We start from the raw sequence: 288,358 nt of genomic DNA on the forward strand, positions 1-288,358 counted from the left end.
GTAATGTAACTAGTTTTACTAAGTAGTCATAGGATGGAAGCAAGTGAGAACACACAGCATTCTGAAGACTTTAATACTACTTAAAGGCAGAACATAATATACAGAGTAACCCCCTTAACCTAGTACAAAAATACTGTGCCCAGAAACTATGTATTTGTTCAAATATTTTTAAAAGATAAAAGAATACAAATGGACAAACTCAGTGGCTAGTGTCTGTGATTAAGATTTTTATTAAACTATAATAGAAATGTATATTAAAATTATTTACAGTGCATTTCACACTACATTCTTCAAGAGACATGTGCAAGTGTCTGCCACATGAATACATAGAGGGCTCAAATTCTAACTTCAGTCACATCTGTAAGGTACCTTGGGCATCAGCAGGAGTAGCTGAATACAGCAAAGAGCAAGTGAGGCAGGTGTTACCAAGGGTGAGAGTTTGGTCCCTCTTTACAGGTAAAAAAGGTGGATTTCACCCATTCTTTCACTTTCTATACAGCTCAATCCAGCTCCCACTGACATAAATGGGAATCATATAATTGACTTCAGATGGGCATTTGAGCATGCCTGAGGCCCTGGCATGGCAAGCTCATGCTGTGAAGGTTAGTGGAAGCTACCTATTATATAGCATTGTCACATAAATACACATTTACAAACAGTGGTACTTATATATGAGTTTCTCTATGGAAACAGACTTCTTTATGTGGAAAATAAACTTTCCCATGCAATTTCCATTCATCTAGCAATGCCAAAGATAAAATCTCCTGCTGTCACAATTTGCTGTATTGAGCAAGTGTCACTAATTACCAGGCCAGATTCTGTGATGTTTCTTGTTCTCGTGAAAGTCCGAACCCAAAAATCCAGCCGTCATTAATTCTTATACTTTGGCCAAACTCATTTTTTTATTCAAGCTCCAATGTTCAAGCTTATCTTTCAAATTAGTGCAAGTCCCTGAAGAAGTAAAGCAGGGAACTGTGAAATAAAGCTGAAACCTTGTGGAGTGTAAACTGCATGTGATTTGACATGAAGAAACTACAGCATCGCAGAGACAAGACTCTTAACTAAAGCTAACGCAAAAATTTTCCTGAAATGCTAGGTCTCTATAAAACCTTTGAAAATGTCTGAATTTATTATGAGTGAGGCATTTTTTTTCCATCAAAACTCTCTGCTACCTTCTCGTGCATAACTGCAAGCGGCACCAACCAGATCACTCAGCAAAGCATCCCCTAATTTTAAGGGGCTAAATCTGGCTTTTCATAATCTTCCTGTATAATGGTTGGAAAACCAGTTATCCAGTAATTTTGAAAAATGTAATATATGAATTAGTGTTCTAATTTTGGCAGTTCATGCCACTGCCAGATAAAATGCGTTGGATTGGAGTTCAAAAGTTTATCGTTACATGCACCCAATTTAGTCACTTCTATCACTCGCCCATTCGTACTTGCATTCTGCGAAGATATGAGAGTAATCTGCTCTTAACTTCAAACTGCTACCAATTAAAAATCAATACCATTTCCAAAATCAACATTAAATTATTTTCCCCTTTTTTTCTTTTATCGAGTGACTTAATAGAAAACCTATACATTCTACAGCTAATATGGGACATGTGACTAACTTGTTGGAAAAGCTTAAGGGCCTCACTGTTAATTTAATTAGAAAAGGTAGGGTTAATCAGTAATTTAGTGTATGTTAACACATATGACAAGTTATTTTTTCAGAAGGGGAAGAAAAAACAGAAAGAAAGGTGTACTTTAAGCATTAAACTGTGCTGTGGAGTGACTTTAAAAGAAAATGTGTCTGAGAACAAGTAGGATACTAACTTAGATGTCTTCATTGAGACAAATATTAAATATTAGTGGGACAAATTCTATACAGGAAGACTTAAATATCAAATTTCACAATGGCTTTCATGGACTTAAAACTGAACTGAAAAAGTGATAAACTCAATTTCATCTTGTATCTTGTATAATCCATGCTGACTGCTTTAGCTAGACAATGTAAGTTAGGGGAGAATATGTTTGAGACCTGACGAAAATAATTACATACAGAACTCTTTATGAAATTGATGGCAGCTGCATGGCTGTAATCCACTAGCTGGCTTTGAAAATGTTGAATTCTGAAGGCAATGAATTTCAGGCAGAAAACAGCCTGGCTTTTTTTTCTTATTGTCACCTATTTACATTATGAACAAAAATAGCAATTTCTGCGAACAGTTGACACAAAGCTATGACACAAACCCAGCACACTCTGACTTTGTCTTCAGGCAGAGTAAAACACTATATAAACAATTTGATCAACTCTAAATTTTCATGAAGTACAGCAATCTATGCTTTTAAGGTTCTTAAACCAGTAGTTTAAAGGGGTTGATTTTGTAGGAATATATACAGATACAGGTATATTATGACATTTAAATGGTTTATTTACTAGGAACTGTATTTCTGCTGATCTTTGTAGTGGAGGAGATTCTGTGGGACGTGTACAAATATGTAACTAAATACATGCACATAACTGTATAACTGTGTTCATTTTAAGTGAACCTTTGAAAAGATGCAACATCACGCCTATTTCTTTCAAGTCAAAGGTATGAATCCAGAACTGCTTTGTAATAGTTCTATGTCATAGTAAAGCTTTGCTGAACACACAATATAGCAAAGGCATACTGGGATCTTAATGTAAATGATACGTCACTACACTGGAATATCACCATAGTTGATTTGCTGTGTTGTCACCGTGAATTACTAGTCTCAACCATACTAGCAAGAATACACCTTTATATACATATACTTGATTCATATTTATCTTAAATACGTATCTCATCAGTTAGCACAATAATTATATTTCAGTATCTCAAGCATTCAAGGAAAATAATACACAATGACTATGAAAATCTTGAAGCAAAGTTTCCTATTTATCAAAAAGTACCTAATTTTTTTTTTGTAGGGGTGTCTGCTGGGGGGCAGGTTGCTGTCATTTTTCTGCATAGCTCTGACATACTATGCACCTATATTGTACTGCGTATGTATATAAACACACATATGGAGCACTGCATAACAGTAGCCCTGGAATTTGTAATTATTGTTGAATTCAATTATTTTTTTAAAATCTGGAAAAAAAAATCAGGAGAAATACATTTGTAGAAAAACATTTTCAAATTCAGCTGCAATAATATATTATTGGCAATCATTAGAGAAATTTGAGATAGGATTTAATCCATGACAAATAATGTAGGTTGACAGAAATGCTGCAGAGTATCAGAATACCTTATTCAACATTAAAAAAAAAAACCAACTATGAAACATTTTGAATGTTTTTGAGACTATTTTGAAACATTTGCTTCATCTTTTATTAGATTCTTGTATAGTTTATCTAAATGCAGAGACTGATAAAAAGAGGTTGTTTTCACTTTCTGACCAGCTCTTACAAGGCGGGATTGATAATCTCCTGGGAAGAAGAATTCGTTGCTGTTTCCAACTAGGATTTTCTGTGTTACCATGATAGACATAAACTCCCATACTTCAAAGTATAATCCAAAATGTATTACTTTTGCCAAATACTATTGCTGATTTTAACTGAAAAATAATAACTACAGATTAAAAAAATAACAATTTCTGTGTGTCTGTGCAGCCAAAGTTACACGTACTGCTAACCAGTCTTAGATTGCTGATATTAATCTCCTAATCCTATCCACCCAAAGAATAGCACTTTTTGTGTATTACTCTTTTGGTGTTTGTCTTATGCGTATATTTTCTTGAATTGGTTCCCAATTCAAACCAATTTTTATTAATCACCTTCGTTTAAATAAAATATCAATGCCACTTTTTTCCTAGTGCAAATTGAATTATTTCTTACTTTTCTGAACATTAATGCCTCATATACGAATGGCAAATCCCTGTAGCATTCTTGGCTATTTTTTTTCTTTTTTCTTATTCCTTATTTTTTCTTTTTTCTTTATTCTTATTTTTTCATATTCATTTGAGACACTGTGATTAATCATTGTTAACATTAACTAATGCTAAAAATTATTTTTAAAAGCTGTTAACAGAAATCTTTTTTTCAAAGTGGTCATAGCCATTTCATAATAGCACTGGCCTAAAGAATCAGTCTTTGATAGTCACCAGAAGTGTACCATCCCTGTGTCATTCTGGTTCAGATTTTCATCTCTTGCTCTTGCAGTCACATTCTCTTCTACTCTTCCTGCCCATGATTCAGGCTGTTGGTTACGGTAATATCAAATTCAGCTTCCAAATGAGGTTAAAACCAGCATATAAAAATGATCCTGTTTAGTTTCCATTTCTCTGTGTGCTTCTTGTTGCCTTCTATGGGAGCCATTCTTCCACGACAGCCTGTCAGTTATGTTGTGACGTTTCATCAACCTTCAACAGCTTCCATTATCCATGGATAATTATGACCCTTCTACCACAAAACTCCTAAGACCCCATTGCCTAGTAATTCACAGGGTTTTTAAAATTTTCTCCAAATGTAAGACATTTACTAAGACAAATTTTAAAAAAAGAAAATAAAAGACAAATTTAAAAAAAAGAAAATAAAAGAAAGTAAAAACTACTGGGTGCACAGATTGTGGGGCTTTTTCACTCTGAAGCCCAGTTCTGTCTCCTGAAAGAAGTCAGCATAGTATATGCTGGATTAGGCTTCCCAGAATTAGTCCCAATCTTTCCTCTGAACCTCTGGGAAGAGAATAGGCAAGACTGCTCGTTACTTTTATAACATAGCACAGCAAGATTGGAAGAGGAAAAAAGGTGCGAAATGCAGTAGTCTTTAAGATACTGGCCACAACATGATCCCTAAAAAACTATATACATCTATAAAGTAATAGGCTCTTGGGGACAGCCGAGTAACTGCACTCGTACCTTCTTGTGGAATAGGGTAGCAAAAACTACCCTTGCAGATCTTTTCCCATCTCAATTAGATGTAATAAAATAAACATACTATCTTTATATAACCTTGGCATATACATGGTCATGCTATATCTTGAAATGTGGAAAAATAATACAGCAGTGGCAAAACATCGGCCAAATTCATACAGTGTTTGGCAAAATGCAGTACTCTCTTATTACTACGTCTTCTATGTAAGCTTGTGGTTGTTAAATCAGCATCTCAGTTCCGTTTGGCTTGATTGCTTTCTCCGTTAATGAGATTCTTCTCTTGTTGTTCAGCTAGGGATTGCCATTTCTGCCTATTTTTTCTACAGCCATCCAGTAAAGGGTAGCAGGCCTCTGACACATGCGTTAGGGCCTGAAATAAATTAAGAATATGTAAAATAGAATAGAATAGAATAGAATAGAATAGAATAGAATAGAATATTTCAGTTGCAAGGGACCTACAGTGATTATCTAGTCCAACTGCCTGTTCACTTCAAGGCTGACCAAAAGTTAAAGCATGTTATTGAGGGCATTGTCCAAAAGCCTCTTAAACACTGACAGGCTTGAGGCATCGACCATGTCTCCAGGAAGCCTGTTCCAGTGTTTGACCACCTTCTCGGTAAAGAAATGCTTCCTAATGTCCAGTCTAAACCTCCCTTGGTGCAGCTTTGAACCACTCTCATGTGTCTTATCACTGGATACCAGAGAGAAGAGATCAGCAAACAGACTACATTTAACAACAAAAAGATGACTATGAGACAGACCAGAATTGAAATATGAAGTCTATCTAGCTATACTTGAACCTGTATTTTGAACTTTAGGGAAGGCTTCCTCTTGCACATCAAACATGAACACAATTACCTGGCAGTAGTGTAGATGAGACTGAGCAGCAGTGTCTATACAGCACTTGATGCATAGACACAGAAGACACCCTAAGTTTGTTGTACCATGCACAAGTGACCTGTCCAGGATTTCTAGTGAAGTACAGGGTGTTTCAAAAAGGTGGACCCAATTTTAAATCTGCAATTCAGCAAAATGGAGTCCATCTTTTTGAAACACCCTGTACTATGCATGGACTTAGTTTGCAAGCCAGCCCTTTGTATGTATGACAAGGTTGATCATAAGGATGACCTTGGAATAGTAATCAGACACAGAGCGGGTATAGTCAATGTGACCATATTCACTGATGGTTTGTCAACCAATTCAGAGGAGTTCTCCCAGAAATATTTACTTCAAGACAGCACGATAGATAAATTACATTTGACACTAGTGCCTTTTAAGAATAACTGTGACTGAAGTCAATCAAGTATTTTTCATGATGTGGCTGTGTTACTACATCAGAGTGAAGGAAAACTGGATTCTGATATTTAAATATAGAATTGAAAATTTAAACGAAAGAACAATTCATAAGCATTTTTGTATGTTTTTGTTTCCTGATGGAAGTGGTGAAAATGTATCTTCACACTATAATGACACTCAGTCATTCCTTGCATAAGGGGTTCTGTTGGCTTTTGGAATGAAGTCACTCTATTCAGAAGTGTAAAGTGGGAGTTTAATAGTTCAGATGGTGTGAGACAGCCAAGTATGGGAAAGAGTGTTTGAGCCTACTGATTGTATGACTGACTGCAAAGTACACAGAGAAGAATCCTGCTGCTCACTATATAAAACGTAAAATCAGTCAGAATTTCACATGGAATTTAGGTCTCATTCAAATAACATGAAGTAGCGATCCCTAATTCTCCTGTCACTTTACATAGGGACTCAACTGAATTATCAGCTTGTATGTATCTTCATAGTTCCTTTTCGCTTTATAGACTCCTTCATTAGTTCCACTAGACTTAATCAAATTATTCTTGATTTACATCACTGTAAGAAGAATGAAGCTGTCAAATACCTCTGGAATTTCCCTGTTTCATTTATCTGAATATATCTAAGCAGCGTTTTAAACTGCTAAATGGTACACTTTTTTCAATTAAACTGTGAGGAAACGCCTTTCTTTTTTTTTCTTTTTTTTTTTTCAGGGAAGACTTGTAGATCATTCAGTTTAACTGCACTGGTTCCCTAGCTTAACACTGGTCACTGTCACTTGTCTGTCAGGCGAGGACACATGCTGGCGTACTCTGAGACAGTCACAGACACTGTGAACCTGCTACGTCCTGTTCCAGTTCAGGTCAGATTGTGAGACAGGATGACAAGTAAGAGTGATACACTGGAAGGTGTAAGAGACAACATGTTCTGAACAAAAATATGCTGCATAGAGCCCCTCCTGTGAACATAGCCTCTCCTTCTTTTTTCCCCAATTAAAGAGAAGGAAGAAGATGCCAAACATTCGTAGGTGCTTTTGGCTGCTAACCAGGAATGGCTTTGTATTCACTGTGGTTTAACAAAGCTGCAGTTACAAAGCAGAGGCATGGCAGCTAGAACTTAACTCAGGCACCTCATTTCCTTGGACAAATTGTACAGGAGCTGGGTACAGTTTACACTTGGTAACTGTTGACATAAGCTGCAGTGCATATTTTAGAGTAAATAATTGAAAATGTTCTGGTCTTTTCATAAATGGAAAGGTAAAACCCGCCCCTAACAAGAAAGAGTATAGAAGTTCAGACTATGGAGCTGTGGGCATTCAAACCTAGTCAGGTTTTCTGTTCAAAGAATTATCTGTATAGTCTGTACCTTTCCACGGATACTGGCTTTTCTTTCAATGGCCTACATCCTACTAGAGACAGTTTTCTGTGGCTTCTCAGCAAAGGCTGCCTTATTTTCTTGTCAAACAGTTTCTCCAGCACAAAAACATGTGAGTTTCAGCAGCAGCAGCTAGTAGCTCCCTCTTTGTCCTCTACCCTTGTTTCCTGCCAGCTGGTGGATGTGGATTCTTTTTAGAAGTTTACTGTGTAAGAGGGAAATATTTGAGTAATCACCTTGTTCCTCCCATTGGAAGAGGCTATCTGTTCCTCACCTTTGTTTTTCTAACCTCAGTTCCTGTAAAATACTTGCTACAGTCTCAATGAACAGGCTTTCACTCTAGTGCTTTACTGGTTTTAAAAAAATCAGAAATCATTATGTTTTCTTTCACACTATATCTGACCAAATATCTGCTTATGCAGTTTGTGACCAGGATGAATAATATTTCAATGAATTCTCTCGTGCACTGCTTTTGTGTGTGATGAAAGAGAAAGAAAAAAATAGGATGGGAAATGTCAAACTTAGATAAATTTCCTATATGTAGCATATAATCTTTTGCAGGAGGAATTCTGAGTTCTTTAAAACTCTTAAACAACACTTTTTTTCCATGCACTACATGGATAGCATTCTTTTCATAGATAGCAAAGTGTTAGTTTTGTGGTTTTCCCTGATGATCATAGCAGCTTACTGGCAGAATCCAGAATATAACCCAGAGATCTAACACTAAGTCCCAAGAGCACAGCAATTACCACTAGGTTTTTAAAAAATATAACAAAATACATTAATCAGACAAACACACCATTAATGATAAATACTAAAAGTGATCATTTCTCAAAATGAACCATATGTAATATGTAACAAAAAATATCCTTTTTAAGTAGGGGACTAGTTTTTTATTTGATTTTGATCTAATTTTAAATCCGCAATTATTAGGGGCTTCAGTGAGCAGTTCTAGTTTTTTATATTTGCAATTCTTTCTTAGGCACCATACCTCATATAGCTGCAAACAAACAGCATCTATGAATCCAACCTGCATGCTGGGAATTTTATTTTTCTTCTCTCTGTTCATTAGATCCTGCAAATAAGAAGTAAACAAGCTCTGTATTTAAATGCATTAAATAAAAAACCCAAAGAAAACCAAAGAGACAGCCTGGAATTAAAAAGCAGCAGCATAAAAAGCACAGCAAGCTCAGCAGGGTATCATTACGTATGTTACAGTGCAGGTATTCTGACTGCATGACTAGCCTTATGAGGTGGTCTTTGGATTGACAGAGCCCAAATATCTAGAGGAACAGACAAGCTTACTCATTTAGGATAGGTTGCAAATAGGTACCAATTTAGGAGTGTATTTCCTAGACAATTTAGTAATACTAATTTAGGAGAAATAATGCTGTCTGTTCTTCTGGCTCAGAGATAATGACTTAGTGTTGGTGTTTGGGAACCGCACAAGAAAACTGACTACTAGGAAGACAGGGAAGGAGTTGGTTCTATATTCTGGGCCCTGAGAGAAATACTGGCTTTTGAAAGGAATGTGTAGTGCTGTTTGTAGAAGCCGTTTTGAAAGAGGTGATTCTGTATGATTCCGCCACTTACTGTTGGTTCTATGTTGAGTTCCTTCCGCTCTTTATCTCCTTGATCAAAGAACTCAGCAGCTACAAGCTCAGCAATCTGTAAGAGATTTCACACATTGAGCACTCTTAAAGCTTCCTTGCTACCTACAAGCAAAACTGGTTCCTGTGCTTCCTCTCTTCAGGATATATTGAATTGGGACCCCCTATAATGAGACTCTCCAGCTTAACAGCTAGCTTTTAGAATTCTTCATGCACACATCTGTACACAAAGAAAAAAATCTGCGTGGACTGATATTTCTCCGACAAAGCAAGGTGGATAAAATGGCACATACGCCTCTCACCACTGAGAATAGTTGGAATGATCAACACATAGGAAAAGCTGATACTAACTAGCATGATGTATCAGCTGACTGCCTTGTAGTAACACAGAAATGTTGGAAAGAACAAAGATTCCTGATTTACCTACAGATTACTCCTACCATAGTGACATAGCTAAATGCATAGATCTTGCTGCAAAGACCTGAGAAAGTCTTCAGTCTGCATATAGCACTTTGAAGGACCGCTAGCCTAAGGCTCTGCATTCCACCACTGCCTTTGCCATAAGGACTGGATGGAGGAAGCAGAAGCTGTTACGCCAAGTTTATATTTAGCAAATCTTAAAATTAAGCATATACCCGTTGCTGAACTGGCCATGGTTTGGTTATGGCTGATAAATCACAAGCAGTCATCAGCATTGCTCTGCAGAAAAAAACAGGAAGAAATCTATGAATTGCTGTATTGTGAAATGTATGTAGCCATCAAGTCAAGTGATCAGTAAAATAGAATATCAAATTTCTAGGAACATCAAAGTCAGAACAAGAAGTTAAATTAAATCAAAGTTGTAAAGATCTCCAGGGCTTGATGATGCAGTAGACTTTCGTCTGTGTGAAAAGAGCACACAGAAATGAGCAAATCTGGACTGGGTCATCTGGTGGATTCATGTCAGACGAACTGTTTCATTCTCTTTGCTACTGGACAGACAGCACATTTATTTATTTCTGACATTAGCAGTGACTGCCATTTTGGTGACAGTATGAGGGCCAAGGACTGAAATAGGAATAGACATAAAATGTGACTAAATTAGAATGGTTTTTAAAGGCCCTGAATTTGAAATACAGCATCTTCCCTTTCTCAGACAGCCTAGGTAAGCCTGCTTTTCTGTAGCTGTGAATTACAATGTGTGTCTCTATTCTTACTCTTCTATTTTCTTCACTTCTTCCAGTAAGAAATCAGTTTCAAAACAAACTGCTTGTCCTGAATCTTTAGTTATTGGTTTCAGCAATTAAATATTTAAGTATCAACTATCAACAGCAGAATAACATGGTACCTACACAGGAGCCCTGCACTCTTTAGGAAGAAGAAAAATGCTCATGTAACTCCATGTGTTACTTAACAAAGTTCATTATACAGTCTGCAGACTTAGTAATTCAGATCTAGAGAGTCATTCAGTGATGTATATCCTAATGCCAGTTTATACAGGCTCAGAGCACACAGATCTGCTAATTTTAATGAAATTAACAATAACACGGCATGGTAAATTGTGCACCTAATAATAGTAACTAAATTAATATTAATTAAAATTAATTAATAATATTAACTAATCATTCTGTGTTTACTTACAAAAATAGCTCCTTCTGTGTAGGATCTTCCCAATTAAATTGCTTCTTCCTTAGAAGTTCAAAAAAGTCTCCTCTCCTCCTTTAAAAGAAGTTTAAACAAAAGATTTTGCAGCATGCTGACATAATCCAAACATCCAGCAATGACTATCCAGCCAAACTTGCCTCTGACTTACTTTATGTATAGTGCTAGGTCTGTGGCAAGAATAGCTTGTTTTATCATTTTCAGTGTGGCCTTGTATTCTTCAATAGAAAGGCTGCTGAGAATCTGATTTCCCTTTACAAAAACAAACAAACAAACAAAAAACAAGTTACTAGTAAAATGGGTAAGAGCATACCAGTTTGCTAAAATGTCTCTTAGATACTGGATCATTATAAGTTGCTTGCTGATATCTGATGTCATTCTTTTACCCTGCTTCCTTTTGCAGATTCCCTAATTTAAAAATAAAAATTCCAGTCCTCTTGAGTAATGGCAGAAAGCTGCACAGCAACAGCATCATAATTGACTATTACAAAGTGAAACTGCAGGCAGAGCAAACGTCAAAGCCTTTAAGTCCGTTTCCTTCATCAAAATTAAATTTGCTACTAGCTGTATCATAATATTTCTCTTTCCTCTTCCCCACCTCCCTGAAACACAGGAATGATAACAGATTCCAGTACCTGCCTATACACCTCATGTAAATGAAAATGCATTATTTTTTAGAAGCAATATAAATAAATAACAAGCTATTACATAGAAATATAAGATCAGCAGCCCACTGTTAAACCAAAGCACTATGGAGCTGGTGAAATGGCAACTTGCCTCCACATTTTTCCGTATTTTCCTGTGTGCATAGGAAAGAATCATTACAATACAAAGGATGTCGGATGTACCATGCCTGTGGTACAAAACAAACTGAAAATATACTGCTTTGAAATGATCGTGCATACTGAATAACTGGTCTTAGAATTAGTCAATAATGTAAAACAAGAATGTAGTTTTATTTGCATATTTACTTAACTTAGGTTTGGCTTCATTTTGGAATGTCAACATTAGCAGTGTTTGGTTTGGTCTCATCAGGACTGCTTTGTTTATGCATAGGCCAGAATGGTTTTTTGAAATGAGGGCAAGGACTTGGGTTTGTTTGGTGGTTCATAAGAGGTCACGAAAATGCCAACAAAGCCTTTTGTTTCCTTTTGGTCCAAGGAAGACGGTACTTAAAAGGATATTAGCAAGACTCCCCTTATCAGGGAACACTTGGTAAGGTTTGGTGGCACTCTGAAATGAAACTGTGATTTCAGAACTGCTGCATTTACTTTCTTTACCCAAAAAGGAATAAAGATCACTTAGGGATGTACAAGGGTGGGAATCTATCCAAAAGCTAAAAATAAAAAGTAAAATAGGGAATGATTTCCTTCAGCATGCATGAAGATGTGGCACTCACTGGACTATTCAGGATCATAAGGCATTGATCAAAATGATGATGCTCCATGATTGAGTGGCAATACAGTTGAGCCAGTGGATGTTCGCTTCTGAGGAGTAAAAAGACCCATCAGATGGAGAAATAAAATTAAACATGCTACTAATCCAGAAAATCTTCCCTTTTAATGTCCTCCTTTCATTATCAATTCACTCCCACCCACCCATGCTTGTTCTTAACCAGATCCTTTCCCCATTCTGTGCAACTGGCCAAACAAAATTAATACATTTGGAAGGATGCAGATGGAGTACGGATAATAAACCAATGCTGTTACTTTGTCACAGCACTGACAACTCTAGTTTCTGCCTTCTGTTACCTGTAGAGACCAGCTGCACACAAGGAGTAATACTGTAATAAAACGTTTTATAGAGAGGGAAAGTTATTGTATGAAAAGGAAAGGCAACAAGAAGGGTTCCTTCAGAAACAAAATTTAAGTGACAGTTTTAGTTTTTTTAACGTTTTAGACACGTGCCAGGCATATTTAGTCAACTCAACTACTGAGCTTCTAAGCAATAACACAGACTGAATTGGAAGGCCACTGATAGCAATGGAAAAATTCCTGTTGACCTCAGTGGACTCTGCTGCAGGGCCCAAAACGCTGATCAAGTGATTTCCCACTGTTGGTAACTGTGTCGGTACTTCATTCATCACCACTCTTTTCATTACTGAACTACCGCAGTATCGTTACCTTCCCTTTGCTCAGGGCAAAATCCAAAAGGGAAACACGATGTTGGTTATACAGGCGGTGAAAAACAGCATGAAACCAGCTATGCAGATGCAGAATTTAAAGCTATCTTAGTCTAAAAAATAGAATTTACTGTTTGAGTAGCTTTAGACAAAATACAGAAACTCCTCCTCTCTGAGGATTTCTAATTTCCCCCCGTTCTTCATTGTGTAACACCGTTCTTAGCTTTTGCTACTGTATCTTAGCTTTTAGCCCCTGGTCCCACATTGCTTATCTCATCTCTTTAACTAAATTTGGATTCTCTTGGAAGTCTGTTTTGCTGCTGATCCTGAAACTATTACTATAATTATAATCTGACCTACAAATGTTTAATCATGTAAGAGATTCTTTATTAGCCTACAGTTCCATGGGACTTTTTGTATGGTTAAGGATCATTCAGATGAATTAGTGGTTGCAGGATTGAGTCCCTGTGTGAGTGCACACAAGACTCAAATGGAAGTCATAAGAGGAGACTCTGGGGATTTAAGAAGCACAAAAATGTGGAGAGAAAGATGGAAAGACAAACAAAAATGCGGAAAGGGAGATTAAAGGATGCAAGCCCCTGAGGATTGTGGGCTGGCTGCCCAGCACCTCCTCTGAGACCACTGCAAAAGGACTATAGAGCAAATATGCTTGCATGTTTCTGTAAGGAAACAAATTGTAGGATGGTGCCAATACATGCTGGGTGAAATTCCCATTGAGTTAAATGGGATGCATACTGTGTCCCCTCAAGTTCATCCTGACTGAAGAGAGAAATATGTGAGAAATATCTTAGGTTATCTTCCCAAGTACTGCACCAAACTAGAGCTTGCCCAGTACTTACAGACCCTGGCTGTCTGGGAAGAAACAAGGACTGGAAATAAACTCAGGTCCTACTACTGTAGTACACAGCATTTCTGTTAAACCACCATGCCAGGCCAAAGGACCATTGCTTTCTGAACACAGTAGTTCAGTTATGCAGTTTTCATGCTTTGTGCTTGCCTTCTTTATGTGTGGGTTTGGAAGAAAAAGAAAACAAACCCCCTGCATATCTACCAGAAGACCTTCAAACAGTTCATTTCCTGTAATTTCTATTACCAGGACCATTTTAATTTTTGAGACCCTGTTGCTTACGAAAAGAATCATATGCTAAGTATCCACTCTCCCTGCTTCCAGTGAAGAAACAAAAGGGATCTGTTCCTGGAAAAAATAACTTTTCACTTAGACTCAAATGAGAGATTTAAAAACAAGATTTGTGGAATTTTTTATTGAAAAAGAATTATTAAGCTGTAATCATCTCTGTTTTACAGCATGTGTGAATGTTGGATTTTGCTGTCTATGACACTTTCCCAGGACTTTTTTGAGAGGAGATGACGCATCTCCAGATGTCTTCCAGGAAATTTATTTTTAAATAAATAAAGTGAAAAATAGCTAACCGGTTCCAATAACTGCAAGGCTACAGTTACTGCTGGAATCCCCTATTAGGGAACTGGAATAAGGTTACTCTCTCAGTTTTGTGCGGTTTTGGGTTGAGGTTTTTTTTCTTTACACATTAGTCTTAGTGTTATTCTGAACATATATCTGAAAAGCTGAAATTCTGCTTCAGCTTACTTATTTTCTGCCTTTCGGTATTCTCTGCCTCAAACAAACTTTTCCTTCCCTAATATCTTACTTTACACACAGCAAGAACAGCAGACCACTTCTTCCAAAAAAACCACTCTCCAACTCTGCCAGAAAAAGATACAAGTATATGTTTCTGAGTATCTTTTCCCCATCTCTGGTCAGATCAGGACACATTGCTGTATCACAGTAATCATATTATACCATGTTTTAAGTCAAGCTATTTATTTAATTGAAGAATCATATACTGTTCCTTGAAGTTAATATTAAATTCACTGAAAAGCACATTTGGGGCAGATCTGAAACTATTAATAAATTCTAACAAAACAAGTAATTTTAGTTAAAAATTAAAATATGGAGAAAATTTCAGAGGAATTCAGATGCTTTTTGATAACTTCAAGGTGAAATATTTTATTTAGTAAAAATATTTTCTTTCAAGGTTTTAAAACATATTTTGACTTTGTGCTTTATAATTTTTTTTGCTGTAATTCCAGAACTGATCTAAGTTCAAGAGTATAGATAACCCAAAATCAATGCAAAACACTCATGCATTTCTCATGGGATTTTAAATATGTATCTCATCAAATTAACTTAGAATTCTGGAAAAACATGGCTAACTCATGAGTAGAACAGTCAGAGTTCAAAATGGTACAGAGATACTTTTATATCAGATGGCTGCAGATCTCAGCTCTGTGCTGGCCTGGACTAGATGGGGGGACCCCTAGCTGGGCAGTGAGCAATCTGAAAAACTGCACGTTTCCTACATGCTGTCCCTTAGAAGCTGGGATCTTTTGCTGTCACTGTATGGGAAAAGGGGGATGGGACATCTGGAACAGGAGCAGGAAGATGCTGCCTCTGCACAGTCTACAAGGAGTTCACTTCATCTGCCATCATAGTAACAGGTTGTGCACCTTTGCTTTGGACTCCTTGAATGTTTCTGGCTGTTCTTGCACTTACTGCTTTGTACAAACCTGCTCTGTTGTACAGCCTCACAACATCAAATCAATTAGGTTGTACTTAATTTAGCTCTGTGATTTTGGTATTCATCTCTTTTTATTTAACTTCTCTTAGACTTACTTACCTTTGTATGTAAGAGTTGTTCACTCCCCTGTGATCCAAATCATGGCTTAGAGTTGCTATCAGCAAAGCCAGTGTTTCCAGGTCAGTCAGTTTGCTCTGTATTTAAGAGTAATACAAGAAGTGAATTAGCTTTATAATAGGGATTTATTCTGAGAAATCCATATTAAATCTGCTGTCTTGGCTTTATCCACATAGCCGATATGGTTCCGGCCCAAAGAAGACAAGGATGTAAAATGGTGTGCTGGGAATAATGGGTTATCTCTGAAGTTCTGGTGCACAGTAGTAATCATCCTTCACAAGCCTCAATGCAGTTTTCAGAGGAAACATCCTTTAGCCCTGTATATATGAATGAGGAAACTGATACAGTAGAAGAGAAAGTGACTTGTATAATGTCACCTGGCAGCAAAGAGAGAGCATCGGGAATTGTTTTTAGTTCTGGCCCCATGACTTCTAGCCCAGCTCCTCTGTTACCTCAAGGGAGTTAGGCTACATTCTCCAAGTAGGTATAAAAATTCATTATAGAAATGTCCTTGGAATAACCAGAAGGGAAAAATGTCATGCTTCTCATTGATCATTGGGCAAATAAATTAACAAGTTTAAAACCCATGGAAAACAGAATTAAACAATATCTAACTCATTATTAAATTATTCTGGATCTCAGGTTAGGTTATGTTTAGACTCGATGATCCTGAGGGTCACCTACAACCAAAATGATTCTATGATTCAACAAGGACTACTGGAGAGGTTACAGCTTCTCTTTTGTGACTATTTTGTACCTTTAATATTCAATAGAATTTGACAGAAAATTTATTTATATCTGCCCAGTGAGAAACATAGTCTGGAAAAAGCTACAGTATTCATGCAGCTTTTTGCAATGGCACAAGAACAGCAGGCACAACAGTCGGGACAGGAACTTTGATCAGCTAGTGACAGCCCAGCCACTGGGGGGCTGTACCCTGTGTACAATCAAATTCAAGTTTTCTTTAAGCTGTTACAACTTCTGTGGATTTGCATCTGCTTTCTATATAATGAAACCTGTCCTTACTCTAGTCAAAAGACAAATCAGTTTGGAAATGGCTGATTTTATGTTTCTCCTAGGAAGATGAGTTCCCCAATGCTTGCTTTTCCCCTCAAACCAGGGAAAATTGACTTATGTTCAACAACATTTCTGACTAGAGAATCTAGGACATGAAAATCAGTGTGGAGTGAACCCAACACAGTTAGGAATAAAACAATTTATGGAAATTGCAGTGGAGGCTGACAGGATTCCAAAAATAGCAAGCAAGCTATCAGGATCATCAGAGATTGCTAGGCCACACACAGAGCAAAACTACCATGTCCATTTCAGTATAGAAGGAACATGAAAAGCCCTTGCCTTTGTCTCTTCTAGCCCTTTATTTTTTTTTTTTAGGGAGACAAACTTTGTAGAGGAAGGGAATGCCTCTTCTTTATTGATATTGTGTTTGGATCTACAGCTATAGGATTTATTTATTCTTAGAAGTGCTTGCTATAAAATAGTATAAACCCACTAATAACATTGTCTGTAATCAAACTGAAGAAACACATTAATTAAGAATGAAAATAAACATCCTGTTTTCTTCAAGAATATAAAAACAAAACCTAAAAACGTACTTCGAAAAAATAGAATCAACATTTTTCTTATTTTGGGGATCATCTAGCCCCTCAGTATTTGTATTAAAGAATAACTAGATTGTTTTCAAAATCACAATGTCTTTTAAGTGGAAGGTTGAAACGTTGTTCAAAAGCATTGAAATGAGCATTTAAACCTTTATTTCAAAAAAAAGTTATATTGTTTGTCTAAATCTGTACTCAGCTCTATGCTTGAACTTAAATAAATTTCTGTTGAATATTATAAGGAAATATCCTGAATAAGGTCAGCCCTTTTCTTCCTCACCTTTTTGACTTGCTTATAGCATAATCATTAACTTTAAAAAAGGACATAATCATGTATATGCCTTGCTTGAAATATTCCTATTGGGAACATCCACCTGATCATTTCCAGAGGAATGGACTGAAACTGGGTACGTAACAACACAACAATAGTTTCACAAATCAAGCACTTAAAGCCAGAAGTCTTCAACAGAATTATTTTGATTTCACTAGCAGTACTGCAGAATGATGAACATCTTACTGACATGACAATCAACTATGCATCATTACAGAATTTGTTGTGCCAAAAGATTCTTAATGCAGAAACGCCAAAACATACCTGAATTTTACCAGATTTTAGAGCAGCAAACATGCACTGCGCTGTATTAAAGGCATGTCTCCAATTGTGATAAGCAACATTTTTCCGATAATTTTTCTTCACACTTAAAATCCATCTGCAGAGAACCTTTAAGAAACAGCATCACATGGTTAACTGAAAATGTATTAGAAAAATATTTTTTTAATTAAAACAATTCTTTCTCTAACCCAGCTTGAAAATCATCTCTCTTACAGAAAAAAAAAATCCCTTTAACTCAACAAAGTTAAAATATAACATAATTGTGAACATAGATAAGAATACACTCATAGCCACTAGTTCAGCCTCTCATTGAGTATCTATTATAATACTTGTGGTTTTAGGTTTTTATTACTAATGACTAAATGTTAGTGTCAGACGCAGTTCAGAAACTGAGTTATATTAAGCTAACTGGAAGAAAAAAATTCTTGTTTGTAATGACACATTTCATAGAAACAATTTATTTTTTAGTTACAGAGTTCTCTTAAGAGCTGCTTTGATAATGAACATGTGGCCTTTCCCTCATACCAGCCTGTCATAAGACAAGCAGAATTGGACTTTGGAAAGCAATAAGTATATATGAAGACTGCAACTACTATATTACTGGGTAGGGGTTTTTTATGTAGGAAGAAAGTATGTCCTGGATGTTTTACACAATAGTATGACAAGTCGTGGGTTATACTTTATTTCTAAGGAAGCGAAAGGTATGAAGGTCAGGTAGTAATTTGATGTGTACTAGAACAGATCCCTTGGTTTAAATGGCCACAGCATACTGCCTTATGGTAAATGCTGACTGAGGACCTAGGCCTTGGTTTGCTCAAGAGAAGTTTTAGTGTTCATAGTGAAAAATGTACTGACAGAAATGAAAATCCAGTATCATTCACCTACATAAGCGATTCTGCACAGACGAAAGCAGCAGTATTCTCTTGCCTTTCCACTGTTAAAAAAGCAGTACTGGGCTACTGCCAGGTTTTTTTTAGCTCTAGTATGGAAAGACGAAAGTCTAGCTTCAAAGCTGTCAACGTTCTCTTGCTTCTATTGAGATATGTAATTATGTGTCTATTGTCACGGTGTTATTTTGGTTTTACAAATCCATTACAATTTCTCCACTAGGAACTAGAAGTCCACCCATTACTGGGCTACCTGATACCCTCTCTCCTGTTGGGATGTATCTCTTAAGGAAGTACAAGTTACTAGGTAACACAGTACTCCTTTCTACCCTTACACTCTACTAATCTAAATTGGTCTATAAACTAGTGATGCAGAAAATAAATACCTGTTTTCTTTTACTATTTTGTTTGCCTATTGTGTCCTCTGAATTTTTGTACTGAGCTTTAGCAGTTTTGTTGAAAAATACATAAAGGAAAAATTAAAGTATTTAAAAAAGAAGGTTTACAAATAGAAATTGTGTGTGTTGGCTGGAAGAGGCCTAAGAGATTACCTAGTCTACCTCCAGGGCCAGGAGCACAATAAGAATACCTGTCTAGATCACCTCTGACAAATGCATATCTACAACTAGATTTACTGGTAGAAACCTCCAGGGAAGTTTCCACAGCCCACATAACTAATCTGTTTCAGTCTTAACTATCTCCATAACTATAGAGTTCCCCCTAATCTCTAACCTAATATTTTGTGGGCGAAAGACTAAACTGATTTTACTTTTACTACCTTATATGGACACAGAGAACAATCTCTATGTCCTCTTTATAACAGTCTTTCACTTACTGAAAAGTTGCTATGATCTCCTTCCTCAATATTCTGTTTGCTGGAGAAAACCAGCTTAATTTATCCAAACTTTGATAAATCTTCTAAATTGTAATTTAAAAAAAAATAGTTTATATCTCTGTGTGTCTCTTCAAACATGAGCTACAATATAATTACTCCATGGGCCTAAAAAACCACTCCTCTGTCAGTAAAAAATGAAATTTGCCCCGTTTTGCTACTAAGACACATTATTGACTTTTACGTAGTTTCTGATATTATTAGCTGTGAAATGTTTTTGTCTGTTACTGCTACCTATTCTTTTGTTTACCATTTTTAATTTATGCATTTGACTGTTTTTGTTAGTCTTTATATATTTATTCTTGCTGGTTTTGAAATATTGCAATAGATTTTAAAACTCATTTGAATTTTAACGAAGTCCTCTATTTCCACTCCCCAAGGTTTCTAAAAGCATTTTACAGTCCATTAACCAAATCATTCATCATTCGGTGGAACCAAACTTAAGGACAAATGCCAATACTGCCCACTTTAAATACCTTCCCCATTTGCTAAGTACTCTTCCGTACAGGTTTTCAATTATATTTACTGTAGGATCATTTCATTATTCTCCTGATTTTCTAATAATGTTGTCTTTTTATGTGAAGAAGCATTCGACAGCATTCATACCTCATGTTTCATTTGGAAATTTTGCACTAGGTTGAGATCTGTGAACATTCGAATTGTACACAGTGTTGTTTCAAAATCTGATAGCTCGAAATCACTGAAGTAGAAGTCAGTCAGGTTGAGAGATTGTGCGGATGGTACTACAGCAGCCTAGAGAAGAATAAGAGAACACAACTTAGCACTAAGAAAGAGAAAGCATAACATAAATATCTGCTTTTTCAACAGAGTAGTGAGATACTGAATTTTACCTTCACATTATACTGAAACCTGATAATTACTTCTCATTTATCTTTCCTTAGCCTTTCTTGTTTAGTATTACCTTATTTGCTTAGATTTAACATGCAGTTTTCCATAGATCAAGAGAATAAGGAAAGGATTACCTGGTCAAACAGTCTGTTACCTAAATCAAATTGTAACCAAGAATATGTATGAAATTTGGAGATTGAGATACTAGGGCATTGGAGTTACATGTTTGTTTTTATGTACGTGCAGACATCAAAATCTGTAACTGCTGAAATTTTTCTAAAAAATGGTGAGGAAAAAGATGTCACTGTAGACTAGCTAGAACAAAGAGTTCCTAACAGAATCCACATTCAGCACTATGGTGTCAGAACATGTCCACAGGGAGAGCTTTCTCAGGACTAGAAACCTGAAAAATCAGGGTTCACCCGTGATCGACAATCTTTAAAATCTTTGGACGATGTATTTTATTTAATTTGAGTACAATCCTAAACCTTCAATGTGAAATTTGAAATTACAAAGTAGACAAAAAACCCCAACCCTATGCTATTTAAAATCTATAACTTTCATTGTCAGTAATATTATGTATTACAACTCTACTCTTTCTAGTTATAAAATTCAGAGTACAGGTATTAGTTGCCCTTCAAAATGCAGATGTTGCTAAAAAAATAAATGGTAAGTCTTACACTATAGAACAAAAGTTAGCATCAGGTTTTTCATTAGAATAAAAGGTGGAGTTCTCAGTGCTACTTCTTCACAGTCGTTTCACCTCGGTTTGAGTGTGGTGCAAAAGAAAATCAGGCAAAACTGAAATGGCGAAATAAATAAAACCTATGTGTTTATCTTCCTTTTTGTAATTCTAGGGGAAAACATTTCTGCAGCATGGGGAACTGTGTCCTAGAAGGCTGAGATACTAAAAAGGATGCATGTGTCTTAATCTACAGTATTATTACATGTAACATGCAAATCAACTATTTCCATTACTATGTATACCAATCTCTGTTCCATACGTTTGCTGTTATCTTTCCTGTGTGTCAGAATTGGAAAATCATGAAAGATTATGAAAAATAATATTTACACAGGAAACAAAATTCCAGCATTCTTACACATTTCTTGTACCAGTAATTTTGTGTCTCTCAGTTTGGATTCATGTGGTATTTCACCTATGACCATGTGAAAAAACCACCAGGCCTGCACACTTGGTGGAAAATAATGCAACCATTCAGGAACTCTAATGGCATAATTTTGAAAAACTGCAACTGCAGTCTGGTATTTCATGAGGAAAGGGGCTGGAAGGACACAGCAGGAGCTCAACAGAACACCTCATGCCTGTGTTCTGACTTCATTCATAATTTATCTTGCCCTTCCTTGATCTCCTGCCTTTGACAGCCACAACAATAAGTTTCATTTCAGCTTAGACATAAAAAACTGCACTGTATAGCTAGTCAAGTGTTACTTAACTGAATTAGATATTTCCTCTTTTGCTTACTGAAGCCAGTAGAGCTGTCTGCCGCCCCCCCATTTTACAACATGACAGTTCATCAGCTATTTTAATTTCAAGTTATTGAGCTATGGTCAGCTTCTGTAAGCTCTGACCGAACTACAACCTCTTGCTCAATTTCTCCACCTCAGGAATATTACAAACAGCAAGAAATGAAGAAAATGTGCTAGTTAATCCCCCTCTTTGCATAACTGTGACTTTTTCATTAATATTGCTTTCTATAGGCATTGCAATAACAGTAATTAATAATGAGTAATTAATTAGTGAGTCCATTTCATTACCCAGTTAAGCATAAAAAATAATTTTTAAAATTTGCCTTCTATTATGATTGAAAAACCTACAGATAAAGCTTAGAACTTCATTTCATATGCCAAGGCATTACCTTCAAGGAAAGCCTCAAGCACAAGAATAGTCCATTCTGACATGCAGGAAGTCAAGCGAGCATGGGAAAGGGCCAGCATGGATGAACGGGGAATTCCTGAGTGAGCTCAATGAAAAAATGAAGTACACAGAAGGAGGAAGTGGGGATGGGCTACCTGGGAAGAATATAGAGACGTTACTAAAGTGTGCAGGTATGTAGTTGGGAAAACCAAAGCTCAGCTTGAGTTAGAACTAGTGAAGGATGGGAAGGCCAACAAAAATGTTTTTTGTAAATACACTGGCAGCAAAAGAAAAATGTGGGACCACTGTGGTAACTGAGTGGCAACTATAAACCATTTTGCTTTGTTTCATTTGCTTGGTGTGATAAAACACAGGTTGCAGACAGTATCCAGGCTCAATGGAGGTTACTGATGCAATACAATATTCTGTAGTACATGGAAAAGATGATGGAAGTGAAAAATTTTACTGCAGCCCATTACACAAGGCTGATAATGAATAGAAGAATCGAATCAAATCGAATCGAATCGAGTAGAATAGAATAGAATAGAATAGAATAGAATAGAATAGAATAGAATAGAATAGAATAGAATAGAATAGAATAGAATAGTTCCAGTTGGAAGGAACCTACAACAATCATCTAGTCCAGCTGCCTGATGAAGCATCTCTTTTATGTGCTATCAGATTATTTAGAAGAAAACAAGGCATATCACAAAAAGGTATATCTAGAAACAAAATTTAATTCTATTTTGGCTGGCTTGATACAATGACATAAGTGCAAAATAAAAATTAATAAAATTCTGAAGCCAACTAAATTGCCGTTCTTCTGCTGACCCTCAGTAGTGCAACAAAAGTTGTAATATGCAATGTGTTAGCTTTAACCACCAGGGAAGGTCCAGTTTCTGGACAGTGACTTGCTACATCACTGTAACTTAGGCAGCTGGATCACATCTCCACATGTTAAATAGAAGTTGTACAATCTTAAGCCGGGAACATATGAGTATCATCTGTCTATCACTTCAAACGGGGTGGTTATATTAGTTAGCTGCTCCACATGCTGATTTCAAAATGTAAGTCTATGTGTTAATGGGAAAATAGTCAGCACAAAGGGATCCCAGTAGTGTAGTAGGGATTATTCTTAATTAGGGGAAAATACTAGCACAAGTACTTCACAAAAGGTTTTGGAAAGTCTTTGTCAGCACATCAAAAAATAAAGTTCTCTACACCTTGCTGACAGTTAAGATTGCAAGGAAAGTATCATTTACATAAGAAAGGAATTGCCACACATATTACCCTGAATCGGTCCTTAAAATAATATCTCGCACTGAACTGCTTTCTAGACTCACCTCTCTCCCTTGACTAAGACAAGAAGCTAAGGAAGTAAGTTTTAATAGCTTTCTCAACTTGGGTAGCAGGTACTTGCTTAATCACTACTTATCCAAGACTTAGTTTAAGACTACCCTGTTTCCCCAAAAATAAGACCTACCCTGAAAATAAGCCTTAGCATAGTTTTCAGGATTTTTGAGGATGCTCGAAATATAAGCCCTACTCCAAAAATCAGACCTAGTTACAGTTCATTGAAAAAGTCAATTTAAATAGTGTCCAGGCAGCTATACATGTAAAACAGTAAGCATCTTTTGGAGCAAAAATTAATATAAGATGCTGTCTTACTTTTGAGGAAACAGAGTAGGAATAGAAGTACTGATGTCTTTAACATAAATGACTTGATCTTGAAACTCCCTTGGCCCTGTCTCTTTTCACGTACTGCTACCTTTATTGATGCACAGAAACAGCAAGAAGTTTCAGAAAAAAACCAACAGAGGTTGATACCTGCAACATTTAATTGTGTTCTACTTCGTGAGTACAGAGACAAAGGAAAAAAGGCAGCAATGATCCGGTATCTCAAATGGCATGTGCTGACAACAGATATTTAAGGAGCAAGATTTGCCCAGGGTTTGCTTTGTGCTCCATGTGGGGCTGTGAAGTTCTACAATACCCTTATTTTTAGTGCCTGTGTCTGGTTTTTTGGTGTGTGTTTGTTTGTTTTTTTCTTGCAGATCAAATGATCTGAACTAATCTGGTTGCTCTGTTAAACTTCAGAGTGGTGGCTCCATAGCATGAAAATAAGGGTATTTGTATCATGCCCTGGGATGTGATGTGAGGATATGTGGTATATCTGAGGCTGCAAAACCTGTTCAAATAGCGCTGCAAAACTGTAGGCTAGAGGAAGCCAAATCTGGTATACTCATCCCCAAGTGCCTGTTGGAGATGGCCTGTGCTATGTGCTCTGGTACTATGTGCTCTGGTATCACCTTAGAAAGTGGTGATTGACATAGGCTGAGATTGTGCTAGGAAGCACGTGGACAGTTAATCAGGGGAGGTGGTCACTGGTTGAGTGCTAGGTTTATCGTGGTTCTGTTTTATTTCGCAGTAAAGATGTAACCACAGAGATTATAACTCAAGCCCTGAAGAGAAACCATCGGAGATGTGTGGCATGCTAGTCTTTACTGTGGCATGCGCCTCTTTACTGATGAGCAATAGTGTGGTAGGACAGAGGTTCAAAATCTGTGTGATGCCAACCATTCTAGAATTATCCTTTATCTTGTGCCTTGTTCTGTGGCACCTTGCTTGTCCAGTCCAGTCCAATACTACCCAGCTTGCGGTCCCCTATGTCTACCTTCCTCTCCATCCCTCCATCCTTCCCATTTTCTTTCATACAGCAGGGGTCATGATATTTTCCCAGAATGTCTCCTCCAACAGAGAGAACTGGAGAGATGAAACACAGGCTGGGCTTTGAACTACACTTGGAATCATAGCTGTAGTTATTCTTTAGACAGTGACTTCTAAACACAAAATTAAACATGAGCAGAACAGGACATTGCACAGAAAAATAACCATAAAAATAAAAATACCTGTTGCATTAACAATTAAATACAGAATTTCTATGTAAGGCCATAAAGTTGCACCCATACTCAGGATGCTTGAAATGTACCCAAGATATAAAATATACAACATTCTGGCTCAGCTGCAGAAAGAAGAGTTCTCAACATTTTGCTTCTGAAATACTTAATCATTGAGAGTCAACATTGCATCAGCTGTTACTGTCATGTAAACTCATAAGAATGGCAGTCAGTATACTTCTGATTGTCCTGTAATTGCAGCTCTCTGGCCAGCTTGTATCTCTCATTGTAGGTGTTGTAACATTTCCCTTTTATTTGATGTATTGACTGAACTCAGGGAACCAGTTTAAGCTTCGCTATAATTTTTATTTCTGGAAAATGTGCTCCTGCATGTGTAGGGATCACATCTTATGTAACAAACTGCCCTTTGCTGTTCTATTAATGGAATATTCCTAATGTAATAGTAAAAAATTCAATTACCGCTGTTACCTGCAGCTCCCTCGTTTCCTCCTCAGCAGCAGAAGCATGGTATGAAAGAACCTAGAGAAAGAGAAAAACAGCCCTTAGTACAAACAAAAGAGCAATGTGATAAAAAGGTATTTATTGTAATGCAGAATTTTCAGGTTGCAGCTGCACTGCATTGCATTGGCCATGCAGAGCCTGCGTTGGTTTTAAGGGAGCTCTCTGAACACATATGGGAGGATAACCGCAGCTTTCACAAACCTCCCACAGCACAGAACCTTCTTGAAATAATTAGGCCAAGAAGACATAAATGGTTTCTATAAAAGAGCAAAGAACTCTGATTTTCTCTTTGGAAAGTTTTCATGCCCCACTTTCATAGACAAATAATACATGAAACAACTATAATTATGAGCATGACATTGTTGCCATAATAATCCTTTAAGGAGTCTATTCAGACATAAAGTTTTGCCCTCAATGAAACTCGGCAAAAAAGTCTGAAAGACAATTTGTTTGTTTTAAATTAACAAAATAAGCTCATATTTTTAGCTGTTGAGAACACAGGACATGAAAATGTTCTGGAGTTTTTTTAAAAGCTAGAAACTGCCTTTTTTTTTTTTGTAAAGAAGCCATCTTATATACTAACCTATAATGTGTCTAAACTTCCTATATTATCTATAAAGTGTTCTAGTAGGAGAGAGAATTGCCAATTTGCCATATAAACAAACAGCTCTCTTTTTTAAAGCACTGAAATGATTTTGATAATAATTTTACCACTTTTTTATTTAACGTGACTTAATACAGCTTTATTTGAGAGTTGTAACATTTCTTTTAGAGGCTACAGAGTACATAATCCCCATTTTAGGAATTCTGCAAACACTCTGTTTACATAGTGAATGTTAGGAGATCCAAAGTCTACAAATTTTTCACTTTCAGCTTCAAGTTATCACCTCTAAGTAATTCAGCTTCTCAGACTAAAGCCCTCTTTAGCTGTTAAACTTAACAGTAACCAATTCAAAGGCTGAGACCAGATGACGTTCATCTTGATATGGTTTGATGGAGTCTGAGGAAATTGCTGAAAACCTACAATAATGCTGCTGTTACTCCACAAACCAGTTTGTCTAAACAACCGAGCCAAAATCATCACAGAAAACCTCAGACAAGAAAAGGAAGCTCCTATTCCCCCAAACCATTTCCTCTTCCTACGCAACAGAACAAACCAGCTGTGTTGCCAACATGTAGCCTCATGTAGAGGAAAAGATATATTCAGCTCACCACTAAATCTCATGAGTGAAGTTAAAATACAATACCAAATAAAATAGTCTGCTGGCAGATATGGAAACAAGCAGAAAAACTGTTGTGCAATTCAACAGGCCAAATGCTGTTCTCCTGGGGGAGAACAATTTCTATTCAGTATCCAAGTGAGTAGCTGCACTTGTGTAGAACTGACAGGGTTTGGAGAAAATTAGGATCTGTGTTGGGCTAATTAAGGACCATATAGATTTTCAACTCACCTCTAATGTCACCATCTGTTTGGCCATGGCTCTTTCTACAGCTTCATACATTTGTGTATTCTGGATCCCCAAGCCACAAAAGATGACAAATGCTTCCAGGAACTGTTCATCATTTCTGTTGAAAGCCTTTATTTTGCCTGAGTTTTCTTCCATCTTATTCACAAGCTGGCAAACCCCTATGCCAGGATACAGAAATTAAAAGAAGTAATACAGAAAACTGCCAAAATATCACCTCTTGTATGGAACATCAAGAGAAAAATTAAGTCTAGGACAGTTTAGCCTACAGTACAAACAACCGGAATACATAAAAGTGACACACAGGAGTGCTGTATAATTTTCCCTCAAGTTTTTTTGGATAATTTCACTGTATTACAGAAAAAATACTTAAACATTATATATTACTTAGGAGACTCAAAAGTATGTGTTAGGATTTATAAACCAAAAATGTAGGGCTTTACAGACTTGATTATCTTGTGAAATTCTAGGGTAGTTTTAATCCTGACTTTTATTATTAATAGTATTGTAGATTGATTTAATCCCTAAAGACAATTTGTCCTTTGGAGGCTAATTAAATTTTTGTAACCATGCCAAAAGAATATTTATGAAAGTCAGAACAGTGGTACACAGAGTTTTCACTTCCTTATTTGAGTCTGTGCTGGAAATTTTTTAAAACAAATGAACTAAACAGAGAATACCCCAGTTGAGGCTCAAAGTTTAAGTACACACGCTGATTCTATGAGGGTGTGATCTAATTACAGCCCACTCCAATGACAACTGAAGTAATTGAAGAGCATCTCACTGAATTCAGCTTGTTAGGTTCAAACTCGTTGATAGTTGCATCTGTTTCTTTTCCGTAAAGAATTTCTGGACTGTCCTGTGCACATGCCATTGAAAGGTCTGACAGGTAACTTCTACCAGACCTTGCCGCAGCTTAAATCCCCGACACCATTTTAAGCAGACAGAAATTCCCACATCTACCTCACTTCAGTCTTACATAGTGGATGGCAGTTCTGCTAAGAAATCAGAGTATTAATTAAAGTAGCTGCATTGTAGTTATACATTGTTTTGGCCAAAACTGCTTTGGGGGTGATTTTTGTATTAAGTCAGTCCAAATGTTTTTTCATTCTCATCAGTGTGAGTACTAACAGTTTTGAGGATAAAAGCTAACATTTTCCTAGCCAACTGCAAATAATTATCCTAGTGAAAATAATAGTTGCCAATTAAAAATTCTGAAAAAAATACCACATGAAAAAGTCTTAATTTTCTATAAATTGCTATTGCATACCAGTTTGTACTTTATGTATTTTATGATGAATATTTTGCAGCAGAAAGAGTAATACATTAAATATGTATTTAACTAGCAAAAGAGAAGATAACTATTTAGCATGATGTTTCCAGAACACTCTTAACAATTTTTAGGTGTTCTTACATCAGTAGAGCTACTCCTAATATACATAGGATATATGAACAGAATTCGAATGCCTTACACTTCACTACCATAAGGTCAGGGAGGCTGGATTTGCTATCAGCTTATGGTTAGGGAAGAAGTTATAATGAATACTATTTTACAGCAGTACCGTCAATGAACATAATCAGCAGCTACTGTGAGGTCTTGTCAGTGCTAATAATTTTTAGATGAATGTATTTCTAGCATTTTAGTACTCCGTATTTACAGAGTAAAAAAGCTCAGAGGTTTTTAATTAAAAGGAAAAGGTCTGAGGGAGCAAGTGCGCATCTTCCCTGTTACAGTAGGTAGAAAAAGTGAGGAAAGAGTAGCACACACATGCAAACTGTGTTTTTAGAAGAACATTGGCCTTGCATATAGAAGTTTTAATGTCTGGTGACGACACTGTCCTGTCTCCAAATTGCATTCTGTTTGGGGAACTTAGTATCACAGCTTCCTCTAAAGAGACCAGTAAGAATATTAGAACTGTAGTTGCAAACTGTTGTGGCAGGAGTTGGGGCATCTGAATATTGCAAACAGGATTCTGGACCTTAACTGAATGAGATGACTAGATACTTGAATGATAGTAAAAATATGTTATGCCAGGGAATAAGGATTCGCTAAGAACAAGATTAACTTTCCCTGGGAAAAAGAAGCTGACCTATAAAACTCTATAGGAAAATCTCATGGAAATCACTTTCAGATTTCTGTTCAGTACTGTTTATGACATAATTATTTCCATAGCAACTGTGATGTAATGAACACAAGATTAAGACTCAACAGTGAATAAGCCACAAGAGCAAATGAATCCTTAAAACACACAGCATTTGGATGTCTCAAAATGAGACAATGTCTCAAAAAAAATGAGAGGACTGTAGTAAATATACTATGTAGTACTTAAGACTATTTAACCATATCCTTTTTCAAAAACTTCCACAAAGCATTGAGGAGTCCATACATTACAATTAAAGGAACATATCGGAACATACTTATAAAACTACAGAAAGATTCTGTAAACTTTTCAGCACGTACCTGAAAAATTCACAAGTGAGGAGAATAAAAATGTTCATTTCATCTTTCTTGCCCATAAGATTTGTACAGTTTTGCTGTGGACAGTTTTTCCCACCCCACACCCATCTGCACACCCCACTTCCCAAATTCTGGTTCTTGGTATAGTAACCTTAAAAATAAAAAAGTTGACTTATAACAATAGTCTTACATAGTATATAGTATGTTAAAGGAACTTCTGGGTGTTGTCCAAAAGACAGCTTATTGACCTTGCCCTATTAAAGATCTGAACATCAGGCAGGCTGTGAAACCTTAAAGGACTTTGAAGAACATTTCCCAATGAGAATTTCTCAGATTTGAAGAACCCACCTAACTGGGGGGCCTGACTGGAACCTTCAGTTTGAACTTACATAGGAAATAACAATAAAAGGAAACTATTTGGGATCAGATGCAACTGTTTTATCAGTAGCTAACAGCATAGTGAAGTATCTCTAATTAAAGCTCAACAGTTCAGTCTCCATCTTGGTCTTCTAGGGTCTGGTAAAATATTTAAAACAACGTAATAAAATAACTCAGAAGCTGATATCAAAAGACATTTCAGAGGACTCCATTCTTCTCTTTCTCTCTGCTTCAGGAGTTAAAAAAAAAAGACCACTCTTCTTGGAGAAGGGACCTCATATTTACTATATACACTGGTTATGCAGTTTTGCCATAATTCTCAAGGAAAATTATTGGAAGACCATTTAAAAATGCATTTTGGAACACTCAGCATTTACTTGCCAGATTTTGTAAAGCCGAGGAAGTTGGGTTCATACTGCTATCTAGAAATCAGTGTATTTTGTGTTCTGTTTCTGTGGAACTTATGCCAGGAAAGCAGGCTGACACTCATTCTACTCTTCATGGGACAGGGAAGTCATGGTAATTTCCAAAAGCATCATCATCCCTTTGTTTAAGGTGAATGTGAAACTCACTGAAAGGCTTAAAGCTCATTAAGCTTATTTCCTGACCAGATTCTCAAAACTATTTAGGTGTATATTCATCTTTAAGACCCCAGCCATGGCCACCTAAATGTTTTTGGGGAACTAGAGATAATTAGGCTTCTAAGTTTCCATAAGAATCTAGGCCTTTGTGGACCTAAGTAATGTCAAATTACTTCTGAAAATGTCACCCCAGGAACCAGTGGTAGTATGGCGACTCTTTAAAACAGAAGAAAAGTAGTTCTAGAAAAAGTAAAGCAGATGCTGCAGAGATATTTACACTGGGTAGCTTTAGACACTCAAACTAGTGTGTTAAGATAGGACTGTCAGCTCCCTGTGTAATCTACAGATAGAAGCAAGGACCTCTGAAGGGCCATTTGTAGCACAAAAATGGCACAGCAGCTGACCTTCTAATGTACAAATCTTTCTGTAGCTGAGTCTCATTTATGGCAACTGTCAATGTCTGTGCAGTTCAGTTTGCCTTTTCACATGCCACCACTCTTCCCTAAAAGCCCAACACTACAGACAGCTCAGGCCTGAAGAGCTTATTTACTGATTTAGATCTTCTCGTCTTTTCACTGCCTTGTTAAAGACACAAGAGCGGTAACTGGCCCTCTAAATAGGAAGCAATGGAAATAATTTTACTTACACAAAATTTTTGAATGCCAAGAAGCTACAAAAATGGTGAAGTATCACAAGACTGTTGTAGATATTTGGTAACTTATTAGGTAATCCATTTACAGTCAAGGTTGCAGTGGACTTATTAGTTGAAAACATGATAGTTAAGGATCTTTTGTCCTGGGCTGAGATTCCATGTTGCTGAGATTTTAGTGTGGAGAACAGAAATATTTATAAGAAATGTACGAAAATATTTTTTGTAAAGATACCTACCTATCACCTTATTCTTTTTCCCATTTTTTATTGGTGTACACAGCAAACTCTTTATGTGTTGACTTACATTTTCTGTATTGTCATTCTGTTAAACAAACAAAAAAATATGGTTAACAATTTTAGAGACTAATGTTCAAGTGGCTGAAGTAAAAAAGCTGTAGAGCTGGGGTCTACAGGTATTTTGGTTTATGTACTCCTTCAAAAAGCAACGATGTCTTCAAAGAGTGTGCTCATCTTCGGCTGGACAGTATAAGAAATGTATCTGATACAAACTTTGGCAAATAATAACACAGGTAATGATGTGATAATCTTCATTCAGTAGGATTTTACAGTGACTCTGTAATTGTGCTAAAAATGTGCCGCTTGCATTAAAAGGCACCACTTCCTTGAAACTGACAACTTTGAACCAAGACAAGATGTTCCACTCAGTGCAGGTGAAAAAGCAAACAGCTGGGCTTTAGGACACCTTTGTACTCTTTCAGGTGATGAGCTGTAAAAGGAACTGACCTCTCCCCTTTCTGGCATATCCCCTCACCTGTAATACAGCAATGTAAGGAACAGGTGTCATGAACCAAGAGTAACTACCTGGCATTAAGCTAACTGTGCATCTTGTAGCACTAAAATTTTCTTAAACTTTGTTTTGTTTGAGATGCCTTGATTAACTAACATTCAATTCGTGTGTTGCTCAATCCGTCATAGAAACCCACTCCAAAACATCCATGAAACCTTGCACAGAGAAAAAGGGAGGCAACACAGCTCCCCACCATGAGCCTGTACCTTCTTTCCACTTACTGGAACAATCACATTGAACACTGTATTTTCTGACCTTTTTGTTGTGCATCTCAGAACAAAGAGTTCAGTAAAAACTGCAGATCATAATAACTCCTCTCCCTCTCCCTGCCCTCTCCCTGCACCCCTCTAGCTGACAGGCTTAAATATAATAAGAAAAGCAGGCATCTTTCTAATTTCTTCATTGACAGGAAAATACAGAATTTACAAGTTTGCTTTTTTGTTGATGACGACTTTGAAGACAACCTGACTGTAATCAAGTGACCTTCCATCGTAACTCTCCAGTATCTGTGTGTTCGGTAGCACACCAAACCACAAGCTCACACTTGATGAAGCGTGAAGGAAAAGCTCCCAAAGAAAAGTAAAGGTTTTCCCTCTGCAAAACAGCAAAGAACTTTCATCTATAACATTAATCTTTGCCAAAACAAGAAGGGAAAGGAGAGGATAAAAGGGAAGGAACTTTTGAGAGCCTCCAAACACTCACACTAAACTAGAGATTACTGTGAAAACCTCCAATGGTTCTTCTCTTAAATGTTTTCCACAGAACATATTGCAAGATCTCCATGTTGCACTGTCTATTTACTGACAAATGAATGTTAGGCTTTTAAAATAATGGTTGTAAGGATAAATCCCTCCCCTGGCCACCTGGCTCACTGTGTGTGAATATCGTACCATCTCTTCACTAATAATGAATTTTATCAAGCAAATGTACCTTCCTTCATGTTTCCATAATTCTAAATGTGGCCACTACATTAATAGAAATAATGAGGGGAAAACAAAAAAAAGGTTTGAAAGATGGACAGAAAAACATTTTCCATTTCTGGATTTCAAATTTAAGCTTATTATACTTACTGTCCATGGAAATCTTCTGTCTTTGCAGACATCTGGGATGTTGAGAGGCTCCATCGTATTCTTGACATACTGAGCATACATATAATTGATTTTGTTTGTGTCATAGTCCCTGAAGGATACAACATTATTATGATGTGCTTAGTATGACAACGGGTCATTTCATTATGCAAAGTAACTGTAATATTTTTCCGGTATGAGGAAAGGATAAAACCAATAGATACATAATAGAGTTGAGTTCAAATCCTGTATCCCAATCCAGCTGTCATCACAAAACTGCAGAGTGGATTGATTTGTATGTTCCTCCATTTCTTTAATATTCAACGATGTTAACACTGAACAGCAAACTTAAGAAATAAACAAATCAGTACAGTTTATGTAGATGAAGGATAAATAATGAACAGCTGGTTTATATTGAAATAAATAGAACTTTTTGAAAACAAACTCCATTCATCAATCTGACACACTTGAAAAATCACTACTGGATGGGATTCATATATTCTTTAAATGGAGTGCAGCTGGTAGCCTTTATAAATTTTCTACTTCCAAGTTCATTTCAAATTTTTTTAAAAGTAAAGGCACAATCAGTGGCATGGGGATTCTGCTACTGAAATAGAGCTGTTTTTTTCCAAATCAGGAAATCTTTACAGAATCAATCATCTCCTACTTTTTTGCCATGATGATTTAATTAAAGCATTTCAATTTTCTTTGACCCTTTGCCTGCTTTGGAGAAGGGCAGATGTCCTAATAATAAACCTATTCCCATCAAGCTCTTGCCATTTCCCTCCGATATTTGACTTGACTTTAGTTATCCTTCTGGTGTAAGAATGTTCACAGTGCTGGAGGAAGGGAATTATTCTTTCGTTATTTCACAAACTTGGTTATATAGGGCAATGCCCCACAATTCTGAAAACAGTCTGATTTGGGGCTTGATTCAGAGTCTTTGATTACATAATAAGCCTGAACTTTTATTAGGTACTTCCCATCTAATCCATGTCATTGTATTTCTGCTGTTGCCCGAAATTGTGTCCTTCAAGCAGAGCAGAAGTTCTGACTCCAATGGTTGACTCACAGTACAGTCCTTGGCATATAATTGTGCTGTCTCATGAACCAGATTCAGACGTGCAATTAAGATTGCTTCCCCATCAGTTATGAGAAATAATTTACTGATGGCCCATGCAAACAGTAAATTACATGTGGAGTGTATTAACTAGTAACCATGAAAGGGGTAATGAACAGGAAGGGTAAATTCTCTTTACTGTTCCCATAGTGTGGAACAGAAAATAAACGGGAACTTTTTCTTTCACCCTGCGATCTACTACCCTGTTATACCTCTATTTTCTAATTGTATGTTGTCAAAAATCATAATACAGCTCAACAGTTTTCAGTTGCTCAAGCCACACACTTTGGACATAATTTTCAAATATATGGAATTAAATTTCATGTAATAATCATTCACTGCAGAAAAGATCAAAGGGGTGCAGAAATCTCCATTTTCTCTCTGAACATTGTATCTGTAGTATTGCATTTTATATAAAACTCCATCTCACTCTTTTGACATTATTTGAAACATCTGTTTTTGATGACAGAGGAAGGTAATAGAGACAGTAATTTTCAATCTTCGATACAGAGGTTCAGACTAAATTTGGAAACTACTTAACCTGAGTATTTTAATTCAACTATTTCTGCATCTTTCCCTTCCCCCCAGTTGAAATTCTTAATGGTTTCTAAAAGATGACTGAAAGTTAGAACTTTAAGATTTTATTCTTCATTTAGTCAGTCATGTTCTTTGACTCAGCTTCCCTATCTATGAGATAAGAATAATGACGAAAATAATTGATTAAAATAATAAATAGTGTTATATACTGATTAGTATCTGCTAATGTGGATATGTCTACTCTACAACATAGTTATCTATGCAGATTTTTTACAGATCAGTTTTAGAACAGCCCACCAACTTAGATTTTTACTTCTCACATTTTGTACATTTCCACAGCTTAGCCTTGCAATACAACTGTGTACTTAGACCTGACAAAGTGATCAGTTCCTACTCTCCTGTTCTGCTCAGTGTGACCTCTTTAAGGTAATAGAGTTTGTCTACGTACATTTCAGGGAAAAGCTGCTCTGTAAAAATAGCATTAATACATGGTACCCAATGGAAATAAGATCTGTTATTATGGAAAAAAATATTAAAAGCATAGTTTCTTTAGCATTCTCCTGGGATGAACAAAAGTTTGAATTAATTGTTTTACCTCTTCAGATTTTCAGCTGAATCTTCTAATTCCTCAGATTCCATGTGAAACACACTAGAAAATGAATCCTAGAATACCAAGCGGACATTTTAATATAAAGGTGTATAAGGTTGTAATAAGTTAGAATAGTAATACTCATGAAAAGCTTGTAGTTATCAAAACCTATCCTGTAATAAAGACAAGTATAAAATTATTTAACTTAATTTCACATCTAGCAGCAAGCTTGCAGGATCCTACCACAAAAATATCTTTTGATACAACTTTAAATATCATTGAAATACCTTGAATCTCTACTGATCACTCTGAGAAGAAACGTCAGCACTTACAAGCTGTGCTAAATTTATCTGTCAGCACAGAACTTCCGTATTTCAACATTCATCCAATTCTAGACCTGCTTTGCTTGGACAGGTCAAAACCTCTTCAACATGTTGACTGATCTCCGTGTTGCTTTTCACATAGTTTTTTTAACAGTTTAGAAGCCCAAATGTAGGAAGAAATTAGACTCTCTACTAAAGATTCAAACTACAGACTGCTAACTAGGCGCCGGAGTTTATTTAACTTTCAAGGACAGTGTGAATATGTGGATACAAAAATTATGTAAATTCCTCTTCTAAATACAGTGAGAGATGTGATTTTGGCAGATGATCACAAGTGCTGTGCATTATTTCCATGCTACAGAACCCAGAAATGCTTCCTCACCTCCAGATCTTAGTACACCCATCTCTACAGAGTAGTAAAGGTAAAACTAGCAATGCCAGTCTAAGACCGAGGCATTCAACATAATATCCCGCTCCTTGTTCTGCAGCCTATTTTCAATAGGAAGGAAATACAGGTGGGCAGATTGGAAAGGAGTTGTGCTTTCCTTCAGTGAGCCAGGATCTTGGGACAGACCATGATTCTGTTTAGATACCTTGTTTAGATACTCCTTGCTTAGATATATTCAAGAAATAAAAAGCACCACCAAAACTGATTGTGCACAGGAAGCAAAGGCTGCATTGTTTTTTTCCCAGTCTTTTCCTTTTTTCTCTCCTACATCAGTAGCCAAGAAAGCGAGTAATGAAAGAGTTCAAGATTGAAGATCTATGCCATAGGTGTAGAGGGCTTAGAGCCATAGTTTACCTACAGGTAGCGCAAAATGGCTGCATAAAATGGCAGTATGGACTCCACAAAGACTGAAGCATCCCAAGTCAACACCTAACCCGAGTAGATGCTATAGAAGAAAAGGCAGACAGCAAAAAGGCAACAGAACATACTATGCTATTGAATCAGAATGGAGGGAAGCCCATACTGCTCCCAAGGAATAAGCGTTTCTGCCTTTAAACAAAAAAACATACTCACAGTACAATCTTCATCCACTATGAAGATGGTACACCTCTGCACTTGCATGAAGGATATTATAGTGGCAGCTATCTTCTTCAGAATTACTTCCAAAGATTGCTGCTCTTCAAAAATCAGGCTGGCAAGATCGAGAAGCACCTGTGGAAAAAGTCTTTTGTGGAATTTTGACTAACTGTCATTTAAGCAATCATTATCATTACTACTGTCTTGAAGTTTTCTCCTCTTCCCTGAGTCAAGGAACTCAAGAAGTATGTCTGTGACAAAAACTGAGTTTTGGCTCTCACACAGACTGCAAGGCAACAGTAAATAACAGCCAGTTTGACACTTCTGATGGAAAAAATAGGTAGCATAGTTGGCTGTCTCATGTTTTTGGTCAGAGAGACAAAATGGATTTAGGCATTAACAGTTCATCAAATGAAATCTGAGAAATCCAGGCAACACAGTTATTTGTCCTTAGGAAACCTAATAGTTTCCTATGGCTCGTGTGCACTCTAAAAACAACAGTGATACTTAAATTTATTGAGTTTTGAACACATTTTTGTCTGTTGAAATTCTAACAGATCCTAACGAACTCATTTGGTGAAAATGCCATTTAGATACAGTGTGCTGTATTTCAAAGCTACTGCCAAAGGACTTCGCTGCTGATATGTGCTCATATTTTATTCCTTTTCTCCTCACAAGAAGCATGGAGCAAATTTGGGAAATTATCCACATTTTTACTGATTTACAAACAATGATAGTCACTTGGAAACTCAGTCCTACCAGAAAATTTTTAAAACAACTGCTGCCCGGTTGTTTCTCCAAAACCTTTTCATACCATGTATGGCAGACATATTCCACCCATAAAGGCTATGGCATGAATAACCCATCAGTTACAAAGATGGCTGCAAAATACAGTTAATTAATCAGAAGGAAATTCAGTTTTCCATCTGATCATTACTGAAAATATGGTTAGTGACTACTTGTAGGACACTAAAAGGGCTACCTGTATAACCTCCACCATTCCATAGGGATAATTCTATCTGAAATTCTGGAGTATGTCCACCTCTGGTTGTATACATACAGTGAGCCACAGGATAATTTCAGGCAATATCGACTGTATTGACACAGAGGGAATTTTCTGACATCTAGCTTTACCTTCTTGCCCTACATGGTCCACTTCTCACAGCCCAAGCTGGAGTGTGCCCAGCTACTTCTCAGTGCAGTTAGTTAGAGCTTATCAGAGATGTACAGCATTCGAGTAATTAAAAATAGCCAAGAATAACTACCATACGAGAAATATCAGGAGCAGGCACTGATTACTAACTAACCATTGTAATTTCTGTATTCTTGAGACAAACCTGTTGACCATACCTGATTACGCCTGTTTTCAAGCAAAGATGTCTCGTACAATTGAGCATTGTGAAGAACAATTCCACAAAATGCCAAATATGCGGCAAAATCCTGAAGACAAACAGCAATACCACAAAGATAAATCTCACAGCATCTTAACCGTATTCAAATATAAGCTACTGCAATTTTCCATTTTCACTTTGAAGTATCAATTGATATTTTAGTTATTTTGGCAACCACACATTCAAGGATTCTTTTTGCAGTTACTCATAATTTGTTATTTCAAGAATCTCTTCTCACTTTTTTAAACTAATGATCATCACAGTTTATCCTGGTAAAAGTAGGACTGATATAAGAAGCTGCTTGGAGTAATCAACTCACTTTGCAACAATGCATATTTTATCTATTAATAGAAAAACTAAATGCAGATAATCAGCCTCTATTATTTTCAGGAATCCAGTCTCTTGGAAAGTGGAAATAAAATTCTGCTGGACCAGAAGTTTTTCCAGTTTTGGAATGGGATTAATTCTGATATCCTGCAGATACAGTGTACATTTTGTTTTAAAGAGGAAGGTTTCACAGGGAAAGGATAAATTCTGATTTTTTTTAATTGCTAAGGGTTTAAGTCAGCTTCTGTCAATCATTATGCAATTTTTAATATTCAAAATATGTTTGTTGGGGATGCCAAGAGATTAGAACTTATTCATAAAAAATAATGTCTATTAAAAGTTATCAAACTCTTTTACAATATATTTTGGTAGAGTAAGCCTGTGCTTCAGAGATGTATTAGAGACACCATGCTGATCCAGAAATGAAACTATTTCACATACGCATTTCTTATGGCTTCATAAAGAAAAAATATGCAGTATTACCAGGAATACTTACTTTTTCAGAGGTGTTTCATTTTTAGTAACTTTAAAAGTTCTGATCAGTGTGGAAAGTAAAAATATATCCATTCCCCTATGAAAATAGAAGAGACTTAAATGTCCAGCTTTTATACCTTTTCATCTTGTTCAGTAAAAGTGCCACCAATTCCAGATTTCTTATTGATTGCTTGAGCCACACCAACAACCTAGTGTATGGAAAATGAAGTAATTAGATAATTTTTAGGGGTCTGTCTTTGGATTCTATTTCTAGGAATATTTACAGATGACAAAAAATAACCATTACTGATATGGTTGACCTTTGGGTAAGAGAAGATATTTAAGCCTGGTTTTTTTTCTAATTTATTCATATTAAAAAATTGGCTGAGCATGCACCTGAAATTAAAAAAAAAAAGAAAAAAAAAAAGTAGCATAAGTCCTGGATGGTCCTATGAAGAGGGGCTGATTTGATCCAAAATTGATTCTGTAAATTGGAACAATCGTCTCCCAGAAAGGCAGCAACAGTTTCCACTTCTGCAGTCATAAGCCAGATCACACAACAGCTTTCTCTAAAGTTCATCTGCTTTTTTATGTAGAAAATACCCTCCCTGCTAGCTCTGACAAAGTTTCCAAAACACAGCCTCCTTACTGGATCTAGAGTTCAGCATTTTGTATCTCTCTGAATCTGATCAGATTAATTTTTGTCTGCTGAAAAATAGTCGTGTTCCTGCTAGACTCAAGTTTGTTACTCAAACTAAGTACATTTTTTAAAGTAGGAAAAATGTTACTAAGACCACATTAAACCAACATTGAGAAGAGGTATTTTGTTATGCTTCAACTGGTAGTTAGACTGTCCTTCTTGCCAAGATATGCTGATATCTTGCCTTTTAAAACTATTTTACCTATAGAGCAACTGCTCAGAAGGTAGGGAAGAATCCTGGTTTACAGGTAAAGAAGCTAAGCAAAGGGTAAAAAGTCATTCACAGTTCCGCAGGACATCTGCAGTGGACTGAAGAAGCAAACCTATATGCCTCATCAACATTAAAGGCTTTTCATTAAGTAGTTCTTTCTGGTTTTGGCACATGGCTTAAGTCCTAGCTTTCAAATGCAATATGTACCAAGATCATAAGCCAACTGGCTTTATAAATTAGGCTGCCCACATAAGTAAATCAGTGCACAGATAATAACAAAGTGGGTTTACCTGAACTAGAAAAAAACTACTATGGTTTATGAAATAAAGACATGAACAGACCAGCTCCATTTACTTCTTCTGTTGGCTTGTCTCGTTTTGGATTTCAGTGGAAGAAAGTGGAATCCATGTAACAATAAACCAAGCCACAATACACATCTATTCTTGTAACATTCTGTCTAAATTATGTTAAATTTCAGATAATGCTTTTTTGTGTAGAAATAATCTGTGATAAAATTTGATTTCAGGTTTCTAGACATAATTCCATTAATTGGGAGATGAAAACATGATTTCTTACAAAATGAAAACAGTCCCTTTAAGAACAGTCAAGTCCAAGCTACTGGTGCTTTTGTAACTTTCTACACAGACAATAGTTAGCCGGCAAATGTGATTTCTCTACACAGGATGTTGGTTTAGGTTCAAAAGAAATGTAAAATGCATGAGAGAGAATGACACAGCTGTTTAAGCATGATGTTTTTGTTACTGCCAGTCTTTGTGGAGTTCAACTCTGCATGCTAGTGAGCCTCCCAGGAAACCAATCTGCCCTGCAAACAGCAGAACTCATAAAGATGAAAGTGGAATTCAGATCTTTGCTTAGTACTGATTCCAGTTTCTAATGTAGGCTCTAACTCTGACATCTGGGGAGAAATTAAATTGGGTTGTTTCTTTGGACTTACATACTCAACACAGATGTCTTCTCTGGTAACTTAGATCTGTTTTCCAGAACCCAAGGAAAACAAGAGAATTTAAAGAGACCTTCATACAAGTCAGTATGAAGAGGGAGTGAGCATTTCTTAGAAAAATTAATTCACTGGGATATATTTCTGTAGATTCCCCACTGCAGTTATTCAAGCTGTGTGCTCGCAGTGACCATTCTGCCCTGTAAACTAGTTTAAACTTCTTCTGGATTCTGAACTTATCCTTGTACTTATGTGCTTCTACTCTTCTGAGTCATAAATTAACCACGTAATTTCACAGCACACTAAAAATTTCACAGCATTCAGAAGGAGAGATTGGGCAAAGAGATTAATTTCAGTTGAGATACTTCTGACTTGCACTGTCAATAAGGTGAAAATGAGAGATTTTCTAACTCAAATAGTTTATTATCTATTAAAATGAGGTTATTTATTTTTATTATACTATGTATTACTAATGCATATTCTTGTTCTCTATTAAATCAAACTGTTTCTATAAGTGTTTCTCTCTGATGCATAAACCTCTCCTGGATTATAGGATTTCAAGGCCTTAGCCTTTCCCTAATATAGTTCAGTGTGTTTCCTCTCCTTTTGAGACTTTGCAAATTATTACTAATCTGACTTTAGGCTTCAAAAAAAATGGAGAGTGTATAGTTTCCTTGATTTGTGAAGTAAAAAATAATGTTGTTAGTGAGTATTGACAGGTTTCTGTAATTGATATTAAGCACGGGAGCTATAAGGTGGTGAATCCAATGCTGCTCATCAGGATGGATGAGAAAAGTACCAAACCACCTTCTGAGGAAGGTGCAAAGTGGAGAGTGGGGACAATTATGTCTGACCCATTACTTATATTGGTACTCAGAAATGAAGCCCACAGTTGATGGTATCAAGCTGAATAGCCACTAGCAGCACCTGGAATAGATTTAGGTTGAGGCAGAGCAAGAGGGAGGAGAAGGAGGCTGGAAACTTGGAGGAGCTGGAAGTCACTCAGTAAACCCCTGCACTTCCTTACAATTAGAACATTCATCTGTTTAAACGGCTGGGTCTTATCTTATGCTGAACTCAATAAATCTGCTGTGCAGTGCTAGCACAGATGAAGCACACATAGCTGAGTACAATGACATGAAAGAGTACATGGTAAGAAGCCATAAAGTATATGCAAAGCTTTTGATTATTTTCAGGGTTTTTTGGCATATTTACAACAAATGAGTGACAAAGCTGCTAAGAACTTCCTTTATTTGAGATCAAAGTAGTGTAAGACCAGTACAAGGTGTTAATGATGGCATTTTTTCTTATCTTGCTTGTTTGGGATAAACAATATCAGAAGAAAACTGTGTGGTGTGCATGTTTAAAAAGTTTGACGTAACTGTTAATCATTAAATTTGTAACTGCTAAACTGATGGAAGGCATACAAGCAGTATTATTTTTGTAACGGAAAAGAAGACAATTTACTATCTCTCAGCCTAGCATTCCCAAAAGACTGATGTTACAAACAAGGTCATTGTTCTGCAGCATGAATCACTGACAACTTTAGGCTCATAAATGTCTGTCTGAAATAAAGCTTAACTGTCAGGTCTGTTCCATACAAGCCAGTTTTTCCCTACAGTCAACCTCTCATTTACTTCAGTGAGGAATATTTCTTATCCAGTGGACTTTCTTACTGTAAGAACTGTGCAATTAGCCTTATATACTTCTATAGCAGACTGAATAGTAAGGAAATCCTTTAAATCAGTCAATATGCTTTTATGTTAACCTACATGTGCACAGATTAATCGTTAGGTCTTTTCTCATACTACTGTCTTCTGTGGGTATTTATTTTCTTTCCTTTTATTTTTTTCAGTTTTGATCCAGCATGAGCTAAGACACCTTTAATGAAATCAGAGGCTTTTTAAGGCATCCAAAAGGTGAGTACTTTCATCTGGTGTAAACACATCCTCTCCATGAAAGGAAAGCCTGTGGTGCTTAAAAAAGCTATATGAAAACACTAAAAGGACTATATTAATATAGTAAAAAGACTATTTAGGCTCCCTTTATTATCACTGCAGGTTTCTCATATATTAACACAGGCACATGTTCTAAGAGAAATGGTCATTTTTAGATCTGATTATGATAAATATTTTATGCAGATGCAAACCCTTTTTTTTCCTGTTGTTTCAGTGACTTTTTAAGCTTTGAAAGAAAACTTTGTAGTATGTACCGTTTTTTCATACAAAATAAAGAGTTTTAAAAAATTGAACTGATCCAAATTATGGCCTTATTTATACCAATACAAGTTCCAGTGAACTTCACTAAATTCTGTAAAATGTGGTGTAGAGACAGTAATGAGAAACGCCTCAGATGGATATTATTTAGCCATTGGAGTCTTGCCTGCCACCAGGTAATTAGGAGAAGATGTAAGAAACTCAAGAGGATCTGTTCCTGTTACTAAAGTAATTATGTAATTAGGACGAAAGTAAATCATATGGTAGCATTTTAGGCCATGAAGAACATATGCCTGCATTTTAGAGAATACTAGGCACAGTAGGAAACCCAAATACTCATATTTAAAGTTACTGTAAACAAATGTGAAATAACAATAGGCTTGATCTGTGATCTCTATCTGGGAGTTATTTTCACACCCGCAGAAAAACTGAATCAAAGGTGACTAATTGCTCTGAGCTCACCTATACAGAAAACTTCCTCAGATAAGAGGTACATTAAAAGTGTGAAATCTTTGTGGCAATAGACAAGATGTATCTACATATCTGAGATAAAGCTAATTGTCTGTGAAGCTTGAAGAATATAATAAAAAAATGACAGATCCCTCAAATACTTGCTCATGAAGGCACTGGTCCAGTCTAACAAAAATATGTTTTTTAAGTTGCACAGGCCCAATATTTTATGTGTCTTTAATTCTCTAACAGTCAGGTACCAAGTGAGGTTTTTTGAAAGTTGAGTCCTGTAGCAATAAAGCAAAGATACTTAAATTTCATATCTTGTCATTCTTCTACTGTGCCTACAGAATTATCCTGTGTATTTCTTGGTCACCCAAGACAAAACTAGTAGGAAAGAAAGAGGTTAAAAACAACTATCAGAGGGGATGACCACTAGAAAAGCATAAGGTAGTACTCCGAACTGAAGAAAACCAAGACAAAGGGAGAGGGAAGACTGAAGTAATTTGTATCTGCTTATATTTTGATACTTGTGAGCTTTTGGCCTAAAGCCTAACACAGCTAGTGAGCTCTTGTGTTGAGTGCTACACGCTCCTTCTCCTGAACTTTACCCTCAGTCTGACTAGGTAGGTGGGATCATAGAACAAGGTACAACTATAATAGTCATGCAGTTTCTAACAAGAGCCTTAAAACAGGTTTCCTGTATTGAAAATGTATGAGGAGTGGGCAGGAAAAAAAAAAACAAAAAACAAAAAACAAAAAAAAACCCAAACAAGCTGTATGTGAAGGACCTTAGTGGTCCAGCTTTCTTCAAAGTCAGTTGGAAAAATTCCTCTTGGATCAGATCACATAAGATAGACATACACCATGAAGACAAAAAGCAATTTTGATGATGGAATTGTTCTCTTACTTCCGGTCCCCAAAAGGGTGGGGAAACCTCCAACAATTACTGAGTCAATATCCATGCCTGTTTTACCACATCTGAAGCCAGCTTCTGTATTATATTCATGCTGGCAACACAGGTAATCTTCCAGTGCTGGCACTTGTTCTGTAACCTTTCTTCTTGATCTGTACCAGTGATGCCATTTAATAAAGCCCGATCCACATGACAAGGAGAGATTTCTTCTAATTATCAGAGGGCTTAATTTTTGCTAACTATTTTCTTGTGATAGCTGTCTCCTGCCTCTAAAAGTAGCAGCTACCTAGAATGTTCCCAGTAGATGATGACTGATGACTGTGCTCTGAATTTTATCTGGGTTGTTTCATGCTGTGATTTTTTTGTGCATCAAGATTACAGGCCTAACTCCGTGAAAGCTGTTCCAGCTCAACAGGCAGCTAGTGCACTTTTTAGTTGGTTCTTACTTCAGCTGACTTAAAAATATAATTTTGCTTCCTAAGAAGATATGCTTTTTTTTATTTACTTTGCTGGCCCCTGAAGAAAAATGACATTAAGCCAAAGAATGGTAATAGGAAGAGGGAAACTGAACTTTTATCTCATCTTAAGATGGGAACATATCCACTTGAGAAGACAAAGTGCTTTTAACCTTACTTTGCTCTCCTGCTCTTGTACAGGTTTGATTCAGGCTTATAAAATTATCCTGCAGGGATGGAACTGTATTTACAGACCTTCCCTTTTAAGCAACAAAACTTTCACATCCTGTTCTGTCATTCAAGCCAACAGTAGCCTGCATGATTTCCAGCAATCTAGCTATTATACTACAACACGTCTCAGTATAAGCTGAAAATCCACTCAAGAAGCAAATTACTGATCTCCATAATCCTGCAGCAAGCCTGCTATTGGAACTTGAATTAGTTTGTTTAAAGTTAGGTTGGCTAGTTCTACGCTATACGGCAGTGACTTTGGTGTATTATACCTGAAGTTTTCACTGTGGGAGAAAATAACTTAGCTGGCTAACAGTAACATGCCTGGTCACATTTTATACAATAAAATTCAACAGGATACTTTCAAAGGCTGTTGGAAATAGAGTAGCACCCCTGATTTGTTGGGAAGAGATCCCAGTGACAGGAGACAGGGCAAAGGTAACAACAATGAACAAAAGAATTGGAGTGAGCATTGCCAGAATAGAACATTTCTTTAGCCATTTAGTAGGAAGTTCAATCTCACATGCTCAGAACCCAGGGCATAGGTCTCAGTTAATTCAGCTAAAAGTTTATATATGAGCAAATCCTACAGATTTTAGTAGAAATCGAACTGAAATACAATTTTATAGAAATAATTTTGCTCAGCTGAAAGAAAAAAAGATGCAGAAATAACAGAAAACAATGACATTCCTATAGACGTTCTACAGCATCTGTGATGACTCTGCACGTCAGAGACTGTCCATTCTACAGATACTCCAAACCACTTAGAGAGTTCTAATGAGTCTTGTATCAGCTTCGGATAACTCTGCAAGTTGGTTTAAACTAAGGACTTCCATTCTCTATGCAGTTCTGTCAAATTTTGTCAAAATGAGTAGTTGTTTACAAATGTCTACAAAACCATATGGAGAAATTTGAGGTGATAATAATTTGCAACAACTTCTGTAGTCCTTTTTCTGGGTCTCTGAATCCACGACCAAACAAAATCAGAAGACAGTGCCACTGCATTAGTGACTTTATTACAGGAGCTCTAGAAGGCAAATCAGTACCGTATGGATCTTCTGAAAAACTGAAGGTTTAAGGACACACCTGGAATGAAAAGCTGCTTTTAGAGATACACAATGCAGAACTGCCACAAGCTCAGGTCTTCTGCCAGTAGTGGTGAAGCCCTGATTTCTGTATAAGCACGGTAGCACTGAAATGGTTAGTGTTAAGAGCTAAAGCCTGTGGCTATCAATACCAGCTTCCTCTTGGTAACTCTGTGGTACAAGCTGGCTAATAGTAACTTTTCATTGGTGGCTTTTGTACGACTGAGGATAAAAATTTAATCTCTTTTGAAGGTTTTTATGTGGTCTCTGATCCACATTGATAACCCAAGTAGCAAGTCTTACCTACTAATGTCTAAATAACCATATAGAGTTATCTGCTTTTAGAGAAGAATCACAAGAGAAAATCTTCTGGGAGCAAAATGGAGTCTTTGCTATGGCTTCACTTTCACCTTATGACAAATTTAAATACAGGAATAGATGACTAAATGATTTGACTTAGAACCATTTTGTTTTTCTTTTAAAGTAGAATACAATTCAGATTACCCAAGGTCTTTCTTTTTTGTTTTCTTCAATGGAGATAACCAGAAATTGATAGAGTCTTGCATGCCAGAAAGCATCACGTAGCAATATTTTTGTCATATGATAGGATGGAAGGAATTTCTGTTTAGTTATTAGACATTGTGCAGCAGGGGTTTACAGATATCAGAACTTTGTTCAAAGCCCCCGAAGTCTCAGATGTAAAACTCAGTCAGTTTGCATTTGTAATTTTTCATGAGAAAATAAGAAATCCTTATAAAGCTAGCACTGTACAAGCCTCTATAATCTGATCTTATAGGACACAATCAGCAGAACTTTCTGCATCTGAAATGCAATGTTTCTGTGGCATTTCTGTCAGCAAGAATAGGTTGAGTAGGGGATTGAGAAAAGTTCTTTTACCATTAATGTGAACATAATTCCATTTTTCATGCACATCTGTGCAGAGGTAAAATACTCATATTGCACTGCTTTTTTCTTATTACTACTAGTTCCTGGGTCCTTTTTATGAGCTCTTCTGTGAATTAAACTGTTTTCTTCTTTTCATCTGTGGAATTTCTTACTGGCTGTTATTTTTAAGTGAGACTTCACTTTCTCACATGCCTCATGGAAATATAGGCAAATGTGAAAAACGTGTAGTGGAAAAATCTCCATACTTAGCAGGCCCAGAGGATTTCATAATCAGCATGAGATTTTCTTCCTCTCAATTACTGACTCTTTTGTTATAAAAAATAGTACAAATACTAAACAAACAAACAGAAATCCCCAGTTGCTTCTCTTTCTCAGTGTTTATTTTTGGATGCCTTCCAGAATTGTCTTTTGACTGGGGTTGCTGACATCCTGGGCCAAGGCAGCCTTCACTAACCTCAATATTGCTAGCGGGGCTTTGGGGACTTTTTTTTTTTTTATTAACAGGGAGGAGCTAGTATTCTGGTTTTGTTGTTTTGGGCTTTTAAAAAAAAAAAAAAAAAAAGGAAAAAGGAAAAAAAAAAAAAGAAAAAGCTGCAGATGCAGAAAGCAAACGTCAAATTAAAGACTGATTCACTGACACCAATCTGTCCAGAAACATGTCAGCCATGTGTCGTCGTAAGAGGGAGAAAAGCCTTCTGGTAGAGACTTTAAGATTGGAAAAAATTAAAAAGTGCTGTTCTTTTCTATATGAAATCTTATAGTTTAGCCCCTTCAAATTATTGCATATGAGTAGAGCATAACACTCTCCTCAAACTTCAGGTTGGCTGAACTTTTCAAAATAAACACATACCTGCTTCATTTCCGCTTGCTGATGCACTTCGGAGTAAAAAGCTAGCTGAAGATACGGCCAATTGCAGGTTTATTCAGCCTGTAAGTCATGGTGTATTGGACTAACAGACTACAGCTCTCATTCCTTCCCCCACCTACTATCAGGACCCGGTGAGAAGTAAGCACTTTCACGCTCCCTGGCCACCAAGGTTTTGTAATTCATTTCTAATCCAAATTACACAGAACATAGCATTTTTTCCATTCAACAAAAAGAAAATGTGATGTCTTGGGTGAAATTTAAAGCCTTGCAGCAGCCTAACATGGACCACTGGCCCTTGAAAGCTCTTCATATAACATCTGCTTTGCTCATTAGCTGGCCCAGGGCCAGGAGTGGCTGCTGCTGGTTAGGAAGGGAAAGACTTTTAAGTGGGAATGGGAGTAGGAGAGGATCAAGTGCCATCCTTAGAAGAACTGAAAAAAAGTTTCAAACCAAAATTAGTAGTATGTGAAGAAAGGAAATCATGGCTGATCATCTGGGTCAGCTAGAGTAAGATTCAACAAACATGTTAAATCAAGAGTTTCATCCATTTATATAATAAAAAAAGGTTCAGTGCAGTGAGAGTCCTCTAATACAAGAGTCAAGGTGACATATTCCAGAAGAGTAGTAAAAGATGGAAGAGCAAGAAAAGGAAGGTATGATGTCTTCAAACCAATCTTGGCAGTGTATTGGAGTTTGAGCTTTCCGGAAGCAAGCAATAAATACTCTGAAAAATAAAGGAATTATGGGACAGAAAATCTCCATCTTAAAGCTCTGACACACTCTGTAGAGAGCCTTATATTTTGAGTATTCTAAGAGCTGGTAATGTGCCTGAAAGCTACTACATTCAGGATAAAAAAAAAAAATCCCTTACTTACTCCACAAGTAAAACAGTGCACCTCACTTTTTTCCATTCATTGACTTTCATTGACTGTACTGAATTTACTCTGGAACTACTCAGAGCAAGAAGATGTCTTAAGTTCATAACAAGAATTCTTCCTACTGCAACAGCATCAGACAGGAAGGGAGAACTTCTGTGAGAAGCAGCATGGACAGGAGATATGTGCAAGAGTTCAATGAGCAGATTCACATGGTTTTAATTAGGAGTGATTTCAGCTATATGACTTGTGGATACCTTTTCTGAATCACATCAACACCGTGCGTTTTTCAATGCCTGATGTTAAGCACTTGATGTTTCTTAATTTATTACTTATGAACTGAGTTAACAGAATGTAAAAACCAGCGTTTTAGACAATGATAAACCCCAGTTTGTGTCGTCTGAAGAAAAGAAAATACATACAAGCTAAGCTGAAGTACAGTAACGCTTAAATGCAGACTGAGTGGGCACTCAGGCCAATAAGTGTGCAGAGAACTTTAGTGCTGACAGATACTTGGTCCAGAAACCAGGAACAGCACTGCTAGAGTTAAATACATATATTTTACCTGTGTCTGGGATTAAACTCTTCTTGATAATTGCCTTTGGCTTACATTACTGAACTAGATAAGATAAAATTAAAGTCCAAGCAAACACAAGCAGTTCTTTAAAAAAAGAGATGGTTTTATACCGTAAGATAATGACTGACAGCTAATAAAAGTTTAAAGAATTAGCATAGCTTGAAACAGTATTACATGAAGTGATCCCAATACTGCAACTTACCTCTTCCCTATGATTCTTTATCGGCATGCAGAGAATACTCTGAGTCTTATACCCTGTGATCTGGTCGACTTCTGCATTGAATCTTGGATCCTGATACAAAAGAAAAAGATAATTCATTGAGTACTTGCCTAAAGACCAGTTCTTTTTCATCTCTGGTTTAAAGGTTAAGAAAAGTACAATATTTTACTTAACTGTTATGCAGGATAACAAAGGTTCCATTACTAGCTGATAATTGTATATACTACTATCAGCATGTGTTAAAACAACAACAAAAAGAATTTATGTGGAATGTGAGTGCCTGTGGATAAATACAACTGCCAGGAAGAACCAAAAAACTGAAACCCTGGGAGACTCCTTCCTTGAACCCAGACCATCATTATGACAAATTTATACATGGACTAACAATCCCTAGTATAGCTTTTATCAAGAAGAAATTACAGAAATCAAGAAGAAATTACAGAAATATACCAAAAGACATATGGCCACAGAGAAACAAAGTTTCATGAATGCAATTAGTGTTTTTATTTTTACCAGAGATTGCTTGTTTCTTTTTTTCCCCAGCTGAATATTGTTATAAAACTCTGTTTTGTTTTGGTTTTAATCAGACCAAAATAAGTCAGACTATTTTTAAAGGCTGCTGTTCTTTCTCTAGTAATTGGTTTCAAGTGGAGCATGATGGTCTCAATTCAAGAATGAACTTTTGAAATATAAGGACAGGTGATGTCCTGCTGGAAACACATACTTAGCAAAAGTGTAGACACAGACAGCTAACAAGTGTTTGAAAATGAAGCCATATGAAATCATACTGCTCTTTTTTACTTCTGAAAAAATCTACTTGGCAATGTACCTAATTCTGCAAACATACTCAGATACTAAGTGAGAGATGATCAATTAGAAGTGGTATTTTTTTAGTTCTGTATGCCTTTATTAATTAGTTAATTAATCAGTTAAGTAATTCACTAAAATTCCCATCATCCCTAAATTCAAAGCACAAAATCAGCATATCCAGAGAGCCTGGGATGAAGGGATGTTAAGATGAGATGTAAGAGATGTTCTCTTCCAGTGCTGGATTCTCTTCCTTTTTCCATCTAGCCTTGTATTAGAGGACTCAAATCACAGAGTATCATTTCACTTGGGAGACATCTTTACAGTTCAAACCCTCATCCTGTTCTTGTTCATTCAGCTCCTACAATTCATGCCTTAGATATGATAAAATTCTTCAAAGTATTTTTAGTTATAGGACTCTGGTTTTGCAGACAATTACTTACACTCATGATTTTGTTCATTTTGGTGCAGAAGTACCTTACATCCCTATACAAGCAGAAATATACACATCTAAGTGTCTGATGCTAGAAATACAAATATTGGTGTGCATATAGCTGGGTAAGAAAATCTGACTGCTACTGTCAAAGTTACATAGTTTATTTTGATATTAGCATTCCTCTAGCATTAGTCATAGCTACATGTTTCTGTATATGCATGTATATATAATACATGTATTATAACCAAATATGTGGTGTCAGGTTTGCATCTTGCCTGGTTTAAGTCAATATAGCTCCAAATACATATATTAAAATGGCAATATTGTATCAGCTGATAATAAAGCTTTTTCCTTTTTTCAAGAATTGTTCAAGAGAAACTTTCTCCATTTACCTCATACGCATTCTTGATGTTCAGAGGCTGCCCTATAGCTGCTACATGACCCACAATGCCCTTGTTCCACTCCAGGCGAATGCAGTTGTTGGAAGCTTCTTCCAGGGTGGAGCCCTCTGCCACATCAAACAGCCTGCTTACAAGAAACTTCTCATTGGAGCTGTCCTCACAGACCAAGAACAGGGAATAGCGATCAGCTGCTATCAGCTCATGGATGTGTAGGAAAATTTTATGGCAAAGTGCTGTGACATCTAAGTGACTGGAAATATCCTTCACAAGTTCTAATAGCCTTGAGCACTGATCCCCTGCACTGGTCTCAGTCCTTGGAGGTTGCAGAGGCATCTGCTCCTTCTTCTCAGAGCCGGAGAGGAAGCTCACTGCTCCTACTGAGTCCTTGACAACAATTGGCCTTAAGGGTCTGTCAAATTCAGAAGCAGAGATTTTCCTCGCTGGCGTCCCAGAGTTGGTCGTCTCAGCACAGACGGGCTGGTGACAATCACAGGATTCACTCTGGGACTTGGTTCCTTCCTTGCAGACTGGGATGGTATGAACTCTCTCAGCAAACCATGCATTAACCATTTCTCTGTGAAACAAAAATAACGATACCGTGAATGACATAAGTTAAAAATCCTCAGGAACCAGTACATATTTGAAGAGGACACTGCAAAGTGGGTAACTTTAAACCTTTTCATACAGTGTTCTTTTAGTGCTCCTCTGTATCGATATTCTTCAGTTTTACACAGCACTTAGCCTAGATTAAGCAGTAATGTTTCATGCCCTATAAAAACAAAGCTATTTCTGCCTAAAGGAAATACTTGAATAGGGCAGAGGAAGACTAGTTATGCTGTGGCTTTCAGAATATAGAAGATGAGAAGTTTACACCATAATTTTGTGATTGAAAAGTTCTGGTTCTTCGCATTCTAAAATCTGGATTTCTCTATAGGATGGAGATATATATCTGTATCTATATATATATATATATCTATATACATCCATATGAAGACAAACTTTCTGGTTTAATTCTGTTTTTTTCTAGATCATTTCTAACTTTAAAAAAATCATGTTGAACTTTAGTTTTCTCTGTCAAATCAACTGCAGCCACTCCTATTTCTATGTTGCCTATCCACTATTTTTAAATTAACTTCCCCTGGTCTCTCAGAGTTGATGAAAAATACTATTTTGACTCAAAGTACAGAAGTTTTGTTTAAAAACTGTCAGAAAGAAACACAAGTATTTCCAATTCAAACCCCTTCGAAATAATGAAAAGACGGGCACTTCTCCTATTTCATTCTTTGCAGATGGAATTCATTGCCTAACTCAACCCAAAATACTGAATACCCCCAAAATGACATTTTTGAAGTGTTTACCATTAATTTTAACAAGTCACACATCTGTAGTATTTAACTGTGTTTCTCAAATGAACTTAACACTAGATGCCAACCTTAATAATGTCCTCACTGCATAAAACATGTGTTGAGTAATCCATAAGCACACATATAATCAATAACATGAGTATACTTTTTTCTTATCACTATAATATTTTCTTGTCCAAAATCTGTGTGTTTGGGGTTTTTTTTGTTTGGTTGGTTGTGTTTGTTTGTTTTTTAATATAGAACTTTTTATTTCCTTTACTCAGTGTTGAGGATTCTTCACAGCACAGAATCTGCTCTCAGAAGAAATTGTTTTTATGAATTAAATAATATATGGGCCTATGAACAGCAAAAATCCTATTAAAAAGTCTGATCTTCTGGAAACCTTTCATGGTTTTAAATTTGGGATATTTTTTATTTGCTCAGCAGACCACAGGAATTTCAAGAGTGAAGCTGAATGAAGCCATGGAAATTAGTCAGGTTAGTCAACTGCTGATCGGTTACATGCATCAGTATATGTTAAATATGAAAAGCACTACGTAGCCTTTTTTCCTTACAGACAGCTTCATCTATGTTTTAGAATGCAATACTACAAGTGCAATTAACTGCTACTTCAAAGCAAAGTAACCATTTAAAATCTAATGTCCACATTATTTTTATTAGCAAGCAATCCACAACAGGAAACTTATTTGGCTTCTATTAGGAGGGTTTGAAAGAACTTTTCAGATTTTGCAATCACGTATCATTTGGAGACCTCAACTGTAGGCAAACATGCTACAAAAAACTGAATTTATTTAGGAAATAGTGTGAGAGTAAAGGGAATACCTGGGCAAAAGAAAGTAATTATTTTACTGTACCCATTCCACTTTGGTGTGAGCTACCTGGTGATTTTTTTCCCCTCAAAAAACTATGTCTGACTGAAGTAAATCTCACTCAATGTAGCACAAATTCTTCTTTTATGCACACAACTGCAAATAAGTGGATGATAGACTATTCTTTATTTTGGCTTCTGTGTACTGTGGTCCTGATCATGCAAAACCTTACATACACGGTTAATATCATTCACAGCCCACAGGTCTTCACAGCTGAAGGGTCAGTGTGGTTACATAGGACATTTGTGAATCTTCTGACGATGAGTCTTGAGTTGTTGTTTGTCCAAAACCACTGAATGAAAAGTTGGACACAATTAAGGCAGTGAGCATTTTGCCTCTGAGTTCCGCAGGACTAGGATTTCATTCCATGTTTTTACATTTTCCATGAAGCTCCTGGAACAGTGCTTGCTGTAGCATTAATATACCTCAATCAACATCTATTATAAATTTCCCAGCAATCTAAAGCTAGTCCAATTACTGGAAACAATGGTGCCAGAGAAGACAATGAAATTCCATTGTTATTCTGAAAGAGTTTTGGTTTGTTGCTTAGCTAATTATTTTTAAAGGAAGTAGACTCCATTTTTTAAGTATATTAATAAACACTACCAATGATCCTTCTTTATTACAGCAGTGATATCTATTATTTTGTGGAGTTACCTCATCCAAATATTTATTGCAGCAAAGAAGCATAAAGAACAATTAATATATTGTAGAACTTTGATTTTAACAAGATTACTTTATAGTACTTAAACAGGATAAATACTAAATGTGGGGGCCATGACCATGTATTACTGAAATGCATAATATAATTTGCATAGGTCAATATCACATTTGCAAAAGCTGTTTCAGTGAGAGTCAAGATAAGACAGTAGCATTTGATAACTTTTAAAAATTTCATTTATTAAACTGAATGAGAAGACAGAATAAAAATTAGTGGTGAAAATGACCAAAAGTATCCTTAAGAAAAATAAAAAGCTTAAAAAGGAAAAATTTCTAAGTAAACACAGTACAACCTCTAAAATCAGTACTGATAACTCTTGTTATCATATGTGTTATATTTGGATTCTTTTTGTTTTACTGTAGTCTCCTCAAGAAAATTACTTGGAAATTTTAGCTTTTTCTAAACAAAATTTATCATCTATCACTAAGGCCACAGAGAAGAACCTGAAAACATGAGCTAGGTGCAATTAAAGCCTCAGACACAAGATGGTCAGTATAGAATAATCAATAGTTTTCAAAGAAGGCTTATTAATTAAGCCAGTTTCATGGTTGTGTGTGCTGACTTGATTTTTTGACATTAAGGACTGGCATTAAAGTAAAATAAGATTTAAAAGTAACTCTAATAACCTAGTATCAGATGGAGAGCTTTCTTCAACCATCAAGTGCTTAAGCATAGGAAGCTGTGTACTTTGTCCAGTAGTTTGAACCTGTACTATTGCTGAGTGCCAGCAATGCTTAGAGCAATATCTGTTTGCACACGAGGAAAGTAGAATATAAAATGCTACCATTTTAGCTAGCTCTGTTTTACACTGAGTTTACATAGATGGGTGTGTTGATATAAGATGCAAGGCAGAAAAATAATCAGGTACCACTTGTGGACAAAGCAAAAGCTAAAGCAGCAATTTGGATTGTCAGTTGAAAGCTGTCATTTTATTTATTCTGGAGTGTTGTGTAATGATGTCCCCTGGCCTTAATAGTGTAGTAACAGTAATCAGTAAGAACAACATATTCTGAATTCTAATACCACTTCTCAAACTGTGGCCATGAGATAATTTAGCTTTTACCTTTTCTCCTTTTTACTAGGTAAAATAAGCATTAATTTCTCTATCTTGTGGAGGTTACTGAGATATGTGAAACATAACTGTAAAATCTTTCACATGAAAGTAATTACATTTTCTTTAATAAGGATCGACTATGTGTTAGGCATCTGCAATATTTATGAAGCTCTTTGCCATCAAACAGAACTACGTGTGGAGCTGCATAATTATGAGTAACATATTCCCGACCCCTTTAATGTCTCTTCGATGATGATCTAATAACTCGACAACATAGTGTGTGATTCTCAAAAAAGCTCTGTAGGTTAACAACAACAAATCCTTACCTATACTGGTTAAAGTGTGGTTTTCAACTTCAAACCATTTAGGCATTTTCATTTAGGCAACAGGAAAGCTGTTCAAATTCAGCTGGAATAAGAACAGTGTTCACTGACCTTTCCTGAATGGCTCTTCTAACAAGGAAACTATTTAGCTCCTTTTACTCACATGGTTATAGGCACGGATGGAAGAACTAGCATTTCACATTAACCGATGTATTCTAGCTCTATTTAAAGTCTACCAGTCAGCCAAAGTCTTGACATGCATTTGCTTGTTGACACTCAATCCTACTTAACAATGCATGACAAAAAGAGTTTTATTACTAACACAACTACTTTCTCGGCACAGAATTAGCTCAACAGATACCCAGTACCAGACACGTACTAAACCACAAGTGATGTTACTGGAAATTAGTAACAAGTGCTATGTGTGACTAAGATGTCATTTTTAAAGGGCTACAGAAAGAAATAAACAATTGTGACAATAGTCATCAATAAGCATTGGCATTTTCAAGAGCTGATAGTAAGGACAAGACTTGCTATAGAAGTAAGTTTACAAGTTGCAGGACTGTATTAAACAGAAGCAGATACTGATCCATAGTGATCTACACAAATAGGTAAAATCAAGGCAACATCACCATCCCAGCGTAACAATCCTTGTTGAGGAGTTACAGGCATCAGCATGCATTCCTCCTGTGCTGCGTGCATCCTTCACTGCACTATGAGAAAGCTATAATTTATCCCAGAGATCATAAATGGGAATAGCTGAATATGAAATAACCATTTTCAGTCACTTCTATCAGCACAATCCAGTCTTTCTTCTATAAAACACTATTTCAAAGGAGCATGACAGTCATGCCTACTGAATTTGGCTGATGACCTCATCAGGAGATGATAAAATTTGAGAGGAATTTTGAAGATATAGGGGTGAGAAGAGGATGAAAATACAACAGCAGGTAAAATATTTGAAAAAAAGAAGGGATTATGTGATCCTTCCTTCTATAATCACTTGTACGCAACTACACATTAACCTGCGTTACATGAGAGCTCAGAAACTTCAGAGGAATTAAGACTCTTTGGCCCTGATTTGTTAAATACTGTACAGAAAGTAGACCTGTCCCTAACGCAAGAAGTTTTCAGTACGAATAGGCAACAAAACCAGAAAATCACTGGCTGAGAAAACTGAGGCACAAGGAAGAGACATGGCTTGTGCCAGGCCATGCAGAAGGTCACAGTTAGACCTGAAGGCAACCTCAGGTCTGAGACCTGAATAGAACCTTGCTTTATTTCCTGAGCCATTTCTATCAAACTGTGCTGACCTGACACTAATTACTATTCTACTCATACACTGGGAATATTAAATAATTTATTGTACCCATCTTTGCTTCATTGTGATTATCTTCAAAATACACAGCACACTTCTTAAAAAAAACCCAAACCAATGAAGATGTTTAAAGAGTAACAGCGAGATTATAATTGCCTTGCTCACACGTGTTACCATGCTGTATATGTAAGACCATGACAGTGTGACCATTCAGCAAGTATTTGGTATCTTTGGACAAAATGTGCAGAACCAGAGCATAAAAGTATTACTGAAATGCAACTATGATAGTATGCTGTGTCTTATCTTGCACAAAGAATGCATAATAATGACTGTACCATAGAAGTACAGAATGATGAATGGCTTTCAATGAAACAACAAATAATTCCCCGTGCATTTTCTGTGTTGCTCATAAATCCTTCATGTATACAGTATGCAATGTTTCAGTAGTTGTGTGGAATTTTTCATTCAAACCAACAGTTACCGATAACACACTTCAGGGCAGGGATTCAATTCAAACTTTTCTACTAAGAAATGCCAGCTTTCGAGTATCTGAATTCCTGTGGTCTAATCCTGCTAGTGTTGAAATCAACACTATTTCAAGCCAAGTCTCATACCTATTTTCTCAATTGCTTTCCCTAAAATAACCACTAGATGTCTTCAAATTTCTTTACCAGATCTTGACATAATTTAGACATAGAAATAATTTACAGCTTAAGCAACAACTTGAAAACTATTCAGTTTTAACAAAAGAGTTTGAAAGTCAAAGTCACTTGGATATTAAACTTGCCTTCCCATTTTCTTTCCAGTACTTCCTATTTCATAATTGCGTTCTAAGTGGTTTTGTCTCCTTTCTGGCCATGGAAAGGTTTATATAAACTGTATAAAGGCCATTAGATGGAAACAGTAAACTGACTGTAAAAGAAGTGTTTTCAAACCAGCTAAAAAAGCAGATTAACAAAGACAATAGTTGTTTTTCGTTAAACCCTTTCCAATTATAGTTACTAGAGATGCTGTTTCCAACAGTGGTAGGCAAACAGTTTTTGAAGACGAAGTATGACTTAAACTTGGTGTCAATTTTTTGGCACAACTCAGTCAAATACATAAGCGTACATTTAACTTGAAACATTCAAGTGGTCCAGCTGACTTCTGTTTGAATACAAATCTAAATTAAGAACTCTAATTCTTGATTCAAACCATGCTCATGAAAGAGTAGAATAAAAACTTTTCAGAGCTATGAAATAATGTTAATCTTGTCTGATGTTCATATTATTTTTAAAATAGGAGGCAGAGGTTGCTTTATTATTTGTGAGGACTAATAGTAACAGGATATTCTCGGCTATTTTCATGTTTTCTTTAACAACCATACCGCAAACTTAACTTTTCACAAGAAGGCTTTCCTCCCTAGAAGGGACTTTATATTCAGAATATAAAGAAAGACAGAATAAATCCACAATGACTGAAGGTCAAATTCTAAAACATGATCTTTATTTCTTCTCCAAATGTTTACTTCTTGTTCCAAGCTAAAAACAAACAAACAAAACAACAACAACAAAAACCAACCAACAAACGAACCCCCCAAAACCAAACACCTATGACGTACCAAATGATTTTATCATGGAAAGCCACAGGATAATGTCAGTGACTTTGGCAAGGTAGATTAAAAGTTAAGTTCTCACCTGCCTGGACACCTCATGTAAGTCTTAGGCACCACTTCAGTTCCACTTAAATTCCTAAAATAGGGGTTAAGTAGGACTTAAGTGGTGCAGAGGCTTTGGGATGGCTCTCTGTGCAGGGCTGAGTTCACCATAATGCACAAATAAATGAGAAAATATATATCTTTTACTAAGCAAATATGTTTTGTGGCTATAATTTCAGTGCCAGACCTAATGTGAAATTACAACCATTGCGTTAGTCACAAGGGCCATTTGAGTAGAGCTTCTCCTCTGGCACTTCATAAATAGCTCCTTTTGTATTTAATGCCTTTTTTTTTTTTTTCTTTCTTCAAATCATAGATGAGAAAGCATTCCATGTAAATTTATGTATGTTTTGTTGCCAGTAAGGAAGAGAGAGGCTTGTAGTCTGTGGTTTTATTAATTATATTTATTCATGACAAAAGCAAAATGCTTCTTCTTTAATGGTGAAAATTAAAATAGGTGGTAGCATATTAGTTCAAGTGAAGAATGTATTTTCTAAAATAGCTTTGTTTGTAATTCTTGATCTGGATCATGTATTCCCACACAATTCAGATTAAATCTAGCAATCAAATAAGCATGAACATACGCTATGATGTACTTTCTTTGATCTGAAGACATCATGGGTGATATACCATTAATTTTATCCTCATGCAGTGTCCTGATTTTGGCTGGGATAGTTAATTTTCTTCCTAGTAGCTGTATTTTGGATTTAGGATGAGAATAATGTTGATAACACACTGATGTTTTAGTTGTTGCTAAGCAATGTTTACTCCACATCAGGGACTTTTCAACTTCTCATACTGGCCTGACAGTGAGTAGGCTGGGGGTGGTCAAGAAGCTGGGAGGGGACACAGCCAGGACAGCAGACCCAAACTGGCCAAAGGGACATTTCATGCCATATGATGTCATGCTCAGTATATAAACCTGGGGAAAGCTGGCCAGGGGGGTGATTGCTGCTCGGGGACAGGCTGGGCATTGGTCAGTGAGAAATGAGTAATTGCTTTGTGCATCACTTCTTTTGTATTTTCTTTTATCATAATTATTATTATTATTTTCTCTTCTTTCGCCGTCCTATTAAACTGTCTTTATCTCAACCCACAAGTCGCACTTTTTTTTTCTGATTATTTCCCCCATCTCCCTGGCAATGTATGCCTCCACTCTACTTTCTTCCCAGTTGCCAGAAACTTAGACCTTGTTCTCTAAACTCTTCCTAGGAACAGCAATAAAAATGGAAATGAGAATTCAAATGCCTATTAGCATTATCAGAAGTACTGTTATATGGTAATAAAGTTACTCTGAAACAAAAGAAGGCAAAAAGAGATGTCAACTGTTAAAGGAGTTCACCCCATCTTACTTTCTACCTGTCCTCTAAGGTTTACCAGTTGTACTTTAATTAACGTGTTGTGCATGCCTGTTTGTTTCTGTATTACCTAGGGCAAATGGTACATAGCAAAAGCACAGTCTTGTAGCTGCTCAGTACTATCTGCTACTATTATAGTTAAACTATTACAATAGTTTATCTTCACGCCAAAGATTCTGTGTTGGGGTTCAGGTTATGGCATTTTGAGAATTAAAGATTTAAGTTGCTAGTAAGTGGTTTCTTATCATTTCTAAGTGACAGTTTCTTCAGTCTAGAGGAACTGCTGTTTTAGACATTGTTTCCACCACACTCAGACACACACCTAGCTTTATTATGTGGGTAACGTTCCTTACCTTCCTGAATGCTTTTTGAATCAAGAGTTTAAAATATTTTGGGATGGTCTTAATTATTTGCAATTATCAAGAAAGGCATAAGGATATGATGACATTATTTATAAGAAAGACAACTACTGAGATCATTAGACTGACAAGAAAACTTCGCAAGATTTCATAGAAATATTATTTTCTTTACTTGGTTCTCAGAAAAACTCTATAAACATCTAATAAAACCAAGTAAGTAGGAGAAAATATTCTGATCTCTGCACTAACAACACTACTTCCTGTGGTTTTCAAGCCGTGGTCTGAAGAATCAGTGGTCTGCTGTCCTCTTGTGAATGCCTTGCATAGGATAACTTACAAAAGCAAGTGCCCTTTCAGCATATTCGAATAATTTGCATAGGATTCTGGGCCTCCACTGGAAAACTGTAAGAGATCCTTCAATCATAGAAGTTTAAAACCCACTGCCTACTTACCGAGGTCATGTTGGGGATTAACATGGTTCATACCTGTCTATATTTAGGATTTTTTTTTCATTTTGTGCATGTCAGTAATATCTTTTTTTTAAGAAAAAACACAGGCCAAATCACATTTCAGTGCAGAAAATTTTGAATAGCTCTACCTTTGAAAATCTGATTTTTCATTGATTTGCTCCAAAAATTAATTTCCTTTCAATTAAAAAAATTTAAGAACACATATATTGCCAAACAAAACAATGACATAATTTGCATGTGACATGTAATATTTATGAGATTAAACATCAAATAGCCACCTCAAAATGAAAGAAATTTTTTTAACGTCCTCTAGACACAAAGATTAGAAGGCAAATATCATAAGTAATTTACTACTGCAGGAAGCACATTACAAAGTGATTGTCTACCAGCCATCAACAAGGCAAAAAACCAAAACCAAACACAACTCTACTTGAGTTTTTCCAAAGTAATAAAAGTAATTGTTACATTCAAGTTATGCAATCTTTGAATTCCAACAAAGTACGGTTTCCCAGTAAATGCCACTTCTGGAATCCTCAGTGAAGCACTATGAAGTACCATGCTGTTAAGGACTTTTATTTTTCCAAATACAGCCCCACCTTAATTCATTTGTAAATATTTCCCAACCATGCTAATAAGCCAAGATGTATTTGTAACAAGATAACCTTATTTCCAGTGAAAGGCATACAAGACTTGGCTTAATTATTTGTATCTATCATGCCATACATTTAGGAAATGAGACAAAAATTGCCTGGAATAATGCAGTTGCCTTTAACTGAGAGGAGAATAAGTAGCTGTTTTGGCGGTCTGCTGCTTCTGATCGCAAAGAGGACTAAGAGAGAATCACTCCCATATTTTTAGTAGTAGGGACAAACAGGAAGTCAGAAATACGTAAGTATTCTGCAGACTGTTAAAATAAGTATGATATTTGAACGTGACAATGCATGGACTTTTTTTTAAAGGAACATAAAAAGATAAAACTTCAGGAAGCCAAAAAGGGTAATGGATTCAGCCATAAATGCAGTACAATTTTGTGACAAAAAAAAGGCTGCAGGTTATGCCTTTATAACATCTAGTTAGAAAAATTATACTTGTAGCATCTACAAAGAGCCTTTAACGACAGTATGAGTAAACACATGACACAATCTAAAAGTAGAATTGTTTTACTTCAAAATGTTTCTGCTTTCTGGGAAGCACAAAGATGATAGACAATTCTAAAACTTTGAAAGGGAAAAAATAACAAGAGCAGCTGAAAAAAGGAATAAAATAAATAGCTTAAATTTAGTAGGAGCGAGGCGTTTAGGAACTCTTGAACCTCTAAGTGTGCAGTAACAAACTCTCCAGCCAGGTTTGTGAACCAGCAACTGAATCACGAAGTGAACCAAATGCATCTCTTTGCTGAGTGTGGTGGTGACAACATTTCCCCTCTGTTGTTCTGCACTTTGCTCATACTGTAACAACACTTCATGGATAATAGCTATTCATATTATCTCCGTATACCACTTGTCTTCCTGGTACAAAATAAAGTAATAAATAACTGATTCTGTAGCTTCCTACTCATGGGATCGCAGTTTATTAATGTACTGGAAGGAGGGATAAATTTAAAGCTATTCATCTGGATTACAGGCTTGTAGGATTGCAACCTTGCACTGTACAGGTGGAAGTCAATCAACATGCTTTTATCTCAGAATATGTCAGTCCACCTGGCCATCAAAGACTTGAGGAAGGCAGTAATGTGGCCTGCCTGCCAATGCTATCAACCTCGACACATCGCAGGATCAAAATACAAAGTGTAAGCCATTTCTATGTACTTATCTTATACAACATATTTTAGGGGAGAGGAGGAAAGCAGGTGCAAATTTGTTAAGTAGATGACCTGCAGCCCTTCTCCCCAAGAATCCAGAATATGGATTGGTGAGTCTAGTGACACTAACAGTTGTCACGCCCATGCTATGAGCAATAGTTAATACAAACTAACTGTGAAAAAAAAAATATTTTAAAGTGCCACCTTGCCGGAAAATATATTATTTATTTAACCCATGAAAACAGATACTAATATCAGACTGACCTATCCAAAATGGAACAAGATTAACTATCCAATGACTGTATGAGATGATGTGACTCCCGTACTTGGGGAAAAAAAAAAAGGAGAGGAAAAAAACCCAACAAACCAAATCTGCAGGCATAAGACCACCCAAAGCATTTATTTTATAAGTATTATTTAGACACCTAATTCACCGAATTTTTGTGGGAATTACCAAAAGAACTACTGTATAAAATACTGTGGGAATTGATTAATTGCAAAGAAAAAAATATAAATTACTTAATAACTATCACAAAATGCAATGATAAATTAGGTTCTGATTCAAAGCTCATTACTATCAGTGGAAAGGGCTTGTATTAGTCTCTAATAAATGGTTGAGCTGGTGATCTTTTCCCATTCCTGTGTACGAATATTTGAGAAACAAATACAGAAACTCTATTTTGCCATGAGCATTATGCCTCACAATGTAAAGTACGATATACCTCTGTGCTCCCTAAGGTACCAAATAAACTAACTTCTTGGTCAATTGCTTTTAGGACGTGAGAACTCTGACACAGTATGAAGAAAAACAAAAAATGAGAAGCAGTAAATTAAGATTAGAAAACAGTTGAAACTAGTTCAAGGTACACTGCTTTTACCTGACAAAGTAAATATAATGCTAAGTAACAAAACATTAACAGCATAGTCTTTGTTCAATGTATTGTGATTGTACAAAGATTCAACTAAAACAAAGCACGGCATTAAACTTTAGGGTTTTTTTGTTTTCAGGCTTCAAAATAACACTACAATGTAGAACATGAAACCTTTTAACAAAGTACATCAGTTATTTGAAACTGCTCAGCTTTACAGGATATAATTTTAGTGCATAAAATTTGAACCAACATACAGTAAAGTAACTCATCGTGTGTCTTTTAAAATACAAACTTACATATAAAAGTATTCCTTATGATATATTTATAGTTTTCTGTTTGTACAGTAAGTAACGGACAAAAAAAATCCCAAACATTTCATGCAAGACAGCAGAGAATTTTGAAAGTAATGCAATGTTTCCATCACTTTAAAAACATCACAGAATTGTTGCCAAGCAAGAACTCAAAGTCAACAGTTTTTCTGCAAAACCTTCTCTAAATGCAGAGGCACCAGCATCATGGAGACATGGCTGAATTGTATTTTGCGAAATCCTGCCTATTTCAGATGTGCACAAACATAAAACTGTCTTAGCATTAAAAAACAAACAAACCAACAAAAAAAACCAAAAAACAAAACTGACCAAACCTCTCCATGGGGAAAACAAATCTGACACAGCAGTTACTATTAATTAGCATTCCTTTTTATTCTATCCTACTTCCAGTTTCCAAAGGAAGTGTGACAGGCTGAACTAATAAAATGCTACTTCTCAAAGCTGCTAACACCCTATTTCCTGGGCAAACAAGCTACTCTTCAGTTATGTACCATGCACTAGTGTTCTGGAGAATATCAAGAATTCCCCATCTATGCATCCTACACCTACGTATAGCCTTTAAAAAAAAAAAAGGCAAAAAAACACCCAAAACAACCAAACAACCCCCCCCCCAACATTTAAAAGACCTCTTTAAAGGCATTTTTATTATTTTGCTGTTAAATGAACCTAAGGAAGAAGCAGCAGAAGAAAGAACTGCGAGGCAGATGGTCACCACAGAGCAGGTGACCCCTGAAGCTTTCTAGCTTGCTGAGAGTCAATTATTAATGGGGATTTCTCTTCTTACCGCCCCATCCCATGCAGAGAGGAGCAGCAGCAAAACCTCATTCAGAATACATCCATCCCTGCTAAGTGACTTGGGAAAGAAGTAAATCAGCAGCGGTGAGCAGATGGTGCAAGCGGCTCAGGCAGAGGAGAGAAGCGGAAAGAAGCGAGCCCGCGGAGACGGCGTGTCCGAGGAACAAACCACAGGACTTACTAACCCGAGCTCTCCACTAAGATACACCGTGGGAGTTGCAGATCGCCTGTGCTCTGCATCCCCACTGCTTTGTTTATCGGAAAATATTCAAAATGGAAACCTGACTCCACTTCTAAAAATAGCTGAATTTACTCGGTTTCAACTTGAAGTCCCACTGCTGAAGTGTGACATTGGTGAGCAAATACCTCGTCTTATCTCCAAAAGGCAGCATATCAAGCCAGGGGAAGAAGCCCAGGCGAGCTCCTCAGATCCTTACATTAGGTCTTTGCAAGAACCAAGACCAAGGCGAGCGCGGAGAAGCCGCCCCCGAAGCGCAGCGCGGGGCGCCCGCCGGCTGTGCCTGCCCCGCGCTGCCCCCTGCTGGGAGCGCTGCCCGCCCGCACCGCCTGCCCCGCTGCTCCCGCCCGCACCGCCTGCCCCGCTGCTCCCGCCCGCACCGCTCCTCCCGCCCGCCGCAGCTGCCGGAGCTGCCCGGCTGCCCGCGGACCCCTGCCCTGTGCGGACGTTCCCTGCTGCCGCCGGGCTCTCTGCCCCTGCAGGCGCCTGCAAGGGCGGCGATCCCGTGTGTACTGCCCTTCCCCCGAGGCTGCACGCCCGCGCTCAGCCCCGCTCCCCCGCTTCCTTCTCTCCCTCCCGCAGCCCGGCGTGCATGCAGCACAGCGTCCCCAGCCGCGGGAGCCCGCTCCCCTCAGCATCTGCGCTCCGGTTACGGCACCGGTGCTCGCCCCACTGGACGGACCCCCGCGGCCCCCTGCTCGGGCGGAGCTCTGGCCTCAAATGCACCGCATATGGCTTTGGCGGCCACTCACGGCTCCTCAGCTCCCCAAGCACTTAACCCAGCAGCCCCTCCGCCCGGGGCGCCGCTCCGGAGGCCGCCGAGATGTCACAAAGGTGACAAGCCCACAGGGCGACAGAGCTCTTCAAAAGCAGCACTTTGTTTTGAGATTATTAAGTAATGACATAACCCGCTCTCCCGAAGAGATTTGATGTTATCTGAGGCTTCGACATATTTCTGTATAGTTCTCAGGGCAGGGAAAAAACATATCACGTGCTACTCAGGAGAAGATGACTATGTCTGTTTTAAACCAGCGAGAACACAAAATAAAGAAATAAAAGGCCAGGGCAGCGAGCTCGGAGCCCGGGACAGCTTCATAAACTGCGAGCGCTCTGGAGGGGCGGCCAAGCGGCCGCGGGCTGGAGGAAGAACGCGGGAGCAGAAAGCGCTCCGCGGAGAAGCGCCTGCCTGGGAACTTCGGTGGCAGAGGAACAGCGCTGCTGCTTGTTGGTTTCAGTTTTTGCTCTTTCCAGGGTGGGGGTGGGGGGACCGCTTTTTAAAAATTTTATTTTCTTTGGAGGCAGCAAAGGCAAATGGAAGAGCGACCTTTTGCTGGGAAGAAAAGATCTGCCTCTATTCGCCACCGCTCCGGTCTTACCTTGTAGCTTTCCTAACAAAGTAAGAGCGGGTAAAGTCGCAATGATCGTCCAGCCACGCTTCCACCGCTTCCTGCTCCGGCGGGGGGTGGCAGCTGCGCTCCATGCTCCGCGCCGCCGCTCCCGCAGCCGCTCTGCCTCCTCCTGCCGCCGCCGGGGCTGTTGTTGTCGATTCCCCCCCGTCCCGGCTCTCCTCCTGCCGATCCCCTCGGCGCACCGGGGGGCCGGTCCCCACTCCCCTGCCTTCGCCCCGCTCCCAGGTGTGAGGCCGGCAGGAAACCCGTATCCGGCCCCAGCGCCGCGCGGGCGGCACCTCAGCGCATCTCCGGCCCGGCCGCGCGTCCCGCAGCGGGCAACCGGCTCCACCTCCGCCGCGGCCCCGCAGCGCCCTGGGGGGCTGCCGTGCCCCGCCCCGCCCCACCCCTCCCAGCCGCCGAACGCCGGGCCGGGGATCGCCGGGCCGGGGATCGCCGGGGCCGTGGCTGTGGCACCGGCGGGAGCTCCCGGCTGCGGCGGTTGCGATCCGCGCCCCGGCGCTCGGCGGCCGAGGCGGGAGGCAGAAGGAGGCGTTTGTGTGCGCGGCTGTTCTGTGCCGAGACTGACCTGAATTGGTTGGCCCAGGCAGTCCCCGCGGGGCTGGGGAAAAAAAGAAAACCGATGAAAAAGTAAATTGTTCTCCTGGAGGCTGTCAAAGGGGTTTCCCTCCCCCCCCCCGCCTTCACAGTTACTTGCTTTTCAAGGTGTGGCCTCTTTCAGCCTGCTTCGAAAAGCGGTGTATCAGATGCCACTTTGGAGTATTTCACTGTTGGGTGTGAATTTATAATCTTTGATAGACCTGAGCCTAAATACGAGTGCTAAAGCCCTGGCTTTTCAATCCTTCATGCCTACAGTGAGGCTTTTACATTCATTTTAGACTTTTACCAAACAGAGCCTGCCTTTGAAGATGCTCCAGACTCACAGCTCCTGTTTTCTCTAATATTAGACAGCTGGGATTGAAATTGTGGTTAAGGCACATCACTTTCTTGTAGTTCCATTCTAAGATACACATGTTCACACATTTGTAATAATTTATAATCTGCAGTTACAAAAGACCTCGCACAAGGATGCACGTACATGATTTCCTGTGTTGTTGCATGCAGTGTCTTTGAGGGCAAGATATGTATAACAAATAGCAGCATGTTTCTATGGAAAAGGATATAGAAGGGCTTTAAAATTATTCTGCCATGTAATCAATTGAGAAATATATAAAATGTTTTCTGCCACTCTTAAACCCCTTTCAGTATGTGCAAGGTGCTGCACTTCAAAAAGAGCAGACGTGCCATACGCCTTTGCAGGTTTTTTGCAGTGCTTATAGAGACTCAACTCCAGCTCCTGGCAGGAGAGGTGGGATTCTGCAGCATGAGAAAGGACAGCAGCAGGAACTTCACAGTGAAATGATTAAGACCCTGTCCATGAGCTTGGGGTAAAAGTTTTCTGTGCCTTTGTGTCATACCTGTGCATAACACTTGCTTGGACATGTGTGTCTTTGGGCTATAAGAGTTTGTGTGTAACACAAGGCACACAGAAAGGGGAGTTTTTACCTGAACATTACTCTCCTATAAAAGGAATCTCAGGAGAAATGTGCATGGTGATCAAAGAGCGAATATGAAGATAAAGTATAAACCAGTTAAAGACTTGCTCTAAGAGTCAAACCACTATTCAGGGCAAAGAGAAGTCTGTCAGTGAGGAAATACAGAACTACCCAGCAAACTGCATAAACAGACAACATGGCAATAAATGAAGTTGACGTTCAGTGTCAAAAACTGGAAAGTGTAATACATTAGAAAAAAAATAAATGTGTCATGTAATTCATAGATTTCTAAATTAACTGATTCAGCAAAAAGGTTTTGAGGCTACACTAGGTGTGGCAATAAAAGCTTCTAAGCTAGGCAAAGCTTTTGTAAAATAACACTATCTTAGAATGCTTGAGAAGTACAACGGAAGTGTAAAATATACTATTATAAAATGTAGATTTCATAAATATCTAAAATGCCACACCCTGCATGGTCTCTTATGGAATACTGATCATAATGCTGCTCATCCCATCTCAAAAAGCAATTGCAGAATTATCAGAGGTGATCTAGATAGGAAAAAACAAGAATGACCAAACACAAGGAAATATCTTTTTTGTAAAGAGGCAGAAAGAGTTTGTTTACAAAAGGATTCATTCAAATATATAATTTAATTACTGGTATTTAAAAAGTAAGATAGGGTTTTCTCTCTGTCTCGTAGGAGAATAACAAGGTAATAGCCAATGAAATTATGTCAGCTGCAATACATAACATCTCATTTCATGTAACTAGGAGTAGCACTAACAGAAATAAGCATTTATACTCTAGTAACATCCAATAAGCCCCAGTCAAGAACAGATCTTGTGCTGAGCACTGTAAACAAGTGATGTTAAATATTAGGCTAGCTGAGAAGCTTGCAGCATCCCTCTACTTAGTGCCTTAAGGTACTGGGACCTTTGGGTGAAGCTGCCGCTGCCATGCTCAGCTGCCCGGGCTGGGCCAGGGGGGACATGGCCATGTCCCAAAGGAAGAGGTAGGGGGGCAGTGCAGCAGCACTGAGCACTTTGCTCGGGGTTGACAGCCGCATCATTATTTAGCCTACAGATACAAATCGGTAAAGCCAATGCAAATTACCATCTTCCTCTGAATTCAACAGCAAAATAGCAGGTCAAAAGACTGCTACCCAAGCAAAGAATAGCATAGTCTTTCCCAGAAGAAATAGAAATGGAACAGTTGGGGGGAAAAGGGGGATAGTTTCTCCATATCTGATGAATTTCCATGAATAATAATCAACATGCTGTTTTCATTTTTGAGGTGACAGGAGGGGATGAAGGCCAAGGATAACAAAGAAGTGAATGGTAAAAGTGGAAAAAGTCTTCTATAATTTTGGCTTCCAAAGTGCTCTGAAAAGGTTTCATGTATCTTAGCTCACGCCCAGTTTTCCAGTCTATTTCCAGAACTCAGATGACAGGATTGGTGTGCAGTAGCTATAATCCTGAAAAGGATTTGTAGTAATGACATGCAAATAAATACGTCTAGTTCAAGTTTAAAAGCTGCTTGTGGCAAAGCAGTATGCTTGAGAGCTCAGTACAGAAGCCAGGATGCTTTTGCAGGAGAAGGCCATTCTATAGCAGGACTGGTTGACAGAAAGGCTTTTTAGCTGGAGCCCTTCATTTCTGTGTTTTGAAAATATTGTCATGTAAGGAGATAAGAAACATGAGGCTCTTTTATTTATGTCAAGGCACATAAATTATAAATGCTGCTAACTCATGACAATTAGCAAGAAGAAATATGGAAATATGTAACCAGAGAACAAGTGTTAATGTGATATTTTATGCTCAAATAACTCTATATTTAAAATTATTTGAAAGTAATTTATTTCTATATTGTTTCCCGTTAAAAGAGAAGAAAATAAGGTTTCAAATGTCACCATCGTGACTAATTTGACTTACTTGTTAGATGAATTGGAGCAGAGTTTAGCTTTGCTAAGAAGTGAGAATTGGCTCTTCCTTCAACCTGGAAAATAGTTGGTCCATTTTGGCTCCGAAAACAAGTTTAGGGCTGTACTGTGTTGCCAGCGAGGCTAGAATATGATAAGGGAAACTATTCTGCTTCTTTATTAGCCAGCACTTCTAGACACACATGCAAACCCACACGCAGTGGGAGAATCATAACATTAGTAAACCAAGTTTCCATTTCTTTTCCATTCCGTTCCATTTGCTTTAAGAGGATGAAATAGCAACCAGAATCCAATTCATTTAAAATCTAATTGTTGCTTTAGTGATGAAAGTGTGAAATCCTGAGACTGTCTTATCAGTTTATTCTCTCAGTCCTTTCCAAATAATTACTGGAAATGCTTCGCAAATAAACATAGCTTTGCAGAGCTGCTCACTTATTGTATAACCTGCCTTCTCCTCTGGGATAACATTGCATATGTCCTACAGGAAGCCATGTAAAATAGGAGCTTCCTCCTGTTTTGATTTGAATGTGATTGAGCATTTGCGTCAATCAAAGTACCACGCAAATTTATTGTTAACCTCAGGAAAGCAGCAGCTTCTCAAAGTTGTTTGTAATCCACAGACATTTGTCTGGAAAATACTGTCTATCTCCTGAAAAATGTAATTTCGAATTTGAGTTGTTCAGATTTTAATCTCTTCTACTTTCTATTGGAAGTCGCAGGATAAATTTAAAGACTGTTACAAAGTCTTTCTCTCTCTCAACCGTAGGTCTGGGAAACAACTGGGTGTGATGCAGGTAGGCGAAGTGGTAGGTGGGCTTCTCAGCACCATTACTAGTTTGGCTAGCTAGAGCTTCTGGTGCCTACACACTAGAACCACATCTTCAGTGAAGGTGCAGACGCAGCCCTGATCTAAGTAGGAAGATTATGCCATGGTTATATCATGTGGGATAACAACGAATGCAATGCATTGGCTGGTTCGTATGGGCTGCAATCCCCTCTAACTGTGCACCCATGCGGTCCATCTGCAGTTGAATTCAGCAGCCCCTTAAGGGCTTCTGATGCTGAAAACTGAAGCTGTGATCAACCTGTTATCTCTTTTAATGTATACATAGGGTTTGGCAGAGTTTAAATAGGAACTTGCGCAGGCCAGCTCTCATTCCAGGCCCTTCTCAAGTGCGTAACAAACCCTTTTTTATCTACATGATACATAGCTTATTTTTAAAGAGCTTTTTAGCAACTGCTGGCTAGTTAGTTATTTTCAATTAGCCACTGCTCTTATTAGTACTTTTACAAATAATTGTGATTTTGAATTTAAATATTGGTTTTGTACTTAGACTTACAGATATTAATAATTATTAAGTCAAATTATAAGAGGCTTTTTTTCTTAATTGTGGTTGTTGGTAGAAGGAAGGCTCAGTGATGGACTATATCAATCCAATACATATCCTTGCAATTTGGACCATGCTGCTTAAGCATGTCTGAGGAGGAGAATCCTGACTCCAGTGCAGTAGTGCAATAGCTTTCACCCATGTCAATGGATCCAGAATTTAATTCAATTCACGACTTCAGTCTCTCTGCATTCTCAAGTGACAGTTTTGTAGAGTAGTCCCAGTGTGTAGCTAAAGGCATCTTTCCCACCACCACGCAGGTCTATGCTATTTTCTTTCTTTCGTGTTTATTAAACATAATGCTGCTTCACCTGAGGCTTTGCAGCAGATAAAACCTGTATCTGCAGAAGAGAGCAGGATACATATCAAAATCTGTTGAGGATCTGACCAGCATTGGCACAGTGGGCAGCAGGATTACAGCTCACTGTTCTCTGCTGTATTTGCGTAACATAGCATGCCAGAAATGGGACACTGAGGAATACTCTCGTGGGGGAAAACAAGTAAATCCACAGCAGTTTGAAATACTCTTTTAATGATCTCCTCATGTTTCCCTAATAAAGGGCCGTGGAAACTCACTCAACAATTTAGCATTAATGCAAGGCTTTGGAAAGGCTACTGGTTTTCTATAGGGATTCGAATCCAACACATCCGCAAGTATGTGGTTCATACAGTTAATTTTCCTTGCTGCTGAATATTTCTACAGGTTTTCCTTTGCATTTATCTGTCTTCAGGAACATGTATGGAGCGTATTGTTTGGGTTTGGATTTTTTTTTTTTTTTCCAATAGGTTTGAAAGGGATCTACCCTCTCATTTCTCTCATTTCTGTATTCATAGATCATAACTCTCTGTTAAATGCCTCACATTTTAACCTAACAACTGGAGTTTCTAAAGGCTCCTTATCATCACAAATTATTAGTATTATTTCTCTCAATAAAAGCACTTGGTTTCCTGTAGATGTTTTTTTCAGCACATTTTTCCAGTAGTGATCTCTCTGAAACCACAGAGGGGTAGATGTGATAGCACCAACAACTCCTACCAGCTGTTCCCCATCTTGTATAATAAGAATAACTTTGCTTACACTTTGCTCTGAGAACTTTTCAGAGTCACTGCTTTTCACAAAATCATTTTCCATCTTGGACATAAGACCAATTTTCTTTGTTCTTTTAATGAACAGCTTTGCCTTCTCTGTGTTAAAACGTAGTCCAGACCTTGTTAAGTGATCTTAGCTGGTCTACATTAATGACCTGCTCTTCCCGTTATTTATCACTCTATAACTTTTTGTAATGTGCAGCTTTTTTTCCAGCAATAATTTTATATTTTTTTCTCAGATCATTCAGTATGGTTTGGGTCCATTTAATATGGCCCACACTCTATTACACATTTCTGGGGTTTTTACCAAAAATGCTGTAAAGCTGTGAGCCAAAGCCCTACAGAAAGTTTCCTTTATCCAACTAATTCATAATCTCATGGGAAAATAGGAAGGTTTTGGTTTTTTTTTTTTCCTGACAAAACTAATTTTCTGTGTTGACTGGCGTTAATTGTACTATCATCCTTTAATTGTACACTGATTGCTTCCTGTACCAGCCTTTCCATCAGTTTTCCTGACATTGATGTCAGGCAAAATGATCTGTAATTTCCTTATTAAATAATGGAACAATGCTTGCTTCTCCTCTGTCTTTGGAAACTCATGTGGGATTTCAAGACGTATTTTTCTTAATTTGGTTCTTTTTAATTTTATCTTACTGTGGTTTAGGGTTAATACCTGTTAAACAAGCATTGTCATACTTCCTGATATTTTGGAATCTTAGTAGTGAACATCAGAGTTTCTGCTTCAATAGATCACATGAGGAATATTTTTGTGGTACAGAGCTGGTCAATCTTTCTAGCACTGTTTCTTACTATCAATATGAAATCTTGATAACCTAGGATATAACATTCACAAACACGTATATGCAGTTAATTTCATTGTTTTCCATCTTACCATAATGAGTGAAACTGCTGTTTAGTCATTGCCCTGGAAACTCTGTGAAGCATCTGCAGTACTCTGTCTAAGGTGCCCAGAAAATGTGTATCACAATGTGGTCCTGCTATAAATAGATAAAAGTAATAAATTTGGCTAGTGCCAAAGTTTTAAAGCATTTTATGAATCTAAAATTATACTCTCTCACTGACATTTGTTACTTAGAGTAATAGAAGGCTTGATCTTGTCCAGATCCCGAAGTAATTCAACTGTTGAACATTTCCTAGTGATCTATATGAAGGTTATTTTTGAAAGATGAGGTGTTTGTTTGACCAGGCTTGCACTGTACTTAACTAAGTAGATTAACTCTTTCTGATCCATTAGGAGGAAACATACTTTAGTAAAATTGTGGTCTGATTTACCCATGAGAACAAACATCATTACTATTCTATATGTGTTACTGGATGAATGAAAATCATTGCTATACTTTCTAAAGACCACAACTGGAGTCAGGACTTCTTTGTACTGGAAGCTGTACCATAAACGTATCTCTTATTTGGGCAGGTATGTCATCAAATAGTCACATATTTTTTTAAGTTTATAGAAGCAGAGAGTGGAATGGAGGTTTTTACTAAGTCCAATACAGACCCTGCAAGTAAACACAGAATATATCACTGAAGTATTATGCAGCAGGCATAAAAAAATTTCAGGGCTTTTTAGGAATGCACAGACTTATTCTGGTAAGGCATTAGTCTATGATTGTGAAAGATCAACAGAAAATGAAACAGTAAACAAGGTGAATAGATAGATTACTTACGCGTAACATTGATACTATAACCTAAAGTTAGAACCTCAAAATCTTCACTGTTCTGAACAAACAAGGAAAATATGTAAGATATTAGCTTCTAACTAAGGCTAAGTGCAGCATTGCTAAACTAATATGTTGGGTTTGTATGGCATTTTAATTATAATCAAGAACAAAATGTATGAGAACAGTCAGATTGAAAAGAGGTCGTTATACATGAGTGTGGGTCTATTTCTGGTCCGCATGTGATTTTTTTGGAGGCCTATGGCATACTCAGGATCCTTCCATTTTCTCCTTCAGGTTTCATGCCTATCTCTCAAGACATCTGTGGTGTAGACATTTGCTCAGCCAAGGGAGACTGAATGAGTCTGTTCACAATGTACTATTGCTGATACCAAATCAGCTGCAATCTGATGAAGAGATGTTCTCCATAGTGGCTGTTCGTGCTGCCTCATTATTTTTTGTTTTCCTTAAGCTTTGGCTGACCTGAGGACCTGGAACTTTCAAAACCTTTTGATACTAGGTGACTACTTTCTGTCTAGTAAATAAAAGATGAAAACTCTTAGAGCAACTCAGTGAAATGGATCTTTAGACTCTCCCATCAGATAGCCTGGGCTCCGTATTACCCTGCCTTCCTGAAGAAGCTAAGCTGTATTTCTCAGGAAAATAGTGAGTAATCCAAGAGATGCCACGTCCAAACTGACACGGCTACATATATTTTCATACTTTGTGCTCCATTTCTCAAATTGCTACTTACATTTCATCACTGGCAGGTTGCACACTGTCAGGTTTCTGAGGCAGGGGTTCTCCATGGCCATGGGTTTCAGCAGCATTTAGCATGACTGGAACTTCACGTGCTGCTGCAAAACCAATACAAATAACAAAGTAAACCAAGTTTTGTTGTAACCCAAATATTCACATCTCTTAAAAGCTTTTCTATTAATCAGTGCCCTCCCATTAGATCCATGAGGGTGGCAATAATTGTCACTGGTCCTATACTACAGGTGGCTATAACCAAGTAGAAAGATTATGTGATTTGGCTTAGGCTATAGGAAAAGTTTCTGTCATAGCTAAAATTGCATCAGTTGAGTCACTTGCTTTTAGTATTTCATTTAGTCTTCTAATCCCCAGGGAACCACAGCAGAGCTGATTTTTAATCTACCTGTGCTTTCCATAGCCATAGGGGTTACACAGCTACTTCTGGCAGCTTATACCATGTCCTTGGAGAGATAGAAAGAGTTACGTCAACAGTGTGTTGCTGGCTGCAAGTGGCATCACCTGATTCTTGAACGTGGCAGGCTTCATTTTGTGCCTTTGCTCCATATGGATAATGTGAGTGTCTCAAAACAGCACGTACCTCATTGGTGACTGCCTGATCTGCTGGCTTGTGGGGAAGGAGAAACTTGGCCCCTCAGCCCTGAAATGGGTAATTGGCTCTGCCCTGAGCAGGACCAAGCTCAAAGGCATCTTCTGAAGGAGCTTGGCAATAGGCAGTTCTGGAGTATAACAGGATTTAGTACCTGAATGAGACACCGATATGGATGCAGGTGGTTCTGTTCATGTCTTTAAACAGATGGTTAGATACCTTGGGACTGCCAGCAATGCTGGATGTAAATACTCCTGGAAGCCACAGCTAAGCATCGGTGACCAGCTACCTGGGATTTTTCACTTGAAAAATTTAGGCATAAATTTATTTTGGTAGAATATGAAAATGTGAACTGTGGCTTTCATCCTTCAAAAGCAAAAAGTCTCACATCCAATAAGAGGTAAGTACCTGCATGTTAGCTGTTGTGGCAACTCACATTTAAGGCCTTCGATGTAGATTTTGGGCCAGGGGAGAATCAGACTGTGTGAGAACAAAGCTGCCAGAAAGAGCTAGGTACAGAGGGACAGTGATACGGAAATAAGCACATAATTTTGCTAAACTGTTTGTTCTAGTTTGGAAAAACAATATTAAGGAGACTCTTCGTGAGCCTAAAACTCCTTCCAGCTGCTTGCAAGCTACTGGCTGTGCCTGACATTCCCACTTCCCGGCTGCAAAGTCTGGTCTCTTTTTAGAAACCTGAAGAAAAAGCATTTAATTTTTATTTGAGCTTATTGAATTAGTTTTAATTTTATTTATTTTCTAAGTAAAATGGTTATGTGGAAACAGAAGTTTGTGTGGTGTTCCTGCTGCTCAAGTAATACCGTGAGCACACTTGAAGAAATGAAGGGTGACACGGCATGGGCCAGCCTGTGAGGGCAGCCGAGTCGGGCTGTGCTTGCAGGCTCTGGCCTGGCTTCTCGGTTCATCTTGCGCTGAACACGTACACATCCCCTGCTATTTTTCTCCTTTCCGTACAAGACCGGATGACAGACATGCAAAATGGACTGAAAGGTGGGATTTTTATATGTGACCTTTGTCTGGCATCTTGTCTCCCTTTGTTAGAGACCTAGAAGAGAGACTTCTGTGTTTTATAAGAATTTTAGGCTATCTAGAGCACATGGTAAATGCTGCCAGTACAGTGATATTAACAGAAAAAAGCATATGCAGAAAACTGTGGCAGTACTGGACTTCAAATACATTTATACAGACTTCACATTCATTCATACTGTGTGATCTGAATTTGCAGTGTATACATTTTGATGATAACTGCCAATACCTATTTTGTCTTTGACAACTGACTTTATGGAGTTCGTGAGGAAAAAACACTGCTGATTAAATTTGTATTGATGGGATTGGATTCTGTATTTACAGGAAAACAGCTACCGCAGGCTTACCTGAACCGCATCTCTCCCTCAGTTCCTACTTTAAGGTCCTGAAAGCCCAGGATAAATCAGGAAACATTTGCTACTGTATGTTCTTTTAGCATAAATGAAACACATTATTGATAATTGACCAGAATAGTTCTTTTGATAAATGTATGTCTTCTGTCAATCTGCTGTTGAAGTGTCTTTCAGACATGAATTGATTTATCCTCCCAGTATTTCTTTCTTCAGCAAAATATTTTTGTTAGTATATACAGCTATTCCCTTTAGTAATTTAGTGGTTGACTCTTAATTTCTTTATCTCATTCTGTGTATGATTAAAAATACCAAGCTTTTTTGCCATTTAAAAGTAGTTTGGGGAGATAAGAGAATACAGAATCATATGAAAGAAAAAACAGCAAATGGAAAAAAAAACCCAAATCAACCTTCTTGATGTTTTTGAATTTTTAGTGAGGTTGAAAAATATTCATTTTATATGGACTAATTTTCAGTTCAACTGATGCATGGAGTTCAATATTACTATCAGGAAAAAACAATTTTTGCCATTGCTTTAATCTTGTAATTCTATTTCTTGCTATAGTATGAATTATTCAGAATGGAAAGTGACAAATATTTAGGATGGAGAATAACAGAAAGGATATAAATATGTATATATATGTAAACACAAGGAACAGGAACTGGAATTCTATAGTGCTTATAGTTACTAATAAGGGAAGAAAATAAAGCAATGTAAGTTATTCCTTAACTAGACAGTAAAGTTGAAAGTGAATGCTGCAAGTTCTCCGAAGTGCTTCCCAGCCATAAAAACTTGCAGAATGTAGATTTTAACATAGATACAACCCCGCTGAGCATAGAACTTAAGCATGCATATAACCCCGCTGAGCGTAGAACTGAAGCATGCATAGTAGTATTGTTTTTGTTTGCTAACAGTCCTTACTTGCTACAATTGTCCCTGAAGGTTCAGGCAGTTTTTCATTCAGAGTGGCTCAAAGCATTGGGACAGTTTGGTCACTTTACATCTCAGCAGGGAAGCTTCAGGTTGAAATAACATCCCTCATTCAAAAATAGAGCTGCTTCTTTCCCCACCTTGTCCACGCCTCCACGATTCTTGCTGTTTCTGAAGAGCTATGCTCATGAATAGTAATATAAAAGAATTTCTGAAGCTCTTACTACAAGTTAAAAGAAAAGAAAAGAGTGAAATGTCTTTCAGTTTATGTGTTTATCTGTGTGTTTGAATATCTTTCAGTTCCTTTAACTCCAGGATCCTTCAAATCCACTAGCCAGTATCAGGCAAATCTGATGGAAAGATAAAGATATCAAAATAGTGTGAAGATCATGAAAATATAAGAGCCCTATTGAAAAGAGAGACAGTGTGAATGCCCTCATTGAGAGTCAGGGTGTCACTGAACATTTTAGGAGGGGACAGCATCCACACAGCAGAGAGCTCTACAGCCCGCGGTGCTGGAGCTTCAGCTGGAGCTCGGTACAGCCCTGGGTAGGTGTTCGGAACTGAGGTCTCTCCTGCTCGGGTTCTTCACTGTCTGCAGCGTTAGTGCAATTCAATTAACAATCTGGTAGTCACAACATGCAAATAAAAATATGCACAAGTGGGCCTCCTGCTTCAGGCTGGAATCCACTTGCTCTTTTGCGTCTTTGCCTCTGCTAGGATGAAGTTTAAACATTTCTTATCTGTTACTTCAGAAAACAGTGTGGAGATAGCCTAACTTTCATTTGCCCTCCTATTTTTAGGGGTTCTTTTGGAAGGAATCAGAGAAATGTCCCTCTGCATATTGCCCATGACCCTATAAATACCCTTCCAACTTACAGGTCAAAAGTAAAGTTATTTTCTGGTATCTCTAGTGTTCTCATCACATTTCACAATATTCCTTTTCATTTGCACTCTTATCATCACCAGTGCTTGAAAATACCTTACACTCTGGTGTAAAAGCATAACATCCTCTTGTATTCAAATCTCCCTCAGAAAACTCTTCTTTCATAACATTTAGAAGCACAAGTTAATAGTGATGGAGAACCATCATTATCTTAACATGCACACTAGTGGTTCTGTCCTTTGGATCTCACTGCTCACAGGTCTGTGCTGCTGAGCAAAGGTCCTTGGGACACGAACTGGGCCTTTGTGTTTCATACAGTGTTGTTTCTGAGTGCCTTGATCTTTAAAAGGCAACCTGAGCCTGCCAAAAATGTGTTCTATTTAATCAAGGCTCTAATTCAGAGTAAGCAAATCTCTGTTACAGGCCTGAAGTTCACTCTGTGTACTGCTCATGCCAACCCAACTTTGCCCACACGAATGTTCATGAAGCTCAAATAAAAAGAGCTGTAAACACAGAAGAAAGGTCCATCAAAAGGATGAGAAAAATCTTTTATTAGTATTTGCTTTCTTTCTTGCTGACAAAAACGGCAGTTTGGGTTCAGGTTGATCTGTTTTTATTCCAAAAGTAAGGCAAATATAACTGATATTTGAATCCTCAGCACAGCAGATCAGTCAGTGGAGCTAAGTACAACACAGTGAAATGAAACAATTTGAAGAAAACCATTAAAGGTAAAAACCTTTGTGTAAACAGCAACAGTGTTCCCTTTAGTACAGGGCATTACAGGAAAGCTGGTTGTGCTGCAGGCCTTGTTGATTTTCACTGACTACCAAGTAGAATAGAAACTTTCTATGTAAATCCTTGGGTGCTAATACAGGAAGGTGGCTGTGTAATCTGAGCTGTCTGACCCTGGCAAAGTAGCAGACTGTAAGCTCACTGCCTAAAGAAATTATTTAAAAAATCAGTGCTGGGAGGAGTACTCGCTGTTTTATTAATGTTCGTAAGATTAAAGTGAATAAAACTGGAGCAATATGAGCAACGTGTAAAAGCAGAGGAGTGAAAGGAAAAAAATCTCTCTCAGAGAGCCTCTTAGTGATCTCCCTTCCAATTCGTTCTGTCAAACAGCTGGCATGGTGTGCTCTGCAGGCAGACGAGCAGCATCGCTCATACAGCTGTGCTATCTGGAGCACAGATGCTTGCACTTGCTCTTGGTAGTTCCTAGCCAGCTTCCAGAGTTTTGGCAGAATCATTCACAGATGCTTGACACACAGAGATGAGAGACAAACTCATTGCAAAGGGATATGAAGTTAATACATAGACTCATCTTACTATTGTTTTTATCGAATTCTCTGGATAAAGTCCATCTTCGTAGATCTGGCAGAAAACAATATATGCACATTGCATTAAAATTCCTTCTTGAAAGTTGTATATCCCAGAAATGAAGGAAAGAAGCCCTTTCTGCTTTATTTGTACAGACTAGTTCTGATGTGTTTGTGAGAGACACTGATCTGTCTCTGCTAGGGTCGAGGTCCTTATCCACAGAGCATGGTGCATGGCTTGGTCTTCTAAGAGCTTTTAAATGCACCTGAACAACTTAGATTTCCTTGTCCTAGATGAGTCCTCTGCCTCTTCCCATCCCTTGGCTCCCTCAGGCCACTGCAATTTTGCCAGTAATCAAAGTAGTAATGACCTTCTTTTGTCAGCACGATCCACTAGAAAGTGACTGGAATAAAAAATCTCACTTCTCACGTGCTCCCAAGTGGCCTCCAGATGGGTGTTGGGCTTAGTTCCTACTAACCGGAAGATTTAATTGAAAGAAGAAAGCCTGAGGCAGCACATACATGCTATTTACTTAAGTGCATGTTCTGCTAGTTGTGGTTTAATGCACTCCCTATGCCTGGCTGCTTTGCAGCCTCTGCTTCTCTAATTCATTGCTGCTGTTGGGCACCTCAGCAGCCCAGCAGAGGTGTGAGGCTGGAGTGGCATCCTTGTATTCTTCTCAATACCGCACATTTGCTGTGGTTGACTAACCTCCACATCATGAGCTTTTACCCTCAGGGCAGTTCCACAGAATGCTGTGGTCTCCCTGCTCCTCCTCAGCATTGCTGTAAGAGTGGCAGGAAAGTTACCTGGGATTAGTGCCAGCGCACAAGAGCACAGAATTTAGACCAGAGACCTTTCTCATTATGCCTAAGGTCTAAACCTGTCCATACAGAAGTTAGTGGAAACTGAGGTGTCCCTCAGTGTACATTTATAGGAAAAAACAAAACCAAACTAGTGATAGACAACAAGTGTAATATTTTGACGAGAATCTAATTTTTCCCTTTTCACCACGTGTTATGCAATGTACAGTGAGTGCTGTATTTGCTGGCAAAGGAGGGAAGTCTGGGGAATCTATTCATTTTCCTCCACATTTAAACAAACACTTTCTCATAACCACGGCCAAGAAAGGAAGCAAAAGTACTTAGCAAACTCATATTAAGTGTTCTAACTCAATATTTATATTTTGTTCCTGAAAAATATACTGACTGTATTGATAGCATAGTAGCATTCAGCTCCTGCAGTCTGATGTGGGAGAGGGCTCAGTGCATATTTTTAACCTTGTGTGGAAACTTACTTTTGTTTTCAAAATACTTGCAGCTCAGAACAGTCTGAGCCATTCTGAAGCAAAAATTGTGGCCTTCAAAGAAAGTTCATATGACTCCCACAGGGTAATCATGTCTGGGAGAAAAAAGCTAGTGGTGTCCAGAGATAGGACTCCCACTGAGGAAATCTGTCACTTCCCCTAACTTTCTAGTATTTTGGTAATGTGATTTTAAGACAGAGGTCTTATGAACACCAAGGATACTCCTGTTGGAAGATGTTTTCTTTCACAGAATCATGGAATGTTAGGGATTGGAAGGAACCTCAAAAGATCATCTAGTCCAATCCACCTGCTGGAGCAGGAACACCCAGATGAGGTTACACAGGAAGGCGTCCAGGCGGGTTTTGAATGTCTCCAGAGAAGGAGACTCCACAACCTCCCTGGGCAGCCTGTTCCAGTGTCTGTCACCCTCACTGAGAAGAAGTTTCTTCTCAAATTTAAGTGGAACCTCTTGTGTTCCAGCTTGAACCCATTACCCCTTGTCTTACTGTTGGTTGTCACTGAGAAGAGCCTGGCTCCATCCTCATGACACTCACCGTTTATATATTTATAAACATTAATGAGGTCACCCCTCAGTCTCTTCTTCTCCAAACTAAAGAGACCCAGCTCCCTCAGCCTTTCCTCATAAGGGAGATGCTCCACTCCTTTCATCATCTTCGTTGCCCTGCACTGGACTCTCTCCAGATAGCTGTCTTAGATTAATCCCAAATCACTACATAATGCCAATACTAGGGAAGGTTTTATAGATTTGCCTTGGATGGATAAACCTGTGATTTCACTTACTAATCTGGAAGCTTCTGAAGATAAACACCAATGCTTATGAAATTGTACTCTATTCCCACAAGTCTATATTTTCAAGTATGGTGCCAGAAGTTCTTAGTTTAGGAAGTGTAAATCAGATTTTAAATACGTGATTGAAAAGATAATTTGGTCTTGAGAAGCAAAAATATTTAAATTTTGTTTACTTTTTATTCCCATCTCATTAATTTTGAACATCTCATGCTACATTTCCCTTGTGTGAAAGGAAACCACTTTTACTAGTTAAGGATGAGCTGCAGCTTCCAAAGGCAACCTTCAAAGAAAAAGGAAAAATAATGAAGAACTATTGCTGTATTTTAAGAATAAATCTGAAAGATTTAGATAGGAGATTTTTTTTTTTCCAGAGCTTGTCATCCCAATTATCGAAATAATGGCCTTCCTGACACAGAATGAATAAGTCATAAACTGCACTGCATAGCAGATCTTGTATTTTTAATGAACAGTGTTGTCATTGTGTGGCTTGGTTTTTCTCAGGAAAGTCCCACATCTTTTGCAGAGCTGGAACAAAATGTTTTACCTACTAGCTTCCTTGAAGTAAATTAAGTTAACTGCAATGATCAAAAAATGACGAATTGTGAAAGGTATTTTATGGCAAAGAGTGCCTCGTTGTTTCATATTTCTATGACAATGACAAGATATGATGCATACATTCATGTCTGTCATTAACCTCACCAAATGCAGTAATGCAGCAGACACACCACAGTCTTAGGATGAGCAATGGCTGCAGTGATACCTGGGTTCATCTTCGCTGTCCACTTCACCATCATAGTCTGATCACTACTGCAAAACTAAATTTGAGAAGCACAGTAACTCTTTATATAGTGGGTCAGATTCTTCTCTTTACCCTGAACTTTGTTTTTGAATGCCTCATTTCACTAGGTTTTATCTAAATTTATGCCAATATAGGGAAAAGTAGAAGCTTATCCAAAATGACATTTTGTCCTCTTTGGGAGTTTGCAGCTGAAGTGGTATTTGTATCAGAACTGTAAGGAAACACCAAATCTGGATGCTGGTAATGTGTTTATTTCACGTTGGTAATATTCTTTAAAAGCTGTTACTATTTTCCTTACACTACCAGATTCGATTTCTTCTAAAATAACATTTTTACTGCTTGTGTACCACAACAGTTTACAGAAATGGCCTTCTCTCTGTCTGAGTGCTGTCACAGGAATACATGGACTGTCCATCAGTCTGAACATCAGAGTGACTAATATAGCGGATGAGCCCGATCAGCACTGAACTTTGCTGCCACACAGGAAGTACAGTGATGTTCAGTAGGAGCTCAGTGCAGATATAGGTTATCTGTATGATCAAATGAAGTTAATAGATATCTCCTGGATTCAAGAACATTTCTTCTGATGCTTGAAGGACCTTATGCTCCATAACTCTGTGAGCTTAATTCAGATTTATATTGGCAAGGAGGGGATAATCAGGTCATTTTTGCTTAGAAATAACAGGTATAAAAAAGGAAAACAATAGAGGGTCTTGACAATTCTTTCTTGGCAATTCCAGCTTCCCATTAGTAGCAAACACACTTGCTTTTTCAATATGACGCAAATGTCTCCATGCGTCCATAGCTTGGGAAGATGCAGATGGACTCATGTTTTGAGAAAAAAACAACAGTCAGTCTGGAGAGGAAAAACAGTCTTTGATATTTTGGGGCTGTTACTTGTTGATAGAGGCATGCACAGGCAGTCAGCCCTGCTGCAGCAGAGAGATGGCTGGGTTGCACAGCACAAGTGCTTCACCCTGAATTTCCACAGCTGCCAGAGCTGCTCTTGGAGTCAGAGCCAGAGTGAGCTCTGCTGTGCACGGGTGGGATTGAGCGGGTGTGCAACGGGCACAGCGCTGGCTGCTGTGAGACCTGCCCGTCAGCTCTGTCCTGACGGTTGCATTGCCGGGATAGTGGGAGGCTGTGCTCAGACCCCCCTCTCCTGCCATGTGGGGAGCTTAGCACGGGCCAGGAGCACTCTGTTCTCACTCGGCCTGCTCCTCTGTTTTAATTGGCTTCTTCATGGAAAAGAAGAATTTCCACCTCACAAATTAGGCTATGGCTGGAGTGCAGAGACCAGCAATAAAATATTAATACATGTGGAAAGAGGATGGAAAGCTGGAGCTATGAACCTGAGAAAGACACTGGGCACCTTAGCGGCTCAAGTTCTCAATTTAATGAGCAAGGCTCCCAGAATTGTAATTTCCTCCCATATATAAATAGAGTTTTAGTTATCCTTCCTTCTGATTTTCTGCCATTTTTATCTAGTTGGCTAATTTTTAGTGGCTTGATATAGCAAAGAGTCAAAATTCCTTATCTCCATTTCTACCACTGTCAATGATCTAGGATTATTTTGCTACCATTCCTAGTTGTTATAACTAATTTTTGTTGTAATCTATTATTTGCTATAACTAATTATTAATTTATTTCTGGACATAAATAAATAAAAAATAGTCCCTGACCAAAATAGTTCATAATTTAGCTGTTAACATGAGAAATAATATGCATTGTTTAATTGTTTTTGTCTCAGATTATTTCAGCTGCAAAACAGGTCTGAAATATTTATTTTAATTAGAAAGGCATTGCGAGCTTTCCTTCATTAACACTTCAAAAAATATTTTAAAAAGACGTGTAATGTCATAGTATTACTGAGGAGATGAGAAAGATGTGGTCAATTCACAATATATATTCAGAATCCCATATGGAGAAGTACATTGAACACAGACTTGAAACATCAGCCTGCCATTGTCATCTAACTGAATTTGGACAGAAGATGCACTATAAATACATGAGATCTACTTTGTCATAGGTTACATTTCACTTGCCTTCCAAACGATGAGAACTGCTCACTCTTTTTTAACTATCTTTCCACGTATGAAGTAATTTGATATATGAAAGTATGTTAGTGACTGAAAATAGAGAAAGTTACCAATTTATCTTTTCTAAGAGATCATCTAGGAATCAGCAAACGGCCAAACAAGGGTTTATTCCTTTTGCTGAAGTAAGGATTTCACTGCCTGCTTTGACATTTCAGGCCAAGACAAAAGTCTACCATCCACCTATGCCTCGTACAGGAAAGAATTTTGTCTCCTTTTTTAATTTCCTGTACTGTAGGTGACAGCAGGAAATGTAAAAGAGTACAAGAGAGATCATAGAAAGAGAGAAAGGGGTTTGTTCTGTATCAGTTATAAACAGCAGGGGAACGAAGTCTGTTACGTCATGGCCGGAGTCTCTGCCACTGAGTGGATTCTATTGCATGTGATCCCTGAAAGACTCCTTAAGTCTTTTATCCAACCAGACTGGAAAAACTAATATATATATATCAAAAGTTTTTGCAAACTACTATAAAGTACTCAGTTATTAGGGAAACTTCAAACTCCTTTCAATGCTGTAAGAATAAAATAGTCACTTTGGAACTTGTCTTCTATTAAAAGAAAAAAAACACCCACCTATAATTCCTTCCAGAAACTCAATTAGGAAAAATTTTCAGGGAAAATTTTCTTTTTAGGAAAAAAGACCCACTAAAAAGCTCCATGTGGCACAGATTCAGCACAGGAATACACAGCAGTTGCTGTGCAGCAGTGGAGGGTGCTGGTGGGTACTCACAGGTACGTTGTTTGGCAAGGTAGAGCAGACAGTGTTTAGCTTTGGTTGTGTCAGCTCCAGACACTAAAATATTTGCCATTATTTAATAATCTTAATCTGTGATTAAGGTTATGGGAAGTAGCTACAGTGGTCAGGCTTTTTGCCAATTTTAGTCTTGTGGGACAAACCATGGCCTCCTGGTCTATCAGCTGGGTTTCTGCCTTTTAAAAGGGGAGATGGTAAACTCCACTTTTACTTTATCGGAGAAAAAAATGGATCAGAGTACCTTAGTACTCCTTCCTTAAGTGTCCTAAGGGCTTTCCATAGTGTGGCAGGTCATATTCCTGGTGGAAGACTTGTTATGCCTTTGCTTGTCACATGGCTTTCATTGTCCTGAGAAGTGACTACATTCAAATGATTTCCTCTGAGAAATGGATAGGTAATTTACAGCAGAAAGTGGTGGATTGAATTGAAGCATTCGATACTAATGAAATGACTAATGATAAAAAATTACTTAGGGGAATAGGCCTTATTACACGCAGTGTTGTGGAGAAGGACACTTTCCTGACTTGTTCCACATCCCAGATGCAGGACTTGTTTGTGTCAGCCAGTCTGTCAGCCAGTGAGGCTCCTGAGCTGGGTCCTGGTCAGGCTCCAGCTGAATGGGCTGATCTGGTTAATGCCCCCCAGTGCAGATCTGTTAAAGTTTCTCATCAAGACTTGCCCTTCCTCCAGCAGAGGTTACTGATCCCTAAAATTGGATACCATAGCTATTCATGAAATAGCAACTCAAACTACTCTTAGTAATACTTGAACTAAGATGGATTATTTTGAAATGTCTGCTTTAAGGACCTGACTACATGTAAAATTATATCAACGTCAGGAGATGGTAATCTAGAAGTGTGATCATGACAAAAACCTCTTCATCCAGTTGATTTGAAGTCAAAAGAAGGCAAGTGGCTTCTCCCTACGTCTTCTTTTCCAAGGCCTTATTGTAGTGTTTGTTTGAGAAGTAAGGCTTCTCTGAAACCAAAGATGGCCAGAAAAAAAGAACAATTTCATTTACAATATAATTGACAATTTAATTTAATGCCGAGAAGGCATTCTGAGAGGCATGGTAGTAATATGGCTGATGGAGAGTGAGATAGATAAGCTTGCACTGATGTCAGCACTAATAAGAATCGTGCTTTCAGCAGCTGAGGCAGTGTGGTTAGAACTAGCTCAATGAAGTCTGTGCTATACTACAGTGTGCAGTGCAGATAAAACCAGAAAAACACTGCAGTGTCTGTGTTTGAATGCTGGGCCCATGGCAGCAAAATATTTGAGACTATTACAGATGGGGAATTTTCACAAATTTTCATGGGCAATTTTCACAAATTCTTATTTTCAGTTAGCAAAGAGATACAAAGCTTTCTTTTAGTGATTTAGAAGAGAATTTTAAGGAATGACTGAGAAATATGTAAGTCTCACTTCAAAGGCTGTTATAGTTTTCATGATAAATGAAGAGTCAGCGTATTCTGTTGTGTAGTGCACTATATTGGAAGTCAATAGAGCTGGTTTCTAACATTTCATCTCTCAGATCTTATTTCTCCTCCTACCTCTACCCTGCCCCCTAAGAGCTAACAATCTAAATCTACAAGACAGCCTCGTATTTCAGATATTTCACAGTTCTAAATACAGTGGCAACATCATGCAGGTTCTCAAGTGCTGTTGTAAGACATATAATAAATAATGCTAAACATTACCTTGGGAGGTCACTTTTCAGTTTTATGGCGAGAATAGAGATGCAAGTGTGGAATTCAGCTGTTTGGATGAAGACTTTGGGGGCTTTAGAAATGCTAGTTGTTTTAAAGCTGTAACTTCATCTATGAGCTTGTAGGCATTTCAAATGACATACCTTATTGTTTGAAGGTGTGTGTTGATGTTGTGGGTCAACTGTGTACAAAAACCTAACTGATATCTACAGAACTTGCCTCTCAACATATTTAAGGAAACAGATATTTCTATAAACTGTAATAAAATGTGTACATATTATATAGAAAATGACAAACATTGTAAAATGTTGACTGAAGAGTTCAACCAGATACTGGATACAAATTGACTTTGAATTCCAAGATTCCAAATAAACATATTTTTGCCTTTCTAGATTTATATAAGCTGTTCTAGTTCTCCACTAATTTCCTCTTACTTCTCAGAGCTGTGTTTATGTTTGTTTCACTTGGCCTACTTAAGCATCCTTTTCTACCGCTATTCCTAAGTTTGCTTTTCAAGTCAAGTATTCTTCTGGGGCCGTTCAGCACATCAGACTCTGGAGAGCTAAATTTGGAAAGCATAGCATCAATTGTTATGAATAACTGCCTTTAGAGTACATTGCAGTAGTGATGATGAATTTCCCAAAACTTCCTAGAGAACCATTTCCTACTTTAGACCAGGGCATATGCTCTGCTATCTGTTTAATCAAGTGACAGAAGGAACAGCCATAGCCAAAAGCCAGAAGAGGAACGATAATCTAGTCAGATAATTTGAAAATCTTTAAAAATTAACTCCACAGTGCAGTAAAGTATAATTTCATTTTCCTCCAGACATTAAAAATATTAATAAGAAGTCACTGTGAATTATGAGCAGTACAAAGTGTTCAAACCAACTCAAGTGTAAATTTCTGTTGGTGAAATTCCAGCGGTCTAGTTTAGTCTTATGGAAAAGATTTTTGGCCTGATACTGTGCTGCTCTTGCAGTTCTTTTGTTTTAGCACCAGAAAAGAGAAGCAGAAGGCTGGACCAGCCTTTCTTCTTCAGGGCAGGAGCTGAAAAGATCAAGAAGGATGCCTGATATTATCTTTTAAAAAGAAATAGGCTACTGGCTAAGGCCAGGAGTAATGAGAGGTGAGTTATTTCATAACTAGTTTGGGTCTCTTCCACGAGTTGGTTAGAGAAAAATGACATAATTCTGAAAGGACAGCAGAAAACGTACAAATAGTGAATTATTCTAATGAAGGCTTTTGTAGGCAAAGCCTTTCATTATAGCTGTTCAAAATGTATGAAAGGGCAAAGTAACAAGTGTAAATACACTTTGTTTTTTCTTTGAAGCAGTGCCCAGTGTCACTTGAGCTTCATTTGTTCAAGTAAGTAGGAATATAGGGATACAAAACCAGATGGTGTTTGCTGTTATTGGGTGACAGATGTTCTCTTATCCTTGAGATTATGCAGTTAAATGTAATGCAAAATACTGAACATCCTCAGCTCCCATTAAGCACAGGGGCAGCTGGAGGGTCTCAGTACCTCCCAGGAGGTGCATAGCACTTAGGAGCCAGGGACCTTACTAGCTGAGTTCTTCACCTAAACATTTATTTTTGAGATGTCCTGATCATCAGTTCTACTGAAATAAATGTTCAGCATCTTTGGGATCACCCTCCAGTGACCCTCTTTAGGCCTGAAATCAAAGACCTACCCCTCTTTTCAGGAAACTGATCAAATGCCAAGGAACTGTGTCTAAAATGGTCACTTGATGCAATTATGTGAATATAGTAATCCCACTAAATGATAACCTTATTGAAACACATATATATACATCACACGGAGGTAATAAAGACAGATAAGATAATCTTAGTGCTCAGTAGAAAACACTTAGTAAAAACTAAACGGTTCCAGATGCTGAACAATTTCCCCTTGAACTGCAGTATAAAAGTATTGGGCGAGCCCTCTAGCCAGCCTGAATCCTAAGTGCATTTTGAAAATGGCCATCCTAGAATTGTCAAAGAGATTTTTTTCTCCTTCAATGGAGTTTTCTTTTGAAATGGCAACCAGTATTTTTGAATTTATTAATGTAGACCCTGAGATGAGTCTGGCAAATGTGGAAAAGTCTAAGTCACATTTAAAGAGCCACTGTAAAAGTTTTAAAAAGGCAAAGACAAACATTAAGTGTGCATATAAAGATACTCTTTATACGTAATGCCCAAATAAATACACCTTGCAAAGTGGGGCTCTGTCAATCTGTGTGTGTTAAACACAGGCACTAAAAATCAGCATCACATTGTGAGAAATGTCTATGAAAGTTACTGTTCCCAGATTTTGTGATTTCAGTTTGAGGTGAATAGTTTCTTATTTTCAGGAATGGTGGAGATCTACACCTTCTTTTGACAACACTTAAGAATTTTGACATCTTTGGCAATCTGGGTGCTGATTGTTCTAATCCAAGTTGGTCACTCAAAAGGGAGACACAAAATTTTAGTGAATGCTTTGGAAGGTGCTGGTTCTTTTGTATTGTATTAAAGCTCAAAGTCACATTGCAGAGTTATGAAATAATTCAGGGTGGTTTGGGGTTTTTTGTTTGTTTGTTTTTAATTAGCAAGAAAGACAATCTGATGAGCTAAATATTGGTTTTGGCCAATGTATATAAAGTGTTTTGGAGGTAATTTAGGAGCAAGGGAATCTTAAATTTATTTGTGATAAATTGAATGAAACAATAGTTGTAAACAAAGTAGCAAACCCCCAAAATTATCATATGGTGGGTTCTAGTAAGCTATTTAAGTTAGTCAGGACCACAGAATGATAAGAAATATCAGGGACATCTAAGAAAACTCAGTAAGTGGATCATGCAGCTGAAAAGTGTACTAATTTGTTGATTCATGCAAATAATGTATGTTTAAAAGCAATTTCTAGAATTGGAAATATGTCCAGACTGGCTTCTAACTATTTTGATGGCATATATAGCCACTTCAGCACCAATACAGGTAGATGTCATCTTAGGGCCAGAAAATACTCTGTGTCTTGGTTACCCTGTCACTTCCAGGCACCGTTTCTCTGTAGTGCCTGGCTTGTGCCACAAGGAACCGACACCACCACTGCTGCTCCTTATTGTATAGTTTCCTTTTGTGCCATTTGTGTTACAGGTGCTGGAACGAGAGGCTAGGTTAGCTCCTCTAAAGTACAAACAAAATTATGATGCTTATGGGCCTTCTTCACCTGCTAATGCCCTTGCAATCCCCCTTGGTAGCACTGAGTACTCCCGATTCCCTCTGCTACAGCATCCAAGCTCTGCACACTAAGCTCCATGTAAGAAATTCCCTACTAATGAAAATTTCATTAGCATTCGTTAGGAAGAGTTTCTACGTGGTCATAGACCAGGTATCAATTTTAAGTCAGTGAGATACTAACCTCTGTGTTATTTCAGGGCTGATTGCGTAGTCCAAAGTACAATCACCCATTCTTGACTTCTGGATGTTACTGCATGCTCTGGATGGATATAGTTACAGAGCAACTCTAATGTAGTTTGAGAAAACACGCCCTGGATGTTCATTCATCTTTGTCTTAAAAGTTTCTGGATTCCTGCTGAACCTCAGCTTTGACCTTCTCTAAATAGAAACAGGAGATAACGACCTCAAAGTGAATACACTACCAAGTTTATGTAAGCACATATTTAAAGGATTTTTCAACAGTTAATTCCAATATTGTTTCATTTTATGTTTTAGTGCTACAAATATGAGGATTCCCTCATATACAATTGTAAATTTGATTTTACTTGATGGTTCTCTGCATTTTGAAAAGCAGATTTGTCTTTGTGGCCTATGAAATACCATCATTTTAAAAAAAATCTCTAAGGAATCACTGCTTTTTAAAAAGTGGATATCTTATATAAGCTCTCTCTAAATTTTTCTCTTTTTTAAACAATGCCATATTTTTATGTAAGCAATATGCATGCCAGACACTTGCATGAAAAATATGATGCGTATAGTGCACTTAATTTATTTCTTGACATAAAAACATAAGCTGAAAAAACACAGCGGTTTATAGGAATTAAGTTATGACATAAACCAGACTATTTATGTCAAGAGAAGGAGACAATTTGCAATTTAAAAACAGGGAGCCAAGGACTGGCTACATAGTTCATACAAATCTTATGTGAATTGTATAAAAGTGTGAAAGCGACTTGCTGTGTCCATGTGACAAAGTGCAGAGCATTGTTATTCCAGGACAGATTACACGAAGATTAGGGGGTAGTGTTACGTTATGGAGGAACCTAAATACTAGATCTTGTAAGTGTGCAAACCCCACTGCTTATCCAAGTCCTGGATGTGCAAACGCCTGGTCACCTTCTGTGGCCTGGGAAGGGTCTAGGGCAGCACCCACTGGTGTCACACAATTTCTTGCCCACTAAGGGAGGAAATCAGATATTTCAGGACTTCACTGTTAAGAGTTATAGCATCATGTTAAATAAAATATATTGTCTGCCTGAAATTACGACATAATTTCAGGAGGTGCAGGATGGCACAAAATAAATATTTGAGGTTAAGTCCACTTTAGGCAATTTGCCCAAAATAATAGCTGATGGTTAAAAATGATATTTGGGTTCCAAGTACCCAATCAAATGCATTCCATTTGGCTGCTTGACAGAATAGTCAGCTTTTACAATTTTATGCCATTAAAATCAGAGGTCACGTAAAGTGCAACTTTCTAAACATTAAAATGATTATTACTATCCTGTGTCTGTAAGGGGCTTTGTTCCTTGTCAAGACTCCTTGACACTTTAGCATAAATACTGTAATTCTCCTCCCCTACCCTCACTCTCTTCCTCCACCCCAACCCACACACAAAGTGGCATTTAAATAAGACATGTCACACTCTGTCATAAATATTAATGACATGAAACTCAGGGCTTGACATTTTTCATTAATGGCCCTCTTCATCACTGTTTCACACCTGGACTGCAGCCAGCCCCCATGTAACTAGCTGACATTTTTTAAAACAATGTTAATATTGAACTGAAACAAAATGCTGAGATAATTTTTCACAAATTAAAATTGTTGGCAAGCCCTCTTTCCAGATTGCATGCTTGGGATGTCATTTGGCATGACTTCTTGAACAATGCCCATGTTGTCTTGGCGTGGTTTGACTTGTAATTACAGTTTATTGCCTTTCACCTTCTCCCTACAATACCTCCAAATGACCTGTGGATGGAAATTTGACATAACACTTGGGCTGTTTTTGAAAAAAATATATATATTCTTCCCTACACTAAGACTTTTCTAGTCATCTCCACAGAAGGATTAATGCCATTGTTGGTGATACAAGAAAATTTATTTCTTAGTTCCTGTGGTCACTTGCATAATTTCTGTCCTTTCAATTTGAGCTGTACCAATTGTTTGAAGTTGTAAATTAAACAACAAACTATGTCTTGGAGATATTTGTGACAGTGTTCAAGATTTAGTTTTCTGGTTTGCATCTGCCTGAATGAAATACATACAGCTCAGTCTCCTGAACAACATTGATGGCTCAATCCTACAAAATAATGAGCCTTCTGAACGGGCTGCCAGATTCTGACACACTTCCTTAAACAGCAAGTGTGTGTTTGGCTCTTCTTGCCCTTCATTATTTGTCAGAATGAGGGCCACAATGTTCATGTCTCATAAGCCTGAGCCTTGAAGCTTCTAGATCGTCACTGAGAAACTGGTGTTTCTGTAGAACAGTTGGTTTGAGTGAGAACAATCATCATTTGTCTTTTGCCTTCAGTAGAAAGTGAAAGTAGAAGGAAGAAAAGCAAAAACATATACTGGGCTCATTGAAATAAGATGTATTTTGCAGTGTGGCATATGTCATGACCTTCTGCGCTTTGAATTAAACAAGATAAAGAGCAAACTGAAACTATAGGATCGTAGGGATAGAAGGAACGTAAAGTCAGCTAATCCAAGGCAAAAGCAGCAACATTTGGGTCCTTCATGACAGGCACTTGTCAGCCTGTCTTGAAGTCTTCAGTGGATACACAAAATCTCAGTCAAACTCTTCTGCTGTTCAGGGCCCTTTCATGTTCTAAAAATGTTTCTGAAGATGTGATCTGAATCTTCTTACTTCAATTTTAGCCTGTTACTACTGTAGACACATAAAGTAGCCTTCTACATATCTGAAAGACATATCAAGCCTTCTCTTGGTCTTTTAGGCTAAAAATCCCACTTTTCCAATATTTTACCATAATTCATATTTTATAGACCATTTATCATTTTTATTACTATCTTTGGGACTGTCTCTGACCAGTTCATAAATTTCTTGAAGTGTGGTCCCTGACCTAGGCACAATAATCCAGTTAGAGCTTTATCAGGGCTGAGTAGAGCAAAAGGGTTACTCCACAAACTTGCATGCTATCTGCATTCCAGAATGACATTTCTGTGTTTGCAGCAGCATGTCATTGTTAACTCATGTCCAGTCTGTGGTCATCTATAACTTCTATACCTTTTCCGATCTGAATTTCTTCCTCATCAGCTCTTGCCAATTTTGTCTGTGGAGTTTATTATTCCTGAGTGTGGGCTTGCAGTTGTACAAGTTGAAAAATATCTGGTTTTCCGTTCATATCTCCAGTTTATCGGAACTGTTTTGAATCCTACTCTTGTCCTTTGAATAACTTACAAGGTACCAGACTTCCTTTGTCTCTAAATCTAATGAGCCTATTTCATGATCTGCCATTTGTGTCAATAGTGAAAATATTGAACAGCACTGGACCCAGGACAGACCCCAGTGGAAAATCCATCTGGTACATCTTTCCGTTTTGATAAGGAACCTAACTAGTCAGCTTTGCACTCACATTTGGGATCTTTTTCCTAACTGGTTTATGATGAATGATGTGGTCACATGAGATAGAATTACAGAGATAACACTAATGAATGCTAAATATTTAAGATTCAAACTTTTACTTTCCTCTTTTTAGGGATAAAGAAAATCTGCTAAGCATTCAAATCTGTTCTTATTTTTTTAGGGATTTTTCTATGCTGAACACTGCAACCGTAGCCTCATTGCATGTTATGTATTTCCTCAAGAGCTTTATTTCTCAAGAACACAGTTCTGAAATATTTGATTTCACATACAGTTAATGGAATAACTCTTGAAAGCATGCATTAAAAATGACATATTTTCTATTGTTTTGTTTCTTCTTCAACATATAGAATTAAAATACCAAGAAATATTCATTCGATCTGAATGCTCTTGATAAACTTGCTCTAAGCCTGCACACTTTAAAAGCTTGCATAATTTACTGGAAGTGTACCAAATACAACATAAATTATCTCTATTGTATAAAGAGAAACTCACGACTTATTTCAAATTCAGATAAGTATTCACATTTAAGAAACTTTGAGCATTTGGTGACTGTGTTTCATCCATGCTGAAGCTTCTAGCCATTCAGTAAGCTCAAAATCAGTGTGAGAATGCTTGGATCCAGGATGCAAGTTTCGTTAAGATTTCAAAGTTCTGAAAATTTACAGGTGTTTGCATTTGGTGTTTTGGTTTGCCCCATGCTAGTTAAAAGTGCAAAGTGGGGTTTTTTTAATAAGAAGTGCTGTTATGCAGGAATGTTTATCAGATATATGCTCAACTGTCTATAAAATGTTAATGCACCAGTCCAAAAAAGAATGTGGAATGGACTGTGATGACCTGCTGTTGTTCAAGGGCTTGAAGTATTTTATAAATTCTTACTTTTAAATTATACTTGTACTCAGAAACATGGGACACTTTGATTCTTAATTTAGACTGTTCATACCATGTTTTGACTCCAGAAAACAAAGGCAGATCACCTAGGAGTTTACGACTCAGAAAGGCTGTTTCCTTTCATTGCTGTCACCATTAGTATTTTCTATACAACAGTAGTTGAAGTGTTAAGTGTAAAACTCAGAGTGTTCTGTAGTTTGAAAGCAGAACCATTACTGAACTCTTTTTTTGTTTTTTTTCCTAAGCAGAGGGAGTGGAGAATTGTCTAGCTGAAATAAAAAATGCAAGGAAAAATCTGTGGTATCTCTTTGTAGGATATTACGGAGTAACAGTGAAACAGAGTTTGACTTCTAAGGAAATGTCCAGTTTTGGATGAAAAAAGTAACTGCTCTCTGGAAATGGTGAATAGATGTGAGTGTAGAGAACAAAATGTTGATAAGGATGCATGACACTTTAGAGATGCTAAGGCACAGGCTAAAAGCCAAAGTTCTTGAGTACTTTACAAATGCAAATATTCCACTATGAAGGGATCACAGCACCTTTCATTTCCATGCTGCTTAGTTTCCCAAAGCCCTAAAACCTTTCTAAATGTTAATTAGTTCACTTCATAGTGCTCCCTTTAGGGGAAAATAGTGCTTTCAAACCATTTTTTAGATGTTGAAACTTTGTCTCTGGAGGGTTAAGTTGCTTACCCTAATTCAAAGTAGAAACACAGATGTGAGCTCCAGGTTGTCTCTTGCATGAATATCAGGTTTAATCCTACAAGTTGGCAAGCCGAGAAGTGAAGGAGTCCCAGACTTTATACAAGTAATAGCTGTAGCTCTTTACAAGTAATGCTTGTCTTTCTGCCCTATAGAGAGATCTTGAAGTGGTATCAGGTGACCTGAAACATATGCCCATTGATATACATGTAGAACTTGATCTGCTGTCTTCACAACATATTTTCCTAGTGCTCACCCAGGAAGATTTTTATGCAAATGTATAGATTAACAGTACTATTCACGTTACTTAGGTCTCACAAGCTGAACTGGTGAGGTTTGCACTTCAACCAGAAATGAACTCTCTGTGTTACTGTCCTTCTTTTGATGCCCTTGCAAGGAAAAACTGTTTCAACCTGGATTTTTTTCAAAGTTTTTCCAAACAATTTCTAAACTCTTCTGGTGGGGAAGGGTAGGATGTCAGCATGGAGTCTTGGTACCTCTGAAAATACAGGTCTTCCCTATGAATGTCTTGAAGGACAGACTGTTCTGGTGAAATTCAAATCCGAAGCCAATAAGACATTTCTGTCAGTCTTCAGCTAACTGCAATTTGTTTAGAATGAGCTGAAATCTGTGGGCTTCCAGTATGGCTGGATTGTACGTACTTCTTGGTAAGCATATGTTGAGTTTTGTTGTTTGGGGCTGGTTCTAGCAATTGCTGTTACAGACCAAGAGCCTTACAACATAACTGTAAGCCTAAAAACATTGCTTTGAGCGCCATGTAGATCTGGTTTCAGAGAAAGGTGGATGTGTAAGGAGCTATGGCTTGGTGTCATGCCAAATTTACTTTCTCAAGTAGAAACTAAGATGAGATCTTCTTGTGTGGCTAGATAAAAAACATATCCTGTCATACAACTGAGAACATATGGAATGTTTTAGTCTCGAATCTTCACCAAGAAACTGTTTCTAAATAAATGGATATTTGCTAGTCAATTGTTTACTACTTTTTTACCGCTAGTACATTTTACAGAAGACTGTATGATAGGAGCAAAGCAACAAAAGTATGACAGGAAAATAGTAACCATTTTTTTCCAGCAAATGCTTACACTCATTTTTATTTGCTTAGTGTGACAATATGTTTGCAGAAATTGAATGTTGGACTTTACACTGAGATTAATTTAATGACGAGATAGAATTTGTTTCAAACAAAATTAGTCCGGAAGGCCATCCAGTTAGGACAAGGAAACAATACCAAGGAACTAAGTTGACCAAACAGCTCAGATACTGAATTGTGAATACTGAGCACTCAGAAAAATTATTTTTGCTGATAGTTATGGATTGACATCTTGTCGAAATGAATAGTGAGTAACTTTTTGAATGAAAAGGGCTGGATGGTATGTTGACCAACAATCCATAAATACAAAATTTGGCTGACTCTCCTGCCTCTGAGTTATGTTATTCTTGCTCATGTTTACTAGTATTGTACTTCAGAGTACTCCATTAAAACTAATTGTTTTTATAAGACAGGTTACTATCTACTTAAGTAAAGAATAAAGAACCTGCTTTTCACACTGCTTTCATTCTTAATTGTCTATGTATAACCCTAACTTTAGAAGTACCCTGCTTTCTCATTTTGATGTTAAGGAAACTCAAGTAGACAATGTTCATGTTGCATATTCCCTTGGTCTGTCTTGCAAAAATCATCAGGGCCTGACTTTTCCACAAAAAGGAATGCAGAATGCTGTCTGCTTGTAAGTTTGTGATTCATGCCTCCTGTCAAGGCTACCAAACCAGTGAAAACACTGGAATGTAAAAAAAATAAGCATGATTATGTATTTCAGGAAAACAATTTTCTCAAGAATGTTTCTGGAACAAATCTTCAGTGTTTAGCTATTTCTAGTTGATATATCAGTGATGGAATGCCTACTGGCACCAATTTGTACTATGGAATTGTCCCACAGGACAAAGCTTTGCTTTAGCTTGTTTAAGGTGTATTTTTTTTTTTCAGATTCTTGTAGCAGCAAATCCTTTAGCAGCTCATTACTTAATGGAAACTAAACAAAGCTTCTTCCAGGAAAAAAAATGTTGATCTCTATCACCCCACAGTGAACTTCTTTTTAAATACATAACACATGCTTTTGGAAAATATCTTCAGTTTAATCTGGACACTGTAAACGCCAAAGACAAGAATATGTCCTTATTCATCCATCTTGCATAGCTCAAAACTCAAAACTTTCGGGGGTAAAGAGAAGGAAATGCAGAAGATAATATTTGTATATAGAAATCTACTTGTATGATATGACCAGATTTTTGTCTGTCAAGCCCACTAAAAGTAACAACCTTCACAACCTTCACAACTCAAGGGTACGCTCTTATACACAGATCTCCTAAAGGCACTGACAGACCTGCTTTGGTCTCTACTAACAGATATTTAGGTATTTTTCCATTTCTTATGGAAACTCAATCTGCATTTTATTGTCCAGAAAGCTCAGTGTTAGCTGATGCCTCCATACATGGTAACCTTATTGCTATGTCTGTTTCTGCCAGAGGAGCAGCTTTTCCTTTCCACTAGAACTGCCACAGAAACACCAGTATTGATTGTGTAAAAAGCCATGTAGTGTGTAGTTCAGACACAAAGGCCATGACTTTAGCAGCTGATAACTTAATCATTGGTTTTGAAAAATATATAATAATGACACTGATCTTTGATCATGAATGTCATATACTTCATGTACAATCATAATTCATTTGGAGCAACACTGTGTCAGGAGGAAAGATCTGTATCAGATTTTAGTGCTGCTGTCATTTCCAAAGTTGCAGCACACTGGTTTAGTGGGTCCATGCTGGAGGTGCACTTCCACATTGGCTTTTGCTTCTGCTTTTGCAAAAAAATTAACCATTCTTTCTGCAGGAAAATGTTTCTGCATAGAGTTGAGTAACTATAAAACACAATGCCCTGCGTCTCATGGAAGCAATGAACAAAAGAAAATGACAAGCTATTTTGCAGAAATATTTTGGAAATATGCTTTAAAAATGTTTCTGCTTTCAAACCATTAAATTACAAGATTTTATATCTAGTCATTACTGTTCTGACTTAACACTGTAGGAAGACATCTTGCTCTATTGTCCTCACTGTATCAGTGAGCTATTCCCACTGGAAAAGTCTTCAGTATGTGGAAAAGAAACTCTTCCTGAAACCAGTGAACTCTATTTTTAACTGCCAAAGCAAGTTTCTCTTATTTCTCCTCCCACTTAACTCATAATTCCTGAAAGTAATATTGTTCCCAGATAGAAATGTAGAAAACCTAAAATTAAAACCAGATCACTTGCTTTTCTTTTGAGGATTCTGAAATTACATATTTTGTGTTTATAGATCAGCTACTATCTAAATGTAGAACTTATAGTAAAACAATGCTTCGTCCTTATGCCAGGTTTATATTTGTTACTTTTTAACTTTAAAGTAAACACTTGTGATCTATAGCATCATTATAATAAAATAGGACACAATATTTTCTACTCCCTAAAAATCTAGGCTTCGAAAGAGGTGAATAAATTGAGCAGTTTGATAATGCACAAGATCTGCTATCCAAAGTCTGCTGCATTCAGTTCTAATGTTCAGTGCTGGTTCTTGGATTATATTCAAGTAACTGGAAGACAATTTTCTCAGTACCTCTAGCAAGTGTTTGTTTTTTCAGAGGAGACAGTTTTCTTTTTTAAATGTTACTACCATATAAGCCTAGGTTTCTCTAGAGGTTATGTAAATAATGCTATTTTTGATAACACTTCTTTCATTGGTTTAAGAGTGATAGGTTTTGAGTTCATTAAGTGTAAATATAACATTTGAATTCATGCTATGATTATTGGTAGCTTGTGAGATGTAGAGAAAGTAAATTAATGCTCATTTTGGTTATCTAGAATTATAAGGTTTCACGAACATGTGAAAGTCATAGTGACATGAATAGGATGAAAAGCATTCAACACACATGCACAAAGTCATAAAATATCCCCCCCAAACTCAGACGATCTGATCTCTTTTACATAATCTGTCCGTAACATCATTCATGAAGGTCTTATTACTTCTTGTCCCATGTTGTTATTGGAAAAATCCTATGGGTAAAGGGCCAGAAATAAACTCTTTTAGCTGAATAGCTCTACTTTATAATTCATGCATAGTTGTTTTCTTTTTATTTCATATTCCTTCCTTATTTTTTCCCTGGCCTTCTCATCCCTCACACCAGTTCTTTGGCCTTCTTGCCAATTTACTACACCAAAACAAATACTCTCATGTAAGGTCTTTGCCAGTAGGACTACGTATAGTGCACCATTGCAATATCACTCCTATTGCCTTATTTTTTAAAAGAAAAGTCTTCCACTGGACACGTTTACACTAAATAGCATAGACAGCCCTTTCAATCTAGCTGGACGTACCTAGTAAAAAAGATTATTACACAGGAAATGCTAGTTTATCTGGCAATGTCATGGTTATAGCCATCTGCTAAGAGTATGAGAACATATGCTGGAATGTAACTTAATAGTAACTGATTGCTTTTGTCATACCTTTCAGTAATAGAAGGTCAAAACTTTGAAAACTATACTAAATTGGGTGCATTTCACATAGATTTCCTGCTTCATTCTACCCACTGACAAGGCCTAGATTCATTATTTCATGCTCAGTCTTATGGCCCTGGGCACAGATTTAAGGCCATAGTTATGTGGACTAATGAGGCATGCAAACATGGGAAAATACCATGAAAAATTAACCAAATGGCCCATAAGGTCAATTCTGCTTTATAATTTTTGTAGCTCTTTTGTATTCTATGTACATGTCTTGGAATTATTCCATAATTTATGATATAGGTTTATCAGGTTGAGGTTATAGACTTCTTAGTATTATGGTGAACTGGTTTGGATTTGTTTCAAAAAGGACTTTGACTGCTGATCAGGCACAAGTCTCATCACTTAATCTTGCCTTAGTCTTATAAATCTCAATATGATTCGACAAAGTTCAGGGAGATGTCTTCAATACGGAGGCCTTATCAAAAGAAACAACCAGAGATAGTCCCAGCTGAAACTGTTCAAATCATCCAACGGGAAGGCCATTTTTCTTGGGTATTTCACTAGATTTTCCAGATCTCTGTATTGCTTTCATACCATTTCTCATATTTTCTTTAAAACATAATACCAGTAAACAAACTCGATGCCAATAATACATCTTAATAAAAAACGGATATAGACTGCTTTTTACTATAACAAATAGTTTTTTGTAATTGTGAAGTTAGGTTGCTGAATGCTTGCTGATAGCTGGTGATGAAGGACAAACTGACAGGAATATACGCTTAGAAACTCCCTTATCAGATCTGGGTCTAATTATTTAGCTGCTGACCTAAACTATCAAGAAAAAGTGTTAAACCAAACCAAATAGAAACAGCTGATATTTCAAAAAGAGTGAAAAATGGGCATTAGTACAGAATTAAGTCCTTGTCTGTGCTTCGACATCTTTGGTTTAAACCCGTTGTTAAAAAAGGGCACGAAACTGCTCATATTTCAGTGCTTTGTCATCCCTATAAAAATTCCAGATCCTGTTGTTTCTTAAAATGCATAAACAATTTGTTGTATAGTATCTGCACTGTTCTGCAGCACTCACCATTTTGCTAGCACATTGTCACACTTGAAGTGCACGCTTACCTCATTGCCAAACTTTGGGAAATCCGTCGCTAATTCTACAAGAGCTCCCCATTGGTCAGGCAATAGCACAGTGCATAAGGAGACTAAGATAGATTAGGAAATAAATATCTACAGAATGATTACTTTCCTCTCGACGAGTAATGCCTTTTGTTTTTCCCAAGACTATCCTTCCACAATGTATTTTTCTTCAGAATACTCTGAAGGTGGATATGGATACAGTGCCATTCTGAAACCATTCTAGAGAAATGCAAAAGTTGTACTGCTGCTTTGAGTTCTTGTCTAGATGCTGCGATTACCAACAGGCATTGTGTTGAAAAAAATGTGAGACTAGTCCAATGAAAATAATGTGAGGAGAATATGATAAGCATTCTGTGCTATGGGGGTGAAGATGCGGTACAGCCTTTTTTCCATTCTCTGGCTCCCTGAAGGACTTTGTCTGCAGCATGTCCTCCCCAGTGCCATAATACATTGCTGTGCCTCAGGCCAGGTACAGACTGCAGAAACTCAGGTGAGCCCTCACTGTTCTGGTGCACTTCCCAACAACAATCAAAATTGGAGAAATTTAATTAAATCTCTGGAATGTCAGGTGAAAATTAATAGAAACTACATGGCAGCTTACTATTACATTACTCTGTTTATCTTTTTAAGATCTTTGTCAGATCTTAAAACTAATGATCGCTCAAACCCAGCAGTAGCAAAGATAGATAAACTATGTTAAGGGCAGGGAGAATAAGGTTTCCTTAGGAAAGTCAGGACAATAAGTAGCAAAGCATATTGGTCTCCTACATACTCACCTGGCCTCAGGACCAGTCACACTTTTGAAAACAGCAAGAAATACAGAAGACAAGTCTTATATTATAATTTAAGCCCCAGCTTATCTGTTTTCCATTCTCATATCTCGATAAAAGGAAGGAAGAAAGCAGAAAGGGGAAGAAAAAGTAGCAGAACTGAGGGAGCAAGAGGGGAAGAAGACACTGATGTATAAGGTATTTCTCTTTAAGAACTTGCTTAGCTCAAGCCTTTGTCCCAAAAGTATCTTCAGCAACCCTAGATTCATAAAAAGCCTAGAGGGGTTAGTGGTGAATATTTCTATTCTCACATTGCCAGTTTTCAAGGTTTATGTCTTTGTAAGGGCATTGTAATGTATCAAAGTTTATCTCTACATAAATAGGTCATGTATGTGGCTGGCTGGCTGTGGCTGTGGATATGTCTAGATTTTGTATAAAAGCAGAGGAGAAAACTAAGGTGCTAGGTCACATGTCTCACCATGTTTAGCCATGTCGCTCATCCACTTCAATAATAAGTACATTTAGGGTGTCATGAAATTGACACTACATTAGCAGCAAAAATTTCATTCAAATTTTTTGCACTTTTCTGTTTGCTGTAAAAATGAGGCTTCTTTAGCAGACAGTCAAACTAGTAACTAATCCTTTACCCAAATTTAATTTTATTGCAAAATTCTATAGGCTCGTACTAGTTTAAATACTATATTTCCACCTCAAGAACTTTTTTACACAAGCTGGACCAGATGTGCATCTGGTATAAATTAACATAACTCTGTTGATGCTTCTAGAGACAGGAAGATTTCTATCAAGCAGCGGTCAGTTCTGGTATGATTAAACATATATTATGTCATGCATTTGGATATAAAATGCTTTGAATCAAGATTGCTTTGCAACCGCTCTGCACTCTATTTGCCCTGTATGTAGTAATGGTTATAGAAGGTGTAAAGCACAGACCAGTCAGGCCTGTATAAACTTAGTGAAACATACTCAGCTGGAATGAGGGAAAAAGAGGGTGGCTGTGTCACAGGGTGCTCTAAAGGCATATTGATGAGGAGGGGATGTTAGGAAGACAAAGATGGGGCTAAGAAATGGGGGGACCAGTTATTTACTGTTTACTATGAGAACTAGCAAGAATTCAATGAAAACATCAAGCAGCTGGTTAAAAGTATATAAAACAAAGCTGTTTTTTCACACAGCTGGGGGAGTCATTGCCACTGCATGTTGTGGAAGTCAAAAGTAGAAACAAGCTCATAAAGCATTCACAAATGTAATGAGGGGAAGGTAGGACTATCAGTGAGTATAAAGTATGGTGAACTGGATGCAAACTGTGCCTCGCCAGCTGCTCTCTGTAAAGCTGGAACCCTACAAGAGGCAGCTTATATGAGATGTGCTATTGCTTCTGCTTCTCTCCTAAGTACCCGTGATGGGACACAGGTGGGGATGTGCTATGGGGCTGTCCTGCGGTGTGACACCCTGCGAATCTTCTCAGGCTGTGCTTTGAATGCCATTCATGCTGTGTGCTGTTTTGGCAGACATGTATGTATATGAATGCAAATACATCAGAATATGATCCACTGGAACAGATTGTTGGCTGATGTTAGTATAACTGCATTGGTTTCAGCAGAGCTGTGCTGGCACGTAGCAGCTGGGGAACCGGCTCGTGACAAGCTTGTCTGTTCCACATCCTACGAATGTGCTATTTAGTTACATGCTGGTGTAGTACTGTTAAAGTTAATGCAATTATAGAAATGTAATATTGGAACAATATGGTCATGAATCACAATCTCTATAAGTTATACTTTGTTCTTTATAGTAAGCTCAACTAAAATATGCCTCACTTAGCTTGAAATATTCTCTTACTAATGCTATTGAAGCATCTAAAAGTAAAGTGTAACAGAAGAATTTGTTCGAAAAAGAGGGAAAATTGAGATTCACGCTGATTCCTATGTGGAACAAGTAATGAATAATGAGAAATAAACAATGTTGTTTTCTTCCCTCTTCTATAATGCTTTTAAAACACATAGCTATTGCAAATGTCTAGTACACATCAAACTTAGTAGAATGAAAAGTCTGATGCATTGGGCTACATAACTGAAAGCAGGGTTAAACATTACACTCACAGCCTTAGATATGATAAATTATTGTAAGTTAATTCATGTGTATTAATGCAAACATGCTACTTTCTAAAGAGATGATCTGTGATAAAGATTGTCCCTATGGAATTTGTTTATGACATTATGTTCTTCCTAAGTGTCTAATGCAAAGAATAAAAAGGTCAAATAATTAATATTATTGTCTTAAGACAAGTAGTCTTTCCAGCCTTGTGTCCCATTTTTATTATTTTTTGTTTTCAATTTAGACCTTTTAATATGTTACTGTCAACATCTGTATTATTCCACACTTTCAGAAGAAGCTGAAATTGTGAATGCAATAATTATCTATTAGATCTGAGGTCTGGGCATAGAAATTCTACTCTGGAATTAGGACTGATAATTTGTATTTTTGTGTTTTATGGTTTCTATGGACAATCAAGCTATAGATGCCGTTTGGCTTGAAGAGTATGTAATAATTTTTCCTAATTTTGTTAGTGCTTCAGTTTAGGATTCCTTGACAATTAAGCTTGTGTGAAGTATACAGTATAGAAAAACACGGAGCATCATTAATCTTTTTCATTAAGCAATCTCTGGCAATAGTTTGGGTCTAAACTTCTCCTCTGAAATAATTAAATAGAATTTTAATAAATATTATAAAAAAACCTTATACCACTCTTCTAAAATACTTTTTAAAATGTCTCTCCCTCCTTTTTTATGCTTCATGGTCTTCTAGACCTTGATTTAATCTTTTCATGTTTTTCATTAAACAATATCTACTTCTGTGTCCTTTTTTGTTTTTCAAAATGTGATTGGTGCCATAGCACATTAAGGATTCCCCTAGCAACACAAAAACACACTTTTCCTTGGAACTGCATCTCCATAGTCTAAAGCACTTAAAGCATGACCTTTTAGCTACAGCTTGTTCTAATTAAGAGCATTTAAAAATAATAACGATAAACTTTAGCACATTCTTTAATGTGCAGAAAACTGAACTAAATGCTTTTATTTACACTCATGTAAGGGACCCAGATTTGAGCTTTCTACACCCAGATTAGCAATTAAATACTTGCATCCTGGGTTTGTATAATATACGTTAAAATGGAATTAGATCCTCGTTTTGGACTTTACATTCAGCCTGTTAAACCCTGTCTTATACTGAGTTTGGCACTATGTGGATACACAAAAGTGTCATCTAAGAACTGCCAATTGCAGTGAAATCTATTCCTACAGTTTTGTATTTACTCTATCACAGAACCTCAGCTCTTCCAGAGTGATTACACTCTCCGTGAACAGCAGGATGTGTGTATGCACACACTTCGATCTGCTGAAGTTTACCCAAACCTAACTGCAATGAAACATCACAAAGAAAATGACTTGACATTGAAGATCTGTTTAGCTTCCTACTAACCCTTTCCAACAGTAGAGCTTGAATGCCTGCACTAAATCCTTCTCAGGACATTTGTCTCTCTTCCCCTTAATGGAATAAATTTCTTAAGAAAAATATCTAGTCTGATTCATTTTACCTTAAAATATTAAAAACACAATGAGAGAGTGCAAATAGGGAAATGTAGTTTTTCTTCATTCGGATAAATTCCTAAAAAGGACCTTCTCAAAGCATTTTCAACACAGCAATGAAAGTGCAGAGCTTTGCTCCCGCAGCTTTGCTCGAGTTCGTAGCAGGAGAACTTCACTGTGTTTGTGTCAATCTGTGATGAGACTCACTAAATCCCCATGGAATACTTTCATTACTCCACTTAGTCATTCTTCCCGACATATCATAGTATTTGTTTACAATAATCTATGCATATCCTACCCTTTCATCAGTTTTGCACCATTAAAACCTAAGGACCAGATTTGGCAAACTTCTTCAAACCAAATTTCAAACCACTGATTTCAGAATGAGGTCTCAAAACCAGAAAGTAATAAGCAACAGTTGTTTGTAAAACTTTCCAGAACAGGGAAAAGGCACCAACTATCGGATAGCTATGAACTGATCTCTTTTTTTTTTTTTTTTTTCCCTCTCCTTAATCTTGTCCTCTTTTACTAGGCAGTATAAATATTCAAAGCTCTGGATATAAATAGTCTTTTATTTACAGATTTAACTTTTTTTAATGTACTTTTTTTTCCTTTTTTAACTTATATTTATTTTATTTTTAATTTTCACTTATTTACATATTACTTTTATTTACAGATAGATTTATGGAGATCTCATTGTTTGAGTTAGGTAGATGTAGCTGATATATAAGTTCTCTTATACAAAAAATGTAAAACCTCCCAATATGGGTAACTTCTATCTTTGGTCCCTTTCTGCAGGTAAGCCCAGTTCATTCAAGGCCACCATACAAAAAGACTCCTAATCTTACAAATCTGGGACCTCGTTCAAATTTGGGAGAGTTATGTATGTCTGAGTGCCTATGCAGGTCCAGTCACAGAAAAGCTCTCTTATTTGTGAACTTTTGACAAACAAGTTTTTTGCTAAAAGCAAACAAACTCTGGATTCCAGTTTGAATGGATGTGCAGGGAGGATATCTGCAAGCAACACTTTTTCTTTTCTTGAAATGCTGTTTTATTTACACAATACAATAATTGAGCGGATGCAGAGCTGCTGGTGAAAGGTTTGTGAACAACCTATGGAAATCCTTTCTGTAAGAAAGCTCAGCCCATTCACTTAGAAAAGAGATGAAATACATAACTAAGAAATATAATAGGAAAAATTACAGACTTAAGTTCTATGGGTAAATGTTAAATGATTGTAAATAAAAAAAATACGTGCCACTGAAAGTTAGAGGTGATAAATAGATGTTATTTTTCTGGTAGCATTTAGCCTGTAAATAGCCCTTGTGTTTCTGATGTATATGATTTAATTTCAGAATAATCAATTACAACTGCAAACAGAGAATTTTCTTTAAAAAATAGATAACTTTTGTTTTGCCTTTCCACAACAGGTTTTTTTCTACAAGCTTAAACATAACTGTCTGGATTTAGAGAAAATTCGTTCCTTTTGGAATAAATCTCTCTGAGAACTCTGTCTGGAACATAAATTTAGGATTAGAGGAGTCAGTAGAAATAACTGAATGTGTCTACTCATCTATGACAAATATTACTATTAAATCCTACATCTATTTCTGCTTACCGTTCTTCAGACTGCCCAATGAATGATTTTGTGATTTTCTGCTGCAATTTTGATAAAAAAGGATGATTGCATTCTGAATAACTTCAGAAGAGAGTAAACTAAACTTTTTTTGTACTTAAAAATAAATAGACAACAAGTTACCATGGTGTGGAGACAGAAAAAATAAAGCAAAGGTTTCTAATATTAATTTACCCTGTCTGTTCAACAGGCAAACAGCATTTCCAGTTTGATCCAATTTGTTATGGATATTTCCCAAAACACTCTTTCATTATAATGCAGGGTAGGTGCTTCAAACATTAGGAGAGCAATGGTAAAAGCATGAGGGATCCCATCCGCTTGTGGTGAAAGCAGTTTGTGAGGTGGAGAGTGAAAAAATCTAGACATTCATAGCTGATGCTAATATACCATAATCTGTAGACTTGATCCAAGGTCCACCTACATCAATGAAAGTGCTCCACCGACTTGTGATTTGTGATACATACAATGACTTTTAAAATCAGTTAGACTCCTTTCAGCTAGTTGGTGCGTAGTGCCATTTTTGTGTTGTGAAATGGGCTTTCTTGCCTTTTCTTTTGATATTGTTCCTGTTCTCTGTGGGAAAGCACAATTCTAGCCCTATGTCTGAAAGCTACCTGCTCATCCCCTTCCAAAACACTGCCAGTGCTGAAGGTGGGCAAAGCAGCTCACACTTAGGATCACCTGGGCATTCCTAGTGTGGATTTAGCTCATGTAGTGTTTGACCTCTCACCCCTATTAGTGTTGGTTTTTTATAAGTAGAACTGATTATATGATTATGATTCTTCTCTTCAGCCTATACTAATACTATACTTCAGCCTATACAGTGATGGATCATCAGCTCTAAAAATTAGTTCTACTTTAGCTCTTGTACACTTTATGTCTTTTATGACACCTGACCCTGATGATGCTTTAAAATGTCACGCAAGTACCAAAGCAGGCCGTTTCATCTCTGAAAGAATAAACTGAGGCAGAATACAAGTCAAGAAAGTTTCCAGGAGAGGAAGCAAAAAACTGGCTGTTTATTCAGAGCCAGCTGTATTTGTCTGTTTCTCTGAGTGTTTGCATTACTCCCAGCTTAGCTTTCTCCTTGTTTGTGGTTTGAAACTATGAATGAATATTATGACATGCTGTCTCCCAGTGGTTCCATATTTATTATGTAAATAATTACGAGGAAAGGAGAGGTAGATGGAGTTACACACCCATTTTGCATTTTAGCAGATATTCTGAAATTTCATACCCAGACAAAACATGGCGCACCGCTTAATATGTGTCAGTACCTTCATTCATCCTGCTAAATTTCTGGTGTATATAAAAGGAGATTGCAGAAAGCAGTTCCCAGCTGGAAAGAGGAGATTACATCCTCATTGCCTCTGTGAATGAATGCATTGTTTAGAAAAAAACTGAAGATGCAATTCCAGTTGCTCATTGCAAAAGGATGGAATGAAAGACTACAATTAAGATAAAACCAAATTATGCAGAAGTTCATCATTAGACAATAAATATTTTAATGAATGAGTAGAGAATGTCAAGCTGTCAGAAGCTCCGAAAGGTACTTGAGAGATAAATGGCCAAACAGTGCTGAACTTCAAACACCCACAGGCTCTTTACCTTTCTATAATATTCTGGAGTAGAAGCAGCCCCAGCCGAAAGTGAAATGCCAACATGCTGTTGTGGCCACATCGCATGACTGGGACTTTCAGTGTGGATAAAGGAACAATAACCTCTGAACACACCTGGTGAATTTGCACAGGCAGCCCCTACATACCTCTTTCTTCACAATCTCCGGCTACCTGAGAAGTATTTGAATTCATGCTTCTCACACCTCCGTGATCTAGAGAAACACCATTTTGCAGATGAGAAATCTGAGTACAGCAAGTTCACAGCCTGATCTTCAGTTAGTGGAACAGTCCAGCCTAATCTGGACAGAGTAAGGTCCATGAATATTCAGGAACTTCGCAAGCTGAGAGCCTGAGAGCAAGGAGCAATCCTCATGGGCTGGCCTGGGAACGGGATGCCGTTCTTGTAATATGCAGTGTTTTAATCACAAAGCATTTCCACTTAAACAAAACGAGACCCAGGGGGTGATCAGGAAAGAGAATGGCTCCTTTACTCAGCAGATTTCAAAACGGATTATGTTTATGTTTGACTGTATTATTTATCCACTTCTAGAAACTCAGAGAAGACTGAAGAAGAGCTCAGTAGACAGTGTGATCGAATGATTTCAGTGAGTTTTTCATTGAACTCAGGACATTTGGGTCATGTTCTTATAATCCAGTTTCCTCCAAAATTGCTTCTTGGGCCTAACATCCCCGAAACTGAAATTGTTGAATGACAGGAAGATAAGATAAAATCTCTTAGCAGATCTCAGAATTTCACCTAACAGTATTGGCAGAGACCAGACCAGCTGCAAATGAAGGATGAAATGAAGTCAGGGGAGAAAGTATGTTTTGCCCTTGCAGAAGCCGGTTTCAATGTGAAACTTCAAAACTGCAAAGTCTTGCAGTGACATCAAAGTTGTGTTTACTTTACACTGAGGAGGTGAGAACTTTGGTCAAGGGATGCTGGGACTTGGCCTTAGTGCTGCATTTAACCAACTGTGCATCAAGTGCCTATAAATGCAAAGGCCATCTGGCTTTGATTACAAATACGTAACAATTTTGCTTATGGAAACAAAACTCTGACAGCAAGCTAAACATTAGGTGGGGGTTCCCAGAGCTTCAAAGGAGTTAGTGGTACAAGTAGAGACTATGGTCCCCTCCCTATTAAGAGCTCTCCCACTGGAATAAGGTGGAAGACGCCTCTAATTACTCAGCATAGTGGGCAATGAGATCAACTGCTCTTCCTGTCACTTCTCTCTGGGTGGCCCTGCCTGCCTCGGAGTTCATCTCTTCAGCCAATGCCAATTAGTGAAATAATGATATAAGAAGAGTCTTAACTGACTTCACAAGGTAACAATACAGTGGCCAATGCCTTAAAGTCTGCTTATTGTTTGACACAAGAACTGTGTTCTTTACACATTAGTACTTCCTATCGGATAAGCTATAAAATGTTTTTCCTCAGGAGAATCATAGCTAAATTTTACACATTTGGAACCATAATAATTAAAAATATCACAGACTGATTTGTAGCAGCATGAAAAAACATGTTATATTAAAGGGACCGGCTGTGCATATTATTATGAGAATCTTTCACTTTCAGTACAGGGTAGCTGGATAATGTTGAATAGAGTGTATTTTGATGATCATAGGAAACTGCAAACCTGTGCTGATTTTAACTCGTAGCTTATTTAGTAGGTGAAATTTTAAAAGTATTAATTTTTAAAGCTTGCTTATAGGAACTCAAGTATATTTGAATAACTCTGAGATAAAATATCTCTGTACACAAAAAAGAACAAAAATATCCCTAGAGCATACCCAGACTTCATTTACTATGTCTCTAAACAAAACTTTTCCTCTGTGCACAGCCATGTACCTGCACATATTCATGTTAATAGTGTCATTAATCTTTCCTGCAGTAATCTCTACCTCTCAGCTTTTACACATTCAGCACCTGGGTCAAATTTGACCTGGCAAGTTTGTCCTTGAATACAATCAGTTACAGAGTTCTTTTTGAAAAGAATCCATGTATTATCAGAACTGCTACCTTTTATCAAATAACTGCCACCAGCTCTTGCCTGAAATAGTTCATTTGCAAAGCTGTTGCTACTGAACTGTGGAAACCAACCATCAGTCAAAGGCTTGTTTTGCTCTTTTTTTATAGCGATAGCACATGAACTGCAGATGGAGCACTGTTTATACTTTCCCATCATCTCTTAGAGTGCCTGGAACTGTTGCTGTGATGTCCTTATGCTTGAGCAGGATATAGAGAAAGCAGTAATACTGGAAATATTTATTTAGAATAACAGCAAGGTACTTGAAATTGAAGTCTGCATGACCTCATTTTTCATGTAGACCTATAGTAGAAATACCACATAGAAAAAGAAAGTTTCATACATCTACTGATCCAAAAGAAAATAGGAAGAACCCATTCTTAGATTTTACGTAGCTTCATGCCAGAAGCAACTTTTTTTTTTTTTTTTTTTTTAGGTGTATATCTGAAATCTCTGACACTGAAATATTGGCCTTTCGGCTGTGACAGATGAGTTCTGTCAGATTAAGGCATATGGCTTATTACATTCCCACTCTCAAGTGCCTACCACATCTTTCTGCAGAGCTTACATTGCAGGAATTGCTGAAGTAAATGATTGCAGTTAAATTTGCCAAACTGCAAATTACAGAAGTAAAGCAAAACAAGGGATTCATTCAGTACTCCCCATCGGCAGGCAGGTGTTCAGCCATCTCCAGGAAAGCTGGGCTCCATCATGGGTAATGGTTACTTAGGAAATCAAACACCAGAACTCTGAATATGCCCCCCTTCCTTGTTCTTCCTCCAGCTTTATATGCTGAGTGTGATGTCATATGGTGTGGAACATCCCTTCAGTCAGCTTGGGTCAGCCGTCCCATCTGTGTCCCCTCCCAACTACTGGTGCACCCTGCACCCCACTGGTGGGGTGGTGTGAGGAGCAGAAAGGCCTTGACTGTGTAAGCGCTGCTCAGCAACAGTTAAAACATCCCTGTATTATCAACACTGTTCCCAGCACAAATCCAAAACATAACCCGATACTAGCTACTGTGAAGAAAATTAACTCTATCCCAGCCAAAACCAGCACAGTTCACCACAGGGCGATCACCTCTGGCAAGGAGGTGAGTGGACAGCTGAGAGTAGATAACTAAATGCCTTAAAGCATTATAGCTTTAGGTCAGTACCCATCTGTCCTAGACTGAGATGGAGAGAGCAGATGTAGATCCAAACACATGATCTTGTGATTTATTACTGGAGTACAAATGTCCAACGAACTATTGTGATTGACCTATACAGGGGAGTAGGCAGTGAGGGCAGCGCAGAACTAAACAGGCTGGTGCAGCAAACCAGACTGTCCAACCAGCTGGAAGTGCATGACAACAGTTCTCATCAGCACAGCATTTCTGTTGGCATCAAGGCAGACATGAACTAGGCAGAAATTCACGGGAAGGCAGTGCAATGGCTTTGGCAACATTGCTTCTTAGCATGGTATTGATAAAATGTAATTGGTTTTATGTCTTATCATAATGTTTGATCCTGGGTGCTGCACATGTAGCAAAACAGTTTTGTCTTCCCAACAGCATTGCAGCATCTCTACTACCTTGTTTTTTGTCTAGCACAGTGTAGGGCATAGCTAACTCATCTGAACCACATATGTGCAAGTGCATATATGAAATCATGATCTTTGCTTGGCAGAGAATATTGTGATAGGCTTACATGGTTCATTTGCAACTTTTACAATTAGTAGTATCAACCACTCAGTAGACAATGAGAAATAATATTGTAAAGAAATCCTGTTTTCTGGCCAATCAGACAAAGTTCCTTTGTGATACAATAACGTTGATTTTTTTTCTTTATCATTGCCTGTGCACTTTCCATCTCTCTGTTATCAGGCTTTCACAATGGCTGCCACTGATGTGGCTTACAGAGTTTCTGCTGCAAGTACAGATTAATGGATAAAGCCTGGTATAGAAAGCAAGGAAGACTATGATTAATTTCCTGAATTAATGCTGCTTTGCTTCATGCACAAAAAATACCACCACTTCCCAGCTCTCCAAAGAGGGAAGAGTTCCCTCATTGTGCAGATCCAGGATGGTCAGTTCCATACAAGCCAGTTTGCAGTCCCAGCATAAAGAGCTCTGGCTCAGCCTTGGGATGAGTGCTGGCTGTGAAGATACCTAGCAGGTGTATGTAATTTAGATTAACTATAAAATTGATCTGTTTCTAGCCCTTATGTTAGTAAGTTTGTGGAGATACAGCCAGGTTAGCTGACCTGATTGGGGGTGGAACATGTTTTTTTGCCTCTGAGCTACTACAGCCAGTCCTACATGGCACAGATGGGACATCTGACAACAGCAAATATTGTGGAAAGGCCTAATCCCAGGAGTTAAGATTGGGGTAGTATGAACAGGTAAAATAGTGAAAGTTTAGGTAGATTTCATTCCCTTCTCTCTAGCAACTTTCAAGAAGCTTTCTGAAGCACAGAGTTCTTTTCAGCTCAATTAAGCTGGTAAAAATGTGGGAGTGAGTTGTTCATATGCCAACCCATATATTGTGGACAAATATCCTGTTTTTATCTTGAATGAATTTTCAAGGCACCTATGCTAAATTATTTTGTTTTGGCTATGGTATTTAGTACTCAATTTCATTGCTGTCTGTAGGAAGGTACATTTTTATGTGTTTAATAGTCATTTATTACTCACTTAAAGGTTTTATTACAGCATGCTTTTAGATAGGGGACAGCTTATTTCTGCAAAGGTTCTGTTCCTCTATTTGTGTTCAGCTGATGTTTAAAATTAATTTTTTTTAAAGATGTTGGTAGCGTATTGGAATATTTATGTTGGAAGGGATTTCAGGAAGCCATTTAGTCCTGTTCCTCTGCTCAAAGCAGAGCTAATGTCGACATTAGAGCAGGATGCTCATGGCCTTTTGCAGTCACATTCTTGTCTGAGACTTGAGGTTTCACAGCTTGTTTGGTGTCTCTCAGCAGGAGCTACAGTGAAATGTGCTCAGCGCAGCCACTCAGTTCAGCTCCCAGGCAGCCTTGGAAAAAGCTTGCTAGAAATACTCATGCAGTGACCAGGGGTTGTGGTCTGTTTTTAAAAATCTTCTTCAGCTTGCTTGGCTTTTCTGTATTGAACTTGTGCTTTAAAGCAGAGGAAGGTAAATATTCATTATGGTTCCATAGGGAGAAGGAACAGTATGGGATATAATTTACTAAAGGTCAGTAGAGGGAGATGCAGGAAGACATTTTGGCAGCCAAATCTAATTGTGAACTTCTTTTCTGTTTACTTGATCTAGTTTCTTGTGTTCCTACTTCATCATCCCTGTTTCTGTCACTAATATAGTGTCTCCTTCCCTGAATAGTTGAACTTGTGTTAGTCCCTCTGGCTGTGGAGAGGATAGGAGAGTGAGAATCCTGTTTTTAAGAACATCGAAGTACATACAACTCTTATTTTCTTATCATATTTTTTACTTCCAGAACTACGCATTGACTTTCCTTAGACTGGGAGAAAATGTAGGTTATCCCACCCAGTGGGTTTGTCTGTGTCTGCCCAGCTGTGCTGTATGCAATTAGAAAAGAATGCAGATAAATGATACCATATAAGAAGGCTGGGAGAAGAGTTCCCTTCATGGAGCAAAGTCCCATGATTAACTATGACCCTGAGGGTCTCTCCTACACTGTGGTTGGAAGGAAACAATGAAATACCTAGGTCATGGGACTAAGTGATATGGGAGCAACCACTGTGGTGCAGCTACAAACCTGCCCAGGAAGGACTGTCCTGGGTAATTTAAAAGAGATTTTATGCTCTGGCTAGATTCTAATTTTAGCTATGCTGGGATAAATTAGGCGTAACTTTACTGACATCAAAGGCTCTGGTCAAGATGATCTAGCTTCTTGCTCTTGAAGCTGAGGTCAAAACCACTAACTTTTCTAGGCAAGTTATGCCCAAAATGAATGAGTGGGGCAGGGTTAAGCCTATGATTTTATTCTTTCCAGTGGGCACTTGCACAACTCAGAATTCACAGCTGCCTTTGTCTTTTAATGTGCCAATTATTTTGGCATCTGAACTGGGTACTGTCTGGCCACAACTAATCAACTGCCCAGTTCTGATGGCTTAGGGGTAGGCAAGGTTGCAGAATAAGAATGCAACGAGATATGAAGTGGTTTTTATGTTAGTGTAAGACAGTTGTATTGGATTCTATGGGTCGGGGTTCAGGCTATTATAAAAATGGGGGTTGTTTTTAGCCTGTACCAGTTTTCTTCTTGCACTTTAATTTTAAGCTGGTGAGCCATATCCAGAGCAGAGATGAAAGTCTCAAAGTAAATGCCTTTGAACTTATTTTGAATAATCTCTAGCATTTTTCTTTATGATTAAAACATAGGCATCAGGCAACTGCTGAGATACAGATCCAACTTCAGGTTGTTGTGCTTAGCTGTGTGTCATTCTTAAATTAGAACTTACACATGCACCAAGGATGTTTTTTCTCAAATTAGCATTTGCTGGTTTAACTTCCAATATATCTGTTTGTAATGGTATCACATCTTGTAGCCAGAAGAGAAGAACGAAGTGTCTTGCCTCAAGGCAAAATCAGTACCAATGCAAGTAGTAACTTTCTATCTACATGCACTTTAATCTTTCAGTGGCACACATCTTTCCCTGGGTTGTGGTTGTGTGCGTTTGTTGTTTTGGCGTTGGGATGATTTTTTTTTTTCTTCTTCTGAAGTCTGCCTGAATGCTATGAGGAACTGTGCTAAAACTGTCATGGGTTTCCTCATAGGGGCAATGCCTTTTGACATGTTTTATTTATGAGTGATTTCATATTGCTTTACAATCAAGGAATTGCTTTAGCTGATGGATTTGCTGGTTTTTTGTCTTACAACTTTTTTCACCTTGGGGAAAAAAAATTCAGTCATGTTTACACATCAATGGAAGTTGAAATTGCTGGTGTGGGTGTTTACTTCATTCACATAGAGTGTTATAGTAAGGGACTGATCTGAAAATAGCAAATAAATTTTTAAAATACTCCCCTGAAACCATTTACATGCCATGACTAAAGGCTGAGTGTATTAAATATTCTTATTCACTTGGTGGCGATGAGATGTGGCACTGTAGCTGGGAGACATGTGAGTGACATCGGCAGTAATATTGGGAACGGGATGTGAGCAGCTGTGTTTCTGTCAGCACCATGCCTTGGGTTTTCTGACAGATGTCAGCTTACTGACAGTGACTGCAGTTTCGTCTAAGACCTCGTGGGTAAGAATCAGTTTTCATTCTCTTGGTTGTCTTTTGTCATTTGCCACTTAGCAATGTCATCTGTAGTATGTTCTAACATTCTCCAAGTCCTTTGGCAAACAACCATGTTCTGTTATTTCAGCTTTGAGCCTGATAGTCTGTTCAAGTGATGATGGCTTTTAAGAGAAAATGCCAGTTATCTTGTGCAGTTATGCTGAGTTTGAAATCTGCTCGAGTTGGTGTATACTGTTTCCAGCAATAAGAAATAAGAGCATGTTAGGTACTCTGCTTACCTAGCAAAGAGCTGGTGATAATCTGAGTTTTGACAAAAAATATTTTTTCCTGGCCTATCCTATGGTTATAACTCTTACAAAGACAAAGTGGTAAAAATATTCTACCAGTATTCTTTTCCCTATTGAGGTAAGATAACCCTCAGAACACGAGCAGCACTGAGCAGCAATTGTCCCAGATTGCAGTAAGGCAGGCATTGGGAAATCTTCATTCTAGTGGATGGTCTGGGAAATGTTTATCTGCTTTAGTAAGGCATTGCTCTGTACGTATTGCATTTAAACTGAAGCAGTTTCATTAGTAGCAGAATACTACTGCAACAGCAATCAGGAGTTCACAGGCATTTCTTCAACATATAAGAAACTTTTTCTGAAGCAGCCCCAGGTTGTGTTCATAACTTAACTACTTTTACTTCCTAACAGGGCAATATGAGTCAATAAAAAATGACAAACCTGTTCTGCATGAGGTATAGTGTTTGGTAGTATGTGTCGCAAATACTTGTTACAAAAATTGTACTAATAAAAGTTGCTATAGCAAACTCAAACATTACAGACATAAAGTAGCAGTTCATGCAAATCTAGCTTCTTCCATGTCTGTTATGGTATCAGTCTTCAGTTACATGATCAATACTCTAGTTTTCTCCCACTATTTTCTGCTTATTTCTTCGTGCAGGAACAAAAGCGTATTCAGCTAAATATCTAACTAAAACACTTTGAGATAATGACAATTTATAAGTGTAATTACTTGTATGGTCAGGGTCAGCTCCAAGTATCATTTTGTATGTGCATACAATAAAAATATAATTATTTGGTAAAATGTAAAGATAAGAAAATCCCATACAAACAAAATTTTAAAAGAGCAGGGAGTTAGAAGCCAGAAAAAGACATGGTAACAGTGAAAAGATTGAATTTCATATAATAAGAAGCAGTCCCAGCATGCACATTGCCTAGCCAAAATAAACCACCCAATAAGTTACTGTATAAACAGAGAATCATAAAGTATATGATCCTTTAATCTTGAGGTGGCATCAGTGCAGTTCTGTTGTAATTACCTTTATGGATAGGAGAAACCAATGTAGTTCCATTTCCTGAAGAGCTGTGATAACTTTTAATTATTGGAAAACAGACAATTCTACATGGTTTCATATGCATGCTTAAAATTCAGCCATCAGATGTATTTCCATTTAACTATGGTTTGGAAGGTGTTTAAGGAGAACAGCATTTTAATAGAGCATCTGGATCTCATTGAAGACCTGTTTTGTTTTGGCGTTTCTTAATTTATCACTTTCCATCTGGGCTGATAGAGATGCAAAGAAGACAAGATGTTGCTTGAAGTTGTAAAGCAAATTTGTATCTCAGCCTAAATTTGAAAGTTTTCTTTTGCTGTTTGCTTTGAACACTGACTGTAAGAGCTTCCAATACTACTTGATAGTATTTTGAGTTGTCACTTGAAGTTTAACTTGTGATAACATTCTTCAATTTGGAAACATTTTTTAAAGATGTTATAGAAGGCTTTATTTTTTCCACTTTTTTGGTACACTGATGCTATTTTGTAGAAGTGGTTATCTATTTTCTTATTCAAGAACACATAGGGATGTGTCTCTGATTTGATAAGACTCCTGGTTGGATGCAGCACTGGTTATGTGTGTCTGGCATGTTGGCATATGCTGGTGCCTCACTTCATTACAGATGTCTTTGTACTGGAAATACAAATGAACAAACCTGGAGCTACACAGTGAAGTGTGCTGTATGTTAAAGGTAATCAATACTTGATTCTTAATATGGATAGAGAAATGGAAGAACATGCCAGCTGTTGACTATATTGTGTGTTTTATCCTAGTTATGAGTCTTCCTGCTGGCTGTTCGTCCTCTTAGTATCCATTTTCCAATTATTTCTGACTGAAACTTTTGCTTTGAAAACAAAAAGCAAAGAGCTACAGTCATATCCATGTTCTGATTGTTGCCTGCTGTATTTCTCCCTCACAGGACCATTTACATCTTTAACAAGTTTGTTGTCCTCCCACACTGTTAAACTATGACAAAATGCAGAATGTAATTGAGAAATAATGTATTAGTGCTCTTGTCAGGAAATCCAGGAGGAAATTCCACTTGTAAGCCTCTTTGATTTTGTTAACTTGAACCATATTTTTGGTTGTCTACTCGAAAGGGAAAACCCAGCCCTAACCATTTAGTTGAAGATGTGTGTTAATCTTGGCCATGCTGGCTGTTTACTACTTAGGCAAGTTAATGTCATTTCTGACCTTTGTGGATCATATCCTTTGGACTAGGGTATTAATATAACCCAGCCAAATAACTTCAATGGGTGTAAAGTGGAAAGATCAGAAATTTATCCTATGGTTTAATCTGAATGTGATAGTTTTTGCAAGAGGTGTGAAGAGGGCTCTTGAAACAGTGAACAGAAATGCTGTTTGGGTCTCAGGTCTTCAGATTTATATTCATGCTCACAGATCTAATTACTACTAGTAAACTGGAAAGGTCCATACTGGCTTAACTCTTCTTCAATGCGCTGCTGATCACAGCTATATAAGCCAGTAAGTGAAAAACAGAGTGCCTTTTTTTTTTTTTTCCATCATCCATGCAGAAAAAGGCATGGGCAATTCCAATTTACTTTTTATCAGATAAATGGCATCAGATCATCTCTGACTCTTGTGAAACAAGATATTTCCTATTGCAGCAGCCACGTCGATGTTTTAATAAAGGAGCCATTCTTCTAGCTGGAATAATTGGAGTACTTTATGCTCCCTTTCCTCCTGTCCTAACTTTGAACCATTTTTGTGCTCAAGCAGTGTCGAGGTAGAACCACAAGCTTGCAGGAGCACAAAGAGTCTTATGAGGGCTGACGACTTCTGTCCACCAAGTTGGTGACAAATACTGAAAGACAGATAGTACCTTATTGTAAAATTGGTATGTAACCTGTAGTTCTATGTGCAGCTGTGTGATAGTTCCTCCTCAAATTCATTTTTCTTCGGAGTTGTGCATATTACTGCAGCTCTGAAAGTATCACAATATACTCCCAATTTGCCTGTATATCTTTGCCCCGACTAAAATTCTCATGCCCTAACCAAATATTCATATTTCTCACTCACCTAGCAATACTTAAAGCTTTGTCAGGGTTTGAAACTCTCCAGGTCCTTGGACAACCATCAGTAAAGGCACAAGTTCTTGCTTTAGAGAACAAATTGAACATTGTTGGAATGGACGTCAGCAATTCTACCTGTATCAACCAAAAAAGGAGTAGACTAATCAAAGACGAGAGCATGCTAACTAGTGTTGGAAAACAGCAGGCTTTGCCAAATGAGAGCACGCAGAACATAGTGCTTTATAGGGTGGTGGAATTTGTTGGTTTATTATAATCTCCCATGTTTTGAAACTTTTTGTCAAGCCATGATGGCATTAGAGGCAGTGGTTATGGGGAGCTAGAGAGAAACATAGTTTGCATGCAGTCCTCAATCTCAGAAAATTTTTGAAACCTGAATTGTCTTCTGGGAGAACCTTTAGTCACAGTTACATTCCAACAAAATTTCTGAGGCAGGCTGTCCATCCAAGTTCTCTTTTTTTTCAAGCTTATAAAATAGCAAACTGATAACATGCATCCATCCTTTTGATGCTGTAGAACATAAGGCAATTGAAAAGTCATTGGGCTGCCCCTGGAAGCTGGGTTATGGATTTTAGCCAAAAGCACGGAAGCTGTTATTGGCATGGAAGATTTTTTTTCTTCTCTTAATTGTGCTTTCGTATTTGATCTCTTTCCAGTCTTCACAAAGAACAAGTTATTTGCCATTCTTTTGGAAGAAGAAAGGCTTGAGGCAGCATAGCTTGAGATTTGTTTGACCTTTCAGCTCTGCTTTCCTTTGAAACCAGAATTACATAGGTGTTCCAAACACTTGAGTAAGGCAAATGATAATTTTAGGGTCAGATTTTCAAAGGAGCCCAGCTACACTACTGACACGAGGAATGAGACTTTTGGGGAACTTCAGTATAATGGCTGGTGTGCTTTTCCAGAAAGCTTGATAAGTGTTGACAGAGTTGTTCCTACTGCTACTTGCATGAAAATCTGAGGGACTTGAATGGGAGGTGAAATTTAGAAAGTTCTAGCTGCTAAGGACAGAGCTTAAACCCTGCATTGCATGTTGAAGTCCTGCTGACATCAGGAAAATATTTGAGAAGAAGTTCAGTATGTAAAAGGAAAGAGTTAAGAAGAAATGGGTTATAATTACCCACTTTGGTTGTCCAATGGAAAGAGCACACTGCTTTCCTCAGGCCCCGAAAGGGTTTGCAAGACTGACCTTCCAGAGAAGCTGACCCAATATGTCTAGAAACAAAAGACTCCTGAAGGAGTTACCTTTGCCAGAGGAGTGGCTGCAGAGATGTTGTTCTTCAGTGAAATTATGCCATGCCAGAGAAATCGAATAAAATAGAAGCCCTACTAACCATACTATAGAATGTTTAACATTTTGAATATTCAACCCATTTGTAACCTGTAATTAATATCGTTGATCCATATTTTACATAAACATATTGCATCAATTACTATGTGGGTATTTGTTTAATGGTGGAAATAAACTCAACTATTGTGTTTCTTGTTGAAGACTTAGGGCCATTTATGGTATGCTTACAACTCCTTTTGTCCTCAGTAACATTTCCTGTAATAATGAAAATCTGTGACTCTAATCACTATATACTAATATGGAAAATATGCCAAAACCTACACTATGCAGTTCTGCATGCAGTTGTTTCAAAACCTCCTGGAGACCAGAGGCACTGATGAACAAAACGCTGCAACTTAAGACCAACAATACCAATTTGGTAGGATGATGACATCCTGTGTATGGAAATAATTCATGATGGCTGGTTTAATCAGAAAATATTGAATTTTGTTAATATTTTTGTAGTGTTTGGTTGTTTCACTGTGGTGGGATTTGTTTAATAATATCCAAATGTAGATACTGTTTGTACAATGTAACCTGCATTACTGTGGTTTCACCCCCTCTTTCCTGGTCAGGGAGTTTGGGTTTGGTCTTAATTGACTGAGACAGAAGTATCAAAGTACAGTATATCCAACATAATACTTTCTTAGGCCAACATATTCCAAAACACTGGCAGAAAACAGAATTTTTTCTGAATTATTTACTCAAGAAATCAGATGAAACATAATAGCTTTGCTTGTTGTCAGGAGGATACAGTTCAGGAAGCTAGTGAGTGATTAAGTCAATGTACTATGCATCCATCTTAATATGCAATACACACATAGTGCTATGTTATGTGTTAGTGCATGGAGTCACAGGAGAATAGATGTCTAAAGGCAAAGCAGGGGGTTTTCTATAGCAGCCCAGAATCAAGAGGAAGATAGCAAAATTAGTTGCTTTTCAGGCTTGGATTGTCTTTCTACTTTGCATACAGGTTATAGCACGTTAGTCTCTCATGCATGCATGTAAATTTTGTTTTTTCAGCACAATTAATGTTCTAAGGAAGAGGTTTAATATGGACTTGGGGGCTTAAAGAGCTACTTGGAATGTGGGTATCTGGCTCCATGGTGTATACTCTTTCCTGGAGCCAGGATAACTGTTTTCTTATGCATATGTAAAGAGAGTGAGGCTTGAGCAGAGCTGCACCTCTCAGTGTAGAGCAGGCAGGTGACACTGGCTGTTTGTCCCTCCTGGAGCTGCCAGACTGTGCCAATGTAATTTGGTCTGAATATGCTCCTCTCTTTTGCTTTCTAATCAATTTGAAGTGATCGCTAACAATGTCAGGCATGTGTAATTATTTGGGTGTATAACTCTTATTGAATTATCTGTTTCCAGCTTGCACTATCAGGTTATTTTTCTTTTAGTCAGAGGCATGTACAAGAGAACATGCATCTCCATAGGGAATTTGAATCTGTTGTATAAAGCCTATGACTACTGCTTATAATAAGTGCAAAGAATAGCTCTTTTTTTTGTTTGGGTTTTCCTTTGATGCATATCTAGAGGAAGCATGCAAACCACACTTCTGGTTTATCTGACCTCTCTCTGGTAAGTTCCGATCAGATCTGGGTTTCAATTAGCTATAAAAAGTGCAGGATTTTAAGCAACGAGATTCCAAATTATTCCCAGCACAAACCCCAAGCAGCTGCACTTTGTGCTGGGAAATGCCCTGGGGGCTGAAAGAGGAATCTTCTATTTAGGCCATGTAGATATTTTACAGCTGTGAATAATGGCCTTGGGGTTAAAGTAACTTCCATGGAGAGTCCATCTATTGATGGGCTGGCCAAGCAATTTTGCAGTTATGAAGCATGACCTTGGTCTGTTCTGAATGCCTGCTGCTGGGGGAAGAATGTGGTGACAGAAGATCTGCGCTTCCTCAGCTTTTGAGGCCCTGCACTTAGCGGTCTGTGTATGTCACCTCTCTTTGCATCTGCTTACTGCATTTTGAAGCCCTACAAACACACGTGGACAAGTTTGTTTAACCTCAAGTGAGTGTGGCTGTGGCTGTGAGGCAGCGTGTGCCCGCCTGGGGTGTGAGGTGCTCAGTGTGTGGGGAAGCAGAGTCCTGCGTTGGAAACTGTGCTGACGCAAGTGCCTTGTTTCTGGTAATTCAAGTAGTGTTTGTTTTATATACCCTGAACTTTCTCAAGCAACTCTGAAAGCCCCAACTCCAATGTCTGCTTTTCAATTATCTGACAAATAATTTAATAGAAACTCTGCAATTAATGAGCTGAATTCGTGCAGCTCATGTTCTTCAGGGCCTCATCTGAAGGCTTTGCAATTACTAATGGGCAGAACTTTGCAGATGCTGCACTGATCCACTTTGTTCTAATGTTGTTTAAAAAAATAATTACCCTCACTATGTTTCTGCTTTGCTTTTCTAAACTATGCAAATTCAGGAAGCTGCCTCTTGCACATGATTATAAATTGCTGGTTGGTGTCAGGTATCTAACAGACAGTTAAAATATAAAAAAAAAATTAAACTCATTTTCATATTATGTGCATTCTGTTTACGCATTATTCACCAGAGACTCCGAATTTGGTAAAGAATAATAAACACGAAGGGAACAAGTTATTTTCTCAGTAACAAGAGCAGATATAACAGAAGGTATTTGCCCTCTAGTTCCTTCCTTGAGGAACTTTGCCTGATATGAAGAAAATCTCAAAATATAAAGATTTGACCTATTGATAATTGTGAGAAATGCACAGGAGAAAGTAAAGACAGAAATTTAATACAAGGGAGAATGAAAGTAGAGTATAAAGTATATCCTTAAAAAATACAATTTTCTAATTTGTAAGAAGAACAGCAGGTTTTATTAGTGACTTATAAACAACACTGAAACCTGGAGGTGACAATTAACAGCAGCTCACAGCTTGTTAAATCCATGATAGAAGGTTATAATTCATATATGAAGAACCTTGGGAGCCAAACAGGATGGCATTTCGGTAATCGAGGCACACTACAAGAGCTGTAAAAGAACTGACCAGTAGTGTAAAATGTATTAACTTAAGTATGCTATTGCATGGCTTGCCTTGGACTTGTGGCCTAAATTGTAGGGAATATGTGCTTTGAGATGGTGTGCAGTTTTTCTTTCTTCCTGAGGGAGGCTGGTGATCTGGTTAGACTGTGCCATGTACCACAGAAAAAAATTCCTGCCAGAGACTTTCCTACAAAACTTATTCTGAAAACCTGGCAAGAAATTGGAAACGGGATTAAAATACAGAAACAAAATATTGGAGATAGATTGGTTGAATCTATTGGCTGATCTGACAAATGAGAGGAAATGGGAAAACTTGTTTTATTTAGGCTAGCAAAATAGAACACAGGTAGTATGTATGACGTATTACATAAAAGAAGAAAAATGCTAGTAAGAAGAGATTATTTAAGCTAGGTGATAAAGCTGACATGCCATCAAATTATTGGTGACAGAGCCATTTTAGATTGCGAAGTAGAAGGGGCTCTTAATTTTCAAAGCAGTGGAAAGTCTGGAGAAGTTTGGTTTTTTTCACTTGACTCAAGGATGGAAAAAAAAAAAGCAAGCTACTTCCATTGTGGAGTTTGAACTCTTTGAGAGATTAGATAATATGGTGCCTGTTATAGCAGAGAGCAAGTTTAATGACTTGAGAACTTGCCTCTCATCTCTGTTTTCTGTTCCCAAAGAGGGAACAAAAAAATGTTTGGGTGGGAATGTATTCTGCTCCAGTCTGAGCATTGTGAGAAATAGTAATTAAATTACTAGTAATTAGCACCATTTAATTGTCTAAATCAAAAGATGTGTGTGTAACGGTCTGCCTTTAAAGTCTTCATGCTCTAGAACCCAGCACAGTTCCTAGGCAGTGGGTTTAGTAATAAATTGAATGAAAATCCTAAAGTAACCTTCTAGAAATTGTTAGGCCCGGGAATTCTCTGAAGCTAATCAGTTTTATTTAGTATTGAGCACAGTACAGAAAACGTATGTACAAGTGGCAGCAGTAATTAAACTTTAAATAGTGATTGCAAGTAAAAGTGAAATCACATATGATAAGCTAATTTTTTAAACACAGCACACCAATTAAAGACATATGGTACATGGAGCAGACACAAGATGATGTGGATGTTTATCTTTTGCAGTTAGGTTCTGTAATTAAAAGTCAGACTTTACAGGAATGCATGGACAGCCACAGCTAGTGTTTGACCTTGACTAATGTTTGCTAAGTGACCATAACTACAGTTGGCACACAATGTATTTTGGAGTTGTAGAAAGATGAGCTCATTAAGAGTACACACAACCCACAGCTTGATCCATGGACAGTGATTACTGTAAGCCCAAAAAACCAATTTCATTTTCATGTGCACTGATAATACTATCTGCTTGCATTTACATCTAGAGATGCTTTCGACAGAGTAAGTCATCAGTTTTTCTACTCTGACTAGTCATCTTTATAGTGGTGCTTTGCAGAGATGTGCTGTCAGCTGAAATTCATACTATTAGTCATGATGATGATTTAGCTAGGCATTCTGAAGTCTGTCTACATCTCATATCAGTTTCTTCCTTACATATTCTTTGCATTATTGCTCATCTAGCACTGTATTAAAATAATTCTGTATACATAGAGTATATTTTATTGTAATATATGTATTTGCTTATTTTGCTAAAGACCTTCAGGAATAAACTTTAACTTTTAAAAATGCTGTGCATATTAAAATTGTACTCGCCAGTGAAAACTCTGGGACTTTCCTAACAGACCCTTCAATTCTATGAGACCGTGGTACTGTAGCATCATTACCTTAGCATGGGAAAGGCTTAAGAGAAACCTTAATCATTTCAGTTTATGCCTAGTTCAAAATGAGACTCACTATTACACCTATTACATTATTACACTGTTACATACTGTTATTATTTACAGAGTCAAAACCTATTCAAATTGGAGTTCTGAGGACATCAAAATCAGCTAAGCCATTATGCAAGATTTAATCATAACATTTGTTTGGGAACACTGACATTATTAGATCTATGAGGATCTATTGTAAGAATTGTAACTTCAGTTATGCCTAAAACCAACCCATATAGAAATACTCTTTGCAAACTAAAGCTGTGAAGCAAAGGACTTATTGAGTTGGGAAGGTATAATTCTGTTTGGGATTCCATTTTTGAAATAGAGCCATGTCAGAATCAAGTTTTCGTATTAATATTTGACATGAAAATAGCAGAGCAAAATAAAATACTGAATAAAAGAGTATTTTAATACACTTATTTTGTATTCTATTCTGGTTTATATGGTACATGATAAGGCACAGTCAGCTCAAAGAAATTCAGTTGCAGAAATCATGGTCTTCAGTGGTAAGCTGAGAGCTTCTGATAAATTGAAAATAGATAACATAGAAAAGTGATATCTGGTATCTTCTGAATGAGAAAGTGTGTTTCTTTTTGTGTGCATTCTTGCTATCTGCTGATCTTAGCATTTAAGAATGTTTTGGAACAGGACAGGACCAAATTAAGAGAACTTGGATGAGTAAATTCTCTTGTGGCTCTTTAGGAAGTTATAATCTGCAAAAGAACTTCAGCTGCAAGGAATCTCTTCTACTTAGAAGGCAAAAAAGGGAAAACTAAAAGCCTCTGTTGCACACAGCTTGCTATCTGATTTCTACACCCTGCTTCCCCCCCACCCCCCAGTATGTAGCCAGGTTTCTCTAAGGAAAAAAACTTAAATGGTAATTGTTTTTTCATAGCGGTGCAAGAATTTCATGAACAGATGCTGACCAAACGTTTGTTTGGTGCAATTGGACTGGTGAGTCTCTGCGTATTGTTGCCAAGTTATGAAATGTTTGATGTACAAGCTGAGTGTGAATAAAGGTTTTATTACTTTGAACAAGACATCTCAGCTCAAAATTCCTTTGCTTACATGTACATGGATGTTAATGACCTGTTAGTTAAATGTAGATATAAAAATGCCAGGTGGATTAAAACCGATCAAATGTTTCTTTTTAATTTTGCCCTTTAAATGTTCTATGATTAACATCACTGGGCTTCCCTCTTCTTCTCTTGATATGTGTTTACTGTTTGTTACATGGTCACCTTTTTAAATACACGATAAATCCGCAAATCATCTGGCTGTTTTATTGCAACTTACATGAACAGAGTTATTGTCTCTGCTTTCATAGATGAAGAAACTGTTTCTAAATGGGGTGTGGGCAGAATTCCTTTTTACATTTTGCTTTATTTTTAAAATGGTATTTCTGAATAATGGGAAGATTTCCAGGGCCTAATATCTTTCAGATACACTAGGAGAAGCTTGAATTAATCCTCTTAATGTCTGTCTCAAGTCTTAAAATACTAATGAGTATTTTTAGAATTCTAGGTTGTCTGTACCCTTGTGTTTCATTTTTGTAAAGAAAGATTTATCATTTAATGTGATAATGATTTAAAATGAGTGACATGATCGGTTTCTCAGTTTTCTTATACTCTTTCTCTTTTCTCTTAATGTTTTTTGTAAGTGAAGACATAAGAAAGGCAAATACAGAGAACTGTGCATTTCAGGTGGGAAATTAATCTAAGTACAGTGAAAGAGAAAACGAAGGTTTAATGTTTTCTATTAAATGATTATGTCATTTTCAGCAAGACCTAATTGCTAATACTTAATCATTATATATACTTAAGTAATTATATAGAATTTCAGAAATAATAACTAATGCTAGAAATTACATATGAAAATTCAAAGATTATTTTGAGTTGCATGAACCAGTACAAATCTGATATGGACAAATGTCCTTACATCTGGAGAAGAACTTCAGAAGTCATGCTTCTGGAGATAAGTGGCACTAGGTGCTTGTAAAGCTATAAATTCTGCCTGGACTTACTCTACATTGATGGAGCTAATATCTCATCTGTCATGCCATAGCCAAATGGTACTTAAGAACTCCAGTAACTCTGTGCATACAAGTAGTTTTTCAATTACCCAGGGCCTATATAGCCTTTTGCCTTCCTCATATGTGAGAAAATAATAATGTGAGAGCCAATCTGATTGCCTGTTGATGTAAAAGGCTTCAACCATGTGGTTCTTGGGCCTTGCTGGCTCCTAGGCAGTAATGCTGAGCAAGTGAAGCATTACAAACAGCATTGTATTTTGTTCTCCTTGTCAGTTAAGGTTCCAAATGCTATAAAACTCTGTTTCTGATCCTTCTAATAATATTGTTGTATGACACTATAATTGTGCAAGAGTTGTGTCAGCAGCCTATGAGCCAACATCTGGAAACTATTAAAATCCTTCATAGAGCATAGGATGGCACAGGAGCAACTGATGCATCGGGAAAGATCAAAACTTTTCTGGTGTGCCCTGGTAGGGTGATTGCCAGGTCAAGGTTGGGAATCTCTCGGAGCCTTCAGACAGACTTTTGGTATATATGTAGTGTGACACAGGGCTTTATCTTTCCTTTCTTCTCTTGTACTAGTAGTTTAAGTTGATTATTCAGTTCCAGTTTAAAAATAAATATTTTAAATGGACATACTGTAAGATTTGTGCAAGGCCATTTGTGTCCGGTTATTCATAGAATCGTAGATTTGTTTTGGTTGGAAGAGACCCTCAGGATCATCAAGTCCAACCATAACCTAACCTAACTCTAGCACTAAACCATGTCCCTAAGAACCTTGTCTAAACGCCTTTGAAACACCTCCAGGGATGGTGACTCCACTTCCCTGGGCAGCCTGTTCCAATGTCTGACAACCCTTTCCATGAAGAATTTTTTCCTAATATCCAATCTAAACCTCCCCTGGCACAACTTGAGGCCGTTTCCTCTTGTCCTATCACTTGCTGCTTGGGAGAAGAGACCAACACCCTCCATGCTACAACCTCCTTTCAGGTAGTTGTAGACAGTGATAAGGTCTCCCCTCAGCCTCCTTTTCTCCAGGCTGAACAGCCCCAGTTCCCTCAGCTGCTCCTCAGACTTGTGCTCCAGACCCCTCACCAGCTTCATCGCCTCCTCTGCACTCTCTCTAGTATTTCAATGTCATCCTTATGATAAGGAGCCCAAAATTGAACACAGTATTCAAGGTGAGGGCCTCACAATTCAATTATGTATTTCCCACAGAAATTAGGAAAGCGGATTTTGAAAATCAATATGAACTTTAGCTTTTCATTACTTTTTCTGGACTCCTGTTTTATTAATATAACTGGCAAATCTCATCAAGTTCCCTTGATTCTTGTCATTCTAATAAGAGGTTGAAAGCACGTGCTCTAAGAATAGGAAGACTGAATTCATTGCTGTTAGATAAACTGTGTTTAGGCAGATGTTCTGTTTAGTTTAGCACCAGTAAAATGATTCATAAGCTTCAAAAATGGTTCCTGAAATATTACTTAAATCATCCCTATAAAAATATGACAGATGAACTAATAAAGGACAGAAAGAGCAGTAACAGATAATAAATTGTTACATGGCTTCTGAGAGTCTCAGATAATTGTTACTATATCTGGAGTCTGTGCTGAGTAAGGAGAAAAAGACTGTAAATACACAGTGGCATGGGAGATTTGAAAAGGAAGATTTTTTTTTTTCCATTATGTACACATACATCGGTTTTTCCTATATGTGTCCTAATACGGTTAACAGATCAAGTCTTGCAGAGAGCTGCATGTAGGCAGAACCTTATACTTGTCATGCTTGAAGTTGGTACTTGTGCTGGATGAAACTAATTCCAGGGTCAAAATAAGTAGCTTTCAGAACTAGATTTTATGTCTCATTATGTTGCCATGGTCCCACAAAACCAAAATAATCTGGAAATTATGAGAAACTTTTTTTAGAAGTACTCACAGGTGTATATACAGTCTCTGCTAGTAAAGGGGAGACTGAATTATACCAGAACTTTGCAGAATATTTCTAAAGTCTTTCATTCTCTTTTGCATTGGAAGTAGTTTTGGATTAAAGTCTTCCAGCCTGCTCCAGTTAATCTGAGCCTCTGGTATGGAAATGAATGTCATGTTAGACTTCTGCAGAAATTTTTTGTTTTGCTGCTTAAAAGACAAGTTTCCTTAACCACATAAAATGGATGTAACTCTGATAGTGCTATTTAAGCTTCTACTGAGATGTCAGTATGTGTCCTCTGCTTAAAACCACTTTTGGGCTGTGCCCACACACTTACTTACGTTCTAACTGCTGTACCAAAAGGCTTTGCTCCAGTTCACCCATCTTTGCTCCAGTGAAGGATGAGGTTAACAGCAATTTGTTGGTATTGGCATGCAGCAGTGCTTCTCAGGCTTGCTTTCACCTTTCCTTTCAAGGAGAAAATGCTGAGGCTTTTGGTTATGGGACCATAATCTAAACATAAGCATGTAGTTTTTTAACTTAAAAGAGGAAATAATTCAATGGCTAATAGACAGGATTGGATTCTAAAGGGAAGAGCTGATGAAATAGCAAACTAACCCATTCAGGTGAAAGGTAAGATGCAAGCAAAGCTTGAGGAGATTGAAGTGACCTGCTAGCAGAGCAGATGAATATAAAATAAGAACCAACTGGGCTGCAATAAGTATGAGGGAAGTCTGAAACTGGGAAGGCAAAGCCCAAATCACCACAGACAGAGTCAGACTGTTGCTGACCCTTAGCAGCATTTCCTACCAAAGAATGTATATTTCTGAGAAATTCAAGAACAGTGTCACCATTATAGTGGTCACTATGGAACACTCTTCTATAAAAAACGGAACAACAAACATAGAATAAATGAGTTTTAATTTAGGGTCTACTTGATCTCAAAGTAGAGATTTGTAAACCATTTATTTACTGCTGGTACCACACAGCCATTTCTGAGTTGTTATATGCAATGATGCCAGCTCTCAAACTGTCATCTGTGAAATTGTCTAGATGAGCTGCAGGCTGAATATCTTCAGGTGAGCAATTGCTGTTTGGCAGCAGTGGCTGGGATAGAGGCTCTGGATGGAGCCACTGGCCTTGCAGGGGAAGCTCGGCAGCCTTCCTGCCAGCTCTGCCAGGGGTGCTGCTGACACATGGCCTTGGCTTTGGGAGTGGGGCTGTGGCAGAGTGAGGCGTGGATGTGCTGTCTCGGTGTGGTGAGTAGAGCTGGAGGGCACAACTTGGGTGTGGATAGGTAGTGCGTGGAAGAAGAGGGATTAGTAGGGAGAGGCTGTGCTGCAGAAGGAACTGAAGCAACCACTACTTGCAGTGTCTGGGACTGCTGTTGCCAGTATTCGTGGTGGTACTTACCACTTACCTGAACTAATTCTGATGAGAAGTTGCTAGGATGTGTAAGTGGGCATTACTTCCTTTGATATTCCCCATTCTTTGTATTTCTCTATGCAACTAGCACCTGGCATAGCAATGGGAGTGCGAGCAGCACAACATCTAGGCAGTAAGTAATGCTAGTTTGTAGATATGTGCTGTCCTGTGTACATCTCGTACCTGCCCATCAAGAAAGAGCAAAGACTTAGGGCTGTTCCTGCTCTGTCTGTCCATATCTCTAATGGTTCACACAAGCAAACTAAGTTTGGGGCTACTCAAAACTGGGTTTATTTCTCTGAAATAGGACAATATAAAAATGCCTTTTGCTTACCTGACAGCTGCCTGCTTACACATTTATTCTCACATCTGTTTAGTGATAAATATAAACACTTTTTTTGTTCTACTAGCCCTTTAAATCAAGGAAATAAGCAGGTAAATTGTATTTTCACAGAAATCCAACCAACTGCATCTGCCCATTGCATTATAAGTCTATGTGCTGCTGAGTTCTTACTACTGGTGACAGATCTCCAGAAGGGATCAAGCTTGACTTTCTATTTTATTTTGTTTTTGTTTTTTTTTTTTTAGTCTAGGCTAGAGTTTTGCTGGGGTGAAATCAAAGAGTACCTTTCAAGTTGTATATCTGACAAAAACATAAGGCAGCCCTAAAGCACCAAATGTATACTTATTTTGGAGAAAAAGATCACACTTTAAGACATTGAGGTTAATATTGCCATCCAGATTCAGAGGCCAGGTTTGCTTATGCAACTGGGATTTTGGTAATCTGAGGACACAGACATACTTCATACTATAAAGAAAGGCTGGAAGTCTTCATGATCCATCTCAATCAGGGATAAATGTCTCATTTCAAATCTGGGGGATATATATATATATACTTTTGAGAGAGATATACCAGTGAAGCACCTGCTCAAGAAGCTGCTGTGTGCTACCTTGAAGTGCAATCCTATGCACATAATCCATTTCTAGCTACTGCTTGAGAAGAGAGGAGACCAGGTTATTACACTATAAATGACTAAATCTACATGGGAAAATAAAATAATTTTCTTTCTGTGTCTTGCAAGTAATTAGCTCAGTTCCTCAGGAAATAACACAATGTATAGTTCATCTCTCAATGTCAATCTGCTATTGTATTGAGGTGCTGAGGGCTATGCAGATCTACATGTTGTAGATCTAAAAATTGAGACTAAGTTGGTCTTTGATCTAATAGAGGAGAATACTTAGCAGATACCCAAGCTTCCAAGCCACAGACTGCCTTCACTGGAAAGACGAATTAAATGTAACTGACTTGTGCTAACTTTTCTGCCCAAGAGCTATCGTGTTGCACGTTGTTTTAGGAAGTGTTTGCAAGATGGAGAAATGGAGGAACAGGAACCTCATGAAGTTCAAGAAAGGGAAATGTGAAGTCCTGCACCTGGGAAGGAACAACCCCAGGCACCAGTACCTGCTGGGGACTGACTGTCCAGAAAGCAGAAAGGGTCCTGAGAGTCCCAATAAGCACCAGGTTGAACAAGAGGCAGCAACATGCCCTTGTGGTAAAGGTGGCAAATGGTATCCTGGGCTGCAATAGGAGTGTTGCCAGCAGGTTGAGGGAGATGATCCTTCCTCTTTAGCACTGGTGAGGCCACACCTGGAGTGTGGATTCCAGTTCTGGGCTCCTCAGTACAAAAGAGAGATGGAACTATGTGGGAAGAGTCCAGTAAAGAGCCATGAAGATAATTAAGGGACAGGAGCATCTCTCCTATGAGGAAAGGCTGAGAGAGCTGGGACTGTTCAGGCTGGAGAAGAGGAGGCTCAGGGAGATCTCATCAATGTCTACAAATACCTAAAGGAAGGGTGCAAAGAATAGAGACAGGCTCTTTTCTATGGTACCTTGTGCCAAGACCAGAGGCAATGAGCACAAACTGAAACACAGAAGGTTCCCTGTGAACATCAGGAAACAATTTTTAACTGTAAGGGTGACTGAGCACCTGCACACGTTGCCCAGAGAGGTTGTGAAGTCTGTATCCTTGGTGATATTCAAAAGTAGTCTTGATGTTGTCCTGGGTAACCAACTTAATGTGGCCTTACTCGAGCAGGAAGGTTGGAACAACCAGCCTCCGGAGGTTCCTTCCAATCTCAGCCATTCTGTGAAGTTACACTGAATGAAATGAAGCTCCTGTATATGCTTAGCTTTTGAGAAACAAGTACTTGTAATGCTTTTCTGCCATGAAACTACTGTTGAAAATCCCTCTTATCAAAATCTCTTGCAGGCTATATAAGAGCTTATTGCCAGTGAATATTAGAGTTCAGGGATATTATATTTTCTCTTGTGCCAGAGTTATTAGTCATACCTGAAACGAATAACTCTAAACAGGCAGACTTTCTTTGGCTTTACTGTTAGAAAGATAAAGCCTTGTTCTTAAAAGACTGTTTATGTATGGCTGGTTTTTATTTAAAAAAAAAAGCTGACTTTGTACCACTGCTCTTTATAACTGTTTTGTACTCTGCATTTAAAACAATGTGCAGAAGACAAAAGTAGAAGTGATATTGTTTGGTGGTTTTTTTGTGGTGGGTTTTTTTTTTGCGGCAGGGAGTGTTGTGTGTGTGGTTTGTGGGTTTTATTTTTTTTAATAACTCTAGCTATGATTTTAGAGTCAATAAAGATTTTTGACCTGAAGGAATGAAGAGCAGGCAGATACTCAGAGAATAAGTGATAAGAATCTTGGAAGACTTTGAGAAGACCTGCAGCTCATGACAAACTAAAATGTTTTACAAAGAGATTTACAACTAAGCTTCTTAGTAGCTATTTCTGAGGACTCAAGGAATTCTTGGTGGCTCAGAAAGAGAACTTAACCTTCTCCTAATATGCCTCATGTTCTGTCAGCTATGCAGAGGCAATGGAAAACATTTGTCAAAACAGATGGTAGCACTAGCCCCCTGCCATTGAATACAAAGGGTGAGTTCAAGGTCCAGTTAATGTCAGGTGAGCCAAGAAATATTTGGAGATTTAGTTTAACATTGAATATACCCCAAAGAATACACTATTACAATTCCAGGACTGCTTGGCTATGGCCAAACTCTGAACACTGCAAGAACAGTCATTTCACAGTTTATACTTCCAGCTAGAATGAAGAACTGCTGAGGTGCATGAAAACGAAGATGTAGCAGTTAACACCATTTCTAAGATTTTGAAAAGACATGTTCCACAGCTGGTTGGGTCCAACAGAACATTTTTTGCCCAGTGCTTCATGATAGTCTACTATTTCATTAAATTGCATTTCATATACCGAAGTACATATATTAAAAGCAATTATTTGTATAAAATATACTAAGACAATGTGAAAAGATCTGTTTCTTTTATTAAAAAAGTTGGCATGTTACATTAAGTTTCACCGAACAGTTAGGTAAAATGTGGAAACTATGATCTGTGTAGCTGAAGTGTTTGTAATTGCTGGTGGCATGGCTACTAAAAGCAAAACAAAGTTGCAGAGATGTCTTACATGCATCCAATGAACTAGATACTGGGGTAACTTGTGCTCATTAAGTTAATAATGAAAAAAGCTCCTGCTACGATTTAAACAATTCACTTCAATAAGCAGATGTTCCATTCCTGAGTTTGAAATACAAGCACAGAATAAGCTCCTAAAAAGTGTTTGCAATAGTGACATTAGTGTTTTATACTGACCCTAATCAAGATCCTAGAATTAATAATGTATTTTTCTGTAAAGGGTTGTGGTGTGTGTTTTTTGTGAGTTTGTCCTTTTTTTAAAATTTTATTTTCATATGGAATAGATACAATGGAAGGATACAATGCTATTTACTGCAATGCAGTAAGTACAGTCTTATACTGCACCATGTCTGTCTCTACCTCTGTATCCTGTGTGTTAGGAGTTAGGCATTGAAGACTAGAAATGCACCACTGTTGAAAGCATAAATAACTTTTTAGTCTTACACACAAATGCCTGTTGTCAAGTTCAGAATGTTTCTTCCCAGTCATACCTCACTGCATTCCCTTCTTCCTGCTGCACACTGCGGGGAACATACAGCCTCAATTTAAAATCAAGAGTGTGGGTTAAAAGATAACATGTCTGATAGTTGTCAGAGTACCCATGTTTGCTTTCCTTAGCTTAACATTAATGACTTTGGATGGATTAGTTAAGGCTACCAGACCTACTCTACTTTTTTTCTTCTAGAATTTCTTGAACTTATGGGATAGACTTTTAAACTGAGTTAAAGCCAAGTTACTGTTAACTGTATTTTAAGATAAGCTGTTAACCGCCAAGGGTTGTTACTCTTTAGAGTTGTAAAGAAGCATTTACATACACTATACCCCATGTAACTTGCTGTGAGTATAGAATGACAGAAGGTACTTAGTTTTGATACCGGTGGTTTCAGGCTGGACCTAGGGAACATACTTAAAGTCTAACTGATCTTACAAAGAAGTTAAATTCTTCCTCCTCAAAACCCTTGTGATCGTTTTGCAACAGATCTGGCTAATATGTTACTACTATTTCCTGCAAAGCAGAGTTGGGAGATATGTGAAAAAAGCTGTTAAGTTTTGTCTTGGGAATTATGCACTGAAGATGAGTGCAAGAGCAACATGCAGATGTTAACACACCACACTTGGCAGTAATATTCAACTTCTGAAACATCTTATGTTCCAAATCACTGTGGCAGTTGTACGATAAAGTACATAGAGATGTGGGAGGTAATCATTAATACTAGCAATCTTGAGGATCTTCTTGACAGACAACAGCTTGCTGTTGTGGCTGTCTCAGGAGAACCACTGTTGCTTGGAAGCATCACATTTCTATGCATCTTTTCTTGACGGTACCTGGGATTCATTAAGTCTGTTGTTACCTCAGTATCTCTATAGACAAGAATCTATCTTGAAGAAAATGCCTGCAGAGATCCAAATTCAATGGCAAAGAATTATAGTTGCCAAATCTGTTTACATAGTTTTTTTGTTTTAGTTGAGACTTGCACTGTATAATTTGACAGTAACAAAAGTCATTCCTGGATTGAAGCATTTGGAAACAGAGTAAGGGAATGAAGATGGATGTACAAAACTAGAAAACCTCTTCTTTAAGTATATCCATCATTTAAAACAGAAAAAAAAAATCTGTGAATTGAGTTTTCTGAAGTCTGGCTAATGAACAAGGTGTTTCTTGTGAATGTGATCAGTACTGTACAAACAAAAGAAATATTATTTTCTTAACTCTATAAACCTTACAGTGGCAATACAACATTTTATTTCCTGATTTGCTGTGGCTATTAATGCTATGAGATTAGATAATTTTGTTAAAACGCAATTGAAATTTAGCAACCTGCCTACATTATTCTCCTGGTCAAATTTGTCCTCATTTGACGGGACTCCTTTCTAATTTTGACTTATTAAATTATGTGAGAAAGAACAAAGGTAGCCTCCTGGTTTCTATTACACAAGATCAACTGATCAGATAATCCAAGGTCTGATAAAATATCTCTGTGTATTCAGCAGTAAGCATTACTGTTATTAGGCTGTGTTAAAGTGAGAGTGCAATTCCCAGTTCCTTTCTTAATATGCTATGCTTAGCGAGTACCTCTTTCTCCTGTAGAATACGGTTTTGGTTTTGAATTTTAAAATGTACTGTTTAATTTTAAGCTGTTAGATGGTGTGGTTTACTAACTGTTCTTGATAGATTGTGTTGATATCTTGCGAGGACTGCATTCTAGCTTTTTTCCCTTAAAATACCATCACTTCTAAGGAAAGCAGCATTATTCTTGTGAAAACAGTATTTATATATCTCTTGCATGTTTATCCTCAGCATCATCTTACTGGGAACATGTTTGATCTGCCAAAAGATCTCACGAACTCTGACTGTAAACCATTCTGCAGTCCAAATTTCGAATGCAAATGCCATATGACTTCAGGTAGGTCGAGCACTTCAGGCCCTCTGCACACATTATCCACAAGCAACTTTATGGTTTTCTGAGCCTCATGACTGCTGCATATTCAAAGCATAGTTCGTTTATTGTACTTGTCATCTACTTAGACTGTATCATTTCTATCTAGGCAGTTTGCTTTCAATCTTACCTCAGCATTCACAACCTCATCTTGCTGAGAAGTCTTACTCAGGCTCCTTATCCTGAAAACTTGGAGTTTTTTAGTTGTTTAACATCCATGGCTCACAAGCAATCCAGCTTTTGTTCAGTCGGTGTTCAGTAGGCTAGTGCATGCCTCTGCACTGCCTGGGTTTTCTTTAGTCAACATATGGACTATAATATACTGTTTGTTTTGAATCTGATGTCATGGGAAACTGTTGCTTGAGTCACTATGGAAACTTGCCCAGATATATTCAAGTTGTTTCTTCCTTGACTGTAGTATCTGCTTAAAACTTTTCACTTGCCTTCTAATGGTTATTCCTGCTCCTCCACAGGCTGTTTCCAGTCCAAATATAGTGCTACTTGATTGAAAAAGTCCAAGAAGTGGTTCTCTTTTTGGCGTGTGTTTAACAATCTTGATCAAATCCCTGCTGAAATGCCATGGTCCAGTATGTCATAGAAGGTCATAGGCTTGCTAAGGCTGTCCCTCTGGACATTTCCAAGTGCCTTCTATGTCTGCACAGCTCAAAAAACTCTGCTGAAATCTGGAATGTTTTTCAAACCCTTTTTCCCCTCCCTCTGAAGTCGCTGCGAGGAAGCAGTGACCTAGTGTACCCTTGTGAAACTCCTATTGACCTGCAATTAGGAATGTGCAGCCAATTCAGGGCTGTGCCTTATATCGGGGTGGTGTGTTTGGGTTTTTTTTGCTGAAGGGACCTTTCAGATAACACTCATGAATGACTTTAAAAGCACAGTCAAAGTGATTTTATTTGCTTGGCTGCTTAACTAAAGAATATTAGTCAGGGGAAACTAATGTAACTCTGCAGATATTAATAGAGTTGAGCTAGAATAACTGAAGAACTAGTCCTTAAATTCTAAGAAAATATTCAGGCTGAGTTTAAAAGGTTCTAATGCTGTCTTACAGTGTATAAATAGCATTATGAGTGTTTAATAACCAACTATTTCTAGTTAGTTTTTTTCTTGTTAATTTTTGTTATATATTTTTCTGTTGATGTCATAGTTTTGCTGTAATAAAAAACCAAAGCTCTCTTCAGGATAAAGCTGCCCTGAGCTTTAGCTTCAGATGTGTAGTACCTGTTCAGGACAAGAGGCTCAGCAGGCGTCAGGGCTTGCATGTTCCTGTTGAAACATTCAGAAAATCAAAATGTTACGGTTTCTGTTTTGTAAATACCAACTAGGATTTTTCTGTAACTCTTAACTCAGCTGATTAAGAATGGATTTTCCTGGAGACAAAAGATATCATTCTAACTTGAGGTTGCCTGGATGCCAGATCTCAAGCTTCTGTTATAAATCACTCTTCAGGAAACAAATGAAAAACATGAATATTAGCAGAAGTATCCTTCACTAAGCTTGCTCCAAAAATGGCTAAACTATTTTCTATCACTTAAAAATAAATATTCCAGAGTTCAAGAAGAAGAAATTTCAACCTGACTAGTTGATGTTTGACATATTTGAAAACTAAAGTACATAATGAAAATAATTAGTCAGACTGAACTGTCAGTATCTTTACTGCGTTTATCTTTTAAAAGTCACATAATGACTAAAGGGAAGGGTCCATTCTGTTTCTTTCTAACAGATACATCAGTAGATAGATAAGATTCTTGAATCGAACTGGACTTAAGGTTGGTTCCAGTAGTGGAATTGAGATGGTATGTATGCATTTATTCATTAGCTACTTGGATACTATTGAAAGATAGGAAAAATGTTTGTAGATTTTATATATATATTTATATATATATATTTTTTTTTAAGATACAGAAAAGAAATACTGGTAAATGTAATTAAAACTTATTCCAGGTTGCTTCCTAGCAGGTAGCCAATTTGTCAGTTATTAAAGTATTATAAATTTCTTTCTTCTGTTTCACTAAACAAAAATCTCCTATCCATTCTGGAATAGTGGTGATGTCTTGCAAGTGCTGCAAAATACTTGCTGGCAATATTTTCTGGTGTTCTAGGTTGTGTTGCTTGCTTTCTTAGTTTCACATAAAATGAATTTGCTCATACTCCTGGAAGTGACGTTGATAATTATTTTTTAACACATTATCGGGTTAGGTCTACATCAGTGTTATCTGACTAACCACTCCTATTTCTGTGTCAGCATTAGAAATACTATAATATGGTTTGCTGAGGAACTACATGTAGGAAGATCTTTGGTTGCTTTCAGCTGGCTTTACAGGAGCTGCTGAAGACTGCAAAATCTAAACAGTGAAAAGTGGCTAAGATGTCCAGACTTTTCTCAGGCAGTCCTCTTCAGAAAGGCAAAGTGTGAATTCCACCAAAGAATTAAACCCATGCTTCTACGTTATTGAAATAATGCATATTCTGCTATCTCAAGCACTTTGGATTTGAACTCAACAGGGAACTAGGTTATAAAACAAACACAGAGACCTTGTTGAAGTCAGTCTCTTCTGGACACCATTAACTTGGAATGAAGATGATGGTAAAATTTAATCCATCTACAAATGGACTCAGAATAAACTACTGCTTGAATGCAATCTTCCACTTATTCTGAATCTAAGATAGTGCTTTTTTTTTTTTAGCTTGCCTCATCTATTTGCATTCCCAGGCCATCTATCAATATAGTTACATAATCCTTCATATGCTCCTACCTATACAATAATGAGAGAGAAAACAGGAGCCAGGCACAGAATGTATAGACTATCATGACACCTTTGTCTGTTGAATTCAATGGTTTTGGTTCAGGAAAAAAGCATCTGGCCCTTAGGAACACGACTTAGCCATGACAATTCTGCACGTATTCTGATATTCAAACTGAGGGATCATGACCTGAGATTTCTTCTTAGTTACTAGTCTGTATGACCAGTGTTTTTAAAATAGTATAGGTGATATGCAGGATATTTTTGCTATTAATAATTGCCATTGTTTCAACTCTCTAGGGATGATTAGATCAGATGACTTCAGTGGTGTGATAGCTATTGATATAAATAACTTTCCAGAAGATTTCCTTATGACTTCAGAACAAATTAGCCAGTAAGAAAAACATTTCTGAGGAGCTGAGTTCCCTGGCTGTTTTTTGAAAACCACACTGGGCACTGATCTGCATACAGACAGAACTAAAAATCTTTAAAAGCTTGACTTTGAGTGTCTAGGCTTTTCATCAAAAAAAAAAAAATTATCAAACACTTAGGACTCATTTTCAGGAGTCTCCGGCTCCTCAGTTTCTTCAGGATTTCTGAATAGTGCTTTCTGAGAAGTTTAGGGAAAATGGAAGAAGTGCTCACCTAGATGAAAGCCAAAATAAGCTATGTGTATTTGTCAGTGATCAGAAACAAATAGTGTAGTTTAATGAATAGCTAGGGAAACCTGGCTGAGGGACAGATAATTATCATCAACTCTCTACTTATTTGAAGCATACCTAAAGGTCTGCTGTTGGAAAAACAGGGGAGAACGGTCTTCCTGATTTCAGTCAGGAAAGGAATAATGGAAGAAGTGCCTCACTCTATTTTGCTTACGGAAGCAGAGGCATGGTGTGTGTTTGTGTTTGAAAATAAATTAACCAACTTCTAACTGCTCTTTAATGTGGACTTATTTCATTCCATGTTTTGGCTGCAATTTAAAATTATGTTTTATGGACTAATGCTGAGGAATTGTTTCACTTTTCTCTAGGAAAAACAAAGATGTCAGGAAGTGCAGAGGTTTAAGTAACCAAAAGGTGGACCTGTTCATCATTCTTTTCCTTTCAAATCTGAGTTCATGCACCCAAATGCTCAAACTTTGTGTGTGCCTGTGTATGTGTGTGAATACAAGTGCAATCTGGATAACCTCCTAGATTACCTGTGAAACCTGATCGTTAATTGACTGAGAGACCTTGGATGTCATAAGAATCTGCCCCTTACAATTCAATGACTTCAACAGAAGATTTCCTTTAGTTAGCAACAGAAAATGCAGAAAGTCTTTGACATGTTCTCGCATGTGGGTTTTTTGATTATATGATGACTTATGTGGAAAGCTGCTCCTAGCCCACAACAGAACTGCAGATGTGATAACATCCTATGAAGAATTGCTTGATTTATTGAAAAGACAGATACTGCTAAGGCAGCAAAACATTCAAGGTGGTGTTTAAAGAAACTGCAACTCTTTACTTTAGCAGAAGGAACTTGGCTAAATGTTATTCCAATACGAAATGCTTGCTATACTGTGACATGGTGTTTGCTATATGGAAACACAGATGTTCCTCAGCTCAGTAGTGCTCCACGCACCTCAAAACTCATCTCTGAGTGACAGCCCTGTTTTTCTTGGAGAATATTATAGAAGTGTTTCAGAGCTATCTAAAGTTGGAAACCTCCAGAGAATAAACCAGTCCCTTCACTAGGGAAATATGAATGTATTTGAAATTTAGTAAAACCTCTGAGATTTGCTTAAGTCACCTAATGCTAATCAGTCTGCAAGACACCGCAGACTGGGAACGAGTCTGGCACCAGGTACTCCCTGATGCCAAGGTCCTTGCCTGTCTTTGTAAAATTAGTGTGGTGCTTAAGGTAAATGAACTGCAATGAACCTGCAAAAAAAGTTATTCTCACCTGCATAATGAAAATATAGAGGATTACTTAGTGAATATATTTCCAGAGAAATATGTGTATTGTCATGCTGAGTTAGATCAGGGGTATGCTACCATATGTGGTGGTGACAAGTAGCAAATGCTTCTGAAAAGTGTAGGAAATGAAATTGTAAGATCACATGTAATAATCTACTTGTAAAATAATGTTTCCGTTAGTTAGAAACTTTTTATAACTTGGAATGATAGCTCTGCATCTTTTCAAGACTCTTCTTTCTTATTTCCAGTTTAATCTAAATAACATTGCTGACCTTGATGTAAACACTAGGGTATGCAACCATATCTGGGGGAAAGAGGGAAGTTTTATTTTGCAAGACAGTATGCATACTAAAAGACAATCCTAAGGTAAACTGGTTACAATATAAGCATCTGACAAAAGCAAAGGTATCCTATGTAATATTCTAGAAAGAGTAATTTGTTCAAATTTGTTCCTGCATCTACTGCAGAGTGTAAAGCTTGAGTTCTAGTCTGTTTTTCTAATCACAAGTTTCTCCCTGATCTTTCTTTAGGACCTAGATAAATAGGCTTTTTTTTTTAAAAAAAAAAGTGCATCGGTATTTGTTTTCAGTTTTAATCATTCCACTAGCTACATGTATAACAGCAGTGTCGTTCCTTCCATTCTTTTAGCCTTCAATTGTCTGCAAATTTCAGATGACTGGAGATGAGAGAGGAGAGTGCAGTGTCTGTGCAAAACACTGAGTCTCAAGGCTATTTCAAAGTTTTGTTGGTTTAGTGAGCTCAAAGCTCTCCATTTCCACCTGTTTGTAACATGTATTAACACAGGTATCCTTACCAAAGTAGATGCTTCTCACATAAATATAGAATAAACAAGCATGTTTGTCTCTTTCTGGTTTATCACTGAATGCCGACTTTTATGAATTACTCTACCCAAAACTGTTTCGTGTGTTTCTTAAAATATTTTCTTGTTGAAGTCACTGATCAAAGTCAATGAATATTATGCACTGGACTCAGTGGTCCTTATGTGCTCCTTCCAACTTGAGATATTCTATGAGGGCAGAGACTTGGCCAGTGGATCGGGTTCCCAGTCAAGTGTCAGGAATATTTGACTGGGATTTCTCCACTGGAAATAAAGGAGGTATTATTCGAAAGAGATATTATATGAAGACACCAAGGAGGAATTTTTTTCTTTCTCTGGTGTGTTTTGTGGCGGCTTTTTTTTTTTTTTTTTAAAACTATTGGAAAGCTGGGGAGCTAAGAGGCACTACCAAGACAGTTCTTTGCTGCAGACACCTGGCCCTGAGGAAGCTGCCACCTGGCAGAGTGATGCGCTACTGCCTCCTTTGCTGTGCTGCTGCTGCTCCCTGCTGTGAGGGAATGGTCATGGGAGAAATCCATCATTCACTAGCCCTGTTAGGTACTCTCAGGTTTGCTCTAGGTTGACTGTGGTAATGGCAGAGAAAAAGAATATTCACTTGCTCTCATCCCTATCCTTTTAAGTGAGATATTTAGTCCTCTACATGAAAATTCATACAGACATTTTTAGAGGCTTGTTCTGTGAAATCATCTAGGTTCCTAAAAATATAAATCCTGCTTCTAAAAGATCAAATCTAAAGTTAATGAATTTTTGCTGTCCTGCTTCATCTGGATTCACTGCTTCCAAAATTAAACACTTCTACAATCTGTATGACTCTACCTGGGGTAATTTCCCGTAGCAGGAGGCAATGCGTTTGTTCAAATTAAGTGAATTTTCAACACTAAAAGCTAACTGAAAGCAAAATATAGTAGAGTAACAAAATAACACTTTTTTCTCACTCTAGTTCTAACAAAAAAAAATTTCTTCTTTCATGTCCTGACTTCTGACACAAGATACGTTCAGATTTCCTAGAAGAAGTTGATTACATTGAGCCTAAGCTTCAGAAGTCAGGTTTTCTTTTCCCCCTGTTTTTGATCAGAGGATACCTTTTCAATTAAGAAAAAAAAAATAAATGGCAGATAAATCCTTTTCAGTCAATCTCTAGGAAAAAAAAAAAGAAAAAAAGCTTTGAAAAGATGTTTGAATTGCAAATAGACACCTTTGCTAATGCATTCATAGTGTCGCCTGGCTTGAATTGCAGATGGCCACTGTTTGAAAGCTTATCACGTTACCATTTCATTGCCACTAACAGATGGCAAAGTTGCAAAAGGCAGGTCTCATTTTCCAGGATCTGGCCTCTGTACTGTCTTGACCACGCGTTAAGGGAATGAAGGTCATCCTGCAGAAACATGGCAGACATTCACATTTCAGTATCTGGATGTAGCTGTGTGCTGATTCTGACATTTGGAGAAAAATGACAAGAGGTTCATGATAAAGGTCCCATATCCTGTTCTTGGAGGGTCTGGGAAGATTGTCTTCTGTCAGAGCTTACCACCATTTCTTCAAAAGCTGACTCCCACAGTGGGAACACTCTTTGGCTTAGGAAGATAAAGATTTTTGAAGGATAAATTGTCTTGATTCGTCATGTGTATCTTAAATCATATATGCCTCTCTATGAAGTCCTAGTCCCATCACTTCAAATGATGCTGAACAACAGATTTCACCACAGTGCTTATAATATACCTGTCTCTGTTTCCTTTCCTTGCTTCTAGAAGGCAATTTTACTGTAAATTAATAAGCAAATTAATTGACATTAAGTCCCTCACTGTGTCTTTTCTATGAGCTGTTTGTTGTGATGCGTGGGTTTGATTTTTCAGGCTTTTTCTAGGAGACCTTACTAAAGCATTAATAAGATATCACAAACACTTCAACGGCTTCTAGGCATTGATATTTATATTGGCTCCTGACACACTTCAGATAATGAGGTTTCTCTGCATTAGTTTACATTACAAATCGTCATGTAATTTAGTCCACAAAGAAAATGTGCAAGGGAACATATGAAAGCAAAGTGAAAGCTCTTGGGCTCTTATGATTGACTAAAGCAGCAATATAGCCATAGTGGTGGCTCTGTGGAACAGTGCCACTCTGGAGCATCGTAGCGATGGATGAAAAGATGACAGTAGGAGGGAGTCCCATTATGAAGATTTCCAGAGAGTATATGAAAGCTGTATCACAAGTGCAGAGAAATGTAGGCTTCTAACATTTGTTTGTAGCTCTCCACACTGCTGGGATCAAACAAATGTCGACAGGGTAGGGCTAGTGGCCTGCTGTCCAGTTGTCTTAGAGACTATATTTATCTTTATGTCCACAGAGATTCACCTGAATTTGAGGACATCAATTATCCTCAGCCTTTATATTTCCTTGGAATAGCTAGGGAAACATTTTTTCTAAAATAATATCCATTACAGGCTCAAGTTTTCTTCTTTCTCTTGCTTGATAAACTGGAGCTCTTAATAGCTATGACGTATATGCTCTTTCACTTCTATGCGGGGAAAACAACTATAAAAATGTTGGAACATTGTCTGAATAATAATTAACTTCAAATTGAAGGTAATACAAAATATTCTTCATTTTATTCCCACTGTTATTTCTCTGGTCATGTAGTTGCTATTAATTTTTGCATTATTCTGTGTTGAGAGACTGGATACTACCTATGAATCTGTTTAAAAACTTTGGGTGAAGAACGTGTGCTGCTCTTTCTGTTGGTTTCGGTATCACAGAAATCCTAGAGGTTTTTAAAGGTGACACAGGAAAAAAAAATATGTTGACTTTTGAGATCAATGATAGCTTGGGGATTTAGTTATGCACTTGACCCCAGCTTGTTTAATCTGTCTCTCCTGGCTCTCGTTCTAGCTTGAATATGGAGTGAGAACTGGATCTATGCAGGGACGGTGGTGCAGGTGGAAGCGGCTTGGAATTCAGCTCAGTCATTGCAAAGGGTATGGATGCAAAAAGCTGAGCCACCTGGCTCTCTGTGCTGAAGCTGAAATCTGAGCATTGCTGCCAGAGGTGGTACATGTAGTGTGACTTGTCTGCACGAGACCTGTTGCTCTCTGGAAGTGGGGGCCCAATGATTCTCCCCGTTTGTCCAAATGAATGAGCCCCTTGTGTCTCTGTACTCTTGTAGGGAACAAATGATTTAAGATAATGAAAAAGAAACTTTGAATCAATTGTGTATACTCAAATGTCAGAAGGAGCATCTTCCTAACACCAAGTGTCTTCAGTTCTGAGTGCAAACGTTCCGGCCATAGCTGAGCAACTTTGTCATTTGCCTTCCCAGCCATGGCAAAGTGTCTTCCTATGGGAGGACTGCATGCAGAAGTTAGTTTGATTCTAGTTTGCCACAAAGAAACTGGAGGCAAGAATTATAACTTGAGCTACTAAGCCTGGTTTTAAGGTTGTTTTTGCTGTGAGGGAAACCTAAGAGCAGAGTTAATAAATACCAGAATATTTTCTTTAGTGCTTTTCTTTTGGTTTGTGTTGCAGATCTGCAGCTGACATGTGATTGCTAGTTCTTTGTGCATATGACCTTGCATAATGAAACAGCTGAACTCAAATGTATTTTTCATAGCTTCCTTTCCTGTTGATGCCACAGTCTTCTCTTGCTGGAAGGAGCTGGCTTGTCATTGCATTTTTTGCAAAAGTAATGAGTTCCTCTTGAAGGGGTAAATCAGAAAGTCATGATAAAACACAACAACCCAGACAGCTGACATGTTTTAGAAGCAGCTGAAAGTGAAAACTCCTCCAAACTTGTTCTCAAATTGCTTGTATTAAAGCTGTTTTGTAATTGCTGCCTTTACAAATTTAGTAGGAGTTAACCTTTCTTTGTGTTACTGTATGACAAATACCACTCTGTGCAAGTGGATAGTTTACAACATATGTAGTACTCCACATGTACATTTTGAAATATTGATCTTTAGAGCTTGGGATATACAGTAAACCACTTTTGCACTGTATTTCTTACTACAGTTCAACACCTTTTCAAAATCAGTTATAAATGTCGTGCTTTCTTGGACATTTTTCTAGCCGCTTTCCTTTTGAAGTGTATTTTAGTGTATAATATCTATATGTAATTCTTTGGAAAGTTATGGAGATTATGAAATCTCTTGAAATCATTAGGAAAGTTTTGAAAATGAATGCAGCAAAATCAGTTATCCAGAATTCAAGTGTGTGCAAGTACTTTGAGCTCTAACAAGGTAAAGAATCATCTGCAGCTCTTGATGAAAAATTTTAGTGTACCTTTTAATTTCAAGCTTATGAATAGTGGCCTTGGAACATCTTTTGATTATGATAGAACTTGATGTGTCTGCTGCCCTACTTTGATTCCCATGGCAATATCTTTCAGGAGTTCTGTTGCTTTAAAAAAAAAAAGGCTTTGATAGATGACTAAATGCCTTAAGGTACAGAAGAAAGACGCTTCTGTCCTTGCATAAATGGGGAATGACAGCAGTGGACAGGAGGAGAAAACTTCAGGATGAGTTGTGGGAAATCTCTAGATACATTCTTCTATCATCTGTTAATGGATTTATGGGAGTGGAATTCAACGTGGAGTCTTTTTCAAGTTATTTCTAAAAGTGAATAGCTACAGTGCTTATATGAACTACATAATATGCTCTTAAGTGCTTGCATGAAAGTTGTTGGATACCAGGCACTCTTCGAAATGTGGCCCTAAGTTACTGTAGTTTTGAAATAAGATTGAATCCATCAAGTGACACTTCATTCTGGTGATAAAATAACACTGCATATCTGTGAGCAATTTGAACGGAAGTCATTTCATAAATATGAATTTTATGAAATAAATGCAATAAAGACTTGATAGTTTTTGTCGAAGGATGGAGACCTGTGTAGACCCCTGTGACCTGTCTGGCAATTAGAAAGCAGGTAGAGAGCAGTTCCTGTAAATGCTCTGCTCTTCATGGTTGAGCATAACCTCAGCATTCACCTTCTTTCTCTTAGTGATCCAAATACATGAGACAGAAAATAACTAGAGTTACACATTTGTTAAATTACCACTGTGACCTTGATCATACCATGAAATATGTTTCACATGGTATCAGCTAAGGCTGCATCATGATTTGTCATTTGTACAGCTGCCAGATCCTCACAAATTTGTTGACTATGAAATTTGACAATTAAGGCATTGTGGGAGTTTATTTGGATGTCTTGATTTGTTTGCAAAATCTTGATCTTATTGTGCATAATCCTAACTATTTTGTACATGGCTATTTAGAAACTATTGAGCAAAAAGTCATGCTGTTAGCGTGATCCAGAACAAGATAAAGTGAGGACACCAAAAGTAATTATTGTGATGGCTAATCCATTCTTAAATGTCATGTAAAAACCTGAATGACAAGTTAAATTCCCAAAGTAGAGTATGCAAGGATTAATTATTATATTTGTTGGATTAATTATTATATTTGCTAGGAAACCATATTAAACTAATATTCAATTTTATAGATGCCTATTTAATAACTTCAGTGCACTAGTAGCCTAATTCTTGGAAGAAAACAATATCTTAGCACTACCTCCATAATAAAGATTTCAGTTCCTAGTGTCAGGCTGCCTTCAGGCAGTGTGCTGTCATGAGTCTAGACACATTTTTGTGATACCTGATACTGTTGTTTCAGTGCAATATGCAACTTTACATTCAGCTGGAGCAGTGCAAATGATAATATTATGGCTTTACAATGTTGTTCTTTTAATGGGTGACTTGTACCTCTAATAAGGAAAGTTTTATGAAATTTGTATTGGCTTGATCTACAGAAAGCATACCCAGTTAGTGGTTCATTTTGACATCACTTTTCTATTTGACATTGCTGCTTATGCATAGGAACAGAACTGTTTAAAATTGTCTCCCTTTATTTTTCTTGCTTTTGCCTTTAAAAAGCTCCAAAGAATGTCTGTGTACAATGTAGTTTGAAATAGAAAAAGATTTATTTTGAACAGGCATTTTGTTTTAGTAAGTATCTATTTCAGGACTCTTGGTGTATCCACTGGTGTGAATGGCACAGCTTCAAAGGATGAAGATAAACACTTCATTCTTTGTGTTGAAAACAACCTACTGTCAGCAGAAAAGCTTTTTGAACTGGTTGGAGCCTACATCTGAGAAGTTACTAAGTTCTGATGTCTCTTAGGCTATCTCTTTTCTTTTTAGCTTGCTTTACCAAACATTATTTGCTACAGCCAAAATAAATGGCACCGTCTTGCCCAGAGTGGGACGCTTGGGGCGGGGGAGCATCGGCACTGGGTACCCGCCTCTCTGTGCTGGTGTCCCCGGCTTCTGCAGAGTCATGCTCGGGCACCCAAAAAAGTAACCTGCCTTTCAGTTATGTCGGTCGGTATCTTCTGCTTGCAGTTACTTGCAAATCCTTGAAATCTGGCGTAGGAGCCTGAAATATAATTTATGAGTTTAAGGAGCTTAGTCCTGAAAATTTTGATTTAACTGTTTTCAATAGTGGGAGTGCCCACTTGCACACGAATGTGAAACCTAACCTTTCTGAAAAAATCTTTTCCTGAAAGTGAGCTGTAGATAGAAATTTGACCTGTAAAGATGCCCCCTATTTTATTAAAATGTTTGAGTTTTTTTAAAACCTTTTGACTTTATCACACTACGCTCTATCCGCCTGTTACACTGAGAAGGAGTATTTTGCAGCCTAAGCCAACATAGCGTAAACATTGCACGAGGCAGACAAGTATCTCCTTCTCCTCGTGGCAGTTGTGCAGTCCCAGCAGGTGACGTTGTTGGAGGAACACAATTGATCCAGGCAAGAGGCTGCCGTGCCCCGGCAGGGAAGGGACTGTTCTGGTGCTTCTCTGAGACTCCAGCAAAGGCCAGACCCTGTCCTCCACTTGAGTCATCTCACTGCGAGTCCAACAAGGGTGTTGTGTGTCCAGCACAACTCACAGTGAAACTGCTTTCTGCAAAGACCCCAGTAATATTCTTGTGCTCTAAAATTCTCTGCTATTCAAGTAGCAGAGACCATGTCTTAGAGATGCTGGTTCATCCTATTGGCTGCTGTGACACTTCATACCCTTCACTTCCCAAGTGAAGCAATAGGAATGGTGTGTGCGTAGAGGTAACGTTAAAAAGTACTTGTATGTTGTGAATGGGCTGTCTAGGGGAGGGGAAAAAGCAAACATGGCATTTTATTTTGCTGCTGGTTTCTGCTCTCCTTTCCACTGGCTTCATGCCTGTTCTGAGGGCAAGGAGGAACTGCCCAGCACCACGTGAACTTGCCTTGGCTGTGAAGCTTCAGCAAGAGCTGTATGAATCAGTATTTGGAAATAGACTAAAAAATAATATTCACACCTCAGAAAAGGTTAGTTTAGACTTTCTTTCTGTCCAGCTCAAATTTCAGCTCTCTGAGCAGGATCCACAAAAGATCATTCTTGAAATCAAGCTCCTATAACAGATTTAACATCAAGAAGACACGATGACAGTTTGTCCAAATTAATGGATTTTAAATCTAATTTTCTCTGGGAAATGTTTGATGTTATCCCTTATGCTAGAATGAGTTGACAGATCACAGAAGTGAGTAATGCTTTCTCTAACATTATGTTCTCTGCTTCTGAGGAAATACTGAAGACAAAATGTTCAGTGTATTTATCCTCAGAATCCCTGCTGAACTCTGAACACTTCCACAACTGAGGGGTTGCAAAAAATAACTGTGGAAATTTAAAGTTAAAACTACTCAGTAAGCAAAAGCAAGATTCTTCAGTTCACTGCTTAGTAGATTCTTAATCCTTAGCAACATTTTTTTTCAATATTTAAGAATAACTTTCAACAGAATTACAAAACTTAAATATCCCTTTTTTTTTTGTTACTTGATTTTACTTGACTTGAAACAGTGATAAAAATAAGCAGGTTCATATTTCATGTTTTAACAGTGAGTGCCAAAACAATTTGGAAAAGTTTTTGACAAAGCCAAATTACTTCTGTAGGGGAAAAATATTTTGTGTGAAATGTATCTTTGTACCTCCACCGAACTCCATCTTCACAGTTTTGGTGCTGGTTGGAACACCAGTACCTACTATTTCTTTCCCATGTGAAATGTTTTCAGAAGCTCAGAAGGCAGCAAACTCAGGTCTCACCCAAAGACCTCCCACAGAGGTGGCATTTACTGCAATTCGATTCTTTCTTTCCTGGTCCTGTTTTTCTTTGAATCTGAAATAATTTTGTGTTTCATTGCCAAGAACTAAATTAACCCGTGTGAAATAGAGCTTGAAACATGTCTTGATTTCATATTTCCTTCCTTCCTGAGAAATAGCTACATGTGGAGTGACCTTTAATCATATAATAACCAAATTATTTTTAACAAACAGTTAATAAATGACATATTTCTTTGATTTTTTTTTTCATCATTAAGGGAATCTATGGTAGTTTATTACTGTACATTGTGTATGTACACTAGGGACAAATATTTTTTGTGATTGGGTATTTCATATTTAATATATCTGAGCAGTAACCTTAAGAAAAGGTCAGTTAAATTTTTGAATTTTCACAGAGTTAGAGCCAGGAAGAAAAGAAGCTGTTGATGGCAAAAGAATAATAAATGTTTAATCTGAGGAATGGTACTGTAGTTTGTGGCCTTGCAGAAGGTAGCTTCTCTTAAATGCATGCTCAAGGAAGCATCAAACAGCGTTGATACACTAATGCCAGTAAGTTCCTGTGTTTTGGAAGACAGATGCATTATTTTGTTCCTTTTTTTTAAATAAAAGAGGAAGCAGATCTATTTAGGAAAGGTGAGGTGTAGTCCAAACCTGCTCTCTTGTTGGCACACTAATTTATGGCAAATGCAAGTTACAGAGATAATGAGGAATGAGGGGATAAAGGGGCAAGAGAGCCAGTACTGACTGTAGGTAGGTTGAAGGTTTCTGGCTGTGATACCTTTAATTCCTCTCTTAAAAGCTGCAGCTGCTTTTCCTGCTCATCAGTGTGCTGAGGGCTTAATCCCTTCAACACCGTTCTCACCCTTATCTACTATACTTCTGTCATCAATGCTGGTTTGGTGTAGCTGAATTATTTAATGGAGATATGAAGAAAAAATATAATTGGAAGGATCTAGCACAGAGTCCCTGGTCATATCCTAATTGAATGTAATAAAAAATGTCTGCAGCTAGAAAACAGATGTTTCAACACAGTTGTATTTCACAGAAATGTTTGAAATGGTTTGTTTTCATTCCTTATTGAAGCAAAAACAGATTTTGAAACCTTGAATGCAATAACAAAAGGGATTTGTTCCCTCTCCAGCTCTGTCCTTCAGCCTGACACCAGGCGTTTCTGCTGCTGCCAGCCTGGGTTTCCCTGCTCATTGTGTCCTTCGCTTGGCAGCCACAGCACAGGAGCATCACTGGGCAGCCAGGAGGAGAGGGAAGAGAGCTTTGTGTGTGCTTTCAGCAGGAATCAAAGAGCAATTCTCCTTACACCTTTAACTGAGTTTTTCAGACTATGAAAGAGGGATTGGTAAGGAAAAAGAGAGTGCAGGAAAGTTACCTGCTGATAACTTCAATTAAGATGGCAGTCCTGTGGAAATAAAAGGAAAACAATGTCAGAGTAAATTGGGAGTAGCAATGCAAATTAGCCGTTCCGAAACCTGTGAAAGGACAAGAGCGTATCATTCATAATGGAAATAATTGAAGTGTGCTCTTCCCAGGTATGCAGTGCTGTGTGTCACCTCAAAGCTGAGCGCCTGCCCCAACATCTGACATGTTCTCCCTCATCAGTCTTTTTGTATGGAGATATTGAAACATGTGGTTAGTGAAACCTAACATAAGGCATGGGTAGGTGAAAAGCCTTGGGCAGGTGTTTGATTTAACTATAGGTTTAGTGTTGAGAGCAACACTACCGGGCCCCAAGACCTGGTCATATGGGTCCACTTACTGCTAGGGAAAAAATTCCTGGTCTTTGATCTTTTTCTCCTTTCCTATTTCTTTTTCTCTTAATTCATCTGCCCACTCTTCCCATCTTCTCCTTCTGTTTTTCTTCTGTACTTCATACTCTTTCTCCTCCTGTGTTTTCCATATGCATTCTTTCCTGCTCCTTTTTTTTTTTTTTTTCCTACGTTCTTCTCTTAAGCCACAACAGCTTTTAGTTACAATGAGAAATGACATATTGTGAAGGTGCTGTGTTTTCCAACCTCTTCCCTTACTTGCTCTGAGTTGGGAGCAAAATGTTCCTGGTGTGCTGCCAGATGAACCTCTTGCAGTGCTACAAAGCTGGCTCCCTCCCATGCATGTACTCCGGGGATGCACTCCCACAGCATGGGCTTTTTGTCGGCTGTTTCCTGCGTGGCTGGCCTTCCTTTCCGGCACAGTACTGGGCAATTATAAATCAAACTATTTAGAAAACTGTCCTTAACGACCAAAGGTAGCAAATCTATTTATTATAACCCGTATCTTTCTGGAGAAAATAGCAAAAATTTTATTGCACTCAAAATGTACGTGCTATCACCTTATGTTTTGCATGGCAGTTAGACCTATTTGAGACAGCAATGTAATTACTGTATTCTCTCTTTAGGATGGGTTGGGATCAAGCATCACTTTATTTGCATTTTCTTTCTACTTCAGGATTATATGGGGATCTAACTGTCATCTCCTCATGTTAACCAAACCCAGACTATTACAACATGTTAAGAAAAGGCTTAAGACTTTATTCCACTGTAGCTTCTGGCCTCTTTGTTTAGCAGCTGTTCACATCTTTTATTTTAAGCTTGTAGGGCTTGTTACTTGATATTTATTTGCAAAGAACAACAGATGCCATCCATTACCCTGACTAATTAAAAAAGCACTTAAGTCTTTCAGTGTATTCCTCCAATTAGTGCATTTTTTAAAAATATTTTTTTCACTCAAGTGCATTCTGAAATTGTGGAGGTACTACTGCTTTCAACACTACTCTGCAAGCAGGAAGAAATTCATATTATTTGGGGAAAAAAGGTATGGTAGAAACAGCAAATAGAACGCAATGAAAAGGAAATGCTTTGCTCATGTGAATGATAATCTGTCATTTTAAATCATGAGATATTGGCCTAGTTTCTGACTTTTAAAGTTAGATTCCTTTAACTATAAAGAAGCAGTAAGATAAAACATTTCATGGTGTTTATCAGTAAGGGGGAAGGCACGATGCTCAGGGGAGAAGGGTTATATAACATCCTATAAACACTTCTGTATTTATAGTACTTTATTAGTACGCCTTCCTCCTTTTGCTGAGATTGCAAGCCTGAAGATCTATTCCTTATATAGCAGGAAAGCATTGCTTTACCTCTGCTGTACTGTCAGTGTTTAGGCACTTCTAGTGTGTCCCACCCTTGGCTATGAGCTAGGAGAAGATTGTTCAGTATGCAGAAGAGCTGAGTCCCATATCTTTACCAAACTTTCTTTCACAAAAGCAACTTTGTTCAGATATTTTAGGAAGAGTTTAACCATTTATCTTGGAGTAAAAGGACATACTGATAGTAAACATGTTATCTCTGTTTTTATTTGGTTTATTTCTTCAGGTGTGTTCTTTCTAGATGTACAATAAGATTAAAGAAAATGCAAGTCTGTGAAGAAGCAGCCCTGATGCCCTTTTCCAGGCCGGGCTGTGAACAGCCCTGGCGTGTCTGGGTAGTACCCAGAAGAAGTTTCCTCTCATGACTCCACTCGTGTGTGCTCAGGCTGTAGTGATACGGCACTTACTGTCACACAGTCTGCAGTGGTCCAGCAGCACTACCCTATCAAGCCCATCCTTCCACCTCCCCAGGACCCTAAAAGCTGAGCCAGCAGGGGCTCCTGGCAGTGCTGCCCATAGCAGAGCAGCCCAGCATTCCCTGCTCTGCGGCCACAGCATGAGAGCAAGATATATGTCATCTTTGTCACCAGACCCGTTAAAAGTCCTTGTTTTACTGAAAAATCCATAGACATGGGGCGTTTTAGCTTAAAAACTGGAGCTGCAGACAGTGGTGTCTGGGGCAGGGGAGCAATTCCTGATCAGTTCCCAGCTACTCACAGTTGGATTTACAGAAATGTCTCAGACAGATGCAGCAAAATCCTCCAGGACTCATCTGTCCAGATCCTTCATCAAGCAGTGCCCATGTCCTACATATAGCTACTCTTTTTCATTTGAGATTTATTCTCTTGGCTTCTAGAGATATCAGCACCCATGACCTTTTCTGGCCTTGTGCTGCATTAGAAATCTCTGCATATTCTGTATTGCCTGTGGCCAGATCCAAATTGTGAACATATGGTGCTCCCCATTAATCCTTTCAATTATTCTTTTACAAGCTTCTGGCTGCCTGGTTGGACGATGCCTTCCCACAGCCATGTGGTGGCTCTAGCATGGCTACTTAGAGTCACTAGGAAATTCTGCATCATGAACCATCTAGTTTTAATTGTCCATTTTCTCTCAGGAAATTCAAAACAGAGGACACAAATACATAAAGCAAGAGTGTATGAGGCAAGAGGGTTTTAATTAGTTCACATTTTGGATATGCCTGTAATTAATCTGCTCCTAAACAGAGGTGGCAGTCCACATGAGTGCTCAGACTTAAAATTTGGCTACTGGGAAGAGATGGAGGAGGGAACCAGAGCTGGGTCCTACTCTTATGCCCTTTAACCCCGGGTGGACTGGGCGTATTCTAACCTTCCCATCTGTTTCAAATCTTTCAAATGGGACGTCTATCTATTGTTTTGTTCTGCTGTTAGTTTTAAAGCATGCAGTTCAGTCCCTACAATTTTTAACTGTTGCAAGTTAAGAGCAGTGGACTAAATGAGTGAAGCATTGTTAGTAAGGGAATTAGTTCCATATCTGCAGGGAAGCTATTTAAATGTAGACAAACATATTTTATTAGTTGTTAGGTCACTAAGGAGCCATCCACTCCAAATAATAGTAATTGTACTTAAATTTAGACACATACCAAGTTAGGAAGTTAAATAAGAAGAGGAAGAGATGTGTTTAGAAACCACTAAGGTACACTCAAACCAGCTGGTGCCTGTATCTGCAACAGTGCTTCTGTTTGAGAAGCACGAGGACTACCTAGTTTATTCCTCTAAGAGAAAAGGCATAAGGTGAAGTGGGTGTCTCTGCACCAGCCCCGAGCGGTTTCTGTTATATCACGGTGGGTGGAATGCCACAGACATTTTGTCTGCGTCAGGGACAGTCTTTTCAGGATCCCCAACAGGTGTCATGAACATCAGCACCGTCCCCCACCAAGAGGTATGGCTTGAAGTTGGAGCATTGCCCTTGAGCCTCTGATTGTAAAACAAACCAAAAACCTGGAAAACTAGAAAGGAATTCCTCTTTTGTTCTGTAAGCTCCTTGGGAGAAAGGCCCCATAGAAAGCACAATTGTTGATATTGTTTAGTATTATTCTTGGTAGGAGATGTAGACAAAATCCTTTTAAACAGGAAGTTCTTCTCTGGCTGTCTTCAGAGCAGCTCTAATTGCATTACATTTTCTCCCTCTTCAAAGATCCCAGAAATACCTTTGTTTGCATTCAATGTCTGGATGTGTTACACTGATGGTAATTTACTTGCAAAGCATAATTATGGGAAATTCCTACAGCTTGTGATAAAGTGCACAGAACTAGTCACCACAGCAGATTTTTCCTTGGTCTCAAGTGAACCCTGACTCTTCAGAGAAGTTGAGACCTTTTCTGGAGAAACAGAGCGCTCTTTGCCAACAATTATTTTGTTGTGAAGATTTTTCACTTGTTGCAGTAAGATTTGGAACGTGAAGGCCCATTTCTGTGGCTGCCTTTTCCAAGCTTTCTTGGTCCCTCTTTGATTTTTAGACTGTCAAATACTACTTTTAACTGGTGGAACAATAACTCTTAGCTATTTTTCTAAAACTGTCTAGTAGCTCTACAAATATGAAATAGCTGTATGAGAGTTCAGAAGAGTTAAAGCATGTTATGGACTCAGGTACGTAGCTGGTGGAAGGTCAGGATGGCCACGTGGGCATTGTTGTGACACAAGCTCTGCTGGAACTGACAGGGCTTAGGAAAGAAATGTCACGATTTTGAAGCCTTAGCCCTAGGGTATTTGAGAATAACAGATCTTCAGAAACAAAACCGAACTGAAACCTGCACCTTGTACTTGATCTTGACCCTTTTAGTGAGGTGAAGACTTGTTACTGTGTATTCTGATCTAGGTGTTCCTGCTCCAGCAGGGGGATTGAACTAGATAATATTTCAAGGTCCCTTCCAATCTCTAACATTCTGTGATTCTGTGAATGTGAAGGAGAGTACCCCTGCAAGTGCCAACGCAGGCGGTGAGCAGTTTCCAGCCCATGCCTGTGACAGACATACTTGGCTCCACCGCAGAAGCCAGGGGATCATTTTCATCAGCTGACATGCCAGCTCTGCATCCCTGCCAGGTTTCTGTGGACATCTATTCCTTCTCCTCTTCTCCCCCCACATGAAATTAGGGTCTCTACCAAACAAAATGTCATTTTAGCTGTGTGAGTGTGAAAGTGTTTCAAAGTGTTAAGTAACTGTCCCTGTGCTGTTGTGTAGGCAAGACAGAGACAATAAAAGCAAGATTAAGCCATAATCCAGTTTTAATAGGATAGTGGAAAAAATAATAGAGGAGCAACTATGAGACTCAGTTCAACAAATATTTACCTACTGTGTGCAACAAATTTGCTTGTCACAGGCTGGGATGCCATTGCCTGCTGCTGATGATGGAAAGGGAGAAGAAATGGGCAGTTTACAAAACAGCACAGTCCAGTAGTTCAGCTGTCAGCAGAGACACCTTTGGAACTAAGAGTCCTGGCTGAGTGTAAGTGCATTTACTAAGCATTTGAAAGACAAGATAAATAGTTCACGGAAACATGAAATGAGAAATTCTGTCCATGGTGAAAGCACTGAGCCCTGCTGAGTTCATGGGTGCCAGTGCTGCAGTCACAGTCCCTGCCAAGAGCAGGTGATCGTGCAGTTTTTCTCCTGCACTCCCATGAGCTGCGAGACAGCTGCTCTAGTTCAGAGCAGCAAGGAGTTGACTCTTAAGAAGTATCTGTCGCTTCCCCAGTTCTGAGTCTCTCCCTTGTAAGCAACTTGCAGACATTTCTAAGCTAAGGTAGATTCCTCAGAGTGTCCTAAGAGCCTCAATGCTTCCTAGAGTGTCTTTAGGACACAATGAAATGTCTCTAGCATGTCACTTCTGGTCTCAAGCCAGCCCCGCTCTTTGCAATGTGGTCTTGTGAAGATGGCTTTGCAGCCGGCTTTTGAACTACTTGCAGCAGAAAATTCTCATCCAGTTGGATGGGGAGGCCACAGTCCTGGAAACCCCTGTAATGAGGACAGGGTCCTACCCAGCTGTGTACAAATAAGACATAGATGATCAGAGAAGAGTTAGTAAATATCTGTATTAACTGCCTGGACTTCTCCCTTACTGTTTTCCCCATGCTTTGTATATCTTATAAAAAAAGTCTACATTAGATTTAAAAAGAATGACACTGTAATGACACAAAGTGCAGCATTGAAGATTATACATTAAAAAGACTTTCTAATGATGAGCATAGTGAAGGCCTACAACAGATTATGTTGGGGGGCAGCGGAGTCTAGAATAACACGGGAATAGCTGATCCTGTTCTGCCATAGGGAAATGGACTTAAGTATCTCTTGAGGCCCCTTCCGATCCAATTTTACACCTGTAGTGTTGCTGTATGTCTGGGCTTTCGCAACAAGCTACCGCTTGCGAGGCCACACATGCCAGTGGGGTTCACCACCAAGACCAGGACTGATATCATGAACCTTATTTTTACCTGCACTGCGCCTTCTGCTGGCATCTTCAAAATATTTCATGGGCTATTCTTTCTGCTCAGACCAGCTGTGCCTTCTTGCTTTTCGGACCAAATTTCTTCTAAAATTCCAGTAAAAATGCTGTACCGCATTTGGTCTTCTTTTTCAGCCTTTCAGGATTTTACACTAGTATTGAATATAGTTACAGATGCAAGTCTATAAATACAGTTATAATCTACCTATATACATTTTCATTTGTTTCCATTATGTTTATAAAGGCCTTTGTAGTTTAGCCTATTTAATTTTGTTGCTTTTTAAAATGCTCTTATTTACTTTTTTATTGAAAACAAAAATAATATATTTTCAGGTGATTTTTATGTTGTAATGTGCCAAAAGCGGCATTTTAAGCTGCTTTTTAAAGTATAGAATTTCTTTCATAAGGAAGGTGCTATCAAAAGATATTGTAGGTGATATGATCTTAGTATCTAAAAGTCATGTTGATCATCAGATTACCTGTTATTTACACTTATTTTTACACAAACTAGAGCACCTTTTGGGTTGTAGGGGTTTTTTTCTCAAGAAACTGCTTAACTCAGATTTCGCTAAAGTCAAGAGACTTAAGTTTCTTAAAGCACAGCATGTATTAAAAAAAAAAAAAAGCAAATCAAAAACCAAAATGAAAACAATGACCAAAAATTATTACTATCCTGAAAAGTGTCAGCTTTTTAAGAGTGAATAATTTTCAAGGCAAGATTAATTGCAGTAGTATATTTGAGAGAATATTTTTTGCTTAAAAATTTAAGCTTGAAACTTCTCTTCGTTCAGTCATAAAGAAAATACTACTAATAAGTAATCTGAACTTTTGAAAGTTCAGCTTAACAGGAGGCCCATGCTAATTCTGTAATGTTGCGAAGAGCACAAGTTCAGCTGAAATTATATTTTGGGCTAAAGGACATGTTTCTATTTTAACTGCCCTTTAATAATTCCCTATTAAATTAGTGTTATATAAACTAAGCTTTAGCATAGTTCTATGTTTTATCCTTTTTTACAGTCAGTATAATAAAGATACAGCACTTGAGGACAGGAAGTAACAAAATACAAGCTGTCAGAATATGTGGCCAAATCTTTTTCAGCTTAAAGTGCATTTGTGAAAGGAAGAGCAGCCCTAGAGGATTGATGGAGTTTCCAATTCAGTGATCCCCGTCAGGAGAATGAAATATGAAATCTCTATAAGGTGTTCAGATACCACCAGCATAAAGCGATACAGCAACCCAGCAACCACCAGACTCTTCTGAATGAGAAACGTTTCGTAGTTCTACCAAATCAGACCTGGAGAGAGGGGAAAGCTTGAGCTGAGCATGAGCCCAAGAGTCTGCAAGGAAATGCCTCAGAGAGGTGCCAGAGCCCTGAAGGAAGGAGGCCATGGTAGAGCCAGAGGCCGTGACCATCTTCCCGCTCAGCTGTTGAGTCTGAGAAGGAAGAAATGCTCACTTTGTTAGACACTTGGGGATGCATACAAGGACGTTTTAAACCAGGCCATGCATAGCCAAATGACTCAGTCACAAGTCTTGGATAAGCTGCAGAATATTTAGGAATAATCTTCCTCATTTTTGTCAGAGAACAGTACACTGGCTCTTGCTTTATTAAAAGTGTCTTGTTAAGTAATGCAGTTGTCTGTTTAAACATCCTTATGACTTAATGTATGGATAAACTTACTCTGCTAACAGACATTCACTGATATTTCTTAGGTACAAAAATGTGCTGGCTCACAATAGACTGATACTCTGGGGTGTGTAATGTATAGGCCTCCCACTACAGAGAGCATGCTTAATTTCTGCCAGACACCTGCAGAAAAACTGCAGGCACAAAATGGGTGGCCACTGAAAACCAATCCCCTCACTTTCTTACCTATATTCTATCTTTTCCAGCAAGTGAATTGGCATTGGCATGTGCTTTGCATTTCAGAAACCCACTAATTCTAATTTAATGCCTTCAAACTGTTATACTTGCATCAGTGGTAATCATTATTCTTAATGTATTCTGGGCATGTGTCTTCCAAAGGGTATGCTAGAGCAAGGAAAGAGATTTATGAGATGAATGAGATAAATTATAGAAAGAGAATAAGCATGCAAAACTTATTAAAATGGATTAAGCTTAGTGGCAGGGTAACTTAAGCACTAGATTTTAAAATAATTTGGAAGTGATGGAAGCGAATATTTCACACCTTACCAGCAACAGCTGTAGAACCTATCAAGCAAAGAAACAACAAAAAAGATACTTCTATTCAAAACTAAGTTAAAAAAAGAACAGGAAGAATGTTTCCTGTTGTATATATTTTTATGAAAGTCTCTTAATGACCAGTTAGGAAATAATGTGAAGAAAAGCTTCTTACCGGCAGGTAGTACAGTTTCCCAAATGACTGCATGGTTTGTTAGTGGTTATTAATACCACTGATATAGTAAGAATATTATATATTCGGAGAAGACTGGTAAAGATGCATGGTTCTTGGTCACGCTGCTTTTGTATAAGATGACTTTAGTCATTAAAAGAGGGCTGAAAGGAAGGGCTGATAAATTACACTCAATATAAAGGAACTGATAAGAAAAATGCAAGTCAATTTCTGTTCATGTAAGAAAACACATTTGTGCTGCTAGTCTGCGGGATTGCCAGCATGGTGCGGTGGAAGGGGAGCGGTGCTGAGGGCAGTGCGAATCCAGGTTATAAAGGCAAAATTGCCTGAGTGGTGGTTGCTAGAGGAGCTGTGATGACTGTGAGAAGAGACTATGCATAAGCAGAAAGTAGACAATGGACAGCAAATATCTCATAGTTAAAAGTAGGCTGAAACTGAGAAATAAGTTACTAACAAGTGAGGCTAAAGCATCACTGTCTTTGCATGGTTGTTGGTAGCCCATATGGGCTTTCACTGGGAACAGTCAGTGATCACACATACCATATGTGCAGCAGCATCTAAGCTTAGTGAGTTGGAAGTCTGAACTACAAATTTCCTTACAATTAGTGGTAATTTTAATTAGAGCTTAATGAAGGAAAAAAAAAATCCATTTGTTCCACTAAAACCCCCAAATTTCCCTTTTGGCTCCATCTGGAAAGCCTCACATTCACTTTCCAGTGAATTTGTTTGTAGAGAGAGAAAGCAGTGGAAATGCCACTGTGTACTGGCAGGAGTGTTCACACTCTGTAGGTAGACGTGATTATTCTGAAAGCATTTTGTGGATTTGGTGGTTTGTAAACTGGAGAAAGAATCAGCAACAGAAAATATGCACAAGGGACCACTTATACAATGCATACTGTGAAAAGCAAGCTTGTAAAGGGATGGGAAGAATTCATGAGCTATTCACCATTTGAAGTATTTTTATTTAAGCAGTCTGGTAGGTGATTCATAGTAATAATAAATCACCACTAAATCTAGGTGTCTATTCACAAATCATTTAAAACAGATAGCAGGGTTGCATTTGAGTAGTGCCTTCCATGTTTCAAAGTATCTATGAGGAAGTGAGCTGTTAGTCTAAGTTCTTATCTGTATCAAAATGAAATACAGGCATATATATATATATATATATATATATATATATATATATATATATATATATATATATATGGGCTACAACATATACCTGGGCTGTACACTGTAGTCTGCAGTCCTTTGGCCTCACTAGAATGTGGCAAGAATGTTTCATGGCTCTGACCTGCACGTGCACTTTTTTGGCACAGAAACCAGGGTGCAAAGGGAGGGAGAGGAGGGGACTGGGGCTTGTCCTGGCAGGAGTCAGGTGTAGCTGCAGCATATCCCTGGAGCTGGGGAGCTCCTCCAGACAGCCCCAGCCTCATAACAGACACCTCTTCACTCACCCACATTCTTTCCAACACAAGACGTGAGATCACATGGGAGCAGTGCACTTCTATAATCCATTATGCTTCACTTTATCTCTACACTGAATCCTGCAGATAATGTGGTTTTCATTCAGGCTTATCTTCCAAAAAGGTAGCCAGTCTGGATTTGAAGAGAATGAGAGATGGAGAAGCCACCATTCCCCATTCGTTCTACACATTATATTTTCAAGTGTTTCTGAATAGAGATTTTAAGATTTTGGAAAACAGTGAGTTTGAAGGTATTTATTTCCATTTTCTTTTGCCTATCTAAGAGGCTGTGAGAAATGATTTTTTTTCTTTCAGAGGGAGATACTGAAACCTAAGTTGAGGCACTTCAATTAAGCAATATGAAAAATAGCCTTTCTACATTGGCTATGTAGGGAATTTGACCGTTGCCTTTCGGAAGACTGTGAAAACATGTAAAATGAAAGTATCAGTGTATACATAATAAAGCAGGTCAGATTCTTCCCTCTCCTGCAAATTTAAAAATGTTCTCTTCCTTGGAAAAACCTAGTCTGCTAATCAGCTTCATGAAGCACTAACATTAGGCAGTGACTTGACAAAACTGGTTTTAAAAAAAGTGCATGCGTGTCTGTGTATGCATTTTTCAGATACAACTGCAGTGTGTCAGGTGCCAAAAAGAAAGACACTGTTTTAAGAACATTCATTTGAAGCATGCCTGTACCTGAAGGATTTCTTTCACTACTGAGGTGGTTTACTGACAGGAAGGAGCCTATTTTTACCATTAAAACCAGGAAGAAAGTGATGATTAATATTTTCCTTTGTCTATATAATGTACCAAAAAAAAATTTACAGTATAATTAGTATGTGTGTGGAGAAAACTGAAACTAGCAAGACACAGTAGTTATCCTGCTGACTGGTTCAGAAACAGGACCCAGTTTTAACTTATTAGCTCTTCCTCAGTATAGTCTCTTGAGTCAGAAACTCTCTCTTAGATGTGAGAACACAGCATCTCATGTATTAATAGAAAGGCCTTGATCCTGCCAGGGGTTGTGGAAAACTGTCAGGGAAGAAGTCAGTCCTACCGAGCACAGTGCAGAGAAGCAGCACTGTTGCTTTGAATTTTCGTGGTTTATTCCTCTTGAGGTATGCCTGTCGTCTTATATCCCCATAACACAAGGCTGAGAAATGTGAAAGCTGTTTTCTTTCAAGATGAGAAAGTACCTCTGCAATTTCACTCTGTCAGTTGATCAATCGAAGTTACATCAGGAAGGATGATGCTCCAAGACACTGGAATCAAGCAATTGAGCATCACTTGCTGCAAGAGGTCTCCACAGCTGTAGTCCAGACAGCGGTTCCTGGAGAGAACTCCTTGATCCCCTTCTCATTGATTTCCATCTCTTGTCTTTGGGTCTTTGGAAAATTTCCTCATCCCAGCTTCCAGACACCAGTGCTAATAGATCATTGCAATAATGAATTCAGTTACTAAGGCTGTTTAAAGATCTGAAAATGATGCACTTCAAAGGCAGGAAAATATGACACAGTGCAGGTGAACAAGGGAGAAGGACTTGCAGTCAGATTAAATTAGCCCTTCTTCTATATGCAAGCAAAGAAACCGATTTCTGCCTGCCTTTTCAAATGCTTTGCTATAATAGCAAGGGGGAATTCAAAATGGGCTAGATCTCAGTTCAGATGAAAAGTTCAGGGCTGAGCTGGCTGGGAGGCCAGATCCGCTGGGGAGGGGAGGAGGTGGACAGAGAGGTGGCTGGAATGTGTAACTCCTCTGCTCAGTGAAACAGGCTTATAGAGATGGGGTTTCCCAGTGCTGACACTGCACGGTTCTACAGCAGATATCTAACCTACCATGTGCTTTGAATGCAATGAAAAATGTTGCAGTTGCAAATACAGGCATTGTTGCAAAAAACAGGAGGTTGACACAGAATCTCAGTCTGCTGCAAGGACCAGATAAAAATACAGTATGTGAGGAAGCAGGAGCAGTCATCAGGACTTTCTCTGCCATAGGAAGAGAAAGCAGGCAGAAAACCTGGAACAGAACTGCATTGATTTTATTTAGAGGTGCTACAGATCTTGTTATGAGATCAGACAGGATGGCACAATTTATGCAATGAGATTATCAGTGGGGTTTGAGACCTGATATACTACAACCAAACTTGTGGGGTACATACAAATGCTGATATTCCTTTAATATCCTAAATCTATATATTGGGGGAAAGTCAGGTAGCAATAGAATTATAAGATTATTTGATGTTTTTTTGATAAATGACACCTGGACCTACAACTCTGTCCACTCAAATTTAAATACTGGAAGAGAATGCAGGACCATTTGCTCCCTCTGTGACAACACTGATTTTGTTCAGTTTGGTTTTCCTTTTTTGTTACAGACTCATACATTGTTGGAGAATAGGCTTTGGGCATAACAATTTTTCTTTTTTTTTTTTTTTTAAATTTCTGGTTCATCCCCAGGCCTTTAATTTGTTCATTTTCAACAACCTTCTTAATTGGCTTATCTGTATGAAGATCAATGTGTGAAAAGTTTAGAACAAAACTGGTCTGGGTATTATGAAAGAAACATCTGCACCCTTTGTAGAAAAAAAAAATGAGTGCATGACTATTACTAAGAAATGGAAGAATATTTGGGAGTCTCACTGTCTGTAGAGACAGAAAGAATACTACAAAAGTTAACTTGTTCATGAATTGAACTGGATAAATTTCATGATCTAGCTCAAATATATAAAGAAAAGGTAGGTTTAAAGACAGTCAAAAGTGCTACAAACCTTAGGTCATGAATGCTATAGGTTGTATAAAACGTATTAGGTGGTATTTTCAAATACTGCTTTTCATCCCTCTGATAGGTTCCCACTTGGAAGGTATTCTGCCAAGATGACCAAAGGAGGAACTATAAGTATTTGAGAATCCAATTATTTAATGCTGTAACTGTAGGCTGAGCTTGACACAGTAAATAGATCTCCAGTCTTTTGCAGGGAAAGTATCTTCACAGAAAATGGCATGTAACCTTGCATCTTCATAATATGTAAATGACTGGCAGATGTGTCACATCAATGCTTTTCTAAGACTCAGAAGTCTATGATAAGGTCAAGAAGTTACTCTCCTAATTTTTGATTCACCTGAACTTTGTCAGAATCCAGTGGATAAGAGGTCTGTGTCTTTAGTAACTACAAGATCATGTGCTGGAAAAACCTATTATTTGTTATGAGCCTGCCTCCTCCTACTTTCATCTGAGGTTCCCTACCTCTTCTGCTGGAAGAAAGAGAGAGCAACTATCACACCGTTTATGATTTAAAAGACTGATTTATCTTTCCTCGGACACCTTTCTTCCAGCCTGAGGGTCCAGTCTGTTTAGCTGCTATACAGATGGAAACTATTCTTTGATCTTCTTTCTTTGAACTTTTTCCAAGTCTGTCTTGGGGGAAGGCGGGTGGAGGTGTGGGATGGACAGAGGAAAGACTGAGGATTGACCACAGCTGTAGCATTCAAAATGTGAGTATAAGGGCTTACAGTATGTAATGATGGTCTCTGCTTTGTTCTTTGTCCCTTTTCTAATAATTCTCAATTACTGTTCTGTTTGTTGTCCTAAGCATTGAGCTGATATTTTTATCTATAGTAATTCTAAAATCCTACTCTCAAGCTTATTAATTAGCCTAGAAGCTGTTGTTTCATATATATGAATTTATGAATTACTCCTGCATTTTTGGGTACTGATTTTTGTCTGCCATCTTATTGCCTTAGCACTCAGCCTTGTAAGATCTGCTCTGCTGTGAGGAGAAACCTGCAACTATCTCCTCCCTTCCCATGCTCCTGCCGTGCGTGGGCAGCTCGGAGTAGCAGGGGCACAGCCCCTTGCTTGGGCTGAAGCTGCGGGCAACTGCTTCCAGCCTTCAGGCTCCGTGCTGCCGTGCCTGATAACTGCCTGGTCAAATACCAATGCTCTGTGTCTTTGTCTTAACTAGGCAGTTGCCACAAATAATTGTAGGCAAAATAAAATGTTCCAGCCAAAACTTTCCCTGCATAAATTAACAAGGGGAAAAAAGTGACAGAATCTTTGTAGCCCTGTTGCTATGCACTGTTACAGCACTCAGAACCACGGCTTCGTCCAGAGCTCAACGGTGCGATCTGCAAACCAGTAAAACTGTTCTGCTGTGACGTTACATAAACTACCACAGATCACTTCTCACTTATGAAGTTTTAATTCTCTTTTGATTGCTATTTCTGCTTGAAACAACAGCTCCCTCCCCTAGTCTCCAAAACTGACCTTGGTAAAGGATTTTTTGTGGTTTGGTAACAGTAACCAGAACCATGAAGGAAGAACAATTAATTTTTTTTTTTTTTAAGAAAAAACTCATTGTCTACCATCCACCACCACTGTATTGGAATCATTGACATTTAAAACAGAAAACATATCTGGGTATAGAAAGCATTTTCTATTAAGTTGTCTACATTGAAATGATAAACTGCCTAATTAGGTTATTCTATTCCATCTCTTTCTATGACTCCCCAGTCTGTAGTATTTTTATGAATAGTTCACGCTGTGGTGTACTTATTAACATGCTTCCGCAACCTAAATGGCATGATTAGTTGCATTTTTATCTCAAAGGTTCAATTAAAAAGCAATCTAGTAGGAGGTAGGATTCCCAATTACTGTGTGTGGGAAAGACACCTATTCTGTTCTCACTGTCTTTCATCTCAGACATAATTCAATTGGTCTTTTTTTCCCCAAGAAAATGTAGCTTTTCATCCCTGTGGAGGGAGGAGAGAGGTAATAGAGACCTGTGGAGACCATATATAATGATGTCTATTTTTACGTCCACTGTTCTTTAGAGATACACTTAAATTTGTAGTACATTCAAATTGTAGACACCGGCACTGTCTTGTGCATAGAAAAATAAATTATTTTCATTGCTGTTTATTATAATTGGAAAATATTATTTTTTCTATTTCAGGTTCATTAATCAAGCCTTTACAAGTACTTTAGAAGTAAAATGAAATTAATTTACATTTTATTTCTTACAAATGTTTCACTTCAGAAACTTGTAAATAGGTACCACCACACTTTAGAAAATGTGAAGCATTTTGATAGATGTAAATTTGTAATTTAATATTTATACCATAAGAACACTTAAAACTCCATATATAATTTCCAAGGCCAGTAATTGTGAATAGTGGGGGGGGGCGGTTATTAGTAGCCTGCTTTTCTTCTAGTGAAGTATTCATAATAGTTATTGTAAAATCAAGCTTTCGAAGCTAGAATATTTTCCATTAATGCTTATAAATGAATCACACTAAAGAAAGAAAAGAAGTAATGGCAGCAGCATTTGCTGAAGAAACTTGATCAACCACTCTGCTGGGGAAATGCTGGAGGACTTGGTCTTGTGTACATGGGAAAATCCCCACATTAAAAAGTGTTTAATAGCTGCCAAGTCTTTGCTTCTCACACAGGAGGCAGCCTGAAGAAGACAATGAAGTCATAAATGAATGAGCACATTGAGCAATAATTTCATGTTCCATCTTACCAAGTAGGTCTATGTGCCTCTGCAGAGACGCAGCATTCGGGTCTCTCACAGATAATCAGTTTTGGCTCAGCCTGGCAAACATCCCAGAGCAGGAGAGATTCAGAGTTTTTCTGTGGGGCCATGGAAACCAGGGAGATTTCTCACAGAAATAGGTGCTTGCAAGATGGGCACAAACTGGAACACAGGAGGTTCCACTTAAATATGAGAAGAAACTTCTTCTCAGGGTGACAGAGCCTGGAACAGGTTGCCCAGGGAGGTTGTGGAGTCTCCTTCTCTGGAGATATTCAAAACCCGCCTGGATGCCTTCCTGTGTAACCTCATCTGGGTGTTCCTGCTCCGGCAGGGGGATTGGACTAGATGATCTTTTGAGATCCATTCCAATCCCTAACATTCTGTGATTCTGTGTGGTTTTGTTAGTTATACCACAATGAGAGAGGCAAGCAACATGATCTCACTGCAATGGGTGTGTTGTTAATTAGCACCCTGTTGTAGTCAATGGAGAGTTATTTTATTTATGTACTTGAATCTATTTTTAAGATGCATATTGTACAATATTTAGAAAGTATTATAGTGGTTTTAATTATACTGAGTTCTGGTTGGTGCTATTTGCTTTGAATTCAATGAAAATGTAAGACTAATGCTCAGTTATTCTGAAAGATTTTGATGTTGGTTTTTGGTTTTAACTAATCATAAATATATAGCCTCTTTTGGCGTCAAATTTGTGCTCCTGTATTAGAATGCCGTATGTAGGGTCAAATGCTGAAAAGTCTTGTGATTGTACCTCAGTTATGCACAGCAGGCTGGACTCACCATGGATGCAAATGTAGTAAACCCCATTACATGCGATCTATATCCAGGGGGTGTATATCCTGTGGCTGGGATGGACTCGATCACTAGTATTGTTTTATACAAGTACCTGCAGCTCAGTATGTTGATGCAGTTGTAGTTTTTCAACAAATTACAAGGTCACAAAGTAAAGTTTTGAGAGGTTACTTGTAAAGTCTGAATAAAGCAAATCTCTTCAGTGAAAAGACAAGGGCATAAATCTAAAATGTTAAACATTTCTATTTAAGGGCATTGTTTTTCCTCACTCATTTTTTCCAGGAAGACACAAAGCCAAAAACTTAACTTTTTTAGCCCTTTCAATTTGACACCTTATTAGGTGGCCACTAGCTGAGGGTACACGCTAACATTAGTCTCATCCACGTCTCTTCATTTTACCTAGATTATTCCTTTTGAGGCATGAAATTGATTTGCAGGATTTCTGACAAAAATACCACTGTTAAGGAACCTTAGTTTTAAAACAATAAAATACACATCTATTCACAGCTTTTCACAAAAATATCTTTATTAAATATTAGTTTATCTCCATATGATTGTTATTTTCATGAAAGTAAGTCTTGGACCACCCAGCTTTTTGCTCTGTTAAAGGCTGGTTTGAGTGTGTGTATAGAGTAGTTCCTGGGCCTCTTTCCAAATCATATAAACTTTTCCTTAAAAGATCTGAAAATGGGCATAATTTAAGGTTACAAGGTATTTTCCCCATTAAAATGTTCCCAAGATTAGATCACAGTTTGGCAGAATAAACAGAATTTAATTCTTTGGCTCTTTTTATAGGGAATTAATTACAGACAGATTTCAGTTTGGGGCACAGTTCACTGATGAGAGTGATAGACTTCAAGTGTGGCTCTTTAGCTGTTTTGAGACTGCACATAATGTCATGAGAGATTTTGTGGAACTTTAAATTAATGGGGTTTTGTACTCTTAAAGTGAGGTGATAAAATAAGGCAAGAAATGTAATGGTCAAATGCTTCTAATATCCTGCCTCCCCTCCTGACTTTGCTTTCGGAATCCTTGTCCCTGTGGTGGATCCACTCTGTGTGTCCTTACCCAGGCACCCTCTCTGAAATGCAGGTGCTGATTCTGCAGTCAGGTCAGCATCATCCCACCTCTTACTTTGCACTATAGATTGTGTCACAAGAGCCCTAAAAGTTTGCATGCAAAAGTGAGTTAATTCTTTACATACTCTTAGTTGTATTTGCATATTCACATTTGTTTCCACAAATTCACATATACAGATTTTATATATTTTATATACATTCATCTACTCAGCTACCAACATGTTTTTGTTACTTTGTCAAGCTGCATATGTGTCACTTTCAAACTGCAGATCAAATACCAGCCTGAAAACTGTAACAGCTTCACAGACATACTGTCTTGCTTTGTATTTACAGTTATATGGCTTAGATACAGTTATGGAACTATGGCAGTGCAATATATCATACTACTATTAACTATCCCCTCTTCATAGAAATATTAAGAAAACTGTAACACGAGAACCATAGCTGGCAGTATCTAAACAAAAGAATAGTAAGTATAAAGGGTTGGAAATTTCTATCACAGTAGGCATGTCATAACAACTTCTTTTGGGGACATAAAGTGTTGTCTAGGATTAAAAAATTCAGAAATTTAGATTCCGTGATTGCCATCAATGGTCTGTACAACAAATAGCAAACACCTCTGTTGATGGAAAGAGAGAGACATTCAGATATTTTCAGAAAGCTACGCCTTTGGTGTAACGAAAATGAAGATTTAAGCTGTGGCTAATGTTCATGCTATTTATTCCTACTACAGTGAGAAAATATCTTTAAATGTTTAATCCAAACGAGCCGTGTTTGCTTAGTCGAAGAGGACTATACCCATACAACGATGAAACAAAGCAACAGCATCTTCTTTTGTGAGATTCACACCCATCAGCATGAGTTTGCTATTTTTGTATTTTTTAATGTCTTTGCATTTGTATCGATGGATAAGGTGATAAAAATACACATTACAATACGTGACGCAAATAGCAGTCTAAAGTATCACAATAAAATGAAAGCCGGCGAGCCACAGTGCTAGAGAACATGGGTCATGTACGGCCTGCAGGGGAACAAAAGGGAAGCAGGTCTGTCTTCGGCTTTCATTTAGTATAACATTATAATGAAGTCCCAGCCATAATGATGGGACCTGCTTTCGGCTTGCTCTGCAGGATTGTTGTAGGTGCGCTGTGAAGAGTTTCAAGCCAAGGTAGGCAGATACTGTGGCAGTGATTTGTGAGTGTGCTGCAGTAGCACTCCAATATGGACCGGTGTGATTATAGGGGGGTCACTTGGTTGTCTGTAAAATATTCCTAGATTTATTTACATAGGCAAGCAGCTTAGACAAAGCAGGACCTAGCTTTCTGAGATATTTTTTTTGTTTGTTTTTGAATTCTTCCTTTCTAGGGTAGAGAAAAAAACCTGCCCATTTTGGAAAGATATCTGCAGCCTTTGGATTTTGATCTCTCTATTTAACCTTTCAAACACCATCTCCTCAAAACAGCATTGAAGACTTGCTGCAGCTAGTATCAAAACGTAACATGCTTTGCTAAAACATATATTTTGATTTTCTTAAGTGGAAGTGCAAAAAGCCTCCATGCAGTACAGGAAAAACAGGCTATATTCTTTTCTGGTGATGAAAAGATTCATGTTTTCCTGGCTAGTTTTATGTGCTGAATGTCAGTTTAGAGTGCTGAATTTCAGTTTAAAACAGCTTACTGTCTAGGAAAGTGAGAATATTTTTCTTAAGTAACCCTGCAGATAAAGGCACTTGAATAGTCATTCATTAATATAATGTAACTATTAGTTAATGTTTAACCTAGGTATGCTGCTATGCTGTGTTACACTTCATAGCAACGGCACTTGAAATATTTACCTACTTGTTGTTTCTTTACCATTAATAATGAAATATCCAGGATCCCATTGGCATTTCCTTTCTGTTAAACAAACCACAATCATTTGTAGATTTAAATGGGCCCACATTTTCTATCGTGAGCTACCAGAGATTTCAGCAGCTTACCCTAATGTCAGAGTGAAACTTATGTGTGGTTATAGATTTGCTTCTAGAAAGCTTGTTGCTTTCTTTCTTGTAATCTAAAAGGTTGCATCAGAGTTGATAAGAAGCTGGGTTTACTCACCAAGGGCTGTGTTCTTTGCAGAGCATACGCCTGAGCAGGTACTGGAATGTGGGGTCACATTTCTAAATGTGGATATTCAAGTTGTAGGTATCAAAATAAGAAGTGGCCTAATTTACAGTGTCATAAAGGTTTGCAGCTTCTTCAAGGTGAGCAGTTAAACCTTGACATCATTGAGCTTTCTAGTGAAAGGCCCAAGTTCTTGACTGTTAAGTTGAAAAGGAAACTACAGTTGGTGTAAATCAAACCCATAGGAGGTGCAATGGAAGTAACAAGTCCAGTGTGGAGGCACACGTTCCTCTTCTATCCCACGTGGCAAAGAAGAGGCGGCAGAACACCGATACAATCTCATCAACTGCAACAGAATCTCTTTAGGATGAGCTATGGCACCATCTACAGGTGATACTGCTGTCCAAACCACTCTTCCCAATTTCCCACTCTCTGGAATAGGAATCTGAAAAAAAACCACAAAAGCATTGCTGTAGTTTTGGTTCTAGGTATTTGCCAGCTTTGCTGGTCTGTCTGCTTGAGTCCTGCATTCATCTGTGCTTTTGACATTCAGCTGAGTATGTTCAGTGCAGTGTAAATAGCTCAATCAGGCTGCTCTCCTTAGAATTGCTCTCCCTGGGCTCCTCACCCTGGGCTGATGAGACATGCACTGCTCTGGTTGTTGTCCCACACTTGCTTCCCCTCTACCTCCTTAGCCCAGGTCCTTGGGTCCCGCCTGAAATCTAGCTGTGCTATACATAAATCCTGACTGTGTGTCTGGAATTTCAAAAGCTCCTATAGGTGGAGGGCAATAGTCCTTTCAGATTTTCTAAGAAGAGCTGCTCTCAACACAGGTTTATCACAAGCCACCCCAAGTACGTGATCCAGTAAGAACAGTGAAGAAATCCCTGAGGCTTTCAGGTTATGACCCTGATTCCTTTTCTTCTTTTTATAGTATATGATGGGAGTATTACCCAGAAGGACACTTGTGCTGCAAGAACTTTTGGATATATTGTATCAGCAACCTCTGTTTCCTCTGGATGAGTTCTCCCTGTGTTTGTGCTCTTTCTTCTTCAAAGCTTTGCCTCCAGGTTTCATGCAAATGTCACGGTAACCTGGGACTGGCAGGACACAGTTGCTCTCATTTGATGCATGAAGGGCACAGAGGGTGTTTGCACCTGCACTGCCCCTGAGAACCTAAAAATGGTGTTTCTGTGCCTTGTCCCACTTTTGCAGGCCCTTGCGCTTACAGCTCTGCATGGCAGCTCCCCACCCCCAGTCCCTCGCTCCCTAACCACCCTGCTCGGGTGCCGCTGGACACGGCTTGCTGCCTCCTCCCGCTGGCCCTGCAGCCTGCCAGGTGCAGTTGTCTCCATGCTTTACAGCACCTTGACCACGTTTGAGATCCTTTCCTCAGCGGCTGTGACCAGCTGCCTGCCTACACGTCAGGTGTGCTGTGTGGCCCACGAGTCCTCACTTGGGTCTACTCGGTCCCTCAGGCAGGACCTGCTGTCTGGGCACGGGAACCACTGCACTTGGAAGCCACCGGAAGGGAGAGACAATGGCCTGTTTCCTCCTAGCAAAGCCCCCAAGGCATTCACAAGAGAGGCAGGAAAGGCTTTTTTTTTAATTCTGAAAGGCTTTTTCTCCATCACAGACCTCTGTTGTGGTGCGGCATCTGCCTTGCACCAGGAGAGATGAGGAGAGGGACACATCACGGCCCGAGAACATCTTCTAGACGTGGCCACGCAAGCTGCTGGGGGCAGCAGTTAGATCCAGGGGCCACAGCCCTTTCCAGGCCACTCACGACAGGGATAAGGCTGAACTTGGTGTCTTTTAAGTGTGGAGGAGCGGCAGAGAAGGGAACGTGCTTAAGACCTGCGCTGTTGTTCCACAAAGCTGCGGAGCCCGAAGCAAAACCTCCAGCCCGGCCGCGGTGCCAGCTGCCTGTCGGCTCCGCAGCAGCGTTTCTGCCCGGACCAGCGGCCGTTCGGCCCCACAGCGCGGGCAATGGCTGCTGCACGGGCTGGAAGAGCTGAGGGGACTTGCGGACACCGCCTTTTGCTTTTTATTTGTTTATTTTTTATTTTATTCCACTGCCCCGGCATTCTTCGGGACGTCTGAAGCAAGGCGGAGGAGGCGCCTGGTTTCAAGGTGCTCTCTGCTGGGGGTACGGGCCTCGCTTTCCGGGCTGTCAGAACGGCCATCTCCTCACAAACCCTTCCCGCAGATACAACACGGCCCGGACAACGGACTCGAGCTTCCGCTGCCCGGTCAGACGCCCCCGCGCGCAGGGCGGTAAGGACGAGGAGGAGCTGACACCTGCCCCGCCCCGCCCGGCCGAGCGCCCCGCGCATGCGCCGCAGCGGCACGGGCCTCGGGGCGCGATGGCGGAAGAAGAGTGAGTGGCGCTGGGCAGCGGCCGCGGATCCGCTGCCATCTGGGGGGACCGCGGCGCTGGGGCGGCGGGCGGGGAGTGTCGAGGGGTCGGGCGGGGCAGTGGGGCGGGCTGGGGTGCCGTGTGGTGCCGCTGGATGTGACCGGCTTCTCCCGCCCCGCAGGCCGAGGCGGCGGATCCCGCTGGTGCCGGAGAACTTGCTGAAGAAGAGGAAGGCCTACCAGGCCATCAAGGCCAGCCAAGCCAAGCAGGCGCTCCTCAGCAAGCGGAAGGTAGGGGGTGCCCCGGGAGGTGTACACCCCGGGCGGCTCCGCGGCGCGGCCGCCCCTGTGCGGGCCTGTGCTGCGCGGAGGGAACCGTGATCCGTGCAGCCGTACAAACGGCCCGAGCGACCGGCTGCCTCTGCGGGGGGGATGCCGAGCTCCTGGGCTGGGCCAAGGGAGGCAGCTGTTTGCTGAGGTGCTGTATGGGTGCTGTGATGGGCCTGTGGATCATCTGTGAGGGCGAGCCCGAGTTCATTGCTTCACTTGATGAGCACGTTACCTTAATGTCTTTGAGCCCTGTAGAGAGGACTAAGCCTTTTGGGCTGTTACACCAAAGCACAAATTTATTGAAGGCTCTGAGTTGTTCGTCTTCTGTTAGTGATTACCAATGGGGGGGTGTGTGTATCACACGTAAAATGCAACGCTGTCAAATTGTTTGTGTTACCATGGGACTGCCCTGTCTGAAACCAATTCACCTTTGCGTTGTAAGCCCTCGTGGAGATGGTCTGCTTTTCTGAGGGTGTGTTTAGAGTTAGGTATGTATCATTAGCTAAATAAATCTGTTAGAGCATAGGCAGGTCATTGTGAAGCCTTTTTGCACGTGTAAGGTGGCTCGTGTTGCTAGTGCGGAGACCCCCTGTGCACCCACTGCGTGTGGTTTCCAGATGGGCAAAGTGCAGCAAACCTTTCGATTTCAGACCTTGAGGCCTGTTCTGCTGGATCTCAGCTAATGTAGCAGGTGCCTACGTTCCCAGTAAATATTTCTGTGGAGTTGGTGGGATCATGTGCAAAACTCCTGCCATTTTTGTTAGATACTGTGTTTATGTTTTTAAATATATGAATGGCTTGCTATATTTCCTAAATGGAAGCATAAACAATAATCTTAAATCACTAAAAACCTTTTAAGATTCTCAGTAGAAAAATTACCCTAGTGGTGAGATTTTGATCAAGTCTACCTGCTCTGAAAATTCAAACCAATTTCATGGGTGATTTATAAGGTGAAATAGAAGACCTATAACATTAAATTATTTATTTTTAACATAGTCTAATAATTTAGCTGGTAGTTATTTACAATAGTATTGGGTAACTGCCATGCACATTCAGCTCCTATCCATATGAGAAAGGAATATGATTTAGGGTATGTACCTGTTCCTGAGCTAAGCATAGGCATTTAAACATCTTTTTAACTCAAAAAAATGCTCTACATTCTCCGTTAATTCTGAAAATATTTTTTAAAGTAGTCTAGATTTTCTGTGTTTAAATCAGTAATACTTAATAGTTGTTTGAATGCTCGGGGTTTTGTTCGTGTGTGCTCCTTTATAGGAAAGGACTTTAAATCCAGTTATTTTTTGTTGAGTGGTAATTCTAAGTCCCACTAGGCTACTGCTGTAGCATCCTTTTTACCCAGATACATACGATGTCCCTGGCTTTCCCAGTGACTGGCTGAGCTGTGTATGTAGTTGTGCAGATCTGTGTGTCTGTGACTGTAAATTATTCCATTTGATTTCTCCTGTGCCTAGAAGTATCATGGGTCATCTTCTGTTTTTCCTAACTTATTTTTGTTCTGGGGAAAAACTGTTCACTGTTCATAAATTATAGCTAACTGCTTGAAGTTTGTAAATTCGTATGTCGTCCCTCAGTTCTGTCTCTTTTGGGCTTAGGCGATCAAATTTATTTTCTTCTTACTGCCTCCAAAATTGAAAGAGCATAGTTCATCAAGTTCTGAATTTCATTTCACCTTGAGATGCAAACCTCAAAGACTGTTGGGCGATAATTTCTTATCCTTTTGTCTTTAGCAACAGAAGGGGAAACAAATCCAGTTTAAACGCCTTGAGGCTTTTGTTCGAGATTCATGGCGCAAACACCGAGATGACGTCCGTCTGAGGCGCATGGAGCAGAGACCTGGGCAGACAGTTGTACCTCAGGAGCACAAACTGGCCTTTGTTGTGCGGATTGCAGAGTAAGAAACTTTTGTTACTCCTTGCCTTTGTTACTGCTGCTGTTTGTAGCTGTCATACCATTTCAAAGCAAAGAAAGTGTGATCAACCCAGACATCTCTCTTTGCGGATAATCTGAGGCCTTTTGTTGCTGTATTAGAGAAGTGTGGCTACTGTTATAGTACCTTTTTTTTCTGACTCAGTATTAAAGGAGTGAGCCGGAGAGTAAAAAGAGTGATTGATTTGCTGCGGCTGAGAAAAAATTTCACTGGAACATTTGTTAAACTGACACCATTATCACTGAAGATGCTGCGGATTGTGGAACCTTATGTGGCGTGGGGGTAAGTACCAGTCCCAAGACTTGATAGTAGTTTGTATCTAAATATAGCTTTTTGATTCTCCGTCTGGTATCACAGATCCATAGGTGGCTTTTCTAATAACGATCAAAACTTTGTGCATTTTATATCTAAAGCTTGTTACTGTCCCTTTTCTCATAGTTCTAAACATAACTTCGTTACTTTCCCACCTCTACAAAGAAGTAGAGCGGGACTTCTGCTGCATCTTGTCTCTCTGTTACAGAATCTGATTTTTCTTTTTTACAGACACCCTAATCTGAAATCTGTACGAGAGCTCATCCTGAAACGGGGCCAAGCCAAAATTAAGAAGAAGAGAGTGCCTCTGACAGACAATATACTGATAGAGGAACATTTAGGTGAGGAAAAGGAGGCAAGAGTGAAGTGAATCAAGAAAAGAGGCGGACGTTGAGAGTTTGCAGTCTGAGCTAAGAAAGAGGGGAGGGAGGAAAAACCTTGCAAGAATTGTATACGGAGGACTGGCAATTCTAGAGTAGTGTGAGGAAAGATAATACAGCTGGACCTCTCATGTCTGTTGTTTGTGGAGGATGTTTTGTTGGTGGGTTGTGGGTTTTTTTTTTTTAATTACTATTGATCTATTTATAACTTTTTTCCTGCAGGGAGCTGTGGTATTATTTGCCTGGAAGACCTTATTCATGAAATCTATTCAGCTGGGAAATATTTCAAAAAAGTCACAAAGTTTCTATGGCCATTCCATCTGTCTGTGGCTCGCCATGCTTCACGTAACAAAGTGGGTTTCCTCAAGGAAATGGGTAAGCCCGGCTGCAGAGGTGAAGCAATCAACCAGCTTATACGCCAGCTGAACTAGTCAGGTGAGGAATGCCTGTTGTGTGACTTCTGCATCTTACCTGGTTCCCTGATAACTATACTGCCATCAGAGATGTGGGGACTCCTTTGTTTTGGATTCATCACTTCAGAAATGACCCTCAAGGGAGAGGAAAGTAATGAAGAGCTTGGGTCCCATTAGACATCAGCAAATCCTATTGGACACCTCCATAAAGGCTTGACTTCTGCGAGATTGCATTGAAGTGACTTGTGGGGTTTGTTTGGGTTTTTAACTTCTTTCTTTCTGTTGTGCAGGGTCTTTTTGAAACTCTGGGCTTTATGACCTGTTCCTATCACACATACTTTTCATGGACATGGACTCTATTAACTGATATAATATGTCTCTTGACTGCTGGTACCTTTATAACAGAAGAAAAAATATGTAGATGGTGATGGAGATGCACTTTGGGCTGGTCCTTGAAGATGATGATGCTAAATTGTATTTGGTACCAAAAAAAAAGTGACTTGAACTTTCTGGAGCAATCTGAATTCTGTACTGCCATAAAACAAGTTTTTTGTACTCATTACTGCTAGCTCTGTACCAGCCGCCCCCGATCTCATATTTGGTATAAAGCAGTGGTTGTCGTGTCCTGATTGAAATTTCTGTTACAGCTGACTTGTACTCAGTGCTTTGATCCAGCCTTCCGCTGGGGAAGTGCTTGAAGTTGTGCTCCTTGAAGTGCACCTCGTCCTACGTGTGAAGGGCCAGTGCAGTCATCTGTTTAAGAATATTGCTGGCAGGCAAAGACCACTGTAGTTACTCTTCTTACTGCAGTGCAAGCCCTGGTCATGAATAACATGAAATTTTTTGCAAGCCCTGGTAGCGAAAAACATGAGATTTTTTTGAAGTACCTGGATTGTATTTATTTTAAAAAGCCATGATTCTGTGCTCCTCAATTACAAAAGGCTGTCTCTTCAATTCTGCGAGGTTGGGACTGCTGAAGAGACCTGTTTCCTAGTAGGAAAGCCCATAAACTTTGTTATACAGTGATAGAGTATGTGTGATCAATGTTTTTTAAATAAACTATTTTTGAAGTTAAACTTTTGTACCACTCTTCCTGTTATCTCTCTCTAGAACTACAGTGGGAAAAGTTAGTATTAATTTTAAATCCCAAACTGCTTCTAGTATTTAACAAATATGGAAGGTCACTGTGACTGTTTATACTGTTACTTGAAGACTTAAGTGGGAGCAAACTATTAATCCATGAATGGATTCCATCTTGACTCCACCACTCTTGTTTTTGAGATTTAAAGGAAACCGTTAAAGCCACAATACTGAGGGTTGAGTGTTTTGTGGTTTGGTCGTGTTTTTAAGTAGGGGATGCCTTCAGGGCTGCATTACTTCTATGAATTATTAAACGAAGATGTAGTTCATGAAAACATCTAAAATACAAAGTAGTAGAGACTCTGAATTAGAGAACACTATACAATTTCAAGCTTTATTCTGTAAAACAAGAATAAAAACATACAAAATGCTTGACAGACACTGGAGACATACACTTAGACACCACCATCAGCCGTCATTAATATACAAGGCTTCATATAATTTAAGATTTTCCTGATAAACAGCTGTTTTCATTGTAAAGAGGTACAAGTAACTTCAAAATTGATCTGTTGATCCATTTTAGGATTGTTTCTGGTAACAGAACAGCCCAGGCTTTTAACATGAAGAACTGGCAAACCAGAAGTGAGTTGTTTTTTTGTTGGGTTTTTTTGGTGCTAGAGAGAACTTAAGCCTGTTAGTAGAATGCAGTTTATGATAAAATACTAAATTACAGAATCTGAACACAATTCTAGCAATTAATCTTAGTTTTAGGCAGTTTTTCTAGTCAATGCGGTAGTTTATCACACATTGGGTCATGCAGTTAGGTAAGAATTCAACTATCATTACGAATACTTTATTTAGACTTCTTTAGAAACAATGCCAGCTTAGTCTAGTGTTATACCACATTATCTGTCATAGACAAACACTTCGCCCTTTTTCTGGATCGTACTTTGGCAAGAGCAACAGTAGTGATGTGCTCATGACTTAGCTGCACTATGGACAGAAACTATACAAGGTGACAGGGATATATACAAAAGCACCCCCATATCTTAGGGAAAAGAATCCTTTTTGTAAGCGACCGTACTGTTGACTTTGTGGATTGTAGTTGTGAAGGAACGAAGACAAACCTCTTCTGAATTGGCAATGAATTGTGGTCCTGACTCTTCCCACTTTTCTGGCACTGCCAAATCTTTGTCTGTGTATATCAGCAAATCAAAAGCACCTGGAAGCAAGTGCAAACAAGTTAGCAGTACCACATGCATAAGAAAACAGCGTGTTTGAAGATAAAGTACATCCTCTAGAACTTGTGACCTGTACCAAGGCTCTCAGAAATCACACATACTGCGAACAAAAATAGCAGTTAAAACATTAAAACAAGTCCCGGTTATATTCACATGCAGCCATTTTCGTTTTCTCCTTAAGCAAGTGTGATGTGATTAAGTAGTTTTTAAAACCTTAAAATGCTGTGGTTCTGAGCTCTATGTAATACTTCATATGAACTTAATGGTTGGTTATTAATACAAGCCGGTCCACAGCTAGTCACAAAATAATTATGAAAACTTTTATTCCTCAGAGTACACATATTAATTTCTTTAAGCTAGTTAAGCCACCTCGAGTTCTGTCCTTTTCACAAAGTAAGTATTTTGGGGAGAAAGTACCACTAGATCCTTTATTTAGAGTTGCTTTAAGTTCTTTAGTGAGAGCCAGAGCACAGTATTTACATTTGCATCTGTTTTTGCTGTTTGTTGTGCACTCGAAGTGTTTGATCTGACATGCTGTTTTCCATACTGTACACAATTGCAAGACACATCATCTCAGTCTAACAAAATGCTGTCTCAGAAATGTGATGGTATACGACATATCATGTAATAATTTAAAAGCCCCAGAAAATTAGCAGAAGATATTTTCTAAAGTGGAAAAGTTGTTCAGGTTTTCTGAAAGAAATATTTATTTCTTTGATAAAGTTGGCAATACTCACAGGCAGCTTCCAACAGTGGCAGAAAAGTTACTGTGGCAGTTATTTGTCTGATAACAGATCGAATTTCATCCTGAATAGCTTTCTGAGTTTTTTCTCGGGGTGCTCTGGAAAAATAAGAAAACTCTGTTAAGAAAGCAAGCTGCTATACTGGCATTTTTTAAATACAGTTCTCTCTATTAAGCTGCTGTTGGTCTGTTTATACGGTTTTGTATAGTAGGGACACTCTTATAAGCCTTAGGTAGACAGGCTTAGAAAAAGTGAAGTGATTGTCAGCTTCACTTTATTGTTTGTGGAGCTTCACTGTATTTTTGAGGGTTGTTACATTTATTCTCAGTCTGGAATGGATAACATTTTGGCATAACAATGAGAAAGCAGTTCTTAAGGACATGTACCTGCTACAGGTTTTTATATACTTCGCTGAAGATCAAGACTTGATTTTTAATCTGAGGCTTAAAAAAAACCAAACCAAAACAACAACAACAAAGCCCACCAAAACCAACCAAACAAAACCAAACACCTGAGGATCATGCATACTTCAATCATACAAGTGGTTTCCAAACAAACTGAAGGAATAGCGGTGAGAAAGGTAGTAGGATTGGCAAGATTTGAAGATGCATCTTCCGTGCTCATGCTAAGAGAAGGCTATCTCAGCTGCTCTGAGGAAACCAGGCCGTGCTGATGCACACGGCCTTTATCTTGTGCCTGCACAGCTCCCAGGTGTAGGGAAGAGTAGGTGCAAGGGAACACTCACCTCTCATCCTTTGCAGTTCTGTCGCACTCTATGTCGAACTGCCACCGCTCCAGAACCTCGTTGTTCTCAATGCTGGAGATGGCCACCACCAGGCGCTGCACGCTGCACTTGTACAGCCACTCTGAAAAGAAGCCACAGCGGTTACTCGCAGCGCCGGGAGCTCAGCCCGAGCGGAGACACGACACGGAGAGCACGGCAGCCTCCCGCCGCGGGAAGAGACCCCGCCGGCCCCGCGCCCGCGCCCGCCACCTTTCATCTGCTCCACCACGTTGTTGAGGTAGTTCTGCAGCTCGGGGTCGGTGGTGATGAGGAGGGTGAGCCCGTACTTCTGGACGCGGGTGAAGGTCTCGGGAGGGTAGATGCCCCGCTGGTAGAGGATGCTGTTGATCCCATAGACTGCAACGCAAGCGAGAGACAGGGGATGTGTGCGTGAGGCGGCCGGGCCCCGCCGGCGGCCATGTCGACAAGCGGGCCGGCCCTGCGTCCTCCCCGGTCCCCCGGAGCCCCCGCAGCCTCTTACAGAAAAACTCGGCGACGATCTCGGCACTGCCCCGCAGGGTAATGCCCTGCTGGTCCCGGCCGAGCTGCTTGGCCATGAGGGAGTGTGGCGACGGGCTGCGCGACCACCGCTTCCCCGCCTCTTCCCCGCCGCCCGGTTCAAATGGAGCCCCGCCCCTCTGAACGCCCCGTTCCGGCCCGGCAACGGGCCCCGCGCGTGCGCGCTAGCGCGGCCACGCCCCCTCCCACCCGCGTGTGCGGGCTGGTGGGCAGCTGCGGGGCTGGTGCGCATGCGTGTGGCGCGCGGGGTGGCCGTTAGCGGCTGAGGGCTGGGCGGGGCGCGCAGCGGCTCCCGCCGTGTCTCCTGCAGCTGGTGGGTGCAGCTGCCTGTTGGAAATAAAAGGTTTTTCCGGTTAAACGTCTGATCTGCTGGAAGTGCCGCGGCACGGGCGGCCGCGCCGTCACCGGGGAGCGGGGCCGGGGAGAGCGGAGCCGGGCGTGCAGCGCGTCCTCCCCGTGGGAACCCTGGTGGCGGTGCGATCGCAGAGATGGCTTAGGTGCGTTCCTCTGTGTGAGGGCACTTTCGAACTTAGAAAGGGCGCTTTGCAGGTACGAACGAAATGAAGGAACAGGTTCCCCAGGGAGGTTGTGGAGTCTCCCTCTCTGCAGACATTCATAAACCCACCTGGACGCCTTCCTGTGTAACCTCATCTGGGTGTTCCTGCTCTGGCAGGGGATTGGACTAGATGATCTTTTGAGGTCCCTTCCAATCCCTAACATTCTGTGATTCTGTGAACCAAGTACCTGGTTTGTGGGTCATTTTTGGTAGTGTTCAGTATGTACATCATCACGTAGTAGGTGTCCAAAATAAAACCGATCTATTCTGCAAGTATAGGCAGCGGGAACCTGGGAAAGTGAGATGAAACAGGCACTTGCTCCTGAAATCCATAGAATATGGGTAACACAAACAGTAGTTAAGAGGCACAGAGAAAGGCAGGGAACGCACAAGCTCTGGACATACCCACTCCTGCTGCCAGGCTGCTGCAGCATGCGGCAAATGTGAGCTGGTTAAAGCACGAGTTTTCTGTACTTTTTTATTGTTTGGACTGTTGCGCTGTCACTCTGGGTTACTACTTGATGCTGGTAAGATTCCTGCTGTTCTCACTTTAGTGTACACTGTGTCTGGGGACTATAAATGAAGATCAATTTGTCTTGAGATAGTACCAATGCTATAAAATGCACAGATTGGCAAGATGCTATTTGGATTAGGAAATGTTGCATTAGTGACTTCCAGTTTTTTGGTTGGTGCTATAAACTTTTCTCCAACTCTAGTATTGAAGCTTAAGTTTTGACATTATCAACTGGAATAGCAAAAGCAATTAGGCCAAGACCGTGCTTTCTTGGACTCCTGTAGTGTAGGTTCTTTTCTAATTTTGTCAGTATTGTAGGATATGGTCTCCTCTCTGTTTATTATTTCAAACACTCAGTATCTAGTTTTGCGGAGAATTAGTGTGTGAATGTGCCTGTATTTCCATGCTAAGCTTCAAATGACGTTACAATGCCAGTTGTCTGCAGCCTGGAGAACCAAATACAGGTTGCACTGGACAGGAGTTACTGCTTTCTGGACAGGACTTTTGCTGACCCAATCACACAATGATGCCAAGCAGACAAACACCAGATGTGATCAGCCTACATTGGTTTTGCTTGGTAGGTTACCAAGCTCTGGATGCATATTCAAATGCTTTCCCATCTCTCCTGTGACACTGAAAGTATTTTGAAGGTTGCTGAAAAGTCCTCCAAGTAATTTGCAATTGCTCATACTTATTCAGAGCTTTTCAGAAAGCTGTTGCTCAGTAGAACAAACACAACCTGCTCGACATTTGTTTGTGTGAGATGAAGGAAAAACTGTGCACCATGCAGCTCTTTACAACCTTGGGTGTTGGGGTGAGGCACAGCATGGGTAGGGCTGGACAGACCTTACCCCTTATGGTTATACTACTTGTTCACAGATGGACCTAATGAAAATAACTACCCTTTTTTTAATCTCAACTTTGCTTGTATAGATCAGAAGAATCTCGCAACAGGCCTATCATTTGTCATTGTTGTACATAGAACATCGTTGCATTAAATGGGTCTCTAGATGTAGATTGGTGTAACAGAAGACATAGAATCAGAGAAAATATTGATATCATCTGATGAAATTCGTGCTTAATTACCAACTGTAATAAAGATTTTCTATTCTGGATCTTCTTTTAGAGGATTTTTTCCTCTTCACTGATTATGGTAGACTAAGCTACCTAACTTAGGCTCTAAAAAGCTGAATTGTGTGAGTTTTATCCTACTGGGGAAGTATCTATATCTGTGGAACTTCTGCTGGGTATTTTTGCTTCACATTTATCACTTTCTTGATCTATGCCTTGGGCTGCTGCGTTTATCTTGCGTCTCTCTGATTGCCGTACCTTGGTCACTATTCTCTCTTCTTCCCATTTTTCCTTCATAAAACTGAGCTTGTAGGTGACTTGTAGCATAACTGGAAAAATCTCTGTAGGAAGAATGTGAACAGTATTTAGAAAATACTTCTGTAAGAGTTATGAGTATCTGAAGACACAAGTTGGTAAAGGGAGAGACTGTTCAGTTTTGATCAGCTTAGCTTAAAAGATAATTTTACAGCATGCACTGGGCTGAGGAAGATTCCAGTAAATGAATCTCTGTGTCTTCTGCAGTAGAAGAGGAGCACATGTCGTTTGCTGCTTTTTTTTTTTTTAATGTGTTGCAGTTGGAGGCTGAGAGAGGAAGTCAGCATGCTGTGTAAGAATAACAGGTATTTTTATTTTCTCCTTAAATATGCATAAATTAATTCTAACCTTCTGCGTGTTTCCTCCATTCCCCAAACTCCTACCCTTGAACCTATCTGAAAATTATAAAGATAGATGCAAAATATGTAGCAATAGGGATGTGGAAACAGAAAGATAACTGGATGGGGACTCTCAAGGGCCTTTTTTTCTTAATCCTGATTTTTTTTCAGTGAATTTATAGTTTTGTGCAGACACTTGGGCAGAGTGCTCACTGGCTTGCAGTGAACAAACCAGCTACTCTGAGAGTGGGAGGTAAGTGGCAGTAACTAATGGCAATTAGCAGAGGTCTGGACAGCTACGTGTCCCTGAAGACATGAGCTGTTTTGAGGGTTGTGTCTTCACAGAGCGAAGCTGATTGTCACTCTACAGAATATGACAATTTCCATCCCTGTACCAAAGACGAAATGAAAAGAGAGAGGGGCTTGTTTTTAACAGCAAGGGATACTTTCCACCTTTTTGTTGCAGCTCCCAGGTAATCTAATAGCCCTTTTGCCTTCTTCCCTCGCATTTCCTGTGCATCACTCTGATTCTCCTGAGGGTTTTGGAATGCTGACCATCACTGTAGTTGCCAGTACCCAAAATTTACAGCAGATATTGAGCTCATTCGTGTTCTGCTGGTCAGACTTTCTGCTCCCTCCCTTCCTCAGCCCAGCTTGTGGTGTTTGTGGATCACATGTTGAGCGGGGCAGTTCTCATTTGTCTGAGCTTCTATGATTTTTGGTGAAACTGATACTTTTCCTCTACCAGTTGCTTAGTTTCTGTGCTATAGGAGTGGGTGACATTTGGGTGGTTCCCAGGAACAGCTTTTCCTGGACACAGTGTAGGCCACCAGCACAGCCAGGTACAATTGTTGTTTCTTTAAGTGTTATTGTTAAATCTTCTAAATCCTTAAATCACTTGTTGCATGTGAACTGCTTTACCGCCTTCCATTGTGTCTTCATGTCTTTCATCGAGGATTCCTGTGGTGATTTATTATTATATGGAATTAACTCTAGAATGAATGTAAAATACTTCAACGGATATTTTATTACCAAGCTCGGTTTCTTTTTTGTTGTTGTTGGTCAAGTTTGTTTTCAATGGTCTTCATAGCATTGAAATGTGCAGGGTAGGTACAGGTACTTCATGTCAGCTGTCAAAATAACTATTAATATAAGATTTATTTTCAAGTTGGTTAATGCTAACATAAACCATGGAATATTGTTACAAGTATCGATTCTTTCACCAACAGCAATGAAAGAGCAGCACAGCTCTTGTATTGAATTTTCAGTATTCATTAAAATAAATTGACTTCCAAATGAGTCAGTATGGGCTGATAAGATGCACTAGAACTTCTGTGATAAGTATACTTCTCAAAGGGACTTCCTCGCTTTGGTTTTGAACACTGTTTAAAACTTCTAAGAAATGCTTTTAATTTTAATGTTATCTGTGGTACTGAATGTATTTTAAAGCTAGACTTATTCAGGCGACTACTTCTAGAAAAATAGAGGGATTTTATGTTTTCTTATTTAAGACAATGGAAGAACACAATTTAGCTTTGAAATAGATACTGGCCACCTTGTACAGGGAAGTAATTTTTGTGTATTTTGAGAGTTTTGAAAGCTACTTCTGTGTAACGACTCTCTGACTCTCTCCACTCCCCCTTCTCCCTGTTGTGGGGTTTTTTTTGTTGTGTGGGTTTGTTTGTTTGTTTGTTTGTTTGTTTTGTCCCCCCCCCCCCTCCTCCAAAGACCTGACGTTTGTCTGAAGGAAATAATGTAGGGTTTTGTGATGGTTTTACCTCTCAACTTCCAGCAGATGGCACCAGGCACATAGGTTATCGGCATCATTTCAGTTTGAAGTACAGCAAGTTTATTTTACTGTTATGTGCTTTAGTTTAGACAAGTTGTAGATGCATTTCTTTTGCTAATTTTAAAAAACTGTTGCAGAATTAAAGAAATATTTAACTTGTTGCCTATTTTTGATGTTTACCTTTGGTTGCTGTTGCACTGAAGACAAATTAACTGATGAACAATTATTTTTAAATGTTTCAAGAGAAGACAGGAATCCTGTTTCAGAATCAGAGAGAGCAGAACTTGGATGAGCTTTCTGTGCCTTGAAAATGTCATAGTCCTTGATGACATCATGTTACAGTGGAAAGAGCTAATGTGAAATCCACTGAATTCAGCTATTTGCTCCTTCATCCCTTTTACTACTTAATCCCCCCACCTGAAGGTTGATAATTTGAAAGGTCAATACTAATCCAGGTCATGTTAGCTCTTGTCATGTCTGACATGTTCATATTTCTAAATTAATGGAAAACTAAGGAGTGTTCAGGTAGTTTAGACTTACTGAGCTAGATAGTTAAAAATACCTTATCTGAAAATCTGGGCAATACTTGTTTACTAATATTGATAGCTTAAAAGCAATTAAAGAGTATGTCTTTGCACAAGAACATCATTGAGCTAGATATGGGAGCTATCAGGTACAAAACAATATACAGCATATATGGTTCTACTTAAAGCGTAAACAGGCTCCTCTCAGTTCATCACATAGATCACACGGAAAGTGAAATGTCCTAATTATTATAATGTCACTCATCAAATAATAAGTACTTACATGTTTCTTAGAGTTTAGTCGTTTATCCATTTTCAGTCTGACTGCCACTTAGGAAACCAGGGAAGACTATTTTGGGTCCTAATCACCCTTTAAAAAGTCACTTAAAGGCGGACACTGGGACCATTTGCAAAGTATCTAGGAAAACAAGTGAAGAAAGGGTTTTCTAGAACAATTTGAATAAAATCGCTTTATTTTCTCTTCATTTTCTAATTCATTAATGAGCCCAGAAAGACCTGCTATTCACTGCTTGTTGTTAGTCAGCACTGGTAACATTTTTAGGAGAAAAACTCAAGAAGATTAGAAAACAACATCTGAAAGTTCTCGCTAGTTATCTGTGTCTCCTGCATATGGGATGGCCTCATCCAAATCTCGTGATCTGTGGTTGTTAGGACTGTTAAAATGGAAACCAGATGGCTTGGTAATGTGAGTAGCAGTTTGATGCTAAGTGTTCTTTAAAATCTCCCCTCCTGGAAATCTGATTTGAGTGAAAACATGGCATTATTGCTCAAGGTAAGGTGTTCCTTGGTTGTAATCTGGCAGTTAGTGGATAGGCAGACCAAGAGTAGATGCTTACTCTAAGGTTCAGGTCACGCCTGCTACTGAGAAAAATTTTGGAATTTCTTTAAGCCTTTAAAGATGTTAGTGAAAAAGTCCATGGATGTGGACTTATGTGTAATGAAGCAGCAACCTAAGCAGTGATCTGATGTTTGTCAAAGATAGCAAAAAAATCATAAATATTAATCAATATTTTTCTTTAAATGCGGTGTTACTGCAGTTGTTGCAGACATGCAATATAACCTGCTAAAACAGGAGAGAAAGGTTATGCAGACCTTCTGCTTGGTGAGAAGAAATTGCTGGGTTTTTAATGTTTTTTTATCAGTTTTTCAAATGGGTAAACTGATTATTACCCAGTTACATCAAGGGGTGGCGTCATTGCTTTGCTGTGCTCTTTGCTTAAGCTACGTATTGGTCCAGGGTTTCTTTTCCCATTCCAAGCTCCACAAGTGCCATGCAGTGTGGCTGTACAGTGTTTTGCAGGGTGACACAGCCCCGTGTTGCTACCGCATTTGGGAGGCAGCATTTGGTTTCATTTCCATCCTTGCTTGCCGGGGACTGTGTATGAACTTGGGCTAATCAGTTTAGATCTAAGTTTCCAATAAAAGATTTAGAAGTCTTGGAAGCTTAGGTACATTTCTGCAACTTCTACCTTGCTCACTGCCATCCTTTTATTTTAAGAACAGAGAGATTCTGCTTTTTTTTTTTTTCCCCTAGAGGAGATGTGCCACCGATAACACTTATTTAATACTACGATATCAGAACAGTCATCTGGCATTGGGAAGACTGAGGCTCGATAACTTTAGCATCCAGGAGATATTCAAACCCTCATCTCCCATGCCCAAAGAAGTGCTCTTGTCATCAAGCTTTAGGCTGGTTTGGCTGGGCAACATTCTTTATCCTGTCTGTTGAAACCGTGCCACAGAACAGAAGGGAATTCAAAATCCATTTGAAGGGACAGAAGGGAAAAGGAAGAGATAGAGTTTTAATGGTCTGACCTGGCAAAGAGAGTCCAGAACTGCAGTCCAGCTGCCAAGTTATTTTGTGTTTCACATACTTTGTTTTCCATATAGTTTCGCTTAGCATAAGCTTTTTAGTACTAGTAAAATCTAAACATACTGAGAGCTCCTGCTCTGAATTAAACTCATGTCAGACAATACCTTTTAATGTTTCTTTTTAATGACTGACGCATTTGTTTACATGACATTTTCATTGTAAACAATGTCAAAAACCCACCAAACAATATTAGTGGGAAACAATAATAAAGACATGCTGCCTTAGTGATGATGGTAAAATTTAGGAGTACGTCTCCTGTTGTTATTACCTAAACGATCTCCTAAAATGCTGCAGGATGATTCACTGTATCTGCTTGCTGCCTGTGCTAGTTTGCCGAGTAAACTGTCACGCATTCTGTGTTCTCTTCAATGTGCACAAAGTTGCATGGAGCTCTTTCCACTCCACAGCATGCCCAGATTGCTGAACCCTCTCTGCCAGCAGCTTTATCTCGCTGTGAGTCGCTGTCTCCAGTTCCTGCCACATGCGCGTTTTGCATTACACTGATGATGTTTAGATTTCATCTCCGTAGCAGCCTTAACCTTGCTCTGTCCTTGGGCACATTTTGGCCAACCAAGTTGCACATGAGTTTGGAAGTCATAATGATCTATGCTGACCTGCTGGTTTTTGCACATAAACCCTTGCTGATTTTGCATTATATTTACCAAGCAAATGGCACCGTCATTCAAAAGAGGGAGAAAGAGTCTAGCTAAGTTCTCTGCAGACAGTAGAGGACGTGTACATGGTTACTGCATCCCCAGTGACAGCTACGCTGATATTTCATAAGAAAACACGAAAAAACCAGTGATAGTAAAAAAAAAAAAAAAGGACGTAGACTTAGACAAAAACCCAGACGAAAGAAGGAGTAGCAGAAATATTCTCCAATATTAAACAGGATGCCGTAGAGCCAAAGAACACTACCTAACAGTGGGTAAATGTAGTAAGCAAAAGCTTTATGTAACACCTTTAAACATGCAGTAAACAAAAATAATATGACAGAGATGACTCCATGTGGGTGCATTTGTAGGAGTAAGTAAGAAACTAGAGCTCAGGAAGCACAGGGTTTACTCTCACATTCTCATTTACCCAGGCCTTGCTGTGTCATGTTACCTCTTCTTTACCCCTGGCCCCATTCTTCAACTTCACCTGCCTCAAGATGGGACTGCAGTAGTCATGGTACCATAAATAACAGGTTTGTAAAACATTCTGTGAAGTTTGTCTGGGCACTGCTCATCAGCCACCTCCACTTGAGAGAGTTGTTTTGACGAGTGTAGTTAGTATAAGCTGAACTTTACAACTGCTGAGCACAACCAGAACTGGAACGTGATTTACTTTAAATTTGCATGGAGAAATCACAAATGAGAATCTATTGGCTGCACAGTATTATGAGACTTCTTGAAGATTTAGGCAAACCATTTAGATATTAAGAAGGACCCCATTTCTTGAGATGATGAATTGTGATTAAGCCTGATTTAGCTGACTTTCAGTATGTTAAAAGCTCATAAAAATCAATTGTATGTACTTCACTAGATACAGAGCAGCTCATGTCCAAGCTGTGACAAGGGAATAACTTGTGTTTGTGTGCAGATGGCAATGGTTGCCTTTGCAAACCTTCTGAGAAAGCAGTGACACACTTTTCACCTTCACAATTCAATTCTTGTTGTGATTTTAAAAGCATTTTGGAAAACTCGCTTAAGTTCTAATTCACAAACAGCTCCTGACCCATGTATTAATGAATAATAACTATAAGTTACTATGGCCAGATTTGATAAAAGCTAGCATGTATTGGTCTGAAACAAAATACTGACTACAAAATGTAGTGCTATCTCAATTTTTCTTTATACAGAGTATTTCTATTGTGTTAAATAACTCTTGGTGTTTCTTAAAACAGGCAATATCGGTTTAAATAGTTTTCCTTTTTTTTTTTTTCTTTTTTTTTCTTTTTTTTTTTAAAAAAAAATAATTTTGCTGGCATTTCATCCTTACCCAATCTTGTTACGACCCTTTCCCACTGCCTCTTCTTTTTCCGTTTGCAACTTTATTCTATTTGAGTGGAGGGGAAGGACATAGTCTGGGAGTGTGGCATGAGAGCTGCATGTCTCCCTTATTTCCTTGTGATATTTGTAATATGGAGTTATCTGTATCTTTAACTACATTAAGGTGAGATTTTATGGAGCCAGTCTTTTCTTGTATTTGGTAAAGGTGCTGTTATTCATATGCTTGAGGAATTGAATCGAGAATGAATTTTCTTATATTTAGTTTACCATATCATTTAATGGAGCACTAGAAATGAAGTTTATATTAGAAATAGGACTGCCCTTTATGACTGGGCTTATGTTTGTGAAGCAGAATTATTATTCTAAGAAAAAAGTGTTCCTTCCCCGTCAAACCTCCATTCTGTTTGACACACTCACTGTTCGTTCTCTGAGAATCTAGAAAGAATTTTTAGAGATTTATGGACTGCTGTTGCTAATATTTCCATGATCCTGTTAAAAGTGAATGTTTTTTTCCTCAGTGGCCAATTTTTGTGTTTAAATAAGCAAAATGTCAATTAAACTAAAATCAGGTCTAAATCACCTATATATTAAAATTGGCACAGCTTGCTGGCAGATTTTATAAATCATCTGAATCTCTTTATATCTGAGGAAAATGAAAAACAAAGATCTGAACAATGGAAGGAACCAGGAAAGGTGTAAATTTACATAGTGTGTGGCAGTGAAATATATTCACAAGTAAGTTGAGTCTGAAATATTCCTCATTTGTTTTTACTGTGTTTTATACTTTTGTAAGATTCTATCTCAGACATGGCTTTATATTTATAAATGTATATAAAACTTGCTCTAGGGATTTGGTTTCCTTTTTCTGTGCTTTTTGCAAGTAATAACACGTGTTATTTCTAGCACTTTGAAGGAGAATACTGAACCACGGAAAGGTTGGGGTTAGAAGGGACCTCTGGAGGTCATCTTGTCCAACCTCCCAGCTTAAGCAGGGCCACCTAGAGCAGATTTCCCAAGACCATGTCTAGATGGCTTTTGAATATCTCCAAGGATGGAGATCTTCTGTAGGCTGAACAGTCCCAGTTCTCTCAGTCTTTCCGCATATGAGAGATGCTCCTGTCCCCCAGTCACCTTAGTGGCCTTTCACTGGACTTGGTCCAGTAACTCCATCTCTCTCTTGCACTGGGGAGCCCAAAATTGGACACAGTATTCCAGATGTGGCCTCACTAGTGCTAAGCAGAGGGGAAACATCACCTCCCTCGACCTGCTGGCAACACTCCTCCTAGTGCAGCTCAGGATGCTGTTGGACTTCTTTGTGGCAAGGGCACGTTGCTGCCTCACGTTCAACCTGGTGGCCAGGTCCTTTGCTGCGAAGCTGCTTAGTAACTAGTCAGCCCCCAGCATGTCCTCAGGGTGCGTGGGAGTTATATTGTGCTTCTCCAAGTGCAGGACTTTGCACATCCCCTTGCTGAACTTAATGAGATTCCAGTCAGCCCATTTCTCCAGCCAGTCAAAGTCTCTCTGATGCCAGCATGGCCCTCTGGTGTATCATCCTCTCCTCCCAGTTTTGTGTCATCAGCAGGCTTGCTGAGGGTGTGCTCTCTCCCATCATCCAGGGCATTGATGAAAGTGTTACAGTAAAGCTCTAGAGAAAGTGCTTTATAGAACAGCTTTTTCTCTAGGGAGGAAGCCTCAAAATCCTAGTAAATAATTGAGTCTCTTTAATTTGATGTCTCCTCTTTTCTGCAAGCATTTCAGTTTCTTTCGGCATTGTGTACCATAGGTGTCTTATGGGCTTTGGGCACAAAGGTTCTCGAACTAAGGAATCTTCTATGTCTCTTGGCAGTGTTAAAGAGTTCACAGCCCCAGCCATCTTGGAGACCTGAGGTCTCTTAATTTTCTTCTGAGCTTTGGCAGAACAGGGGAAACCTCAGGGATGTGCAGAAGAGTTAAACGCAGCAGATGTATCTGTTTTACTTATTTCTACAGACAGGCTCAGTGACCTCTTCTCTGTCTGTGCCAGCACAGTGGTTCTGCCGCTTTCAGCACCTGGTGATGGGAAGGTCGGCAGCAAAGTCTGGCACCTTTGTAAAGTGAAGACATCTTTGGTTTCTTCTGGAAAACAGAACACCAAACAGAACTCCTCACCTGGTAGTGGCAAGAATCCTAACTGGTTTTATAATGGAGTGTGTGACTGGGTGTCTGATAGTGGTGTACTGGACTTGACCGTCTTCTGTCTCTAAGTCTCTCCTTTCTCCTGAACACTTGGGTAAGTTAATACAGCAAATATAACATTGCATGTGATTATTAAGGAGTGAAAGCCTCCAGCTCCAGGCATGATATGACAAACCCCACATCAGAATACCTTCAGGAATGATGCGTAATGTCTCATTTCTCCCCTATGGGAATGTTCAGCAAGGCAAGCTTAGTTGAACAATGAAACTGGTACAGTTACACCACATTTACATTCACTGAAATGGCAGCAGGCTTTGGCGCAATACCTATGAAGCTAGATGTCCCTCTGTAACTCACAAGAACCAAGAAGAATAGAGGATATTTGTAACATAATACTTCTCTTTTTAATAAGTTATCAGAACTGGACACTTTAGTAAATGTGTTTATTTTTCAATAAATTATGCTGGTTCTCATATAATTCCTGTTTCCAAACTATTGAAATAGCAGTTTTTTCTCAGTAAATGAGCCTAGCACATGGGCCTGCTTGTTTACAGTGAATGCTATAAAAGCTGCATTATGTATTTCTTGCAGAGAATAGTTTTTTCTTCCCCCTTTATGTTCAGCTGGTCTTAATGTACTTTATCCTAGAGGAGGGAACAGGAGTAGAGGTATTCAGGTAAGAGGAGCCTCAAGCTTAGTTTTTATTAATGCAGAGCAGAGTCTTACAGAATAAGTGTTGAGTCTGAAACATCGCTTCTCATAATGAATGTTAATGAAATCACCTATATGTACAGGGATAAGAGTCTAATTGTTTATTTTTTCCTGAATTACCGCTTGGTTTTGAAATTCACTTTAAAAATATTTCGGGGCAGTGCAAGCACTGTTTTGTGGAAAAAACATTGTTTCATGAGCCATTCTGAGTTATGTCCTATATTGAATTTCTATGACTCTTGATTATTCCCCTATATAAGCAGGCCCCAGCTTTCATTTGGTTGCTATATATTCCTTGAATTCCAGGTTGCTACATTTTATTTTTTTAATCCATGTTTACATGAAATTAGCACTTTTGAAGTGACAGTTTCATGAAAAATAATCTTGTTTCCATAAAATTACAAAAATTCATATCCACTGAGCATTTATTTGCACATTGGAATATGATATGTGGAATTGCACGCCACTTTCATTAAAGCACCAGCTGATCTTGCCATTGCTAACCAAAGACTAAAGTTGAAAGTTAAGTCATGATTAGCAGTAATTTGGGTCTGCATTTAATAGAAATAGTTATAACTGACAGTTATTAAAAAAACGTAATTCCATGAGTGTGCGAGGGAGGTCAGCACTGTCTAGTAAATGCTGTGAGGCTTGTATTTCTAGAACCCTTAGGGAGTATTTGATGTTGGTATTATTAAAACAGAGGTCATACAATTGAAGTGTTTGATTCTGGCTTCAGAGTGCAGTCAAAGGGAAGTACAATATTGTAATGCACAGACATAATCAATAGTCTGAGTTTGTTCTTATGTCTGTAAAAAGTTACAGGAAATTTTGTCTGTCAGGAGGTACTTCATCAAGGAGGGTGTGAGGGTAATCAGAAGATTATGAATTTCTAATACAAATGTTTGTAGAAATGTCTGGATTTATCCAGATATTCTAAACAGAATAAAACCATTATTTTTGTTCTATAAGAAGTTCTACTTATGTTATTCTTAACTTCTGATCTACATGAAGTTAAATTTAAGCACAGCGTTTGAGATGTGTACCTTTTGAAAAGTTTTTACTAGATAGATTGCAAGATAGATATTTTGTGCTCATCATTTCAAAGTTTACCGTGATCATACAAACCTATGTGGATTATGAAGTGTATTGTAAGCACATGAATGAAATTAATGGAAACTGTAGGAGCATTTTGGAGTATGAAGTCAGTGCTTCTGAGATAGTTTAAGACCAAGATATAGCTGAAAATTTTCTGGCTAGCTACGGTTTTGCCTGAAAATAGGATTAAGTGAAAATTTCAGTTAAAAAAAAAAAAAAAGAGATTTGAGATCGATGGCATCATGGCTTTTCAGTTCATTGAAATTTTTATTCAGGCTGTTTTTTGACAAAAATCTTTTAACTTTTTTTTTAAATTTAATCATTTGCTGTCCTGCTGTACGAATAGGAACAATAAGTAGGCACTAAATTGAAAACAGGGGTAGTTTCTTCACCAATGATTGAACAGAATTCAAGTGCATTCCAGCTGAGCATTGCAGAAATGCATCGTGTTTAAGAGCAGGAAAGGTAAAGTGTTGTGTACACTGCCCAGCCTTTTGGGCTGCCCAGGTTAGAAGGCGTTTGTCTGAGCAAAGACCTTCTCAGAGCTACTGGTGTTTCAGTTGGTGCGATACTGATGAAATGGACGTTTTGTCAGGGGAGTGAGGGGATTCAGAGGGGGTGAATTGTGGGAGTGCGACACACAAGGCTACACAAGAGCAAGAGCTGGGAGTTTTTATGTGGCACTTAAGAAATACAGAATAATTTGCTTTTTGCTAATCCCATACAGGTGACTGTATTAGCACAAGGACACTATTAACATCTTATGATGGCATACCTTCTGTCCAGAATTTCACATGGCTCCCAGACTGTTTGGTTTCTTGCTAAAGTTCAGGAAAAAAAAAAGTATAAATGTATGAAAGTGTAAATGGCTAGTTTTTAATTATTATTGTCTTAAATTTTATTCTTTTTCTTTTATTTTGTTTTTGTACTGGCACTTTTTAAAAGAAAAAGAAGGACACTAAATTGAAGCTCATCAAAACATAACTTTAAGTAATCATTTTAATGTGAGGAAGGTGGAGAAAAAGCTAGAGTAAAATAAATCCTAGTGGTTGATGTCCTTTTATATTAGGAAAAAAAAAAGTTACCCATGTAAACTCTTGTCCGTGCACATTCTGGGCCCAAATAGCTGGGTTTTATGGAAGGGGGCAGGGCAGGGGGGAGGAGGGAAAACCTTTGATTCAGCTTGTTGTTCAGTATCAAAATAACTTGGGATCTGTGCTGCCTTTGCAAACCCTATTAGTATCATAGTGTGGTGTATAGCCTCTGCCAACGTGGAGTGAATAAAGCTGCGAGGTATCTGTGGTCATAAATATGCTGGGTGGTCCCAGCTCAGCACTAACCTCGTTCCGCAGGGTCCCGCTTCCTGCCAGTGTTACTCAAGTCTCGCTCCTTGCCCCGTCCAAGCTGCCTGCGGTGTGCGCGGCCTTTCTTCCTTGCCTGCCAATAGCTGGTTTACAAGCAGAAGCAGATACTGTTCCTAAGACAGATTTGGGGATCTGTTCTGGATCCAGTTGCAGTGGGGTTCAGGGGTGATAGTACTGCATGTTGCTTTGTTGAAGCACAGGAATGTGTTAGGCTTGGTTCAAGGATCTCTTCATTGCTCTCTGCTGCGCAGTGTAGTCCTTCTCTTGTGATCGAAGTGCTGTACTGTTTGGAAACGTAGTTATATCATTTGGTAACTTCTGCCCCTTCTTGTTCAGTTGCTCAGTTCATCTCCGAAGTGTGTATGTTTGTCTTCAAAAGGGGACTGTTGCTGCTCCCTGACTGTTGGGTGTGTTTGAGGCAGGCACTGTACAAGGGCCTTTTTCACACATGCCATGAGACAGTGTGCTCCACAAAGGTCTCCTTTCCCCACGTGAATGATTTGTTTGGTAAATGTTAGCAAGTTCTCTAGTTCTGTTGTGTCCATATGTTCAGTATATCTTTCTAACACTGTTTAATTAATCCCTAGTGCCTTCACAACTCTTACACAAGGGATAAGTTTGTTGTAAGAAAACTGAATTCCACCAAGTGGGATTCTTTCACTGTTCAGTCACTTTTAATGTCCATTTTGCTGTTTTGCTGTGAAAAACTGAATTATAATATTAACTGTATCAAAGAAATCTGAATGAGAATCATTTGAATTGCCATTAACTCTAATTGGCTTTTTTAAACTTGATAGAAAAAACAGATTGTATCTAATTAACTTCCAAAGTTCCCTTTTTACACAAAGCCTATCCCAGGGGACACTTGACAGACCTCCCTGTTGAGCTTTTTTGCAGATGCCTGTTTGTAGAAACGCAGTAGATGATTAGTGGTAAGCCACACCATTTGTTGCTGTGATACTTCCTTTAAATGCAGGCACTTTCATAAAGATGCCACCAGGGGAGTGGAACTTGCTGGTCATGCACTGAAGTCTCGAGGGTGGTTTGGACCACAACAGAAGGCTAGTTGTGACTGTCTATGGAGACAAGTACTGAGGAATGCAGGACGTGTAAAGAGAAGCCAATACCTCGGTATTTAAAGTAACTGCAAGTGAAAAACGGATTAATACCAAGTACTGCCTCCATCATATAGCTAATTTTGAAAACAACAAAAAGACTTTTCTGCTCTCATGTCTCTGAAGAGGAGAGAGGCAAGTCCAGGTTCACATTTGCCTCTACTCCTCCTTACTGTCTGTGTGTGTTTCCTCCTGTTTCTGTCCCTTTCACTTTCAGTATTGCTTTTCAGAGCTTGGGGTGGGCCACAGGTCCTGAAGGCACAAATTGCCTGAATATGTTTTTTTTGAGTTTGGAAGCTGATTAACAAACATAACTTTAGAGCAATACACAGTTGACCTACAGGAACAAAAGCTGTTGTTGAATTTGCATAGTGGGAAGTTTTAAGTTGTTATACCTTGTCATTGTTAAAATTAAAGTCGCTGCGAAAGAGATCATACTGAAGTAGTAAGAACTGTATCCTCGGAAGCATTGCCAAATAATCTGAACAGAGAAAAGGAAAGAGAAATTAGATGTGCAGAATTTGAGAGGATTCTAGAAAATCCACAGGGCAAAGAGAATGCCTTGAGAATGGATTCACTGAGGTCTGCTAAGTTACAAACCTTCTTGAAGCTGCTTCTGCATTTAAGACATTCATAATACCTTCCTGTGTGAATTATCTGAGTGCTGAGAGACATCACTCTTTTCCCACGTGGGCATTAGTAAGTTTTCTCCTAATTTGTGAAAACTGCAGAAATTTAAAGTCTTTTGAGACCTCTACTGTTTTGTTAAATCTGTTTCATAGAACCATAGAATACTTTAGGTTGGAAGAGACCTTTAGAAGTCATCTAGCCCAATGCCCTTGTAGTGTGCAGGGGCATCTTCAACTAGATCAGGTTGCTCAGAGCCCTGTCCAGCCTGGCCTTGAGTGTTTCAAGTGATGGGGCACCTACCACCTCTCCGGGCAACATGTTCCACCCTCATTGTAAATAATTTCTTCCTTATATCTACTCTGAATCTACCCTGTTGTGGTTCAAAGCCATTACCCCCTGTCCTATCACATCAGGCTCTGCTAAAAAGTCTGTCCCCATCTTTCTTATAAAGCCTCCTTTAAGTATCGAAAGGTCGCAATAAGATCTCCCCGGAGCCTTCTCTTCTCCAGGCTGAACAACCCCAACTCTCTGAGCCTGTCCTCACAGGAGAGCTGTTCCAGCCCTCCCATCATCTTAGTGGCCTCCTCTGGCCCCTCTCCAACAGGTCCATGTCTTTCCTGTGCTGAGCGCTCCAGAGCTGGACTTGGTGCTCCAGGTGAGTCTCACCAGAGCGGAGCAGAGGGGCAGAATCACCTCCCTTGGCTTGCTGGTCACACGGCTTTTGGTGCAGCCCAGATACAGTTGGCTTTCTGGGCTGTGAGCGCGCATTGCTGGCTCACGTCCAGCTTTTCATCTTCTGCATGTTATTCGTGTTCTCCTATTTAGAATGCCTGACAAAGCAGAAATGTGCAGATGATACTGCTCAGTACTTCTTTACAAACAGATTGTTTGCATAATTTTTTTTCAGTTTAAGTAAGATATGTCATTTTTACTTAGATGCATCTTAATACTTCTCTTGAATCTGCATATGTTTACTTTTGTAGAGTTGAATATTTTGTTTCCCACAGAGAAAATTATAAATAAACACAATGTATTTGTTTACATGGGGGATAGACTATACAATTCTAATGCTTTTGGTATCTTTCCTAGGGAGACAAAAGTGTCAGATTTTGTATATTTTCTTATGCATGTTTTTCTTCTCATGTCGTCTTTTTGTCTTGTGGGAAGCTGTGCTTCAGTAGAAAGCTATGTTAAAAATATAGTTAAAGGAAAATTGATCTTAAACTAATCCTTTGAGTCAATTAAATAATACCGATCTCAGTAGAGCATGTATTAGTGTACATGTGATGTTACTACTAATACAGCATGAATTCATTACAGCTAGGGGTAGCCCAATGAATTCCAGATGAATTCAAAATAGCTGGATTCTTAAAATGCTACCAGGTTTACTTCACGTTTTCTGTTTCAATGTGTAATTAATACCAGAACCCAGCACTGCTACCTGCTTCTGTTTTAAAAAATAAAAATAAAATAATCATCTATATGAAATCAAACTGAAAACTTGAAAAAGTGTGCCTGAGTCTTAGCTCTGGCAATTCAAAATATCACTTTTGAAGCCACCTGAACATACTGATTTTACATAATTGAAATTTATTATTGGTTTATCTCCTTCAGCATAAATCCAAACAGCCAAAATACTCCAAGCTGTTTTAATATAACTAGCTAGATTAGTAGCTTACTTGAAAAATGATTGATATCATATTTAGAGATACTTAAGTTTAAACGTGGCTACAAAGCTATACTTCAAAGATATCTATGAAAATAAAATGTATTTTCAAAGATTTGTTAGTCAGACGTCCTAATACCAGGTAGAAACCTTAGCAGCTTCTTTTCATAAGAGAGACAAAAGCGGTTTAAATTGGTAATTTTTTGGTAAAAATAGACATCGAAACAAACTGTTTCACACTGTCATGGGTTGTATTGTTAGATTGTTATTTAGAAGTGTCGTATGGTTGTTAGAAGCTTCACCTAATAAAATTGAGCATTTCATGTGGCACGTCAGGTTTCTCACTGGAATCTCCTGCTATGTTTGGACCCATGTAACATCATGCATTTTTAATTACATTATCCCAGCTTGGTACTGGCTATGACCAGAATCAGACCCTCAACTCTGGCAAATGTGTTTAAGTTTGCAGATTTCATTGGTCTCTTTTTTCATCGGCCCTTACCATATGGTTCACACAATGTTTCCATAGCTAAATAGACCAGATGTGTGTTTTGTGCACACTTCATCAGAAAGCACTGCACCAAGGACATGGCAAAAATCATCTCCAATAGCTATTTAATGTATCAGTTATGTGATGATGTAAATCAAGTTATGGTTCCATGAGGGCTATTTCTTTCTCTGTAATGGGGAGGAGATGCACTGATAATGGGGAGTGAGGGAGAAAGTTGGGCCATTTTTCTTGTTGCTTTCTATGTATGATAGGAGAAGGATAGCTGTATCATAATTGTGGAACTAGATATTTTTTTCCTTCCAGCTCTCAACCTACCTGAGTATTGTAGCACTTATGTCAGATGTGTGTTTACATGAGTGCTGTTTTCTCAAAAGTTGCTTAACCCTGGCAGTGAGGAAAATGTAGCAAGGTCTCCCCAGCTCTGAGGTTCATGGTCCATCCAATAACAGCTTAGGGAAGAGAATGAGAATGAATATAAGATGTATATAAGGTTTCAACAGACTGAGAAAAATCTCTGCTATTAAAAAGGAACATGTTTACCACAACGACTTAACAGTTTGCAACTCAAGTAGAGAATGTTCAGGACACGCTTTTTCCTTACGGAAGCATAGTATGAGAAGAAAGGCCCCATCAAGGTCTGTGAAATGATGCTGGATGACTTTGTATCAGCATTCTTATCCCTGGGACTCTCAAATATGCAGGAAAAGAGAGTTCTCTGCTTTTCCTCCACTCTTGGTTGGATCCAGCCACCTCATGTGTGAGAGCTCAGGACAACTGGTTGATGGGCTGATGCAGGGCTGTCAAACATGAAGCACGTTGCACTGGGATGTGTTGCTTACAGGCCCCTATCACTAATTGTGATGTTCTGTTAACATTTATTTAAATGCCTCCTGCATGCAAATGTTCTTTGATTCCCTTGAGAAAAAGGCAATGCATTGACTGGTTTAGAATAAATTTTTGTGGCTAATGGATTTTGGTGTGGACAGAACAAATATTCCATCATCTTATTCGTCACTGAGGCCATGCACTTTATACCTTCTTCATCGAGAACACTATAGTCTCCACCTTCAGACTCAGAGGATCTTTTGAGACTGCTAAAGCAGTGAACCTTTTTTTAAAAGAAAAAAATCACCTGCAATCTTTTCTAGATACAGTCTGGTTTCTTTCAAAATACTGTGTTCAACATGAGACTCATTCCTACTTCCCTAGTTTTGACATGCTTAAACATAACTTTTAAAGTCTTGTGAGAAAGAGGCCATGAAGAAGCACTGAATGGAGACAGAAACACTTACAAAAGACAACGTAAAAGCGGAGTATAAAGAAAGGAAAGTGAGAAGGGAATAAAGACGGAAAATGGAAAAAAAAAAAAAAGGGAAAATCCACACAAGAAGACAGGATTGAAAATAAGTTTTATACATTCAAGGTTTTTCATGGATTTGGTGGAAATTAGACCTGATATTGCAGGGAATGAGTCCAAATGGACTAGTGGATTTGTACCTGATCACAACAAGGCAAAAATATAGCTTTGCTTTTTAATTTTTTTTGGACAAACTGTGATTTGTGAGCTAGTCTGTTCTCAGAAAGAAGTTTTATCAGGGTTTCACTGAGACTCAAGCTCCTAAGTGCCTATAGCATTTCAAGACTTAAGCTTAGGCTAAATTTTAGAGGTGTTTGTCAATAAGGAGCTGAAGTTCCATGATACATTTGAACACTAATGCTTTTCAGAACAGTATCCATTAAATTTTCTAGGGACAGTGAAATAACAAGTGTTGCCTTGAACAAGAGGAAATTTTAGTTACTATGCCTGGCTGGGATGCTAAAGAAGGAGAACGTATTCACACATTTGTTTAATGCAGTTATTCAGTAAGGTCATTCTTGTTCCACAGATTTTTAGGGATGGTCTTTGCTGTGTTCTGCAAAGAATAATTTTATCGCATTTACAGTAGTAATACAGCCTCTCTGATATGACAGGACTCTTTCACTAAGCTGTCTCCTCTTTCAGGACAGTACAGAGAGCAACACGCTTTAAAAGACTTCAAGAGTGACGTGCCGTAAAAGGCTATAGAGTAACTTTTCCTAAAGATGAGGCAGTCTGGCAGTGCTCCTCCTGCTAAAGGAGTTTGTGGCTGTCTCTGTAGAGGTGTTCCAGAGAGTTCATGTGCAAGCAAAGAGAAATACTCCTAGTTCCAGTCTGCCTAACACATTCCTTCACAATACTGCTGAAAATGTTTTTCATTTTAATGCAGAAAACCTTCAGAATTAACTACTGAATATATCACTTGAAAAGGCTGTGAGCTAATGAGATTCTGGCTTGGGACTTTTTCAGTCCAAATCACACGCACATTAAATTTTCCTGTGAATGCTGGGGCTGCAGAGAGGATTAAACACTCACAAAAAATCGCTCCAGCAAACATAAAGATAGAAGAAAGCAAAGGCATCTGGGTTTTGCGCCTTTTTCCTGTCAGGCTGGAGGAATGAGCTACGGGCTGTTGGTTTAATTGTGCTAGGTGCTGCGGGCGCTGGGCGCCGCTAATGGAGCTGTGTGCGGAGCAGCTGCGCGGGCTGGCGCGGGCTGGGGGGCCAGGCCGGCCCGGCCTCCCCGCGTGGGGCTGCGAGGGGACATCGCCAAGCGCGGGCCTGGGCTGCCTAAAGAGACTGCCTCGTTTTCTTTAATTTTATACCTGCTGTAAAACCCATTCCAAATAATAATAATATCTAACCTATTATTGACACTTTATCCTGTGGGGAATAGCTGGTTTTGACTATTATAAGCAACCACTGATTTTCCCCAGGCCCTCAGGGCCTCCTGTTGTGACTGAGGCAAATGTTGCTAATAAACGCCTCCTTCAAAGTGACTTTTCCAGCTGAATCGGAGGGATTCCAGTCACCCATTTGATGGAACTTTAACCAGAAACGTGTTGGACAAATTAAATATGGGTTAGCCTCTTGCTCTGGTCTGTATCAAGAGCCTATAAATGCAAAATGTTTAAGTCACAGAAGACCTTGGTCTGTAATTAACTATTGCAACTCTCCTCACAAATCAAAAGCAGCCTAACGTGTGGAGTTCAATATGTCAAGACATGGGCACTGAAGTGGTTTAGAAAAGGAAGAAGAGGAAAGAAGAATAGGAGGGAAAGGTGAACAAGATTTTGCATACATGTATATTACTGTTAGCTAATATCAGGAGCCTTGAAGTTCTCCTTGTTATGGACAAGCAATGAACTCAAGTGCTTTGATTATATGGACTCACATTTGAGTCCACATGTCATTTATTGTACTGGGAAAAAAGATCTTCAGACTTATCCACTTGAAAAATGATAATGAGCTGGAGAGGTTTTGCAAATTAGATAGACTGAGTTTTCTTCCCTTTGGGCTGCTCCCGCAATATTTACGATTTAGTTTAAAATAGCTAGTCAGTGGGCCGTTTGACAAGTTGAAAACTGCAAGGCTGGTGTCAGCAGGTATGACAGACTAAAACAGGCAGAGGTTGACTCCATTTTCAGATTTCAGGACAGAAGGAATGATTTTTTTGGTGTGGACATCAGGTAGCCTTTTTCTGTCTTTAGTCAGGAGTTTAGTGTGTCAAAACATGGGCTCTTAAGTAATTTAAAGAGAGAAAAAGGATTTGATGGACAAATACTTAGCCTTATGTTTTAATCTGGACCAAAGTATCATTTTAATTCAAGTACAATTAAATATTTGTATTCATGTTTATTGTGGAGCTTCTATCTTAAATTCTGTCTCTATGTTAATTGCAAATGTGCTATAATTCTGCATCCCTCTCTTACCAGGCAAGCATTTGATGTTGTTGATCTTAAGTTAATGTTAAGTCATTGGTTCTCACTCGGTTTCTTTGGAAACCTGTGAATGTGCAGTTTGCACTGATGCTCATACATCTGTGTTTCATCAGCAATAAATTTGAAAGAAGTGAGAGTTAAATTTAAGGTGGTATGCTGTGATAGTGTTTGTGTAGAAAAAGGTATTTGTTAAAGATAACCTTTTTGCTTACCTGTCTTCCTTAATTTTCAAGTAAAAGTAGCTGACAAAATAGTAAGGAGAGAATGACAGAATAATTTGCTTTTTGCACAAATGTGCTTTGTAATCTAACTTCAACTTCCTTCATTAGTATATCCATGACAATGTTGTATTGCATCCAATAAGAAATGAAGAGCTGCTTGATTAATTGCAGTTCATACATAGGTATAACTCTAAATGGAATAAATAATCTCTGCCTCTCTCACTTAGCCGTAGTGCTTGTATCAGATATTCCTCTGTGACTGCACAAGACCTGGTATAATGTGGTACTGGTTCATGACTGGAAATCCAAAATGTCATTACCTTATCAAGAGTGATAATATATTTACTATTTCTATCATGCACTCTAATAGTCTTCAGACCTTCTCAGTTCCCAAACTGGAGAACGAAAACTAGAGTGCTTTGTTTTTTGGTGTTTTTTTTTTTTTAATCTTCAGTCTTTCTGATATGATTTTTATCAGCATTATTCACACAACTATTAGGCCAAAGAGATCAGCTAGCTCGTTAACTTTGTAAATTCAAGCTGACCACAAAGATACCAATCCAAAGCAAGAGAGAGGAAGTCTTTGTTCTCAGAAATATGGAAGAATAGCTTGATATTAATTTCATCTTGTCCTTCCCACTTAGAATGTATATAGAGAGGACGAGCGGAGAGATAAAGTGAGGAGATAAAAGTCTGAGAGGCAGAATAACTTTCCCCTTCTTCTCAGTCTAAAACTGCTTCTTAGTACTTACGTTATGATACTAACAACATCAGGATGTTGGTAAAGGGCTTCCATATCTCTGGCGAGAAAATCATGGGCAGTAAATATGAATGTATATGTGATGCGTGCAAGTGAATCTGGTAAATACATACAGGGGCCAGGAGGATTCTCAAATACCTTTTTTCTATCAGACAAAATTTAGGTTTATAATACCACGGCTTTTCCATTTGGGAATACATACAGGCATGATAAATGTAAAACCAAGCTGGTTTTGCCCAAGTTCTGTGGATTTCAAGGCAGGACTTCTGCTGAAAACATTCTGCTGTCAGCTCCCTTCTCTCATGGTTTTCAGGCATCATCTTTGTCATAATTGGTATCACCAGTAAACAGAGCTGGGAGAAAAAGCAGCTGAGGAAAGACAATTACTGTGGCAGATTTATCTGAATCTTTCAAAATATTCCTGGAAAGAGACTGGGACCTCAAGGTGGATCAGGTATTGGAATGGTAGTTCTTGCAGGGCAGGGAGCAATGTAGTACTGTGTTCTTCCATCTGCCCTCTTCACATCATTGGCTCACAGCTAATTAATCAGTTGTAATTTCCAGATGGCCTTCTAAATCAGCCTAAGGCAATGCTAACTCTCGCAAGGAAGCATGACAGAGCTCCATTATCAAAGTATCTGGTGAAAGAAACACAATATAGTGTTTCCTACTGTACTTGGAAGGCTGAAAAGCTAGGAGCTATAGCTTCAGGGAGAACACATTGTTCAAACGCGAGTAAAACAAGTCTTTCAAGCAGGGATACTTGTCATGAAACACTGGTTTCTGTGACATGCATACTTTCATAAATAAGCTCTTCTTAAGCACTTGTAACAAAGAAAAAGGGACTCTCAATTTCATAATAATGCCAGAAAACTTTTTTTTTTTTTTTTCCATTTACTGCCCTGCACTACGCTAAGGATAATTTCGAAAGAGCAAGATACTCAGTTCTCGGATTACTTGAGTTGGATCACAAGTGCGATAACATATTGTTAACAAGTAAGAATGCTAAACCCTACCATACAGTAATAATTATTTGTAAACTAAATGTTAGTACCTATAAACTTTGGCTTCATTCAAGTATTTGAAGAATATCTACTGCTATAAGAAAAGCTGTCAAATGTGGCACAGTACCAATTGGCAGGCATTTCAGATAAATTTGTTTTGACATATAATGGTAAGAAACTAATTTGTTAATGGAAGCAAAATATTTTTGAACACTGTGTTGTATTTTGCCATAACTATTTTGTTTGATACTACACATAGAAGGCAATAATGTGAATGGTGTTTTTTTCTCCCTTGCAAAAGGATGAGTTTATGTGCTTGAATAACTAAGCTAATTTCAACCTATCTTTTTTTTAGAACTAGTGTCATGCAAAGTATCATAAGACATTAAATTCTATGCCTCTCAGCGCAGATGAAAAAAAAATTCTTTATCAGAAACCTTTTAAAAAGTCCTTTCCAAATAATGGTGCTAAATCCAGATTTTATTAAACTCAGCACCATGGAAAATTTAGGTGAGATGTAGCTGGGGATGTTTATTATGAGAATAAGGGTTTGTGTGAGTTTGTATCTGAAAATTGGATGTGGGGGATGCAAACTCCCACAGATATGAAATTAAACAGAATGTTTGCACAGGCTCTTGCAAAGGAAAACCACCAACTCTGAACAGCTCTGTTGCATAGTCTGAATATTTCTATGACCTTCCTGTGTTTGCTATTTTTTTCCATGCAGTGACTGTTAGGGGCCTTCGTTTGTTGCATAATGTAGTTATGGGAAGACAAGAAACCGGGGGGGTTCTGGAAAGTAGCTTTTAGAATCATAGAGTCACTTAGTTTGGAAAAGACTGGAGATCATTGAGTCCAGCCATAAACCTTTCCTTCAGGAGTCATCTTGTGAGTAATAATAAGTGCTTTAAGTTGAGCTTTATCTGATTGGAAACCCAAAACTCTTTTAAAAAGTCTTGATTTCAGAGCAAAAGTACCCAGCACTTCTGAAAATTTTTTTTCTTAGGGACTTTAAAGTAAGACACCATAAAACTGAGCTTCTCTAAACCACTTTTAAATTTTTAAAACCGTAATGCTAAACAAGCACAGCAGTTAAGGGAGATGAAATCTGGCCTGTGTCAATGAGCAAGAGTGGCATGAAGGATATGAAAATTTATGTTTGTTTACTGTTGCTCAGCTTTTATCCATGTCTAAACTTTCTGCCCTTACGGAACAGTAGACTTTGCTTAACTGATACAGCTTTGCTCACTTTCGTGAGAATGACAAGTTGTGAAGGGGCTCAGAACCAGACTTTCATATGGCGAAGTCACCTGACCTAGTTTAATTTCACAAATTAAATTGCTAAAGTAAACCGATCAACTTTATTTACACTAGGCCTATGTATCTTGCAACAGTTGCTTTCTTTTAGGACAAGATGCCCGGAATTAACTGCCTGGGCTATTTTAACAGACCATTTAATTTAATAGAGAAATTTTACTTTTTCCTCTGTATTTTTGGTGTATAGTTTCTGAAATAGCCACACATTTTAGAACTAAATAGCATGTTTTGTGCAGGCTTTTGAGGAAAAAAAGTTGGTTCCTTATGGTCTTGCAGCTGTCTATGGAACTATTACAGATTATGAACTGTTTATGCATTTTGTGACAGCTGGCAACACTGTTCCTCAAAACCAACAATAGTAACCAAATACTGGTTTATATAAATTGATGTGTTCACATACTTGACTGTTGTGCTGGCCTGTGTCTGCTATTGCTTGTCCACCACAGTTGCTTGTAAGAACACAACAGTGAATTCATGGAAATCTAATATTTCTTTGCATGCTAAAGAATATTAAAAAAAAAGGACGTTCTTGGCAGATTATACTTACCTGACGTGAGCTTATTTCTTAAACTTGTGCTATAAATATCGGCTATGCCTGAAATGATGAGGACCTAAATGTTGAAATGTATTAGCAGGAAATTATTCCCATGAGCAAAAAATTTTGTATACTATAATTCTTGATAGACACCTAATGATTTTAACTTCCTTCCTTAAAACTTGATCTGCACTTGAATTATGTTTTAGATAAAAGCTCAGTGTCAGAATGTGCTTAAGTGAATGGGAAAATATTTCTGTTCATTTTGGTTTTATTCATATTATCTGGAGAGGGCCCCCCACATGAGACCTGACTGTGGGCAGGTTGCTTATTTGTTCTGGACAAAGATTTATGTGTGAAATCCCAGTTTCCCTTGGATCAAAACCTGGTCTCAGAAGTGCTAAGCATGAGATGCAGACTTGAATCTGTCATGTAGCTTGTGGTTCTTCAAATCCTTTTTGCAGTTTCAAAAATGATAAAGGGTGACCGGGCGATATGTTAGCTGAAGTAATGATTTAACTATCAACACAGCAGGGTTTTTGTTATATTGCTGCTGCAAACATTACTCTGTCCAAACTCCTCAGCTGCGTATGGAAAAATTGACGCTAAGAAAAAAAGGTACGTTTTTGAAGAGCACGCATGGGTGTGTTAACACTACTGCTCTAAAAGACAAAACTGCCCTTGGACCTGGTGTGGGTGAAGGTGTTTGATGTGAAAGTGGAATTTTTTGATTGTTTCCTCTGTGAGTAGAACACAACTGGATTTGAATTTCTTTGTCTTCCTACTCTTTTCCAGTAACTCTTAGCGTAACTGATGTAGGAAGACTGTAAGTATAGAGGAGAGGAACATACTAGACAGTGAGATTTTAATCTAAAGAATCAAACAAGAAAATAATGTACTAAAAATATAACCATGCAGGATCGTTAGTATGCATACTGAGAGAACATTAGTATTACTGGTTATAAAATGTTGTGACATGTTTTTAAGCTCTTCGTATATGGATGGATTTGATTTAATAAATGGCTAAGACTGCAAATTCTGATTGATTGGACCTGTAGAACTACTTTTATTAATATCTGTCGGATACAAGGCCACAATGAGCATTCTCATAAGCTACAGCAATATGCTACAGTGAGCTTATTCTCCTTGTAGTATTTTTAGGGAGGAGGAGACTTCCTTTTTTTTTTTTTATGTTACTTTTAAGTTGCTTTTAACTGTTCTCTTTTATCATTTTTACAAATGAGATCTGTATAGAAATTTCTAGAAGAAGGGGCAGCAACCAGTGAGGAGGCAGACTGATTAAGAAATTAAGGAAATATTTTAGGCAATGAAACTGGAGAATAAACATGACAAATAAAACCTATGGTAAACAGTTAACTCTGATCGGTAGAAACAGGTAGAAAAAACGATGCTTGCCTTGCTCATGGATTTACCTATGGCACAATCAGTGGTGTGTTCACCTATTTATTTCCAGGCCTTGTTGCTTAGCTGGGCTGACAAAATTTACTAAACTGTGTACAAAGTTTTTCTCTTTTTACTCATTTTTTTTTGCAAACCAGGATCCTACTGTTCATATATGATTTCAGTTGCTATGTTCTCCAACAGATGGACTGTAAAGCTGTTCAGTTCTCACTCCTTATACCTAAGAATAACAAGAAAAAGGGATGATTTCGCTGTGCAGTACCATTCTGTTCCAGTGAGTCTCAATACTTAAATATGGTGCTTATTTGAGCCAAGTCTTTGTTAGTGGCTGTTGCAGCTGCCTCATAATTCAGCATGACTGAAGCTCTGTCCAGAGTTAGCGGCATCTGTGATCTGTCCCCCTTTGACCCGTCCACCCGCGCTTGTATGCTTGAGATCATGTCTGGTCTGGCTGCTGTTCCTCTGTCTTCCCCTGATTCCTCTTCTACCTCCCTATTTATTCCCTCAGCACATGTTACAAGTGGAACTTCTCCAATTCCTTCCTCTTTTTCTGCAGGGGTTTTGTGCCTCTGATTTCCTCCTCTTTTCCTTCTACAGCTTTGGACAATCTCTCAACAAGGACATTCAGTTGTCTCCGTTAGCCCAGACTGAAATCTTTGTCATTCTCCATTAGCTTCCGTACCACCAGCTTGGCTCAACAGGTCAGTTCCTCTCCTCTGCTGCAGTTACCATATAAGCCACATGGCTCTATCACAGCCCTGCTACCTCTACCAAACTGATACCCCTGTGAGAGCATCTTTCCCTGTCACATGGATTTCCAAACCAGCATCCATGTTCAGATCTTCCCATGAATTAGCAAAGCCACTGCAAAACTGTTTTTCAGCCTCCATTATTTCTACTTTGTAATGAGGTCTACAGAGATACTGAAAGCAGGTATGCAGATGATGTGCTGAAAGGATCGATCATACTATTGACTAATTTTAGATTTGGGGTTTTTTTTTGGTAACGTTATCTATTTATCCATATTTGGAGGCAGCAGCTATATACTTCATTTTGTTTGTTTAGCAGCTGGACACCCTGATTTTGGACCATGTCGTAAGTAATACAAATAATTATAAATAATAAAAATGTGGTTTTTAAATTCTGTTGTTTAAACGCAACAGCAGTTACAAATTCTAGGGCATCACATGAATTATATAAAATAGAGACATTTCTTTTCACCCATGCGAAAATTCAGTACATGATTTTAGGCTTTTATTTATGTTAGTTCTCATTGGATACTCTCTGCTTTTCCTCTACCCTTATACTCGGTACATTTGGGGAATACTCTTTAGGGGTCACAGTGTATTGCTTTCAGGTTCTTTACTAATGGATCTCACTTGCTTTTCATACTGTTTTAATTCATTGGCTTGAATTGACCTCTGTTTTTCTTTAAGCCTCTTAAAGAAATGTCTGCACTAGTCTTCTTGTTAAATTTGTACGCCAGTTGGACAATGAACTTTGCCAGATCTTCCTAGCTGATTTATAGAACTGAAATCTCCCCATCCTCCAGGGCATGCACTCTGATTTTTATGTATAATAACCTTATTTACATTGTTCCTACTTAATTCTGGCCAAGAAATCTTCTTATTCTCCCAAATGGAGTACTATGAGTGCTGGAGCACAGTGTATGTTTTTTAGTTGGCTGGCCTTTTTGAGATCTAGGAGTTTCTAATCACAAGGGTTTTCTGAATGATTAACAAACAACACATCTGTCCTTTGGACTGCTTTGACTGACAAAGAGCTGCTCCACTCAATGCATCTGGGTTTTCTCCATCTGCACAAGATTATTCCCGCTGAAATTTCTATATTTTTCTCATCTACCTCAATTCGGCAAAAATGGAATGTGAAAGGAAGTGAAATTTGGACTAAATTTACATTAGCCTAACAGCTTCGAGGTTACAAATGGCATAATAAAGAGCAGTGTTCTTCAAGGAAGAAAATTAAGTTTTGATCCAGAAACATGAGCTGTTGAAGACAGGCACAAGAGTGGTGTTTAAGGGAGAGGCGGAAACTGTAACTAAATGAAAAAAGCATTTTACAAGTAGATCCAGTGTGGTGAACTACTGGGTTCCTACTATATGACCCTTAACCCAATGTAGGTTTTTATTAGCTTCTTTGTAGGCTTCAGCTCTGTCTTTAAATCTCCTTTGTCATATTCTCTTTTGTGAAGGGGTAATGATAATAAGATAACTTTATTCCAGAAGCAAAGGTCTGCTACCAAAATCCTAGATAACCTCTTTTACCTGGGAGAACTTAGCTTTTGGCAATGTATCTACCTCTGTCACCAGCAGAAATGGGGGAAAAATAAAAAATAGGGGAAAAATGTTGCCAAGGTGGAGAGCAACGGAAGAAGATGCAGATGCTGACTGTGGGGAACTAAGGGGTCAAGTTCCATGTGAGGTGGTTATTTTCACCGGTTAAGGAATGGGATGTGCAGTGTTGCTACTACTTGTATAGCTGCAGAATGCTGAGATTTCCAGGATGCTGAAACCTGTTTATGTTGAACACTATACCTGTACCTGGGTATGAGAGGAAACAGGAAAAGTATCCTACCCCAAATCCCACAACAGATCAGTCCCATATGGAAACAGAACTCGCCGCTTGTCAGGTGCATATAATGCATGTCAGGCTATTACACTTAATCAGGATGAAGTAGCATGACGATTGACAGACTTCAGAAATCTGAGCATAGTGTCACAGAACAATAAACTCCATCTTCAATCTAATTGTTCTAATAAGAGAAAAGAGGCATCTGAGTAGATACCATCAGGTGGTTCTTGAGTGATTCAGCTCCAGAAGCTGGGAGTGCATCTCAAGGGAAGGATAAATCTCTAAATACCTTGTTTTCCTAAGCATCTGCTGCTCAGCTACCTGGACCTTTGGTCTGACCAGAGATGATTTTCTCATGTGTTGAACAGCAGTAGATAGTAGGAAAGCAGCAGGGATGAAACAATTAATCAGGCTTCCCGTCCTGAATTTTTGGCATTCGTTTTTATCGGTAACAAGAGCACTGAGAGATGTAACTGATAAAGGATACATCATGCATGTGAACACTCATAGGACTGAATGTTAGCGACTGAAATGTTGATAAAATAATCCTGGAATGTAGTGTCAGAAACAGTGAAAAAGATGGGGCTGCACATCACTGCCACAGGATACTGCCGAGTATAATTATTTCAAACAATTATGTGGTTTTTTTCTTTCCATGAAAAATTATACAGTGACAGTGAATAAAATTAAAATCATCAACATGTAAGTGGGAAATTATAACAATCCTTTCTATGCTGGGGCATAGATGATTAAAAGAAAAAAAGTAGCTAAAAAGCGACATTAAAACTGCACATGGCATTAGATGCAAAGATGGTCTAAAAGAATATGGAATACTTCACACTTTCCAAGTTTCCCTTGCTCCAGAGCCATCCTTTTACAGCAATAATACTCATCAGCTATGTAGGTCTACAAAGAGAGTGTAATCCATTCTTGAATTCCAAAAACTGCATTAACATCTTGCATCCACATACCTGTAGACCCTGAAAGTTGAATTTCTGAAATCAAGCCCTGGCTAACCAGAAGCACTGGGCTAGCACTCAAACCCTGAGCTCTGTCATACTACATCATTGGGTATGGATGGGAAAAAGTAGCTGAAATGCAAATTACTGATTAGAATAGCTAATTGTACTGTGTTCTTGAGAAAGTCAAACAAAGAAACAAAAGCTAAGTAATTAATCCATTCCTTCTTGTACACCTTGCCCAGCCTTCTAAATCACTTAATCTTCTAACTTGACTTTGAGAAATTTTAGACAACTCTTCTAATTCTTTTCAGTCTGCTTGTTTCTAGCTTTTTAGCACGTGGCAAGTACTTTTATTTGTCTCCTTTGCAAAACAGAACCAAAATTTGCAACATTTATGTGCTTCCAAAGCTCTCTCCCCCACAGATATACTCTTAATGTTTTCTCACATGGAATAAGAAGTCATCTTTCGTTCTTATTACATTGTCAGCTACAGACACCAAGATAATTTAAGAGAACCAGGCATAAGGTGTCCTTATGAATTTACTAGAGGCAAGATGTACTCAATCTGTATATCATCAATGGCCTCTGAAAATTTAATAACAAAAATTTTCTGATATGTATAATAAGCAAGAACAGGGAAGGCTGAATTTTATGTAAAATGTAATGAAGAGGTCCTAAGCTTCAACACTGAAAAAGACAAACAGAAAACTATCTGCTGGGAAATATTAAAAAAGATTGAATGTTTGGTCCACATAAACATTCACAAATCTATTCGAGTCTTCCTTCATTTGTAGGGACCATTCATCTTTACTGGTTGCAAGTTTAGTGCTGTTCTATCATGAGGATTAGCAGAATCATGCATCTGGCCCTAAAATTTATGTATAATTGCAGAAAGCTTGTTTGCAACTGACAAGAGGCATTTTGAGCTAAGTCTGAGTCTTTTTGGATTTAGCAAAGGACAAGGGAAATATTACATTTCAGCAGTTATAGCTCTGGATGCTTTTGGCTGTATAATATGAAGGGTGCAAGGCGATTAATCAGATTTGTACATAATACAGCAATGCCTGCCTCAAAAGCAGCTGATGGCTGAAATGAAGTATTGCGACAGTACTTCCTGGTGTTCTGCACTTGGGTCACAGGTACAGTAATTTCAGTGTTATTCTTTGTGCAGAAATACAGAAAACAGATTACTGCTGGAGTATATATCAAAGTCCATGTGAAATTACATCTAAACAAATAAAAGGGCAGTATGATTCTATGTTTTGTGCTTTAGGGGCTTTATCTTATTATGTGAACTTCTCATAACCTATCAGGGACAGCATTGGTCCTGTCCAAGTTTTGAGAACTGCTCTATTTCTCCCCTTGTAAAGGAGAAGAGTAAAAACTATGGTCTTTGGTGTTCATATTGCAATTCTCATATTAACATCCTCAATAATTTTATGGCAAGAGCTTGAAGGAGTCTCCCGAGATACCATATACTGTTTGCTCTTTAGTCAAATATTCTGCCTTTACTGGTAAAAAGATATCCTGATGTTGTTTTATTGATCATCTTCTTTGAATTTGGTTGGGTGGTTGACCTATGTACTTTGTGGTTGAACATCTGGGGCAGCGTTTATGATGAGAAAGCAATAAATTTTACTTTTTATTAGCTGCCCCTGTTACAAACAGGTTCTCATCTGAAGATCTAACCTGCCTAGGTCAGAGAGACATAAATATTTTGGCAAGATTTGCTATCTCACATTACTCCCAGTTTTCCATCCCCCTTCTCTCCTCTCCAAATATTTGAGCCATTCCAAAATTCCATCCTCTTTTATTGTACGGTCTGCACTGGGCCCCACTGTAATTTGCTTACAGGCCATGGACTTCCCTTGTCCATTTTATTCTGTTATTATCTGCCATGCTGTCTGGAACAGAACTTACTACGTAAGATACTGTGTTACCACAGACTCCTGAACTCTAAACCAAAGAATGCATTTTGGTCGCTTAATGAAAAATGCAATTTTGACATCACAAATATTGCTCATTCAGTCAGATCTAGCTCCCTGCCAGCCCTGAACAGTATGGCATAATGCTTTGTCCAAGCAATTCTTCCATCGAGTTGCAAACACAACAGACTTTTTATGGAAACACAAATTGATGTTTAGCATGTTTCAAACTAACATGGGTGAGAACTCTAAATTCTTAAAACAATAAAATTACAAAAAAAATTGGTGTCTTACCCTAAGGACTGCTTCACTGACAGCCCGTATTACTTGTTTGCTTTTGAGTTTGAGTAACTTTTCTTCAGCCAACAGCTCCCATGTTTCTCATAGCTATTCTCACGCCATTAATTTACTCTAACAGGAGCCAAAAAACCACCTTTACTCCCTAAGATGTATTGGAGCAATATGTCCCATCTGGCCTTTTTCTTTGCACAGAATTCTCAAGGTAATATCATCCTAAACCTGATTGTAGGATGGAAGTGTCATTCTTTCTGTCTAAGTACATATCAGTACCAAAAATGTGCCCTCCTTCTTCCACTATCTTACTGCACATGTTGAGATTATATTGTTTTCAAATTTTAATTGTCTATGCCATATTTTTTAAAATGTGGTTTTTCTTGAGGAGAAAAAGTAATAGACAGTGTCCTGAAAATTTATTGGAAGCCCATAATTTGCTTCATACCTGGCAGAGATTACCAGATGGTTCAAAGTGAAAGTTAAAAATATGAATATAGGATTCTAATGTTTCCATTGGTGTTTCTAGTGAAGCTATGTAACACAAAGTGCACAATCAAAAAAGATCTCATATTATGTCAAAAGTACTACATTAGTAGTCCCATGTGCATTAATTCAGAGAAGAAGAATGTCTGAAATGTGTTGTATCATTGCAATCCAGCCTGAGAATCATTTCATTAATGAAAAAAGAACCACAGTTTTCTCAATTCTGTAGTCCACTGAGGGTAATGTTGGAAGTGTAAGTTGCACATCCTAGCAAAAGGCCATTTTGTTGTCATGGTCAGGTGAAAAACAAAGATTGAAAAGTTATGTTAAGAACTGGAGTCCAAGTTCTGATCTGTTGTGGCTAGACATGGAGCCATTGACTCTACTCCAGGACGTACTAGTTTGCATTTACTGAGAAGCTGAGTCTACGTGTGGCTCCAGAAAATGTGTTCAGACAGCGTGACACAGAGAAACTATGAAAATTGTGAGAGACACAATGTTCTGGGTTAAGATGTGATGTCTCTCCGTGTATTACACAGACCCACTGGAGGAGAGGCTTAAGCCACTGCTTTTTCATTTAAGTTGGTAGGGCTGGTGGAAGAGCATTGTTCCTCCTCTTTGGATTTCATGTCTCTCTCCAGTAGAGTTTAAATCCTTTGATTTTCTGGCTGTCGTGCAATGTCCAGCTATTTGTATGGCCATGTGGGGATATCCGAAGTGTGTGAGGGCACAAACAAGAGGACTAGTTAGAAACCTGAAGTATTATATATATCAACAGATTTCCTTTGAATTGTTTCTTTTCTTAGGCTTTTTTGCCATTTATTACTTTTGTGGTTTTATTCAGTTGTTTCAAATTACACTTTAAGCATTCTTTTATGGAATTTGGTTTTGTTAGGTTTTTGTATCGGCTAGTTCAAAATAAATTAGCGGATGCTTCTCAAGAGAAACACTGAAACTGTTCTTTTGGCACTGACTAGGTTTAGATAACATGTGCCATATAGTCATGCATAGCTTCCAACCATCTGAGAAATGCTTACCTGTCAGATATTTTGTGACTGCATTGCCTTTTGCCAAGTTGCATCCACTAACACCAGGATTGAATTTGTCTTGTACTGATTTTATGGATTCGGAAGCTTCCAGCCAAACAGTGGATAAGATACTTGGAGCCAAGTTTGGCACAGTTATGAGTATGATTGGGTTAGAGTTAATCATTTTGCATTTCTGAACTGTAATGTTACCTAGGGGTTATAGAGAAAATGCAGGTAATTCAGGATTCAAAATTTCTGTTGAAACTAAACCTTGAAATATTTCCCTACCTTTGTCTCAATATTAAGAATATCATGGCATGTGTCCTCAAGTGTGGCTGACCTCCCCATGTTGGTGCTCATTCTCCATGGGGCAGCGAGATGGCATTCTGACAGGTTAGAAATGGTTTGTTCCAGTCTGGCTGTATCTTCAAGCACTTTTAGGAAAAAAGAGCTTGATCCTTAAGAGTTTGAGTCGAAGTCTTTTGAAAATTTCACAGTGAACTTCCCTTCCCCCAGAATTGTTTTGGGTGTGTGTGGCTAAGAGGTCAGCAACGTTAGAATGAATGTGATATCAGTATCCATAATGGAGCAGGCTACAAATTGGGCACAACAGGTGTACAAGTCAGTTGTTTCAGATGCGCAAAAATATACTCTGATCATTGTCATGATTTCTCTTATCTTTTCCCCGTACAGCATCTTCGTCCCCGTACGGGCCACCAATAAATCTGTCAAGGTTTAATTGCAAGGCGACAAGAAGCTGTGGCAGATGCCCTCTGTTACCCCCTCACACTTCCTGCATAGGAAAGATAGCAAGGGAGACTTTGCAAGTTGGAAAAAAGTTTTAAAATGCTTTACTAATGCTACTAATAAATAGAGAAAATATACAAAATATACAAAACCAATCTTGAATTTCCTGGGTAGCAGCGTTTTGCCCCTCCTGTGTGGAGCTGGCAGGACTCCAGTGGCAGCAGAGCCGGGAGCTGGTGTGGCTCCAGCAGCTGCAGGGCAGGCACCTGGAAGTCCTGGGCAGGACTTCACAGCAAACCAGAACTGGACTCAGGGATGCAGGGTCTGGAACCAGGCCTGGGATTTGCAGGGACGACAGGCACCGTCCTCTTCAGATGCCGACCATGGTCGAAGAGGGCGAGACCCCTGTGATCTCCCACTTCTATAGGGTATGACGCGTATGGGATGAAATACTCAGTTGGTCAGTTTTAGTCACCTGTTCTGTCTGCCCCTCCTTGCAAATACACCCCTCTCAATTATGGGATGTTATCAGAATTCTTAGTTGTTATAGCAATAAATCTAAACATGAGCCTCTCCTGCATTCTATTGGTCATCTTACGAGTTTTGGAGCACAGTGTCCAAAAAACATGTAGCTAAATTCAGAAAAGTGCAGTTACTTAGAAAGTACTTAGAAGTAGTTAAGAAAATTCACTAAAAGAGAACTGGTCTTGTTTTTAACAAAACCAGGACAATCATCAATGTCTACTGCATGTTTACATAAAATAACTACTCATTCTATCAAGTAAAATGCCTTTGTGTTTGATTCTCTGACAGGACGACTGTTGTAGTAATAGTAATTCCTACAATCCTTAAAATACTAGTGTCTGACTTACATTGCAGCATTGTGGGCAGGTATCATTTACGTGTTGACAATTTTAATTTGATCTCAGGAGCAGTCTCATTATCAGACATCAAGATGCTGTAAGATGTCTTCAAAACCAGCTTTTGCTGGATCCTCTGGGCTGCAGTGAAATGGTTCTGCTACTTGGGAGCATCTTTTGTGATTTTAAGAAGAGCCCGCAGGCCGCTGCAACAGTATGATCTTTACCTTTCCTCTATACAGCATTATTAGTGACAGTCTAAGTGCTTCATATTTTCATCTTCTCAAAAAAAAAAAAATTCTGTTCAGTGCTTTCCCCTGATAAGAATGTCTAGAATTGTGGTAACAGTTGCAAGTGACAGCTTTTAAGTAAATAAGCTTGAGGATTTTGTTAGATTTTATGTTGTTAGGTTTGAAGATATTGCATCTTGCTTTGTATTGTTTTGAAAGACACTATGAGCTCAGATTTCTTTTTAAAAATTATTATCATCTGAGGCAGAATTTATGATTGCCACATTTTGTCCAAATGCTGCTTTTTTAAAAAATTGTTTCTTTTTTTCCCCTTAACTAATTAAGTGACACATCTTGGGTCTGTCAGTCTATCCTATACCTTTGTACACTTATGAATCCAGCCCTAGGGAATATGTTCATTATCGTATGCCTCTTTGATCTGGTTTAGGTATGACACCCTAGAAGAGCACATCACAGTAGAAGAGGACACTTTACTTTCTTCTGTGCTTTATCAGGATCCTCATTCTGGTGATTTCTACTCTGGAGCATGGAGAGAGATTATACCTTCCATCTGTTCATAATGATTACTAGATGGTACGGTGCTAACTCTCTGGCTGATTGTCCAAGTCTTACATGCATTTTGTAGGATATGGTTGATAAAACAACAAACACAGCACCGATCAATTTGAATTTTCTTTCCATTTCCCCAAAATCCTATTGATATCAAGAGTTGAAGTAGTACTTTTGGAACTTGTTGTTCTATTTCCCAGGAAGTGGAAATATTCCTAGTACAGCTTGAAAGACTGATGGAAATACACAAATTTTGAGTTAGACTATCTTTAAGTTTCAATTTGATTTTAGTCCATATAAAGTGAGAATAGTACTCGGTGATTCAATGGAGTTACTGTGATATCAAAAGATGTGAGGTCAGGAATCACTGTCCATTCAGTCAATCATGGTATGTGTACATAGACAGTATTTTAAAATAATTTATTTTTTTCTGTAAAACACTAACAAACTTCTATAAAATGACATTTGTGCATTATGAGTTACATCCAATGATTTCCACAGGCTGATGCTTAACTGTTTCTCTTTTTCTGCTTGGAGACTTGCAAATGTATTAACTTTATGAACTTCATGGAAAAATTATTGCTTTTTAGAGGGATTATTCAATTACCCACTTCAGGCAAAATGCAATAAATCTTGTATTATGATAAAGCCAAGCATTAATCAGCAGACCCTGCAAGCGTGACAGCTCTGTTCTTCTGAATGTCCAGCAGGCTTAAGACAATATTCCTTCTCTTGATTTCAATGCTCAGGGGTACAGGTGATCAATTCTTATTATTCTGCAGCATTTTTTACTTACTAACCTCTGTCTTAATCTTCTGAATTGGCTGTAACTCCTAGTTGTCCTTGTGCATTTTGACTGTAGTTTAAATTCTGTTTCCCTGTTAGGAGAGTTCTGTACAAACATACGGACAGAGGGAAAATACTACCTAATTTCCCATTAATTATTATACTTTTAAAATGTTTAGGAGCCATTTTCAATATTTTTAATATTTTTTAGTAATATGTTGTTCTCTGTTTGAATGTTAAATGTTAATTACAAAATACAGTTCCTTATAATTTATAGTTTGCTTGTTAATGCATGGGGAATGTATTCTGTCTAGAAAGGGAGAATTAAATCTTTAGAAAGGCAAGAATAAGAAAACTGTTTTCTAAACTAAGCCTTCGTGTGAGGCTTTTTTCACCGTGGTATTTTAATGGATTTTGCACAGCTAAGAACATTCCTGGCAGTTATACCAAAATGGCTTGTTTCTCCTCAGAGTCTGTGTGGTGAAGAATTGCTTGCAGAGTCAGTGCAAGCAAATTTTTGTTTGTTTGTACTGGTTATCTTACAGACTGGAAAGATCTTATTACCTTATATCATTGCACTCTGATGAATGTCAACAGTAATGAGAAGCTAAGAAAATATTTTTCAAGGATGTAAGTGAAAGACTTCTTCATGATGAGAAAATAGAAATATTCGCACTGCAAGAAAAAAATTAGGGCATATTTCCTTGATTAATATATCTTTTATTGGTCTTGTAGTCCAGGCACTTTTATTCACTTTTCAGTAGATGGTGCCAGAGTCAAAGTAACTTCTCTTCACTCCCTGAAAGTCTATGTTTGTCAGTGGTGTTAAAATGTAATTTCAAAATACTATAAAAAAATCAGTTAGTGGATACAGATATGCAAGAAAAAGGTTTTATGTCGGAAAGCTGTCTGGTGAATTTCAAGATACCTGGTGTCATCAACTTTAAACCCTTGCTAGAAGCTTAGCTTAGAAAGCAAACAGCTGGTATGTCTTAATTTAGCAATAAGCTGGTACTGAATCTACTTTACCTGATAACTCCAGATTTTATACGGGAGAGGAGAGCTGCTGGAAGCAGAAGGAAATAAAAATTATAAAATTGAAACTTATTGCAAAATGAAACATCACACAGACATAACACTCCTAAAGACTCCTTAGCTTTGAGCATCTCACTAATAATATTTATTTCTAGCATGCATACACCTTTCTCCTGGTTTGTTTAAACATTTCTCTGCCTTGGAAGAGGAAAGGCTTTTGCTATTTATTTGCTTCTGTCCCTAGACAACCTAGAGGTCAGCATTCCCACTCACCCTGTATGAGAGTGAAGATCCCAACCACAATGCAGGTGTGGATGCAGCAGTACAGGTACAATGGTTCTCATTGAGCTTGTCTTGCTGCTGTTGCAACCGGATTATGATCATCTGTTTGCTTTGGTAAAAGCAAGTTTCAACTTGTTCGATAGCTACATTAAGACAAAAAGATTTTTTAAACTATAAAACCTGTTGACACAAGATCAGAGCTACCTAGACTTTTTTCTACATGAGAAGGTTAGTACTTCTCTTTTGGAGGATTTTAAATATTTTTAGCACCCATTTGCCTGCCAGGCTCTTCTCAGTGTGCTGGCTAGGTCAACAGCATTGCTTCAGCATATTGGCTTTCAGCTGTGCTTGTGATTACTGTTTGTTTATTTGTACAACCTTGGTTCGTATCTGTAAGGCTGCAAACTTCTGCTTTCCAACATTTGAGCTGAGTTAATGCAAGGCAGGACAAGCAGATGAAACTCGCTATGTCTTCAGTCCTGTTGGTGAATCCTGGCAGCACAGCTGTGCTACCAAGTATCTTTCAGTATAGTAGCTATAAGGCCAGTGATGTTTGCTCTACAGTATCTCATCTGTTATCTCTGCAGTGAAGATCATTTCAGAGACTCCAAAATGTTGCCATATTCTGGTGCTGCATACTGCTTTCAGGATGGGACAAAGGGATTTATGGATTGCTGGCTACAGTCCAGTTTTTATCTAGAACAGGTGACCTTTTTTTGTTACTCACTTTGAAATACAAGTAAGTGACTGGTCAAGTTTATTATACATTGTGATTGAAATTTCAGTCTGGGAATTGACTAGCAAAATGGGTGGTGTTCTTTATAAATAGAATATCCATATGCTGATGGATATGAACCCATCAGATCATTTCCCTGTCTGAAGGGATCTGGATACAGCACTCTGTGTGATTTCTCCCCATCTCTGCATTCAGGCAGCTTTTCTATTCTTTGCAGAACATTCAGAGGAAAGCAATAATAATGCCTCTTGCATACATGTAAAGTATTGCACAAAGTAATACCAAGATAATTAAAAAATTAATACAAATATGTATTTACTATCGGGCTCCAAAGTCAATGACAGTCCAATTTATACAGAAAGGAAATCCCTCCACACCACAGTGTAAGTTGCAATAATGAAGTGATATGGGTACTCAAGCACATTAAGTTCAGTGTTGGATTAGTATAGTCAGTTCCTGAGAGCCCAGAAAAGCCTCTGACTAGAAAGGACCACCCAGCTCCCTGGCTGCAGTCTCTCCAATCACAGGCAACCACTCAGGAGCTGAAATATTTCTAACATCCTCGAACAAAATTTAAACCGTAGTAAAAGGTCAACAGCCGAACCTGTAATACCTCAGAGGAAAACCAGGAGGCCTTGCAGGAACAGAGAAACACAGATGATTTTGAACTTTTCATCTTGTGCTGTGGCATGCGACTGGGTATTTTCTTCAAGGTTTTGTGCATAAAATTGGTTGGGCTAGATAAAAGTGACTGCAAAGCCGTAATCACCTAAAACCTCTTTAGTTTCCAAGGCCTGGAACCTTTATGGCTGCAATACTCTAAAGGAAAATATTTGAGGACTGGTTAAATTTGTGGCTATTGTAAGTGAAGATAAAAGACATATTTAATAATATGTTCCTGCTGTTGGCCAGCACATTGCTGCCTGCATGAAAGCATGCAGAGTCCTCTCTGGAGACAGTGGAGGTAACTCAGTGCAATGGGATGGGAAAGAGGGTGTCACTGGTTATAATTCAATTGTCACAGAGTGCCTGAGGTTATTCTAGCAGACAGTGTGTACAACTTCAAGATCTGAAAGGGCTTTTGGTGATTTGAAACATGCAGTTGCTAAATGCTGCATTTGATTTGTTTGTTGGAACCTCAGAATAAAAAGGATAACTTTAAAAGGGGTGTTAATTCCTTAGCCAAGGACAGCTGCCATCTCACCAGAGACACATGTGTGTAGGATTAGCTCCTCTCCTAAGCTCTTGAAGCTGATCTGTGATATAAAAGAAAAATTTTGAAATAAGCAGGGTCTGTGCTGACCTCCCATAAGAGGGGTAAGACTGGGCAGTGACCATGTGGGTGGTAGAGTGGAAGTTTCCATGAAGTGTGGGTGGGAGCTTCTCTAATAATTTACATTTATACTGGTTCCAGTTGGAGAAGGTTGGCTCACGGGCAAGGTCAATGCCCGATGCATGACTTGTTCCCACTTGTTTGTTTATGTGACATTGTTTTGGGTACCTAAAAATAACAGCTGCCTTATACAGTGTGACTTCAAGTAGAACTGATATGAAGCAGACTGGGATGAAAGTGTGCAAAGATGCTAGTGTTACCATCAGTGTCACTACCATGTCCATCCACTTGGCAGCCATAGCTGGGTTGGGAGACACAGAACCAATATTCAAGGCAGTGTCGGAGATGGCCATTTCATCAGGACATGTACCCAGCCCAGTGGAACCACAATCCCCCTAGGAAGCAATGAAAACTGATTTGCAGATCTGACAAGTGGGTGAAAAGAAGTTGTGGTTTCATGAGTGTACATTGCTGCTTCAAACCCCAACATTCCTTAGCTATCATTATAAAATCTCGATGGTGGAGCACTGCTTCAAAAGATGCCATCGACAGATGTTCAATGCGGGCCCAATTTTCCCCACATCACGGTAAGGTTACAGATGAGGTATCTCCGTTTGTTATTATTCAAGGTTAAAATGAAAAAAAAAAAATTAAGAGATATATATCCTTATATAAGATTTAAAAAAAAAAAAAAAGCTTTTTTCTTCATCTAATCCAAGCTTTCATTTCCTTAAGTGTACATATGGGCATGGTCAAACTTATTCTGACTAACTTTGAGCCTATTTGAATACTACAAGTGTGAAATTGTGACCACACGTGTTATATTAACACTTTACGTAGGAAACTTGCGTGTATGTGAGAGAAAAATCAGATGCGTATATGAGGTGAAAATGTAACCAGTTGAAAAAGATTGGAAAGCAATGAAGGAGAAAAAATAACAAAATAATATTCCATGTATATGCATTGAAATACTTAATATAAATTTAGAGTTATCTAGACCATCTTTTTCTTCTAGTCCAACAGTTGTGAATACATCATAAAGTAGCTCAAAAAACTTAAAAAGAACCCGAATTGCTCTTTTAGAAGAAATACTGCAATGAAGGCTTTTAGTACAGAGGCATCAAAATGATGGTAGACTTGAGGCAGACTGAGAAACATACAAATGAGGCCTTAAGACAATCAAAACTATGCAAAGGTCACAAGATTTTTCCATTTTTGTTGCAAAAGAAATGAAAACTTTCTCTGTAAACCAAGAAAAAGTTAATTGGATTTCAGTAAGTTTTGAAGAATAGATTCTGTCCTTCTGTCTCCTTTTGTCCATCTATGTAAACATACACATGCTTCATGAGGAAGTGATATATGTAGGAAGAAACATTTCAAATATCAGATGATAGGTTGTTGGATACCTTAATACTTTTTTTTGAAGGTCATGCTTGTCTGGTGTTTTCTCACAGTTTTCGAACTCCACGCCTCTGAAAAAGGCTCCTACGTACTCTCACAAACACACATTTTCCCTGATTTTTGCAGATTGGCTTTTGAACGGATTTTGCTGGTTCTGGTACTATGTACATTTTGAAATGCGTATGGTCTCCAGAAATTGACTGAAGTCAATTACTGTTTCCTTTCTGCTCTGAAAAAGTTTTTTGAAGGTTGAGCATGGCTTAAGCTACATTTTGGTTGCAGCATTGCTGAGCAAATGCTCTGAGGGTGCAACACAGTTGCACTCATGTTTTGCAAACTGCCCTGGAGCAAGGCTTTTGGAAGCCCTCAAAACCACCACTGCTTCGTAAGGCATCTGATCTTCTGTAAAATTACTGAGAAAGCAAAAAAGGCAATCGATTAATGCCTACAGATGGGGAAAAATAAGACTACAAAAATCAATACCTTGAGTCTAATAATTTCCTGTGCATAAACAAAAAACATTGGGAAACATGCAAACGAATGGCTTATTTATTTATTTTAAAGTTTCTGAATGCGAGGCGATCTCTTTTTTTTTTTTTTTCTCCCCAAGGCTGTTAAGTAGCCATCTAGATTAATGAAAATTTGATCAACGCTGCTTACAGAGAGTGCAAACACCTTGAAGATCAGTCCTGAAATTTGCTTCAAATTGAGCAAACTGAAACGAAGACTCATTTTGAAAAATGGTTGTCATTTTAGGATGTTTCATGAAGTTTAAAGCCACTACAGCACTGAAAGCCATGAAGATATCCAGCGTGCCAAAAACATTACAGTAGTGAGGCTGACATAGTTGTACCGCTAGCAGAGAGATGGACGTTGTTAAGAAGCATGCACTGCCTCGTTACATGTGTTTTTTGAGAGGGAAATATCCAGCAGCCATCAGGAATAGACAAAGATGGCCCTTGATCATCTCACTTGCTTAGGGCATGGTTCTAAGCTTTAGGCAAGTCCATGGTAGCCTTCTGCAGACCCTACTGTAACCAAAGGAAATTGTGTTTTTAGCATCGCTACCACATTTTACTGAAAAGTCTTACTGGTTTTAAGCTTTCCAAATAAGGAATTTTAAGGAAAAGGAAGAACATGCAGAGAAAGGACTTCCAGGGGACAGACAAGGAGACGAACAAAAATGTCTTTCAGTTTTTTCTTCTCTCTGAAATCTGGCATGAAGTGAAGGCAGTGACTGTGATAATAAAGACAAATGATAAATGAAAGCAGAGGCACTTCAACATAATCTAGATAACAGGAAAATTTTAAATGGACAATTTAACATGAGGGTCTGGATGGAATTATTTTTCATTAAACAATCAAAGCTTGTGATAATGCAAATGAAATCAATTTTTAGCTGCAGGAAATTTTGAGAATTTCAGAGGAATAAAAAATATGAGAATAATAATATCATGATGGTAATTCACGGTAATTATAGAAAAGCATAATTGCACAACACAAGCACTAATCAAAGCTCAGAAGAGTACTTTGGCAATCATTAGGATTTCAGAGCTATTAGCATTTACCTTTGTCATTGGGCACCACACAACAAGCATTATTAATTTCATGTCAATCTAGCGCTTAATTTCCCTGATCAAATATCAGTTCATAATAACTAACCACAAAGATTAGCTTATCTGACATTGATTTTTGTGAAGTATTTTAGAAAAAAAGCTTTACTGGTGATTGCTTTGGAAGTAGCAATGTTGTCCTTGATCTTAGGTTATTTCTTGAGGTTTGTGGGCTGTGCTATATGTGTACAAATTCCATCAATTTATCTGCATCTGCTGGCCTAAAAACGCTTCAGAGCATTGTCCCTGCTTTCCCTCTTCGTATCTTATAGGTGTAATTTTCTGAGCTTCGTGTGTCTGTGAATATGTTAATAATCAAAGTATTCTTAAACTATGCACATATTTTGTGCTGCTGTGGTACGTATGTAACTCATCATTTGTGTTCACTGTACTTCTAATCTGATGTACAGCTAGTCCTAAATTATTCTATGTATAGAATTTATGTGTCATTTATTCTTTTTTTTTTTTCCCTCCACTGACCAGCTATTCTTTTGCTCAAACCTGCCGTGGCTACCTAGCACGAGGAAAAGAACATTTTACAGTTCATACTGTACAGAGATGGAGATGAAGGAAACATTTGAGCAAATCAAAGTCGAATTTAAGAAAGAATATGAAGCTGGAGAACTCACAACGTGCTCATGGAGAAGGGATGATCAATCATTAGGAGAGGAACTGGTTTTCAATAAGACTGAAGAGGTACATGAAGGCAAGAGTAAGCAGTTTGACACTGTGGTTTGGAGAAAGGATATCCGCTAGTGCAGGGGTGTGGAGCTCATCTCCTCCAGGGGCCACATCAGCCTCGCGGTTGCCTTCGAAGGCCCGAATGGAATTTTCGGACTCTATAAATGTAACTACTTCTACAAAGTAATAATAAAATAATGAATGATATGCTTTTTTCCCAGGTGAAGAATTGAAATAGTGAAATTTACTAAAGCACAAACAACTAAAGCACAGTTATTTAAGCTCGTATTATATAATAAGTATTTGGGGTATGCAATATGCTGTATTTTGTGCAATAGCAGAAACAAACAAAACCAGGTCTCTAAGCATGAAATGTGACTCTGTGGGCTTTCTTGGTTCTTTTTATAACCCTCTTTATGGATTAATTTTTAAAAATTTAGTCTGTTCTCTTACTGACATTTACAGGCTTTAAAAAGTTCTGTACTGTATCTACAGCTTTTAAAGGGAAGGGTTTTCTATAGGAGAAGACATTGGCTGGTAAGTAAAAATATATTTCAATTTGTTGATCGAGAAAGCTAGATACAACTTATCAAAATGTAGGTGAGGTCATTTCCCAGTGTTGGATGTAGTAAGTATTGAATATCTTTTCCTTTTCTCAGCTGACTCACTGTCACAGTGCTTTTCTCTGGCTTGTGGCAGGATTGTTTTTCTGTTAGCAACTTATTTTTTAACACACCATTCTGACACCTTGACAGTTCATGTGCTAAATCAAACTTTACAGTTACTGGCAGGCAGTTATTAGATGTATTGCACTTAATTAACTTTGCACCTAATTACAAGCAGTGCTGGCCGATTACAAAGGGCATAAATATATTAGTGCCCTAGCTGTCACATCATGAAAATGGCTGTTTGAACAAGTCAAGCAAAAGCAATTACCACCTTGTGTGCATGGTGAAGTGCAGCAGAGTGCAGAAAGAGGAAAGCACTGTTTTACTGTTTGTAGGAATTTAATTTTGCACTTTGCATTTCAGATGACCCAGATTGAGCAAAGAGTATGATAAAAGATTTCCTTTAATCTGTATAAACACTTCAGGAGTGCCTCGTGGTGAAGGGAAAGCAGAAGTTGCATGGTAAGAGCTGACATAAGTTTTGTCAGATACCCACCCTGTGTGTCTCTGTAGATGATAAAGCATGAGGATTCCAGCATTAAGGAAGAAAAGTGGTCTAACACAAGATATATTCTACAGATCATAAGCAAAGCTTGTGATTCAGAATGACACTGTGCAACTGTTACATATAAAGTAGTTGCCAAAACGAGAAGTAAAGCAGAATTTGGTCTCATCTGTAGAGGGATATGTTGTGAAGAACAAATGTTAGCACTCAGCTGCTGTTATGTGGAAATCTGTCTTGCGTTAGCACAGGAAGAAAACATCCCTGCTGGAAAAGTAAGCAGGATACCCAGAATGTTTTTTTAAATTTTGTAAGTGGCTTTGTAAACAGAATCTATATAAGAGAGATGTTTCTGTCAGTATCAACTATGTGTTCCAACCACCACATGCTCTCTTTTGTATAGGAAAATATAGCATACTACAGGTGGCTTAACTAATTGTCGATGTACATATAGCCATAGAGGGATGTTGTCTTCATTTTACAAGAATCCTGGCTAAGGAGGAAAACTGAGAACTGTTAATTTTTTTTTTTTTTCATTCCTTCAAGATTTCCTTTGTCTGCTTAGCAGCAGAAGAGCCCCTGAATTAGCAATGTTTTGCAACAAAGCTAAACAAATTGTTTGTTTTCCCTTTCAACAAAACTTAGTCCCACACTTTATTGAGCAATGCATAGACAAACCAACTTAGGCCCAGTCATAGCAATTTCATGGTCAACAGAGTGTACCATTTGTTTTGTACAAGATATTTAATGCTTTGTACAAGACACTACTGAGGTCACATGAACGAGTTTTCATATATATTGGCCAAAAAAGGTCACTAGAACTTGACTTTGCTTGAGGCAAATGGAAAGAAACAGAGGGAGTCGCTATGTGGTGCTAAATTAGTGTCTGTAAGGTTTGTATGCAGTTGTTATTTACAAGCTCTGAATAAAGAGAACTGTGAGGATGTATGTAAACCTTTCCTAGCCCAGAACAGCCGTTCATTCTTACTTCTAAATAGGCTGCCTGTGTTGTTTCTGATAACTCATGGAAAAGGTAGTTGGCCTTTAACAAAAGTGTTGGATGCCTTTGCAATTGCACTTGCATGAAAAAGTCAATTGACTCCTTTGTATGCAACAGCATAAAGTAGAAAGTGTGGAGAAAATGTGTTTTCAAATGCAGCATTACATCATTGATAAAAAACATTGCTTAATGCACCTTGGGTGGCCAGCAATTCTTACCCTGTGTAAAATTAGAGACATTGCTGTAGAAAAATAAACCTGTGCAGGAAACTGTCTTGATGGAATGATGTAGGGAGACAAGCACTGGCAGGCAAGTAGCCCGTGCAAGGGCACTTCGGCTCTCTAGCCACTCTTTACAAGAAGAGTCAGGAGCTCAGCCCAAGTGAGAATTTAAATCAGTCATGGGTTCATGTAAAGCTCTATTATTTCAGTTTTCCATGGCAAAATATATGCTACTAAGTTTTTCACTGATGACAAACTGTAGGGTGCAAGGAATTAATGTGAAATAATGTGGACTTGACTCTTCCACTACACAAAGTGAGCTATGTTCAACACTAAGCATGTTAGAATGTTACTTTCTTAATTGAATGCACTGGCACCAACAAATAATACATTAATAATGTTTAAAAAATAAAAGTAAAGCTAAAACTCTATGCATTTGAGGAAAATCAGATAAAACAGCAATGAGAAGTTATTCTAGCAGTATATGTCTGTATCTTATGCACTTGAATTTTTTTCTGATATGGATGGTCATTGCTTTGTCCTTGCTAATGGTTGCTACTTTGATCCAATTGCTGTTAGTTAAAATATTCAACTTAGATAGTCAGTTTATATATATATATATATATATATAGGTTTTCCATTGGATGATAAACCCGTGGTGGAGGAAATGGGAATATATACAGAAATACATATCACTACTTCTCAATTTTCAAACAGAGTATCAGGGCAGGGGTTTCTGTGGATGCAGGGTGAGAGGCTGCTGGCTGGCTGGTGTGTGAGAGCATGGGGGCCAGCGCCTCTGCCCGCTGCCTCCTGGACAGTCTGTGGTGAGAGCCACTGCTTGGCGGCACCGGGAGCCACAGCCCTGCCGAACACCAGAATCCAGCTTCTCCTCGGGGCTTGCAGGGACTCAGCAAGTGCATGAGGTCCTGCCTCAAAAAGGACAGGTGCTACAGTCACTCAGCACACTGCTGGGATCTGGTGCTTGCACAAGGCACGAGCTCGTCCCCTCACTTGAAGCATGGCCATTGTATTAAGCACTGATCATGTGCCAACAAGAGTTGCCCTGTTTTATTCCTTCTCTGACCTACATGCACATCTGCACACACACACACACACACACAGAATGGAAATAATGGGGGAGGGGCTGAGAAGTCAACTATGGCACCTATTTTTCCCACTTGTGTAACGTTTCACTAGCAACTGTGGGGTCATTTGGTTTTCCATATTTAGCATATTTGTGTTAATGGAATGTTGACAGAAGACAGAGCTAGTTAGTTGTTCTTTTTATTCTGTAGATGAGAGATTTCTCAGCCATGACTTCTGAAGATGTATAATCTTAGTGCACTCTAAGACACAGAGCCTTCTAAGATCCAAGGATGTCATCTTACCTGTCTTTTACCCTTTTTTGGAAGCACCTAAAGAAAAACTGCAGTAATATATGAAGAATAGGGAGGTATGTAAAAGCTCTCTGTTTTATTTTGCATCCAAGTCTGTTTTGTTCGTGGAACTGCATACTTTATAGTTCGACTTTTACATTCTGTTCTAATGACTCTTTCCATCTGAGTGCATCATACTATAGGAAGCTAATTGACTTTGACTTTTCTGCTTCTGTTCCCAGTGGGATAATACCAGTTGTAATTCTTTTATTGATTGTTTAAAGCAATTAGCAGAAAACAAATTTCTCCAAAGAACAGATAATTTGGTTTTGTTGCTTTCTACCATTAAAGCTAAACAATTTGTTATCTGAAAAAAAAATAATAGGAAACACATTCCATCTGTTTATTAGCTGAAGAGAGACAGGTTACCTCATCATTAATGTCATCGGTAATTAGCGCTCTTGTGCTGCCACCATCTGCACTAGTGGCTGGCAATCTGTCAGCAGCTTCAAATGCCAGGGCTGATTGTGTTTTTCTGTGCCAAACAATGGCAGACCGTATGTGATCCTGAAATTTGTAAACAGTAGTTGGCTAATGTAACTTAACTATGCAGTTTTGTTATGTATGTGGCTGCTACACTGGGAAGGACATGTGACTTTAAACCTCCAGGGCAATTCCCCGTCATTGGGTCACCAGCACCAGGCCCAGAATGTCATTCTCAATTAATCAGGTCTCTGGTGGTCACAACTGGTTTTTGTTTCCATTCGGGATGAGGTCTGGAAAGGCACTGCGGTCAGAGTGACAGGACCTGCGCTCATATCAGCATCACTGCCCTCCATGATAACTGGCAGGTAAACCCCAACATGTCTCACAGAGGCCTTGTTAATCAGATAGGCTTCTTATTGTTATACAGTAGGTAACTTCTTGTTCAACTCCCAGTTGAAAATAATGGATTGTGTTTGACACCAGGCAAAGTTTCTTCAAATAAAAAAAAAAACAAAACAAAACAATCCAGGGCAAAAGGAAGTGTTTCTATAGTATTATAGGCACTAATATTAGTTTTTTACTGACATTTTGTTCTGTTATTCTTGATCTAAAAAATACATCCGATTTGAGTTTGGTTTCATTGCTTTATTTTGGGGAGAAAAAGATCTGAAAATTCTGAGTGCATAATCCAATAGTTTCTGAGGGTCAGACATTCTTGAGATCCTACATGCAGTGATTTGAAAGCTTATGTAAGAATACATTTGTAGTGAAGGAGAGCTGTCTGCCATGTAAATTTGCATCATAGTTACTGTAAAGTAAACGATTATACATGTAAGTGGTTAGTGAGTTACTTGTTTAGTAGTTTTTCATTGGTAGTCTCCTGTTCTCTGCATTCAGCTTTGTGAATAGTATATACAAGTACAGGTGGAAGTTAAATGCTTTCTTTGGCACGATTTTGAAGCCTACATTAAGATGTATTACTTCAGGTATTGTACCATGGAATATTTCAATTAGTGAATATCTGTTAAGAGTATTTATTGCTAATACCTGGACATTTTTCCGTCCAGGGCTACTGGAGCAGAAAGCTGTTAAAAATGTGAGGTCCCACTGTCATTGTGTAAGAATCCATTCCGTAGTTGTATAGCAACATACAATTTCCAAGGGACTGCTAGAAGTTTGTATTTGATGCATGAAGCCGAAGTATGGTTGGGAAGTAATCTCTTTTTCTGATGTGAGAACATGGAGCTGCCATTGAAAACTCTGAATCTCAGTGAAAGGTGAGAGGAATCATGAATTTCAGAGAGTCCATTATAACGCATTTATAAAGATCTGGTGTTAGCATGAGGTGCAGTTGGATTAGTTGGTCTCTTAAAAATGGATGGGACCAGATCATTAGAGGCAATAGCAAAATAGGGGAGGAGTATGAAGCATACAAAGAAAGTTACAATGTCTCAATATATTAAGTCCCCTTGTGTAAAAGTGTCTGTACGTGTGTATATATATGTATATGTGTGTGTATATAATTTGGAAGATGAATAATGTAAGGAAGGCGATACTGTAATGAACAAGAAAGTAGGAATGTTTTATGACTTAATATTCTAAAATGTTTATTTACGAAAGGTAGTTTGCACTTGTGGACTGCTGCAGCTTGCATTGAAATATTCGTTTGGGTTTCAACAGGTTTTAGGCTCAGCCCATCTTTTCCAATGTTCATTGAATAAATTCACTTCATGCAAATTTTTACAGAATTTTCTGCCTTCTGATACCATAAGAAATAGTCTGTCCTAAGGAGTGTACACTGAAGATGGAATAAATATGGCATGAAAAAGTCAGGTGTTTAATATCCAGCAGAAATAGCAATATGGTTTATAAATCTTTTGTTCCTCCTCTTTTTTTGTGTCATTTTAGTAATTTGTCTATGTGGTGTGTCAATTTACATATTATAGAATATAGTTTTAAAGATATGTATCTGTTTAACTTGAGGTAATGGTGGATAAATACAGAAAACAAAGTCATTCTAGCTTTGGCTTAGAGGAGTAAAAATAGGTTTTAATAGTAGTGTAGGGATATTCCAGAATTTAATTGTAACCCCTCAACAACTTTTTAACATGTAAAGTGGAAAAACTTTACAGATAGTAAAATTAAATATCATGCCTATACTGTAAATCCAATGTAAAGGTTTATTGTATCACTGAGCTCTTTAAAATGTTAACATTCCTTGGCTTCTTTTAGAAGCATTAACTAATTCCAGGTGAGTCACCTCAGACAACAAAGCCCGCTGTTAGTAGGCATCCATCACACAGAGCGTGAGGTAACAATTCTCAAGGGGCATGTGTAGATGTGAGAATATTTTTTTATGGTGTGGTGACTAACATTCCTTTATTTCTCATTAGTTAAACTGTGCTCTATTATATAGAAATTAATTTCTGTTAACTTCTACACTCAGTTAATGTATACACATCATTTAATGAACAAAATATACTTTAAAGTATTAAATTACAGACTTTCTGCCCCCCAGGTAGTAGATGAGGCTGTCAGATGTGGTGGTATAAATTAATATGTAATGCTGCAAATTCCATTTAGACCAAGAGGACTGAAAGCAGCTCCCAGAGGCAGGGCTGGAGCCTTCTACTGGAGACCACTGAAATCAATTGAAAGGCTTATATTGTCCTCATTAAGTGCTAAAATAAGGATAGGGATGAAAGACAAGTGTCTGTGGGGAACAAATTAGGGATGCAGGTTATATTTCTCCTTTAGCACTGGAAGCTGGGCTTGGAGATGAGTAAGTGGTCAGTCACAGGTTGCCTAAATAACTCTTCTAAGGTATTTCTAAGTGGCTCTTTGTGGATCAGTATGATTTAGCTGTTTACAAGTGCAAAATGCATCTGCTATTTTTACTTGAGCTAAAGAGGAAAACTTAGTGTTATCATCACAAACAATGGGGGCCGTGATCTGAAATGTAGGTGGCTGAAGTCAACGCAGATGTTCACAAGCATCCTGCCTGGCCTACGAGGGCCATGTCAGCATTGTGCTGCCTGGCAGAGGTGAAGATGATGGGGAATGAGCAGCCGCTTTAGACCTTATTCTCTCCTGTCCTTTTTCTATTACTTGCACTATAATGCCACTGTTATAGAAAGATCAGGAAGAAAGGAACTTAAATTAAAGGAAGCAAGATTTAAAAAAACAAACAAAACAAACAAAAACAACAAACAGAAGGAACCAAGATTGAAAATGGGAATATAGAATTCAGCTCTAATCCCAGAAATGATGTGATTTCTGTTTGCAGACTAGCATTCATTATGCTGAAGTCAGCTACTTCTGCTGCTTAGGTCTTTTATTAATTCATGTAAAGCAGAATATTGTGCTTCTGATATTGAATCTTCTCCTTTTCAAGCCGAATTTTCATATATTATTTTTCAAAACACCTGTTGAGTTGGGATAGAAGAAAATAGGCAAGTCATGACATCATTTTTCATTTAGAAAAATATGATGCAATCATATAAGATTATTATAAATTGTATCTCGATTGTGAATAATACACATGCAAACAATTAATAATTAATTACATGCAAAGATAAGTTAAGAAAGGTCATCTTAAATGTGACTTATTTGTCTCTGATTATCACCAGTGAAATGTAATTACATATTCATCAAATTGCAGCTCTCGAAAAATGGGTTAAATGTCACTGTAAATTGCAGGTTTTTTAAAAAGTAATATATATTTCTTGACAATTTTTAGTTAGGCTTTTGGGGTTTTTTTTGTGATGTTTGTTTGTTTGGGGTTTTTTTTGTCTGATTATACAACCAAAGCTTAAGCAATTAGAGCTGACTCAAAACACACACAAAATACCCATTTAATTTTCATAAGACCTGGACCTAACTAAAGGAGCAGAAATGCAGAAATGTCTTAGCACGATATACAAAGGCTTGCTGTTGGCAGAGTCTTAAGTAGATGCCACAGCACAGTAAAATTTGATAACAAAAATACTACTGCTTCTGACAAATGAGCAAAGTGGTGTCAAATAATTTCACTGAGTACTCCTAGTAACTATGATAGCTCCATTATAGGCACATGAAATTTGGGATCCAACTCTTAATATCTGTATTAACAGAGGCTGAAGACAGGCAGAATGGCTTCTTGCATGAGCAAATGACCAGCAAAGTAGGAACTGGGGCCTTTAAAGAAATTTTCTCTGTGATAATTTAGTTAGATTATTGCAAGAAGGATATTTTACACTTAATTTCTGATTATGCACTAATATTAGACCTCAATATGTAATGATCTACTACTGAATTTCACTTCCAAAGTACAGTAGGTACGTATATGTGTGGGTATGTACTAATAACTTTCCTGGTTATCAATCAGAATTTGCCAATAATGGAAGAAAATTTTCAGACCTATCTTGTTCTCTTTATAGTGGGATGACCTGCAGCTTTTGGCTTCTGAATTTTCAGGTAATTTATTTTGAATTTCAACCCCCTCCTTCTTTGCCCTGTGGATGTTTGTACAGTACAGCCAGAGCCAAGAGGAATGTAAAACTGTAGTTTTATTGAAGTATTGCAGTGACGTGAACACACTCCTCAAGAGTCATATCCTTGGTAACATACTATTTGAATTTTGCTTCAGAAATCTAGCAGCATGGGCAATAGCCTGTCTTTGTGAGGGTGAATGAGCAAGCACATGCCCAGAATAATCACACCAGCAGATGTTAAGAGGAATATCTGTAGGCAGCACGTTTACTTGCCAGACTGCAAGGTGTCAGAGCATTTATGAATCATTTTAGTCGTCAGACTCTCTCTGACTAATTCTGGATGTGTTCCCTCACCGTTACAGATATGAGCCTAAGCATCCTGCATGATCTGTGAATGGAGAGCTCTTGACAAAAAAATTAGGCAATATTCATAATGGTAAACACCAACTCCACACATTTTAGCCCCCCCCTCCCCTTTTTTTTTCACTCTCAGTTTCCCCCCTTGCTCTTTACAGCTTTTCTTCATTCTGTGCCATTGTTGGATACATCTTCTTCAGATTTATTGTATCGACAGTCAAGGTTTGAGCGTCTTTTGAGACATGCTGGCACTGGCATTTTCAATCTGTAAAGCTGTTCAGAACACTTCAACGTAATCCTCTTCTGGCAGTGCTGTGAACAGCGCATCAGTGGCGGGTATCAGATCTGAGCTAATGCAGATCAGATTTCATGGTCCCTGTTGATATTTATGGGGATGGAAAAAAATAAAATGGACTTGCCCAGAATATTGTAGCCTGTTTCAAAATGCAAGTAAAAGGATCATGAAATTGAATCCCTCATCCATCATAACTGCTGGAGGTAGAGCATAGCTGGGACAAAGCCAACCCCATGCATCAGAGCTAAGCTGTGAGCTAAGGCAAAGAGAGGTTTAGTAAAAATAATCATTGATAGAAATCCACTGAAGTGAGTAGAGATGTGTTTGCCTACTGATGCAATCCCACTGCAAGCTTACTTTTCACCTTCTTTGACCACAGAGTGGGAAGCTTCACTCTCTCCCCTTCATATCACAAAGCATCTCATGTTGATGAGGGAACGCATGTTATACTCCACACCAAAGAACAAAACGTAGAAAAAATTGCACTAAAGCTTCTTTCAACATCTTCTCTGCTGAGAAAAGTTGGTTGACAGGAATATTAGATTCATCCATTTGATTCTCTCACCACTAGCATTGGCATTTGAACTGAGAAAATTAGCAGGTGTTTTTTACTTTTCTTTAAATGTTTCAATCATGACAAACAATTTGATTTTGGGTACAGAGCACTCTTTAGTAAATGTAGCCATACCTAAAATATGCTTCTTTGGTATGAATCAGAGCTGTGTCCTGGAGCCAGAATAATCTTGCCTCAGGTCCTGCTGGACCTGAATTGACAACCACTTTATTGACATCTGTGGTAGGACAGAGAATTGCCTCTTATTTTTTCTGACTCTCTTACATCTAGTAATTGAATTTCTGGACATCACAATCACTCCTTAGTGATAAAAGGACACTTTATTTTGGCTCATATCCTTTGAGATGGAATGAGTTTTGAACTTACACTTCTGTAAAGTTTCACAAACTCAGATCTAAGAAGATTTCACAAAATTCTTTGCGCAAATGTGCATGCTTACTTTTGAATGCTAAACTCAAAGCTCATTATGGATTATTTTCAATTATGAATCTAAGCTTTGAGAATGCTTTTTTTCAGGTGTCAAACTGATACAGGAAAAGAGGATAATTTTTCCAATCTAGATGCATAGATTGCATATACAAACAGGAACGGAAACTGCCTACAGAGCCTTCATGCTTCAAGTGCATTGTGCGATTACTTTTATATTCAGCCGTGAACACATTCTGTGGTAACATTCCAGTCTTCTCATTTTATAGTATCAAATGAAGACTGAGACATTAAAAACAGAGTGTAAGAAAAATGGAAAAATGTCAGTAGAAGTAGCTGATGAAAACCTTATTAAAAAGCTATGCATGTCAGACTGTGTTCCTTCTGTAATGTATATGTTTGTAATAACAGCTCTGAATTCTGCAGAGACCTATAAGTGTTGAAGAAAATTGGTCAAGCAAAAAAAGAAGTTATTGGAAACTTGAGTGGTGTTGAGTCCCATAGTATGCAAACTGCACATCTGCATAAAATAAATGTGTGCCCTGCTGATAGCTTTTATATTGTTCCCCTTGTGTACATCAATTTGTTTGCTGCATTGATTTTACTCTAGTAAATGTTTTATGGTGGGAATTATGTCCTCAGTTGCCATAAGCTGTCAAGATTCATTGTCAGTTTAATATCAATAACAAGGCAAAATGTGAAACTGGACAGGACAGACGTGTCACAAGGAGAAAGGTGCCCTCTTACCTAGAATGGAAAGCTTCTGGTATTAATAGATCTGTTAGTATACCTTTCCCAATTGAGGAACAGAATAACAAGGGGAGAGAAGAGAATGATCAAAGCATTGCAAGTATTCCTCAAGGAAGCTACAGTGTGGAATCAAGTACAAGGAAACTGACATGAAGAGTCAGGCTGTGCAAAAGGCAAAAAAGAAGGAAAACAAACCCAATAAAAATCTGTAGTGAAGGGAAGCTACTTATTTGCCTAGAGAGACAGAAACTGAAGAGACAGGAATAGGGTCTGAAGCTGGAAAAGCAACAAAAACTATTGACTTGGAATGAAACTCGCACAAAAGATGTTGTCTTAATGTACCAGAGCACCAAAATTATTTATTTGAAAATCTTAGAGTAATGTGAATTAAAAATAAAAGGAAAAACCTTGTGCTCAGCAAGGTTCCGAGATGGGACGAGCATGTCTTACAAGGAAAGCCTTAGGCTCTTGGTTTCTTTATGGTTCTACTCTGTCAGAAAAAGGCTGTTGATCTGAGGGAGCTGCATTGAGTAAACCTGATGATAGCAACCCGGTAGGAATTATGAGGCTAAAGAAGTGGAAGAAAGCAAAAAGTTCAGTATTTCCTTGCCTGTAGGAACATGGAATAGTAGAAGGCAGGAGAGGAGGGCCAATGCGGGAGAAAAGGCTAATAGCTTGCAAAGATGGTGGTCTGTTGGAGGAAATAGTGTTCACTCCTCTAGATGGGTTGCTTGGCATGTTGAATGCAATGCCTGTCAGATGCCTGTAAATGTGGTCTTGAACTGCAGTCTTGGACTTCAGCCACATACTTTTAAGTAAATACTTTTTCAAAACATGGTGTTACAGGATCTGCCTCCACAGAACTCACTTTGCACTAAGTAGACCTTATGGGACGTACTCTGGCTGAAGAAGATGATCTATGTACTTAATAATCTTTCCTCTTCTGCCTTGTGGAGAAATCTTCAGATTGGCCAGCAGGCCCAGAACTAAGGATGGTGCTGGGCTGCTGCTGGAGAGACGATTTTATACTTGGGTACTGGAATTTCTTTTTGGTCCTGCCATCATCAGCATCAGCTATTTGTTTGCTTCTTAACCCATGCAAGGTACTTCTTTAATATTAGAGTTGAGAATTAATACATACGTGCCTTATAAAACATGAACAGTTTTATAGAAAATGATACATTAGCAAATCAGAACAATTTTTAATTCAGTATTAGCTATAAATTTGAAATCAGACTGACATTCAAACGTAACTGTTAGCTTCCTATGCATCACTACATTTGGAATAGTCTGGGGACATGCAATGAAGTTTCAGCTGATCCCATAAGAAGTGAGGAAGGGCTTCTCTTGCATGGCACTCGCCTCACCTACTGTTGGCCACCCGAGGGCTGGGTGTCTAGCATAGGCAAATTATCTAAGGTCTTCTGTGATTACTGGAGAGAGCCAGGACAACTCCATTCCATTTATCTTATGGTATCAAAATCCTCTTTGTTCTTCCCAGTATAAACTGGAGCTCAAGTCTTTATACAGTCTGAATGGTTTATGAAAGACAGGTTCACTGTGAATTCCCAGGAAGAAAAACAGAACTGCTTGTATGAGAGTTTTTCCTCAGGTTTGCTTAAATACTAAGTCAAAAACTACCATCTGTTTGGCTTCAAGCTGAGGAGGAGCAATGTTTATACAACCATGCCCAAGTACATGACACAAAATGCAGATAAAGAAAAATATCAAATGAACAAGTCTATTATTTAGTGTGACAGGCAAATTCTCAGTGTAATTCCATTTAAAATTCAAGTTTCTTCTGTTTTTAAATATCAGTTTGACAAACAAATAAGAAATCTTGAAGTTGGTAAATACTAAACAGGGAAAAATGTGGCCATATCCCTGAAAACTTTGCAGCTGAATTTCAGAATACACAGACACTTACGTAACTGTGGATATTACCAGCTGCATTTCCAAACTACCAAGCTGTTTTATCTACTTGATATTTGTTTTATTTCCCCTTGATAATGTACTTGAAAGAAATGTCCCTGAAAACACCAAAGACCATTGAAAGAAGAAACACTCTAAGTTGTTCCAACTAAAAGAATATTGTTTTAAATATGCTGTATGCAGGCACCATTACCTGAACACGGGTTTTATTGCACAACAGAGCTGATAGCAATGATAGATCTTCCCCCTAAATATGTCTTCTCCAGACAGCAGTACTTAAGTAGGCACAGTATGTCACATTTTATGGCTAGAAGAATGCCCAGGACACTAAGTCAATCTCTTTCAATTTGGTGTCTTGCATCAGTGAACTAAATACTGATTTAACAGCTGCCACAGACTCCGCTGCACACGTCATCTGAAGATGCGATGTACTAGAGATCATGCCAGGTGGTACATCAAAGTAATGGCAACTGTTTTTCTTCAGTAGACTGGACACAGTGGGCAAGTACAGTATGCTTCACAGAATAGCATTAATCGGTTTGTCCATAAAGGAAAAGAGTAATCTGTATATGGTATCAGGGTACATACCGCAATTGTAAACTGTGAAAATTAAGTCTTTTTTCCTTTATTTATTCTATTTGTCTCAGGTTGATCACTGTAGCAGCAAAATAACTCCTTTTGGTCTTGCACAAAAGCTTATAATGTATCACAGAATTAGAATCACAGGTGGCTTGTTTTCAGTGAGGCAAGAAGTTTGGCTTAAGAAACTATAACATGGAGGTTTATTTTGTATTGCCTTAATGACTGTATAATATGCAGAGACATGCAAATGTTTGGGTTCAAATGGCTGTTAACATTCTTATTATTATTGAGTACTGGTATAAGAAGGAAGTAACTCCATAAAAGTCCATAATGAAAAGGTACACATAGTTTAAATGGACAGCAGTCCAGGTACAACCAAAAGAAAAAATATACTTTAAAACAGTGATTTTAATTTTTTTTTTTTTTGACAAATAGAGCATGCTCAACCTGAACCATGTTCTTAAAACCCATGATGCACAGTATCAGGTGAACATATAGTTTAGTGTTTTCCAGGAGACCAGTTGGAGATGATTGACCAGGCTGACACATAGGTCATTTGTCCCTGAAACACAATTCGGGAATGAATACCTAAAAATACCTACTCTGCTATTAGCCTGTTTTTTTTTGTCTATAACCCATGTCATACTCCTCTCTTAATTTTGAGTTATTTTTTAATGAAGGGGTTTTTTTTGTTTGGTTGGGGGGTTGGTTTGGGGTTTTTTTGTTGGTTTTTGGTTGGTTGGTTTGGTTTGGTTTGATTTATTTTGGTTTTTTTCCCCCTCCGTAAGCTATTTAAATCTATGTTGCCCTTCACCCAGGATGGGAGAGGGTCTATTAACTGTACCAAGAGAGATGAAATAAAAAGAAACTGAGCACCAGATTCAACTGAAACGTAAGCAAATGCAGTTTCATTGAAGAGTCAAACCTGCTTTCCCATCTATTTAGCCAATATAACTCAGTTAAATTTTAATGCAAGAGCCTGCATAGGTGGATGACTGGGCAAAGTTACACATCCATGCTGTGTTGTCTTAGGCCTGAAGTCCTATGACAACCCGTGCCTACTCATCAACTGTTTCATCCTCCTGTCTACCAATGATATTTACACGTACTATTGTTTTGTTCCCATTTCCATCACCAAATTCTTGCCTCTTTTCTACTGTACTGTTGTTACAGTTCTCCTGTACCAGTTTATCCTATTTCTTTCTCTTCTGTTTTTACCTTCTACTCTGCTTCCAGCAGACGTTGCTGTGTTGAATCTTGTTTGTTTGTCTGGGGAGCAGAGGATGAAGAGCCTTAATTCAGCAGTGTCATATCTGAGATCTGCTGTTTGGTAAAATTAGTGATCTTAATGTGAAATATATAGTTGCACAAATGCAGGAACTTTGATGCTGTGTTCACCATGTCTCCATAATATCTATAGTGTGTGCTGTTTTGACGGAAAATACTTTTGAGAGTTAAATCTTCAGTTTTAAGTTCCAAAAATCATAAGGACTGGCAACAGATATCCAAAAGTGGCGTCAAAAGAATGAATGTGCTTTGACATATTTCTTTGTTCTTTTAAAGTAAATGAAACAATTACTCCAAATTAAGCACTTAATCACTGAAACCCCAAGGAATTTCTTGGCCGCTGACAAATCATGAATAACAGTAAAAGAAGAGAGCGCAGAAAGGAAGGAGGGGTCATGAAAGTAGATAATCTATGAGTTGACAAAAGCCGATCTCAAGGACTCTTGAGCTGGGTTAACTTCTGCTGAAATGTTCAGTTTCTGTTTCAAAGCATCCAGTAAGTCAAAAGTGTTACAGTGTGAGCTTCTGCAAAGTACTTTTTGCACGCATTTTATTTCTATTTTAAATAACTGATTATCCTTCAGTTTCATGTAAAACACTCTCAGTGCAGATCTTTATCTATTAGTAGAAAGTGTGTTCACTTGCAAATGTAGCGTGAATCGTATAAAGACAAGCTGAGCTTTCTACTTTTCTGCTTTCTGTTAAACCCCAGGCACCAGTACAGATTAGGGGTTGGCCTGCTGGAAAGCAGCACTGCAGAGAGGGACCTGGGAGTTCTGGTTGACAACAGGTTGACCATGAGCTAGCAATGTGCCCTTGTGGCCAAGAAGGCCAATGGTACCTGAGGTGCATGAAGAAGAGTGTGACCAGCAGGTTGAGGGAGGTTCTCCTGCCCCTCTGCTCTGCCCTGGTGAGGCCGCATCTGGAGCACTGTGTCCAGTTCTGGGCTCCCCAGTTTAAGAAGGATAAGGAATTACTGGAGGGAGTCCAGCAGAAGGCTACAAAGATGATTAGCGGTCTGGAGCATCTTTCTTATGAGGAAAGACTGAGAGAGCTGGGTCTGTTCAGCCTGGAGAAGAGAAGGCTGAGAGGGGATCTCATCAATGTTTATAAATATCTCAAGGCTGGGTGTCAAAAGAATGGGACCAGACTCCTTTCAGTGGTGCCAAACGACAGGATGAGGGGCAATGGGCACAGGCTGAAGCACAGAAGGTTCCATCTGAGTATGAGGAGAAACTTCCTTACCTTGAGGGTGCCAGAGCACTGGAACAGGCTGCGCAGAGAGGTTGTGGAGTCTCCTTCTCTGGAGACATTCAAGACCAACCTGGACACATTCCCATGCAATCTGCTCTAGGTGAACCTGCTTTAGCAAGTGGGTTGGACTAGATGATCTCCAAAGGTCCCTTCCAACTCCAACCATTCTGTGATTCTGTGGTTTTATCTTGCCATTGTCTTGTCCAACTCCACCACATTTTGCTGTTTGCTTACCCTTCTATCCTGTCTGACTGCAGTGTTCAGGGCACGGGTTCTGTCAGTGTTGCTGTAGGTCATGCTCATTTCATCTGCAGTCTTTCATTGAGTAGGGCCTTCATTCCTGAGGAGGGTGATGAGGCACTGTAATAACATTTGAACCATATACACAGTATATGTGTGTGTGTATTGCTATCACTCAGGATCTATGTGTAATCTCAGTATTATCTGATGGCATTTTCACTCTTCTCACCCTGTAAAAAAATGTCTGCCTTTAAAATCCTGGGATTCTTGGAGGTGTGGAGGTAGCTGTTCAGCTTCAGAAGTGAAAATATTTCAAGAAAGTAAAATCTGCATCTTGTAGAAGAACATGCTGAAATGCAATTAAGTGGCTTTGCATCCAGAACATTTCATGAAGTAAAGAATGAAACAGAAATACCTATGCAGTCCTTCAACTCTTTCTAATTCTGATTTTAGAAGTTTATGAGTTTTACAAAAGGTGTTAAATCAGGGATAGTTTGATGGGATAGAGTTATCACAGATGGATTAAGAGTTTATCTGACTACAAAAGAGCAGATCTCCTATTTTTCTATCACGCACCTCATGTAAAGGACACAAACCACAATTTTTCACTCTTTCTGCACACTCTGAAACTGTGTCATTGGTGCTTAAGGCTTCAACAGGGGTGGACAAGAAGGCACCATGGTTTGAAACAGGAGAAAGGAGGAAAGAGAGTGGACTACTGTTCAGCTGTACTTTTGTCTGTCCTCATAAGCTGATTTTGGTTTGCACAGATCAGGAGTCATCTCAGGACCGTGTGTACACTTGTCATCAGTTTGTATTTTAAAGGAGAGTCGTGTGGGTGCTTAGCACAATGTAGCTATTTGTAGACTCGGTTACTGTGCAACTGAGCATGCCCAGTTAGTTTCAAACTTAGAGAAATTAGTCAGACTATGCCAGAAAGTCCCAGTATTTTAAAGAAATGTTCATGTCATTTTACTGTAAATCTTCCTAAGGCTGTTTGATTACCTATTACAAAATTATATCTGACTTTAATGCTGCATGAGGTGTCCCTAAGATCTGCTACACCAGTCACCCATCAGGTGCTGCGGGCCAAACACACTGGTCTTGTAACTCCACTGACTTCAGAAGTTTGCATGAGGAAAGAATTTGGTCCATTTTAGCTAACTGTAATATAGTGTTCTTTGCAATGTCCCAGGTGTGTAATTCTCATAGCCATCTTTCATGGAGTAAAGGACATCGGTTTTAGAAACAATAGGTTTTACAGATCCCAGGACATTTGACCTAAACATTATTTTGCTTTGAGAAAGTAGGATCTCTGGCTAACTTTCACTTGTGGGAAATTATATCACAGACATATTAACAACCATACCCCAGTTAAGGTGTGTACCACTAGGGATTGCCTTCAAGCCCAGTACACTCACTATTATTTCCTGTCTTAAAATCTATGGTACGTAACACAAATTTAAAAAAAAAAGGTCACACTGCAGCTTCATTTCATGAAGATGGAAGGCACAAGCTAATCTATAAAAAAATAACACCTGAAAAAGACACCTGGATAATTTTGGACATGAAAGATTTTAAAAGCCCCACAGTCTCAGCAGCTTTAATAATATTTTAGAATTGTAATCACCTTTCCTGGTGATAGACAGACAAAAGGATGCTTTGTTGGAACCCGGTCCTATTCTGGGAACTCCCTAAATCCATTTTTAATTTTTTGCATACAATTAAGTCCCATTTCTGTCATGGCCACTTCAAGGTGTGCTGTTGCCTTATCTGCTTGAAGGGTGAACGGAGACTTTCAATTTTAATTCCTAAAAAGAGCCATGGAGCAATATATCCTCAGGGGCAGGGAAGGACTGTTGATTCTTGCCTTGTGGCTTTTACCAGCCAGTTCATCCTAAGGAGGTGTGTGACTGGAGGCTCATTTCTGTTACACTTTCCCGGACATCCTCACTGGGTGACCTACACAATTCTGTAAACTAAGTCATTCTTGCTTTTAAGACAACTTAGCTCATGAGGACTCAGGAAATCCTTGATGTTGCCAGTAGCCATATGGTCCCATAATTAATTATAATTGAGCTGATCAGTACTTTGGAGAAAAGTTTTAATATTTTTTCCTGCATTCACATTTTTTCTTCTCTGTAGCCATACAGCTAATTTTGAAAATTGATTTTCCCAGAGCTAAGATGGGAGAGAAATGAAATGGGGGAAAAAAGGAGGAAAGAACTGAGAATCTGCAAATGAAAGGTTTCTTTTAAAGTACCAAAGCAAAAAGGTTAAAGACTTGGGAATGGGGAAAGAAAACTTGAAATAAAGTGAATCACAAGCAGGATAAACTGCTTGGAAATTATTGATGAAATTGCTTTCTAGCATTTCTACCATTTTTTTCTCAGCAAGCCAGAACACCAAATTGTTGGCATAGTTCTAAGATGGACATTCTAGCGTTTCTTTCACTGTTCCATTTCAGGGCTATGGAAGAGAGATTCCAATTTGTATTTAATCCTTAAACTTACACATGTGCCTTTTCCTAATGAACAGAGAATCAGCTATGCACTTTATTGTTTTTTCAGCTTTCTCAGCAGGGAAGATTGGCTTCTTTACATTGGAAGACGTCTGCCTGTGGTGTACGCATTTCAGAGCCTTCCACCTGCTTTTGACAAGCTGGGTGAAATATATCAGTAAGTAACATGATTTTGAAACAAAAGTAAAATTGTGTATAGTCGGGAGTAACTGAATAAGTTAATTCACAGTTCAATTTGAACAAACCTGTGACTAATATTAATCGGTATTAATGGATTATTAACTCAACATTTATTAACATTTATATGCTAACAGATGAAAATGTTTCACATATGAACAAGGTACTGTTCTGTTCATAATTAAATGTTTGCCTGTGTAATATTTTAGCAGTAGAATAAAGAGTAGCTTTATGTTGAGCCAGGCTACTGATTGGAAGAACTGTGCTGTATTGAAACGGTTTTATTCAACCCTTCCTGCTCCTGCTGTGGGAACACAGTATTGTGTGCAAGGGCCATCCTAGTGCCTTCTCAGTATCAGGGAAGATAATAAAGTCAAATTATTTCATACACTGCAGAATACATTAAATTGATGCTCTTGTAATATTAAAAATTAAAAGCCCCTTAGGCAAACACTAGAAACACACGCAGTTGTGTTGTCTAAAGGACTCCACTGATGCGGGAGGAAGGAGAGAATACAGCGCTGTCTGAAGCTGGTTACCAAGTGGACGCTGTGGTGTGTGCAGGAATGGCAGTAAGACTGCGTGTAAGGCAATGTAACTGTGAGTCGATCTGACAAAATAGCTACTAACAACAGCCAAATTCAGCCAGCTTTCCTCTGACACAGTAGAGACAGTGGAAGCCTCACAGAATATACGAAGATCATGCAGTCTGTTCAAAATACCTTTCAGGTAGTATTTTGGTTCTGATCCTATGGAGACTTAACAACTTAGTTAATTTTGATCATCACACATGACCAGAGGAGTCAATTTTAAGCCTGCTGATTTAGCATGAAAGAAATACTTTAACAATATATGTAAATGTTTCATTTCCATGTGGTCTGATCCAATTAAGTCAAAATGGCATCTTTGCATTAATTAAAAAGAGGAACCCACCTCGGTTATTTGAGTTCTCAGTCAAAATAACTGCCCTGAAATTAGGATCAGAGGCTTTTGTTTTTCATTACATCCTTTAAGTTATATGCACCATATCAGGTGTAAGAGATAGGTTTTGAGTTCTACCATGATTTGAGGTATTTTTCTCCACCCCTGCTGTTTGTGCAACACTAAATCTTGTAGGCAACATTCCTGACAAGACCAGGAAAGGAACGGTGCATAACAGAAGGTAAAAAAAAAATAATGCCCTGTACAGTATGATCTTCTTCTGTCTTTACTTACTTGGTTATAATAACAACAAAATTGTTGGGCTCTTCAGATAATAATCTGTTTAAATCTCTGGGAAAGTGCTTGTTTTTATCAGCATTAATTGCTTCCAGTGGGACTAAGCACTAGTAAAGGTAAGTCTTCGTATCATCAGGGACTAATTAGTAAAAGTACAAAGGAAAGAGAAGTAGAATGAAAATTGTTCTTATTATTCTTAATCTTGCTATTTATTGTGTTCTGAGCCTAACAGCACACTTTTGTGTTTCTTGCTTGTAATGTTACCTGTTAGTGTTATAAACATGGTCTAACTTGGAGGACTTTTTTCCTTTATTCATTCTTATTGTTCACGTGTTTACATAAATGCTACCAATTAATGTTTGGTTTTGATGCTACTTTCAGTGGGAAGCCATGCTTGTGAAGATCGAGTATCCAAAGAGTTTACTGTTCTATTCGAGGAACACAGCCACTGCCAAAAAGGTCGAGGTTGATTTTTCCTTAGTGACTTTACCTGGATGCATATGGAGAAACATGAGGTATGCATTAGCTAAGGAGGAAGTATATTATTTATTTCATTTTTTTAATCATCATGTTTACAAATTTAGGTGGACTATAGTCCCTCTTTATTTGACATTTTTGAAAGATTACTGATGGAGAGATGAAAGAATAAGATAGTTTTAGTCTTGTAATAGTTTCATACTCTATATAGTTTACTAGATGTATAGTGTTAGGTATAGCTATAGATGTTTTCCATTTTTATTGTATATACATGTAAATAGTGTTATCTAAGATGAATATTTACCAATACTTTCAAAGAAAAAATACAACATTTTTTTCCTGCGTTTAGTCAGAGCCTTATCTGACAATTTTTTAGTGATATCCCTGCTGGCTTGATTTAACAGTCTGTTTTAATGTAACCAAAAGTAAAAAGAAATCAATATAAACAGAAAATAGAAAACCATTTTTTTCCCCAGCTGCTCACTATCACTTCTGAGAACGAGCAGGCAAGTCCACATTTCCTCAAATACAGCAGCCCAGACATGAGGTGAATCCCTTGCCCAGAGGTTCTGTAGCCACCATAGTTCTTCAAGGCAGCAGTGTGAGCTGGTCCATCTGCCTTCAGTGATATAACAAGGTGAAATTTGTTGTTGTTGTTGTTTCTGGATATTAAAATTCTTGAAGGCTCATGAGGGTCAGGTTTAGTAGCTAACTTATTTTCTCTTTGTGTAATACATAGCTTTCTAATATAAGTACTATATAATCTCTAAAACAGTGCATTTTTCAATGGTATAAGTGTACTTCATTGCAGTCACTCTCTGGGACATTAAAGAAATATGTAAAAAGCAAAATGTTATCGCCTTTTTTATTGTGGTTCCTGATTACCTGACTTACCAGTCGCATGTAGGATTTTCCTTAATGGAGGTAAGTTTCACTGACCACAGGACCAGCAGACATCATGATTCACAAGCCTGAGGTTAGACAAATACCGTCATCGATTCCCACATTTAAGAAAATGTCTTTCTGCCTCTGGTGCGCAGCTGCTCTCTAACCAGTCAGCCCTGTCACCCTCACCCCGGCTATTTCACCTCAGAAGGAGAAAGCAGCCCAGTCACAGGGAGTCATGCTGGAGCACACAGTGAACATGGATCCCAGTAATGGCTAAAGTAGCAGAAATTTTTGACCATACGATGAAAGAACTTCAGGCAGGAGGAATGAGAGAAGTCCAAGCTCTGAGTAAAAATAAAGAAATAAAACACTGCTGTAAAGAACCAGAAAAATATCTTTTTTTTTTTTTTTCCTGTGAGAGACCTTATTCTTTCACTGGAATCATTAAACCTTTCTGTAATTAAGTGAAAAGCTTGTGATGTTCACATACCCATCTCTGTAGGAATTCCTTGAATATTTTGTTTAGCATGCAGAGGCATAGCTTAAGTTGACCAATGGTAAGAGACCATCCTTGGTTTATTTTTCACTGGGGACTTCTACACCACACAGGCTTTCTATTTGACCTTTACATTTTCTTCAGAGGACAAGAGGTTGAAGCCTGCAGGACAACCAGAAATACCCAACATGGCACAGCTGCTTTGGAGAAAACCTGAACTGCTTTTGAACACAAGAAGTAGTAAACATCTGGGGATCATTTGAAACTGTAGCTGCTCACTCACTATGGAAGACATGAAAGAAGCAGTTCATGTTTCTTTTCTGGGTAGGGGATTGATCTTTATCACCACTTTCCCTAAACTGTATTAATAACAATCACCAGGGACAGGATAAGTACATATATTTTAAAAAGCAGCAGTAGTTGCCCCAGGTCACAGAAGTAAAAGAGGAATTTGAATCTGAGTTTTACTTATTTTTTAGCCAGAAGAATGGACCTCTTTTGTTGGATACATGCAAATAAATCAAGTTAACAACAGCAAGCAGAAAGAAAAAGTCCCTCCTGTAAGGCCTCCAAAATAATTATTTCTCTACTACACCAAAAAGAGCTGCCTTTTTTTTTTTTCTTTTTTTTTTAGTTTAAGATAGATGTATTTGAGAAGGTAGTTCTTGCTTCCTGGAACATTTGGTCTAGTGTGTTCTATACCAGGTCACTGAGACTGTTTCCATCTGTGGAGCCAATAATCGCTATAGCACCCAGAGGAGTGTCCTCCAGCCACCCAATATGCCTGGCTTGCTTTGTGTGGAAACCAAGTAGAGGAGGAGAGAAGAAGGAATGGTCTTCTGTAAACATACCTGGTGAGGTCAGTTGAGTCTACTGATATGAAATATCACTGTGAACTAGATGACATCCAGCGGTTTATTCTAACTTAAATTATTCTATGATTCTACTTTAAGTATTAGAAACTGTGTACCTTAGTAGCAGATCAGAGGTCAGAAGTAATGAGGAATCTTGCTGGCTGCAGAAGTAGTCAGACTCTTGGTCAGTAAGAGGTGCTTAACTAGAGTAGCCTCTTCCCCAGCCTCTGGACTCATCCCGCTACATTGCTGCTTGTCTAATAAACGAACTGGTTTTCTTGGTCAGAGATTTTTCAGGACCAAGTGCAAGTACCAGACATGTCTTAGCTCAGAATTTACCTATCACCACTAATGCTTGAGAGCCACCTACTCTCCTATCAGTGAATCTCCAAGGATGCCAAGGTCTGGTGTCCTTCCCAGACTAGAGGAGCAGTGGAAGCTGCACAGATATCGAAAGCAATGCAAGATAGTAATGACGTAGTAGATTTTCTAACCTTTTCCTGACTATTTTTAAAGGAATCTTTTCTGCACAACTAGGGCTCAGCAAATTTCCAAAGCAGCATACTTGAGTCTTGCTGCTGCTACAGATATTAACAGATATTACTTGATTGAGTCCCACTGTGGTGCTTTAAAAGGGTATGCTTGTGTGTATAATAAATTAGTTTGTTTCCTTGTTCACAGATTTTTTGGGGAGTAGAACTACAAAAACATTCCTTCCCATAACACAGAAGCAAGGTCCACATATCGTACTGCATTCCTTCCAAATGGGATATTTCTTTGCTGTACCTGGAAAGAATGTCAGGATCCCAGCTGATAAAAATTGGATTTCAGTGCAGTCAGAGGGGAACACGAAATCACTGAAGAAACAACAGCAGAACTTAAGGAATGGTCCTTATCTGTCACAGGCTAATTGGCTGGGGCCTACCCTTTCACATATCAGATCTCTCCCTGCTGGTCAGAGAATCTGGAGTAAGATAAATCTATGCCAGAAATAATTTATACTTATATCTGTATATCTGTTCATAGATCACAATGTGGCCTGCTTCTTATACGCCCCTTCCATTTGTAAGCATCATCCCTAATTTAAAGAGGGGATGTATGCATCTACACTATAGTAAACAGTTTAGTAAAGTTAGGCACCATGGTCATTCATCTTTATTGGGTCACATGTCAGTAAGGGGTTTGTTAAGTGCTCTATTATTTTGAAAGTCAGTTTAATGACTGCATACTATAAAAGTTAAAGCAGTTATATGTAATGCATAATGAACAATATGACTTCCAAATGTTCACATGTAATGGACATCAGATTTCAGCTGAAAAAACAAAACCAAAACAAACCCCTCAAGGTTGCAGTATGCTCTTTAGAAGAGCCACATGTTGTAACCTCAGAACCTCAAAATATCAGCTGGTTTCTGTGCATGATCAGAGCTGTGGAATCTATGCCATATTCTGCCCTTTGTTTTCTTGAATCTGGCTGCAGTAATGATCAGATGTGTAGTTCTGCCAAATGCAGTCAGTGTTTGATCCACATACAGATCATTGAATTGATCTATATTTTTTTCTCATGGCATATGTCATTCTGACATAATTTTTGTAAAGGTTTTAACAAAGACAGATATGGAAATAAGGAGTGACCTTTTCTAAAATTCATCTGTGGTTGCTTTTCTTATATTACTGTTGGTAAAATGAAAATATCTATAGACACCAAATGAGATCAAGGACCATTGCACTCTTATGCTGGAAGAGGTAGCCTTTTGTGAAACATTTACAATCTAAATACTGTGGACAGATAAAAGAAACAGCTTTACAGCTTCCTAGAAAGAAGGTCAGAAGTGAACCTTTGTCAGAAGAACGTCTCAAAGAGGCCAGTTGCAGCACAGATTTCCATGTCCCACTCATCTTTCCTGTCCTATTTGCTGTGTATCTGCTTCTACTGTTCTTGTCCATCACTGGTGCCTTTTTTACCATCAGAGTGTTAATTTTGTTTTTATTGCCAGAACTGTAGATTTAAGATACCATAGTAAACCGAGCTTGAGCCATTCAGGAGCTGCTTACCTATCCCTTCGTCTCAGCTTTTCCTTCCTCAGAGGCAGTGGCACACAGGAAAGAGGTAAAGCTAAAGGCAAGGACAGCAGCTGGATCCACTGTCAAACTCAGGTCTGTTTGTATTCATGAGACGGCACGCTGAAATTATACATCAGTTCAGTCAAAGAAAAGTTCCTAATAAAGATCATTAAATATAAAAAGGACAGTGGGGAAGCCTAGCTGGACCCCTCAGATATCTTAGACTGGATTTCTATGAATTCTTCTTTTGCAGGTGAATGTATGTGTATGAGAAATATGGCCTCAGGCCCTGAAGTTTCGAACACTTTATTGAAATGAAATTATTGTGATTTTGCTGAGGATTGCAATATTCATTGAAAAGTTCATATGAAGGGTTTGGCGTGATTATTTTTGCACCTACAGAAAAGCTGTAATCTTCTGTTCTGAAGTAAATCAGCTTCATGGGAACTTTGCACCTATTCAGATTAGTTTCATGCAAGTTGCTTATGAATAATAATGCTTCAGATAAATAAACCAACATTACCCAAATTAGACATTTGAGTATCACATTTGGAAACAAAATATGTTATACATTGAAATAAATTTTTATGTGTGTTTTACTTAATACACTATTAATGTGATTTTAGGTAAAGCTGTCTAACATGGCAAAGCAAATGCTTGAAAGAGTTTTTATTTTACCTCTTTGCTTATAGTGTGGTTGGTATAAGCTTCTTTTGTTAGTTTAATAACAAGGGTGGGAAGAGGCCAAGTGCTGGGAGATTAATTTAAAAACTAGCTCAGAAGAATTAGTCACAGGAGAGAACTTCAGGGTGTCTGGCACATATCAGCATTTTATTTCATTGTAACCAAAATATTGCATATGGATTCATAAAACACATTTGTTGGGTTTTCTTTTAAGTTTCATGGTTTGTTCTTTCTTTTAAAACCTGTGGTAGGTCAGAATTAATGGTAGCAATTTCCTTTGCTAATGACTTCAAACATACTCTTTTTAAACACAAGTAGATGCCTTTTTAAAAAAGGACTGGATGCCTTTCTAGCAGTATCAAGATAAAGCATGAAATGACACTTGTAAATTATACATCTACATTTGTATTAAAAACGTCAGTAAACCTCAGCAGAATTCTTTTTTTAAACTACTGTAAAATGTATTTAGTGTTCATAGGTGAACTGTTATGTATTTATATGGAGATAGTCTTTGCACAACAATACTAACAGCCATCTGAATGTTGTATGTGAGATTATAAAAAAATGTGTGATTATCAGAATGTAAGAGAAGCTTCATCAGTTTTTAAAAAATATTTATTATCTCTCTCATTTTTCTGGTCAATCTTTCTCCCTTTTGACAGAAAGGAAGAAACATCACAATCCATTCTTTTAAATAGGATTTTGTAGTTGTAGAAGCTGGTTTTTTGCTTTCTGTATTTTGAAGTGTCCAATAGGGTAGCAGAAGGATTTGTTGATGTTCTTGTCAGAAACTTCATGGTTATGTGTATAGGGGACATACCTCTGTGTAAAGCATTTGTACCCTTGGACAGCTCGAAGGCATTTTCATAGTACAAAATTGTGTTACTGGAGATCTTATATCTGCTTATGTCACAGTTTAATCCGTAGAGAAGTTAGGGGTTTTTTCATATTTTATTTTTAGTATTTAGAGCATATGATCATTATTGATCAGATTCAAACTAAGTGCCAATAAATTCCACAGGCTTATAGGCCAGAGATATATCAAGTGGCCTTTTTCTGCAAAGATGAAGGAAGTAAATTACTTCTTACATTGTGCAATTGCAGGCTGTGATTCCATAATTGTCGATACAAAGTTTTTGCTGATGCACACAGTGATGAAAATGTGATCTGGATCAGGCACAGGAATATGGTTGCATTTCAAGTGAGTAAGCCAGCACATTTGGTTCTATCTTTTTGTCATCTTTATGTTTTTAGATGTTCTTTAAAAACATGCATGCACCCTAAGAAAAAAAACCAAACAAACCTCCCAAGTCTGTGGAGTGAGCCTCCTCCAGATTGGTAAGTTGTATTGCATGGCTGCAGTGATTTCGAGCCAGTAGTAGAAGTCCATAAAGTGGAGGTTCTTGTTTGACCCATGACATAAGAGGGAAACAAGTGTTTGGGAAGGCTACCCAATTAATGGACATATGGTTCGTCACCGTCTAGCTGTGAGTCCGGACATATTTAGAGAAGACACAAAATTCTGGCTACAGCTGGCCCATTACCAGCAACACTTATGCCATCTCAGCAGAAGGCCATGAAGTGTGATTTCCAAGCTGATAAAGAGAGATTTGCTCTGATAAATGTCTTATGAGAGGAGGTGGTAGTGGACAACTACAAAAAGGCTAATTCAAGTGAGAAATGTTATACATTAGAAATCAAAACAAGAATTTTCTCTTAGCAAAAAGAGTCTCGATCTGATAGGTGTACTTTGGTGATGAAAATGCTGTATCAGAAGCACCCTAGTCTCCTCTTTTTTCCCCTTCCAAATGGCAGCTTCAAATTTCATCAAGGTTGCATCAACACTTCATCTTTCTAAGAAAGATTAATAGTGTGCCATAAAGTTTCCTGTGGGTCTGCATCTATCTGAGGACCTTTAAAATCTTATCTTCCCAGTAGGATTTTTTTTTTTTTTAAACCCAGCAGAAACAACAGTGGAGGCTTGCCCCAGTGACCTCAGGCAGTCTCTTTCCAGAGTCATAGCAGCTTGTGTTCTGAGTGGATGTAGCACTGCACTTCAGAGGTGGCTGCTTTTTAATTATTTTGGTACTGTTTGTGAAGGGAAGAACTAGATAAAGGTAAGGTATTCACTGAGTTTTTTCAAAAGAAGTGACTAATAATCAAATTATTTGCTTGTTGAGGCCAGTCACAGACTTCAAGAGGTGCTGAGGCAGGGCACTAGTGAATGTTTAGGAAAAATCCACCCCTGCCCTGTTGGGTTAGTTTAGTATAAACAGGAATCAGATGCCTCTTCCTTTGTTTACCGCTTCATTTCTTCTATAGGGTTTTCTAGTTAATAATGACTGAAAAGAAATTCTTCACCTCTCCATTTTCCAAGCATGGAAGTGTCAATGGACTCCTTCCTTGCTGTAGGTGTTAACGTGTAAATACTGTTTCTACTTTGTATCTATAGCATGTTAGTTTGTGGCTTGTGCACAAAGACTGGTTGTGTTTGCTTTCAGGTACCGTTTACATAGTTCCTCTGGAACTTGCTATAAAGATATCCCTTTAGATTCACCTGCAGAACAAAACATATTTTTATGGCTTTGTACAAATGACTTGAAATCGTTGAAAAGCGAAATGCCATTTAAATGCATTTCTTTACCTTCGTTTTGCCAGTGTCATTTCTCTGTATCACCTTTGTAAAGGAGCGGCAAAATTTTTCATGCATTTCTGAACAGCTCAACACATGCAAGTTTTTATTTAAATACTTTTGCTGTCAGATTTTTTGCACAAGTGCTGTCCTGGGGCAGCTTGTTTTAAGACACAAGGTTTCTGATGCAGGCAAAGTGCTGCTGCGGCACCTGCAGAGGAGTCATGGCTGTTAAGAGCACAGCTCTGATTATAGTTTATTTCCTGTTCTCAAGCACGGCGCTTATCCCACCATAGCATATAATTTCAAAGGATCCTTTGAACAAAAAACCTACATGCAGAAGTAGTGTTTTGGGCTTTATTTAGTTTAATTTTTTTATTAAGCTCGTTATTATTAATGAGGGTTTGATCATAATCCTGGAAGCTTTACTACTCTTCATTTGCCCTCTAAACATGGAGTGAACAAAAATATGACCTGTGATGAGCAGGAGATTAGTACTTCCTTGTCAAGTGTTTTTACAAGAACAGAGTGGTTGTCAGTCCTTCCGCACCACTCTAGTTCTTCCAATCTTCCTACCTCTGCAGTGTCTCGAGCTTTGATTTCTGAATGATTTTCCTCAAATAAGGAAAAAATCTTAGACAGTAGATGGTGCAGGAACAAGCTTCGATGATTTGAGGATTTCTGCCTCATGATGGGTATGTGTATGTATTTTCCATCCCATGCTCCCAAGTCCCAGGTAATGCCAGTGGGCTGGAGCATGATGCTGGAGCTGGAGCATGATTCTCCCTTGTGGAGAAACTTGTGGGAATGTCGCTGGTTGCTCCAGGAGCTTCATTTGTGTCCCACAAAGGCCCACACACTACTCACGGCACACACACAGATCTAGCAAAGCAGGGACTAAGCAGAACAGCATCAAAGGCCTTTTTGTGAAAATAGGGACAATGCTATAAAACTAACCTTGTGTTAACCTACTGAAGAACAGAGAACCAGAATTCTGAATGCCAAAATGTAGAGAGACGTGTGAAAGGGAAAACTTATACAAAAGTAGACTAACTGAATAAAACTATTTATCTTTAAGCCACACAAGTCATGGTAATTAAATTAGGTCAGGCTGGCTATAAAGCTACAAAAAGCAGGCTGTAACTAATTTAGAAAAAGACAGAGAAGACCTGAAAAGAAAACAGATTGACAGCCCCCTATTATTTTTTATCTAATCAGGGAGAAAAAGAAAGAAAGAAAGAAAGAAAGGAAGAAAGGAAGAGAAAGAAAGAAAGAAAGAAAGAAGCAAGCTGAACCTTCTTGATTTATCAAAATTTTCTCTCAAACCATTAGGCTAGACAAAAGCATGTAGTCACATCTTTGATGTGTGAAGGTTTCACATTGTTATTAGTGTTAACTGAGGGTTGCATGCACACAGATTTTACCCCAGAGAAAAACAGAACAATAGAATGGCTTGAAGTTCAGAAAGTGGTGGAAAGTTTAACAAAGAATAAAGCTGATCTGAGCTTTATCATTACAGTATAATTTCACTGGCTCCTTTTGAGCATTCTCATCTGCTGCTATGTAAAGATAAATCCTAAACAGCTGTGAAAAGAGGACAATTAGACTTCTACTTAAACCCAGTTCTTCATAAGTCCCACCTGCCAGTTTGTATTAAAATAACTTTTTGAAAATGGTTTCAAATATTTACTTCTGATTTGAATGTGTCAGGTTGTATAGGGTGTGGGAACTACCATTCTCAGAAGTTAAGAAGGGAAAGATAAGGAGTTTATTTATAGGTGTGGATCCAGGCTAATTAAATGAAGTTTAAAATAGTATTTCAGTTGATTTCTCCAATAGTTTTCATTCTCCAGATGATTAGAAAAATTAACATTCTAAGTCTGTCTGAAGGGTGAAGAGGACTGTGTGAACAAAATGGGGGAGGGAACAGACAAAAAGCCCAGCTTGGTTTGTGTTGGTGTTTAGTAGCAAACAGCACTTTCCCACCCTGCTTCTCTTTTGTGCCTGTTTTAGTTTTAAGTAACTTCTGAAGGCTTTCCAGCAGCAGATGACGCTCAGCCACTACATTCATATGAAATAAGAAATGAACTTTACTCTGTGAAGAAAATATTTGAGATTTCAACACAAGGGGTTTCCACTGTGAAAGTGGAAATTCCTTTCCATTGCTACCAGTAGGTCCCTGAGGGTAAAGTTTTGACCCTGTCAATGTCAATGGAAACTTTACTCTCTTTCATTAAGGCAAGAGGTATCCCTCGTCATCATACTTGTGACAATGAAATGTGGAGAGTAAAGGACAAACTGTCTGATTGGGGTATTACTGTTGGGTAACACCTTTTCTGCACAATGAGAGAGAGAGAGAGATTTTGAGGGATGATCAGAAAAGATAAAAATGCATAAAGTCAGAAAGGAGAGCAGACGGGGAAAAGCAACATTAACCATTTCTCCTTGCAGAACCTGGCCCTGGGTCTGGCCTGATACCTTGAAGGTAGAGAAAGAAGGAAGCGAAATCATTTGAAAAGGGCCCTAAGAGGGAGAGTGAACTCTGTTCACTCCAGGAAGATGTAATATAGAGAACATAAGCAGTCAGAGTTGGCTTGCCACTGCTTCAAAGCTGAACTGGCACCAGTAATCTGAGTTTATTTTTGTTTGAGAGAAGAGGAAACTCTCAACCTTCAACTTGAAGGGCACTCAAAGCTCCTTATCAATAGAAAGACAGAATTTTAGCAAGAAGTTGCAAAACTAACAAACCCCAGAGCATTGGCCCAGAATTCGGCCCAAACACAGCCTCAGAGGTTCTCAATTTTTTTTTCCAAAACTTATTGGCAAAACCTTGTCTTTCATTCTTCCCCTTCTCTGCCTGCTTCCTCATACATTTTCTTACTCTTCATCACTCTGCTTCTGACTCCACACTGCTTTGTGCCGCTGCCCTTGTCCCACCGCCTCCTCTGTGACATCTGCTGTCACTGGCAGAGGCTCCAGGGCTGGTCATCCAGCTCTGTCCCAGGCTGAGCCAGATGAGGACAGCAGGATGTAACCTCTCAGGCTCTGAGCCCCTACAGATGTTAACACTGTAAGACCCTTTTTCTTCGTTTAAGTTGCTTGTGTATAAAGAATTGTTAGTAGAATGGGTCACCTTCAAGGACAGAGACATTTCCTCTGACTTGTGCAATATTGAATTGATACAGTTATATTGTGAAGAGGTCAGGATGACAACCCTTTTCCTTGGAATTTTTTCTGCTTTGAGAACACAACACATTTGGGAATGGTTGCTGTGGTATTTACTGGCACAAGACAACCTGTTCTACCTTAAGACTGAACTTTCAGTTTTGCCTTGGCACATCCTGATTTTAAATAACTTAAAGCCCCTTATGAGCGTCATAAGCTGATAAGGAAGGTAGGCCGCCGTTTTCAGAAACGTGTGTCTGCCATTCTGCCTTACTCCTTTCCTTGAGACCTTACTTAAGTAACCTCTTTGCTTAATGTTTAGTGAATACAGTGGAGCTCTGACTATATCAGAAACTGTCAATGGAGATGGGCTGACACCAAGCTACGAAAAAGCTGTTACCTCTGTTAGGCAGAGGACCAGATGCAGAGTCCTGCTAAAAATTACTAGCTAGAGAGTAATACAGAACCAGACTTTTAAAGATAAACCACGCAATCAGGTCTGAACTCCAGGATTTCAGTACAGCAATTTACTGTTCTGTGCAGTGCTCTCATGAAGGCAATATGTGCCAAGGGACTGAATTAAACCTGCTGAGTTTTGACAGGTTGGCTTTTACTTAATTTTTATTGCTTATAGGTAAAAGGGGACCTGCCAACATACTATAGATTCCTGAACTACAGAGTTTGGACCATAATATCTTGGTTTATTATGTTTCTTTAAAAATAACCCTCCTATTTAACTAGAAGCTATATTTTCTGTTATTTTTTGTATTTTATACTTAAGATAAATTTGAGATGGCACAAAGCAGTGGAAGACCAATAGCCTTTAGAAGCACTCTCCAAAATTAGAGTTTGTGAAATACTTTCCAAACATCTGCACCAGCCTTCCAAATGACTGGTTAAAAAGAGCTTCCTTTAATCTAAACCATGTTCCTTGGGATTTCTTAATATAATTAATTCTTTGTCTTCTTTTTATACTTTGCCAGTGAGAAACTGAACAGTGGTTGTTACCTCCGAGTCCTTTCCACTGACTCTTTCAGTTTTGGCATGTCGCTGTACAGTTTCGTTACATGGCAATCTCCTCAAATAAGGGAAAATTGTGAAACTGTCAGATCAGATTTCATATATTGCTCTTGGCATTACACTCACTAGACCTGGTACACAGTGAATTTTGAAAGCCTCAGAACTTTTATAACCATTTCCAGTCTCATACATACATTTTAAGTTCCTCATCTTCAGTCACTGGGAATATGGCTATTAAAGCTGAGGTAATTTGGATATTTTCTTTCTGTAAAGACATACAGAGTGATCCATAACACCAAAAATAATTTCCAATGTTTCATTATCCTTTTTGCTACACTTCTTACTGTTTTATTGACACTGAATTTTTCTCTCTCTCTTTTTTTTTTTTTTAATCAAGGTGCTTAGATGTAAGAATAGGTTAATCCACTTTGTTTTATTTTCAGCAACTTTGGTTTTTAGATCAGATTAATTCTTCCTTTTATTATGCTTTTTGCTTTGTAATTTTCTAAAAAGTGTTCTTTTATCTCCATGTGTCTTTGATTTAGTAGATTTACATGCTTATATAAATGGCAAAATGTTGAAAACTCGGCAAAAAAGGGCACTAAATTTTTCTGTCTCTCTGATACACAAGGTGATATAAAATCAGTGGGATTTGTGACTGCTTTTGTGGAAGGGCAGTGTTTAGGTTACTCAAGGTGTTGGTCAGAAAGTGTGTCTATGGGAGTGAACACTGAGATAGATTTAGAATTATGAGCTCCCACTAGGTCTTATGATACTATAAAATAGAAAAAGCGAGGACACTAGATTTTTTTTTTTTTCCCTTCTAGGCTGTTGTGTCAATCCGAAAGCCTAATGATCATTCATTAGTACCTTAATTATTAGCCATTTCGTGGGTTGGGATGAGTGTGATTTCTCTGCACTACTGTGTTCCTCCTCAGTTCAGGGAAATCAACCAAAATTGAAGATATGTCGACCTTTTGAGGCTTGAACAGAAGACAAGTCCATTGGCACAAAATTGTTTAAGTGTATTTATACAGTGATTCCCTTGGCCAACTCAGTGGGCCACACAAAGGATTTCCAGAGCTGAAAACATGAGCCTTGACAACTTGGGCTACAGTCTAAATTAAATGAAAAGGCTAAGCTTGCTGAAGAACAGTAACAGACAGAAATCCCATGTTATTTGTGGGATGGTAACTCAGCAGTTGCTTCGGAGATCAATCACATATGACTTCTTTAGGAAAGAAGAATAAGTTTTCTGGAACAAATGGCTGGCAACAGGTTATTCAGATGTCTTTTCTGAATGTAAAAAAAGCAAAGCCATATTATATTTAATGCTTGTGTTATAAAGCAATTGCATCCGTTTCTGAATACTCTTCTTCATTTCCTTCACCCATATGAGCACTTAAATTTAAAAGCGGGGGTCATTTTGTAAATCTCTCTCAAGTATCTGATTGTACTTTCATTCTTATTTGTACAGGTCATGGATGGACAAGTCAGAGCAGAATATCTATGTTCCTTTGTTATGAATACAGTAGACTTTTTGATTGCAGCTGTCACTGTTTCCAAAACCATTTCTTAGTATCCTCTTCATCCTGTCCAGGAGATTAGTAACTTCCTTAGATGGATTATTTTCATCCCTCCTGTTTTTCCTTTCCATTTTTCTTGGCCATCTACTTGGCCATGTAGCCTACTATTCAATTCCATCTGCTTTTCCTAGCTCATATGAAAGTCCTTCTTTTTGTACACTCCAAAAGTTGATCTCTTACCCCAGTGTTTGCTTTGACTGATCCTTTTATCAGTTCCATATCCCTATATTTTGAAATTTCAAGTGGTACATTCAGATAGCATATAGTGTTTCAATGTAACTACTTTCAGTTATGTTTATTACTTCATATATCATCCTGAATTGACGACACTAAATCTGCCATCTTGCTTAGTGAAGGGCTCTGCACGAGACATGAGTAGACTTTTCTTCATTTTTTTGTCTTCAGCACAGTAAGCTTTCCTACCTCTAGCCACTGTTTTATTTTTTAATCAGATGGCTGTTGCTTCTCTATGTATTGAAATATGTATGTCAGTGAGAGTAAATCAGTGTTTTATCTTGCAAGGTAAAGGGCTTCTCCAACCCAGTGGTATACCAAGAGTATGGCTGGGTTGAGTTGGAACATGTTGGCAAAAAATCCTTTCCAAACCATCAGGGAATAAATCCTCATGGATTCTAATCTTAGCTGAAAGTCTCTTTCTTATTTCCAAATTTAGCTCAGCTATTTTTTCCTGCACTGGGAAGATATGTGTAATGTCTGAGAGGACATTAAAATATTTTTCCTTAATGAGGTTTGTGGATAATGTTGCCTATGCTGGTCTTAATAACACGCATAAAGAGGCCATTGCCTAGAGAAGCTCTGCAATTCATTAGCTAGTTTTATCTTTCTTTCAAAGAAGAACAAAAAAAAAAATCTGACTGATATGCCCATCCAACACTCTTTGAAAAGAAACAATTCTTCAGCCAGACCATTCCCTTCTCTAACAACAAAGCCAAAAAAGAGAAGTCATGCATTAACTTTTTTGATTCCCAAAGAAGAAATCCTATAATATAAGAAATGTTTTAGATTTAGAAAATGTGATGGAACAAAAGTAAATTCTCAAAAAGAGAGCTTCCATGGTCAACCTTCCATAGGTCAACGTTAGCACTCTGTTAAATTTTGTCTCTGAAAAGCAGCTTTTGCAGGCAAATATCAGAGGCTGAAATAAAGGACAGTGCACAGAAGTGAATGAGAAATACAGTAAGGTTATCAGTGAGTGTAATGTGGAGGAAAGTGGTCTTTAATGAATAAAAAGGAAAGTTTCTTTTTTTGGGGGGGGGTTGTCCCTCGTTTAACAGAACCTGAAACTTTAAGTGGTATGACCAGAAAATCTGTGAGGTTTGCTCAGTGTTTCACCTTGTGATCAAACACATTATGGAAGCTGCTGTACAGCACCAAGTTCAGTGGGGAGATTATTACACCACTTAACCTTATCCTCAGGTCAGGCCTTTCCTAGATCCATTAACTGTCATTTTGTTTCCTCCTGCTCTCAAAAGCCTTTGAGATGGTCTGAAAATAAAGGGCCTGTTTTACTTCAAATAATTAGGCATAGATCTAGCTTTGATCTCCTAACCTTTAGCAAAGCAGGGCAGCACGAGAGCATTGCAGCATCGCTGTGGTACAGCATAAGCAACCCTGTGGGACACTGGTAATCTCGACATTGAGACACGATTTCCTATCATCAGGACTTTAGTAGTGTTATTAGCTGGTAGATCCAGTAATTTCACCTACTGGTGACAAGCAAGATTCTCACAAAATGATGAATGAACTTAATTCTGTTTAATTTTTAACATTTCTTGAGGGTGTTCCACCACAGTTTAGGAAAAGAAGATTAAAAATATTCACTCGCCTAAAGGAAAAGTGACTGGCGTTGGGCTGAACAACAAGGCAGTGGAGGATGCATGGCCAGTACACATTGCACTCCAGCTATTCTCAGCTGGAGGATGGTCCTCTGGAGGCAAGCATGGATACAACTCTCCTGATTGTAGCTTACTTTATCCCAAGATCCTCATATAGAACTTGAAATTTGGCCTTAGGCAAATAACCTTAATCATGACTCTCCTATAAATAACATAGAACCAATAAGTCTTGCTTAACCTGGAGAATTGAACAGTTTTTAATTTATAAATACATATGAAGCATTCAGATTGAAGACAGTACTGCATGGGCAGTACAATAACAGGAGGACTTCTCATCTCATTAACCAAATTAATTCATCAGCCTTGCCTAAGTGAACAGTGAAAGGAAACAAGCTTTTGTTTAAATAAAATATTGGTTTACTTTGCAATGATTGTTCAGGACAGACCATTACTAGAGGTGGTCTTTAATACAAGACTCATATTATCCTTAGACTATAACTCTTGGGACCACCTCTTTCCTTATTCCTCTTCCTCCGAGCAGGAATGTTGTGGCAGAGCACAGTTCAGCACTACACGCCCCATTAAAGGAGCTTATATAGCATCCGAGGCCTATAGGTCTGGTGGGAACTTTTGGCAGACGCAAAAACGCCTTGGAAGACTGTAGGAATGCTGATGACCTGACAGTGATTTATAATATTGCATTAGAAAAATAAATACCTGTATAATATGGCAGAACCTGTCAGAAGGGATAAAACAAAGATCTGCCAGTACTGTGCAGCTTTCCAAACCACTGAACCTGCTGGTTAGCCTAGGCCTCCATTTCCTTCGAATCCTCGTAAAAATTTATTGCAGATGGGTACTAAGAATCTACAGGAAAATCCTTCTCTGTTCTAACAGCATCTCTGCTTTATGAGAGTCTTGCCATTCCTTTTTCTTTGCTCCCCCAGTAGGAGAGGTTTTCTCCAGCCCAACATGGTTTAATCCTCTCTTACAAATGGCAGAGAAAAAAGTGTATCAGCCGCTCTGGGACAGCCAAGGGGCGAAGTACCAAAAAGCTGTACATGAACATGAGAGACTTAAATCACACTTGCAATTGCAGGCACAGTTTCAGCTGCTGTGCAAAGAACCCTGACACTATTTTCAGCCCAGCTATTATTTCGCCCTGGGGGTTGGTGGTAACTAACTGCCCAATACATCAGAACAAGACAGTTTTGTGTAATTTGGCTTCTCTGGTGCTATGTATTCATCAATACATCAGGAGCAAAAAGAGCCCAACTGAAAGCAAACCTGGGAGACAGCGTGATTTGGAACTGCCTGGAGGCTGGAGTAATGGGGCAGTGTAGTGGCGTGCTGGGGACCAGGGCATGGCATTTGTACCACTCCCTGAGCAGAGAGGCGTTACAGACTTAGCTTCAAGATCCAGTTGGCCATGCTGTACTGATAAATCTCCTCTCACGGTGGCAGACCTCAGGATAGCACAGACCTGGCACTGGTGGCTGTCCACTTGTAGCCGCTTGTATCATCCCAAACACAACGGGTTTACAATGAGATACTAGGAATTGTGGGCTGCGGTTCCCCACCATCCTGCTTATTTCTGAGCACTACACAAGCGACCCAGGCTCTCTAGAGGAAAATGGTCAAGCAGTGTATAATCAGATGACATGAAGACAGTAGTTTACAGAGATGTGGTCCGTCCTAAAGCCCTGATGTGTCCCTTTGACCCTGACACAAGTACCTGCCTACTTATAAAGTTAAAGATGACCAGTCTTAATCATCTTGACTTCACAAGGCCTACTCCATAGTTTCAGGATGTGCACCTGAGTGGTTTATTTGCAGAACCAATGCTCTTGCCTAGCCAGATGTTTGAAAACATGTAACCTATCATCACAGAAGTAAAAGCTGAAGATTGATATGTTAAGTTTTTATGTGATTTTTTTTCTTTTCCCGAAGGAAAATCTGATTTACAGGTTACTAGTGTAGTACGTCGATTTATCAAAGTGTTTCTCTACATGTATACTTGTTCCAAAAAAAGAACATTGTCTATTTTTTCCTGACACTTGCTGTAATGTGCTAGCAAATCTATAAGGGAATTTCATTCTGTGTGATCTTATTCCTCAAGCTGTAAAGGCTGACAACTGAAAGCTAGATTTGCTGGAAATATCAGGAATCAGGATGTGGAATTCAGGACATGGGGAATTATATCAAGTACCAAATATCAGTAATAGATATCTGTTCAAGCTGTCTCATTTTTTCCCAAATACTTATTGGCATGGCTTGTCTGACAGCATATATCACATTTGCTTCATTGGTAGCACTTGTCCTTTGTCATGAAATGCATATGAAATTTAAGTTTATCCTATATATTGTTGTTAATGCTAAAATACCCAACAAAACCAAAACCCAACCAAAGAAAAAACCCAAACCAAGCAACAAAAAAGAATTATTAAGCACTTAAAAATCCAGACTTTTTAAACATGAAAAAATGTAACAAGCATGCACAAGTGTTTTGAGAGCTGATTGGCATTCCATAATGAATAGCAGAAGAACACATTACAGCAAACCAAAATCTTACTAAAGGATATCAAAAAGCGTAAAATCTGTGTATTAAAAAACAAAAAATAGGACAAATGCAAGAGTTAACCAAGTATCTGATTCAGTTATAAATGCCCTGAATCAAGATTGAATATGTAGATATTTTTTAGTCTGATTTTAATATTATAACTATTTTCATTCATTAAGCGGTTACAGAGAGACAATCTCTTATCTCATGAGAATACTGCTTGCTGTTTTAATAAGGCCACAGATCTAAATAAGTTTTACATTGACTATGAAGTGTCCTTTGTGCATTCCTGGCAACAGTAGGTTAAATCTCAAGATAACCACTTCAGCCTGGCTGCATACTTTAGTATTTTTCCCCCTTCACAGTTGTTAAAACTTTATAGAGCCTCAAAACATCTCCAGATGGACAGTAACTGTGACTGCCACTTACTTATGAAACCAGTATAATCTAGCACAATACACAAAGTAGGGTAAGTGTGGAAGGAAAACAAGTTCTGAATAGAGGACCTCCTTGGAATATTGGATCAGCCATCAGACACACCAATTCTGTTTAGACAGGCCTGTTATACACACCCAAACGTTCTGCAAAACAAAGCACACCCCCAACCTCTCACCACTGCAACGCCTAAACACTTCTGCCCAAGGGTGGTCTTCACTCTCCTCGAGGCAGTATTTGTGCCTACATCTTTATTCACAAAATTAAGCATTCGTTTCCATAGTTTTTTGGCAAAGCTGAGACACATACACCATGTTCCTCCTCTCAGAGGAATATCGTATCTCGGCAGTTTTATTTGGGTCTGACCTTTTCAAATACGCAACAGCAAAATATGAACAAACAGATCACTGTACCATTGCACCGCCATTCTGTCTCCAGTGGATTCCCCTGCACACCTCCTTCAGGCTGGTTGTGTAAAGTCAGGATTATCATGACTAACATAACCATAACAGAGAATTTAGTCAATATAAGAACATTGGTATTGGAAATCATGGTCTTTGTTCACTTAATGGAAAGTGCTTGCTAAGCACACCGAATAGCAATATATAGTGGCTGCTACAGGTTTTTTTGTGCTGGGTACAAAAAAAAAATACATACTTCTTTCCATAGAGTATGCATATATTGCAACAGGATGATTAGGTATGGAGGAAAAAAAAAGAGAAAACACACAAACAAACCTTGGCAGCTTTACAGCAACTAAATCTATGGCTTCATTCCTCATTCCAGATAGAATAGGTGCTTAATTCAACTGAACTTAAATCCAACACCTATTTTTACTTGCATGTGTGTTGGCATAGACACATTTGTGTGCAGTGGGCTTCCTCAGTTATTTCCTTATTAGTCACATTTCACAAACTTCCAACTGTATAAATTAGCAATTAAAAAAAATTGGGAAATTGTGATTTTTATTTGTGGTATTTCATCCCCTTTTCTGCCTTTCTCCCTTTCAATTCATTGTAGCCGTGTTACATGGTAGAACGCTGGTGCAACTGTTGAAGTTGCATACCTGCTGCTGGTAGAGAGAATGCGTTTTAAAATACGTTGTGCGAAAGGACAGCATCGCTTAACACATGGTAGTACTGTGCTTTAGTTTGCTATTTCATAAAAAAGATTGATCACCATATGTCTTTAACAGAACCCAATCTTCTTTCCGAAGAAATTGGCTAAGAGCATTAAAGGGTATTTAATTTTTTCTTCTTGATCTTTTTATATCACAACTAGACATTGGCACATGAAGTATTTAATTAAGCTGTGAATATTGCTGTGTATGGCAAAGTTAAACAAATGCTGTGTCATTCAGCTATCTCAGATGAACAAACTTAATTAAAAGTTTAAAAAGTTTGTTATAACTTAAACAATCTTGGAGTCTTTTAACCAGCTGTCATATATCCATACAACACTACTCTACTGAATAAGAAGCTATAATTAAAGCTTTTGTCGAAACAAAAAAAAGCCGGAAGTTCTGATATTTTTGTTTGGGTTTTCTTCATGTTGAAAACAAAGCTTTAGCCTTTGGCATTTCAGCCCAGCTCCGTTTTGTACCCGAGGTGACTGAGCCACTTGAACAGTTGGTTGCATGTAAATGTGCTGAACGAGAACCACATCATAAACAAAAGCACACTGGGGCCTCAATAGGCAAAGCACAAGACCAGAATATTAACCACAAATCCTGCCTAGGTAAAAATTCCTTTTGGTTGGTCATGGCATATAACAAGGTTTCATGCCTCGCTTTCTGGCACGTCTGGTGCCACAGACTCCCCGGGAACCTTATTTCATTCGGATGTCTGCTTCTTAATGAGCTGATCTTCAGAGGAACAGCTATTTACTGATTCTTTGCTGAGTTACACCTTTATCACATGATTTTTTCTCACAGTAGTTCATGAAATAGAAAACTCGCTGCGCTGGGCAATTCAAACCAGAACCAGTTGCTCATGCAGCCAGCATTGGGAATATGTGATTCCCTAATTCAGCAGTAGAAATTATTTAAATATTCAATAATCTGTCAAGCGGCTTAAGTACCAAGTAGGAACTCTAGGGCACATTAGAGAATACACTGTGTCATTAAACAATACCGTGTTAAACATCAGTATATACAAAAACTGATAAAAAGTGATTTAAACATGACTGTGTCTTCTTCATGCCTTATGGCTTTACCTACTTCACACCTTTTAATTTTTCAGGTTTGCACTTTTGAACACAAGGAGATCATCATCTATGGGCTAATCTTTAAAATTCATTCTGTCCAAATGCCTGCAGTTATGGAAATGTTCAACACAGTCCTTTAGTGAATTAGGGCTGTATGAGGAAGATTGGGAAAGGAGTGAATGAGAACCTGCAAGAAGAGAACTAAGAGACTTTATGACTTGACTGCTTGTAGTTTGAAGTCTTGATTTTAAATTTGACTGTTTTCTTATACAGAAAGACCCCTTGAAGACAAGCTACCGCCTAAATTTACCATGTTGGCAAAATAAACAAAACGTTACTTTGTTAGACAGACATCAACAATTAAGAAATCGATATTTTTATCTCTGTTTTCCCTGGATATTTTTTGCACTGAATTTGCTTCTTGAAGCAAAAAGTAACACAGCTGAAGAACAGTTGGAAGTATTGAGCAAGCTAAGTATGAAAGGTATACATGAAAGTGCTAACTCTTGGATATAGCTATTCTCTGTTATCATTGACCATAATTATTTCATCAAGTTAGAATAAAATAGGATGCATTTAATTTGGGAATTAGTATGCTTAGCTGGAGGGAATGTTTTTCTAAATTTCCTTCAGTCATTAGTGAACTTGAGGAGCTAGATTACAGTATAGAGTTGTATTCTTGCGTCAGATAGATCTGTTTAAATCTAGGTAGTCCCTATCGATTTCACCAAAATTGCTTGACTTTAAGTCACAGTAACTGGAATTGAAAATAGTCTATGTAATCAACAGGCTCTACTATGCGTAGCACCATTAAGAGGTAATATAAAAAATCTTGGCTTGACACAGAATATAGCCATGGACGAGTGAAAATAATACATTTGGGTGTGGAAATGCTATTCTGTAACAAGATTCTGAATTAGTAAAATCTGAATCTAAAGTCAGAATTGGTGTCATTTTTCCAGATGAAGGAGAAGGATGTAGGATTAATGAAAAGATAGGTTAGTTTGTCTCCAGCACCAGACTGCAAAAATAAAAGATTAGAGAGACAAAGAGGAGAGAGGCATTTTCCTGAACGCCAGCTACGCAAAAACCTCCCTCTCTCCTCCCAGCCTTGTGCTTTCAGGCCCGTTTGGACAAACATCACTCAGTCTTGTTACTTCAGTCTTTTTTGCTGATGTTCTGTGGATTTCCAGTTTATTTCTGCATAACCTGAAAAAATTCATATTTGCATCACAAGCTGACCAAAATGGTCTTTAGTTATTTCCCATGAGCTTTGCTTGGTCCTCTGAGTGGGCACCACTGTGTTGCTACAGTGAAGGGCTTGTCAACACTCCCATTATGGATGTCTAATTTTGCAGGGTACTATAACCCAGCTCACTTAATTGCACAGAGCTATAATTCATTTTACAAGTTTTCAGGAAAGAAAGTGCCAGTTACTTGACATTCTTTTTTAAAAATAAATTGCCTTTTTTTTTTTGGTGGGGTCTCAAATATGATGTGGTGGGGGGGACGGGGAAAAAGCAACTAATCACAGCAGAGTCAAAACATGGCAGGTTGCTTCTCATTAAGGTAGCCCTTTATTCCTGTCTCTATGTTGCCTTTCTCAGCTACTGGGTTTTAGACTTGAGTGTCTTGTCACCCTTAATGCCTTCCAGAGGAAATTACTATCCAGCTTTTTTTTTGTAATGCCCTCGTTTCTCTCACTTTTAATCCTCATGTGACTTTGAGGACTATAATCTCAAAATTAGAGACGGTCATCCTTTTAATGACTTACTAGAACATAAAAGTTTAACAAACAAGATATTGAGGGACACTCACTGCTTCAGCTGGTTGCCACAAACCACCCATGTGTGGTCCACATGTGGCCTCTGTTACTATGAGTAGGTGCTTTTAGATACTAAATGAATATCAATATATTTAGCCCTGGGATGTCTTCTACTAGTGGCTGGGGAAAGCACACATTAGCTTCTTGTGAGGAATGTTGTTGCCACTGCCAGCAGTTGTCTGCTCCTCCTAGTGATGGTAAGAAAAGTATCGTCATACTTGTGAGGCCTTCAAAAGTTTTCAGAGCATTTAGATTTGGTTCAGATAAAACTCTGTAATTCTGAGTACTTACGCATGAAAAATCTTTGAACTATTTGAAAATCGTCAGTAATATCTTCTGCATTTGTTCAGTCAGTTTTTACAAATTCAGATTGGAGCAGCTGAGGGTGAGAGAAAGTTCACCCCTTCTCAGTCATCCAAATTGGCTGAGGCAGTTTTATAAAACAAGTGAAGTGAATGCAGACACAAAAACTGGGGACTGCTTGATATTGCTCTAAGCCAAAAACGAAGCAGAAAGAAAGAGCAGGCGTTGCTACTATAGCTTACGTCATATGTAACTGAAATAAAAGGGAACAGGATTGATATAAAGTGTGCGGGTGAGGCAGGCAGACACATGATGTTGGAGTTACAACGTCAAACATGAAACTCTTTCTTCCAAATGTAAATCCAGAGAATTGTCAACAAGTCCCCATCCACACGAAGCGAGTGAAAATGTGATTGTGAGGGGCCTGATGATAATCCTCGCACAAATGCTGCTCTCCTTCAACCTGGTGTAAACTCAGAAATGTTCCGGCTGCACTGGGACTGCTTTACATTGCTGTTAAATAGAGCTGGAGCAGAGTTTCTGCCCGTATCATAACATGTTTATCCCCAAGGCGAACGTATGCATCTGGTTTTTGTATTCGAGCTTTTTCTTATGCAGTTCAACAGTTTCATGCTAGTAGCCTTAGGGATGTTTAAATAAGATGAACCCTTTTACCTACAGGACTATAAAGAGAAAAAAGCTAACAAGGGGCTATGAGGTGTTATGGCAAAGGTGATGAGGTGCCTTTATGGCACACCCTGAGTACAACAGGCAAAATTCCCATTCCACCATTGTCTCAAGGAAGGTGGAAAACAAAGCTTTTCCCAAGCATCCCTCCTCTGCACATGTGTGCGCAGGAAATCTTAAGGCACTGTCTGTGGCACATTATATGTTCTTGCTCAGCCAATGGTCCTAATTCCCAGCTGCAAACGGATGGAAATCCACTGCTGGCAAACCTGAAGCTGTCAGAGATTTAAGCCATTACACTCAGTCATATTTATATTCTATTAATGGTAGATCAATCTTAATAAAGATGAGTTCCACTGCTAGTTTCAGTTACAGGCTATGTGGTGTAGTGACATCAACTGCCACACGGTATATATTGAAATTTCTCACCAGTGGGAGGGCATGGACAAATTCTTCACAGCCACCTTTTTAAAATGATGAATGTATCAGTCTCTTTTCTTGCCAGTGAGATCCTAGGAACTTGGCTTCCAGACTCTTGAAATTTGGCTTGGCCAAATCATTTAGTGTTGAAATCTCAGCAAGCAACACTGTGGATTCGCTGTGTAATCATCACCCAGACTACCCCACCAGGCTGTTACCTGCAGCTCACAGTCTGCACCCCACTCTGAGAAAAAAGAATTAGTGTCACCAGCACAGGGCCAGCAAGTTGAGAAAGGCAAATATGCTTCTTCCTATCTTTCACTTTTTAAATTAGTTAGAATCTTTTCTTCTGCATTAAAATGTATTTAAATTTTTCCTGAGGTCAAACAGAGAATACTGTGTTTGCTGTTTTCAAATCAGTAATCTGAAAAATAAAAAATTCGAAGAATGAATATATGCTTCAAAAGACATATATAAGATGAATTACAACTTAAAACGTTATTTCCCATATTGCCGTCACAGGGTTGCATTTGCTCAGGGCTTTGTTTCAGAGGTATCAAAATATCAGTAGCGGGGGCTCCAGATGGTTTTATATAGATGAAATTTTGCGGTATCAGCCGTAAGCGTTCAGCTCTTAACACGTCCCAGTGAGCTCTTGGCAGAGGTTTTTGGGCCTCATCTGACAGTTTCTACCCTGGGAAAGGAGTGGTTTGATGCTATCACAATACAAATAATGAATTATAAATATTAAGAGCATCGGAGGGTTTTTTTGTTCAAGATGGAGGGAAGATGGAAATAGGAGCATTTCACTCAGTCCTATTTTGGAATTCCAAAGATTTAATCGGCTATTGGGAAAAATGACATCATCCAAGGTCACATTTTTTTTACTATAATAATTTTAAATTACAAATTAAATATTTAAAATTTTTTGTTTGTTTAAATAAAAAGCTCATTAGACTTTTAAAGGGATACTTTTAGTAACAGGACAATTAGTAAGAGTAGAAGGTGGAAAGTATGGCTAAAACTATATTACAGCTCTTTTTCAGAGCTCCCTTCATCTGTGAATACAGGTTATGCTGCTGATTCTGTAGTTTTAACAATAAACTACTTCTGTTATCAGTCCTTTAACCTCTTCTGAATTATGGTTCCAACTCACTTGGATGAACAAGAAGGAGAAATACTTTACACTAGCTCCTACATTTTTTGGTATACTATTTTACCCAGAATTTATAAAATCTTTCCATAATTTATAATAAAAATGTATTTATATGTTTTGCCTGAAGCGTGAGGGGAAAATTACATTTAACATGCTTGTTGAATAAATAGTGGGTAACTGTGAAAAATAGTGGCTAAATTTCTACTGAGAGAGGAGGCTTTGAGAGTGTGCTGAAATTAATGCTGGGGTTCCAACATTATAGATCTGTGGTGAGTAGTCTTCTTCTGTGTTTCCTAATCTGCTTTGTAAAAAGCTGTTAATACTAATTAAGTTACTTAATATGGCTTAGTAATAGAAAATATGAAATAAAGCAAAGGAAAAAAAAAGAGGAAAAAAAGAAAGACAATACAAAATACATTAAGAAAACATTAAAAAAGAACAATAAAAATCCAGAAGTGACCGTTAGAAGTTTTGCCTGGCAGCGTAGGTGTTAAGGGTGCCGACTTTTGGTAAAAATTGTATTTCCAGGCCTTGCGTGTTGGCTTTGGAGCTATAGGCATTCTCTGAGTTGGTGTAATATTGGCAGTAGGTCTGTTCCTGCTCCTGTTGGGAGCCGGGCTGGATTCGCTGTCCCTGCCTTGCAGACTGTGCCTGCCCGGCACCGCTTCCCGCAGCACAGGCCTTGGCCCGGCGCAGCCTCGCTCATGGAATTAATTTAACCTCGTTCCGTCCTTTAAGTATGAATACCTTTTCCTTGAAGTGCTTGTAAACACACTTAAGAGCAAAATATGCCAGCCATTTGGATTATGGTGTTTGGAACTGTGTATTGTATTTCCCAAAGATAAAGCAACAGTTAATTTTCTGCTTTAGTTATAATGCTTTTCCTCAGCATCAGTTGCTACTAAATAAGTCCCTAGAATTTTTCAAGGGCGTAACTTGCAACAAGACAGCAATAACAATTACATATTGTTTTCAAATAAGATGCCATTTTCATTTCTGGCAGGCAGCAATGGGTTTTTAATGTGTAACATTTGTTTAGTAAAACTCACAGATGCTTCCTTGACAATTGCAAAGGAAGAAAAGAGACGAAAACAAACCCAAAGAAAAGGCAGAAAATATAAAGAGCAAATGAAAGATTCAGCTTCCATCACAACTATTCATCTTGTGTCCAAGGCTGATTATGCACATTTTGGCTGGATCAGGCGTCTCTGCTGAACCTATGTGTAGCAGGGATGTACTGTGATTTGAGTCCCTGCTTTGCTGTAGCATTGCCTCCATTTCCCACAAACGAAGAAAATCTCTGTGTGCTACCAGGAGGCCCCAACTTCATCAAAGTCACAGCATTTTGGCATTTGTGTCCCCATGAGAAAATCTGGCTGAGCAGGACAGATTTTTCTGTTGATTACATACGCCTGTTGTATCCCCAAGGTCTGTCTAACCCTTTTAGTTAGTAGAGTGTGTGAATTGCAGTGGACAACATTTTTTTTTTCCTTTGGAGCAAGAGAAAATGTGTTAAAACCTTTCACTGATTGACTGGTTTTGTGGTAAACTAAAAAACCGCATCATCCTGATCTCATGATTCCTGAACTTAAAAAGAAAATAAAAGGACATCCCACCTTCTTTGCAACGAAAACCCCTTTAGTGTCAAGGTATTGGATACACCAGAGGGGACATAGATACACTGCATAAAGTAGGACAACCTTGCAGCTGAGAGTCTGGAGCCCTTTTAAATACAAGAGGCAAATCTCTATTATTATTTCTACAACTATTAGTATAAAAGGGTGTGGGGCTGAGAGAGGAACCTCCCTCGGGTCACCCAGGCAGCTGTAGAGCTCCAGGGAGATCTTGGGTCTCCCAACTTGTGCAGCCTCTGGCTAATCAAACGCACACTCTGAATCCCTTTGGGCCAGTCCATTAAAAGCAAAAATTGGAGGGGAGAAGCTTTACAAAATATAAAACCAAGAAATATCAGTACAAATACATATGATAAATACAAATGGCACCAATCTCATTGCCACAGTGCATTTCACAGTGCACTGTGAAATGGCAGTAGTCTAACCTGAACAAATGGAAAAGCCAACATCTACGGGAGGGTCAGGACAGTAGCTACAGCCATTGCTTTTTCCATGTCTATTTTTTTGAGCCCTCCCATGGGTCTGGTGAGTGGCAATAGGCACTTTTTTTACCTGAACAGACACAAATGATAAGATTTGAAAAGAGTCCACCACCATTGCCTCACGGCTGGCGCAAGGGAACGAGACAAAGTTGACTGTGAGTGCCTTGATCTAAGTGGTGGGACAAAATCCAGGGTCTCCAAGTATTCTGTGTTAAAAAGGAAAATTGATGTTGTCACAGAGTATCTTTGAAGCAAGCCTGCTTACCTGTGAAGGTTGTGTTCCCCAGGCCCAGCAGGAGTCAAGCCACTGGAGATGGTTTCATTCTCCCAGCTGTACATCAGGTTCGTCCGGGACTCAGCCCACCAGCCCTCTTGCCCTCAGCTTCCCACACTTGCTCCATCTCCAGTCTGTTTGCACTATTTCCTCACTTCCAGCTTCTCTGCACTGTTTCTTCTTTTATGCAGGCACAAAAATCTCCAGAGAACAGCTAAATGGGTCATGACTAGTACATCTCCGTGCCTTTGTTTTGGATGGTAAAATCTCTTTGTACATGGAGAGCGGTGCCTGAATCTTACATGAAGCAGCTTCAGTGAATTTTCCCTTGTCTGATCACAATGCCTTTAATTTGAATAAATGTCTAGGCAATCCAGTATTTACCAATCACAGCAGAACCAAGAAATATTGCAGCAAAAATAATGTTTCCTAAATTTAGGTACTCGGAAAAAGTGTTCAATTTGTATTATAATGTGATACCAGCACATTGTGATATTTAAATAAAAATTGTATCCCTTTGTAACATCTGCAGCTCTTTCCTATGGCTGCCATCCAGAAATAAAAGGCAAGGTGAGCTAATCTCCACAGTAAATCGGACATCGCATCCTGACCTTGGTGTACAGACAGGGTGTTTTTCTGTCGTCACATAAACAATTCACTGGCACAAAAAGTAATCGGCAGGCATGGTTTTGTAATGGATGGCACGCTGGAAAGCAAGCAGTTCCCAATTCACAGAGCAGCCATGCTGTCTCAGATCAGACTATAACTTGTGATAATATTGTGCTCAAAATTTCCTCTAGAAAAGGGATTCCCCAGAGGGCTGCAGTACAGGAGGTATTGTACTTCCTCATTATCCACCACAAACTACAAACAAAATCCCTGGGAAGCAAGCAAAATAAAACATAACAGAGAAATCCATCTAGTTCTTATTCCATAGTAAGTCCAGTTGTATTTTTATCTCCCTCCAGCAAGTGAGAAATGCTTTCCTTTTGTCTCTCCTTTCCTACCTGTACATATTAGAGCTGAATACTAGGAATAATTGTAAAAGTAAAAGGAGGCTTAAAAAAACGGAACAAAACAAAACACAAAAACCCAAAACCAACCAAACAAAAAACCATAACACTACAAACGAAAAAACCACACACAAAAAACCCAAAACGACCCAAAACCTCACAGGATTTTAAAGCTTAAATAGCCAGTAATAACGATGTTCTAACTCATAGTGATGCTTTGAAAAATCACTTGCTTATAATCTGAAGAATCTTTAAAGATATTGTAAGCCAGATTCACTGGTGTCCCCTGACAGATTGATGTTTGTTTAACCTCTAAAATTTCCATTAGTTTAAATGGAGGTAGGATTTCAAGCTATGCAGATCATACCTCTCTAAGAAATACGTATAGATTTTAGTGCAGGACACCTGTATGTTCAGTGTGCCTTCCCACATACAATGTACTTGCCACACTGCAAATGTTTGAGCAGAAGCTTGTGCTACGGCTTTCTGTTGCCATGCTCCACCTCTGCACTGCTACAGCTGCTTCTTTGGGCTTTTCTTGCCTGAGGCTTTGCCTGATGCAGTTTTAGTTCTTCATACCCTGGAACTCCATCACTCACCTTGGGAGATTGTTCCACAGTTTAGTAAATATTACTATGGCATTTTTCACCCCTGACATTCATCGTAAATTTTACTTTTCTTAATTTAATTGTTTTCTACAAATCATTTTTTCTCCATAGGTATTAAGGTGTTCCTTTTTTTTATTCTAGATAAAGTCAAACTACTTGCAACTGGAAATCTGTATTATTCCTTAGGTGGAGAGACCTAATCTTGAGGAGGTATAGGTAATTATGGATTGTACTTAGGGGTCCGCTGAAACTTTCTGCTTGATTAACTGTCCCTGCAGGGATGATAATTGTTGTTACACATGAAAGTCTCAAGCACGGTGCAGCAGCACGGCCCCTGCAGCAGCGTTGCAGGGCGGCACTGATGAGCGCTGAGAAGAGCTCTGTGCAGCCTCGGGTTGGGAGAGACGGAACTGCGTCCCACCTCTAAAATACTGGAGACCAAAACAGCCCCATGGAATCCACTGCTGGAGGGACCACAGATGATCTTCTCCCCAGTCTACCGCAGCCCTGTACAGAAACAGGGAAATGGGACTATTCAAAATGAACTTCATTAAAAAAGGAAGCAATAGGTTATACTCCGATTTCACATTGGCTTAAATCAAGAGCTGCTCAAGCAATCCCATAGAATCCGATGGGCCTGAGTGCCAACTGAAGTAAAAGGCAGCTCAGACTGAGGTGATGTGTGCCTCCAGGTTTGCTTTTACTTCATTATTTTTCCACTGGTGATGCTTACAAATCAGTCACAACTGGTACTAACAGAAGACTCCAGGAGCAATTCCTAGATGCTTCCCAAAGCTTGCCTCTCATAATTCAGATTTAGCTTCAGGCATTTTAAAGTTAATAAACTCATTCGAGCAAAGGGCTTATTTGAAATCCACATTGGGAAAAAGTGAGCATAAGCATGCTAGTGCCAAGCTACAAACACATTTATACAGTGCAGTAAATCAATATTGCTGCCTTTCCTCAGAGAAACTGGGCCAGTTAAGCCAAATGTACAGGACATGATGATGGAAATTGTTCAGCTTACTATGGGACCAGTAGCAAAGACTGCAACTGTATTACCCTGACTGAGCCTCATTTTGACATTCCCCAACCTGGCCAAATTTTATCCAAGTTGCTTTAAGCCTGTCATGGATTGACTGTTGGAAGAGAATAGAGACTTGAGGGAGTAAGAATTATCTGAAAAAAATGGTGGAAGTCAAAGAAAGGGTTCAAGGAGGGTGATAGTTTATTGTTTCACTGTCTGAAAAACTTTGCAAATATTTTTCCTTGGAAGAGCCATTCAAATACAGGCTGGGCTAGGAACACTGCAGCTTTTTCCTGTAGTCAGTGGCACCTGCTTAAGTTTAAGCCTGTAAGTAGTCATGTCTATGGAACTGTTTGTAGGTTGGCTGTCTTCCTCTGGACTGGGGTTAAAGTTATTAACTTTATGAACCCAAATTTATCTTGATAAACATGCAGGGCATGGAAGGTATGGAGAAATGCAATGAGAATAATGTACAATGAAAATGGAAAGACATTACAAGCATTGTGTAGGTGGGGCATGAGAATGAGCAAATAGGAAGAAACAGAAAAGGTGATGCATATCTACATCTTCCACTAGTAAAGAGCCTACAAATGTCCCTGGACCCTGTAATGCGATAATGGTGCTACAGTCACTGCACTTCCTCTCATAAATTCCTACATAAGAAGAGGTCATGTAATCTGACCAGTGACTTTTTGCAGACAAGAAAATATTGAGTTTTTCTTTTCAGAGCATTTCACTGAACTGCCTTAATTAAAGGGCTTCTCCCCACCCTCCCCTATTTAAGTGTTATGCAAAATATAAAACAAGGTTATGAAAAAGGACCTGATGTTATGGAGAGCTGGGTAGATTTTGGTGCATTAAGCCCCTGAAAATCATTTATATTTTGTGTTTATGTAAAACCTATCATTGACTCTTAAATGTAAAGTTAACATTGCCTGAATAGGTGCTTAAATCATAGAAAATTTAGTGTAGTTGGGAGCTGACAGCTGGTAAAGCTGTCTTATAAAAACTCTATAAAATGCATTAGAACGTGCACCAAAAGTAATTTTATAAATGAGAGAAAAGAAAAAAGCCCAGTATCCCCTTTAGAAAGGGAGAATTCACCCTTTGAGACAACTAAAAAGGGGATTTGAAAAGTTCTTTTAAATTTTTCCTTTTCAGAGCAAAAAAATTCAAGCTCACTTCTTTTGTCACTGACCCAACCACTAATGTAAGCTGGTCCTGTGTACATTTTACCTGTGTGACTCTGCTCTTACCTGCTTAAAATGGGAGAAAGAGATTTTCAAATCAAGTGTTGAAAGGCAACTGCCAGGTAATCAGCAGTGCCTGCCCAGGTCCTAATTACCAATCTGCCTCGTCAGGGGACTGAACACTTTGGAGAGATTCTTCATCCTCTGGCCAGGCAGAGGAAAAAGCCACCTTTCCTCTTCTCACTCATGCAACTTAGCCTGTAAGTAATTGTGCGGGTTGTTGTTATGTTTTGTTTATTTCAATTTTGTCTTTAATTATATATAAACTTTGTACTAGCTATTTTTCTGTCTGTACCTTCACTCATCTCATTACTCATTTCACTGCTCATTTACTCACTGGGACAAAAATTGAATAAGTTGAGACAGACAGGCATAAATAAGTGTCTGTCTCCGAATAGAAAGAAAATTAATTCACCTCATGAGGTTAGCATCTCACTGCACCATCATAAAATAGACGTATATTTACCCTTGAACCACAGAAAAGGAGAAGCAGGGAGAGAAACACCTAAGCAAAAAGCACCTAACGTAAAACTGAAAATCCAGAAATATCTCATAGTAGTAAGGCAATATACTCACAGCACTATCCCTGGCAGGAAATAGCCGATACCCCTAAAGATGCATTCATAAGCAGCTCTTTACTTGGCAGTCTGTTGCAGAAGAAATGCTGTCACCTGAAGAAAAAAAGGAGATATCTTCGTATGGGCCATGGAAACTTTTCTTGCCACAAAGGCTGACTGATATTAGTATTATCTAGGTGGAAAAAAAAAAGGAAAAAAAAAAAAGCACACAGGCAGGAAGCCCAGTGGCCTCTGACTGAAATTTATCTCTTGGAGCACCCCTGGCCATATGCTGCTACTTACCTTAATCCGTTTACTTCATCAGTGAAGCAAGAGTATATTTTTCCTGCTTCATGGCTTCTGTACAGCCTGAGTTAGTGAGGTGGCTATACTCATAGTAAAACATATCCCAGCTCCCATCCTCTCTCCACCAAAGCTGTTATTATCTGCAGAGCAAAAAGAGTGTAGAGTGGAAGATAAAAATCTCATGTGTGAGCTGTTGATAAGTAGAAAATGATTCCTCTGTCTGGCTGCCTCTGTGAGTTATGTCAGCCTAGCTATTCCCCTCAACATGGTACTGTGCCATGCATAATCTTTCATAGGTAGTACTCTTAGTTTCTTAATATATTGGCTGCTTCCTCCAGTACCTTAGTCCCATTTGCTTTTATAGCTAGGATCTCTAACTTAATTTGTTCTTTTTATTATTTTGAAGAAATTTTGAAAGGCAACTTGGAAACTTCTGTGTCTGCCTTTTTCCAAGTGTGCTTCACTATTAGTGTCCGTTATATTGAGTCTGCATCATCCTCATATCTGCAAGGCATGAGAGATTTCATTCCTTGCAAGTCCTTTATAATAGCCTAACTTCTTGTAAGGATTGCCAATACATTTCATTACTAATAAGTCTGCATTTCAAAGCTGCCAAAGGCTTCACAAAAGCACCAGTCTGGTGGGGCTCCAAAGTTGCTTTTTCAGACTCACATTTAGCCTTTGCAGAATACCAGCTGCACAGACACATACAATAAATAACTTCACGATTACTAGTTTTAATTTGTTCATTCCCATGTCTGTTTCTTTTTCCCTTTTCTTTCCCTTGACATCAACCTATGAGCCAGGGATGACTGACTCCTTTTCATCAGTACCTACTAACACTATAAAAGATGTCTCGTTGTCTGAGACGAGGTGTATTCAGTAGGTGGGGTTCTGATGCTCCTTTACTGATATCAGGCTTACATTCAGTGTAACTAAGCCAAGTTTAGCATCATTATTCCTGATTGTCAGTATAGCAGATGAGATTAAAATCTGCTCCAGTGATTAAACACTCAGAATAAGATACACAATTGGTTATTATCTTCACATGAGGCAGCTTAGATTGCCATAGCCTCCTTATTTTCTCCTCCTGCCCTATAGAAGATTTGCCTTAGTAGAAAATCCAAAACCCTCAGTGGGGTTGTCAGGTGTAAAACATTTCATATAATCCCCCCAAACTTTAAACAGTAGACTTATTTGTGGCACATGATGTAGCATGATATGGAAATTAAATATTTGGGTTGTATTTCAACATAAAGTCCACAACAGGTTGGTAAAGAAGTCTTCTTGCTGCTTGTTTTTCTACAATATAAACTTATAAAAGTGCATTAGTTCCTCATCAATTTGCAGTTTATTTTTGAATGTTCCCCAATAGTGTTCCCAGTAGCATTATGGGGAGGAGTAAAATGGCCATGGGGATTTCAGAACAAATGCTTTGCAGAGAAGATAATAATTTACAATATGTACATTTATTTACTTCCACCATAATTGCTACATTTGCTTTATTGACACTAATTAATTAAGCCTCATTTAATTAATTGTGTTCTCTGAGGAAGCTGGTGTTGACAGTTGGCAGCTGGTAATTGAGAGGGGAGCTGTAGAATGTGAAGTTCTTGCCAGCAGCCCTGGTTTGGGTTCCTCCGGCTCTCCGTGGCCCTGCCCACGCACATGGACTACGTTGGGCCACGGAGCACGCTGGAGCTGAGCCTTCAGCCTTCCCGAAACTGCCAAAAAGCCCTTCCAATGGAGAAATAACAGCCCAAAGTCTGAGCTGGGTCTAAATAAACCCCAAACCCAGAAACAGATATAGATAGCATACCTTGAGTTTCCTTTTAGTGCTCTCAGTGAGGCCTCCTCCTCTATTTATTTACTCATTTGGAGTTATTTAAACCTCCTTGGGTCAAACTCGGATGTGATGGGACAGATCTTCTGTTGTTCTGGATCAACTTAATATCAGCCCCACATGTCTGACTTGCGCATCATTCCTGTGTGTGGCTGCATGTCTTGTTTTACACAGATGGGCAATCATGCATACAAATGCTCCTGTAATTTATCCCAGAGCTGCTGAACTGTTTATATGGGCAACTTTCCGTCTATTCCTAACACTCCACATCCTACAAAGGTGTTTTCTCTTGTTCCCAAAATATTATTATTCATTAATTAAATTTTGGTAAAACAGCTATACCTTTGAGAGCTGGAGATTCTTAATCTCCTAACAGGCTCTCTGTGAGTAGGCGAAAAAAAAGTCTAATATTTTTCACAGTACTATGTTTCCTACTAATTTATTTTCAAAATGGCGTATGTCTAGCACCTCTCATCTATGCTCTCACTTGAGTTTGGCAATAAAACCTTTGCCAACCATCATTTTACAAACGAAAACTGCACGTTTCTCCCTGAAAGCTTTTTTTAAGAACATTTTATTTAAAGAAAATTCTTTTTATAATTTTGTAGTTTATAAGCCCTGCTCCCAGTCTAGCTTTACCGATTTCAGCACCAGTGCTCCAGGAATGAATGTGACTCACTCGATTGTTTGCGGTGGCACAGTGTCGCATGCATATGCCATATCCTTGGCAACAGTGAGGCTGCCCTATAGCCATTAAAGAGGAAAGAAGTGGAGTGAATCAGAATAAGCCATAGTCCCTGCAAAAAGGGAGAAGAAGAAAAGAAAGAAAGGAACAGCCACGAAGCAGGGTCTGGGAAGGTTAGGCAGTGGTTTGAAAACAACGATGCAATGAACTGAAATCCAAAAGATTACTTGTCTACTTTCTAGCTGCACCAATAGTCATTTCTCTGTTAATTACCTTCCCTTTTGTGGAGTTGGTGCCAGTAGCAGTATCATAGCAGTAGTGCTGTTGTACTGGTGACAGTCGAAGGGTACACGATGCAAAGCTTGCACAATGCCTGTGTTTGGGGTACATGCCATGGGATCAGCCACCAGACAGCTTTCAGGAATGAGTCTGAATGCCTGAGTTTATTTTGGTTTGCTTGCAAACATCTAAGCTCTTGGATTTGGGAAAAAAAAAAATGTACTGCATCTCATTCTCTTTAACATTCCACATAAAAATTGTATCAGTGGTTTATAGACAGCAGCATGGTAGTTTTCCCAGCTTCAAATGCTTTCCTGTCATGCTACTCATCCAGATGGAAAGGTTCTCCAAATAAAAAGCTAGCGAGTTCACTTCTAGCCACTTCAGCTTGCAGATATTTGTCTTACTTTTTGCTGTTGGCAAACCTGTCCATGAAGGGCATAACTAGAGGCTTATTAAAAATGCAAAAGAACCTCTCTTACTGGGCTCTTTTACTTCATCTTTCCTGCATAGCAAGTTATCAGCGAACACTTGTCAACATGTGATTGCTGTAACACAAGTGATTACAAGAAATAGGAAATATTTGGTTTATTTCTGAATGTTTTCTGTCTCAGTCTGTACCCAGGGCACTGCTTCCACTTGAAAAAGTTTTTCACTGTGGTTGTCTGAAGCCCACGGATTATAGCAAAAAGGGCTGATTATGTAAAAGCACAGTGACATTGGGCTGTCAAAGCAAAGTATCCTCACCACAAATCACAGCCTGGGCCCTGAGCCGCAGCTGGGTTGTGGAGCAAGAGGGATGCCTTTGTGGGAGTGGAGTGGGAGCGTGTGCTGCTGAGCAGGACAGGCCAGCCAGTGCACGGCCCCTGTCCGCGTCTCTGCTGTGGTTCTTCTTATTAATGGGAATGGGTCAGCCTCTTGACACGAGTTTCATGATTGCTTTTGTATATCTCTTGCTTCTGCATCGGATGGGGCACAGAAGATGGGGAGCACTGGCAGAATGTGTGAGGCTTTAATATAAACAATCTGGAGCAAAGTATTGGCCTGTGAAAGACTTTTGATGTGTAATAGAAGCCGTACTCCTTCGCAGTGCTGAATAAATTGTAGCCCAGGAAAAACCAAAGACTTTTGCTAAGGGTTTGAAATTTATACATTAGCTCTGTCTCATATATCATGTTTATATACATATATTTTTAAAAAAGGAACATATGATTAAGTGGATTCTTTTTCTTTCCATGAATGCAGGCACGCTGCCGATATCCACAAACTTCATTTTAGACCACGTCAAAGGGACCGGTCTTTGCCTTAGGACTGAGACTTCCACTGATAATTTCAACAAAATCTATCACTCAGGAAAAAACTGGTACCTCATACGCCACCTAACCAGGGGCAGGATTTAACTTGCATAACTTTAGGTGTCTAAAAGTTGAGCATCTAGTCTAAGCTGCTTGCTTTGTCTTACTCTATAGTGAATGGACAGAGAGATATTTCTTCACAGGGCAAAAGTTCCCTCCATAGCATGGCTGTAATGTAGTTAATCCTTGACTCCTAATCAGCTGTAGCTGGGTAAGAGGCATTTCCCTTCATTATGCTCTTAAATGTTGAATCACCACAGCATCTTAATATGATGTATTGCTGGGTAATTTTGTGAAATTCCTCCCCCCTCTTATTATACACTGTATAAAAAAGTGTAAAATTGCTCCCTTAGCAGGATAAGGTTTTCATTTTAATTTCAAACTGGTCAATGGCACAAACTATAATTTCAGAAAGGCTGCTATTATTGTTAAATTAAAAAGTCAGAAGTCAGTCTTGGGTAGAACAGTTTGTTTTTTAGAAGAGCTTATTTCTAGAATGAAGACATAGCTTGGATAAACTTGGAACACACCCAAACTACAAATCAGTGTTTTTATTAACTTCCAAAAACCTCCTCCTTGGCATGCAGTGGGCTGCCTTTTTTTTTTTTTCTCTATTTTCTTTTTTCCAGAACTCCTGGCAACTCCTACTCTAGCTGTACGAGTTAAGACCAATGGTATCTATCGGATTACTGCCAGAAGGAAAAAAAAAAAAAAAATTTTAGATCCTCGCTTCAGAGGACCCCTGTCATGAAAGGGAGCTGGAGAGATCTTCCCCCTGAAGTAAAGCAAATGACATGAAAAAATGCTGAGAAATGCAATTCGAAGCCAGGATCATACCCAGGGACAAGATCGGGACTCTGGAAGCTTTCTGGGTCTTGGAAAGCTGGGTTCATAGGACAGGTGGTAAATTGACCTCTAATATAAAGAAGAAATCTCTTAAAAATGGGGAGTGAATGAGTTTAGGTAAATGTACAATAAATACTATGAATGCCTCATGGAAAATTCTAAGGAGAACAACAACAAAAAGTCCAAAATTATATTTGCCTTGGTATGTAAGCATTCACCATGGAAGTTGGGGTAAACATGCCCGTGTGACTGCCAAGAAACTCTGGGTTTTGCAGAGAAGCCATGCAAAAAGCTTCTCCTGACTCTTTGGCTCTCAGTCAGCTGTTTCCAGGTGACGGGTGATGTCTGGCTGTACAACAGCTTCCAGCTGCCCAGGGCAGAGTCAAACAGGTTCCTGCAACCCACACGCACAGGCGGTTTCGGCGCCTGGGGCAGGGTGCCCAGGGGATCACTGCCATGGTCACCATATCACACAGACCACGCGTGTGGCCGTGGCCACTTTCGTTTGCATCTCTTCATCAGTAAGTGTCTCAGCAACGGATCTGAGTTGATGGTCATCCCCTGCTCTGGTTCTGCCTGGACCACTTGATCTTACTTGCAAACTGCTCTGGATTATGCAGGCAGAAACTGAAACCTCTATCTTCTGCAGTTAAGCTATTAAGGTAAGATTTACATATCATAATTGTAAACTGAAAAAAATGGGTTATTTTAAAGTGCAATGGAAGTCATCAGTATCTGAAGCCAAATTGTCTTCAAAGAGTACCAGTTATCTGTAATTACGTAAAAAGCAAAGTGCTTTCTCAAGTAAATGCCGTGCTGGATTGAGGTTTATGCTCTTTAGTTGCCTTTTAGTGAAGGAAGGGTACTATGACATCTGCTAGAACAAACGAAGCGAATTATGGTCTGGCACACTTTGACTCACCAGAGCCAGGAAGAGGTGTGGCACTGGCCTTTAAGCTAAAGAAGAAAATGGAAAGTTTGTGGTAGCACAGGCACGTGCATCGTAGTGTGTGTGGTGAGGACACAGCATGCTGAACTAGGTGAAAGAGCTGCCATCCAGACAGGCCTTAGACTGTGCTCACACAAGTGTATTGCAAAACCAGTAGCAAAGGCAGTGTCAAAATGCTCACCGAATAGCTTGTAGGCCTGGGAATACCCATTTTTCCATGGCTCCTGATAGTAAGTCTGGCTGGTGACACTTCAGAAAAAGCAGCAGCAGATCTAAAGTCTCAGCTTCTCAGTTCCTAGAGTTGTTCTTTCAGTACAGTAGACAGTGGAGATATCAAGGTAAAACCTTTCACCACTAACTTACCCTAACCCCTGTGAAACATGGAGATCACGGTCATCTGTGTTCCTGGCCGATACCAACCAGACTTTTATTTTTGAAAATAATATTTGGCAGAATCAGTTGGTGAACACAGCTGACTTTCACTGCCCTAGTAACATGTTCAGTTCAAACAGATGGGATTGTGTGCATCCTCCTCAGCGCCCTGTCTTACATGCAGACACATACATTTTAAACAGAAGCATGATATTTGCTGTGTTTTTTTCCCGTTTCGTGATCCACAGTTTGACGCATTTACTAAAACTATTCCTTTGTTTGTTTTAGTTCTGAGTTGTGGGCTGAAATTTCTCTAGTATCTCTGCAGGAGCTTGGATGCCCATTTCTTATTAAAACTACCAGATGTTTCTATCTCCTACTTTGCTCTGAAACCTTCAGCTATAAATCGCAAATGCGGTAGGTCTCCTGCAACAGGGAGTACAGTAAAACATCAGTCCATGTCCCAAAGCACCTACTCACCAGCTAGCAGGACCAAACCAGGTAAATAAAACTCTTTGGTAATCAAAACTGAGGGTATACAGGTTACTCCTACTGGACTATTTTAATGTCAATTTTGTGTACAATTTCTAATAATCCTGAAGCAGTAACTCCAGCTACCAGGAGCATAAAGATATTTTCTCCATGTTTTTATGATGGAGGAGCTTTGAAGAGAGCAAGACAAATTAACACAGGAGAAAAGAGGAAGCTCAGACTCTGGCATGTGCAAAGATATGTACCACACAGGGCTCCGGGAGAGAGGTTTTCCCTGGAGGAATTTCCAACGCATTTATTGTTGGCCAAGCTGAAAGAAACAGGATAGCTCAGACTACAATTTTGACTAGTGTGCATAATATCTCAACCCAAACTCTTCCTAAGCACATACTTGGTGTTTAACTGTAAAATGAGCTGAGCAGCTGTTATTCTTTTAAAGGTAGAGATAGAAAAATGTGAAATCTATGAAGCCAAGGCAAATGCTGCTCTTTACTTCTAATATGTCAGCTCGGATCAGCACAAATTATAATACCAATAACTCCTTTGTTGTAAATGAGAGGAGGTTTTTCTTCACATTCTGAATTTCTTTTTTTTTTTTTCTTCTTCAGAATTGAGAACACCAGGACTAGTCAGTGATAAGTGCAATCTGCTACAGCTAGGTTGTGCTATGGACTATGATTCTATGATTACTTAATATTTTTGGCATTCTGTATTTAAGGACAGCAGAAAACAGAAATGCATGCAAAAAAAAAAAAAGCCGTTTTTAAGATGAGCTGAAGAACTTTAACCTCACCATGTTGCAGAACAGAAGGTCCATGGAGGTCAGAGAAGTTCAAGTGACTTGACACCAGTTTGAGTACAGACAAAATGTGATGCATCATGTTTAAGCCCTTGAAATTAGACAGTATCTTCAAATTCCATTTAACAGGAGGCTAGCTACTCTTGTCATTTCTTCTTGCCAGTAGAACATTTCTTTTGCTTATGACCCATCTGGAGACTGAAAGATGACCTAAGAATAAGAAGTACTAGGGAAAACGATGGGATAACTTTTCTGTCCCACCAACCCTTGTCTTTACAGGCAGCCCCAGGGGCACTTGGATTCTCACTATGATTGCACGAAATATTCAGGTGTGAATAGAGAGAATTGACAAAAAATCCCCCTAACAAACAAACCCCAAGCTATTCAAATCAATCTCAGTAAACAGATTTTTAAAAGAGGTATTTTCTTGTTAAATGGCACAGGATTATAAAAAGGTTTAGCAGCTGCTGAGTCAATGGCTCGGGACCTCTGCAACTCTAATCAATTGTGAGGGATTTTGAAAATCCCTGCAGGTGTAGCTGCAGCTTTCTCTCTTGAAATACATGCAGAAATCAGGATTTTTGTCCCAGGTTCACCCTGCCTCACCATGGCAGTGGGCTAAGCTTCTACCAGCCCCAGAGCCCAGCTGTACTCAGTGCAAAGAGGCAGCACCAAGAAGCAGCTCAGCACAGCTCAGCTGTGGCTCTCCAGACGTCTCTCACTGACAGCTCAAGGGAGTGCTAACCTGGGCACTTTGGCTAAATGTATGAAGTGAGATTGGGTGGCTGCAGGGACTGGGAAGTGCGGGGTGTAGTGAAAGGCAGAGAGTTCGCTACTGAGCCCGAGATGGTAAAGAGCAGCACGAAGCAGAGCCATACAGCTGTTACCTGTGTAGCCGTTCCACTTCCATTTCCAAGTTTTGCACAGGGACCACCAGATCAGACTTTTCTTCACCTCTGGTACAGATGAGTCAGCCTCCAGTTGAGCAGAAAATATGCATGAGATTTTGCTTCTTGCCA

At 38.5% G+C, this 288,358-nt stretch overlaps 3 protein-coding genes across 8 annotated transcripts; 1 reads left to right on the forward strand and 2 right to left on the reverse strand.

Moving 5' to 3' along the window:
• Positions 1 to 219: 219 nt before the first annotated feature.
• On the reverse strand, positions 220 to 137,453 carry PDE5A (phosphodiesterase 5A). Of its 5 annotated transcripts, XM_065633985.1 has the most exons (22): positions 137,332 to 137,453; positions 74,690 to 74,792; positions 51,320 to 51,902; positions 49,667 to 49,756; positions 39,154 to 39,225; positions 38,175 to 38,264; positions 36,822 to 36,959; positions 35,484 to 35,551; positions 33,235 to 33,343; positions 31,594 to 31,678; positions 27,274 to 27,449; positions 25,781 to 25,840; positions 20,285 to 20,431; positions 17,882 to 18,007; positions 15,653 to 15,747; positions 12,213 to 12,300; positions 10,965 to 11,065; positions 10,793 to 10,870; positions 9,808 to 9,871; positions 9,156 to 9,230; positions 8,554 to 8,637; positions 220 to 5,253 (listed from the first exon to the last, which is right to left on the reverse strand). In XM_065633985.1, the coding sequence occupies exons 2-22, from the start codon at positions 74,770 to 74,772 to the stop codon at positions 5,116 to 5,118; spliced, it is 2,550 nt and encodes an 849-aa protein (XP_065490057.1). In that variant the 5' UTR covers positions 74,773 to 74,792; positions 137,332 to 137,453; the 3' UTR covers positions 220 to 5,115. The 5 variants fall into 5 exon arrangements, with proteins under 5 accessions (XP_065490057.1, XP_065490056.1, XP_065490055.1 ...); XM_065633984.1 differs by lacking the exons at positions 74,690 to 74,792; positions 137,332 to 137,453 and adding an exon at positions 66,272 to 66,593 and having other exon boundaries at positions 25,790 to 25,840; XM_065633983.1 differs by lacking the exons at positions 74,690 to 74,792; positions 137,332 to 137,453 and adding an exon at positions 66,272 to 66,593.
• A 36,791-nt stretch (positions 137,454 to 174,244) lies between these two features.
• Positions 174,245 to 178,708, forward strand: RPL7L1 (ribosomal protein L7 like 1). 2 transcript variants are annotated; one of them, XM_065634115.1, is made up of 7 exons: positions 174,245 to 174,307; positions 174,468 to 174,576; positions 176,364 to 176,527; positions 176,708 to 176,845; positions 177,107 to 177,216; positions 177,478 to 177,690; positions 177,959 to 178,708. In XM_065634115.1, the coding sequence occupies exons 1-6, from the start codon at positions 174,294 to 174,296 to the stop codon at positions 177,684 to 177,686; spliced, it is 744 nt and encodes a 247-aa protein (XP_065490187.1). In that variant the 5' UTR covers positions 174,245 to 174,293; the 3' UTR covers positions 177,687 to 177,690; positions 177,959 to 178,708. The 2 variants fall into 2 exon arrangements, with proteins under 2 accessions (XP_065490187.1, XP_065490186.1); XM_065634114.1 differs by having other exon boundaries at positions 177,478 to 178,708.
• Positions 178,709 to 179,797: 1,089 nt separating this feature from the next.
• On the reverse strand, positions 179,798 to 182,079 carry MAD2L1 (mitotic arrest deficient 2 like 1). The gene is made up of 5 exons (XM_065634792.1): positions 181,998 to 182,079; positions 181,727 to 181,873; positions 181,478 to 181,598; positions 180,727 to 180,830; positions 179,798 to 179,970 (listed from the first exon to the last, which is right to left on the reverse strand). The coding sequence occupies exons 1-5, from the start codon at positions 182,071 to 182,073 to the stop codon at positions 179,798 to 179,800; spliced, it is 621 nt and encodes a 206-aa protein (XP_065490864.1). The 5' UTR covers positions 182,074 to 182,079.
• Positions 182,080 to 288,358: the final 106,279 nt, after the last annotated feature.

Source organism: Caloenas nicobarica, chromosome 4 (assembly GCF_036013445.1).
Source record: "Caloenas nicobarica isolate bCalNic1 chromosome 4, bCalNic1.hap1, whole genome shotgun sequence".
NCBI classification, from domain to species: domain Eukaryota; kingdom Metazoa; phylum Chordata; class Aves; order Columbiformes; family Columbidae; genus Caloenas; species Caloenas nicobarica.

Coding starts and splice junctions, on each gene's coding strand:
- PDE5A (XM_065633983.1), bottom strand. CDS start 66,375: ATGGAGCGCAGCTGCCACCCCCCGCCGGAGCAGGAAGCGGTGGAAGCG. Junction 39,226..49,666: donor TAAAGAATCATAGGGAAGAG/GTAAGTTGCAGT, acceptor TCCATACACTAG/GTTGTTGGTGTGGCTCAAGC. Junction 35,552..36,821: donor TAGTGGATGAAGATTGTACT/GTGAGTATGTTT, acceptor TTGGTATTCTAG/GATTCATTTTCTAGTGTGTT.
- RPL7L1 (XM_065634114.1), top strand. Junction 174,577..176,363: donor CGCTCCTCAGCAAGCGGAAG/GTAGGGGGTGCC, acceptor TTTTGTCTTTAG/CAACAGAAGGGGAAACAAAT. Junction 176,528..176,707: donor TTTGTTGTGCGGATTGCAGA/GTAAGAAACTTT, acceptor TTTCTGACTCAG/TATTAAAGGAGTGAGCCGGA.
- MAD2L1 (XM_065634792.1), bottom strand. CDS start 182,073: ATGGCCAAGCAGCTCGGCCGGGACCAGCAGGGCATTACCCTGCGGGGC. Junction 181,874..181,997: donor GATCGTCGCCGAGTTTTTCT/GTAAGAGGCTGC, acceptor CTTGCGTTGCAG/TCTATGGGATCAACAGCATC. Junction 181,599..181,726: donor CGTGGTGGAGCAGATGAAAG/GTGGCGGGCGCG, acceptor GCTTCTTTTCAG/AGTGGCTGTACAAGTGCAGC.